General features: G+C 48.6%; 4 protein-coding genes and 2 non-coding genes across 11 annotated transcripts; 5 read left to right on the top strand and 1 right to left on the bottom strand.

Moving 5' to 3' along the window:
* Positions 1–3,938: 3,938 nt before the first annotated feature.
* Positions 3,939–4,045, top strand: LOC118627315. The gene has a single exon (XR_004959078.1). It is a non-coding gene; the product is annotated as a U6 spliceosomal RNA (small nuclear RNA).
* Positions 4,046–8,345: 4,300 nt separating this feature from the next.
* Positions 8,346–9,173, top strand: LOC118626037. Its single transcript, XM_036255234.1, has one exon. The coding sequence runs from the start codon at positions 8,346–8,348 to the stop codon at positions 9,171–9,173; it is 828 nt and encodes a 275-aa protein (XP_036111127.1).
* Positions 9,174–20,018: 10,845 nt separating this feature from the next.
* HSPG2 (heparan sulfate proteoglycan 2) lies at positions 20,019–122,889 on the top strand. The gene is made up of 98 exons (XM_036256828.1): positions 20,019–20,081; positions 55,425–55,560; positions 56,079–56,123; positions 62,412–62,521; positions 62,617–62,675; positions 62,965–63,125; positions 64,945–65,073; positions 65,332–65,580; positions 65,672–65,791; positions 67,028–67,159; positions 67,275–67,419; positions 67,513–67,664; positions 67,757–67,903; positions 70,171–70,334; positions 70,829–71,008; positions 71,106–71,302; positions 71,396–71,543; positions 72,204–72,331; positions 72,674–72,760; positions 72,847–72,905; positions 73,086–73,153; positions 74,263–74,403; positions 74,518–74,694; positions 74,883–75,062; positions 75,185–75,303; positions 75,894–76,005; positions 76,183–76,296; positions 76,375–76,502; positions 76,866–76,952; positions 77,426–77,475; positions 77,785–77,879; positions 78,193–78,333; positions 78,789–78,980; positions 84,162–84,254; positions 84,595–84,675; positions 84,889–85,119; positions 86,689–86,802; positions 87,802–87,929; positions 88,069–88,155; positions 89,844–89,902; positions 90,097–90,264; positions 90,414–90,524; positions 93,010–93,110; positions 93,208–93,388; positions 94,177–94,302; positions 94,438–94,590; positions 94,670–94,812; positions 95,089–95,224; positions 95,308–95,462; positions 95,644–95,794; positions 96,384–96,553; positions 96,640–96,787; positions 97,243–97,388; positions 97,570–97,705; positions 97,799–97,950; positions 98,644–98,779; positions 98,910–99,061; positions 99,429–99,567; positions 99,665–99,816; positions 100,413–100,548; positions 100,651–100,802; positions 101,033–101,171; positions 101,937–102,088; positions 102,275–102,422; positions 103,700–103,851; positions 104,211–104,355; positions 104,688–104,839; positions 105,221–105,359; positions 105,472–105,612; positions 105,934–106,068; positions 106,284–106,465; positions 106,936–107,131; positions 107,630–107,809; positions 108,107–108,367; positions 109,405–109,609; positions 110,144–110,241; positions 110,656–110,922; positions 111,823–111,932; positions 112,129–112,276; positions 112,359–112,475; positions 112,831–112,848; positions 113,113–113,221; positions 113,958–114,102; positions 114,189–114,288; positions 114,413–114,522; positions 114,611–114,719; positions 115,276–115,374; positions 115,740–115,961; positions 116,244–116,488; positions 116,851–117,022; positions 117,118–117,240; positions 117,343–117,399; positions 120,539–120,614; positions 120,723–120,801; positions 120,944–121,014; positions 121,174–121,257; positions 121,595–121,698; positions 121,798–122,889. The coding sequence occupies exons 1-98, from the start codon at positions 20,019–20,021 to the stop codon at positions 121,968–121,970; spliced, it is 13,215 nt and encodes a 4,404-aa protein (XP_036112721.1). The 3' UTR covers positions 121,971–122,889.
* Positions 122,343–132,603, bottom strand: LDLRAD2 (low density lipoprotein receptor class A domain containing 2). Its single transcript, XM_036256829.1, is given in 8 exon segments — positions 122,343–122,411; positions 123,417–123,505; positions 123,622–123,785; positions 126,983–127,095; positions 130,425–130,639; positions 130,642–130,681; positions 130,684–130,834; positions 132,503–132,603. Coding segments are annotated over 8 exon segments (942 nt in total).
* A 21,255-nt stretch (positions 132,604–153,858) lies between these two features.
* On the top strand, positions 153,859–238,789 carry USP48 (ubiquitin specific peptidase 48). 6 transcript variants are annotated; one of them, XM_036255292.1, is made up of 27 exons: positions 153,859–154,187; positions 175,223–175,343; positions 176,677–176,833; positions 180,365–180,492; positions 181,256–181,380; positions 181,891–181,999; positions 184,425–184,558; positions 185,750–185,832; positions 193,618–193,797; positions 196,600–196,728; positions 198,996–199,145; positions 203,299–203,496; positions 205,327–205,441; positions 207,128–207,258; positions 209,384–209,455; positions 217,053–217,177; positions 217,319–217,441; positions 217,750–217,811; positions 218,081–218,191; positions 219,790–219,920; positions 220,506–220,612; positions 223,284–223,388; positions 229,530–229,685; positions 233,894–234,019; positions 235,445–235,493; positions 237,533–237,559; positions 238,573–238,789. In XM_036255292.1, exons 1-27 carry the CDS (start codon positions 154,054–154,056, stop codon positions 238,593–238,595), a joined length of 3,111 nt encoding a protein of 1,036 aa, XP_036111185.1. In that variant the 5' UTR covers positions 153,859–154,053; the 3' UTR covers positions 238,596–238,789. The 6 variants fall into 6 exon arrangements, 5 of the variants coding, with proteins under 5 accessions (XP_036111185.1, XP_036111186.1, XP_036111187.1 ...); XM_036255293.1 differs by having other exon boundaries at positions 153,872–154,187; positions 207,131–207,258; XM_036255294.1 differs by having other exon boundaries at positions 153,872–154,187; positions 196,603–196,728.
* LOC118627434 lies at positions 221,344–221,479 on the top strand. Its single transcript, XR_004959175.1, has one exon. It is a non-coding gene; the product is annotated as a small nucleolar RNA U109 (small nucleolar RNA).
* Positions 238,790–239,581: the final 792 nt, after the last annotated feature.

Consider the following 239,581-nt stretch of genomic DNA (forward strand, 5'->3'; position numbering starts at 1 on the left):
ACATCAATGTGAAAGAGATACATAGATCGGTTGCTTCCTGCACGCACCCTGACCAGGGCTGAATTTCAGACTCAAGACCCTTTGGTGTTCAGGACAACGCTCTAACCACTGAGCAACAACAATGGCCAGGGCTAAAAAAAAAGATATCAACATGCACATCAGCAGCCTAAGAGTAGGAGGCCTGTTGGGGGGGTCCCCCAGAACAGGGGTGGGTGGGGAGGGTGTGGCAATGAGAGATGGAGAAGAGTCTCCCATGAGACCTAGCCTTTTCCCCTGATAGTCAGTGATCCCCAAGGCAGTGAAGACAGTAGCTTGGACCTGACTATTGGTTACAGGGTCCAGACCTGTGGCAGGCCCTCAACAGATTGCATAATGCCCATCCACACCGGGGAGGGCTGTCTGCTTTACTCGGTCTACCAATACAAATGCTAATCTCTTCCAGAAACACCTTCACAGATAAAACCAGAAATTATGTTTAACCAGACATCTGGGCATCCTGTAGTCCAGTCAAGTTGACACATAAAATTACACCCAACAACACCCACAGCAGCTGGGACACAGTAAGCAATCAATCCATACAGGCCATTATTACTGTCAATGTAAGAAATGTCCAAACCTGTAGAGAATTTGTATAAGAGCGTATTTGAGCCAAACTGACGACATATGCAAGATCTCAAAGGCTCTGGAGAACAGTTTTGCAGTTTCTTTTATGCATTTGAGATTTAGGAGGAATGTAAGGAAGATGACATGAAGTTAGGAGAAAGCAAGGCAGAGATTGGATTATAGGATAGTTAAGATTATGTTGCTCTCTCTCTAGAAGGAGAGTCTAAAGGCCAGCATTTTATTTATTTATTTATTTACAAATTTATTATGCCAAAAAATTCACAAGATGGAAGCAATAAATGAAGGCTCTCAGAAATGCAATGTGTAATGATTACCATACTTGATTGAATCCGAGTCACCCTCAGTTGAAAGATGCATAACTCTCACATGTAGAACCCTGCAAAAAATACTGCCAATTTAAGCAATGACACAATTTCTTAATTACTCACTCTCAAGATGTTTAACACCAGCCTGATGTTGCTTTGAATTTTTTTCAAAAATTTTCAGGGAATTTGTTCATCTTCTCGCCTTCAGTTTTATTGCCTGGCCTGTTCTATCCAATCTCCCTGGAGATACATCGGCAACAAAACCTACTGTGATATAAACTATCTTGTTATCTTCCTTCCTCAGTTCCTTAACCACATTGTTGCTTTGCAAGTAAACACAATTTTAGATATTGTCCATTGACATGCATTTTCTTTACTGATTATCAAATTACATCCTGATTTTTTTCCCCATACCTTTAAATATACTCTGTAGTCATTTGTTTAAATGCTCATGGTATCATTTTCTATAAGATAGTTGAAAAGCAATTAAATCCAAACTTGTTATAAAAATTGCATGTAAATTAATTGAACACAAGAGTATGAAAATATTATGATTAATTTCGTATATTTACGGGCCATGTCAAACATTTCATAATGGCAGCCCAGAAAAGAGCAACTGTTAGATGTCATCAAAGCCAGCATTTCAAAGGTGTGTTAAACCTTATGCACAGAAACGGGGAACAGGGCTTCCTTAAAGCAAAGATAACCTTTTCACTAAAGAAGTTATAGACCTGGGGCGTGACTACCCACCATGACCTGCCCAGTTAAGGATTTATGATCAGATCATACTGTGAGATGACTTTCTGTAGAACTCCTTTGCATACACTCCTTTTCCTTATAGATAAGAAACAAAAGTTCAGCCCTGGCCGGTTTTGCTCAGCGGTTAGAGCATCGGCCTGCGGTCCAGAGAGACCGGGGTTCGGTTCCCGTTAAGGGCATGTACCTCGGTTGCAGTTTGTCCCCAGCCCTGGTTGGGTCGTGTGGGTGGCGACCACTCGATGTGTCCCTTTCACATCCATGGTGAACTGGGTCTCAAAACTGAAAAAAAAAACGAACCCTCCTCTCATGTGTCTCACTTGCCAATATGCCCACTATAGCTGATTTCAAGCTACCAATGGTTTAACAAGCAGTTCACCAAATTTTAGAACACCTAACAACGGGCTCTTGTGAGCCAATGTGAGCTGCCTCAGCACACTCCTGCGGCTCTACTGTGCCTGCAGTGGTGGGAGGCAGGTTGCACAAATATTAGCTATTATTGCAAGTCAATCAGGTGCCCAGTGTTCACTGGGCACCCTCCTTACCTCCATTTTACAAATTGGAGATTGAGCTTTGGAGTTCAGCTACCCAATGTCACAGCACAAGCCAGTCACTTGCTATCCTATTTCCCATGTCTTCTCTCAGCAAGTTTGTACATAAGCCTACATATGACCATCATCCCCACCCCACCCCACCCTTAGAGGGAATTTCCCAGACCCCATAAAGATGGGAGCCCTGTCCCTGCCAGGACTGGCTGCTCTACCCCAAAAGCCCTGAGGTGGCTTGGCAGGAAGGGAACTCTTACTGGCTGGGGCTCCTGCCAAACCACACCTGCCCCAGTGCTATTGAGCTTAGATCTGCCCTGGCTTGTACCTTCCACATGCTTGGGGAAGTGCTATTTTGGCAACTGTTGAGTGGAGGGTCCTATCCTTGAGGGTGTTAGGGGATGCGGGTGTGTGACTCATTCATAGTGCTTGGATGGGTCGAAGGCTGCAGCCAGGGGAGGGCCAGAACCAACCCCAAGAAGGATTTCAGCCCTGCAGGCAGGCTGGCCCCACTCCAGGTAAGGGTTCAGGTGAGTCACACTGCCAATAGTCACCTGAGGCTGGGCCCAGATGTCTTTAAGCAGGGTGGGACAGCCAAAAGTTCCATTACTCTTGGCTCTAACTGTCCCCCTGACTGAGCTGGGCTTGCTCCTTATCTGCGATGCTTCCAAGAGCACTGTGGCTGAAAGCTCAAGTGAACACTCCTTCCACCAAATCAGGCCCCAGGAGAGGGGAAAAACAGCTGCTGGCATGTGGAGGGGGAGTTTATAAATAGCATATGCATTAATGGGGCAGGGTCCTAAGGTCTCTAGAGAAGGGGGGCTCTTCCTGCCATTCTGGGACATCCAGGGGAGGGAGATGCCTTGAACTCTTTGAGCCTGGGGTGGGGAAAGGGCTCCTGATGGTCTTGGTGGGGCACAGGAGGGGACAAGGATGTGGGCAGGACTACAGGAAGGGGGAATGAGAGTGAGTGGGGAGGGCAAAGGGTAATAGAAGGCCCACGATTGTTTGGCAGTGGAGCTAAGGAGCCACGATTGAAAGGTGGGGGCCACTGTGTCTGGGGATCGTGCAGGGAGGGCCCCCTCCCCACTTAGGATGTTCTGAGATCCTGACATCAATCCCTGCAGTGCTAGAGAAGGAAAAGCAGCTGGGCTTGGCTGAATGGTGGAGGATGGGGCTTGCTTGGAGGGGGCAGGGCCACAGCTGTCTACCAGTCTGTGTCTCCAGGCTGGACCCCTCCCAACACCGCTAAGTTCACAGGGTTACTTACTGAGTTCTCCCTATAAGGGAGGACTTACTGGCCCACCCTCTTCCTCAGTTAGTGCTTTAGCCTGTAGAACCCAGAAAACCAGGTTCTAATTCTCACCACTGGTTGAGGCTTGGGTAAATCTGTTACCCGCTTGGAATCTTTTTTTTAAATTGATTTTTAAAAAGAGAGGACGCCTTGGCCGGTTTGGCTCCGCGGTTAGAGCGTCAGCCTGCGGTCCAGAGGGACCTGGGTTCAGTTCCCGCTAAGGGCACGTACCTCGTACCTCGGTTGCAGTTTGTCCCTGGCCCTGGTTGGGTCATGTGGGTGGCAACCATTCGATGTGTCCCTTTCACGTCGATGTTTTTCTTTCTCTCTCTCTCCCTCCCACTATATCTGAACAAAAAAAATGGAAAAATGTCCTCGGGTGAGGATAAAAATAATAATAATAATAATAAAGTAGTGCTTGCTTCGGCAGCACATATACTAAAATTGGAATGATACAGAGAAGATTAGCATGGCCCCTGCGCAAGGAAAAAAAATTTTTTTTAATTAAAAAAATTTTTTTTAAAGAGAGGAAGAAGGCCCTGGCCAGTTTGGCTCAGCAGTTGAAGCGTCCGCCTGCGGTCCGGAGAGACCCGGGTTTGGTTCCCGCTAAGGCATGTACCTCGGTTGCAGTTTGTCCCCGCCCTGGTTGGGTCGTGCGGGTGGCAGCCACTCGATGTGTCCCTTTCACATCGATGTTTCCCTCTCTCTTCCTCTCTCTCCCTCCCACTCTGTACAAAGAATGGAAAAATATCCTCGGGTGAGGATAAAAAAAAAAGAGAGAGGAAGAGGGAGATAGAGAGAGAGAAACAGCGACATGAAAGTGAAACATTGATCAGCTGCCTCCTGCACGCATCCTAGCCAGGGATCGAACCTGAAACTTGGGCATGTGCCCTGACCCGGAATGGAACTGGCAAACTTTCAATGCACAGGATGACGCACTAACTGAGCCACACCAGGGGCCCCTCTCGGACTCTTGATTACCTCACCAGGAAAACAAAATACCTGCCTCTTGGAGGTGCTGTGAGGATTAAATGAGATGGTGGATGTGTCCCTGGCACTGACGATGTCAGGTTCTCTGGCACATAGAAGGTGCTCCACCAGTGTCAGTTTCTTAGGGATGGACCTGGGAAAGAGCTGGGCAGGCTGCTTCCTTGGAGCCTCCCCTTCATGTGTCTCTGTGCTAGGAGTCAGAGGGCTGCCCTGATCCAGGCTGAGTCCTGAGAGCCCAGGAGCCAAGGACAAAACAGCTCCTCCCACTCAGGGCTCCCAGCCCCTTCTGTCTCTGAAGGCCTCTGTGGCCCCCAGAATCCTAGAGATCCCTAGGAGTTGAAGAGGCCACAGAGGGACATTCCTGTACTCATGGGACACAGCCTGGCTTTCTGGGAGAGTGGGGGAATTACACATTCCTCCTGAAATAATTGTCCTGGAGCTATTTCCAGAGGCTCTTAGTGCCCAGGCCAGAAAGGGCCAGTGATCTCGGTGCCTGGGTACCTTCAGGACAAACGGCACAGAGGCCCAGCCCTCTCGCTGGCCACCTGCCCACCTGCCTGCCTGCCTGCCCGGCCCCCAGTCCAGAGCAGAACCAGGCCTGGCTGAGGCCCCACAAAGGAACTGTTGACACTGCTTCCCTGGTCCACTGAGTTCCCCAGTGTTCCTCTTCGTCCTTGGGGGTGGGTGGGGACCCTAATCCTTCCCCTCAGCTCCCTGTTTCAGCGACTAGAACTGCACAGCCCCAGTGACTGTGGGCTGGGAGGCCACATTCGCAAGCAGAGCTTTCTGTGTAAAAGTGCTTTGTAATCTTGAATCTTATCACGAGAAAAGAAAACATCAGATAAACCCAAATCAGAGAATGTTCTTCAAAACAACTTGCCTGTACTCTTAAAAAATGCCAACGTCAAAAGACACAAAGACCAAGGAACTTCCATGTTGAGGGAAACCAGAGACCTGAGAACTAAGGGCAATGCCCCGTGCTGAATTGGATGCTGGATTGGAGAAAGAGTTGCCATGAAGAACATCAGAGGGATAAGAGGTGAAATTTGAATACAGACTGTATCCATGTTAAATATCCTGTATTTGGTCATCATAGTGTGGATATGTAAGAAAATGTTCTAGTTCTCCCAGCCTGTAGGGGATACATGCTGAAGTATTCAAGGGTAAAGATGTAATTGTCTGCAACTTTTAAAATAATAATAATAATGGTATGTGTGTGTGGTGACAAATGTGGCAAAAGTAATTAGTGGACCTGCATGAAGACTATATGGGAGTTCATTGTCTTGTATGTTTTGTAAGTGGAAAAATTTTCCAGATAAATGTAAACCTGTACTTCTTTGGACCGCAGGCCGACGCTCCAACCGCTGAGCCAAACCGGTCAGGGCTGTACTTCTAATATTTAGGGAAGGAAATGATGGAGGGAGGCTTTTCTTGGCAAATACAATGAGAACGCAAAAGGGGGATTTTGTTTATTTATTCAACAAATTTGTACTGGATGCCCTTTCTGGACCAGGTCTCAGAAGAGGGGGGTTTTGAAAGGAGCTGAGATTTGTTCCCTGAAGAAGCCTCAGGCTGCCCTGGCCGGTAGCTCAGTTGGTTAGAGTGTTGTCTCAATACACCAGCGTTATGGGTTCTATCCCCAGTCAGGGCACACACAAGAATCAACCAATAAATGCATAAATAAGTGGAACAGATCACTGTTTCTCAATCTCTCTCTCTCTAAAAAAAAGAGATAAATAAAATTTGTTTAGAGACCTCAGGCTCCAGCCAGAGCCCCTCGCATGTCAGGTACTCCACACCAGGCTGCTGAGGGTATGAGGAAGAGGTAAGAAAAGAAGAAGGTGCTGTCATGCCCAGGAATCGGTCATTCAAATGGGTAGCACTCGAGAGCGTCTCAATAAATGCTGACCTGATGAGCAAAGAGAAGTAACTGATGCTGGTCACAGCCAATGGGAGTTATATTAGACCCAGCATAAAACTTCGTGACTCTCAGTCAGTATAATTAAATACTTAGAAAAACAACAAGGAATGCTGGAAAACATCCATTCCCGGGCTCGTTTTAAAAATAGGGTCCATCTGTCTTGAAAGGCTTAAAGTGGCACTGGCCCTGAGGTAGGGGCCTGACCAGGGTGACCCCGGGAGGCCCCTCCCAGCTCTAGGATTCCATGATTCTATGACATGGCCAGCAGTCTGGAATGGCAGCATGAGGGTATCCTCAGTGGACAGTAAGAGGAGGGTTAAGTCATCTACCCCCTAAAGACAGGGTGAGAGTGGGAGAGGGCCCTTACAGCAGATGGGGCCCAGCCAGCCAGGAAGCGGAGGTGGGGCCCTGTGGGGGTGAGCTCTCACTTACCTCCTATATTTCTGAAGGAGGAGATAGGGTGGGGTTGGACCAGAGAGGGCAGAGGCAAGGGTCTGGATTCAGATCCAAAGGACAAGGGCAGCTGATGGGCCATGGGCTGGGAGAGGGGCTAGCAGCTGTTTTCTGGGTGGGACAGGCTCAAATACAGCTCTGTTCCCAGTAGGCAGAAGTGGAAAATTAGCATCAAGCTGGCATTACTGAGGGAGAGAAATCAGAGCCTTCCTTCTGGTGGGGGGAGTATTGAGGAATTCAGGAACAATGGAAACAGGGACAGGAAGATGATACTGCCCTTGGCTGGGCCCAAGTAGACTCAGGAACAGAGGGTGGGGTTAAATGGACTGGGCATCTCTTTGGCCTGGTCCAGGCTTAGTCCCTGTGAAGTGCCCACTTTTGGACCAGGAAGGGTAGGAGTCCCAATATTCACCTCTCTCTTATGGGGTGGATGAGGAGACCCCTACTGTTAGATGATCAAGGCCAAAGATCTTGGAAGGTTCTGATTTCACAAGTCAAGCCTCCTTGGTAGGCTTGTCACACCATCTGCCCCCACCATTTGGGGTTCCTAAAGTCAGGATCAACTTAGTTATGGGGTTAGCAAGTGTCCCTCTGTGTCTGGTTCTCCCCATCATGCCACCATCCAGGCAGGCAGAGCAGGTGTGGTGAGAATTTTTCCTAAGTAGACTGTGGGAGAGACCAAAGTTACCCCGACAAACAGCATTGTCTCCCAGGGTCATCAGACACACCCAAGATAGTACCTGGGCCCCACCACTAACAAGCTGTGTGATCCTGAGGCAAGTCATATCACCTCTCTGAGCCTCAGTTTCCCCATCTGTCAATTAGGAATAGAATAGTAACTACCACCTTGATTTGCAGTGAGAATTCCATGTAAGACACAAGCAAAGGTCCAGGCTCAGAGATAGTGCACATAGTATTGCGTTGCTTCTAAGTTACATTTTTTAGTATCAGAGTACGTTGTGTAGTTGATGGTTAGCTATTTGATATTGCCTTGAAAGAAGGACTCTCTCAGTACTTGGAATTTCACCATTAGAGATTCAGTCCTTGGACTCGATGGTCTTCTGGAGCCCTGGCTTAAAGGGCAAATAGGAATATCAGAATGGGGGCTAGAGCTAAAGGAAAAGAGAGACTCCTCCACTCTTTCTAGGGGGGTCTTCTGGCCCTGTCATTCTCAGGGCCTTGCCTTCTTACCCATCCCCTGCCCTTCTCTTTGTGCTTTCTGAAGAAGAGGGTATTTGTTTTCCCATTTGAAAATCCCTGGGCCTAGGAGGAGGATGGGGAGAAGGGTGGTATTAGCTCTGTGAAGGCAGATGGAACACCTGGACAGAAATCCAGGCGGGAGGTGGGGAGGAGCCGAGGAAAGCTGACCCAGCTCTCCTCACCAGGCCCAGGGAACCAGCTTCCAGGTGAGCTCACAGCAGTTCAGTGCCACGAAGCTTTATCATCCTAGCATGCCGATGTCTGGACGCCAGGTGAGACATTCCAACACTAATAGCTGCTTGAACCATCCCAAAAATGTGTCCTTTCCAGACCAGACTTCAGGCTGGTCCCAATGCCCTGTGACCAGGGCTAACAGCCTCAAACGTCACTGCACCCCAAATGGCTCGGAGTTCAGCAGCTGCAGCAGCCCTTTGGAACGGTCCGACAGCCCCGGCTCCCCTAGACTTCCAGTGAGAAGAATCTGCATGGGCCGACCCTACAACTCCAAGTTTGTAGAGACGAGCCACCTGGCGAACCGCCCCAAGGTGGCCAAAAAGCCCTCTTGCCATGACAGCCTCCACTGCCTGCTCTGCACAGATGGTCCCATTGACCACTCTAGTCCCACCTTCCTGGACCAACTCATCAGAGGCATCAACTACCTTGACAGATCCACCAACTGCCCCAAATCACTGAGCCTGCCAAGGCTCGCAGTCAGCTACCTAGAACAGGCTGCTAACTCACTCCACCTGGATCACCCGGACCACTCCTTCCCCCGCAGTTACTCCAGCCCCAGCATCAGCATGGATGCCTCTCACAACACCAGCACCTGCATGGTGCCATCCATCAAGGATGTCAATGTTTTGCAGTGTGTGGATAACTCCATCAACACAAGTTGCTCACGCCAACTTCACAGCCAGAACTTCATTCCAATGCTGCCACAGAGGCCTGGGATGAAGTTGCCTGAGCTCCCCTTGTTTGGCAACGGGATCTTTTCTTTAGGTCGCCTGCCCAAGTTCTGGGAAGCAATCCGCTCAGGTTGGAGTGCCCCTCGTGAGCCCATCTCCAAACCCTGTAGCTGGTGGTAACATTGACACCATCTATGAAATGAACACATGTCCATCAGTCTGCAGCTGTGCAAAATAAATTGTCTGTGGCAAAATGCTCCTTCCAAGGCTCCATTGAGGGGAAATGGCTACTTAGATTGGGGATCATAAAATTTGAGAACCTATGGGGTGGGCAGTTAAAGGTTAATGGGTGAATTGGGTGGGGTGATAGTAGGGAGTAGTGGAGACTGTGTCTGAGTGGAGAAAGAATACCAGTTCTAAACCCAGCTCTCAAACAGGTTGCCACTTTTTTAAGAAAAGCCAGGAATCTGAGTTTTGCAACAAATGTTAGCAACAAATTAAAAAATGTCATAATGCTCTGTGCGCTGAACAAAAATATTTGTTGGTGAATGTGAAGCCCACAGGTCTCAGTTTGGAATCCCTGGGTATTATCTTGCATGGATCACTGTTGAGGATCCTAGTGTCCCTTATCCATGGTTCCCCCATGTGAAGAAACAGACTGACTGTTTATACCCAATCCCCATCCAAACTCTTCTTCTTCCTGGATTATTGATTTTAGCACAGCCCCAAGTGAGGAGAAAGTAGAAGTAATGATGATGATGATAGAATAATCTGTAGAGCCCTTACTGTGTGGTGGACACTGTTCTGTTTTATACACATTCTTTGTTTGTTTTTTAAACATTTTAAAAATTGATTTTAGTCCTGGCCGGTTTGGCTCAGCAGTTAGAACATCGGCCTGTGGTCCAGAGAGACCCGGGTTTGGTTCCCACTAAGGGCATGTACCTCTGTTGCAGTTTGTCCCTGGTCCTGGTTGGGTCGTGCGGGTGGCAGCCACTCGATGTGTCCCTTTCACGTCAATGTTTCTCTCTCTCTTTCCCTCTCTCCCTCCCACTCTATCTGAACAAAAAATGGAAAAATGTCCTCGGGTGAGGATAAAAACAAACAAACAAAAAATTTATTTTAGAGAGAGGAAGGAAAGAGAGAAACATCTATGTGAGAGATATCAATCAGTTGCCTTTCAAAGGTGCCCTAACCAGGGATCAAACCCGTAACCCCGTATGTGCCCTAACCAGGAATTGAATCTGCCAACCTTTGGTGTATAGGATGATGCTCCAACAAATTGAGCCACACCAGCCAGGGTTACATATTTATTCTTTTAAAGATGTGCTTTCGACGATCAGGGCCTAGGGTGGATGTAGAGAAAACCCTACAATGGCCAGTGCGAGACGTGTTGGAACAGGCAACCCTGGACATCAGCAGGTGGAAGGATGATTCTTCTTGGGAAATCTCTGAAAATCATGGTTCTGTCCAACCCAGGTGAGGGCTGGAGGGTCAGAACAAGGTGGTCCCAGATTTCTAGCTGGGAATGTCTGAGAAAATGTTCCCTGGGCCACCGAAAGCTCCAAACCTTCAGACTCAACTGATTTGGGTGCTGAGAAATCAGGCCCTCCAAGGGCCCAGGTGTCCACCATTCGGCTGGTGAGGGACTCTGGAGACTGGAATTCCAATCTAGTATGCCACTCACCTGCCCCGAGATCTTAGGTACATCATTTCCCCTCTCTATGCCTCTGTTTCCCCTTCTGTTTTTTTTTTGGTACATGCCCCTAGCGGAAACCGAACCCGGGACTCTCTGGTCCGCAGGCCGACGCTCCAACTGCTGAGCCAAACCAGCCAGGGCTGTTTCCCCTTCTGTAACATGACTGGGTTAGATGTGATTATCTGTAAGGGCCCCCAGATTCTGATATTTCTGCATTTCTCCTTCTGGTCCCAAGCCAGGCCTAGAGCTTCCTGAGCTGAGAATTGAGAGTGCCCCCACTCCCATCCCCAAACTCAAGCCTCTTGTCATCTTCCCAAGCTGCTCAGGGGCCATTTCAGGCCTCAGGACCCATTTCTACGTGGCTCTGAACTTCAGGTCCAGCCAGACCCTTCCTGCTAGAGCTCTCCTCTCTCCTTGGAAATATGAAGGCCAATAGCACCTCAGAGTGTGAAATGGGGCTGCGCTTGAAATAATGCAGAACCTGGAGGTCTACAAGGTTCCATGGCTCTTGGAGGAGGTGGCCTGCTGTGGCCTAGCCCTGTGGCCGAGCAGAGAAGGCAGCAAGCCTGAGTACTCCTACCATGAGATTGCCACAGTGGTTCCAGGGTAGGAGGAAGGAAGGGAGCCCTGAACCCTCAGCCCATTGAATTCACCTCCACTTCTATTCCATCTCTGGGAGACGAGGGCGATCCTTTCTGGGTCCAAAGCTCAGCAGCTCCTTTCTCTGTCTCTGGTAACCCTTCCCTCCCCAGGAAGAAGATTTGGCCTTTATCTGATGGGTCCTCAGCCCTCCAGTGACCTATTTCCTAGGTGAACATTCACAGGAATATAGCTTGTTATAATCCATTTTAGCCCAGCTTAAGAGGTAGTTCAAGAGTATCCTGATTTCCAACCCAATCTGGCCACTCAAAGCCATCCCCTTCCTGCTTTAAGTCTATATTTGCACAGGAGTTGTCCCTGACTCTCCTGGAGATGCCTACCTCAAAAATGGTCCAATTTCACCTAATCATATTGTAAGACCCTTGCTTAGAACACTATTCTTTTTTTTTTTTTTTTTTAATGTTTTTATTGATTTTTCTAGAGAGAGAGATAGAAACATCAATGTGAGAGAGACACATCAATTGGCTGCTTCCTGCTCGCCCCCTACTGGGGATTGGGCCAGAAAACCCAGGCATGTGCCCTGACCAGGACTTGAACCATTGGATGGCACTCAATCCACTGAGCCACACTGGCTGGGCAGGACACTAGTCTTTTTTTAAAATCCTTACCCGAGGATAAATTTCTATTTATCTTCAGATAGAGTGGGAGAGAGAGAAAGGGGGAGAGAGAGAAACATCGACTGGTTGCCTCCCACACAACCCCAACCAGGGCTGGGGATGAACCGAAACTGAAGTACATGCCCTTGGCTAGAATTGAACCCGAGACTCACTGGTCTGAGGGCTGACACTCTACCACTGAGCCAAACTGGCCAGGGCCAGTACACTATTCTTGAGGTCTCCAGTATCTAGCCTAGTTCTGGCTCATAAAATGGGCTCAGTTGTTAAATTGATGTTGGTTAAAGGGCCTTCTGCCTAGTAGGTGCTCAAATGAAGTTTGACCATTGATTAGGGATTATACCGTACCCTAACAGGACAGGATCTCTGTGTTTGGCTCAACCATTTCAGAAAAAATACTCACTACTCACAAATCCCTTTCACCAATCACTGTCCAAGTCCAGAGAAAATAAGGCTTTTAGTTAGAGAAGGTCGTCTGTTTCATGTGGCCATGCGGAGGACACAGGAAGTCCCCATATTCACTGTTCAAACCATGCATCTGCAGGGATCCATGTAAACAGGAAGCAGCGTGGGGACTGCAGAACAATGTCACAGCCTGCTGGGCTGTCCACCTTGTGTATAGAAGTGGCCTAGGTGTCCCCGCAGCAAAGGGTGGCTGGGGAAAGTCCTTCACGCTTGCAGAAGTATGTCATCATTTATTACTCACCCATGCTGAGTGCCAGGCATGCAGCCAAGGCCTGAAACACAGGCTCGCAGCCCTCAGCTCTCTGTGAGGCTCGGTTTTGGTACTCCATTTTGCAGAAGGGGAAACTGAGGCTCAGAGAGAGAAAGTGACCTGCCCAAACACCTGCAGCTGAAAAGTAGCAGAGCTGGGATTCCAGGTCTCTGATCCTCAGCCAGTGCTTTTCTATCCAAATCCCTGTTTTATTTCCTTAGTATTTACTGAATGGATTTTAAAAGAAAGGGGTAAATCTTGGCCTCCAAAGTATGCAGTAAATTAGATAAAGCAAGGATGTAACCCCGGGGTTTGGGCTGCCTCCAACACCAGTCTTCTGAACAGGGCAGTGTTAACCTGGTACTTGCTCTTACAGGAAACAGTAAGCGAAAGGAGAAATTTCTTCAAAGGTCACCTGTTGTCCCTGCATCATTTGGTAATATTGGGTATAGGTGTGTGATATTAAAATTATTTTTGTATGTTAAAAAAAATCTGCCCTGGCCGGTTTGGCTCAGCGGTTAGAGCGTCGGCCTGCGGTCCGGAGAGACCCGGGTTCGGTTCCCGCTAAGGGTGCGTACCTCGGTTGCAGTTTGTCCCCAGCCCTGGTTGGGTCGTGTGGGTGGCAACCACTCGATGTGTCGCTTTCACGTCGATGTTTCTCTCTCTCTCTCTCTCCCTCTCACTCTATCTGAACAAAATATCGAAAAAATGTCCTCGGGTGAGGATAAAAAAAAAATCTGATGTGGCCCTGGCCGGTTTGGCTCAGAGGTAGAGCATCAGCCTGTGGACCAATGAGTTGTGGGTTCGATTCCGGTCAAGGGCACGTACCTTGGTTGCAGTTCATCCCTGGCCCTCCTTGGGGTCATGCGGGAGGCAACCAGTCGATGTTTCTCTGTCTCTTCCTTTTCCTCCCACTCTATCTGAAGATAAATAGAAAAATATCCTCAGGTGAGGATTAAAAAAAATCTGATGTGATCCTTTTCAAACAGATAATTTGATATCACTACTCTCAAGATCCTAGAAAATAAATAAAGCCTTTTGTATGACCAAGGTGTGAGACACACTCACCCTATTCCCGACCCTTTACTCCACCCCTAATCTTTTCTTATCCCGAACCTACCCTCTAGGCCTTAGCCCACCCCACCCCTCGCCTCATTCCTGAGGCCCTTTTTATTCCTTACTGTCTTCTCCCTCTACACATGACTGGTCCTGCTTGCTCTACACAAGAAACATAAAACTAGGAATGGTGACACCCTCCCCAACAACTGCATCCACACTGCCCTCTTTTACGTTGAAATCCCAGGAAAAGAGTGTGCCTGAGCTGGTAACACCATTTTTGGCAAATTTGCTTCACAGCTTCCTGGGCCCCTCCCAACAGGTCAGGAATTTCTTGTGAACAATTGAACAAAGCCGGGAACTCAGAGGAAGAAGGCACAGGACATTCCAAAAGGATTTCTCTCGAACTCCAAAAGACATGTGGGAACACTACAGAAAGCTTCATAGCCTAGCAAAGAACAGCATAAAAGGAATGGAAAATCTGCCCAGTAGGAAGGGCAGTGCAGCCTAGAGGAAGGAACAAGGGGCTGAGATCAGGTCAGGAGGTCTGTGTGGAAGGCCTGCCTCTGCCACTCGTGGTCACCTCTCAGGCCTCAGGTTTGTGATCCTTAAAAACGGAAGGAGCTGCAAAAGTGAACACATGGATGCCTACGTACCTGGTCATAGCAATGCTATATTAATCGCAATGACTTCGAAACAGCCGTCCATCAGTTCAATAGGGTTAAGGAACAACTTTGGGTCGATGCGGCACAACACCAAATAATTATTAGAAATACCATATGCAAACTCAATATGAGTGCTATTCAAAGCAGCTGGCCCGCAAATTGCTAACGTTACTATCCGCAATAAAGACCTGATACTAGAATGTAAATCTATGTGCTTCTTCCAAAATGGACCAAGTATTGCAAGAAAAAAAAAATGTCAGCTAAACTAAATAGAGTGCTTACTGATGCTGTTGGTTTCCACTCTAAGCAAGTTTCTTATCTCAGACTGGTACTAAACAGTCTGGGGACTGGCATGGATCCACAGCCATTTTTAAGTAGCCCTGGTCCTTACTGACACATAGAACTGTGTCGATGAAAAGAATGTTAAGTAGGAAAAACAAGACATGAAATCGTATGCATACATAGATCACATAAGGTAAAACTCACATGTGCATGGTGACAAAGGAAAATGAACATTTATGGGGCTCCAATTACAGGTCCTGCACAGACGTCTTCTATGGCTGAAGCTGGAGGGGAGCGGTGGGGGTGGGGAAGCATGAGTGACAAATTCAAATTATAGAAACCATTTACGGTCAGCTCAAGAGCTAGGCTCTGGGACAGTATGTGCAAAGTGTGTTATGAGAAACACAAGTCTTATGAAATGTTAAGAGGTTTTTCCATAAAAACAAGGGAGGTCCCTATCTCGAGCACGTTAAGGAATACTGCATGAGACAGAGCTGAATGGCGACTGCACCGGAGGTCTGCTCAGAAACTAGCCTGTGTTGGTGTCTCTTGAGATGGGCAAATTGTGGGAAAGAGTGCAGACTCCCAAACTTCTTGACCAGGGAACCCCTTTTCCAAGGAGCACCTCAGAGAGCAGGTGATCCATAAGACACAGTATGGGAACCCTGCCCCTGGGTCTGGGACTCACAACAGGAGCATAGCAAGAAGGTGATTGATGAGGGGTTTTGGGGAGATATCAGAAGGGATCACACTTCTGCTTGTGCAAAGTTGAGAACACCCCGGGGCGTGGGGCAGAACTGGGAATGGTTCTAGAGTCAGACAGTCGTGAACGTGGATCCTGTGTGAACTAGGCAGGCCACTTCATCTCCTGGGCCTCAGTTTCCTTGTCTGATAGAGGGAAGTAATACACTCACTCGTTTAATCCCAGGACTGTGGTAGTGATCATATGAGATTCAATGTTGATTCAAACGGTGAAGAGTTTGTCTTTGTCCCAGGTACAGACCAGAAGAGGGACATTTATGCCTTATGACATGCTTGAATCAACTTGGTCTTTCATTCAAGTAAAATTTTTCAAGTGCCAACTCCATGCCAGGCATTGTGCTCTTCACAGGGGATATAGTTAGGAACAAGTCAGAAACCAGATAGTTGTGCTCCCTGACTTTATTATGCCTCCTAATATTAAATGATCTTCCCAATTATTGCTATTGTCAAACATGTTAAGAGAGAGAAGCATGGGTAGGGGTGGGGGATTATAACAAGTATAGCAGAGGACATCATCTAGGCTGAGAGATTAGGGAAGCTCTCTATGGTGACATAAAGTTTGAGCTGGATTCTGAAAGAGAGTAGGGTGAAGGGAGGTGGGTGTTGGGTGGGAAAAAAGCACTCAAAGAGAAACAGCATGTGCAAAGAGCATCCTGGGGGAGGGATGTGGCTGGAGAAATGGGCAGGACTATTTCTTGCCAGGCCCTGCAGGGTCCTCTTCCTGTCCAAGGGAACTTTTACCACCTGCTTAGAACTATGTTCTCCCTCCTCTTCCTCTCTTCCTCCTCTTCTCATTATCATCTCCTTGTTTCCTTTCCTCCATCCCCATTCCCTCTCAATATCAATTTCCTATTCCACATTCTCACCTAATAACATATCCTTCCCATGCCAGCACCTGTTTTCCCACACAGGCATTGGACCTTTGTGCAAAATAGATGTTTACTTTCATTATTGAATAAATGCAGAGCTATAGCTAGCCCATACAGCTCCTTTGCTCATATTAGCAAAAGGTATCCCTTCTGGCCCTGGCCAGTTTGGCTCAGCGGTTGAGCGTCGGCCTGCATACCAGAGAGTCCCGGGTTTGGTTCCCACTAGGGGCATGTACCACACACACACACACACACACACACACACACACACACAGGTATCCCTTCTGACAGATATAGCCCCACAACAAGGCCCACTTGGCTGCATACCCTTGTTCAGTGAACAACCTGCTCAACTGTCCACTGCAGCTTTGCAGGTGAATGAATGAATGAAGAAATGAGTGAGAAGGTCTGAGGCTAGGGAGTGGAAGCCAGGAGAAGTTGAGTCCTGTCAATTTTGGAGCAGTATACAGGTGACCCACAAACTCTGGCTACTGGTTCCAGAAGGCCCCTGACTCCTGTTTGTCAGAAGCCAGTGTTTGGCTGCTCTTGCCTATCCAAACTCTTATAGCCTCTGCTTATCTAAGGAACCTTGAGTAAGACCTGAGTTATTTCTTTCCCAAGTAGTGTAAGGAGCACCGGGAGTTATGAGTAAGTACAATGCAATTATAGGCGCCTCCCAGGCTCAGCAAAGCCCAGAAGGCCTCCTCTGCTCCTCTTCTAAGCCATATGAGGAGAAAGCCAGGCCCTAAACAAAGCAACTTGAGAACATTTACTAAAGATATCAAGGACTGCAGAATAAAACAGAGCCAGCCAAATCTTTTAGTGGGGAGAGGATGCAGAATAAATAGGTAGATGACCAATTCTCAGGGGGGGTGGAGTTACTCTGGAAGACTTTCTAGACAGGCCATATTTTCCTGCTCTCTGCGTCAGCCCAGCTCTTTCCCGTCTCCAGTCAGCTTTACCATCTCTTTCCCAAGCCTCCTTTCGGAAGCAAGACTTATAGCTTGGGTTTAGTCTTGACCAAACATCTACAAAGGGTTCCTTGTTCCCCTTTTTCCTTTGCTCATGAGCAAATCATCCAAGAAGCCAAAGCTGGGACTTAAAGGGCCCGAGGTAGGGAACAGACACTGAGGCAGCTCACAGATGTGATTTGTCATGGATGTTGACCTCCATGGACAGGCAAGGCCTTGGAAAAACCCTGCCACCAGAGCTGGCCACCCGCCAACTCTGAAGTCAGCAGAGTTTTATAGCCTTCCTCATTAGACAGGGAGTTCTCAAGCACAAGGCTGTAGTCCTCCATCAGACTGGAGATCCTTGGGGTGAGAGTTGCATCTAGACTGAGGGCAACACACTGGGTGCAGAAGATGCTCCTCCATCAGACAGGAGCCACACCCCTCACCTGAGGGCAGAGTTGTATCTCTCTCTTCAGAATGGGAGCTCACCCAGAAACAGTAATAAGAGGAATAGCTACCACTTATTTAGTGATTACTATATGCCTGAAACTGTTCTTTTAAAAAGTATATTAATTCATTTTAATTCTATTAACACTATGAGGGAAGTTTTAGCATTATCCCCCTTTTCTAGATGATGAAACAGAGACACACCTAGAGGTTGAATAAATTGTTAAAGGCTGCGCAGTGCAGTGATAGAGGCAGGATTTTCCATTGGGCTGCAAACATGAAAATGAGGACAATATCCTTCCTTTTCCCTCCATCAGATTAGGGGGTTCACTGAGGGCCAAGATCTGGTGTCCCTTCATTGTCCACCCCTATCTCCCTGTCTGAATTCGAAACAGACCTTGCCCTGGCCACTGTGGCTCAGTTGGTTGGAGTGTTGTCCTGTGCACCAGAAGGTGGTGGGTTCATGGTCAGAGCACATGCCCAGGTTGCAGGTTTGGTCTCCGGTTGGTGCACATGGTAGGCAACCAATCGATGTTTCTCGCTCACCAATGTTTCTCTCTCTTTCTCACATCAATAAAATAAAATAATAAAATAAATAAAATGTAAAAGAAACAGACCTTATTTAATGCTGCTGTGCCTGGCATCTGGGTTGGACACAGGAAGTTGGCTGAACCACTATGGATGTATTTCTGCCCCTTACCAGCTCTGAGTTGGTCCCCCAGAAATATGTCCCACAGGGTGGAGAACCCCATCTTTTGGAGATGGGACACCTATCTGGATGGGGGTCAGGATGCTAGCATTTTCTCTATCCCCAGGTGCCCCAGAGTTCCTGGGAGATTGCAGGCTGCTACTACAGGGAACACACACTGGCCAGACCTGGTGCCACCTAGTTAGCTTGGCATTTCCTTCTGTCCACAGCTCACCTCACTCCTGGCTGCAAACCCAGCCATGAGTCTCTGGAACCTAGCAACTCTCGAGGAAACAATGGAAACTTCAGTTTTTATTCTCCTCCCTCTATCATTACTCAGAAGCTTTTCCTCTAAGCTACACGCACACCACTTTTCTCTCCACCCATCAGCCTGGGCTGTCTCGGAAATTTTCAGCAGGCAGAAAGGAGTCCTGAGTGTAGGCGGTGGGGTGGCCTGGTGGTGTGGCCATGTGTGCTGTCTGTGGGTCTCTGTCAGATGTGGATCATCAGGGACTGTGATTTACCACCCAAGCATCTGTGACTGGGGCTTTGGCAGCATCTGGGCCTGGGCCTGGATGTGCGAGCTGGTGTGTCTCTGGCACTGGGGCTGTGATTTATGTGAATCAAAAAGTTGGTCTGTGAATGATTTATGTGGAAAATGGCACGTGTCTGGGGCAGTTCAAGTCACTGTGGCTAGTGTGTGAGAAAATGTAACAAATAAAGGCCAATAGGCACCGGAGAAGATTGTTGGCCTCTGTGTGAACTGCAAGCGCCCGTGAGGAATTTGTGTGTGAAAATCTGTCCTTAATGCTTCATGTCTTGGGGTTCACATATGTGAGTCTGTGTGAAAATGTGAATATGAATGTGAGCCGCTGAGTGTGTAAGTTGTGCCCACTGTGTCGCCTGCAGAGGTGAACGTTTTGAAGAAAGTGTTCTTTTGAGTCTGTGAAGACTATTAGTGTGTCAAAGTTGGGTGCAAGAGTGAAACTGCGCCGAGTGTTCACGGGTGGCAGATGAAAGTGTTAGTACGTGAAAGTTGTGAGTGTGAAAGTGTCCTGTGAGCGGAAGTCGGTGTGAGTGCGTGTACACGTGCTCAGGTGCATGTGTAAGGAGTGCGTGTGTGAGCACGTGGAAATCGGGAGGGTCCTCGGAAGTTGCCCGCGAGGGGAGTCGCGTATGTGGAGTGTGGAAAGGTGTAAAGTGGTTTTAGGGGGCTGGCAGTCCGTGAGGGCGTGCAGAAGCGGCGTGCGATGGAGGGAGGGCCTCGGCCCCGTCCTAGTCTATACTCCAGGCCGGGTTTGGCGGGGAGCCGGGCTGGGCCGCGGCCCGCGCGGAGGGGGCTGGGGGCCCAGACAAAGGCCCAGTTGGCTGCGCTGCTGGCTCCGGCGAGCGGCGCCCGCGGTCCGGGGGCGGGACCTGGCGCCCCCGGAGGGGCGGCCCGGGGGCGTGGCCCGGCGCCGAGGGGCGGGGCGGGCGGCCACGGGGGCGGGGCGGGGCGGGCGGCGGGAGGGGTGGGGGTGGCGAGAGCGGGCCGCGCTGTCCGAGGGACTCCGCGGGCTGGCGAGCGGGCGGCTGCGGGCGGACGCCGAGTGTGCGAGTGAGCGGAGCGGGCCGGGCCATGGGGCGGCGGGCGGCGGGCGCGCTCCTGCTGGCGCTGCTGCTGCACGGGCTGCTGCTCGCGGTGAGTGTGCGGGGCGGACGGACCGGGGGCGCCCCGGGCCCTGCTCGCCGCGCCCGCCAACTTGGCGAGGGCGCCGAAGCTGCGCTGTTGGGACTCTGGTCCTGGACGGCGGCGCCCGTCAGGGACCCCGGGTCGGCACAGGCCGGCGCCACTCTCCGTCGCGGGGCTGTCCTGAGGGAAGCCCAGGGAACCCAGTGTGGGGCCGGGGGCGGGGCCTTCCCGCGTGGGAGCCCGTGGGTCGCCCAGCCACGTTGCCGAATCTCCAAGGCACTCTCGGCCTTCCATTCTTAGGGACCAGGCAGAAACTTCTGAGCAGGGTGGGAACGTGGATGGGCAAGGGAGGGCACCCCTTTCTGTGCCAACTTGGCAAAGGGGCTCTCAGGGGTGATGGAGACTCGATCAGTCTTCGCTGGAACTTGACCACGCGAATGCCCCCTCGGGGAGCTGGAACCAGGCAAGCACAAGTGAAGAGCCGTTCAGGACACGACTGAGACCGTGTGACACCGCCAGACTAGAGTCCTACCGCCCAGGACTTGCGTCAATCCCTGCTCGTCCCTGTGTAGCTGTGTGACCTGGAGCAACTAATTAAGCTCTCTGAGACCAGCCCAGATGCCCAGAGGGAGCTTAGAAAGCGAGGCCGCCACGGGCATAGCCGAAGGGTGGGTGGTAGGACTGGACGGAATGCTCAGGAAAGTGCGTGGTGCTAGGCCTGCTGTGTGGTGGGCATTCCGTGGACCTGCCTCCTCGGCTTTCCTCTCCCCAGGTCTTCAAGGTGCAGGGCAGGCCTGCCCCTACCGCCCAGCCCCTGCCCTGAGCTTGGAGGGGCCCCTGCAGAGAAAAGAGAATACTTGGCCAGGAGAGGCTGTGAGGACCTGAGTGAACTCCAGGAGGGTGGGGCAGGGTCAGCCAGCCGCGCTGGTGGTAGATGTGGGTGGGGGCACATCTGAGGAGCTGGGCCTGCTGTGGGGAGCCACAGAGGCACCCCCACCCTTTTTGAGGTGGTCCAGGGCAGTCCCTGCCCCTACCTCCATGCTATCAGAGCCAAGAGAGGGACTTTTTTAAAGCTGGCCAGTGTTTACCCAGTGACTGACTCCCTGTCCTTGCTGGCTCCCTCTCACCTCTGCCCTCCTGAGTCACTTGTTAACCCCCACTCCAGACCTGACCCTCACCTCTGGGGCCCCACCCACTTAGCACCTCTCCTACACCCCCCCTCCCCCAAATCTGGGCAGCTTCCTTAATCCTTTTTTCTCAGCCTCTCACCCCAACACATTCAGCAAGGCCCATCCTGTTGCTTCCCAGTCTTGATCTGAACTTGCAGCTCCTAACACTGATCTTCACTTTTCCAAAAAGTAGGCACCAACCCGGCACATGGGCTGTCTGCCTTTTTTGACCCTCCCGTAGCTTTGCCTCCAGATGAGGGGCTCCTGGATGCCTGGGTTCTACAGTGGCAGGAGTGAGGAGGGGGTGAGGAGCTGTTTGTGTGCTGGAGGAATTTCCATAGAAATTCCCAAATCCAGTCATCTCATTCACTTGTTCATTCAACACATCTTCATTGAGACGCATCCCCTGACAGCAGGTGTTCAGAGTTCATTCATTGTCATTGGGCAGATATTCGCTAAGCACCTACTGTGCACCAGTGCACTTGGATCCGGGCTAGGGGCTGGGGTTTATGGGTGAGCAAGATCAGGCCCTGTCTGTCCTTTCCCAGAACTGAGATCAGCAAATAGGCAGCTTCGATCCTGTGAGATTATAGAGTCTCCTCAGCAACCACATCAAGGTCTTTACTGTCCCACCCCAGGCTAATGGTGGGGGCCTGGAAAGAGCTTGGCCTCTGGAGGCTCACAGACTCAAGTTTGAATCCCAGCTCTGCCATTTTCCAGCTCTGTGATCTGGGGCAAGTTCCTCCCTCTGAGCCTTAGTTTTCAAATCTGTAAAATAGTGGTAAGAAGTTTGTGGTAAGTTTAAATGACATCAGGTTCCTAGCCAGTGCCCCAGCAAGCCTTGGGCTTCTTCGTGCCCACTTGCCCTTTATCTCTTCTGCCCTTCAGTTCAGATCCATAAGCCAGTAGTGAGTGGGTGAGGATAGGATATAGGAGGAGGATAAGATAGATGATCCTTAGGGAGCTCAAGACTTCGGGAGGGGCAGGAGACAGAGGAAATAGTGGTCTGTGATTAAGTGTGGGAGTAATTTCAGTGGAGGTGGGGAGGCTTGCTGGGGAAGGGGGGCCAGGTCTAGGTGATTCAGGGCCTGCCTTGGGCTGCTGACCCCTTTTCTTCCTGCTGGAGCCTTAGTCCTTCCTTTCTTGGGGCCCGCCCTGCCAGGAGATAGGAGTCTTGAGGAGGCCATGGTGATTACAGTGTTTTCCAAAGCTGAGGAGGGAAGTCACTGAGATACCTGTTTCCTGCCTCAACTGGGTTTCCTCACTGGGGAGGCTGTGAGCTGGCCGGAAATGGAGGAGCCTCCCCTTCCCTCAGGGGCAACGTTACCTCAGTCCTCCACTTGACATAACTGGCTGTTCTGCCCACCCCCTGCTGCCCCCCTTGCTCCAGACCTGCTGCTGGGAGGGGGTTGTGCCCTGGAGATTTCCATAGGGAGGGCTGCAGGTCAGTCCATAGAGGGAGGTGGAGGCTGGAAAGAACAGAGATGGACCCCTTCCCCCCATGCCCTAGGCCAAGCTCCCTGTGAATGGGGAGTCTTGGCCCCCACCAGGCTTGGCCCAGGCCTGTTCTCAGGCTGAGTGCAGGCAAGTTGGGATCTGTGGGTCTGAGGCCTGGCCTGGGTGGAAGGAGGGTGGCAGAAGGTGACTGAGTTTGGGGCTTGGAGTTTGGGGAGGGAGGTCTGCTGGGGTGCCAGGCCAGATGATGACAAAGTAATGTGGATAGTTCACATTTATTGAGTGCCCACTGTGCTAGGCACCAAGTTTCCCAAGAGATTCTCAGGTGTTCCCCTGCTCACGACCTCTCCGCACTGTCCATGTTGCTCACAGTCAGACCGAGCCCCTGATTTACTGTAGCCCACAAGGCCCTATGAGATCTGGCCTCTCCCGCTACCTCTCGAATTCCTCCTCCAGCCAACTTTCCCCTTGTTTGCTCAGTCCAGCTACACTGGTCTTTGTTTCTTGAACAAACTAAACACACTCCCTCCTTAGAGCCTTTGCATCTGCTGTTCCTTCTGCCTAGAACACTTGTCCCACAAATATCTGTGTGACCCTTCTGCCTCACTTCCTTCAGGCCCCAACGGTTCTGCTACTCTGCCTGACATTCGCTGTCCTCTACACCGATTCAGTTTTTTCTTGTCACCATCTGACATGTATTTGTGTGCTTGTTGCCCCTTCCACCCCATTTAAGCTTCACAAGAGCAGGACCTTCTTTCTGTGTTTTATATTTAGCACCTGCAGGTAGTAAGCGCACAGTAAATGTAGCCGTTGAATGCATTAAGGTATAGCTACTCGTACAGTCCACTTTCTCTAAGCAGAGGAAATGGAGGCACAGAGAGGTTACTTGCCCAGTGACTCCTACACATACGTGGCAGTACCACGAGCAAGCTTTGAAGCCAGCAGAGCCCCCCTCACTGCTCTACCTGCTTTCCCACTGGCTTGTAGCAGGCAGGGAGTGGATGCTGATGAAATGCGTCGCTCAGGTTAATAAAAGTAAGAACTCAGGTCCTAGGCAGTGCAGGGGCTACCTCGGGCAAAAATGGTGGGTCTGGCTTTGGAATAAGAGGCGCTGGGCATGAGTGTGCTGCAGGGTCCGTAGGGCCTGCCTGGGCTGGAACCTAGAAAGACTAAACTCTAGGGCAGTCGTTTGTGGGATTATCTGTTCATTTGTAGGTTTGTTAACTATTTTATATCCTCACTAAATATCCCCTGAGACCCTGTAGACAGTTGAATGAATCCAGAGGTTTTAAGACCAGAGTAGTCCAGGCTGGGCCCTCCCCTGTGTGGGAAGAGAGGGGGAAGAATGGCTAGCTGCCCTGCATGGAGCCCTCACTGGGCTCCCCTGGGGACTCAAGGTTTAGGGTGAGTGTACAGAGGTTTCAGGGCTGTCTGGCCTTGGGACGAGAATCTCAGAAGGGAGCTTGGGAAGGGCTGCCCAAAATGTGGAAAGATCTGGAATGATGATTCAGAGGCCACTTGGAAGCCAGACATGTGGGCTGTGGACCCTCTGACCATTTGGGTCATGTGGGAAGGATTCCCAGCCCTGGCCTGTTGGTCCCCTCCCCAGCCCAGCCCAGCTGTGAGGGGTCAGGCTGGAGGAGGACAGTGTGACCCCATCCCCTGGCAGCTTCCCAAAGACCTTGTTTGCCCATGGCACCCTCCTCCCAGGGCCCACCCTGGCCTTCCCCACATCTTGCTCCTGCCAGGAAGGGGGAGGTCAGGCTGAGGCTCCTGCTGGAATGTTGCCCCAACCCAGGCCTTGGCCTCTTTAGCCCTGCTGCACTCTCCTGCTCCCAGGGCCTGGCCGGGGCTTTGCTGGCTACCCCAGTGCCCAGAGCTAGCTGACTGAAACCCAGAAGTATGTGTGGAACTTGCTTCGCGGGGAGCCGCCAGCCTCACTGCCCAGCCTGGTGGCGTCAACCGTGTCAATAGTGGCCTTGAGAGGGGAGTGGCTCATGGCTGCTGGGGGTGGCTAGGCCAGGGGCACCATAATGAAAGCCCTGGGAACAAGGCAGCTCTTTGAGGCCAGGGAATGTGGGGACTTCAGGTCTCAGCCACCCCCAGAACTTACCCTCTGGCTTTTCCCTGGTGCCCACCCATGCCATGGTTGCAGGGACCTCAGAGCATCCCTAGAGGCATCTGTGGCATCCTTGAGATGTCCTTAGGACCAGCTCCCAGTTACCTGCCAGAGCCCTTTCCCTGAGGCACAGGAGGGTGCCCTTTTTCTCTGTTGCTCTGAATTTTAAGGGGGCATCTGGAGGACAGAGGCTTATAGTGTGCATTGAATGAATGAATGGACCCGTGATGTGACTATTCTGCAAACTGAATCCCCTACAGGTGTATGTAACAAATATCTATGGAGCGTCTTCTAACTACCTGACCTTTTTCTAGGTGCTGAAGTTACAGCCAAAAACAAAAAAAGTCACATTCCCTCCCCTCATATAACTTGCATTATAGCTAGTGCAGGAAGACAGACAATAAATATAAGAGCCAGAAAAAATAAAGTAGGGGAGAGGATAGAGAGTGATAAGGCGGTCAGGAAATCCTCTGATAAGATGACATTTAAGCAGACACGTCTGAAGGAAGTGAGGGTGCGAGCCCTGTAGATAGCTAGGGAAAGGGCACTCCAGGAAGAGGGAACAGCTAATGCGAAGGCCGGGAGGTATGCTTGGCGTGTTTGTGGAAAGCAAGGAGGCCCGTGTGGCTGGAACACCATGAGTGAGGGGGAGTGTGGTCAATGTGGCCAGAGGGTTGGCAAGGGGAGATCGGCAGAGCCTTGGTTATGGGGAGGACTTTGAATTTGCTTCTGAGTGAGATAAGAGATCACTCGAGTTGCTGTGTGGAGAAGAGGACATGGAAGGTCAAGGGCAAAAGCAAGGCAGCTGTGACTCAGGCCAGCGTAAGTGGAAGCTGCGCCAGGGTGATGGAGGTGGGAAGAAGTGGTTAAATCCGGAATATATTTTGAAGGTAGGGCTGACAGGGTTTACTAAGGGACTGGGTGTGGGTGGGACAGAAAAAGAGGAGTCAGGGACGTCTCTACAGCCTTAGGCTTGAGCATCCAGAAGGATGGAGCTGCTACTAACTGAAATGGGGAAACTCCAGGAGGTGCAGGCTTGGGAGGAAGATGGAGAATGGAGGTGATGAAGGGGGTGGGGGCAGTGTCAGCCCCTGCCCTGTTCCCCATCTTCAGTGAGAGGGTCTTGCTGAGTGTACATTTGTGGAGCTACAGACACTGAGCCCTTAGAATCCCACAGCCTGAGTTCATGGTTTATAGACATGTGTTTAATTGAAATTTACTGTCATCTACCTTCTGGAACAGAAGCTCCATGAGGGCGGGGACTTAGTTTTGTTTATTGCTCTTTGCCTCGTGCTAAGACATAGTAGGTAAACATTTATTGAGTGAATAAATTAAAGAGCTCGAGCAAGCCAACAGACCAAAAAGTCCTCAGCTCCTTGCTGAGGATTGGGAAGGGGCTGCTTCTGGCCCCTGAATGCAGAAGAGCTCTTCTTCCAAGCCGCTGCTCTGCTGAGACCTGGAACGTGTGGGGCAAGCTTGAGTGCCTGTTCTGCCATCTTCCATTTGTCTGCCCCTCTCCCTGGGCAGTGTGGTTGAGGGAAAGGTATAGGCTCAGAGGGTCCTGACTTCAAGTCTTGGCTCAGCCCCAACTGGCTGTGTGACTGTGGGTAAGTTGCTTCCTCTCTCTGAGCCTCAGGTCAGAAATGAGGATCATGATGCTTGTCTCCCAAGAGAATCTGAGACTAGGTGGATGTACCTGGCTCGGTGTCTGCAATGTGATGGGTGTCTGACAACGGTGGCTGCTCTATTAGTCTTGTTCCTGCACAGGGCAAGGCCAGAGTAGTGTATGACTCAGAGTTTCCAGTGCCCAGCATGGCACAGTTTCTTCTGATCAAGACTGCTGCCATCTGCCATCTGTTGACCCAGGCCCTGCTCTGGGCTTATTGAACCAATGACCAAGGAAAGAGATCATTCCTGCCCTTTCTACTTCTCTTCCGAAGTCTGAGAGCCGTGGATGTGGCTGCATCTGATCTGTCACTGCTCCCCTTCCCCCACTGAGCTGCAGCTGCAGGACAGAGTCCACCCTTCCAGCCTGATTGCTCCTTCCTGGAGGGGGAGAGGGAGGGGCCCACCCCAGGGTGTGGCCTGGGAAAGGCTGGGGCCTGTGGACCCGCTGTCCCCTTTCCAGATGTGTGCAGTTGGTGGGCCCTGAGCAACAAGAGGTGTGGCCTAGAGGCTCCCACGGGTGCAGAAAGGATGTTCATGGATCTTATGGGGAACAGCTGAGGGGGACTTCCTGGGACTCCATCCCTGTCCAATATTCCCTCAGGCCCGCACTGGAGGAGACAGGACCTTGCCCAGGGAGCCCCAGGAAAACCTGTAGCAGGTTCTCATTTTGGAGGATTGATGAGGCCTCATAGCTGTAAATCTGGCCCCAATGGGCTTTCAGAGAAATAGCAGGACTAAAGTCCATGGTGACCTCTCCCCCTACACTGTGCCTTGGACTTGGGCTGCTGCATGGATCAGGTCCAGATGTTTCATTTTTTAACATTTGGCATCTTTCCCCACCTTTTCCCTAGTCTCAGTTTGTGGGGATAGGGAGGCAGCCTGGGGCTGGGCAAGGGGAAGACTTCAGAAGTGGCCTCGGGTAACCTCACAGATGCTTCTCCTGGGGTGGGGCTGGGAATTCCCAGCTGCTTCTGGCCCCTTCCCAGCCTACCTCCAGGTCTGTGCTCCCACTTCTTCCTTTCCCGCCTCCCCATCTTGCCCCCAAGGAGCCAGCTCTGGCCCCATCTCCTGGTCCTGGCTTCCCCTCCTCACCCTAGCTGACTCATCCCTCTCTTTGTTTGGCGTTTCCAGTTTTCAAATAGTTGGGAACTGGGATCATGCCTCTTCTTGGATCCCTCAATGGGCTGGATGGATTGAAATTCTGGCCTCATAAATCCTAGCCCCAGTGGCCTCTATCAGTTAATAGCTCTTCTCTCCTTTTTTTTTTTTTTTTTTTTTTTTGTGGTATGTGTCCATAGCGGGAACCGAACCCAGGTCTGTGGTGCGCAGGCTGACGCTCATCCGCTGAGCCAAACTGGCAGGGCTGTTCTCTCTCTTCTTCCATTTGCCTTCCTGTGACCCTTGGGCCGGAGGAATAGAGACCAGGGTCTCCTCCCCAGTGACCTCAGCCAATGCCCAGTGAACATTCACGCCTTCTCTTGATTAAAACCACCACCCTCGCCCTGGCCAGTTTGGCTCAGCGGTTAGAGCGTCGGCCTGCGGTCCTGAGAGACCCGGGTTCGGTTCCCGCTAAGGGCACATACTTCGGTTGCAGTTTGTCCCCGGCCCTGGTTGGTCGTGCGGGTGGCAGCCACTCGATGTGTCCTTTCACGTAGATGTTTCTCTCTCTCTCCCTTCCTCTCTCTCCCTCCCACTCTATCTGTACAAAAAAAAAAAAAAAAATATCCTCAGGTGAGGATAAAAAAAAAAAAAAAAAAAAAACCACCACCCTCTCTTGAGCCAAGCCTTTGGAGGGGCTCTCTCTGGGCATTAACAAATATACTCCTCCCAGCAATCTTTTGAGGTTTGCACAATAATCTCCATTTTGTAGAGGGTGAAACTGAGGCACAGAGGGGGGAAATGGCTGGCCCAAGTCATCCATCTAATATGTGGCGCAGCTGGGAGTGGAGCCCAGGTTGTCTGACTCCAAAGTTGTCATCCCTTCCTGAGTGGGGTTAGCCTATTGAGTGCAGAGAGAGGACAATCTGGGAGGACTGGCACGGTCAGGACAGGCTGCCTGGAGGAGGTGGACTGGGCCAGCCTTGGCAGAGGCTACAGAAAGCTGCATTTTGGCCATGTGGACTTATCCAGCTCCTACTTCTTAGGCTTGGGTGCCTTTTGCCCCTGGGTCTCTATATCAGCTTAGTGGAAACATTTCCCCAGGGAGATGGATTTGGCTTTCCCTGCTATTGAGACCCTTGGGAACCTGGATCCTTCTCTTCAGGTCCCAGGCTTTCTGTAGATTTTGTTGTTGGGAGTCAGTGAATTTTTGCTGAGTGGGGCCTGCCCTGAGCCAGCCCTGAGCTAGCCCTGTGCCCACCTCTGTACTGGGGGTTTGGCTGGAATAGAAGGCACAGAAGCACATGACCCAGCTGGGGCGGAACCTACATACAAGCCCCAGACTGTGTCATTTGAACATCCCTGTGCAGTGGAGGAGTCAAGAATCCATCCATCCACTTATTTATTCACTTGTTCATTGCTTGAGGACCTACTGTGTGCTAGACTTTGTGCTAAGTGTTTTATCTACATTGTCAACTTTCTATGTAGTTGGCATTGTACCTTCGTTTCCTAGATGAGAAACAGCTCAGAGGAGGCCAGTGACTTGCCCAAGATCACTCAGCCAGGTGCAGAGGAAGGTGGGAGCTGAATTCAGCTCTACTTGTCCTAATGGAAGAAGTTAAGAGGCATGTTCTCTCCTTTCCAGAAGCTCTGGGTCTTGCAGAGGCAGGATTTGAACCATCAGTACCCACCACAAAAGTCCAGACAGTAGCAGATGGTCAAGGAAGGCAAAGATCAGCTTGGCATGAGTTATCTGAAGACTTTCTGGAGGAAGTGGGGCTTAGAGAACAAAGAGGATTTGGCTGGTGGAGGGCAGAGACATCCAGGAAAGTGATCAGAGAATCATCCCCATTGTCCCTAGATTTACATTGTTGTCTAGAGTGTGGGCAGGAAAGTCCTGTCCTGCTGCTGGAGTCATTAACACTGGGGAAAGAATGAGAGGAAGTCAACACATAGCTGAGGTAACATCCATCCCAGTCCTCTGCCCTGTACCTGGCCAGACCATGAGGCAAGAGGTCAAGGCCTGGGCCTCACTTTTCTACCCACAAAATGGGCTTCTTTCTTGCTCTTTGCCACATGCCAACTCAAAGAAAAGGGACCTTGAGTTCTTGGAGAATACTGCTAGCTTACTCTTAAGAGTTGGTGGTATTTTGTTCTTTGGGCTAGGGGTGGAAGCCACCTTGCAGAGCCTACCACCTTACCAATCCCACATCTTCCTTCATCACTGCAACTAGCCCACAAGTGCCAAGGCCTGGGCTGGGGAAACAGATGAAGGAGATGGCTCCCTGCTCCCTTAGACTTCCTTAAAGCCTTGCCTGTCCTCCCATGTGGACCTGGAATGACCCTGCAGTGGTTTGCCATGTCAGTTCACCTCTGTGCCCTGTGGGCACCTGACGCTGAGCTAGCATCCAGGGGCCCTGTCAATCTCTGTTTAGCAAATGAGCATAGAACAGGAGGCACGAGATTCCTGTGTTCTTCCTGGCCCTGCCCTTTATGCTCCAGGGCAAGTCATTTAACTTCTCTGAGCTGAATTTTCCCCATATGAAAAATGGGACCATTCATTCATCCAGCAAACATTTCTGGAGTGCCGGCTCTGTGCCAGGCCCTGTTTTAGATATAAATACCAAGCATGGGCTGAAGGAGCTTTTAGTTGATAGGGGAGACAGGTTAATAAAAGGTTGGGGGCAAGAAGGCTGCATTCAAGGAAGAGACTTCTAAGAGCTTTATAGCAGGTTTTCAGGGCCACATGACCTCTTGGAGATATCTGGGATCTTTGCGACTCTGTCTCAGACCCCACTTGTTATTCTAGCTATTGAGCAGTCTTTTCTCTTGCAATTAGCTTGTGGGAAAGGGGGACCTGGGGAGACAGCTCCCCTGGGCTAGGGCAGGGGATAAGCCCCACAGGGGTGGAGAGGAGAGCAGGCTGATTTTGTTGTCTCAGATGAGTTCGTGGATGTGGATAATAATGGGCATTTACACTGAGTCTGGTTATTTTCATTCAGGAGAAATGGAAGCTGCCTTCAGGGCTCAGGTGTGGGACTGTGTGGCACTGAGTGACTTAGATGAGTGGGATAGCCCTGAAGCTCCTGCTTTCCACATTCCTTCCTCTTTTCTCTTCCCACTCTGTTGGGGGGCTTGGGAGGGAGGCAGAGATCAGCTCAAGCCTAGATTTGATTTGAGAAAATGGGAGGAAAGGGTTAAGATGGCCTGCTTTTTCAGCTGGGGTGGGAAGGGGGGAAGGGAAAGGGACAGGGACTGCTGGGGCTGGGGCAGGAATGTGTGATAAGATCAAAGCTTTCAGCCTGCCTGGGCCTCACCTTAGTTTCACCTGAGCAATTGAAGGGAATTCTCTAGTAGCCGGGAGGAGGATGAAGAATGGTGACCTCCTGAGGGAGGGAGTTTGCAGGAGCCACCTCCTTCCCTCTATACTCCTAGAGGCCCACTCCTTGTAGGCCTCAGGTGTCCCTTCTCGCCTACCCCGATATCCCAGAAGTCTTAGCTCTTGCCCTGGCAGGTACTGGAAGTCCCAGGGACCACCTTTACTTGGCATATTCAGACCTCTCTCCCTCCCACCCCCACTCCACTGGCTCTCTCTCAGAGGCTCCCTTATGTGGCCTGTAGGCCCCCTCATTAATTAATTCTACTGGTTGTACTTTGGGATAGCGTCATGGGCAGGAGGCCTAGCTCCATCACTTATTGCTGTGTGACCAGCGGCTGGTGGTTCAACTTCTCTGAGCCTCATTTGTCAGTTGGGAGAGTGGTAAAACCTTTGTAGAGTTGAAGATTAGAGATCATATAAATCTACAGACAAAGAGGCAGTTGACAAATAACAAGAACGTTTTTTTTTGTGATTTTCTTTTTCATTGCTTTGTAAGTCCTACAAATGTCTAAGCACTGTGCTGTCCACCTGAAACTCATGCAAAATAATACTGAATGTCAACTGTCATCGAACAAAAATTTAAAATCCAATGATAAAAAAAAATGCTCCCGGAATAATCGCTAGTTTCAAAATAATTACATGGGCCAGACGTGAATCTAAGTAACACAGTGGGTTCAGCTTAGCCTGGGGGAGCCCAGCCTAGCGGAGCCCAGTGACCCACAGCTATGGCAAACACATATTTATTATTAGAGGGTATTGACAATGATGATATTTTGTTACTCGCCATCATTGACGTTAGACTGTCCCTGTTATTAGATTCTAGGTAAACCGGGGGGCTCAGTTTTGTCCTATCTAGTCCCCCTCTTTAAGAAGGCCCCAAGCCTCAGGGTACATCCTCCTGTCCAACTTCACTTATGGGTCTTCATGATGGAGGGGAGCAAGGCAGGAAGGGTTGTGAGTGAAGAGGAACTAGACCTCTGTAAGTGCCTTCCAGACACCTGCTGGGCCACCTGCCCTAGTGATACCAGGTTAGGCCTTCCTGGCAAGCCTGAGTTGGCCCAGGTGGTCTGAGCCATTCTTTCCTGTACCAGAGGCCTTAGCATTCCAGCTGTGTGATTAGGAAGGTGGCCCCAGAATGCCCCAGCTAGGAATGGTCCTGGAGCTGTCCCTAGGGGTACTAAAGCCCAGGCTCCTGCCTGGGCTCTCTCTCCTGACTTTGCCCCAGTTAATGATTATTCTGGGCTGCAAGAGAGCAGGGGAGAGGGAGGCCTACCTTCCCAGCTCCTTAACCACTGGTTGCACCTGAGGTATGTCAGCAGCCTGGGTGTTCCCTGCTTTAATGTGGCAGCCTTGGTCTGGGGCACATGGGGCGGGGGAGCAGGGAGTAGGGGCTTGGAGTCATGGATTGATAAGCAGCCTATGCTCCTGGGTCCTGGGGACAGACTTAGGGCCTGCAGGGTCTGAGTAGGTGTGAGCTAGGGTATAATAGGCCCCTGTGGTTTGGTGCGAGCTATGTGAGCAGACCCTACAATAATATACCAGGTAAGCAAGCCTCTTCTAGCTCATAAGAACCCCTGTGCTCCTCCTCCCCTGGGCTCAGACTGTGCTGAAAAGCCTGAGCTAGAAGATGGTGTGATGGTTAGGGCCTTGGGGCAGCTGGGATTAGCTTCCAACCCCAACTCTGCCACTTCTGGGCTGTGTGACCCTGAGCAAGTCACTTGACCTTTCTGAGCACCATTTCCTCACCTGAAACAGGAGAATACTAATCCTTACTTTGCTGGTGTCAGCGAGCCAAGGTATGGGAAGTGTTTAGCTCATAATTAATACCTGTGGAATGGTAGCAATTATTACTACTGTAGTTTTTATTATTAGGAGAAAGTGAAAGTTGAATCCTAGTCTTGGCCCATGGTAGGAGCTAGAGGATTTGGGGGAGGCAGAGGCGTGGGGAGATCCCAGGAACATGTATGTATGAGACGATTGGAAGGATGGAGAGGATGAGGCTTTGGCGGGGTCTCTTGGTCTTCCCCAGGCCCACCTCAATCCTCTCAGCCCTGGCTTCTCTCTGGGTTAGGTCCTGAGGCTGGTATAGACCAAGAGTGGGGGAGGAGGGAGAATTATTTATTTTGATACCATTAGGGCATTTCCCCTACTGCAGCTGCTATTTTGGGAGCCCTGGAGAGCAGGGGTATGGTTAAATTAGGTAATGTTGCTCCAGAAGGAATGTGTGAAGCAGTTGGGCCCAGGCTGCAGGGAGAGGACAGTCAGTTCACTCCATATAAAATTAAACTGCAACTTGGAAAAGAACAGCTCGTGTCGCTTTATAAGGCGATGGACGGGGAGGCCGGACGGGGAGGCCGCTGGAAGCTGCCACTGGGGGAGTGAAGGTGATGGCCCAAGGCCTCTTTGCGGGGAGCCTAGGCCCATGCTGGAGGCCTGACTGACCCAGCAGGGGCCTGTGATGGAGTGGAGGGGCAGGGCTGGTGTGTCCTCAGCTCCAGGCCTCTGGCTGCCACTGAGGTGGGTGGGGCCTGGAGTGGTGTGATGCATGGGAAGGATGGATCTGCAGACTTGGCCTCGAATCCTAGCCTTCTATGCTTGGGCAAGTCACTCAGCCTCACTGGACCTCAGTGTTACTAGTAGTGAAATAATGGTTCCAATCCCCTAGGGATGTTTTTTAAGTATTAAATCTCTAGAAGAAAAAGGGTAGCTAACTTTTTTTTTTTTTTTTTTTTTAAGTAAAATGGCCCAGCCGGTGTGGCTCAGTGGTTGAGCGTCAACCCGTGCACCAAGAGGTCACTAGTTCGATTCCTGGTCAGGGCACATGCCCAGGTTGTGGGCCAGATCCCTAGTGGGGGGCATGAAGAAGGCGGCCAGTTGATGTTCTTGCTCATCAGTGTTTCTCCCTCCCTCTTCTTTTCTCGCTTTCTAAAATCAAAGAAAAAAAATTGTTTTTTAAGTAAATAGGACATTTTATTTATTTTTTTAAATTGATTTTTAGAGAGGAAGGTAGAGGGAGAAATAGAAACATCCATGTGAGAGAAACATAAATTGGCCACCTCCTGCACACCCCATACTAGGGATGGAGCCCACAACCTGGGGCCTGACCAGGAATCAAACTGGTGACCTCCCAGTGTATGGGTGGACACTCAGCCACTGAGCCACACTGGTCGGGCAAGGGTAGCTAACTTTTATTGAGGGCTACTGTGTGCAAAGTGCTGTTCTAACTCAATGACATCATCCATGCACCAGCAGCTTGGGCCTCACCTGGGAGCTTGGCAGAGTCTCAGGCCCCCCCTAGATCTACTGAATCAGAATCTATGCTAACATGATCCCCAGATCCCCAGTAAATTCCTGTGCATGTTAAAACTGTGGAAGCTCTGCCCTGGCCAGTTTGGCTCAGCAGTTGGAGTATCAGCCTGTGAACCAATGAGTCGTGGGTTCGATTCTGGTCAAGGGCACGTACCTCTGTTGCAGTTTGTCCTCAGCCCTGGTTGGGGTCATGTGGGAGGCAACCAGTCAATGTTTCTCTCTTTCTCCCTCCCTCTCACTCTATCTGAAGATAAATGGAAAAATATCCTTGGGTGAGGATTAAAAAACAACAACAATAAAAAGAAAACTGTGGAAGCTCCTCTTTACATACATTGTCTCATTTTATCTTGAGAATTACCCGCTCTGTGATGTAAGAATTACTATCATTTGACAGTTGTGAAAGCTGAGGCATGGAGAGGGTCCAGCGTAGAAACTCTGTCAGTGTTCATTCTCTCCCAAATTCTGCCCCTTCTTTCCCTCTTTTGGTCTGGGCCCGGGGTGGGGAGATGAATGTGGCGTCAAAGCCCTTGGCAGGACTGGAAAAAGTCGAGTGTCCCTCTGCCTTTGAGACTTAATCAGACTCCTCTCCATTCACTCATCAGATCAGCACAGCTGGACGAGGGCCATCTCTCCAAAGTCATTCCTCACTTCAGGTCCTTGGAGAAAGAAGGGGCCAGGAAAAGAGTTCTCTACTGCTGTGGCCTGTGATACAGACTGTAGTTACTGCCCTGCAGATGAGGGGAGGGGTGAGGGAGTTAGAGCAGATGCTGGCCTGGACCTAGTTAGGGTCACCCTGCCTGTCACTGGAATATTTGGGACTGAGTCAATCTAGAAGAAAATATTTTGTGGGACACCTACTATGTGCCCAGCCCTGGGAAAGTATCCTAAATCCCCTTCAATTTCATAGACTCTTCATTATACAGAATAAAAAAAAAATGTTACTGTCATTTATTTAGCACTTACCATGTGTCATACTGTACTAAGCACTTGATTTTACATGATTTCATATATCTATTTTATTTATCCCATGTTTCTATTTAATTTCACCCTTAGTTTCCTTTTCTATGAAATGAGGATAGTTATTAATAATACCTATCTTGCCCTGGATGATTTAGTTCAGCAGTTAGAGCATTGGCCTGTGGACCGAAGGATCTAGGGTTCGATTCCTGGTCAAGGGTACGTACCTGGGTTGCAGGTTCGATCTCCGGCCCTGGGCAAGGTCGTTTGGGAGACAACCAATTAATATGTCTGTCTCACATGGATGTTTCTCTCACTCTCTCCCTCCCACTCTATCTGAAGATAAATTGAAAAAAAGTATCGTCGGGTGAGGATTAACAAAACAAAAAAAAAAAACCTATCTCATGGGGTTGTTATGAAGATAATATTTGTCAAGTACTTGGTACATCATGTTTGTTAGATAAATATAATACAAACAAATAATCTCCCAACAAGATGGGTACTATCCTTGTCCCCATTTTACAGATGGATAAATTGAGGTCTAGAGCAAGGAAGGGACTCACCTGTCGGGATCACAGAGCCATAAGAAATTGAGTCCTCAAACTTCTAAACCACCATTATAATTTAGTTCAACTTAGTAAATATTTGTTTATTATCCACTAGCTGCTTCTCAGCATTGGGAGATATCAAAAAGGTAATACATATAATGAAAAATACCCAACCTGGTGTTTGTCCCCAAGGTTCCAGCAAGACAGTAGAGACATTTACTCAAGTGACTATAATAAAGACAAAATCTCTAGCTCTCAGGAAGATAGAAATGAATCCTATGGATGTATGGGAGAGAAGGTGACCTTTGTGATGCATCCAGGGAGACTTCAGAGTGGAGGTAATAGTTGAGCCAGGCCTGGAAGGATGGATGAGCAGTTTGAATTGGGAAGCATAGCAACAGCATTCTAGGAGAAGGAGTAGTGTACACAAAAGCCTAGAGGCAGGAAAATGTGCCCCATGAGAGTGTCATCCAGTTCTCAGAAGCATCTGGGGGCTGCGTGGCGTCTGGGGTGGTGAGGCAGAGAGGCCAAACCTAGCTTTCTTGTCATCAAAGAGTCCCAGTCTTTAAAACACTTGGGCCCCTCAATCAGCTGGGATTATTCTCTCATCATTTTGCCCTTTCTTCGTGTCAAGAAATCAAAGAGTTTTATAAATGGCCTCTCCGAGCTCTGGTCAGCGTATGATAACCAGTGTGGCGCCCTGGCTAGTTTGGCTCAGCGGTTAGAGCGTCGGCCTGTGGTCCGGAGAGACCCGGGTTCGGTTCCCACTAAGGGCACGTACCTCGGTTGCAGTTTGTCCCCGGCCCTGGTTGGTCGTGCGGGTGGCAGCCACTCGATGTGTCCCTTCACGTCGATGTTTCTCTCTCTGTCTCCCTTCCTCTCTCTCCCTCCCACTCTATCTGTACAAAAAAATGGAAAAATATCCTCGGGTGAGGATAAAAAAAAAAAAAAAAAAAAAAAAGATAACCAGTGTGGCGACAGAATTCAGGCCAAAAGCAAGAGATTTGATGTCTTGATTAACTGTGCAGCCTTATCGGCCACACATGGACTATTTCCGTTAGTCTTTTCCAGTGTTGACAATAACCCTGGGTGGGGAGCACAGTGTGCCAGCCAGGCCTGGGTTCTGATTTTGCTTCTGTGGCTTACCAGCTGTATGCCTGGTATAAGTCTCGGTTTCCTCCTTTGTAAAGTGGAGATGGCTCTACCTCCAGTCTTGATTAAGGGTGGTATAATTCACACTGTCCATTATGGTAGCCACTAGCCACATGTGACGGATTAAAATTGCAGATATAATGAAGTAAAACGTTTTTAAATACAAATTTAGTGACAATAGCCACGTTTCAAGTGCTCAATAGCCACAGGTGGCTAGTGGCTACCTTATTGGACAATGTAGATTTAGAACATTTCCGTCACTGCAGAAAGATCTGTTGGATGGCATCGATGCATACCAGGTGCCCTGCGCTCTCAGTAAGGCGTGGCTGTTGTCATTATTAATGGTTTATTGTCTCAGTTTGGGCCCCTGAGAAAGTCCTGGGGCTCCGTGGAAGTGGACAGGATTGCCTCTCTTGTGGTCCTGTGCGATATTTCCTCAGCAGCTGGGAGGTCTCACTGTCCCATCACCTGACCTCACCCTTAATGTCCATGACTTGGCTCTATCCAGTCCACCTCCCCTTAATTTTCTACCCACACTCCCCACAGCCTGTGTCTGCTTATCTCCTCATTCAGCTGTTGGCATTTGGAATCTCCATGTCCAGCCTCCAGGATTCCCACTGCCCATTCCCAGGGGGCGAGGGTGGGGGAGGAGGCCTTCCCTGGCAGTCCCCAGCTCCCATCCCACTGCCTGGGCCCCTCTCAGCAGGGCGGAGATGATTGTTTGTTGTGACGGGGGCAGTAGGCAGCCTGCCCATTCTCAACGCGCCTGTATCTGGGCACCAAGCATGCTGTTTGCGCTTGGCCGGGCCTCAGGATCTGGCCTGGTGCCCGTGAGGGCTGGCCTGCTTTGGCACCCCTATTTACAAAGGCCACTCACGGGTCAGGACACCAGGAGCTGTTCCTGGTCTGGACCCTAGGGGTGAGGGGCAGATCTGACATCTGGAGCTGGAGTGCAGAACAGATTCCCAGCTGTGGCTGGTCCCTGGGTGCTGGGTGGCGACAAGGCCCAAGCAGGTATAGGCAGGGTGCAAACACTTGGGGACCAGGCAGGAGGTCACCCTGGGCAGTTCAGGTTGGTAGCGTCTGTGTGCAGCATTCACACCTGTCTGGGAGGAGCTTTGGGTCTGAGATGCCAGAGAAGCTCAAGTTCATCTCCCAGCATCATACTCTCTCCTCCCCCCTCTTTTGGTCTCCTACCTTATCAGTTGGGAGGTGGATGAACAGACATCGCTGGTCCAAGCATGTGCTGAGGACATGAGGGCCCACCAAGGAGATTAATGTCTGAGGTCATACAGCCAACCTGGAGGAATCGAACTCTGACCCTGAATACCTAACATGCTTTTGTCCCATTCTGTCTCTTTCCTTGGGAGCTCTGGGGACAATAGCGTCTGGACATTTTCCTGAGAAGGAGGGTTGGAATCCTGGCCTTTTGACATTTTTTACTCCTTCTGTGACTTTGGACAAACCTCTCTGAGCTTCCTGTGCCTCATCTGAAGAGTAGGGATAATTACACCTCGCTCTCAGGGCAGTTGTGAGGGTTAGATAACTGGTCTTCTGGCTATTTCCAGAATATTCCAAGGATTACTCCTGCCTTGGAGCCTTTACAGCTGCCGTGCCCTGTGTCTGGAGTGTTCCTCTGTGCGTGCACCAGCTTCCTTCACACCTGTGTGTCATCTTCCCTAACTGGCCTGTATAATATAGCAACTCCACCCAGCCACTCCCTGTCCCCCTCACCTTGCTGTATTTTTCTTTTTGGCATTCTCACCATTTGACAAATAGTTTATGGTCCAGCTGGCCTCAGGTAGAATGCCCCATGAGGGCAGAAAACATGCATAGCTCATGGATGCTGCTCAAATGGCAGTGATCGGTTATTTATTTTCTCCTTCCCAACACTTCTCAATATCTGATGGCCACTGTTTATTGGGCCCTTCCTACGTGCCAGGCCCTGCGCTAAGAGTCTCCCATCTCGGCTCCATGAATTTCCCAGGGTCCCCATCATGGTTTTGTCATATCCACATCAGAGATGAGGGGCAGGAGGGGCCGCAGTGACTTGCCCAAGGTCTACCGGTGGGGAAGTGGCAGAACTGGATTTCCAATGAGGTTAGTCCTACCCCAGAATTCACACTGTGCCACCTCCTATGTTGGATTAATGAGATCAGCACATTCACCCAAATTTTGGTGTCAGAATCCATGTTTGGCAGGATTGAGCAGGTGAGATTTAGAGGTGGCTCTCAATATTTTGGAGTGCCCTTTTGGCCCTCTCCTCTCCTGTGATTGGTCAGTGACAGCTGCTCCCACTGCCCCAGAATGACAGATGCCCTTTTGCTGGGGAGCCCCAGAGGTCAACCTGAACCCCAGGGGCGGGCAGAGAACTAGGGTGGGCCCAGGTGGGGGCTATCCCTGGGCTGCCTTGGGCAAGTGGACAGGATGTTCCCTTAGGCGACACACATTCCTGCTCAGAGGTGGCAGGCAGCAGGAGATTTACCATTTCCTTCCCGGTAACCTGAATCCTGGGAGGTGAATTCTCCCCGCCAAGGACACCAGCCTCTCACTTGCCAGCCCTTCCTGCCATGTCATCGGCTGGGCCTGTCTGCCTGGGGTTTAGGCCAGGCCAGAGGGACCAGCTCTAAGTACCAGAAGTTGAGACTGGGGTCTCAGGTGCTGATCAAGCCCCTGACAAAGACTCAGCTTAACGCCACCCTCCCAAAGTCCTTATCCGTGTGGCCCCCGACTCTAGCCTTAGGGAAGGAGAGGAAGGAGGGGACATTGTGAAAGGAAAAGGACCCTGTGTTAGAAGCCAAAAGACCTGGGTCCAGGGCTGCCTCTGCCATCAACTTGCTGCGAGATGTCTCTTCTTGGAGCTGCTGTTTCCTCTCCGAGGGCCCAGCATGTTCTAAGCACTCTACACGCCGTCCAGGCTACCCTTACCGCAGCACTTGGTGGTGGGGGCACTAAAACGAAACTCAAAGAGGTAAAGTCACCCCTCAGGCTGTCAGTGTCACAGATGGGATTTGAACTCAGGCTCTCCAACACTGGTTGGTCCTCCTTGATATCCTTACTTCCCTTCTCTGGGCCTCAGCTTCCCCTTCCGATAAGTGAAGGCTTGGGCTAGGTGATCTCATCTCTGACAGCCCAGGATCCAGGAATTCATTGGAGCCTTTGCAGGCAGGTTTCTCTTGAGCCTTACCAGCCTGTGGGGGGCATAACAGGAATTGATCTCCCTAGGGGTTTCTGGAAAGGTCACATTTCCGGGCTTGTGAGCTCCTGGCTGGGTGGGGGTTTGAGGGGAGGAAAGGGAAGAAGTGACACTTAAACCTAGTAAGTGCCAGACACTGGGCTAAGCTTTTAGGTTGTCTTGTTGAATCTTCCCAGCAGCCTTGTGAGGTGGCCATTTTTATTTCCATTTACAGATGAGGAAACAGAGGCTCAGAGAGGTCAAGTGATTTGCCCAAGGCTACACAGCTAGGAAGTTGCCTGGCTAGGATGTTGTTGGGTGGCATGTGGCCAACACACATTTCCTAGGATGCTTTGATTTATTTATTTATTTTTTATTGATTGATTTTTAGAGAGAAAGAAAGGGAGAGGGAGCGAAAGATAGAAACTTCGATGAGAGAGAACATCAATTGGCCACCTCCTGCATGCTCCCCACTGGGGGGTTGGGCCCACAATCTGGGCATTTGCCCTGACCACGAATTGAACTGGCAACCTCTTGGTGAATGGGTCAACGTTCAACCACTGAGCCACACGGGCTGGGTGGCTTTGATTTATTAATGAAATATAATAAAAATAGCAGTCTTCCCAAAAGACTATGAACATGCCCCAGAATTTGAGTATCTGTGTGTATAAACTACATCTCCCAGGCTGTCTCTGACACCGGAAGTGGCCCAGGAATCCTTTGTTAAATTTTGTTTCTCCGCTGCTTTGGAAACTATGGTCAGTCATAATTACGGGTATGCCTGAGTTCAGAGGAGTGAGAGCTGCGTGGGCCGGAGCCGACTGGAAAGGATTGGCGCTGAGCTAGGAGTGGAGCTGAGGGTGCTGAGAGGGGCCTGGGGTGGGGCCAGCTAAGGCCAAGTTCACAGGCTCCAAGAAGCTCCCCTGAATGGCCTGCATCATTGTCCATTTGCCAGGGAAATCACAAGGCCCCTCTCTCCTCAAATCCCATTTCTACCTAGCCCTGCCCATCCTCCTCCTGCCAGGGTCTCTGGGGCAGCCCAGACTCCAGGCACAGCATGCTTGGCCCATAGACCTTTGCTCCAGCCCCTCCAGCCTCACCCCAGACTTCTTAAGGAACTGGGTAAAGGGCTGTGGGGTGGGGCATTGAGGCCTATGTCTTGGCCAGTGGGCCCAGGAGGGCCAGGCACCCTGGGATTTGAGCAGTTGGCAGCATGAGGACCGAGATGACCCAGCCAGCCTGCTTCCACCCTCTCCTGCTGCGGAGCCCTTGGCCCTGAGGCCCCAGCAGCTGTCAGCAGGGAATGATGACAGAGGAGGTAACTTCTCAGCCCGCCCCAACTCTTTCCCCATGCTTAGGCCAGGCCCAGAGCTCTTACCAGCTGTTGTTAGCAGCTGCTGAGCTTTGCCCCAGAGCCAGCACTGGGCACCGCCCTCCTCCCCAGGACCTCTTACCACCATCTTTCATAGGCAAGAGCTGCTGCCCCTGGGGAGGGGTTGAGGCTAGTATGGAGACATGGTTACATCCCGTAGTTCCTTTGATCATGCTAAGGACACAGAGAAGTAGGAGTTAATGCCCCCGTTTCTATGGAAGAGAAAACAGATCTAGACAGGCCAAGTGACTTGCTTGAAGTCACACAGCTACCGAGTTGCTGAGTTCAGGTTCCCGGCTCCTAGCTCAGTGTTCACTCTGCTGCCTTTCTTCAGGGTGTATTAGTGCAGGATGATAGAGATTTTGGGTTCCTGGGTTTGACTCTCAGCTTGGCCACTTAGTAGTTTTGGGATCCCTTTAACCACTGGGAGTGGAATTCCCATTTTCTTGCTTGTAAATAAGATAATAATAATAGTACGTACCTTTTGGGTACTATTGAGCAAATTAAATGAGATAATCCATGTAAAGTACTTAGCATAAGCCTGGCATGTTCTAAGTGCCCCGGATGAGATCTGGTAATGCCATCAAAGAGTATTAGCCATCTGTGCGCCCAGCACTGTGGGTGGTTCTACTGGAGTTACAGACACATTCCACAGATATTTATATCAGTCAATCAATATTTATTTGGCACCCACTGTGTGCAAGGTACTAGAAAAAAACAACAACGCTGATAAAACAGACAGAATTCTTATCCCTGCTTACATTTTACCCCACACAGGTGTCTGGGGAGACATGACTTCATCTTAACCACAGAAGCCTCCAAGAGCTTTGCACATACTGGTATCATTATCCACATTTTGCAGATGAGAAAACGGGTTGAGATCAGTCGCAGAGCAGAGGCTAGAACCCAGATCTTCTGAGGTTCTTGGGCAGTGGCCCTGAGGGCCCCCTGGAGGAGGCGGCACTTGTGCTGTATCCCACAGGGCCTCAGGGCCTGGCAGGAGAGGTTGGATGCAGACTGTATGGGACACAGCCATCACAGTCTGGGCAGCAACAATTTCAGGAAGGTCTTGCTGAGGTCAAGGCTTCTTGTTCTCCAGGGACAGAAGCACAGCCAGTGCTTTAAATACCCGGTGCAGCCCAGAATAGCCCCCATTGTCTTGGCCAGCAGCTGGGAGACCCAGGAGGATCCTGAGGGAGGCTAATCCTGGAGGTGGGGGCTGAGGTCTTTGGGCACTTTCCTATATGGTCTAGGTGATATTTCTGCGAAGACTTTTCCATTTGGCTCCTGCAGGAAGACTTGCCTTGTGGGAAGGGTGGAGCAGCTGCCTGGTTCTGTGTGAGCAGCGTGTGGCTGAGGGGGGAGCAGGGGGTGGGGGACTCCCAGGGAGGGCCCTATTCCCTAGTGAAGGTGCTCCTTTGTGTGTCAGGGATGTGTGTTCATTGGCCCACTGGGCCGTCTACTGTGGGCGGGCCTACCCAGGTCCCTGCCTGGGGCCTCCTGGCACCCTCTCCTGCTCTGGATATTTTAGGCACTGGCTGTGTTCAGGCTTGGGGAGGGATGGGTAATCCTGCCCAGACCAAGGGTGCTGGAGGCGCTGCCTGGACCACCATTCCAGCGTCCTGGATCTTTGATTGCTGTAGACTGTGACCCCAAGTTCAGCCTCAGAGGGTCACGGTCAGTGTACTCCCAAGGGGATGCGAGCTCCACTGGCAAGGGCAAAGAAGGGCACCAGACAAACCTTTTCCCTTGGGACAGTCCCTGCTCTCAGCCTCAGGAATAGTTGTGCTTCTTCTAAGCAACGGGTTTGTTTTTACCTCATGGGACACGGAATCCAGGGACTGATCAGGTTTCCTTCTTCCCATTGGCCACCAGAAAGCTCAGAGCCAAGTGAGGCGAGTTCCCAGACCTCCAGCCTCTGGCACATACTTTACTCACCTCACTCCAGGCTCCGTCTGTCTGCCCTACCCAAGTTTTTCTTATGTATGTTTAGTTAATTTTCTCTTGCTATTATGAGTACATTTTTGTAAGCTGCTTTGAGTCTTCTGGAACAGGGTTGTGGGGGAGGTATAAATAGATAGATGGGTAACCCTTTGCTGGTCAGTTCCCCTCAGTCTGCTCCTTCTGCTCGGTTCTGACTTTGTAATTCCCTCGGGGGCCCTGCCCTCTCGGCTGGTCCGAATCACAGCCTAGAATTTTAGATCCTCTTGTTTAAGAATTTCAGTGCCCTAAAATGTAGCCAGAAGGAATATTTGGGATCATCTAAACTGAGAGCTTTCAAACTTATTATTGCCAAGCAGTGAAACCCTTATTTCAATCAAAATAGTAGTGCTTGATGAAATACTATAAAATTTTGCTAAATATTGGCAAACACAGCATTTACTGCATGCTAGTGCTATTTGTAGCATATTACATTTTTATTGAATCCTCAGAGCAGCCCTATGAGGTAGGTACTATTATTATGAATTATCACGCCCATTTTACAGATGAGGAAATGGAGGCGCCAGAGAGGTGAAGTGACTTGTTCACGGCCTCACAGCTAAACAGGGCTGAACCAGACATTTATATAGAAGGTCAGAATGTTAAGTGGAAAAGGTGGATTTCTCTTTATTGAAGTATCTGGGAGAGGGAGGTCCAAACTCTACCTGTCTGCCCTCCACCCCCTCACCCACTCTCCAAAGTGCCCCCCCAGACTGCTGAGGACAGAGGGAGCCTGAGGCCCAGAGAGGGAAAGGGACTTGCCCACGACAGCAAGGTGAGCTGGAAGCCGGTTCTCAGTCCTCATGGCCCACCCTGCTGCCCAGAAGGGCTCCAGCTCCTTTCCTCTCCTCTCTGCCCCCTGCCAGCCCCCCGCCCCCGCCCCGCAATCCCCAGTCCCGGTCTCCACCCAGCTGAGCGCTCCCTTACAGTGCTCAGCTCCCTCCTTCTCCAGGGCATAGTCTTATAGTCCTAGGGTATCAGAAGTGACCAGGCACTGGGCCACCCCCTCTGTCCCTTCTCATGGGACTCATTATTTGAGAGGGCAGGCTGATGTCCAGCAAGGGAAAGAGCCGTTCCTGCCTGTGTTTTCTTAGACTCTGACACGGTTCACCCTGAGGAGAGAACATACCCCTCCTGCTACCGACTAGCCTGTCACCTGGCCTGCTTTTTCCCCATCAGCACTGCATTCCATGGGGCTTTTCTGTCTTCAAGACCCCATTGGTGGTGGTGGGTCTTGTCTTACATCTAAAGCCTTACTTAGGGAGAGCTAGTTGTCAGCTAGCTGAAGGAAAGCCGTACATTGGGGTGGGTGTTCCCTGCATGACGAAAAGCTTCCAAGTTAAGCAAGTTTGGGAAACACTGGTCACACCTCATCATAGTGTTAGAGATATTAGGACTTAGGGAACCAGCTCAGCTTTGTGTAACCAGCCTTTCCCAGATGTTTGCCTCTGGACCCTCCCCCATACAATTCCTTCCCAGTGTTACTGTGTGCTGGGATGGACACGATCATAGGAAAAGGGGATGGGGCACTCCAAAAGGAAGAGGCCTTTCCTCTTATTTCCAGCTCTGTTGCCCACAGGCCTTTGGTCAACCGTGGGCTCAGCCCTGCCTGCCCTTCCTCCCCTTCCAGGAAGCAGATGGGGAAAGCCCTGGGGGCCCGGGGGAGCTGGCCTCCTTGGCCGAAGCTGCTGGGTTGCCGGTCCGGTCTGTTTTTTCCTGTTGCCGATACCCACGGGAGCAAGCAGGAGTGGAGCCATGGAGGCTTGGCTGCCTGGCTGCCTTGCACAAGGCCCTGGGGCTGGAGCTGGGGCCCAGCTCACCTCTGAGACCCCTGCCCACTCTCTGGGATACTGGTCTGGGCAGCGGGCAGGTTTCTTTTCAGTGACCATGGGCTGCTGCTTGTCTCCCCAGAGATGGGCCTCCTGGCTAGAAAGCCTCAGGCGTCACAGCCAGCAGGAGGAGGGCTCAGGTAGTAGAGTTTCCAGTCTGGAGCCAGGGGCCTGGCTTCCAGTCTCAGCTCTTCCAACTCTGCGACGATGGGCAAGTCACTTCTCTGAGCCTTAGTGTCTTCATTTGTAAACCCCATTCATTCATCAATTTAATAAATATTGTTGAGCATCTACTGTAGGTCAGGTGCCTTTAGGTACTGGGGATACAGTAGTGACCAAAGTGGACAAAGTCCCTACCTTTGTGGAGCTGAGGTTCTAGTAGAGGAGACAGATGATAAGCAGCTAAGCATGTAAATATAGGATTGAATGTAGGTGGTGAGATGTCATGAAGCAGGGTAAGGGAAATGACAGAGAGCTAACTATAGTAGATTCTGGACCTGGAGTGTGGTCAGGGTGGGTCTCTTAAAAGGTGACATTTGAGCAGAAACTAGAGGAAGAGAAGGAGTGAGCATATGGGGGGGGGGGGGTCAGTGCCCCAAGCAGGGGATACACCAAGTGCAAAGGCCCTGAGGTGGGAGGGGGCTTGGTGTGTTTGAGAACTATTGAGATAAATGTGGCCGAGAGCGGGAGAGCGCAGTGGGCGAGGTTGGAGAGGTGTGTAGGTGTGTGCGTGTGTGTAGGCAGATCACACAGGACCTGGGTGGCCATAGTAGGAGCATTTCTTTGAATCCTTTGCTGAGTCAAGAGCAATGGAAAGGCCTAACGTAGTAGGTTCAGGAAGTGATCATTGTCAAAAAATGAAATGGGGCTTCATTTCAAGAAAAATTTATGGAATATTTCTCCCATCCTCCCATAGGCCTGGCACTGTGCTAGGGGCTTCATTCATGAAATCTGTGGGCAATGACCCTGGCGGGCATGGGCAGGCCTAACTATGTTGGTGTGGCCTTAAAGGACCACAGACACACCGGCACTCCACAGCAGGGCCACCCGGGAGACAGAGAATCTGAGAACCAAGCCAGGGCCGCGGGCAGGAGGCAGGCACGTGAACACCGCAGGCGCTGTTGGCACTTACAGTGCTTGGCGGATAATATTCAACCCCTGGGGAATCTTCTTGCTGGGCGGCCCAGCCCAGAAGCCTTTCCTGCTTGGCCACCTCCACTGCCTTAGCGGCACCTAGCAAATGAGTGAGGCAGGTCATTTCCCAGTGGCTTCCTGCTTCCTCCCTGTAAGCCCATAGGCTGTTCACTCAGCACCAGGGAAGGTCAGTTCTTAGGGTGTCTGTGGAGGCAGGAGGAGAATGCCGGGAACCTGGGGGGACTGGGAGAATTTGGCTCTGATTAGCAGCATGACAACAGCACGACCAAGGGACACTGCTCTCTAAGGAAAAGACCATTCAGAGCTGGTCCCCTCGATCCTCTGCCATCTGGCACTGCATGTCCCACTGCACCAAACTTCTCATCTCTTGACTGCCGTGCACTTTCCCACCTCTGGGCCCTTCCTTCTGCCTGATGCACACTCGCTTCCCCTTCTCCGCCCTGCTTAGGTGAAATCATCTTTCAGGCCCACCTGAATTGTCATTTCCTCTGAGAAACCTTCCCCAAACTTCCACCCTGCCTCACTAAGTGAGGGGACCCTCTTCTGGGTTCTCCCAGCCTCTGTCCTTCCTCTGCAGAGCTCTCCGCACACTGTGTTATCCTCACTGGGTTGTTTGTTGTTGTTGTTGTTGTTTTATCCTCACCTCAGGACACTTTTCCATTTTTTGTTCAGATAGAGCGGGAAGGAGAGAGAGGAAGAAAGAGAGAGAGAAATATCGACGTGAAAGGGACACATTGAGTGGCTGCCACCTGCACAATCCAACCAGGGCCGGGGACAAACTGCAACCAAGGCACATGCCCCTAGCGGGAACCGAACCCAGGTCTCTCTGGACCACAGGCCGATGCTCTAACCGCTGAGCCAAACCGGCCAGGGCTCATCACTGGGTTTAATGGTCTGTCTCCCCTAGGAAGACAGAGCTCTGTGTCTGTCTCCTTCCCAGTTTTATTCCCAGGGCCCAGCACATAGTAGGTGATCCATAAGTGAAGGTCATAGTGACTTGAATTGAACCTTATGGGGCAGGTCTGATTAATTACCCCACCTTTTTTTCTTTATTGATTTTTCTTTGGAGAGAGAGAGAAACATTGATGAGAGAGAACATTGATTGGCTGCCTCCTGCATGCCCCCCACTAGGGATTGGGCCCACAACCTGGGCATGTGCCCTGACTGGGAATCGAACTGGTGACCTCTTGGTGCATGGGTTGATGCTCAACCACTGAGCCATACCAGTAGGGCATTATCCCCTTTTTTACAGATGAGAAAGCTGAGGCTTCCCAACTAGAAAGTGGCTGAGGCAGCCTGGAGTCAGGGTGTCTGGGCAGAGTCCGCCCTCTGCCCCACTGCCACATCTCTCCGAGCCTGGGGGATAAAGTGTTCTTGCTCGGCCATGGCAATGGAGCAGACCTATTAGCGTGCATACCCCAGCTACATTAGAGGGGCCTTCAAAGCAGAGACCATGTCGGGGTCCACCTGGGAAAGGGCTGGACAGATTCAGAGATCTTCAGCCACGCTTCCCAAAGCAGCTCACTCCTCATTCCAAGTTTGTTCATTCAGTCTGTCAGTGTGTCCGCAGATATTAACTGAGCACCTAGAGTGTGTTTTCTGTTCTAGAGATGCAGCGATGATTAAAACATGAAAATCACTGGCCTCCTGGTACTTATATTTACACTACGGGGACGGCTGGCATAGAAGCCTAGCACATATCATCGGGACTCACTGCAGTTTGCTAAAAGGGAAGGGTGTCAGGGGGCTTGTCCAAGGCCACATGGTGAGTTCTGGGCAGAGCTGGGACAAGGAATCCCACACCTCAGCTCTGGCTCCCGTGGTCTCTGTTGTAGGCCCTAATGGGCCCTTGGTGTTCCCCCAGGTCCTGGCTGGAATGCAACCTTTCCAGGTCCTAGGCCTTGGTATGAGTATAGAGGGCAGGGGTTAGAGTCCGAGCTAGCCAAATACAGGAGAGGGGGCCCTGCTTTCAAACGGGATTCCTGTTGCCTTAGCTGTGTGGCCTTCACTTCTCTGAGCCTTGTGATCTTATCTGTAAAATCGGGGAGCACCAGTGTCTGCCTTATGAGGTTGTGGATTTGCGGGAGCTAAGCTCAGCACGTGCACCTGCGAAGACCTTATCTCAGCATGAGCACTTGAGGAGCCTCAGCCCTTCTTATTTTGGGGATCATTGTTCTTCCTGGCCAACTGGCTGGCGAAGGTTCTGCCGTCTTGGGAGCCTGAGTGTGGAGAGCTGGCAGGCTTCCCAAGTGGCACGGGCAGTGCAGGCATGCCAGAGGAGGTTGTGACCACCTTCTTTCCAGCCCGGTGCCCCTCTCAGCCGGCCAGGGGATTAAAGGCCTTTTGGCCTTTGTGTCTGGCTATCCCGCCCCTGGCAGTTTACACAACAAAGTGCTGCCCCAACAGATTCCTTTCTTTTTGTCGTCTACTGCCCATGGACAGGGTACCATGGCCTGTGGGTGGGACAGGGCACCTTGACCACCCTATATCTGGGGCCTGGGTTGTAGCAGAGTGGAGAGAGCACTATGTGGTTATCTGAGAGCCTGTATCAGAGAGGGATTGGGGGGGGCTTGTCTGGGTTCAGTGTCCCAGAGAATTGGGGGCTGTGGGTCATAGCATCTATTGGTTCCTCTGCCAGGCACAGGGGAGGGGCCACCAGGGCATACACAGTCTGTGCTGGCAGGAGGCAGGTGGGCAGGCAGCAGCCCGTTAGTCCCCCACCCCCACATTGTCTCTGGATTTCGATGGGGTGAGCTCACTGCAACCCAGATGCCTGGAGCCTTGCCCTGGGCAGCTGCAGCCACCCTGGGGACTGCAGTACTCAGACCTTCTGCCCAGCTGCGGGGGTGGTAGGGGGCTCAGCCTCAGGCCTGGGCCATGGAGAGGAGGGTGGGCTGGCTGCCCAAGGCATGTAAGGAATGTCTCTAGAGAAGCCTGAAGTTGAAGTCCTCAGTTGGTCATTCCAGAGTCGGCCTCAGATAGGCAGATAACTTGAGCCTTGGAACTAAGCTTTGTTGTCACCCCAGCCAATGCCCTGCCTGTTCAGCCAGCCCATGGCCTGGGCGCCTGGGCGGCAGAGCCAGACCCCTCCCTTCATCCCACACTTGGAGGTTGACCCTAGGCCTGAGCCCACACCCCACACTCCCATGCATCACCTCATCACCTCTACCCTCTTACTACTTCTGATGCTCATTGAGTGCTTGCTGTATACAGGTACCATGCTGAGTGCCTTACAAAGTTTAATCCCGTTTACACAGATGACCCTTTTTTTTTTATCCTCACCCGAGGACATTTTTCCATTTTTTGCTCAGATAGAGTGGGAGGGAGAGAGAGAGAAACATGGACGTGAAAGGGACACATCGAGTGGCTGCCACCCGCACGACCAACCAGGGCTGGGGACAAACTGCAACCGAGGTACGTGCCCTTAGCGGGAACCGAACCTGGGTCTCTCTGGACCGCAGGCTGACACTCTAACCGCTGAGCCAAACCGGCCAGGGCCAGGTGACGCTTTCTGAACCTCAGTTTCCTCATCTGCAAAACAGAAATAACAGTACAAGCTCAGTCTCTTGATTAAAATCCTTGGGGTCAGACGTGTTTTGGAATTCAGAACCTTTCAAACTTGAGAAAGGCGAAAGAGCACATGCCAACTGTGATGTGACATCCTCAGTAGAGTCTGGGGCAACACCCCACAATAAAACACATTAATATTGCTGCAGCAAAATGCATGACTCTTCACCCGAAGTCGAGTGAATAAGCTAGTGAGAGCTTCCTGTCAGTTCAGGTCAGGACTTGGCACCAAAGGAGCTTGTTATGAACTTATTTTTAAAAAGCAACACTCTTGGTTTTCAGAGCACCTTGGATTTCCCATATTGCGAATGAGGGATAGTGGCCCTGTAGTGCCAGCCCTCCCCAGTGGCTGAGGATTAACTGAGGGCCTTACTTGGAGAAAGCCCTGTGTGGAGTCTGACCGTTCTTTTTTTTTTTTATCCTCACCCAAAGACATTTTTCCATTTTTTGTTCAGCTAGAGTGGGAGGGAGAGAGAGGAAGAGAGAGAGAGAGAGAAACATCGACGTGAAAGGGACACATCAAGTGGTTGCCACCCGCATGATCCAAACAGGGCCGGGGACAAACTGCAACCGAGGTACATGCCCTTAGTGGGAACCGAACCCAGGTCTCTGGACCACAGGCCGAACCGGCCAGGGCTGACTGTTCTTACTGTCATCTCTTCACTGTGCCGCTGTCTTTCTACTGCTCTGATTTTAGCAGCTCCAGAAACTTATTTTCATACATAACCTTTGCAAGGCCCACAGTCCTCCCTTATAAACTCCTTTTTAAAAAAAAAAAAAAATATATTGATTTTTAGAGAGAGAGGTAGGGAGAGGGAGAGGGAAATAGAAACATTGATGAGAGAGGAACTTCAATTGGCTGCCTCCTGGACGCCTCCTATGGGGATCAAGCCCATAACCTGGGCAGGTGCCCTAACTGGGAATGGAACTAGTGACCTCTTGGTACATGGGACAATGCTCAACCCACTGAGTAACACTGGCCAAGCTAAACTCTTTTTTTTTTTTTAATCCTCACCTGAGGACACTTTTCCATTAATTTTCAGATAGAGTGGGAAGGAGGGAGAGATAGAAAGAAATATCAATGTGAGAGAGACACACACCAATTGATTGCTTTCCATAGGACCCCAACTAGGGCCAGGGATAGAACCGTAACCAAGGTATGTGCCCTTGACCTGAATCAAACCCACCACCCCTTGGTCCAGGGACCAACGCTCTAACCGCTGAGCCAAACCAACCAGGGCCAGGCTAAACTCCCTTTAAAACCCCATTTTCTATAGCTGCATCTGTACCTCTCCTTGCACCCCAAACCTTCTCTAACTTTTGTACCCTTCTCTAATGGCTTGACCTTCACCTCCATACTCTTCCCAGCCATTCTTGCCTCCCTCTGTATCCTTACCCAGGCCAGGATTTCCTTACCCAGCCTCTGTCTCTCATCTCCAAGGGCCTCTGCAGCTTTATTTGCAGCCTCATCCTCACCAGGAGGGCCTTGACACAACCCAGCCTCAGGGAGCTGTCTGCCCTTGCTCACTGGGGGCCACCCTGCCCACACTCCATCCTAAACAATTGTTCTCGGCATACTAGAACAGTCCTCTGACCTTGCCTGTATGAGTCAGCTGCCCCCACTTCCCCCACTGGAACCTGCGGGGTCTGGACAATCCCCCTCTCTGCCTGGCTCCTTCCTCTCTGGCCCATGTCTGTCCTCTGGACGCCTCCTCTCCAGCCCGCCATCCTTCTCCAACGCCTGACTGAAGTACTGGGTTCCTCTGGGAGGAAGCCGGGCTCCGTCATAGCCTGAGATGTGCTGGAAGGCAGGAAACCCGGGTTCTATTTCTGCCTTTGGCCCTCTGATGGCCCTCCTTGGGACCTTAGGCACCCCCTGCATGGGCCCAGGCCGCTGCCAGCTTATGCATCCTAGGAGCCATCCTGGGAGCTGGTTAGGCTGGGGACAGGGACCAGCCAGCCCTGGGCTTCCTGGTCCAGCCCAGCCTTGCCGCCTTTCCTGGTGAGTAGGGGGCTTGAGGTCTTGGGTCAGTCCTGGCTCTGCCAGACATTCACCTGTGATCTTGGGCAAGTTTCCTCCATCTGCTTGGCCACCTCAGGGGGTCATTGGCAGGGTCAAATGACACTGAGGCCTAGGAAATGCTCTATAAACTGAAATGCAGTGTGGTTGAGAGGCTTTGCAGGAGTGACTCTCAGTGACCTCGGCGAGTCCAGCTCATTGCACAGCCCTGGTTACAGAGGCAGTGTGGTGTAGTGGTAAGAGCTTGGCCATTAGTGCCAGACTGCCAAGGTTCCAGTTCCAGCTCTACCACCTAGGTCTTCAAGCAGATGACCTGATTCTGCTCCACTTCCCCATCTTTACAGTGGGGCTGTTTAACACCTGTAACCTGGGTTAACACATAAAAGCCCTTAAAGGAATGCCTGGCGCATAGTAAGTGCCCAATAAATTAGCTCTTTTTATTCCCTAAATTGACCCTGGACTTTCCAGGTCTGAATCCAAGTTCCCTTCTATGGTCAAGTTTCAAGCTCTTTCTGAAACCTCTTTCCGGTCTGGCTCCATCTCCCCTCCCAGATGTGAAATACAGCTGCTAGAACCTTTTGATCTTCAGCTTTTCACAAGTGAAGTCTCTGCTCTTGCTGGCTTAGCCCTGGCTGCAGGCCCTGAGCTGACCCCGGAGCCTTGGGTCCTGGGGAGGGGGCTGCAAGCAAGCGCCGGCGGGCATGTGGAGGGCTGGTTCCCTGGGGTCCCTAGGGTAAGAGGCTTCTATCCAGGCCCAGTATGCTCTGGATTCTCTCTTCTCTCACTGCAGATGTGTGTTCCTGGCATTTTTTATAAGCTGAATCTCAGTTTGCTATTTCCTGTCCAGTCACAAGCACCCCCTGACTTCTCCTTCCCTGGGAGAAGCTCTGGACCTTGCTCACCAAGGTTCTTCTTTTCGACAGCGTTCTGGTGTCTAGGGGGTGCCAGGAATCCCTGTGTCTCAGTGCCCCTGCCACAGCGCTAGCCTCATACTCCCCTTGGGTCATCAGGGCGTGCTCAGGACCCACACCCCCTAGCCAGGGGAGGAGGGAGAGGCCCTGGTAGGGGGCTGATCCTGTGATCTTAACCAGTGAGTGTCCGAATCCCCTGAGCACACATAACTCTAACCGTCTGGCCCGAGTGGAGTGAGCCTGACTCAGTGGCTCTGAGAGGCAGCCCAGGAATCCATGTCTCACCACCTCCTGGAGGCTCTAGAGCTCATCCTGGGTGTGGACCTCGAGGCCCAGCCCAGAAGTTCACTGACCACCCTTGTCCAGAGGGAGAGGGTGGGGAGAGAAGGAATAGGAAGGGTTTGCTCATGGATGGGGGGAGGGGCGTGAGGCCTTAGCAGAGGATAAAGTGGGCAGCGCAGGCCTCACACAAGGCTTGGTAGCACTGCAAAGATAACCAGATGGCACTCAGCCCCTGCCTCCAGCCCAGGAAAGGAGATGCACTAGCCTAATGGGGGGTTGTGCCTGCTCCAAAGCAAGTCATCTTCAGGAAGCTGCTAGAATTAATAGGTGATGACATTTTCATTCATTCATTCCTTCCTTCCTTCATTCAAGTGTTTATTAAACACAAGTGCTGAGAAAGTAGAGCTGAATTAATCACAGTCCCTGCCTTCAAGGTGCTGCTATTTTAGCAGAGGTACAGGCAATTACAAGATGAGCCCTAGAGAGTGCAGAGCCCAGCCTGGGGGTACAGGAGACTGGGAAAGGCAAGGAGTCAGGACAAAGGCTCTCAGAGATTTTCTGTTTAGTCTTCTTTATTGAGGTGTAAAATACATACAATAAAATTTACCCATCATTTCAAGGGTACAATAACAAGGAGATGTATGTACCCAGGGAACCATTAGTCCAAAATGCTCCCTCGTGCCCCTTCCCAGTCAGCCTCACCCCACCCCTGGTCCCAGGCAACTACTGATCTTTCTGTCACCATAGATTAGACTTTAACCCATAGAGTTTTATACAGTAGGGAGTCTTTTTGTGTCTGGCTTCTTTCAGTTAGCACAGTGTTAGAGGTTCATCTGTGTTGCTGTGTGTACCTCTAATTTGTTCCTTTTTATTACTGAGCAGTTAAAGGAGGTGCTGTTTAGCTGAATTTTTTAGGACATTTGGAGTTAGCTAGATAAACAAAGGGAAGAAGGGCACTTGGGCAGAGGGACCCTCATGAGAAACGGCCAGGAGCTCCAGGACATGGACTATGTGAAGTTGGGGGATGGGGAGGATAGGGACAGGCTATTTCTTTGATTTCTTTTCTTCTCCTGGGGTCTCTCTCCTGCTGCCACCACCTTGCCTGGCCGGTGGCTGGGTTTTGCTTTCACAGACAGGCAAGGCCATTTTCTTCTGGCCAAGCTGGGCTCCCCAGATAGGGCCAAGGGCAGGGCAGGGCATGAGACGCCCCTGCCAGGCCATCTGGGCCTGGACATGCCTTGTGGGGCCACAAAGAATCCTTGCACACTTGTCGGGGGAGGGGGCTCTGGGGTTCCCTGAGGCTCCACTGGGTTTGTTTTCCTCTAAGTGAACTGGTGAAACTCCTTTGGAAAAATCTTGATCTTGTCTAAGGGAAAGAGGCTTTCACTGCCCACACCCACACCTAAGAAAGGCAGGTGTGATGGCTGCTGGCGCCCTTCTGCTCCAGCCTGCAGGGTACAGGGTCTGAGCAGCTGCTCATGGAGTTTGTGCTGGGTTCAGCAACAGCCTGGGGTCACCGGGAGCTGATAGCATGCCTGTCCTGCCCCCATTCAGCCCAGCTGTTAGGCTCCACCCTCGCCTCTGCACAGACGAGCCTGTCTGTATAGCAGAAAGTGCCAGAAGGAATTCTCCAGCGTGGCTGGAATGTGCTCCCTGTGGCCTGGAGATGTTGAGGCCAGACTGAGGAAGAAAGAGGTGGCCAAGTTGGCCTGGCAGGAGCTGCTATTGGGGGCAACAGCTTCGACCGACTCACCCTCAGTTTCTGCCTCTGTCCCCCTTCCACGCTGACCCTGGCCACTCTTCCACCTGCCTATGTTCCCATCTTTGCTGGCCCAGGTCACCCTTTACCTGCCTGTGTCCTCCTGTCCACTAACTCATGTCCTGGATATCTCTTGCCTTCTCCAAAAGAAGAGTCATCACTTACCAAAGTGATTTTAATTTTATTGTCCGTTTATGTGAGGATTCATTCAAACTTGGTGAATTTGCAGGGTTGGGCTCTGAGGCCTCAAGGAGCTAATGGGGTTTGAGGAAGCTGAGTCAAAAATACTGATTCAGCCCCAGCCTGACTCTCTTAGCCACATCACATCTGCCTTAACCACTAGAGGGCTTTGGGGTGGGACTCTGAGTCCCGCTTGAAGGGAGGGGCTGGTCCTGGGCTTGGCAGGAGCTGGAGAGTGTGACATGGTCGTCTGTGTGGTCTCCCACAGGTGACCCACGGGCTGAGGGAGTATGATGACTTGTCTCTGCCCGAGGATGCAGAAACGGTTACGGCAGGCCGGGCTGGCTGGAGCTACTCAGACCTTTCTGACGATGAGGACTTGCTTGCTGACGAAGCTTCTGGAGGTGGGCAGAGGGTTCTGGTGGCTGGGAGTGGAGGGGGTGAGGGGCAGAGTCAAGGTTCTCCCCACTAGGCTTTAAAGAGCCCTCAGGAAGCTTGCCCAAGGTGGCACCTCAAAAGATGGGCTAAGAGCTGTGTGTGTCCTGAGCCCTGTTCCCAGTGACCCCAGGATTCTCCACTTAAAACCTGTGAGCCTGGGCGGTGCTGGCTCCTTTGCTGCGGCAGTCCCCTCCTGGGACAGGATGATCAGGACTGACGGGGACAGTGGTGGACAGTGCACAGTGGAAGACAGTTTCCATCCCTGTGCCACCTCCTCCTGTCCTCACCCGGAGACCCGTCTGGCCTGGCCCTTTTCCCCAGCCACCCCTGGTCCACACCCCCTCTCCAGGCCAGCTCTCCCTAGGCCTGGAGAGGAGGTAACAGTTGTGTTTTCATGACCTTCCCCAAATGTGCCCAGAACAGTGCCTGACACCAAGTAGGTGCTCACCACATGTTGCTGAATAAGTCTCTCTTTTGCTTGCAGACGGCCTGGGAAGTGGGGACATGGGCAGCGGGTTCTTCCAGATTGGTAAGTTGCTGGGCTCCACTTGTAGGCCCCATCCTGCACCTGGGAAAGCCCCAGAGCAGGTCTTTCCAGCCACAGAGGTCCCATTTCTGGGGCCAAGGACCCGGAAGGCTCCTTGGGCTTGCCGTGAAGGTGGCCTCGGACCTCCTGAGTGACAGTTATATGAACTGGTTGGCAGGTCCCTGCAAGGTTGGGCATGGCCAGGTTTTGTGCTTGCCTGTGCCAGGAAATGCCCGGTGCTGTGATCAGAGGAGATAGGGTGCATTCAGGGTGGTATGGCCAGAGATAAGAAATACCTGGTTCTGATGGGGACTGAAAGCCAGCCACTCAGCATTCGAAGATAAACTCATTCCCAGGGCAGCTGAGCTGTAGAGTTCTCCCGAGTCCTCCTGAGGACTGCTGCAGAGCTGGGGACCCCCGGCAGGGATGGGCAGCCAGAGGGGCTCTGTGGCATCGGGCACTTAGGCAGGCCAACAGAGCTGACAGTGGGGGGAGAATCAGCCCCACCCAGAACTGGGAGGGAACCCTGCCTTAGGTTAGGTCGCCTCTGGGAAGCCAAGGGTTCCTAGGTTGGGGAAAGGGCTGGGCTTCACAGAGGGAAAGGAATCTGGGGCTCTGTCAGCTGCCCACTCTGCCACACCCAGTGTGCCCAGCCAGAGCAGCGCTGGCCCAGCACTGGGCATGGGCCTCAGAGTCCCTGCTTCCTCCCACCCTGGGATTCTGGTACAGAAGGAGCTACTAGTCACAAATCCCAGCAACTCCATATAGTTCCTGCTGACCTCTGCGAGCCCTCTGTGATCAGAGCCAAGGATGGGGCTCGGCTCAGGCTGATCTCAGGCAGCCCCACAGCACCCAGTGCTGCCCACACTGGCAGGCCTGGGCAAGTCTGGCCTGGGCCTGACCAGGGCTGGGGTCGACTCCCTTCAGCTGGCATCTCAGGGGCATCCAAATGCCAGAGGGTGGCATCCTACCCGGGCCAGTGCAAACAGGAGGGCCTGTGGGTGGAGTAGTACTGACTGTGACCTCCCAGCACCTGGGACTCAGACACTGCCTGAAGCTTTTCCACGTGTAGGTCTCTGCAGGGCTGCAGGATGCCTGGGAGCTGGGTGGGGCCCAGGAGTGGGTGTAAGGTGCCGTGCACACAGCTCACATCCCAGAATGGCCTGTGCTGATGCGTCCCTGGGAGCTGCTTCTTGCCGAGCCAGGCCTGCCTTTGGAGGCCCTGGTCCAGTCCACCCTGACCATTTGGGGTATCTGTGGCCCCTCCCATGGGGCTGCCCACTGCAGCAGCTCTGCCCACTCTGAGTTGTTTACCAGCCCATCTCCCCACTGGGAAGCAGCTGTGAGGACAAGAGAGGCCAGGGGTGGGGGAAGGGTAGGGATAGGGAGCAGCAGCTGGGGAGGGCCTGAGGGCAGGGCCCCTTTCTTCGTGGGTAGGGCTGATCTGCACCTTCTAGGCCCAAGCCCTGGCACCGGGCACTGCCCTTGGGGCAGGTTCACACAGCTGGGCTGAATCTTAGCCTGGAAGGCAGCGGGTGTGTCTGATTCCCAGCAGCTCAGCATACGTGCTTCAGCCTTGCCTTCCCTGTGCTGCTCAGCAAGGGCTATCCTGACTGTGATGAGGCTGTACCTGGCTGTGCACCCTGACTGGGCCCTGGCCCAACCCCGGAGCCTGCAATGTAGCCCCAGAGATGACTCTTCCCTCTGGCAGGGCTGTGGCTCCCAGAGGCTCCGCCCCAGCCCTATCCCTATGCCCCCAACTGTGTCGCTCCTTGATAGCCCCTGCCCACCTCCCCTCATCCAATTTCTCTCCATCTTCTGACCTCTTTGTCTTTCCCACTCCTATCTGTCCTGCTCTGACTCCTGTCTCCATGTCTCTCCTGCTCCCCTCCTGCCTTGCCCGGGCTGTCGTTTTCCTGCTCTGTGTCTGTCATCTGTGCTTCATCCTTCTGTCTCATTCTGTGTCTTTCTTCCTCTTTTTGGCTTGCCACTTCTGCCCCTATGTCTCTGTCTTTCCCTCGCTTCCTTCTGCCTTTGTCTCATCTCTCTCTTATTCTCCCCCCACTGTCTCTGTGTCTCTGTCTGTCTCCTTCGTTGTGTCTCTGTCTCCAAATATCTGTGATTCTGTCTTCAAATTTCTGTTGTTTCCTCACTTTGTCTGTTGTCTCTCTTTCTCTCTTCATGTCTCTGTCTCTCCCTTTGCTGTCTCCGCCCCTGCTCTCCTCCCTCTCTGCTGCCCCACTCTGCAGGCCCTGGGCCACCCCTGGGCCACCCTCCTGTGGCTGGTATGATGGTTTCGGAGCCTGATGAGGCGTCTCCTCTCAGTAAGTGACCTGCCAGCCTGGTGGGCTCGTTCTCCTTCTCCCTCCCAACCCTCTCTACCAGCTCTTCCTCCTCACTCCTTTTCCTTCCTCTTCTCTTCCTCCCCACCTTGCACTTTGTCACACTTGAGGCTCAGAGGCACATCGTTAGAGGGCCTAGGGGCCAGGCCAGCCACTGCCCCACCCCAGCTAGCCCACCTTCCCCCTGCCCTGCCCAGGATACAGTCAGGCCCCATCTGGCCATTCAGTCTGAACAAAGGGGGCTGGGCCTGGTGTTCTTCCCACAGGGTGCTGGTGGCTGTTGTTTTTTAATCCTCATCCAAGAATACTTTTTTCCCATTTATCTTTCGATAGAGTGGGAGGGAGGGAAGGAGAGAGAGAGAGAGAGAGAGAGAAACATCGATGTGGGAGAGACACATTGACTGACTGCCTCCTGCACGACCCCAACCAGGGCTGGGGACTGAACTGCAACCAAGGTACATGCCCTTGACTGGAATTGAACCCGTGACTCTTTGGTCTGCAGGCCGATGCTCTAACCGCTGAGCCAAACCGGCCAGGGCATGGGTGCTGGTTGGACAGGGATGGATACGGCAACCTCTCGGGGAAAAAAGCCCTAGAGTCTGGAGGCAACTTGTGTCCACCTGAGGACTGGCTGATCCTGGGCCCACCTAAGGACCCAGAGGGACCCAGGGATGGGTTTCCAGGGCCTGGGTATGTGTGGGAGTTCTGGTGAACAGGGAGTGAGCACAGGGAGTGGGAGGGGTAGCCTGCATTCCACACCCCCACTTGGGTGCAAGGCAGCTCTGGGCCTCTCATCTCTCCAGCCTTTGGCTTCAAGTGAGCTCTCCAGATGGGATCAGAATGAGGGCCAGGAGGGAGAGTGCCGGCCTGGGCAGGCACCCAGCGAGCACTCCCAGCCCCGGCAGCATCACCCCATTCCAGCACCCTCAGCTCTGGGGGCAGGTTCCTGAAACAGACAGACCTCACGTGCCCCAACCCTCAGGCACCAGTTACAGGGACACATCCCAGGGTGGAAGAGGAAAGGGCTCACCCTGACCTATCCTGGCTTGCAAGAAAGCCGGGGGTGGGGTCAGGCTGGAGGGTCCATGCCCTTCCCAGGCTCTAGTAGAAAGGGGCTTTGTGGAGCCCAGGCCCCTCCCCCAGGAGTGGGCACATTCCTGGGCAGAGGCCTGGCCTCCTTGCCCTTGCCGTGCCGTGGGGCTGAGGCCAGGGGCCAGGGTGGGGGGACTCTCAATGGACCTCTGTGCCTGCTCACAAGGGGCCTCTGTGGCTAAGCTCGTGGCTCCCATACTCTGGGCCCCAGAGCCCCGCCCGCCCGGCACCCAGGAGCCCAGGCTGGTAGGGTCCCTGTGGCTCAGGGCAGGCAGTGCTGCCCTCACAACACCCTCTCTTGGTGTAGGAGTTTAAGCCTACTCCCATACCAGCCCACCCCTGCCTGGGCTTGCTCAGCCCGAGCCCCAGAGGGAGAGGGTCCTGGTTCTGGGGGCGTGTATACCTGTGGGCCTGATGGAGTGAAGAGGGAGGAGGGCAGGCTTTGTGGTCGGGCCCAGCTGATGCCATTCCCTCTGCACCTACACGCCGGTCATCTGTCACCTCTCTGAACCCACTTCTGCCTCAGGGATTTTGCAGCTGCTGTTCCCTTAGCCTGGAATGTTGTTCTCCCAGATACCCCTGGAGCTCACTATCTTCCTTCGAGCATCCCCTTTGAGGAGAGGCCTTCCCTGGCCACCCTGGGAGAGCAGCACCCTGCCTCCATATACATTCCTTGCTCATTGTGTTACTGCCTTTCTCCTCCCACTGGAAAGGGACCTCTGTGGGGACAGGAGTTGTCATTTGTGGAGTTCACGCGGGTGCCCTTGCCCTTAGAACACTGCCTGGCATACAGCAGTTCATACGGATGTGTTAAAGCAGGGAATGCCCCCTCAGATGCGAAGAACTAAAACCAAATCCATTCCCCGGGTTTGTCATAGACCAGAGGGTATAATTACAGCCAACTCTGTGCGGCCCCTACTATGTGCTAGATGTTGTTATAAGCACCTCATATGTGTTAACTTACTCTTCACAACAGCCTCCTGGGGTGGGCACTACTGTTACCTCCATTTTAGCGACAAGGAAACTGAGGCTCAGTGAGGGTAAGGTCACAGGGCCGTAAGTGGCAGTTTTGCTCCAGAGGCTGAGCTTTTAATCACTAAGCTACACGGCCTCTCATACAGTAATCAGTCATAATATATTGTACCTACTGTGTGCCAAGCTCTGTGCTAAGCACTTTGTACATATTTAAAACTCATTTGTAACTCGTGTCAACTCAGTATTTGTAATTTACACCTTAATTCATGACATTGAGAATTAATGCATAAAAAATCTTGTCCATAATAGATGCTCAAGAAAAACTTGGTGTATGTTTATATACACATATATATGAGTCATTCGCAACTCATATGAACTCCTTTTTATAACTGCTATATGAACTCAGGGACATTATGAGATTTAATATGTATAAAATGTATGCAGTAGGTGTTTAAGAAACAATAGTTGTATGTATATGCACACACCAATCTGATGTAAATTGATTCAGCCATCACTTATTAGGCACCTACCATGTGCTAGGTGCTATGCAAACACTGGGAATACAGGAGTGAGTGACATCCGCAGTCCCCCGCCGCTCTCAAGTTCATAGTCTGGCAGTAGAGAGAAAGGTGACAGCACTTCTGATTTTTAGTGCTTGTTCCATGCCAGTTGCGGCATCTGAGCACACAGGGAGGTGGTGCATGTCAGCGTGATATCACGTATTCCCTACAGCAGCCCAGCATGGTTAACGTAATCAGTGTCCCCAGTTGACCGAGAGAGGTGAGGTCAGTGCCTGAGATGTGGCTGACCTCAGGGTCCATGATTTTTATTTATTTTTTTTAAGTTCTTTTATTTTTATTCATTTATTTGTTTGTTTTTAATCCTCACCCGAGGATATTTTTACATTTATCTTCAGACAGAGTGGGAAGGAGAGAGAGAAATAGCGATGTAAAAGGGACACATTGATTGGTTGCCACCTGCACGACCCCAACCGGGGCTGGGGACAAACTGCAACCGAGGTACGTGCCCTTGGCTGGAATTGAACCCAGACTCTTTGGTCCGCAGGCCGACGCTCTAACCGCTGAGCCAAACCGGCCAGGGCAGGCCCATGATTTTTATGAAGATGCTCTATGATCCATGTGTGTTCAGGCAGCATCTGTGCCACGTGGGTTAGAAGGTGCTCTGACAGGAAAGCAGAGAGGCTGGGCGAGCCCCAAGGAGGAGTCTCAAACCCAGCCAGGGTTGGGGCAGGAGGGCAGTTCAGGCAGTCTTCTTGGAGGAGGTGATAGCTGAACTGAGCCCTGAGGGTTGAGGACAAAATGTCCAGGGAAGAGTGGTTCACTTGCCAGCCGTCTCTGGAAGCCTCACTTCTTGTTCAGCCTTCCTCTGAGCTGCCAGGAGTCTCCTCTTCTGTACCATGGCTTGATTTCTGGATCAGGCCACTTTTCCTGTTAGGTGGGACCTCGGCTTTGACTCCTGGGCAGACCAGCCAGGGCCACTGTAGCATGTACTACTAGGGGCAGTTCTGGGCAGAGCTGTGGGCACCATTGCTCTATTTCTTTTTTTTTTTTAATCCTCACCCGAGGACATTTTTGCATTTATCTTCAGATAGAGCGGGAGGGAGAGAAGGAGGAAGAGAGAGAAAGAAACATCGTGAGAGACACATTGAGTGGTTGCCACCCACATGACCCCAACTGGGGCTCGGGACAAACTGCAACCGAGGTACATGCCCTTAGCGGGAACAAAACCCGGGTCTCTATTCCGGGGCCAACACTCTAACCGCTGAGCCAAACTGGCCAGGGTGATCGCTCTATTTCTACCTACGGGCCTAACTGCCTGAAGCCACCACAGGGTGACACATCCCCTCCCCCTGTTTCTGCAGTTTACTTCCGAGCCCTGGTAAATTTCACTCGTTCCATCGACTATAGCCCTGAGCTGGAGGATGCAGGCTCCGAGGCTTTCCGAGAAGTGTCCAAGGCTGTGGTAGACACGGTGAGGTGAAGGGGCCCTGGGGAGCTCCCCAGGTGGGCAGGACTGAGGGTAGGGTGAAGGTATCTGAGGGCTGATGGTGCTGTGTCCCTCCCCAGCTGGAGTCGGAGTACTTGAAGATTCCCGGAGACCAGATTGTCAGTGTGGTGTTCATCAAGTGAGAAGGGTCTCTTGGGGGCTGGTGAGGGATTGGGGGCCAGAAGAAGCTGACAAAGATGGGAGAAGCCTGGGTACTGGGAGGGGAGACAGGAGAGGCTAACCAGGTGAAAATTCAGGAATTGGTGGGGGGACAATTTGGACCTTAACTTGCCCTGCTTGGGGTACAGGGTGTCCAGGAGCAAGGGAAGAGTCAGATTAGGCCTGAGTATCAGACAAGGGGCCAAGGGAGGAGCTGAGACCATAGGCATCTTTCTCACCCTGTTCCCCTGTCCCATTCCTGTGCCCAGGGAGCTGGACGGCTGGGTCTTTGTGGAGCTGGATGTGGGCTCCGAAAATAACACAGATGCAGCTCAGATTCAGGAGGTGCTGCACTCAGTCATCGCCAGCGGCTCCATTGCTTCCTACGTCACCTCTCCCCAGGGATTCCAGTTTCGACGCCTGGGCACAGGTGAGCCCATCCTGGAGCCTGGGGTCACATCCTCCAGTTTATCAGATTTATATGGATACCTTTTGAGTGTCCCCACCATGGGCTCTCTTACCTTGGGCTTACACATCACTAGGGACAGGGAGCTCACCCCCTATGAGTCTACCCCATCAATCTTGATTCAGTCTCAGCTTGGGTTGAACATAAACTATTTCCTCTAACATACACTTATTAGACCCAGTTTCTGTTCTCTGTCTACCTCTATATACTGACAAGAGGAATAGATCTTTTCTTCATACAGTACTTTCAGATCCAAAACACTTTTGTGTTTAATAATAAGCAATAATTATTTACTGAGCACTGATTACATGCTAGGCACTCTGTAAGGCCCTTATGTCCAGCCTCCAATTCAATCTTCAAAATATCACAATAATTCCTGTGTAGTAGATATTATTCTTCCTGTTTTATTCTTTTTTGTTGTTGTTAATCTTCAACTGAGGATATTTTCCCATTGAGTTTTAGATAGAGTGGAAGGAAGGGAGGGAGAGAGAGAGAGAGAAACATTGATGTGAGAGAGAGAGAGACATCAATTGGTTGCCTCCCACAGGACCCCAACCAGGGCTGAGGATCAAACCTGCAACCCAGGTACATGCCCTTGACCAGGAATTGAACCTGAGACCCGTGGGCTGACGCTCTAACCACTGAGCACACCAGCCAGGGCTATTCCTCCTGTTTTAGAGATGAGAATACTGAGGCCCAGAAAGGGAAAAAATGACTTGTTCAGATCCACATACACTGATAGTGGAAAAGCCAGAATTGAAACCAAACCCTGTGTCTTTATGAGTCTTGTCAGAACCTATGATAAGATGAGATGAGAAACAGGTTCAGAGAAGATAGGAAACTGACCCAAAGTCACACGGCTCTGAGATGCAAAATCCTGGCCTCTGTACTCAGTCGGCCCAGGGCTCTTTTTATGGCACCGTGTTCCCTGTTTTGACTCCCAGAGTCTTTTCTTCTCTAGTCTAAACAATCCCAGTTCATTCCTCATAGACTGTGGTTCTCAGCCGTCTCCATCTCAGTCCCCTTTCCTGGGAAGGCTCCAACATGTCCCCACCTCTGACTCAGTGGAACCCAGAACTGAAAAGCTGTATCCCTACCATGGTGTATCCCAATCAGAAAAATACAGTGAAGCCATCACCTCCCTCATTTTGCACGTAAAACTTTAATTATTGCACCCGAAGATCAAGCTTGCTCTTTTGGCATCCCCAGGCCCAGGTCTGAAGATTGCAGGGGGTTCAGCCCTCTTCATTTTCCAATGAGTCTGCAGGGCTAGGGATGGTGGAGTGGGCCCCCAGCCCAGCAGCTCACAGGTTCCAGGTTCAGGTAGGGTGGCTGCTGATCACACCTTCCTTTCCAGCACAGCCCCCCTTGGCCACTGTGGCGACCACAGTGACACCAGGTGAGAGTGTAAGCTGGACCTGGGCCCAGCGGGTAACTAAAGTTAATAGATGGCGGGGAAGGAAGGATGAGGCCATGATGGTTGGGCATAGTGCACAAGCCACCCATTCTGCTCTTCCTCTTTGTCCTCGCTGGGCTAGGTTGTGTGCATGTGTGTGTGTGGCATGTTAGCTGGGTAAGGCCTGGGTGAGGCTACTGCCACGCATCCTATGTCTTGTGTGCTGCAGATATGTGCACCATGTGCTTCTTGCCCTTGCTCAGTCGGCCAAAAACCACCTGGCCTGACACAGGGCACCAAAGCCCACTCGCAGCCATGCAGTGCCTGTGCTGTCCTTACTCCTTCCATCAACCTTCCACCTGCCTCTCTGATTCCCTCCCATTCCAGTGTCCCAGATCCCGAGAGTCTGCACTGAGACCGAGTTTGCCTGCCACAGCCACAACGAGTGTATAGCCCTGGAGTATCGCTGTGACCAGAGGCCTGACTGCAGGGACATGTCTGATGAGCTCAATTGTGGTGAGGGACTGTCTGGGGGCACAGGGCCTACAGATGCAAGGGAAGGGTCAGGGTATGCCTGGGCCTCCAAGTCAATCTGGGCTGCAAGAGTTTGGTGCAGGCAGAGGGGTCTGAGGGCGGTGGGCAGGGACATGGAAGGGTGATACCAGGGTCAGGGCCAGGACACGGGCTGGGTGGCAGGAAGAGCCTGGGGGAGTGTGGGTGGCGAGGGGTGAGGAGTTACCCTCTCTTGCCAACACCAAGTGGCTGTGTTCACAGAAGAGCCAGCCCCAGAGCTCGTCTCCTCGCCACCGCCTCCAGCGGAGACATTACCTATAACACCCCGGCCAGAGGCAACCACCACACGGCCCCCAGGCATCGAGGTTCCCCACCATCTCCCTGGCCCTGTCAGGCCCGTGCCCTGTGGGCCCCATGAGACCGCATGCCGCAGCGGGCACTGCATCCCCAAAGACTATGTCTGTGACGGGCAGGAGGACTGCAAGGATGGCAGTGATGAGCTGGATTGCGGTGAGGACTGGGCAGGGGTGGAGGTAGGGGCTTAGGGGGTGGAGGACTGGCCAGGGAGGGCCTCTGGCTGAACCTTGCCCGGTTCACTCAGGCCCCACTCCCCCCTGTGAGCCCAACGAGTTTCCCTGTGGAAATGGGCACTGTGTCCTCAAGCTGTGGCGCTGTGATGGCGACTCCGACTGTGAAGACCACACCGATGAGGCCAACTGCCGTGAGTGTCCCGGGGCTCTCCTGGCGTCCTCGCCCCACCCAGACCTAGTTGACCCCTGTTCCCTCCCTTCTTGGGCAGGTTTGTTTGCTCTCACTGGCTGAGTGGTGAAGGCCCTGGGGACAAACTCTAAGGTTTCTCTCTCTCTGACCCCGGCAGTGAGAGCCCTGGGCTCTGAGCTGTCTTTGTAGCAAACAGCCTGGCTGGAGTGCTCATGGTTAATGTCTCTTTGTTTCTTTCAATACCGTTAATCTTGTCTTTGTTATTTATGCTTATGTGTGTGTCAGATGAGTGGTTAAGAGGGCTTGGTGCATACACCAGGGTCCCTTGATGATGAGGTTTGACGTGTGTGCGGGTCAAAGCATTCCTGTTATGGGCCTTAAGATTTCTCACCTTGCTGGTTCTGAGTTATTTGTTCCTTCATCAGCCCAGCTCTTAATGCATCTGTCCATTCAATTATCCGTTGCCCATCTGTACAACATCCTTCTTCCCTTCCATCCATCTGTCCACTCACCCTTTCATCTAACTGTCCATCCATCCATCGTCTTTCTGCATAGCTCTTCATCTCTCCATCCACCTGTCTATCCAGCATCCTCCTGTCCATCTCACCATTCATTCCATTATCTCTCCATCTCTGTCTGTGTGTCTGTCTCAAGCTCAGTCTCCTTGGGGAATAATGTCAGTCACTGTCTTCTAGAGATGCCAAGCTAGGGCCCAGCCCTGGCACCATGCCTACTATATGCCTCTGGCCAGTTCATAGGTGGCTGCCTCAGGTCAGGTGCCATCCTGGGCCGGTGAGGGATACAGAGCAGCAAGGTCCAGGCTGTGGCAGGCCCCTTGCAAGGCCTTTCTGGTAGAACTGCCCTAGGTGTTACCCAGAATCCAGAGATACAAGCCACTTTGGTCATGCTTTTGACAGGTCTTGTGCTTCTAACGGTGGCCAAATGTGGGAGGAACTGAGTGACTGTGACATGCCAGGTTTGGGGCAATGCAGGTGGAGTGAGTGGTGAGGGCATGGTAATGTGATGAGCTGTTTGATGGCTGACTGATAACCGTGACATTGTGGGCAGTGTTGTGGCAACAGTTTCTGGGCCTGGTCAGGGTAGCTGTGTGGCATGTGGGCAAGATGAGAGAGTGACCCCAGGAACACCTGGGGAAGGTGGACAGGGTGGGGCTGTGGGCATAAGTCAGAAATGGGGTGATCTACCCATTGCCCACAGCGCCTGCTCTGTCCCCCAGCTGCCAAGCACCCCGAGGACGTGTGCGGGCCCACGCAGTTCCGCTGTGTCTCCACGAACACATGCATCTCAGCCAGCTTCCACTGTGATGAGGAGAGCGACTGTCCTGACCGCAGCGATGAATTTGGCTGCAGTGAGCAGGGAGCTGGGGGGCAAGCTGGGGACACTGGGCTGGCTCCTCTGAGCCGTTTCCCCTACTCCTTATCCCTTTGCCCCTCACACCCCTCGATCCTGTTCTTGTCTTCCAGTGCCTCCCCAGGTGGTGACCCCTCCCCAGGAGTTGATCCAGGTTTCACGGGGCCAGACAGTGACCTTTACCTGTGTGGCCATCGGTGTCCCCACCCCCATCATCAACTGGCGGCTCAACTGGGGCCATATCCCGTCTCATCCCAGGTGTGGCCCTGGGCCTGGGCGGGGGCTAGGGATGTAGAGGAGGCTGGGCCAGTGGCCCAGGCCTGACCCTGCCTCTGTGTTGGGGCCCACCAGGGTGACAGTGACCAGTGAGGGAGGCCGAGGCACGCTGACCATCCAAGACGTGAAGGAGGCAGACCAGGGTGCCTACACCTGTGAAGCCATGAATGCCCGAGGCATGGTGTTTGGCATTCCTGACGGTGTCCTGGAGCTCATTCCACAGCGAGGTACCACCATCAGGCTGGGGGTACTGGGTGTGGGGGTGGGCCAGGGCTGCCTGCCCGGGACCTGCTGCAGCCCACTCTGTGCTGCCCATCAGGGCCCTGTGAGGATGGGCACTTCTACCTGGAGCACAGCGCCTCCTGCCTGCCCTGCTTCTGCTTTGGTGTTACCAACGTGTGCCAGAGCAGCCGCCGCTTCCGAGACCAGATCCGGCTGCGCTTTGACAGGCCCGATGACTTCAAGGGTGCGTTGGTGGGGGGCAGACAGTGGTGGGGGCGAGGGTGGATGGGAGGCGGACACCAGTCTCCAGCGGGCTTAGAGGGAGGGCAGGCATGGGAGAGCAGCAGCACTGGGTGTGTGGGACCAGGTTTGGGAGGGATGCAGGGCTGCGGAAGAAATGCTGAGCCCTGTGAGAAAAGCATTTCGGGGAAAAACAAATATTTTAGGAAAAGCCAAATCTACACTTGATATTTGCCTGCTTCAGGTTATGAAGAGGATGGGCTCTGGCGTCAGATTCCTGGTTCAAATCTTGGCTCTGACCCTTACTGCCTGTGTAGCCTTGATCGAGTTCCTATCTTGTGCCTCAGTTTTCTCATCTACAAAATAGGGAGAAAATAATAACTACCTCCCAGGTTGTTGTAATGACTTATGGGTTAATGTTGTCAGCCTGTCAGAATAGCACTTGGTCCCTGGTAAGTGCCCAGTAAGTATTCCCTACTGTTGTCCTCATCCTGACAGACTGAGAGGTGCCACTGTCCCCAGAACATAGGAGCCCAGGCTTGCGCATCTTAGCCCAGGGCAGGCCTCCAGCCACACCAATTACTGCCCATGTGACTTTGGCCAAGTCTCCTGGCTTCTCTGGGCCTGTTTTCCCAAACATAAAGGCAGGCAGCTGGGCTTAGTTCCCTTGCTCTGTGAGGCAGAGTGGCAAGGACCCAGACATCAGAGAGACCTGGGTTCAAGTCCCAGCTTGGTCATTACCACCTGATGTCAGGCAGCCCTTCATCTTACTACCTTCATCACAGAAGATTAGAAGTGAGTGGAGGGTTTAACGCCTTATGCAGTAAGTACCAACAGACGTTGCCTGTTATGTCCCTCTGTTTGTTGAGAAACCTCAAAGTGACTCCCAAAGTTGTCTCTTGGTATATTTAGAATGATAATGGCCATGGGCATCATTTCACAAACACTCAATTGGTACTGTGGCTTGACTCACACAGTCATTGGGTGGCTAATAGTCCTGGCAAAGTTGGGGCTGATTTTACTGTTTTCAGATGAGGAGCTAGAGGCTCGTAGAGGTTGTGGGGCTTCTCCGGGGTCACACGGCTGTTTCAGAGGCAGAACTGGAACCTAGGACTGTCTGATTGGAATTAGGATGGTCAAGGTGGGTAGGGAATTCCAAGGTGAGTAGGTGGCCTGTATGTGGATGGTGACCAGGATGGGAAGCTTCAAAACATCCCTTGAAGGGAAGGAGGAAGGCAGCCTGGTCTTGGGGGCTATGTATGTCATTCTGCAGATGAGGGGCTGGACTCCTCCATGGTTGCAGGGGCACATTTAGGGTCAGGGAGAAAAGCTATTGGCAGATGTAGACAGATATAAAAGCAGGGTAAGGGAGGGACTGCCTTTGGAAGTAATGAGCTCTCAATGTGGTAATCACTAGCCATGTGTAGCTATTTAAATTTAAATAAATTAATTCAGTTCCTCAGTCACTCTAGCCACATTTCAAGTGTCTAGCAGCCATATGTGGTTAATGGCTACCGTATTGGAAGTACAGATACAGGGTATTTCCATCATCACAGAACGTTCTCTTGGATAGTTGGTGCTACCCTGGAGATCTGGGATAGGCTGTGGAGAAAGTTCCTGTGTGGGGGGGGAGAGGGTTGGACCAGATGACCGGTCTTAGTGACAGCAACAACAGCTAACCATCCAACGGAGTAACAGCTGTTTTGGAGCACTGCCTCTGTGCCACACTTTGTTTTAATCATTTTAAATCAGTTTGTTCATTTTAAGTTCTTAATAACCCTGTCAAGCAAGCCACTATTACCCCATTTTACATATAGGAAAACTGAGGCCTTTGCCCAGACTCACACATCTGGAAGGTGGCAGAACCAGGACTTGAGTTCCTGTTCTTCAGCCCCGTGTAGCTCTCTACTGCCCCCTGAGGGCTGTTTCAACCCTTACAGTCCATGGATCTATTGGCCGGCAAAAGGTCCTGAGAAGTCCTGCTGTAAGGAATCCCCAGGACCCTTCTTTGACCCAGTGGTTCCCAAATAGTTCCCAGTCGTCATTCCACAGAACTGGCTCTCCCCAGAGCTTGCTTTGGGAAATGCCACGCCAAAACTTCAGGAGGAGAAAGAAACTGCTTTTTTTTTTTACTTTGGGAGAGAGACTGAAGTTCTCTCTAAATCAGATTTCTTCTAGAACTTTCCCATCTTTCTGGGTTACTACTCCTCAAGGTGGTGTCTCAGGTGGTCACATGCTGTGGCCCTCAGCTCCTCGTCTTGCCACCCACAGGTGTGAATGTGACGATGCCCGCACAGCCCGGCATGCCACCCCTCTCCTCCACCCAGCTGCAGATCGACAGTGCTCTGCAGGAGTTCCAGCTGGTCGACCTGTCCCGACGCTTCCTGGTCCACGACTCTTTCTGGGCTCTGCCTGAGCAGTTCCTGGGCAACAAGGTGAGGGGCCCCGCTGCCATCCTGGGTAAGGAAGGGGCCAAGCCCCTCCTCACATGCCCAGAAGCTGCCTGGGCTTCCCTTCCCCTGGTGGGCAGCAGGGGAGACTCAGCTGTGGGGAAAGGTGTGGTCATGCCCCAGTGCAGCCCCCTGTGAACAGCAGCTCTTCATCCTGTCCGCCCCTCACGTTGGCAGGAATGCCAACTCAGCCTTCAGAAAACCATCCCAGACCAACCCCACACCTGGGCTGAGCTAAGGGCCCCTCCTCTGGTCTCCCCGGGCAGCTTTTGCATAGCATTATCACACTCCCTGCCACATTGGACTAAGCACCCCAAAGGCCCAGGTCCCACCCATCTCTGCTTCCTGTGCCCAGCTCCATGCCAGGCACACAGTGAGCACCAGGTCTGCAGAGTGAGGAGAAGGGAGATGACCGAACACACAGTGGGCATCAAGCATGTCCATGGTTGCCCTGCCCTGATTTGTCCTGTCTTGGCCAGGTGGACTCCTATGGTGGCTCGCTGCGCTACAAGGTACGCTATGAGCTGGCACGGGGCACGCTGGAGCCAGTGCAGCGGCCAGACGTGGTCCTTGTGGGTGCCGGATACCGCCTTCTCTCCCGAGGCCACACGCCCACCCAGCCCGGTGCTCTGAACCAGCGCCAGGTCCAGTTCTCTGAGGTGAGTGGTGCCTGAGCCCTCAGGGCTGGGGCAGGAGAGGGTACTGGCTGGGCAGGTGCTGACTCATGAAAACCACCCCACCATTGTCCACACCCAGGAGCACTGGGTCCATGAGTCTGGCCGGCCAGTGCAGCGGGCAGAGATGATGCAGGTGCTGCAAAGCCTGGAAGCCGTGCTCATCCAGACAGTGTACAACACCAAGATGGCCAGCGTGGGGTTGAGCGACGTCACCATGGATACCACTGTCACCTACGCCACCAGCCATGGCCGTGCCCACAGCGTTGAGGAGTGCAGGTGCCTGACCCAGCAGGGACCCTGGCAAGGATAGGAGAGAAACATCAGGACCTCACGGTTCCTGCAGCCACTGTCTTGGTCCTTTCCCCACAGATGCCCTGTTGGCTACTCTGGCTTATCCTGTGAGAGCTGCGATGCCCACTTTACCCGGGTGCCTGGTGGGCCCTACCTGGGTACCTGCTCTGGCTGCAACTGCAATGGCCATGCCACCTACTGTGACCCCGTGTATGGCCACTGCCTGGTTAGTACCAGTTGGCACATGGACAACTGGCTAGGGGCAGGGGACAGAAGGCAGGGGTCATGGCCACCAGACAAGCTACTGTGACCTCTGGATGAATGCACAGAGAGAGAACGCTCAATTGAGGAACGTGCAAGTCCTACTTCCTTCTGTCCTGGCCAGACCAATGCTGGAGAGTACCATGCAAAGTGTGGCCCTTAGCAGGGCAGCCCTAAGGGATAGGAGCCAATAAATCATGTTATTTCTTAGGGATAGTGGAGAGAGCTGGGATTGTGGAGCTGGCAGAAGAGAAGGCTCAAGCAGGGAAAACTTATCTCCCAATCTCTGAAGAACTGTGAGGGGTAGAAGGAACAGACTCCAGAGGGTAGGCCTGGCCAGTGGGTGTAGATAAGAAGAGGGAGGCAGGTTTAGGTCAGTAGAAAGCAAGCATTTGGAACGGTCTATGGGACAGGCTGCCATGTGAGGTGATGAGTTCCTCGTCAGGATGCAGCTGGGTGCTTCCCTGTCTGCAAAGCTGTGGAGTAGTTTCGGCACAAAGGGGGAGGCAGAGCCAGACAGCCTCAGAGGCCCACCCTCACGGAGCCTGTCTGGTTCAGTGTGGCCCCATGCGGGGCCAGAGGGCTGCACTGTAGAACCTGAGCCACTCCCTCCCCTTCCTTCCAGAACTGCCAGCACAACACCGAGGGGCCACAGTGCAACAAATGCAAGGCTGGCTACTTCGGGGACGCCACAAAGGCCACAGCTACTGCCTGCCGGCCCTGCCCTTGCCCATACATCGATGCCTCCCGCAGGTAGGACCCAGCTCGGGATGGGCGGATGTGTCTGGGTGAGTGAGCGGTGCAACAAACTAGGGGCGTACTCTGGGCAGAGAGGTGGGAGATCTCGGTTCAAATCCTAACCTGGCCACTAGATTGTTCTGTGCGCCTTAACCTCTCTGGGCCTCAATTTCCTTTTCCATATAATGGGCCCATCTGCCTTCCTAGTGTTGCTACGGGGCTGCGGATCAAGAACAAGTGGGGAGAGATGACATCATGACTGCCTGTGTGAACAGCAGTCATTTCCCCATGCGAGACTGTAAGACCTGTCCTGGACTGTTGCCCTGTCCCATGTCCTCTCCACTTGATTCCCCACAGATTCTCAGATACCTGCTTCCTGGACACAGATGGCCAAGCCACGTGTGATGCATGTGCCCCAGGCTACACAGGCCGCCGCTGTGAGAGGTAAAGAGGCCAGCGGGGGCTGGAGGAAGCAGGTTGTGCTGGGTGGGGGCATGGACGTGCCACTCACAACCCACTCTCTCCCCCAGCTGTGCCCCGGGATACGAGGGCAACCCCATCCAGCCAGGCGGGAAGTGCAGGCCCACCAGTGAGTAGTATCACAACCACCCTCCCCTGGACTCTCCCCTGGCTACCCACCAGGCCCCAGTCCTGGAGCCCAGCATAAACCCATGATCATTGGGGAGCTGCTTCACTCTGTCTCCCATCTGCCCAGAGTATGTCTGTGTCCTCTCTTCCTACCCTGCCAACACCCACTTTGTGCCACCAGACCAGGAGATTTTACGCTGTGATGAGCGAGGCAGATTGGGGACCTCTGGGGAGACCTGCCGCTGTAAGGTACGCATGCCTCCCCTAGCACACCCCAGGGCCTTGGGTTCTGAAGCATACCTGGGAGAGGGAGAAAGGAGGATCTGTCCTCTCCATAACTCCTTGGCTGGTGGGTGGGGGCCTAGCTAGAAGCTGATGGGCCTGGCTAGCCAGTCTTCCCCCTCATGAGAGGTGGTTGGGGAGTCAGGTGACCCAGATTCAAGTCTCAGATCCTCTGCTAGTCATTCTTTGTACAGCCATTGTGCCTGTGCTGTGCCTTTGCTTTGACTGTACTTCAGTCTCACATAGACGCAGTGATATTGGTATTAGCATTGCCAGTTTACAGGTGAAGAAATAGAGAGCCAGAGGAGGGAAGTCATTTGTGTTAAGAGTGTCATTGGGAAAAAGAACTGAACAGATTTTGGAGTCAAGCACCCTGATCTTAGATCCCAGAGTGGATTAGCAAACCAAGTGACCTTATGTAAATCATTTTCCATCCCTGAGCCTCAGTTTCTTCATGTGATGAATACTGGTATCACATACCTCTCAAGGGACTTAGAGGAGTTAAGTGAGATGATGGGTGCCCGATTGGTGTGGTTCAGTGGATTGAGCGTCATCCCATGGACTGAGAGGTCCCGGTTCGATTCCCGGTCAGGACACATGCCCAGGTTGAGGGCTTGATCCCCAGTAGGGGGTGTGTAGGAGGCAGCAGATTGATGTATCTCTGTCACATCGATGTTTCTATCTCTCTCTCTCCCTTCCTTTCTCTCTAAAAAAAAAAATCAATAAAAACATATTTTTTTTTAAATGAGATGATAGGTGAACAGAAACTAGCAAGGTGCATGAAACACACCATAAACAGTAGCAGTAATTATTTTAACCAACCTGCTATACTTTACATCTTAATTTATTTATGAATCTTCTAGCAACCAAAGGGAAAGGGGGAAAACATTTAGTTGCATAAGCTTTCTTTAAGTGGGAATTATTGTTCACATGGCTGCGAACCTTTATTATACACGTGCTCTTTCCATGGCTCCCCCTGGCTTTGGGTCCCCATCTGAATGTGGGTGGATTAGGCCGGAAGCTCCAGGCAGCCCCTCCCATGGGCCATCCTGCAGCTCCCAGCTCTGTGCCTGCAGAACAACGTGGTGGGGCGCCTGTGCAATGAATGTGTCGCTGGTTCTTTCCACCTGAATGCCCACAACCCCGACGGCTGCCTCAAGTGCTTCTGCATGGGCGTCAGTCGCCAGTGTACCAGCTCCTCTTGGAACCGCGCCCAGGTACCTATGCAAGGCCGGTGGTGGGTAGACAGGTGGGACTGCCAAGCCCGGGGCTGGGTGGACTCAGAGCCAGTCCCAGGCCACAGCTCCATCCGGCCTCTTCTCCCCTCCCAGGTACTTGGGGCCTCTGAGGCACCCAAAGAGTTCAGCCTGATCAACGCCGCAGGCACCCACACCACCAGCCTGGGCATCTCATCTCCTGCACCTGGGGAACTGGTCTTCTCCTCCTTCCACAGCCTCCTACCTGGACCCTACTTCTGGAAACTCCCTTCGCGCTTCCAGGGAGACAAGGTGGGCAGGGGGTGGGAAAAGACAGGGAATTCCGGCAGCAGGAACAGCACAGGCAAAGGCTCTGAAGCAGAAGTGTTGTGGGGCCTTTGGAGAAGAGGTGGAAGAGGAGGCTGGAGCGGTGGGAGGCTGGAGCAGTGCAGGGCCTGACCAGGGGACCCAGCTGAGCGCCTGTTCACCCTATGCCCCAGGTGACCTCCTATGGAGGAGAGCTACGCTTCACGGTGACCCAGCAGCCCCAGCCTGGCTCCCTGCCCCTGCACAGGCAGCCGTTGGTGGTACTGCAAGGCAATGGCATCGTCTTGGAGCATCACCCCTCCCGGGAGCCAAACCCAGGCCAGCCCAGCACCTTCACTGTGCCCTTCCGGGAGGTGAACAGCACTGTCCCAGGAACCTTGTGGGGGAGGAGGGCAGGCCCCCTGCTTTTCCCACTCAGGGGTGTCAGTATCCCAGGATGTTAGGGGTTGTAGCACACATATCCTTGCCTTGGCAGCAAGCATGGCAGAGGCCTGATGGGCAGCCAGCCACGAGGGAGCACCTGCTGATGGCACTGGCGGACATTGATACCCTCCTGATCCAGGCATCCTACAGCCAGCGGCCAGCTGAGAGCAGGTGGCTGGGGCTGGGGCAGAAGGACAGAAGGGGGCTCGGGCAGGCAGGTCCAGTCTGAGCGGTGTAATGTGGTGCAGCCAGGTGCCAGCTCTACCTCTTGCAGGCTGTATGGCCATCTTGTGTCTTATTTTCCCACCTGTAACATGGAGATTCTAACAGTGTCTCTCTCACAGGGCTTGTCTCAGGTCGGGTTCCTGAAGCAAAGCCTGAGATGGGGATTGGGGTACACAAGATTCACAGGGGGAACCTGGGGAGGATGGAGGGAAGGACACAGGAGGCGGAAGTGGCCATGCAAGGGAGTGGTTTCAGGTAGAGCCTTGGCTTCATCCCCTTGGAGCTCTACAGAGTCATCCTGCTTTGAGGCAAAGGGGCTTTTGTACCATGGGTCCTGCCATTGGTCACCCCAGGGAGCAGGGTGGTGTGACCTTTCTGGGCGAGGAGCTGGGGGATGGACTCCTAGTTAGGGAACTGGATGGGGCCCTACTATCACGACAGAGCTGTTGGGAGGATGAATGAGATAATCGCCTATAGGATTCCAGCGGTGCCTGACACAGAGCGAGTGTTCATTCAGAGGGTTCTGTCACTCCCAGGGTCTCTGGCATCAGCATGGATGTGGCTGTGCCTGAGGACACTGGCCAGGACCCTGCACTGGAAGTGGAACAGTGCACCTGCCCACCCGGGTACCGTGGCCCGTCCTGCCAGGTGAGCCCTGGGCCCCCCACACCTGTCCAGCCAGCTCCCTTTATGGTGCTCCCTGGCTCCCCCATCTCCAGTTCTTTCCACATCCCCGAGCCCACCCCAGCTCCGCCACCCAGTGGTCCCTGCCCAGAATGGGTCCTACTGAGGAAGCTCCTCCCACTGCCATCTTCCTGCCCCCAGGACTGTGACACAGGCTACACACGCACGCCTAGCGGCCTCTACCTGGGCATCTGTGAACGCTGCAGCTGCCACGGCCACACGGAGGTCTGTGAGCCCGAAACAGGTGACTGCCAGGTGAGTTTCACCCTTCTTCCCACCCCAGGGATCTGCGGCCTCCAGGGGCCCAGCCTTAACCATGCTCTGTCCCTTCAGGGTTGCCAGCACCACACAGAAGGCCCTCGGTGTGAGCAGTGCCAGCCGGGATACTACGGGGATGCCCAGCAAGGGACACCGAATGACTGCCAGCCATGCCCGTGCTATGGACCCCCCTCTGCTGGCCAGTGCGTCCAATCCCTGCCTGTACCTGCCCTTTCTTGAAATGTTCACTGCCCCCTCCCAGGCCCTTCTGAAAGGCAGTGGTTGCATCCTGGCCTTACCACTTCCTCAGTGTGTTAGTTTAAGATATGGTGCACTTCCCTCTCTGGGCCTCAACTTCCTCATCTGGGAAATGGAGATAATGATGAACTCCACCTTGTTGCCTTGTGTAAAAATTGAATGAGATGACGCACATGGAGCTCTTAGTGACACGCCCGGCACAAGGCTGCCACTGAGAGTGTTTGTTCACATGCCCGTCCTTTCTCCTTTCTCTGGTCCTGAAGGAAGAGCTGCTGACTTGCTAACTGAGAATTTTCCCCCACACTCAGGGCCACCCACACATGCTTTCTGGACACAGACGGCCACCCTACCTGTGATGCATGCTCCCCAGGCCACAGTGGGCGTCACTGTGAGAGGTGAGACAGGTGACCAGCAGGGTGGGTAGTGTGCAGGAGGGGCTGCCCCTGGAGACAGGCTGGGCCCAGTCCTCCTGACCCAAAGGGACCAGAAGCTTCGCACTCCCCATACACAAGCGCCCAGAAGATGATCACCTCCCTTCCCTGAGATCCTCAACCTTGAGCTTTCCATTTGAGGTCCTTGGATATCTGGGGTTGCAGTTCACCTCCAACTCCAGGCCAGAGTCTTCCCAGAAAGCCCCTCATTTTTATGAAGATCATAGGTTCAAGGCCCGATCATGCTAACTACACTGGCTCTGTGGCCTAGGGCGCATGCCTGGTCTTCTTCCAGCTGTTTCCCCATCTGTAAAATGGGTGAGTTAGGCCGATTGGTTTCTTCCAGTGCTGTGAGATCATTGATTCTGGCTCACAACAGGCTCACCAGGATTCTGTAATTATGCCCTCCATTCATCCAGTGCTTTCTCTCTCCATAGGTGTGCCCCAGGTTACTATGGCAATCCCAGCCAGGGCCAGCCATGCCGAAGTGAGTAGGGTTGGGGGGGCCTTTGGGGTTAGGCTACCCAGTCTCCCCTAGGGGTGAGCTAGGACAGAGCCTTTGTTCTCCTTCCACCTGGGACAGGTGATTTTCCCTTTCTGAGCCTCAGCTTCCTTACCTATAAAATGGGGACAATGAAAGGCACCCCCATCCCTGAGGGCTGCCTACACTTGGTGGGTGTTTAGAAATAAACATTGCCTCTCTCAGTGGTGAGTTCGATGACCAGGGGTGGTGGAAATAGGAGTGCATGGTGGCGGGTTTGGGATTCCATCTGTGGCTCCCCCCCCCACCCTGCAGGAGAAGGCCAAATGCCAGAGCCCATCGGCTGTGGCTGCGACCCCCAGGGCAGCGTCAGCAGCCAGTGTGATGCCGCTGGCCAGTGCCAGTGCAAGGTTAGTCCAGATCCCTGCCCTTTGTGAGGCCCTGGCCTGTAGCCACAGCAGTTGCCAGCTCTTCTCTCTCACAGTACCCTTGGGAATGTCCCTGTGCCCCGGCCACCTTCCCCCAGAGGGCCCCTCTCTGCCCACTGCTTGGACACTGGTGGGAAGTCAGGCAGCAGCTGATGGGAGTTGGGGCCTGGGTATGGGGGCTAAAGGGGCTCCCAGAACTGCTGGAAGTGGCTGGAAAGACAGGCCTCCCAGGAGGCTGGAGGTGCAAGAAGGCAAGCCTAGCTCCCTGCACCCACCTTTTTATCCATCCTCCCAGGCCCGGGTGGAAGGCCTCACCTGCAGCCACTGCCGGCCCCACCACTTCCACCTGAGCGCCCGCAACCCTGATGGCTGCCTGCCCTGCTTCTGCATGGGCATCACCCAGCAGTGTGCCAGCTCCTCCTATACCCGCCACCTGGTAAGATCTTGTACACACCCCGGAACCAAGGCCTGCCACTTGCCTCTCCCTGACTTATCACTGGGGCAAGTCAGAAGCCTGGGCCAGTGGCATCCCCACTGTCTATGAGGGCACCTGTGCCCATGCCCCCATTATTGCCTGTGTAAGCACAGATCCCAGTAACCCTGTCTTCTACCCTAAGCCCTCCCCATGCCCCCATTACTGCCATGTAAGCGCAGATCCCAGCAACCCTCACCCTGCCCTAATGGTCCTCATGACCCCATTATTGCTTAATCTCAGCATTGGGCCCAGCCCCCTCGGTCCCCCCGTTGTCCTCACCATTCCCCCATTGTTTCTGTCTCAGCCCTGATCTTGGCCATCCCCATTACCTTCCCTCATGCCCTCCCGTGCCCCTCCCCCACCAAGGTGCCAGCCTCAGTGCTCACTCAGGCTGACACCCACCCTCCTGCTTCTAGATCTCCACCCGCTTTGCCCCCGGGGACTTCCAAGGCTTTGCCCTGGTGAATCCTCAGCGGAACAGCCACCTGACGGGAGGCTTCACTGTGGAGCCCGTGCCTGAGGGTGCCCAGCTCTCTTTTGGCAACTTCGCCCAACTTGGCCATGAAACCTTCTACTGGCAGCTGCCGGAGATGTACCAGGGAGACAAGGTGTGACACGAAGCAGAGGTTGGCAGGCCCTCCCCAATCGTCAGTTTGAGCCCTGGGACCTGTGGGGATTCAGACATGGTTTGAACCTCAGAGCAGTCTGGGTTGGCAGGCATGTGTCAGCCACATTGTGGTTAAGCACACAGCCTTTGGGGTCAGATAGGCCTCAGTCTAAACCTTACCACTTACTGACCGGCTGCCTTTTAATAAACCTCAGCTCAGGAGGCTGGGAGGATTGGAGATCATGCCTGGCACATAGTAAGTGCTCACCTGTTAATGATTATTAGCTTTCATGCAGTTAGGTCTGGGACAAGGCCCTCGAAACACAAGGACAAATGCCCTGGATTCAGTTTCATTCATTTGCTCCCTCAGAAGTCACCTGTGCTGTTGGTTCTGTGCTTGGTGTTGGGCATCGCAATGATTCTTGTTCTAGGTCATATTTATTGAGCTCTTACTCTGTGCTCAGCAGTGTTTTAAGCACTCACTGACATATCACAAATCACAGCTGTATGAGCTAGTACTGCCCTATTTCATCAGTGAGGAAACTAAGGTCAGAGAGGGTAGGTAACTTGCCTGAGCTCCCACAGCCAGAAGGTGACAGTGCTGGGATTCAAACCCAGGTAAGAGGTCCCCTTAACTACACTAGTCATAAATGAGCCTGTCTTTGCTACTCCAAAGAGGCGGTGGTGGTATTGTGGAGTGCAGCCTGCCCAAGTGTGTTCCTCGAGTAGTCAAAGCCATCTGGTAGCACCTAGGGAAAGGGGGTCTTGGTCCAGGAGTCCCCTGCTGGCTGAGGCCAGTGTTTAAGCAGATGTGTCCCCTCACCAAGGGCCCCAGGGAGCTCAGGGACACTTAGGAGGGGGAGTCCTGAGGCTGCCCTGTCCTTGTTCTTGGACAGACCCATGTATCCCAGCCTCCTCCCAGGGTTGGCTACCCTCTAGTCCCTTCTCGGGTTCCTCCTCTCCCAGCTTCCCTGCCTGCCTCCCTACTGCCCTGTCCTGCCGTTCCCAAACCTCTCTCTCACTCTCCTGGCATTTCCCTGTGCCCCACAGAGGGAGGCATATTTTGCGCGGATGCGCCGAGCTCACCAGGTAGGCCCGTGATCGGAGTATCGTGAAGTTGATGTGACGTGGGCATGGTGTGTCCTTGGATACCCTCAGCCCCGCATGGGGAGATGCCTAGTGTCTATGGCAGTATGGGTCTGCATGAACCCAGGTAGGGCCCGGTGGCTCCACGGTCAGGTCACTGCTGTGCCTAAGCCCCTAAGATGCTGGGAATTAGTCAGGGGGGGGTGTGTGCCTCATCTGCCATGTGGTATGGTTCTAGTACCAACTGTCTGTGGCCAGAGTGGTGGCTAAGGTGGCAGGGAAACTAACTCAATGCTAAAAACCACATGACTGTACCTGGCCCCCAGATTATCCCAGCACTACCTCCCGGGTAGCCTCCCTCTGTTTGCGAATGCCTGGAGTTAACCCCCGTGTGCCCGCCTGGAGAGGGGAGCATGCGTCTTTCTCCCGTCGATGTGAGCCTCTCTGGCCATCATATCCATGGGAGAGGACACTCCCCAGGGCTCCAGCTCTGGGGCCCTGGGAGATCTGAGCTGGCCTATGCCCTCCACCCATCAGAACCGCACGTCCCTCTCAGAGGAGCAGTTGCGGGTAGCTGTGACTACTGGGAGGATCCCAGGACCCCCAGAGGGCAGGGGCCAGGCACAGCAGCTGTCACAGGTAACCCAGGGGCTGGCCAGAACAGGCTGTGTCAGGGGCCCCAGGAAGGAGGCCAGAGAACGTAGTCCAAGCAGGAGCCTTGAGCCAAGGCCCTGGCCTTTCTGGGCCATTTTCCCATGCCAGGCCGGGACCCAGCCTGATGCCCAGTCCAGTCGAGTGTTGCCCTTGGGAAACATTCCAGAGCCATGAATGTCTTGGTCTGGCACCATGGGTATGCACGGAGAGTGAGGCCCAAGGAGCACCTCCTTCACATAGATGCCTCTGGGTCTGCTCCTCCTTGCCAGGGGCACCCTCAGTATGGGCTTCTCTCCCTAGCCAGGACCCACAGTCACCTGGGCCTGCCCTGCATAACCCATTAGGCTCACGAGGAGCAGGAGGGTGGTGGGCACAAGGGCCAGAGTGTTAGGCATGAGCACTTGTGATTGGAGAGAACAGAAGCGGACTGCTGGCTGGGCCTGGCACAGCCTGGGGGAGGCAAAGCCTCACAGCAGCCTTCCTGTCCCTCTCTGCTCCTTTCTGCTGTCCTTCCTCTCCTGGTCCCCCAGGTGGATGAGGCCCAGAGAAGGATGGATGCCGAGATCTGGCAGCTCCTTTCCAGTTTTGCTGCTCACCCCCATCCCCCTCCCCCAGGGTTCTTGCCCCATCCCAAGCCTGCAGCTGCTCTACGAGCAGGTCCCTCCTCTTCCTCCTCCTCAGCTTCTCTGTCTTCTTCCATGGGCTCTCAGGTATGTGCCACGGCACCCTTCAAGGGACCCACACACACCATGTTTTCTAGACGTCAGTTGTTTCTGAACCAGCTTTACAAATTCTGCCCTTTCTGTACACTATCTGGACTATTATTTAGTTTAGATTTTTCTTTAAATCCATCATTGTTTTTAAGTGTACATTAAGACCACCATTAAATTTGACAATGTTGCCCTGGCCGGTTTGGCTCAGCGGTTAGAGCGTCCGCCTGCGGTCTGGAGAGACCCGGGTTCGGTTCCCGCTAAGGGCATGTACCTCGGTTGCAGTTTGTCCCCGGCCCTGGTTGGTCGTGCGGGTGGCAGCCACTCGATGTGTCCCTTCACATCAATGTTTCCCTCTCTCTCTCTTCCTCTCTCTCCCTCCCACTCTGTCTGTGCAAAAAATGGAAAAATGTCCTCGGATGAGGATTAAAAAAAAAAAAAAAAAATTTGACAATGTTTTCTGGTGTGTCACATCAGTCACCTTGGGGTCCACAAGACGCACACATGACATGTGAGGTGACATGGACCCAAACCACGCCCAGTGACAGCAGTCGGGGTGTCCGGGTCCAGACAGGGGGAGCAAGTTGTCCAAGAGCAGGGCCGGGACCTGGCTGTGGGGTGGGGGCTCTGTTCCCTGGCCCTCACGGCCCCCCCCTGCTCCTGCAGCTCTCACGCCTGTCCTTCTGTCCTAGTTCTCGCTCTCCTATGAAGGCTTCTCTCTGCTTCCTGAAAGCCTCTATTATTGGCAGCTGCCCCGAGCCTACCTGGGGAACAAGGTAACAAGGAGTTGGGAGATTACAGGGTGTCATCAAATCCTGAAATATCAGAGGGCCCTTTGTCAAAGCCTTTCATGGTCAAATGGGTAGACTGAGGCCCAGAGAGGGGGAGGAACTTGTCTGAGGTCCCACATTCAGGTCAAAGTAGGGCTGAGATTAAATCCAGCTCAGCGATTGTTCTTCAGCTGCCACAGGCCCCTGGCGGAGGGGCTGTCTTACCTTCCAGAGAGCCTAAGGAAGTAGATACCCCTTCTTTGGTTCCCTGTACCCTGTATCCAGATCACTGAACTAGCTCGTGGCACTGCATTCATTCATTCAAGAAGCATTCATTACTGTGCGCTGTCTTATGTCTGAGCAGAAGACCCAGGCCTCTCAGAGCTCAGTTCGTCTGATTATCAGGCCTGTTATCACCAGCAGCAGCACTATTATTAATGTTAGTGTTGATCCTGACATCACCTCCATCTTGTTCCAAGAATAATTGAGTCTTCTAAAGAATACACATAATTTGCAATAAAATAACATGTGGAGAAGCAGACAAGAAAGTCTGGCCTGGGGGAAATGAGCAAGGGCGGGGCTGGCTGTGATGGGATTTGGCAGCACTGGGCTGTGCGGCTGGTGCTGTGCTGTGTGCAGTATTTTACATGGCTGGTGTTATTAGTCCTCATGCTGGCCTCCGGGCAGGTATTATTTTTACTCCCATTTCCACATGAGGAACCTAAGACTCAGAGAGGTTAAGTGACTTGTCCAAGGCTGTCCAACCAGTAGAGCTAGATTTGAACCCTGTCAGACTGCAGAGTCTGCTCCCTTAGCTACCCTGCAGCTTGGTCCTGAACATGGCAATGCATTTGCTGGCATCCAAAGCAAACAGAAAATCAGTTGTTTCATGGTTATCTGGTTATGGCCCTGATCTTCTTACTTTCTTTTGAGTTTGTGGAGAACATCCCCGGGGCCCGGGTAGCCCAGGACCTGGCATGTAGTCAATAGGCATTTAATAAAGGCTCACAACGGAATGAACAAATGAACAAATGGGCTAGGCCTGATGCACTGTGGTATTGGTTTGAACATCTGCCCTGGTGGCAGAGGAAAGAAAGAAAGGGCTTGTGGGGCAGAGCTGAGGCCCTGGCTGCCACGCGGAAGCCCTCTGCTGCAGAATAAGGGCTGTTTCATTGTGAGCCATAGAAAACCGAAGTCCAGCTCGCTTGTCTGCAACAAAGAAAAGAATCTATTGGCTCATGTAACTACAACATCCAAGGATATCTGGTGTCAGGCATGGCTCGATCCAGGGTTCATTAGGACTTTATCTCAGTTGGCATCCTTCTCTGGCTTTCATTGTAATTGGTAAAGGGAGTTTCTCTGTTCCAGTAAAAGAGGATCCGTGCCAGGTTCATGTGTCCACCACCAAGAGAACGGAGAGGGGGAGTGGTGGAATGTGCAGATTGGCCAGGCCTGGCCCACATCTCCACTCAAACTACATGCCCTGCGTGTAGGGCATTGTTTCTTTTCAAGGAAACCAAGGCTGCAGTTTGCAAAAATCGGGGACATAGTTTCTGGGCAAACAAAACCCACCTGCCCAAGAGACAAGACCTCTGAGGGGCCACCCTCAGCCCCACCCCCATGACTAAGAACTCTGAACCTTCTGTAACCTCCCATGTCAATTCCTTCTAATGGAAAGGGACTTGGAGCATCTTTACTGTGATTGTCAGGCACTTGGAAATGGGGAACCCCCAATAACCAGAAAAGATGCTGCTCAGGATCATTGCCACCAGCTCTGAGGCTGTGATGGAACTGAGTGATGTCCTGTCTCCTGAGCAAGCACAGGACACGCACACTGGCCTCTGGTGGCGTGGGGTGGGGGAGGAGGCAGCACAGGTGCAAAAGTGCCTTGAGGGGTTTAGTATATCGTGCCCCAGAGGAGGGCAGAGTCAGGCTGTGACTGCAGGGCTTGCCTCTTTGCAGGTGGCAGCCTATGGCGGGAAGCTGCGATACGCCCTGTCCTACACAGCCGGGGCACAGGGCAGCTCACTCTCCGACCCTGACGTCCAGATCACGGTGAGCGTGTGGATTCCATGCCAAGCGGGCAGAAGGGGAAGCCAGGGGACATTGATTGTTTCTTTGGTCCTTTCAGTCCAACACTCAGCTGGCCTGGCATGGGCTAGGGGGATTAGGCCTGTGTTCCCACATCATTATCTGGTTGGGTACAACCCAGGTAGAGGCCCAGCTGCTGGGAGAAGTGGGCAGTGGGCATGTACCAGATTCTTTTGGGCACATGAGCCTGGGAGATTGGAGGGATGGGAGCTGGTATTCTAGAGAGGCTGGAACCTGGTGGAGGATTCCTCCGTTCCCAAGAGCCCCTCACTCCCCCTCCAAATCCTACTGGTGCCTCCCCTAGGGCAACAACATCATGCTGGTAGCCTCCCAGCCAGCACTGCAGGGCTCCGAGAGGAAGCGCTATGAGATTGTTTTCCGAGAGGTAAGGGGCAATCGGCCACCCTGTGTCCAGCCCTCCCCAACCCCCACCCTTGCTTTGGAGCCTGGCTACTCTGCTACTCTGCTTCTCACTCCCCCATCCTCACCTCAGTCCTCCCTCCACCAGTGCCTGGAAGACAGGAATTGGGGGCTGGGGGGCTGCAGAAGTAGCACACAGCCCAACACCCCGCACTCACACATGTGTCCACCCACCCAGGAATTCTGGCGCCGGCCTGACGGGCAGCCATCCACACGCGAGCACCTCCTGATGGCGCTGGCTGACCTGGACGAGCTCCTGGTCCGGGCCACATTCTCCTCGGTGCCACTGGCAGCCAGCATCAGTGAGGTCAGCCTGGAGGTCGCCCAGCCAGGGCCCTCACAGGGCTCCCCAGCCCTGGAGGTGGAGGAATGCCGCTGCCCCCCAGGCTATGTCGGCTTGTCCTGCCAGGTGAGTGTGGCCACCCAGACACCTGCCCTGGCGCAGCTGGATCAGCAAGCTGGTCAACTGGCATTTCTATGGCCCGTGATGAGTCATAACTTTCACATACTCTGCAATATCTCATGTATTATTCCCAACAGCCCTCAGAAATGTGTAATTACCCCCTTTTAACAGGTTTTTTTAAAAATAGAGGCACTGAAGGGCAAATGGCTTACCAAGGGCACACAGCTCCCCTCTCTGGAGGTTAGGACCCAGCATGTGCTCTCAGGGTACCACCAGTCAGGGAGGCCATGCCCAGGCTCACAGTGCCGTAGCCCAAAGCAAAGCATGGAAGTGGCCCAGAGGAAGGAACAGCGTGGAGTGGGATAGGATTCCAGGCGAGAAGGCAGAATAAGCAGCTCAGATGGAGGAATGTGCAGGGAAATAGCCTGTGATGCAGAAGGGTCACCCCTGAAAAGCCGGAGTGGGGATGGGGGAACTTTCTTAGGCCTGGAACAAGGCTATCAGTGGGAGGTGGGCCCCAGGAAAATTCCTCTGCCCATAGTGAATGAGATGGATGAGGCAGCAGAAAGACAGGGAGTCCCGCCGGGAGGGAAGGGCAGTGGGGGTGGAACAGAGGGCTGCAGTTGGAGAGAATCCAAGAGCACCTGCAGGCTTGACTGGAGGCTGAGCTCCAGGAGGGCGGGGCCTGCGCTGCCTGCTGACCACCCGGTTCTCAGGCGCAGCAGGCAACCAGCTGGCATCTGATGAGTGAATGTGGAGCTGGGGAAGGGGAATCACAGGAGAAGTGGCAGGGCTGCAATGTCAGATGGGCGACTGGGAGGTCCACATGGGAACAAATCCCCACTCGGGAACCCCACCGCGGGAAGCCCACGTCTCCGCAGTTGTACATCTGTGCACTTTTGCTGTGGCCACAAGAACTTTCAGATCCAAATATGTGAACTGCAGGCTCCTTGATATGATCAAATTGAACACATTTTGAAGGAGAACCCCTGGGGAAAGAAGAATCCTTGGTGCACATTTTCTGCAGTGAAGCAAAACAGATTTATAAACATGCCCTCGAAATGGTCAGGGAGAGAGTGGGGCCTGGAGGGATCTCTAAGAAGGGGTGGCGAACAGAAATGTGTTGTTTCCAGAACCCATGATCACTCACTCAGAAGGGGCCAGAACATCTGGGCTCTGTGTGCACCCTCTCACTCTATTCAGTGAATGTGCAAATCGTTGTAAAGCTCTTCAAGGGCTCATTTCAAATCTAGGTCCCCTGAACCCTCTTTTTCCACCTAGGGGTTAAGTTTTTCAATAAAGACCCTGACAGAAGAGTTTTCAGGAACAAAGTCCTGGGGATGCAGATGGAGTTGAACAGTAGCCCAGCTTTGGGGTGTTCAAGTGAAGATGGAGATGTGGAGGAGGGCTGCTGAGAGAGGATGCAGGGTGGAGGGCTGGGCCTGGGATTTTCCCTCCAAGCGCCAATGTGAGTCTAGATGGTAGGAAGGAATGGAGGGTGTGGGTTCTGGATCTCCTGGCTCTGGATGGGACCACACAGGAGATGGAGACCAGCCCTCACTCTCTTTCTGCTAGGACTGCGCCCTGGGCTACACACGCACTGGGAGTGGGCTCTACCTCGGTCACTGTGAGCCGTGTGAATGCAATGGCCACTCGGACCTGTGCCACCCAGAGACCGGGGCCTGTACGGTAAGATGCAAACGGGGCCAGGACAGAGTCAGCCTGGCTGGGGCTGAGGGGGGGTACCAGGGCTGGCTGTGGGATAGGGAGGGGCTGGGCTTGGTAATGTGGGCCTAGGTCGAGGGGCAAGGTCATGAGGCACGGCCTGTGGAACAAAGCGCCTAGACCAGCAGGCCTGGTCACCGCGGGGCTACAGGCGTAGTGGGGTGACCACAACTATGGGATGACATCCATCTTTATAAAGAAAACTCTAGTTCCTATGATTTTTTTATCACCCAAGTGACTCACGTTCCCTGTAGAAGAGTCAGAGTACGGAAATAACCCAAGAAGAAAGTAAAAATCCCCTGTAATCCTACCTCCTGGAGGTAATCACTGTCAGCATTCGTGTGGAGCTCTTTTTCTGGGCAAACGTTTCTACATACATTAGTAACATTTATGTAACGCTAGTGTATGTATAAATGTTCAGTGATCGATTTCTTTCACTTCCAAGTTCATGAACATCTTCCCAAGTGCTTTTGTGTACCTAAACTTTTCAGAGTGGGGTGTGTATAGCCCTCTGGGGTATGTCGTCAGGGTTGAGTGGTTGACAGAGCAAGGAACATGCTATATTTATAAAACACAGAGATTTATAAGATCTCTTCGGAGAAGAGTATAATACCCACACGTTTTTATAATAAAGCATCTATTTTTAAAACTTCCACCACATACCCAGGTGTATACCTTTACCATCCTATGATATGACAGGTGTTTAAGTAGAAAAATGTATGAAATGCAACAGCATCATCCTGTTTGATAGGTATTTGGATGGGTGTTGTTTGTTATTTATCCAGTTCCCTATTCATGGATAGGTTTATTTCCAGCATTTTACTCTTATAAACACCACTGAGCTGAACATTCTTTAAGATAAGTTCACAAACATGGAATTTCCAGATCAAAGGATTCCCACATTGTAAGGCTTTTGGTAAATTCTGCCAAAGGGTGAATGACAGGTATCCTTGTACCTCACAGCAATGCCAGCACAATGCCGCTGGGGAGTTCTGTGAGCTGTGTGCACCTGGCTACTATGGAGATGCCACGGCCGGAACACCTGAGGACTGCCAGCCCTGTGCCTGCCCACTGACCAACTCGGAGAACATGTGGGTGCCCTTGCTCAAGGCCCAAGGAAGAACCCCCACTGAGGAGTGGAGGGCACTGCACTGGCTTTCAGGGCAGAATGAGGGGAGCAGAGGTGGGGTGTGGGTGTCCATGGCCTGACCTTTGTCTTCTCTGTCCCAGGTTCTCCCGCACCTGTGAGAGCCTGGCAGCTGGTGGGTACCGCTGTACGGCCTGTGAACATGGCTACACTGGCCAGTACTGTGAGCAGTAAGTTTGTAAATGGGAAGGATGAAGGAGGGGAGTATATAGTGAACTAGACGAGAGCCCTAGATGGTGTTGCTCAGAAAGTTCTCCACCAGGATCATGGTCCCCACCCTTGATTCCCTTGGGACAAACCCAGGCTCCTTAAGTAGCCTTTCATTCTTCAGTCTCATCCCACTTCCAACACCTATCTCTGCTCTAGTTGGGCTTAACTTCTTGACTACTTATGTTCAGGTCTTTGCATGAACTATTTCCTTTACCTGGAACATTCTTTACCCTAAAACTTCCCCCTCCTGGCTGACTCCTGTTTAGCCTTCAAGGCTCAGCTTCATTCATTCATTCAGCACATTTTTATTGAGCATCTGCCGTGTGCCATGTAGTATGTGCAGGTATTGGAGATTCAGTGGTGAACAAAACAGATTCTGTCCCAGCCCTATGGAGTCTGCCACCTGTAATGGGAGCCAAGACGGCAGAAAAAAAAGCGATCATACAAATATATCATTACAAACAGTGATAAGTTCTCCAAAGAGTACAGCCTGCTCCCAGGGAATATAACAGCTCAGAAGCCCCGTTCTCTGAGAAGCCTCCTAATTCTTAGGGATGGATCTGTGCACTCACAGCCCCCAATACGTGTGCCACACCCTCATTTTACATCCTTTTCATGTTGGTTTCCCAACAAGTAAGTTCCTTAAGAGCAGGGACTTCCGCCTTGGCCAATTTGGCTCAGCAGTTGCAAGGGTGGGGAACCTTTTTTCTGGCTAGGGCCATTTGGATATTTATAACAGTTTTGGGCCATAAAAAATTGTCAACTTAAAAATGAACCTGCTATATTTGGTCAGGCTAATTTGGCGAGGCGTGTGATGTTAGCTGGTATTGATTTTGAGGGCCTTATATGGCCTGCAGGCTGGACGTTTCCCACCCCTGTTAGAGCATTGGTCCACGGACCAAAGAGTCGCAGGTTCAATTCCCTGCTCAAGAGCATATATGTACGTTGGTTGAGGGTTCGATCCCCGCTCTGGTCAGGGTCATGCAGGAGGCAACCAATCAATGTGTCTTTCTCACATCAATGTTCTTTCTCCCTTGCTCCAATTCTATCTGGAAAAAATCAATGGAAAAGTATCCTCGGGTGAGAATTAAAAGTTTTTTTTAAAATAAAGAGCAGGGTCCTGGCCGGTTTGGCTCAGCGGGTAGAGCGTTGGCCCGTGGACCAATTAGTCGTGGGTTCGATTTGGTCAAGGGCACATACCTCAGTTGCAATTCGTCCCCAGCCCTGGTCGGGTAGTGCAGGAGGCAACCAGTTGGATGTTTCTGTCTGTCTGTCTCTCTCTTCCCCTCCCTCCCACTCTACATGACGATAAATGGAAAAATATCCTCGGGTGAGGAATAAAATAAATAAATAAAGAGCAGGGACTTCCTGGTCACGGTTGTGTTTCCATAACCTAGCATACTAGTTTTCCTGAAGATTAACGCTTTACCAGCCCCATACCCAACCCGCTGATATTCCTTTGCACTCCCCTTTCTCAGCTCACCAAGGCCCTGTGTTGGGGACTCTTTGGTGTCTGAACTCCTACCAGAGCACTGAGCCTTCCCACCCCACACTGGGCAGCCTGCCGAACTTCTGGCTCCCCAAGTCCATCATGAGGCACTAGGTGCCCTGGGAGCTGACAGAGCTGGTCCTTGTTCCTCCCCTACAGGTGCGCCCCAGGTTACGTGGGGAACCCCAGTGTGCGGGGGGGCCGATGCCTGCCACAGGGTAAGTGGGACCATGGCCACAAGTCGGGGTGATGGGCAAGTCAGAGAGCCTAGGGAGCTTGGAAGGTACTAAGTCTGGGGGACAGGGCCGGGAGTGGGGCAGGCCAGTCTTTGAAAGGGTAGAGATACTGAGATAGTGCCACAAGCTAGGGCTTCCTACCTGAATGAACTCTCCTGTTCTCTTACCCCCACCAGCAGACCAAGCCCCGCTGGTGGTCCAGGTGCAACCAACTCGGAGCATAGTACCCCAAGGTGGCCCCCACTCCCTGCGGTGCCAGGTCAGTGGAAGCCCACCCCACTACTTCTACTGGTCTCGTGAGGATGGGCGGCCCTTGCCTAGTAGCACCCAGCAGCGACATCAAGGTACCCATGGCCCCAACCCCATGAGCCACCCAGCGGGAGGGGAGGCACAGGCTTGTCCCTGTCCTGCTGGGGTCCTGTCCTTACACAGGATTGGGTGGTAGAAGCAGGGGTGCATCTGCACTGACGAGCTCTCATCTGTTTTCCACCAGGCTCTGAGCTCCACTTCCCCAGCGTCCAGCCCTCAGATGCTGGAATCTACATTTGCACCTGTCGTAATCTCCATCATGCCAACACCAGCTGGGCAGAACTGCTGGTCACTGGTGAGTCCCTACTTCCCTCGTCTCCAAGACTGCCTGCCCTGGGCCAGGCTGCATGCTGCAGCCTCAGGCAGCTGGTGCATTCACTGCCAGAGGAGATGGTGGCAGCCTGGATGAGGCCACTGGCCAGGGAGATGGAGAGAGGTGACGGAGTCAAGGCTGGTCTTAGAGCAGAGGTGGCAGGACTTACAGTCATGGGGAGAGAGAAACGTCTAGGATGACACCCAGCATCTGGTTTCGAGCAGCTGGGAAACTGGGGTGCCATTTATTGAGATGAGAGAGGCTCAGTAGGAGGGTGTCTTCATTTGGGGTCCCCAAAAGCAGAGTCTGAGGCAAGGATTTGTGTGTAAGTAGTTTATTCGGGAATGAAGTAAGACAGGAAGAAAAGGCAACCCATAAAGATGTGCTATTGAGCACGTTACCACCGTGAGCAGTTGTTTAATGCAGCCAAGGGAACTCTGGGAAATTCCAGAGTAAAACATGCACCTTTAAGTCACCCTACCCCAAGATCAGGGAACTGGGGTATGTACATACCAGCTCCTGTCAGTCATCAATTGGGAGCATCAATTCCCTCGCATTCTGCCCCGCCTCATGGGCATGCACAGTGGTCTCTGGAGAAAGCCTTTGTGCAAAGAAATGCAGCAGTTGGCAGGAGTCAGCCTGGATGGCACTGAGGGGACAGGGCGAGGGGACTGGGCAGGGCAACAGCAGCACCTGCTATAGACAGGTCAGAGAGAATCCCAAGTTTGAGATGTGGGGGGCGGGGGGGTCTAAGTAGGTACATCAGGCAGACATTGGACATGTGAGTCTGCAACTCAGGAAGGAGGCCCTAGCCAGAGAATTTAATTTGGGGGCTATTGGCATATGTTGTGTTTAAAGCCATGGGGCTTGCCTGGCCGATGTGGCTCAGCCGTTGAGCGTCACCTCGTGCACTAAGAGGTAGTTGGTTCAATTCCTGGTCAGGGCACTGGCCCAGGTTGTGGGCCCGATCCCCAGTGTGGGGCATGCAGGAGGCAGCCAATCGATGCTCTCTCTCATTGATGTTTCCATCTCTCTCTCCTTCTCCCTTCCTCTCTTTCTAAAAAAATAAAATCAATAAAGAAAAAAAAATTTTTAAATAAAAACAATAAATAAAGCCATGGGGCAACCCTGGCCAGTTTTGCTCAGTGGTTAGAGCGCTGGCCCGTGGACCAGTCGCGGGTTCAATTTTGGTCCTCGGTTGTGGTTTGGGCCCCAGTCAGGGTCGTGTGGGAGGCAGCCAATCTATGTGTCTCTCTCACATCGAGGCCCCCCCCCCCCCCCCGCTTCCTCCTTCCCTCCCACTCTGCCTGAAGGTAAATGGAAAAATATCCTCGGGTTAGGATTTTAAAAATTAAATTAAAATAAATTTTAAAAAGCTGTGGGGCAGGGTAAAATTACCCAGGGAGAGGATGGCTTGAGGACAGGGCCAGGGCAGAGCCACATGGAGCTCCAACTTCAACATGTCATGTTGAAGAGTCTTTTACAGCAAGAGATTGAGCACGTGGGGCCAGTGAGCCAGGAGGAGTCAGGGAGTTGTGTGTTGGAAGCTTAGAGGGGAGAAGGCTTCCAGGAGGGGGCGCTCGGCCTCACCATCTGCCCTGAGGAACTGAGATGTGGCCAAGAAATAACCCTTGCAGGTCCTGCTTTGAAAAGGGCTATTTTCAGTGGAGAGAAGGGGTAGAAACCAGATTAGAGTGAGGCAGAGAACGGATGGGAAAGCAGCAAGTGTAGACAACTCTTTCAAGAGACTTGGCTCTGAAGGGAGACCAAGAAATGGAGCAGTAGTATGGGGTCATGGGCGCCTTTTCAGAGATGGGAAGTTCTAGAACACATTTGTCTATGGGGAGGAATGAGCCAGTGGGGAGGGGAGGAGAGACTGATGTAACAAGAACAGGCACAGCAGAGGAAGGAGGTCCTTAGGAGGGGCTCCAGCACTCAGAAAGTGCGGGGGTTGGGGGTGGGGTCTCGTTTTTCAGGGACCAGGAAGGAGAGAGGTGGGTAGATTTGGGAAGATGGGAAAATTCCTATCTAATAGTTTCAATGTTCTCAGCAAGTGTGCATGGAAGCCATTAGCTATGAAAGTGGAAGGGGAATTAGGGAGGGTGGAGAGGATGGGAGGAGGTGTGAAATGGTTTGGGGGAGGATGGAAACTTGAGCCAGACAGGGAAACCCAGTTGGAGTGAAGTGTGAAGTGTTCAGAGCTTATTTGTGGTCTGTGGTCACGCATTGGAGCCAGCGGGCTCATGGTGTGATGATTCTCCCATCACACCCGCTGGCTGCTCAGTCCCAGCAGAAAAACGACGGATAACAGGGTTTGGCTGGATGAAGCGGGGGAGTGCTAGGGAGGGGAATGGAATCGAAGCTGGACTGGGAAGCAAGTGACACACAGACAAGATGATGGAGAGAGAGAGACTGGCCACAGCACGGGCCTGATCAGCACATCCCTCACTGAGCCCTGTCCCTGCAGAGGCTCCAAGTAAGCCCATCACAGTGATGGTGGAGGAGCAGCGGAGCCAGAGTGTGCGCCCCGGAGCCGATGTCACCTTCATCTGCACAGCCAAGAGCAAGGTGGGCAAAGCATGGACCGGTCACCTGGTGGACTCTGTCTTCTGGGGTCTCCGAGCACCATCCCTAACCCCCATGCCATCTGCTTGCCCCCCTGCAGTCTCCAGCGTACACCCTGGTGTGGACCCGCCTGCACAATGGGAAACTGCCAGCCCGAGCCATGGATTTCAACGGCATCCTGACCATTCGCAATGTCCAGCCAAGTGACGCAGGCACCTATGTGTGCACTGGCTCCAACATGTTTGCCATGGACCAGGGCACAGCCACGCTGCACGTGCAAGGTACACTTCATGTCCATGCCTGACCCACCCGAGCCTTCCCCATGTCCACCAGGACTGGTGTTCAACTGTGTTTCTGAGCATCCCGGTATGCCGGGTCCTGGCCTAGACCCTGAAGAAACAGGACAAAGAAGGTCAAACAGGAGCTCTGCCTTCTAGTTATCTACTAGAACACTACCTACATGTTCTAGTAGAAAAACATGGGAACAAATGAACATACAGCATGGTTACGCACAGTGATCCACACTGGGATAGCAATAAATGGTGATGGAAAGTGAGAAATGGGGTGGGAGAGGGGTGAGCTGCTCTACATGGGGTGGTCAGGGAGGGTCTCTGAGGAGGTGACATCTGAGCTGAGATCTGAAGGAAGGGAAGGTGTTCAGCCCCTTGAAGAGCTGGCAGAGTGTTCTTGGCAGAGGAAGCAGCATGTGCAAAGGCCCTGAAGCAGGAGAGTGTTGATATGTTTGAGGAACGGCAAGGCCAGTATGGCTGCAGCTGTGGAAGGGAGGGGATAATACATTTGAAGATGTGGGCAGGGGTGAGTACATGTAGTACTTAGGATCGCAGCAGGGAGTTGGGATTTTATTCTAAAAGCAGTACGGAGCCACAGATAGGCCTTAAATGGGGAAGTAACAAGATCCCGTTGACATTTCAAAAGCTCCCTCTGACTGCTCCATGGACAAATGGCCATGAGGGGCTGGAGTGGAAGCGAAGAGAGCAGCCTGCAGGCTGTTGCCACGGGTCAGAAGGCACTCCCCCCCGCAACCACATGTTCTTTCTCCTCCCATCAGCCTCAGGCACCCCATCCGCCCCCGTGGTCTCTATCCACCCACCACAGCTCACAGTGCAGCCCGGGCAGCTGGCCGAGTTCCGCTGCAGCGCCACAGGGCACCCAACGCCCATCCTTGATTGGACAGGTGAGGCCGTGGCAGGAATGACATTCGGGGTGTGGCTGTCCTGGGTGTGGGAGGCTAAGGGCAGGACTTTAGTTTGTGGGGAGGAGGGCAGCAATGCCCGTCCCAGCAGGTGCTGACCCCACTTCTCCACGTCAGGGGGCCCTGGTGGCCAGCTTCCTCAGAAGGCACAAATCCATGGCGGTATTCTGCGCCTGCCAGCCGTCGAGCCCTCGGACCAAGCCCAGTACCTGTGCCGTGCCCACAGCAGCGCCGGGCAGCATGTGGCCAGGGCCATGCTCCATGTGCACGGTGAGAGGACAGGGCTGCAGGTGGCGCTGGGGGCACACGGGCAGCCCAAAGAGGGATTCTCACAGGGCTCTGTCTGCAGGGGGCAGTGGGCCCAGGGTCCAGGTGAGTCCAGAGAGGACCCAAGTGCATGAAGGCCGCACTGTCAGGCTGTACTGCCGGGCTGCAGGTGTGCCCAGTGCCACCATCACCTGGAGGAAGGAAGGGGGCAGCCTCCCCCCACAGGTGAGGGGATCCATCCAGGCCAGGCCCACAGGCTCAGCAGAGTCCCAGTGCTTGCCATCTGCCCCTCCCACGGGCTTCCTACCCCATCTCCACCTCTTCTGGTTCCCTTTGCTTCCAAGAGGGCAGCCTGGCTCTGACCTCCTTGGTGCCCAACTGGGCCCTGATGTTGGTTCTGTGTGTGCCTCTGCCTTTCTCCCCCTCTGCCCATCCTTGAGGGCTAGCCCTTGCCAGGCTGCCTCGGCCTCTCAGGTGGCTGACCCTTCGCCTGTGTGACAGGCCCGGTCTGAGCACACAGACATTGCCACGCTGCTCATCCCAGCCATCACGACCGCCGATGCTGGCTTCTACCTCTGCGTGGCCACTAGCCCCGCGGGCACCGCACAGGCCCGGATTCAAGTGGTCGTCCTTCCAGGTTCGGGGCCTCTGGGGGCTGAAGAAGTGGGGAGGGCAGGCCAGGGCTGCCCTGGGGCCTACTTACTCCCCCTCTGCCCCCAGCTTCAGATGCCAGCTCCCAGCCAGTCCGGATTGAGTCCTCATCACCTTCTGTGACTGAAGGGCAGACACTGAACCTCAACTGTGTGGTGGCGGGGCTGGCCCAAACCCAGGTCACATGGTACAAGCGAGGGGGCAACCTGCCTCCCCACGCCCAGGTATGAGGGTCCCTGAGCCCGTGGCAGGGGTCCTAGGGGCCAGCCCTTATTTTCCTCCCTCGGCAGCTTCTGGCAGGGGTGGCTCTGCTGCAGTGAGAGCCTAGTGATGACTCACTGGGGCTCAGAGGGAGTGGGGACCTCCGCCCCTCCCATCCTCACACACTGTCCCCACCCGGCACAGGTGCATGGCGCCCAGCTTCGGCTCCCCCAGGTTTCCGCAGCTGATTCTGGAGAATACGTGTGCCGAGTGGAGAACGGGTCAGGCTCCAAGGAGGCCTCCATCACCATTTCTGTCCTCCACAGCACCCACTCAGGCTCTGGCCACACCTCAGGTGAGGAACCAGGTGGGCCTGGGATCTCACTGTTCCAGGGAAGGTGCCTGTGGTCCCTCCAAAGCAAGAGGACCCACTAGGCTTTGACCCTCCACTCCTTGCTTGGGGAGATGAGAGGACTGGGGGTGGGATAAGGTCGATCCAGCTTACCTGGAGCCCGTGATGAGAGGGTACTGTTTTCAGAATTCATCAGGAAGCAGCAGAATCAGGGTTGAACACTGAGTTGGGAGTCAGGCTGACCTGGGTTCAAATCCTGCCTCTGTCCCTTATCAGCCCAGAACTGGTTATTTTTCTTTTGAGGCTCAGTTTTCTCCTCTGTGAAATGAGGACAATACCACCACCCTATGTCAGGAGAACAGCAAACACTGTAGAAGGGAGTCGTGGCATTATTGTCTGCATCTTTGGGCCTAGCCGGGGCACAAAGAACTCTGGTTCCCTGCAGGCCAGAGCAGCTCCTCACGATCGAGGTGCGGGCAAATAGAGTTGGAGGTTGGGGAGGGAAAGGGGTCTGGCTGGCCATGCTGAGCCAGAAGAACACGCTCCCAGGCCCAGAAAGGCTTCCCATCTGACCAGCCTCTCTGTGCCCCAGCTCCTGGAGGAGCCCCAACTCGGGGCAATGCCCAGCCCATCCGCATCGAGTCTTCGTCCTCCCATGTGGCTGAAGGGCAGACACTGGATCTGAACTGCATAGTGCCCGGGCAGGCCCATGCCCAGGTCACGTGGCACAGGCGTGGTGGCAGCCTCCCCGCCCGGCACCAGGTACAGCAGTCCCCCAGGGCCAGCCTGCTGGAGGGATTGGACTGGGCTGCTCTGGCCCCCTCCCAATCCTCCCTGTTTGCTTTCAGACCCATGGCTCACTGCTGCGGCTGTACCAGGTGTCCCCAGCTGACTCCGGCGAGTACGTGTGCCGAGTAGTCCTTGGCTCTGGGCCCTTGGAGACCTCCGTCCTGGTCACCATCGAGGCCTCTGACTCCAGTGCCGGCTCCATACCTGGTGAGTGACTGCCCGTGGCAGGGGAAGCTGGAGGAGGGTTAGAGCCTTCCAAGTGCTGAGGTCCCAGGGACTCCCACTGTGACTCAGGGCAGGAGCCTCGCCTTGGAGCTGACCGCAGCCCGGCGCGGCCAGACTCCGCTTCTCCAAGTCTTCCACCGTCTTCCCAGCACTCTTCTCCGGCCCGTCACCCCTCATGTCTCTGCGCCGCCGCCTTGTCCTCCCCCAGCCTCAGCTCCTTTCATCTCTTTCCCTTCCTCACTCCGCTCTGCAAGGCTTCGCCCCTGCCCCAGCCCTTCCCTCAGGGTTACCCAGCTGAGGACATCACGCCCAGGCCCCAGCCCCCCAGACATATGGGCCTGGCCTCAGAAGACAAGGCTGAGCTGCCTCCAGGGCGGTGGCTCTTCTTTCTCTCCTGGTAGCATCTACTACCCTCTCCCCTGTCCCCACAACCCCAGGACCCGTCCCTCCTGTCAGGATCGAGTCGTCATCCTCCACGGTGGCCGAGGGGCAAACCCTGGATCTGAGCTGTGTGGTGGCAGGGCAGACCCATGCCCAGGTCACATGGTACAAGCGTGGTGGCAGCCTCCCTGCCCGGCACCAGGTACACAGTAGCAAAAAAGATGGAAGGGGGTCAGCCAGGCTGAGCTGTGGACAGTGGTTTGCAGGGATCCTGGCCTCCCAGCTGAGGGGCTGGCAGTTCCCAACTCAGAGGAGCCGGCAAAGGGGGAGGCACCTGCCGGACTCTGGGAAGCCCTCCTCACACCCCTGCCTGTGCTGCGCAGGTCCGCGGCTCCCGCCTCTACATCTTCCAGGCATCACCAGCTGACGCAGGCGAATACGTCTGCCGGGCCAACAATGGTGTGGAGGCCTCCATCACAGTTACGGTCACCGGCACCCAGGGGGCCAACTTTGCCTACCGTAAGTAGGGCCACCCAGCTGGGCTGGGACGGAGAGGGGATAGACAGGGGCAGCTGCACAGAACTGGAGTGACCCACTGACCATCTCCCACAGCTCCTGTTGGCACCCAGCCCATTCGTATCGAGTCCTCCTCCTCCCACGTTGCTGAAGGGCAGACCCTGGATCTGAACTGCGTGGTGCCTGGGCAGGCCCATGCCCAGGTCACGTGGCATAAGCGCGGGGGCAGCCTCCCTGCCCGGCACCAGGTACAGGACTAGAGGATGGATGAGCCAAGGAGGCAGGAGAGAGGCCCCTGGGCGGTGAGGTCAGACAGGGGAAGCCTGGGACCCCATCTCACAGGTGCATAGTGCATGGTCAGCGCCCAGACTCAGACCGGCAATCCTCGTGTGCGTGCCGCGTCCACCACTTTCCACTGTGGCCCTGGGCACGCTGTGTAACCCCTCTGCGATGGTTTCAGCGCCTGTTAAGTGGTAATCACAGCATTTACCTTACACAGTTGTCTTAAGGATGAAGTGACTTGATATATATGCAAAGTGCGCAGAACTCTGGCTCATAGAAAGTGCTATGAGCTATGTTATTACTGTAATGCTATTAGCTATGGTTATCACTGTATTTTATAGAATGTGGGATGCCATTGATTGCGAGATGCAACATTATTTTATGCGCCTGTAAGAAAAAAAAAACCTGCCATTTAATTGTAAGATTATGCACTGTAAGAGGCATCGGGACTTCAGAGACATCAGCAAATGTGTCTCAGAATGGATGGAATGCCTATTAGTGCTTGGCCAGTCCCCAGCACTCCTGGAATGAGACCCCCTTTCCCCCACCCCTAAGCAGGACAGAGCTGATGGCCAGGCCTTAGGGGTCAGAAAGAGAGGCATGTTATAGGTGTAGGGGTCTCCTGAGGCCCCCTCTGACCTCACCTCCATTCCTGCCAGACCCATGGCTCACTGCTGAGACTGCACCAGGTGTCCCCAGTTGACTCGGGCGAGTACGTGTGCCGTGTGGTGGGCGGTTCTGTGCCCCTGGAGGCCTCTGTCCTGGTCACCATTGAGCCTGTAGGCTCTGTGCCTGGTGAGTGGTACTGGGGAGAGGGGAGGGCTAGAGGTCCAGCCAGGGGAGGCTTCCACTCCAGCAATGGCAGGATCTCACGTGAGCAAAAGCCCCTACCTTCACTCACCCACCCTTCCTCCTCCTGTTCCAGCGCTCGGGGTTACCCTCCCAATCCGGATTGAGTCATCCTCCTCACATGTGGCAGAAGGGCAAACCCTGGATCTGAACTGCCTGGTTTCTGGGCAGGCCCATGCCCAGGTCACATGGCACAAGCGTGGGGGCAGCCTCCCTGCCCGCCACCAGGTAGGAAGCGGGGAGCTCATAGGGGGCCTGAAGGACCCTCGCGACTACAGAATAAGGACCATAGGCTTTGAATTCAGGCATAGTCGAATTCAGGTGCTGCTCCTGCCTCTGGCCTGCTGTGTCACTTTAGGCCAGTCATTTGACTTCCCGACGCACTGCCTACTTCGCCTGCCCTGTGGCACATCAGCAAATGCCGGTTCCCCACACTGGGACGGGGAACTGAAGGGTCACAAAAGGCAGTTATCCCTGGAAGACCTTCCCTCAAGCTCCAGCGGGGAGCCAGGCTGGGAGGGGCCAGGGACGGGAGCAGGCGCCTGGCCGTGAGCCCCAGTGCTCCGCTGAGCCTGCCTCCCTCCTGCCCTCCCAGGTGCATGGCTCGAGGCTGCGGCTGCCCCAGGTGACTCCCGCCGACTCTGGAGAGTACGTGTGCCATGTGGCCAGCAGCTCGGGCACCCAGGAAGCCTCAGTCCTCGTCACCATCCAGCAGCGCCTTAGTCCCTCCCACTGTGAGTGTCGCAGAGGTCACAAAAAGTGGTGTGTGTCTGCTAGGGCCCCTCAACCCTCAGGAGCTCCCACACCCTGCCTCCTGTCTCGCCCTCCCAGCCCAGAGTGTGGTGTACCCTGTCCGCATTGAGTCCTCCTCAGCCTCCCTGGCCAATGGACATACCCTGGACCTCAACTGTCTGGTCGCCAGCCAAGCCCCCCACACCATCACCTGGTATAAGCGTGGAGGTAGCCTACCCAGCCGGCACAAGGTACTGAGCCAGTGGGCAGAGAGGGCACAAGCTGAGTGCACCAATCCTCATGGGAATCGGGAAGGGCTCTCAGCACCTCCTCTGTGCTCACTTAGTCACTCAACACTGAATGTTCTTGCTGTGTGGGCCCTGGACCAGCGTTGAGGGTATGGCGATAAGTCTCTCTGACCTCAGTTGAGTCCTGTATTTTAACAGAACCTTCTACGAGTCATTCGCTCACTCCATTTCCCTGAGAACTTGCTCCAGGCCAGTCCTGCACCTGGCACTGAGGATTCCAAGTGGAGTGGTGGGTGCGCCCTCAGGGAGCTCACAGGCTAGAGGGTGAGGCAGACGTGCCATCTGACAGCAGGGTAACAGGAGCCACAGCAGGGCACTGCGGAGTCACCAGGATGCGCTTGGTAGAACAGTGTGAAGGCTAGAGGCACTGTGCACCCAGCCCAGAGCCTCAGGAAGGCCGCTGAGGGCGCTCTGGAGGAGGCTGGGGTGAGGGCCGGTCCCAGGCAAGGCAGGGCCACACCCGGAGTCCAGGGCTGGCAGCAGCGGTGCTCAAGACATGGAGATGCTGCCCTCACCCACTGACACTTGCTCCCTGAAAGATCGTGGGCTCCCGGCTACGGATCCCCCAGGTGACGCCAGCGGACTCAGGAGAATACGTGTGTCACGTCAGTAATGGTGCCAGCTCCCAGGAGACTTCACTGATCGTCACCATCCAGGGCAGCAGCTCCCCCCATGGTGAGAGCCCATAAGACAAGGGGTCCAGGAATTGGGTGCAGAGGGAGTTCCTGGCGCCGTCACTGTTGGCTGACTAGCTACATCTGACCTCTCTGTCCCCAGTGCCTAGTGTCTCCCCACCAATTAGGATCGAGTCCTCGTCCCCCACAGTGGTCGAAGGGCAGACCTTGGATCTGAACTGCGTGGTCGCTGGGCAGCCCCAGGCCATCATCACCTGGTACAAGCGTGGGGGCAGCCTTCCTGCCCGACACCAGGTAGAGTGGAAGGTGGCTGGGGGTGGAACCCTCACCTCCTGGGTTAGGTGCAAGGACAAAGAACCCGAAGCTTTAGCTGGCAATCCTGGGGCAGTCCTCCCTCCTGCCCTGGGTAGACAGAGGGTAGCCTCAGCATGTCTGATGAGGGAGGCCTGGGAGGAGGCCTGACACAGCCCGGAACCCCTTTGCCCCTCGACTTCCTCTCTCCCTCCTTCCCATCCACCTCCCAGGCCCATGGCTCCCTCCTGCGGCTGCACCAGATGTCCGTGGCCGACTCGGGCGAGTATGTGTGCCGGGCAAACAACAACATCGATGCCCGAGAGGCTTCCATCATGGTCTCAGTCTCCCCCAATGCTGGCAATCCCTCCGGTGAGTCTGATGAAGGCCCTGCAAGGGACCAGGAGACACAGGTAACAGTACTTCCTGGGGAGGAAGGGCCCTGCAGAGAGATGCCTGGGTTTCAGTTTCCTCCTCAGTGAAATGGGGTTACTGGTCATTCCAGCCTCATAGACCGGTGCTGCCAGCCTCGTGTGGCAATTAAATTATTCAGAATTTCAAATTCAGCCCAGCTGGTGTGGCTCACTGGTTGAGCCTCAACCCATGCACCAAGAGGTCTCTGGTTTGATTCCCGGTCAGGGCACATGCCCGGATTGTGGGCCAAATCCCATCAGAGGCATGCAGGAGGCGGCCAGTCGATGTCTTCTCTCATCAATGCCTCTCTCTCTCTCCCTCTCCCTCTAAAATCAGTAAAGAAAAAAATAAAATAAAATGTCAAATTCATATCCTCACATTCTGAGTGCTCAGTGGCCACACGTATGTAATTAGTAGCCACTGTATTGGACAGTGCAGATGACAGAACATTTCTCTCTGTACCGCAGGCCGACGCTCCAACCGCTGAGCCAAACCGGCCAGGGCGACAGAACATTTCTGTCATCGAAAATATTTTATGTATTTTGTGAGGACTAAATGACTTAACACACATAAAGTGCTTAGAACAGTGCCCGGCACACTGTAAGTGCTTAATAACTGTTAACTATTATTACCTTGGGCTTCTGTGGCTAAGGTGTCCACTGACCCAGCTGTTCCCAAATCAGACTATGGTCAAAGCCTGACTTGGTGTTTCTGTGCCCCCAGTTCCTAATGGTGCCATGCCCATCAGAATTGAGTCGTCATCTTCACATGTGGCCGAAGGGCAGACCCTGGATCTGAACTGTGTGGTCCCTGGACAGGCCCATGCCCAGGTCACGTGGCACAAGCGTGGGGGCAGCCTCCCAGCTCACCACCAGGTATGGGAGTTTGGGGGCAGGACATAGTGGGAGGGATGCTGGCTGTGGAGGCCCTGGGTAGGGGTTGCTCCCTAAGCTCTGCCCAGGAAGGAGGCCCGGCAGACCCTGTGTCTCCCTGGCCTCAGCTCTTCAAGGCTTCCAGTTGCCATGTCTGTTCCTCTGCCTCCCTGTCCTGTTCCTGCGCAGGCTCACGGCTCGCGGCTGAGGCTGTACCAGGTGTCCCCAGCTGACTCTGGCGAGTACGTGTGCCGAGTGGTGAGCAGCTCTGGCTCCCTGGAGGCCTCGGTCCTGGTCACCATTGAGGCCTCTGGCCCTAGCGCTGTTCCTGTTCCCGGTGAGGGTCTCTGCGGTGGTGCTGGGAGGCCAGAGAACGGAGGGAGGGAGGGGACCAGCAGGCAGAGGTCCGGAGCCAGGTCAAGTGGTTCAGCTCTAGGGCCCGAGAGCATAGACCCTGGAGTCTAGCGTATGTGGGCTTGGGTCCCAGCTCCTCTGTCCATACTCTGAGATGTTACAGTCCTCTCCTCTGTGTTTCACTTTCGTCATCTGTAAAGTGGGGACAGTTGAGCTTTTGCAACGATTACCTGAGTTCCCTGAAGACTGGAAGTGCACCTGTAGGGAACTTGACGGGGCATGTGAGGGTGATCTTAGGTGGCACCCTGATAGACATCTATATGTTAGGGAAGAAACAGAAATACATCAAACTTGTAATGATTTCATGGAAATTATTGCCTACGATGGAGCCAAGTATTAAAGGGTTTTTAAAGAGAATCAACCGATAGGAAAATGTAAAGTAATTAACAGCACAGGAAGCACATGGCTATGGCAGACTCATGATAATAGTACATGAGTTGCGCCCGGCCAGTGTGGCTCAGTGGATTGAGCGACGTCCCATGGACCGAGAGGTCCCAGTTCTATTCCTGGTCAGGGCACATGCCCGGGTTGCAGGCTCGATCCCCAGTAGGGGGCATGCAGGAGGCAGCCGATCAATGTTTCTCTCTCTCCCTTCCTGTCTCTCTAAAAAATCAATAAAAACATATTTTTAAAAAATAGTACATGATTTTCTAAGTAATAAACATGATATAACACAAGTAATAAACATGTAAATATGTGTTATATTTACTCATTAACTCATTTCATCGGTACAATAATGCTTAGAGGTAGGTATGATTGTTCTCTCCATTTTAAAGATGGGAAACTGAGATACAGAGAGGTGAAGTGCCTTTCCAAAGGTCACAAAACCAAGAAATGGCAGAGCTGGGTTTTGAACCAGCAGTCTGGCCCTAGAGTCTGAGTTCTTAGCCACACACTACTCGAGTTTAGGAAACGTCAGCGATCTGTGTGGAGGTGCCTGGCCGGAGCTCTGGCCGCCAGCGGTGCTGGGAGCACAGGAGGAGATGGTGGGACAGTGTCTGGGGCAGGGCTGGGAAAATGAGGCACCTCTACCCCCCAGACTAGCCTAGCTGCTCCCGGCCTCACGAGAATGGGGAGGGGAGAAGGGGGAATCCGAGCCACCTTCCCATGGTCTCTGGTCTGAACATCTGGGCACCCGGGGCAGGGGCTGAGGGCACAGGGGTGGGGGTTCCAGCTTACTGACCGCTACCTGTGCCCCAGCCCCAGGCAGAGCCCCATCCATCCGAATTGAGACCTCCTCCTCCCACGTGGCCGAAGGGCAGACCCTGGATCTGAAATGTGTGGTGCCTGGGCAGGCCCATGCCCAAGTCACGTGGCACAGGCGAGGGGGCAGCCTTCCCGCCCGGCACCAGGTAAGGGAGCTGGAGAAAGCAGGCTGTGGCTACGTCCCACCCCACCCCACCTCTTGCCCTGGCAGTCCTGCCATCCGCGGAGGGAAGGTGTCCCCAAGATTACTGGGTGACAGGAGGCACAGCAGGGCCACTCCTGGCCCTCCAGCACCCTGGTGGGAATTATTCAAGAGTGGATTTGTTCCTACCAGGAAAAATGTCATAATAAACATGCTCCCCAGTGTCTGATGTCAGTGTCTGATGACAGGATGCAGCCTGCTTAATTGTGCATGACAGTCCTGGGGTACAGGTACCAGAGGGCTTGGACATCTGAAGGCCTCGGCCACTGGCCCCTGGCTCACTCTCACCCCAACCTTGGCCAGGTCCACGGCCCCCTGCTGAGGCTGAACCAGGTTTCCCCAGCTGACTCTGGCGAGTACTCATGTCAAGTGACCAACAGTGGCTCAGACACCCTGGAGGCTTCTGTCCTGGTCACAATTGAGGCCTCCAGCCCAGGCCCCATTCCTGGTGAGTGATGGGAACAGTGGGCGGTGCTGGGCGCAGGCTTATAGGGGCCCTTTCTGGCCTTGCTCCTCCCTCCTCTCCCAGCAGGGCTCTGGCTCTCAGCTCCATGAAGGTCCTCCAGCTGCTCCCATAACCACTGGGGTCTGGTGCTGCCTCACCATGGCATCTAGGCCTCCAGGGAATGGAGACCCTTCATGGGTCAGTGGCACTCAGCCATGTCAGTCACTCTCAAGCCACTGCACCTCCAGGAAGACCAGTGGCATTCACTTCCCCCACCTTAGGTCCCTGCTTCACCCTGGAGCCTTGCCTTTCTCACCCACCCGTTGTGCCCACAGCCCCAGGACTGGCCCAGCCCATCTACATTGAGGCCTCCTCCTCCCACGTGGCTGAAGGGCAGACCCTAGACCTGAACTGTGTGGTTCCTGGGCAGGCCCACGCCCAGGTCACATGGTACAAGCGAGGGGGCAGCCTCCCCACCCAGCATCAGGTACAGGGGCCAGGGTGGGGTAGGGCCAGGCAGGCAGGGTTTGACCTGCAGATGCCTTCTGCACACAAACCTCACACAAACCCTGCCTGCTTGGGGGGTCCCAAGGGAGAAAATACTTTTGGGGGATAGCGTTCACCAACCTGGGAGTCGAGACACCCAGTCCTTCTCCTGGCTCTGTGGCTGAACTGTTTCCTGAGCCAGTGTCCCCTGTAAAGTGGGTGGGTTGGATGTGTAGGATGCTGTGAATGAAGCTCCCCTGTGTCAGCTGAGCCCTGAGCTCCTGAGACCCAAGGGAGAACTCTTGAGCACTGACACTGCCAGGCCTGGGGACTGGCCCCATCCAAGCTTTGGCCTGATGACAGCCCATCCTCGCTCCGACAGACACACGGCTCCCAGCTAAGGCTCCGCCACATCTCCCCGGCTGATTCCGGCGAGTACGTGTGCCGCGTGGTTGGTGCAGGCCCTGAGCGGGAGGCCTCCTTCACTGTCACTGTCCCACCCAGTGCAGGCTCCTCCTACCGTGAGTGTGGCAGACACCAGAGGCAGGGGAAGGAGGGAGCCTCTGGAGCTGAGGCTGAGGGATTGAGCCGACCCAGCCCTGCTGAGCCAGCCCTCTGCACCCTCATCCCCAGGCCTTAGTAGCCCTGTCATCTCCATCGACCCACCCAGCAGCACCGTGCAGCAGGGCCAAGACGCCAGCTTCAAGTGCCTCATCCACGACGGGGCAGACCCCGTCAGCCTTGAGTGGAAGACTCGTCAGGAAGAGCTGGAGGGTGAGCTGGGGGTGGGGGCTGGAGGCAGGGGGAAATGCTCAGTGATCACCACTGTGGGCCGGCAGAGGCTGATGGTGGCGCCAAACTCATGGTGTAGCCCTGGGTGACTGATTCCCTTCCCTCTGGGGCCTCAGTGTCTCCATCTGGGTGGTAAGGGGACTGGACCCAGGAGTCTGCAAGGACTCTCTCACCTGCCATCTGTAACCCTGTGAACTAGACACCCAGGCCAAAGGGGTCAGGGACGTGGGGCAGAGGTACTGGCAGCACCAAGGCACGAGGACACCCTCACTGACCATACCCTCCCCAATGCCAACCCCACAGACAACGTCCACGTCAGCCCCAACGGCTCCATCATCACCATTGTGGGCGCCCGGCCCAGCAACCACGGTGCCTACCGCTGCGTGGCCACCAACGCCTATGGCGTGGCTCAGAGTGTCGTGAACCTCAATGTACATGGTGAGGGACATCAACCCCTTGGGCTCTGCCTTCCTTTTTCCAGCCCCAATTCAAAGCTCAGAACCTCCAGGTTTAAATCCTGCCTCTGCTGCCTCCCTCTTGGGCCTTCTACCTCTCCAAACCTCAGTTTCGACCTGTGCGGTGGGGAGATCGTGACAGTGAGCGGGACCAGCAGAGCCCTGTGTGTGCTTCAGCTGTGTTATTCCTCTGGGCAGGGCCCCCTACCGTGTCTGTGCTCCCCGAGGGCCCGGTGCGGGTGAAAGTGGGAAAGGCCATCACCCTGGAATGTGTCAGTGCTGGGGAGCCCCGCTCTTCTGCTCGCTGGACCCGGATCGGCACCCCCACCAACTTGGAGCAGCAGGTGTTTGGGTTCGTGGACAGCCACACGATGCTGCAGGTGAGGCATGGCTTCACGCGGCCAGAGGCCAGGGCTGTTTTATCTCTGGGTCTGAGGCCCAGTCAGAGCTCGTCCTTGAGCAGATGCTTGGAGGAAAGAATGTTGGCTGGGCAGGTGGGCGATGAATGGATGGACAGGAAAAGGGAGGAATGGGATAGGTGGATGGTGGGTAGATTGGAAGATGGGTGGGAAGAAAGAAGGAAGGTGGAAGAAAGAGTGGGTGGGTGTGTAGGGGATGGGGGGTCGGTAGATGGGTGGATGGGTGGGTACATGGATGAATAGGTGGGCATTTGATGGGTGAGTAGATGGATGGACTAATGGGGTGTCTTGAGCATTAGCTCCCAAGCAGCCAGTCCAGTAGGAAAGCTAAGAACAAAAGGAAGGTACAGGAAAGAGGTAAAGCCAAGGTGGAGCTAGGGGCCGATGCCCGAGTCCCCTCTCAGTGCCCACATGACCATGTTCTCTTCCAGATTTCATCAGCTAAACCATCAGATGCAGGCACCTATGTGTGCCTAGCTCAGAATGCTCTGGGCACAGCACAAAAGCGGGTGGAGGTGATTGTGGACACAGGCAACGTGACCCCGGGAGCCCCACAGGTCCAGGTTGAAGAAGTTGAGTTGACTGTGGAAGCTGGACACACAGCCACCCTGCGCTGCTCAGCCACAGGTGCGGACAGGGGCTGGCACACAGGCCAGGCAGAGCAGCGGTGCCCTGGGGCTTGAATTTTAGATGCAAGAAATCTGAAGAGGCCCTGGCCGGTTTGGCTCAGCGGTTAGAGCGTCGGCCTGCAGTCCGGAGAGACCCGGGTTCGGTTCCCGCTAAGGGCACATACCTTGGTTGCAGTTTGTCCCCGGCCCTGGTTGGGTCGTGTGGGTGGCAACCACTCGATGTGTCGCTTTCACGTCGATGTTTCTCTCTCTCTCTCTCCCTCCCACTCTACCTGAACAAAATATCGAAACATGTCCTCGGGTGAGGATAAAAAAAGAAAAAAAAAGAAATCTGAAGATGGTGTCATGCTGCTGCATCTCCTAGTGATGGTTGAGGTGCCCACTTAGTGCCCCCCATGAAGGGCAAGATCACCCAGGTCCCTTCCTCACCACTCCTACTCCCAGCTGGTCCCGGAGCAGCCCGGTGACCTCTGGCATCTTCTACTCCACTTCACAGGCAGCCCCACGCCCACCATCCACTGGTCTAAGCTGCGCTCCCCCCTGCCCTGGCAGCACAGGGTGGAAGGCGACACGCTGATCATCCCCCGCGTAGCCCAGCAGGATTCGGGCCAGTACATCTGCAATGCCACTAGCCCTGCAGGACATGCTGAGGCCACCATCCTCCTGCATGTGGAGAGTAAGGCACTCATCCACCCTCCTTGGGCCACCCTCTCTGTACTGCATGAGGTCTGAACCCCTTCTCCCCAAGGCTACACCCTGGACAGAACCCCAAGCACCCCATCCAGAGGGTCCCATGCACCTCAGGCCCCCAGAGCCTCCCCTAGCCTAAAGCCCACCTTCCCTCCTGGGACCTTTGATTCCCTCATCCCCAGTCCTTGGGACTCACCATTCAGTTTCCTTGGTCCTTTGAAGTCTCCTGCTCTCACGATCTCTGTTCTCCCCCTTCCCCGCCCTCTGTGTCCCCTCACCCCAGGTCCACCGTATGCCACCACAGTCCCAGAGCACGCCTCGGTGAGGGCAGGGGAGACGGTGCAGCTGCAGTGCCTGGCTCACGGGACACCCCCGCTCACCTTCCAGTGGAGCCGCGTGGGTGGCAGCCTCTCTAGGAGGGTGACGGCCAGGAACGAGATGCTGCGCTTTGAGTCCGTGGCCCCTGAGGACTCGGGCCGCTACCGCTGTCAGGTCACCAACAGGGTGGGCTCGGCTGAGGCCTTCGCCCTGGTATTTGTTCAAGGTGAGCAGCCTAGCTCCTGCTGGGCAGAAGGGGTTCAGCTTTCCTCCAGGCCCTTTACTTACTTAGCAACTGGCCCCTGGGGATCCCCACTTAGGGCACAAAGACTTGCCTTCATTACCCTACCTGGAAATCCTCCCTTCCCCGTTCCCCAAGGCTTGAAGCAGGTGCCCCTCACTGAGTTCTCAGAACCTCGGGCTCACGGCTGCACCCCTCCCTTGCCATTGACGTCACACTGTCAAGGGCTGTTTACATGAATCCTCCTGCCTTCTTCGCCTGCCAGACTAAGGGTGCCTGGACCTAGTCATTTCAGCAGCCCAGGCTTGTGCACACAGCACCCAGAGTGGGCTCCGTCAGTGCCGGACAGCGATGACAATGCACACATGATGGCAGCACCAGCCCTGGCATGCCCAGGGTTTCAGTAGATCTCTAAAGAATCCAATCTCCGTGGTCTCCTCCAGTTACACAAGGCCAGACAAGTGCTGTTGGGCCCCAGATTCTGGAAGTGGAAAAGCATGAGCCCATTGGTCGTGAGCCTGGGTGCAGTGAGCCTGGGCCCAGTGCACAGGTCTGTCACTTGACAGGGGTAAGACGTGGCCAGGTCATCTCACACCTCAGTTTCTTCATCCGTAAGGTGGAGCGAACAGTGCTAGCACACTGGCTGACAGACAGATACACATATGTAAAGCCTGTGGCACACAGTAGGCACTTAGTAAAGGGTGATGATATGTATCTGCACCCGCCCTCCCATCCATCCCCTGCAGGAGGACATGTAGGTGCCTTCACCATGACCATGGGTCCTCTTAGGTTAGACCAGAGCTTGTGGAAGCACAGAGCCCAGTGTCCGACAGGCTCTCGTATATGTTCACTGAATGACTGTGTGAGTGAGCAGATGCATGAATCTGCCAGTGGAAGGTCCTTTTCCTCTGGTCAGAGAAGCTACCGGATAACATTCCTAGGCTATTAGGATGGGGGCTCCCTGGGTCCTGGGGAGGCTTCAGGGATCACACACACACACAGCCTCGTACATCTCCCCGCAGGCTCCTCTGGCTCTCTCCCTGCCACTGCCGTCCCAGCAGGGTCCACACCCACCGTTCAGGTCACGCCTCAGCTGGAGACCAAGAGCATAGGGGCCAGCGTGGAGTTCCACTGTGCCGTGCCTAACGACCAAGACACCCAGCTCCGCTGGGTCAAGGAAGGGGGTCAGCTGCCTCCTGGCCACAGTGTGCAGGATGGGGTGCTTCGGTGAGAGGGGATGGGGGAGGACAATGTGGGCACCCCGGCCCAAGGTGTACCATAGGGTTGTTGGGAGACCTGCCCTCTGGGGCTCCACACATGAAACAGTATCCTTGGCACAGGTCACTTCACCCTAAACCTCCTTGTTCTCAGCCATGCAGGGGGTTATATGAGACCAGAGTGAAACTGTCTAAGCACTTAACACAGTGCTTAGCACGTGGAAGGCTTTCGTAAATGGTGGCCCACATTTGTATTGTTGTATAGAGGAAAGAGAACAGGTTCTGTGGCCAGATATAGAAACATGATCCAAATTGCAGCTCTGCTACTTGACAATTTTATCTTGAGCTCTAGACCACAAGGTGTTAGTCTAAAATGAGTGTGGTGACACCCACCCTGCCTGCCAGCTTACCTTCCTCACATGGTTACTAGGAAACTAGGAGACACCATGTGCTGATCTCTGGTGGCTTTGAACTCCCATAAAATTGTAAAGCATTCTCATCCGTTGTTTTTATTCACTGATGACTTTTTATTTTTCCTTTACAGAATCCAGAACTTGGACCAGAGCTGCCAAGGGACATATATTTGCCAGGCCTATGGACCATGGGGACAGGCCCAGGCCAGTGCCCAGCTGGTTGTCCAAGGTAAGATTTTGGCGTTCGGCCTCTGCCAAGAGCAGGGGACAGAGATGAGGGGTACAGAGACCATGTTTCCCAGGAAGCCCCTTCAATGTGTATGAATAGAGAGAATGATCTGATTGTATCTTGCCTGTGTCTAGTATAAAGGGGCTCGACAAACATTGCAAGGGAAGGAGGAAGAAGGGAGATGGGTGGAGTGAGTGGGCGCTCAGACAAACCAATGAATAATGACAGTGGATACACAAGTGAGTAAAGGAATAAACAAAACAGCAAACTAGAGTGTGTTGATGAGTGAATGCTTGAAAAAGAGAAGGGAGAGATGAATGAATGCCTAGGGCTCCAGTGCTCTCCTTCCCCGCACTCTCAGGCCAGGCCTGCAGCAGCTTGGCCTCATGCTGCCTTTGCCTCCTCCCCGCCCAGCCCTGCCATCGGTCCTCATCAACATCCGGACCTCTGTGCAGACCGTGGTGGTCGGGCACGCTGTGGAGTTCGAGTGCCTGGCCATGGGTGACCCCAAGCCTCAAGTGACATGGAGCAAAGTTGGAGGACGCCTGCGGCCTGGCATCATGCAGAGCGGAGGCATCGTTAGGATTGCCCATGTGGAGATGGCTGACGCTGGACAATACCGCTGCACCGCTACCAACGCCGCTGGCACCACCCAGTCCCATGTGCTGCTGCTCGTGCAAGGTGAAGGCTGGAGGGATCTCTGTAGGGTTGGGGAGCGTCGCAGGGGCTTCTCACACTGCCCTCTACGCCACACCTGCTTTGCTCTTCCACTCTCTTGGGAATTTTTAATTTTGTATATTTAAGGGGCAGGTTTTATAACAGTGGTGGCAGCAGGGATAAAAGTGAGTGTTCCGCCCTGGCCGGTTTGGCTCAGTGGTTAGAGCGTCGGCCTGCGGTCCTGAGAGACCTGGGTTCGGTTCCCGCTAAGGGCATGTGCCTCGGTTGCAGTTTGTCCCCGGCCCTGGTTGGTCGTGTGGGTGGCAGCCACTCGATGTGTCCCTTCACGTCGATGTTTCTCTCTCTCTCTCTCTTCCTCTCTCTCCCTCTCGCTCTATCTGAACAAAAATGGAAAAGTGTCCTCGGGTGAGGATGAAAAAAAAAAAAAAAAAAAAAGTGAGTGTTCCTCTGGGGCAGGCTGGAACTTGCAGGAAAAGGCTACAGCAAGGAGAATCAGAGGAAAACAATATGTAGTCCTTACCTACGGGAGCACCTGTTCTGTATATCTGTCTGAGGGCGGAGCACGTTGACACCAAGAGACATGACAGAGAGCAAAACAAGGACAGTGGATGCAGGGCAGGCACAAATCTGTGCTTTCTTCAAACGCAGTTCCTTTTCACCCCAAACCACCCTAGTACCTACCCCTTCTTAGATCCCCAGAGAGCTGCACCATTTTCTGCCCAGGTGTGTTGAAGAGTCTTGGGCTAGAGTCCAATGGACTGTCCCTGAACCCTGACTGCCCAGTTCCTCCTGTGCAGCCACATTTCCCTCTCAGCCAGTTTCTTCGTCTGTGCAGTGAGGACATGCTGGGTTCACAAGTGGCTGTCATCAGGTTGATGGCCTCTGTCTCCTTCCTCCTCGTAGCTTTGCCCCAGATCTCAACACCCCCAGAGGTCCGTGTGCCTGCTGGTTCTGCAGCCGCCTTCCCCTGCATGGCGTCTGGCTACCCTGCTCCTGACATCACCTGGAGCAAGGTAAATGCCTGGCAGGGGACCAGTGGGCATACCTGAGGGTCAGGGACCAGGTCTTCACCATCTCAGTGCCTCTAGGACCTTATCCAGGCTTGGCACAGAGTGGTCAGGGTTTGAGGGTTGGCCTGAGGCAGACATGGGAGACAGGTTCTATGGAGGTGCAGGCCAAGGCCAGGGTCCAAAGTGGGTGTGTTTGCAGCTGAATGGGAACCTGCCACCTGACAGCCGTGTGGAGAACAACATGCTGCTCCTGCCCTCAGTTCGACCCCAGGACGCAGGCACCTATGTCTGCACTGCCACTAACCGCCAGGGCAAGGTCAAAGCCTTTGCCAATCTGCAGGTACCAGGTAAGACAATAGCCTCCGGGATGGGCAGTGCCCTGCCCACTGCCTGGTGGGCATCATCTCTGACTGTGCTATCTGCCGACAGAGAGGGTGGTGCCCTACTTCACGCAGACCCCCCACTCCTTCCTGCCGCTGCCCACCATCAAGGATGCCTACAGAAAGTTTGAGATCAAGATCACCTTCCGGCCTGACTCAGCTGATGGTGAGCAGGAGAGAAGCTGATTTGGGGGACCTAGGGCAGGGAATCTCCTGGTGTAACTGCCATCGTGGTATGAGCCCTGGCAGCCCTGTCCTCCTCCCCTCCCTCAGCCCTCCCTCTACCGGAGCCCCCAGGCCTGCCGGGCCCCCTCTCTGGGCCTCCCCCATGCCTCCTCTCTCTTCCACCTCCGCCTCAGTGACATCTCCCATCTGAGCCTCCCCATGGCCCCTCTCCCATCTTCCTGTTCTTATCTCTGCTCCTTCCCTCCATCTCCCGCCTCTCACCCTTTCCTCCTCTCTCTCTCTCTCTCTCATCTGTCTCCTCCCACCTCTTGCGGTCTCTGACTTTCACTGTCCAGGCCTCCTTCTCTACTCGGGTGAGTGTCTGCCTCCATCACCTCATTCAGGTGGACCCTACAGTGTGAGTGAAGCAGTCAGTTTCTCTCTAGAAGCTGTCAGCAAGGCCTTCCATTCAGGGCACCGTGCTGAGGTCGTGGGAAGGCTCTGGCTGTGTGGGGTGTGCCAAAGGGAGAAACAGCTGTTAGGTGGAAGGCTCATAAGCATGGGTGGTTCATTCTTGGGCTGGGCAGACAGGGAACCCGTAGCTGGCTGGGAGGCCCTTACACAGCTGTGCCTACCAGGGATGCTGCTGTACAATGGGCAGAAGCGGATCCCAGGCAGCACCAACCTGGCCAACAGGCTGCCCGACTTCATCTCCTTCGGCCTCGTGGGAGGAAGGCCCGAGTTCCGGTGAGACCCTTGGCCTCCCCATTAACAGTGGGAGGGGGCTGGGAGATTAGACTGCAGGGCTTTCGTCATACATACACTACCCTGGCCTGAGTTGTACACAGAGGTTTTGGAGGAAGGAGATGTGGTCATTACCCTCAGCGACCACCTGATCTGCTGGAGTGGGCACAGTACGCCAGTCAGGGAGGAGGAAGCAGCTTGAGAGTTGCACAGAAATCCTTAGGAGGTGGGACTGCTGCAGTCAGGATTCATTAATTCATTCATTCATTCATTCATTCATTCGACAGTTATTGCTAAATACCTGCTATGTGCCAGGCACTGATTCAGGGATAAACAAAACACATCAAGTTCAGGCCTTTGCGGAAGAGTATATTCTAGTTGCAGAAGACCAGCTGTAAACAAAGAAGGGAAGAAATAAGGTGATCTCAGAGACCGTGCTGAGGACAGTGAGGCCAGGTGCTAGGCTGCAGGCCCTGGAACTGGGGGCAGTTAGAACCCCGGGGCTGTTCTGGACAAGCTCCAGGCCAGGGGAGTGGCAGAAGAGCTAGGGAAGGCACAGGGGTGGGCTGAGCTGGGGGTAGGTAATGGGGTAAGAAGACAAGACAGGGCCAGGAACTGAAGCGGGACCACAGGGAATGGTGATGTTACCTTTGCGCAGGCTGGGCCCCTTGCCAGCCCTTCTTAAAAACCAGACATCCACTCTCTCCTGCCCTGGCCCTGCCCCTGCCCCATGGAGCAGGTTTGATGCAGGCTCAGGCATGGCCACCATCCGCCACCCCACACCGCTGGCGCTGGGCCAGTTCCACACCGTGACCCTGCTGCGCAGCCTCACCCAAGGCTCCCTGATTGTGGGCAGCCTGGCCCCAGTCAATGGGACCTCCCAGGTGAGACCCAACCCATCCCCCTATTCCCAGCCTCTGCCCCACCTCCACCCAGCCTGCCTGAAGTTCCTGACCTTTCCACTCCCCAGGGCAAGTTCCAGGGCTTGGACTTGAATGAGGAGCTCTACCTGGGTGGCTACCCTGACTATGGTGCCATCCCCAAAGCGGGGCTGAGCAGTGGCTTCATAGGTGAGCCCCTCCCCATCTGCAGCCCTGGCCAAGCCTTACCTGGCTGGCTGGCAGAGCCCATGGGAGCCTGGGAGCCAGCCTCGCAGCACCCCCACCTATGCTCATCCACCTGCTCACCCCCCAGGCTGTGTCCGGGAGCTACAAATCCAGGGTGAGGAGATTGTCTTCCATGACCTCAACCTCACAGCACATGGCATCTCCCACTGCCCCACCTGTCGGGACCAGCCTTGCCAGGTAACCCCACGCCTCACATGCAGGGCCCTGTGGAGAGTAGGGGAGGCCCAGAGTGTTCTCGGCCTGACCTCTGGGGGCTGCCTTACAGAACGGGGGCTGGTGCCAGGACTCGAAGAGCAGCAGCTACGTGTGCACCTGCCCAGCTGGCTTCACTGGGAGCCGCTGTGAGCACTCCCAGGCCCTGCACTGCCACTCAGGTGTGTACCCACCCTCTGATCACTGTCACACTGGGCACTTGCCTGTGCCCCTTCATATCCACCCATACCCCAACTGCCACCTGTGCTTGCCATACCCGGTTACTCTCACCCATCTGCTTACCACTCCTGCCACCTGACTTCCACCTCTGCCACCCTCATACCGCTCTGCCTCCCATCTCTGCTGCCCAAGTACTCACCCCGATTACTGATGCCCAGGTACTCACCGCCCATCAGTGCGGTCCAGGCAATACCACCTTCCCATCTGTTACCAAGGCGCTCTCCTGTTACCTGCCACCCACATACTCATCACCCCCATACTGTTGTCTGGGTACAGTGTTTCAGGAACATCACAGAGTCACTCATTCACTTCCCCCGATGCCGGCCCCTGCCCAGCCCCCTCTGGCCCCGTCCTTGCTCTAATCCATTCCTCCTGCTGAGTCTGGCCAAGCCCTAGATAGCCGAGGCCCTGGGGTGCAATAGGTAGGACTTTGGCATCAGGACCACACCTTCCCTTGGGTCACCTCAGTGTCCTCCTTGTGGCCTGTGTGTCCTCCAGAGGCCTGTGGGCCCGATGCTACCTGTGTGAACCGGCCTGATGGCCGAGGCTACACCTGCCGCTGCCACCTGGGCCGCTTCGGGTTGAGGTGTGAGGAAGGTGAGTGGAGCCCAGGCTAAGACCCCCCAGGGATCCCAGGAGGAATCGGGGAAGCTGGGCAGGGGCCCTTTGAGGCCATGATGGGCCCTGGGATGGTAAAATTATACTAGAGCCAGGGGGCCTCAAAGTCACCTGGCCAAGTTTCTGCCCGGTCTGAATCCCTTGCATGAGAGGCCCCAAAAGGGATGTCCATCTTACTGGAGACCCTCTCAGCCTGGCCTGCAGAGCCGGGTGGCCAGGGGTTCCTGTGAGCCTCTGGGACTAGAGAGTGAGATGGGCAGGGGTCCCAGAGCAGGCTGAGTACTCGGACCCCTCCTGGAACTCTGGTACCCCCACTGCCCCCGGCTGAGCTGTGGCTGCCGCAGGTGTGACTGTGACCACTCCCTCCATGTCGGGCACGGGCTCCTATCTGGTGCTGCCCGCCCTCACCAACACACACCACGAGCTACGCCTGGACATCGAGTTCAAGCCTCTGGCACCCAACGGAATCCTGCTGTTCAGTGGGGGGAAGCGCGAGCCTGTGGAAGACTTCGTGTCCCTGGCGATGGTCGGTGGCCACCTGGAGTTCCGCTACGAACTGGGGTCAGGTGAGCACTGGACACCGAGTGCACATGGGCTCTCGGTGCCACGCTCTGTGCCCCCCTTGGCTGTCTGTGCCCCGAGGAGGCCCAGAGGAATAAATTCAGAAGTCAGGCCAGGTGAAGTCCCCTGCTCCTTTCCTTCTCTGTGCGACTTTAGTCAAGTTCCTAGATCTCTCAGGTTCCTCACGGAACACCAGGAGGCCAAAGAAGTTCCCTATCTACTCAGGTCTCTGTGGGCCGGGTAGGACGGGGTCACTGGGCGTCACCCCTCCCTGGCTTCCTCCCCAGGGCTGGCTGTTCTGCGGAGCGCAGAGCCGCTGGCCCTTAGCCGCTGGCACCGCGTGTCCGCCGAGCGCCTCAACAAGGACGGCAGCCTGCGGGTGAACGGCGGACGCCCTGTGCTGCGCTCCTCGCCGGGCAAGAGCCAAGGCCTCAATCTGCACACCCTCCTCTACCTCGGTGGCGTGGAGCCCTCCGTGCAACTGTCCCCGGCTGCCAATATCAGCACTCCCTTCCGTGGCTGCATTGGCGAGGTGAGGGGCAGCTTCCAGAGGACAAGTGGGGAGGGGAGGGGTGAAGACCAGGTCCCTCCACCTGCAGCCAGCTGAAGGCCTTTGGAGCCAGAAACTTCACCTCTGAGCCTCAGTTTCCTTCTCTGTAAAACGGGGATAATTGTACCTGATTTGAAGGGTTGTACTGAGCATTGACGGTACTGATGGATGTTGGCGGTGCACAGTGGGCGCTGCTCTTCCTCCCCGCCCTGCTCTGCAGTCCCACGTTCCTGCTCAGGTTCCAGCTTGGGTTCCCAGCTGCCTCTGCTGCATCCTCTCTGCTGGGACACCGTGCCCCTGCCTGCTGTGTTGGCTTGAGTCCTTCAGTGTGCCTCTGCCCACAGGTGTCAGTGAATGGAAAGCGGCTAGACCTCACCTACAGCTTCCTGGGCAGTCGGGGCATCGGGCAGTGCTATGACAGCTCCCCGTGTGAGCGCCAGCCTTGCCAGAACGGCGCCACGTGCTTTCCTGCTGGCGAGTATGAGGTCCAGTGCCTGTGTCGAGATGGCTTCAAAGGTGTGTGAGCCTGCCCAGGCGCTGGGAGGGGGAGGAGTGCAGGGTGGTCAGCAGCAACTCCCACCCCTGCATACTCACCTCTCCATGACCCGCAGGAGACCTCTGCGAGCATGAGGAGAACCCCTGCCAGCTCCGTGAGCCCTGTCTGCATGGCGGCACCTGCCAGGGCACCCACTGCCTCTGTCCCCCTGGCTTCTCTGGCCCACGCTGCCAACAAGGTAACCACCCTGGCTTCTCCACCCCGTTTTGGGGGCTCTGGGGCTGGACAGAGTACCCATGAGTATCTGTGCCCACTCACTGGACCCTGCTTTTCTCCTTAGGCTCTGGACATGGCACAACAGAGTCCGACTGGCGTCTTGAAGGTAGTGGGGGCAACGGTATGTATTTGCTGTGGCCAGCCAGAGGAGCTGAGCGGGCCTGGCTCCTTCCTGGCGTCAGGTCTCTCAGCCCCTTGTCCAATTACCCCACGCCTTTCGTTCTGGCCTCTAAACAGACAGGTTCGTGGGAGAGGCCCGCTGGGCACAAACAGGCAGAATAAAGAAGAGCAAAGCCACACAGAGCTGGGTCCTACCATATACTTACTGGCTAGGTGACCTTGGGTAGGCCCTTAAACCACTCTGATCTCAGTTTCTTCCTCTATATTCATGCATTCTGTCAACAAACATCTATTGTGTGACCATCCTTGTCCTGGGAGCAGTAAATATAAGATGAATAAGGCAGGACCCTCGTTCTCAGGGATTCCACAGTCTGTGTAAAAGCAGTGATAATAGGCCCTGGCCAGTTTGGCTGAGCAGTTAGAGCGTCGGCCCGCGGACCAGGGAGTCCCGGGTTCAGTTCCCACTAAGGGCATGTGCCTTGGTTGCAGTTTGTCCCCGGCCCCGATTGGGTCAAGTGGGTGGCAACCAGTCGATGTGTCTCTCTCACATCGATGTTTCTCTCTCTCTCTCTCTTCCCCCCTCTCTCCCTCCCGCTCTGTCTGAAGATAAATGCAAAAATGTCCTCAGGTGAGGATAAAAAAAATAATAATAATAATAAATAAATAAAAACAGTGATAATAATTTAAAATGAGTGTTTATTGAACATTCACAGGCACTATGTTAACTGCTTTACAGATATTATCTTTTTATTTATTTATTTTTTCTTCATTGATTTTAGAGAGAGAGGAAAGGAGAGGGAGAGAGAGATAGGAACATTGATGAGAGAGAACATCAATTGGCCACCTCCTGCATGTTCCCCACTAGGGATTTGGCCCACTACCTGGGAATGTGCCCTGACCAGGACTTGAACTGGCGACTTCTTGGTGCATGGGTTGAGCTCAACCACTGAACCACACTGTCTGGGCTAGATATTATCCTATTTATCACTAATGTAATGTAGTAGGAGAGGTAGTGATACAGTGGGTAAGAGCATGAACTCTGAAGTTAGCCTGCCTGGCTTCAAACCCTAGCCCTGTCACTTAGTAGCTGTGTGACTTTGAGTGAGTCACTTAACCTCTCTGTGCCAGTTTCCTCATGTATACAATAGAGAGAAATAACATCTTTCCACAAGGCTTTGGATAAAATTTTGTGTGTGAGAGTAAAATTATTTAATGTATTTAAAATGCTTAGAATAGCCCAGCCTGGGTGGCTCAGTGGCTGAGCATTGACCCCTGCACCAAGAGGTCACCGGTTCGATTCCCGGTCAGGGCACATGCCCAGGTTGTGGGCCCGATCCCCAGTGGGGGGCATGCAGGAGGTGGCCAATCAATGTTCTCTCTCATCGATGTTTCTATCTCTCTCTCCCTCTCCCTTCTTCTCTCTCTAAAATCAATAAAGAAAAAAATTTAAATATTTAAAAAAAAATAAAGTGCTTAGAATAACGTCTGGTCCAGAGTGGGTATCTAATGTTAGCTTTTATTAATATTATATATAAGTTGTGGGATTATTGTAAGGATCTGGTAAATGAAGTTATGTTTATAGCTGGATGTGGAACTCTCTGCACAGTGATTGGCACATAGTAGGTGCTTGGTAAATGTTAGCTGTTCTCCTCTTGTTTGGTAGAGAATGGCCAAGTATCCCCAACCCTTGTAGCTTCCAGGCCCACAGGGCCCAGCGCTGGCCTGTGGGATGGGTCTGAGCAGGTAGGGCTAGGGCTGTTGGAGCTGCCCCAGTATGGACATTAGAGCCAAAAGGTCAGGTTGCCATCCAGACTTCCCACTTCCGGGGCGAGTTACTCACCCTGAGCCTGTCTTCCCATCTGAGAGATGGAAGGATCACAAAGGTTCTGAAGCTTTCAGGTGCCCTGGACTCAGGTGACCAACTGTCCCAGTTTCCTCAGGGCTGAGGGGTTTCTTGGGATATGGGACTTCCAGAGCTAAAACCACGGCAAAGACTTAGCAAATAGGGATGGTTGCTCACCCTACCTGGACCTACTGACTGCTTTTTAAAAAATGCAGTTTGGCTTAGCAGCTGGAGCATCAGCCCTCAAACCAAAGGGTCGCAGGTTCGATTACCAGTCAAGGGCATGTACCTGGGTTGCAGGTTAGATCACTGACCCCAGTTGGGGTCATGCAGAAGGCAGCCAATCAATGTGTCTCTCTCACATCGATGTTTCTCTCTCTCCCTTCTTCCTTTCCACTCTATCTAAAAACCAATGGAAAAGTATTCTCAGGTGAAGATTAACAACAACAAAAAAAAGTGCATAGGGCCCAGCTGGTGTGGCTCAGTGGATTGAGTGATGTCCCATGGACTGAGAGGTCCCGGTTCGATTTCTGATTCAGGGCACGTGCCCAGGTTGCAGGCTCAATCCCAGTAAGGGGTGTGCAGGAGGCAGCCAATCGATGTTTCTCTCTGACATCGATGTTTCTATCTCTCTCTGTCTAAAAAAATCAATAAAAACATATTTTTTTAAATGCATAGGAAACCAATTATACTGAAATAAGATTATCAATATATATCAATTGTAATCTATGTGCTTTTTTTTAATTGTTGAAAGTATTACAGATGTCCCCCTTTTTTTCCCCACTGACCCCCCCTTCCTGTTCCTGCCCCCTGCCTGCCTTCCCCAGCCTAGTGTCTGTGTCGATTGGTTGTGCATATATGCATATAAGTTCTTTGGTTCTTCCCTCACCTATGTGCTTCTTTATCAACATTAAATAACAAGATCTAGTGCTGGTCCTAAGAGCTATCACAATTTCAGTAAGCATCAACAGTGTTCTGAGATATTTGCACCTGCTGTAATTCGCAAAGGAAATCTATCAGCAAGAAAGTCCCAGGTCCTGCTGCTACTCCTGTAGTTTGTAGCCTACACGCGTAATTAAAGAAACTGCTCAATGTCAGTGAGACGTGAGTGAACAATGTTTCCCCATCCAAGTTCACAGGCCCCCGAATTCTGTCCACAGCCCTTTGGCTCTCCAGTGACTGCAGGTTCAGGGCCCTGTGGTCGTACATGTCGGGGTGGAGGTGGGGTCAAGGGAACCGATGCCAGGTGGGTACTGCGAGGTGGGCAGCTGTCTTATGTCCCCCTTTCCTCCCGCAGACGCCCCAGGACAGTACGGAGCGTATTTCCATGACGGTGGCTTCCTAGTCCTCCCCAGCCAGGTCTTCTCCAGGAGGTGGGTGGGTGTTGGGAGAGCCTGTAAGCCCAGGGAGGGTGCAGGCCGCAGGGAGGGGGATGGGAATCTGGGACTTCTGCCCCCTCACCTGCTCCCCACCCCACGCAGCCTGCCCACGGTACCTGAGACCATCCAGCTGGAACTTCGGACCAGCACAGCCAGCGGCCTCCTGCTCTGGCAGGGCATGGTGAGTGCGGGGTCCAGCCCTGGCCTTCGTGTTCCCAGCCCTCCAGTGGCCAGGGGAGTGGGAAAGAAAAGGCGGAGGCCACCACCCTCAGGGGCCTCAGCTCTCCAGGCTAGGACCCCAGAGACCTCTGCTTCCCTGGCAGGAGGTGGGCGAGACCAGCCAAGGGAAGGACTTCATCAGTCTCGGGCTTCAGGATGGGCACCTTGTCTTCAGGTGGGTCCTCTCCCTTCCCCGGCCTCCCTCACCCCCTCAGTGGCTCCCCTCTAGTCAGCCCCATGGATCTTCCCACGAGAAGCCGCAGCTCCCAGTGCCCCGGTGACACCCACCCCGTCCTGCCCCACCTCACACCTTTCTGGGCCTGTGTGACTGCAGCTACCAGCTGGGCAGTGGGGAGGCCCGCCTCATCTCTGAGGACCCCATCAATGACGGCGAGTGGCATCGGGTGACGGCGCTGCGGTAAGGGAGCCCGCCCTGGCACTAGGGCAAGGGCCTCACCGTGCCTGGGGAAGGAGGCACTGGGTGCTGGGGAGACAACTTGAAGCCGGGGTCGGGGAGAGCCAAGCACTGCCTTGGGGGCAGGACGGAACTCCGTGGGGGTGGGAGGGTAAGCACCTGGGGTGGATGGAACCTGGGTGGGTGCTAGGAGCTGTGTAGGGGCCAGATCTCATCCAGTGGGGAAGGAAGGAGCTGGGGAGCAGACTTCTCTGGAGTCTTGTAGAAAAGGAAGGGCTCCTCGGGTCAAGGAGCACGAGAACAGATGGTGAAGGGCCTGACCCGGTTCCACCCACCACAGACAGGGCCGGAGAGGCTCCATCCAGGTGGATGGTGAGGAGGTGGTCAGCGGCCAGTCCCCAGGCCCGAACGTGGCGGTCAACACCAAGAGCAGCATCTACATCGGTAAGTCCCGGGATCAGGCCTTGGTGCAGGGCTCGGGGACATGCCTTCCTCTCCTCTGGGGCCTTGGAGCTGACAGGTCCTGTCTCTCCCCTCCCCTAGGCGGAGCCCCCGACGTGGCCACACTGACCAGGGGCAGGTTCTCCTCGGGCCTCACCGGCTGTCTCAGGAACCTGGTGCTGCACTCGGCCGGACCCGGCGCCCCTCCCCCACAGCCACTGGACCTGCAGCACAGTGCCCAGGCGGGGTTCAACACGCGTCCCTGCCCCTCGTAGGCAGCTACCTGGCCACAAGGACTCTTGGGCAGCGCCCCAGCCCCACAACGTCGAGTCTATTATTATTAATATTATTATTATGAATATTTTGTAAGAAACTGAGGCGATGCCACGCTTTGCTGCTACTGCCCTGGGCTGGACTGGAGGGTGGGCATGCCATCCCCCACACAAACACACCTGGGCAAAGCCACAGGCTGGGGAGCAGTGCATGCTGGATGGGAGCAGGTGCCTCAGGGGGGCAGGCGTGGTGGCGGAGGGCCCCCACCAGCAGAGCCCCCACTGCAGAGCTGGGCCGCCCATTTCTGCAGCCCTCGGGCACCGCCGTCCCTACAAGAGCCAGCCTCGGTGTACAGCCTGAGTCTTCACCAGCCACTAGGAGCAGAGGGCATCGCAGTGGCCTTTGCCACCCTCCTCTGGGTAGCAAAAGCTCTTTAGTGCCAACTGTGGAGCAAAAGGCAGCTTACCCCTGGACAGGCAGCCCCCACCCCCATTAGCCCATGTCCCAGCCCACTTCCACCTTCCCCTCTACCTGACACCTGGCCCAGGGTCCCTGCCCTCGGGGGCTGCGAGGAAACCACCCCAGCTCCCACCAGGAGCTGCTGAAGGCAGAGCCCAGCACTGAGAGGGTCTCCGCCAACCCCCCACCGCTCTGGAAGTGAAGGCCCAAGGGACATGGGGGGAGGCGGGCGTTGGTGGTTGGAAAGGGCTAGTGCCTTGGGTGGGGGAAGCCAGGACTTATGGTGGAGGGACAGGAAGGGGCCATGACAGCCCTGCCCCATCTGTGGGAACCTGAGGGCCCAGCGGGGGGCAAGTGCCCTCCCTACCAGCAGACCCCCAGATGTTGGGTCAGGACGCCTGGTCTCTGTCCTAGAAGGGACCCTCCTGTGGTCTTTGTCTTGATCTTTCTTAATAAACGGTGCTATCCCCGCCAGGGCGGTCCCTTGTGTCTTTGAGGAGGGCTTGATTGGGTGGAACCTGAGGGCGGGACAGGGTGGGGCAAAGCAGGCCCCATGAGGTCTGGGGGTGAATCAAGGCAGCTTCGAGGCCCCTGCTTCCTGCACTGGGCATGGAGGTCCTGCTCTTCCCTGGTCCAGCAGAGTGTCAGCCACCAGGCGAGCTACAGGGCCAGTTACCTCCTGTGGCCTTCCCCACAACCTCCTGAGGCAGGAATCCTCCCACTTTCCAGAGGAGCAGACTTGCGTCTCAGAGGGCTACGCAACCTGCCCAAGGTCACACAGTCCTCTGGGGGATGGGGACAGAACCCGGGGTCTGTCCGTCTCCAGAGCCCACTCCCCTTCCTCTGAAGCTGCAGCCTCTCTATGAATGGCCTCCCTGACCTTGGAAGGCTGTTCTGCTCCACCGCAGCTCCCCAGGGGCCACCTGGCCAGGACATGTGTCACAGATGATGCAGCTAAGGCAGAGGCAACGGGCACCAGCCCACCAGGCCTGCTGGCTAGAGGAGCAACAGCACCAGAGGAGGCCAGCACAGGCCAGGAGCAGCGAGGAAGCCAGTGCCACCTTCCGTAGCTGGGGACCTGTGGAAGGAAAGGGAGATTCCACTCGGGCCTCAGCCCAGTTCACAACACCTGGAGAGGGACGAGTGTGACCTTGGTGGGAGGTGTGGGAGCAGGTGGTAACAAGAGCCACCTACCTTCCAGAACTGCATCCTGCTGGGCAGGGCCCCTGCCTGCTTGGGCACTGCTCCCAGCTGCAGGCTACAGGGGGCCTGCTTAACCTAGAGCTGGGGAGACACTCAGGGGCTTGGAGGTATCAGCCTCCATACTTCCCTCCTGGCTGGGCATCAGAGAGGGACCTGCATTGGGAAATAACAGAGCTAACACTGAGAGCTGCCCCTTCTAAGGCATGACTGTCTCATTTAATCCTCCCCCGACCTCTCTGAGTTTGTGACCATTATTATTTCCATTTTATAGATCAGGGAAGTGAGGTTAAGTCGCTTGCCCAGGTCACACAGCCGGACTGGAACTCATGCGTTCTAGCTCCAGGGCCTGGGGTGTATGAATAGAGCTGCTTCCCAGGAAGGAGCATGTGCACCGAACACCATGCTCGGCGCTGGCCCTTTACCTACAGTGTTTCACACAACCCTGAACAGTGAGTTTTTTCACCGTATTTTACAGATAAGGAAACAGGCATAGAGAGGTTCATTCTTCCACTCATTTGACTGTCTTTCTCAAGCATCTGCTCTGCCCCTGGCATTGTTCTAGGGACTAGAGGGATACAACAGCAAAATAGACAAAAATGTCTTTATGGAACTGGCAGTTTAGTGTGAGAAGACACAAAAGAAATTATATCATGTCAAATGGAGATAAAATTAAGCAGGGAGCCCTGGCTGGTGTGGCTCAGTGGATTGAGCCTCATCCCATGCACCAGGAGGTCGCTGGTTTGATTCCCAGTCAGGGCACATGCCTGGGTTGCAGGTTTGATCCCTAGTGGAGGGAGCAGCTGGTTGGTGTTTCTCTCTCTCTGTCTCTCTCTCTCCCTAAAATCACTAAAAACATTTTTTTTTAATAAAGCAGAGAAAAAGGACAGGGCATGTTGTCTAGGAGCAGGGTTGCTTTTTTTTTTTTTAATTTTTTAATTGTGGTGAAATATACCACAAACCATTAACCTTCTGTTAAAGTGCACAGCTCAGTGGTATTAAGCACGTTCACAGTGTTGTGCAACCATCACCATCATCCAGAACTCTCTTCATTTTGCAAAACTGAGACAGTTCCCATTAACCACTGACTCCCCATTCTCTGCCCACCACAGTTCTGGCAACCACCATTCTACTTTCTGTGGTTTTGAGGACTCTAGGTGTCTCATATAAGTGGAATCATACACCATCTATCCTTTTTTGTTTAGCTTCTTTCAATTAACAGCACGTCTTCAAGGTCTTGTCCATGTTGTAGCATGTGTCCGAATTGCCTTTGTAGGGCCGAATAATATTCCATTGTGTTTTGAAAACATATCATGTTTTGTTTATCCATTCACCCATCCATGGATACAGGGCTGTTGTTTTTAAATAAAGGGGTCATAAGAGAGCTCACTAAGAGTGGGGGTTAAGCAGAGACCCGTGGGAGGCAAAGGAATGAGCATGAAAGTCTCTGGGAAAGCATCTTCCAGGCAGAGGAGAGAGCTAGTCTTGAGACCAAGGCAAGACAAGACCGGTGTGGAAGGAGCTGCTGGGGAACAGTGTGGAGGAGCTGAGGGAGCGAGGGCAGGTGAGCCCCTGGGAGGCTGGGCTTTGTGTTGGAGCGAGGAGCTTGGGGAGTTCTGAGCGTGGGAGTGGATGACTGACTGTCTTAGAGGGCTCCTCCAGCCAGGGGGCAGTGACTTCCTCCCAAAGAGACAGTGTGGAGAGAGGAGGCAGAAAGAGGAACAGTGGAGAAACCTGACAAACAGACCTCAGCCAGGTTCAAGGCCAACATCAACAGCCACGCTTCAGGTTGGTGGTATGTACCTTTGATACGATGTCATGAAAGTGACACTTTACCGCTAGTCTTTCTCCTAATAACCCCTAACTCCCATTTTTATGGTGAGAAAACCATCAGGCAGATTGATGCTGATGGCTTGGTTATGAGCTACAAAAGGAATAAAGTGTCACCGACAGCCGTGCATCAGGAGTTCAGTGCTGGGCCAAGTGACATTTGCGATGCCGCCTACACGTCCATGTGGAGAGAACAGGGAGGCGGTTATGTAACCAGAGTTCAAAGGCAGTCCAGCTGGTGATGCGCTACAAAGGAGACCACCGAGGGAATGGGTATGCAGGACGGGGGGGCGGGACGTAAGGGCTGAGCCTCATGGCACAAAGCACAGAATGCCAGGGAGATGGCGAGAACCTGCCAAGGAGCCTGGGCAGCTGGATCTCACCCCCCAGCCACGTGCTTTTTTTTTTTTTATCCTCACCCCAGGATATTCTTCTATTTATCTTCAGATAGAGCAGGAGGGAAGGAAGGAGAGAGAGAGAGAGAGAGAGAGAGAAAGAGAGAGAGACACATCGGTGCGAGAGAGACACATCGACTGGTTGCCACCCGCACAACCCCAACCAGGGCCAGGGACAAACTGCAATTGAAGTACATGCCCTTGACCAGAATCGAACCCAAGACTCATTGGTCCGCGAGCTGATGCTCTAACCGCTGAGCAAAACCGGTCAGGGCCAGCCAGGTGCTTTTTTTGCATAAACAACCTGTTCAACAGTATATGCCAGCCCTGGGAGGTGGGGAGAAGGGGCATCTCCAGATTCCCAAGAAGGATATTCCTGGGTGATCTGGTCTCTCTGTACTCAGAGGTTATGCCACTCACTGACTAGGACCTTGGGCCATAGAGTCATTTCTCCTCCCTAGGCCTCAGTTTTTCCATCTGCAAAATGTGTGAGTCAGACTTAATGGTTTTCAAAGGAAGTCTTGAGAGTCTAAGTCAGGTTCCTCAATGGGACACGGAGCCCTTCACGTCCACTTAAATAGATCATCTCTCTTCGTGATGTCTTGGGCCTCTGTGCAAAGCCCCTTTTAGGAAGAGCTTCCACCACTAATATGCCATTTGAAAGCATCTGGATTAGCCCTGGCCGGTTTGGCTCAGCGGTTAGAGCGTAGGCCCGGGGACCAGAGAGACCTGGGTTTGGTTCCCGCTGAGGGCAGTTTGTTCCCAGCCCTGGTTGGGGTCATGTGGGTGGCAGCCAGTTGATGTGTCTCTCACATTGATGTTTCTCTCTCTCTTCCTCCCTCTCTCCCTCCCACTCTATCTGAAGATAAGTGCAAAAATGTCCTCGGGTGAGGATAAAACAGCTGGATTAAATCTGGATTAAATCATCTCTAGTGTCATTCTGGCTCTAACTTGCTCTGATCCTCAGGAACTCGGCTCTAAAGCAATTCCCCCCAACTGCGCTCTCCCTTATTCTCTTCTACCACACCCCTGCCTCCCGCCCGCCCACTGGCCCTGCCCTAGGAAAGGGGAGCTGGGCCCTGGCTTCCCTTCTAGCTGCTCAGCAGGGCCCAGGCTGCACCCATCACTGGCTGCAGCTGGCTGGTGGCCAGGAAGCCTGGTCACTGCCGTCACCACAGTTGTCCATGCCCCAGAGATCGCACACCAGGCTCGGGGGGACGCACCTGCCATTCCGACAGCGGAACTAGGGACCTGAGGCCAAAAGGGGAGGCATGTTATGAGGACCGTAGGCCAGCCCATAACACAGCAGGATGTGCGGTCCTATAGTGAGGAAATGTGGGAGGTGGGAGGAGAAGGCTGTTCCCATGTGTGTGCAGACGAGAGCATGATTGAGCATTTCATGGGAGACAGTCTTATGATAATGATGATGATGATGTTGATGATGATGGCAGCTAACATTCATTGAGTTTTTGTTCCTTGCCAGGAATGGTTCTAAACACTTTCTTCATTCACATCCCAGCTCATTAAGTTCTCACAATAACCCTGTGGGGTAAATACTGTCATTAGCCCCATTTGAGAAGAGAAAACTGAGGCACGGGGAGGTCAGGTCACTTGGCCAAGGCCACACAGCCCACATCTAAGTAGCAGAGTAGGAATTCAGTCCCATGCTCATAAACACTGTGGCACACAGGGGGTGTGGCCGTGTCTGCACGTGTGCGTGCGTGCAGCCTGCAGTATCCCAGTGAACCCGAACACTTCCAAGCAAATCCTCACTCCCGGCGTTGTACCTGCCAGCCGCTCTGCCTGGCATTGTCCCCAGGTCATGGCGTGGCTCCCTCCAGGTGTCCACTCAGATGTGATGTGGGGAGGCCTTCCCAAGCCTCCACATGAGAACAGCACACCACCCCTCCCCCAGTCTCCCACCCTCTTGCTCCTGATCTGAGTTCCCCTGCAGCATGTCCCGCCTAAGCAGTATAACGATTTACTTGACTATTTGTTTTTGGTCTGTCTCCCCCACCAAAATACCAGTTCAAAGAGGGCAGAAGCTTCTCACTTGTTCTCTAGGGAGAGCCTAGAACAGCCTCTGGCAACTTGCAGGTGCTCAATTTATATTTGTTAAATGCATGACTCTGCACACAGGTGAAAGAATTGTATGTCTCGGTGCAAGGGTGTGGCAGACAGGTTGGCTCACTCAGCATCCCATTCTGTGGAGAAAGCTGGTTCAGGTGGGGCTGCCCAATACCATAGCTAAGAGGTGGGCATGGGCATCAGAATATTCCCTTTCCTGGTCATGACCAATCAGATTTGACCCCAGGACTTTTGTTAGAACCATAAAAAAGATGCTCACTCTCTATTTCATTGATGTTCTGGCTGTAAGGGTGATTGTGGACTTGGAGCTGCAGGGTAACCTTGTCGCCAAGTAGAAAGAGGAGCTGCCTGGGATGGAAGCCAAATAGACCCACACAAGGCAAAGAGAGAGGAAGAAAACAAAGAGAGAGAGCCCAGGTGACATTACTTGCGCTCCTGGATACAGCTATACCTGAACCATACATTAATATCCCAGTTATAGGAGAGCCCCAAGCCAACTTGAGTTGGATTTCTTTCATTTGCAAATGAAAATGAATAATCTAATATATAGATGGTGTTTCAGTGTACGAGTGGATGGCTATGAGAGAGAAAGCAGTAGTGTACGGGGAGTCATACGTGACTGTAAGTGTAAGAGCGTGTGCAAGAGCTGGGCAGGGTGTGCTTGCAGGTGGGAGCGACTGAGACTGTGCATGCGGCCCAAGGATGTGAAATGAGCCTTCTGCATTCAAATGACAAAACTGATCCAAGGAAGCCAGAGTTGCGATAGGGCTTCACCACCACCACCTTTTTGGAGCCCAATACTGCTAGACACAGAGCAGCAGCAACATTCTTGGCCTCCCTGGCTGACAGCTGCTCCTCAAAAGAGAGGACGGCCACTGGGAGAAATGGAGGGAGGGCACGCAGAGGGAGGGGTTGATTTCTAATCAGCCAGTGAGAGCTGTTTGCAGAACATCATAGGAACTTACTGGAGCCAAAAAGGGACCCCACACACCATGGGTCATGACCTCAATAATTAGGGTACAAATTTCATATAGTTCCTCCCAGAGCCAGAGACTCTAATGGGGAAGAGAGAGAATCTAAAATCCAAAATTCAAACTATGCACAATTTCAGGGAAGAAGTACAGTGGGACTTGACTAAAGAGATAAATGAGCCCGGCCGTGTGGCTCAGTGGTTGAGCGTTGACCCATGCACCAAGAGGTCGCCGGTTCAATTCCCGGTCAGGGCACATCCCAGGTTGTGGGCCTGATCCCTGGCTGGGGACATGGGAAGGTGGCCAGTCAGTGTGCTTTCTCATTGATGTTTCTCTCTCTCTCTCTCTCTCTCTCTCTCTCTCTCTCTCCCTCCTTCTCTAAAAATCAATCAAGAAAAAAAAATTTTTTTAAAAGACAAATGAGACAGCACAGAGTACCCGACTCCAAGCTCAGTGTTAAAGGGCTGCCCAGGGCCTGATGTCAGGGTCTAGTTACTGGCGAACCAGTGCTGGCTCTCAGAGACTCCCATGTTCTTGTCTTGAAGTGCTCACAATCCCATGTTTAATTCTCTAGTCTGGCTTTATAGCCCGAGATGGAGATAAAGCTTCTTCGTGGTTTTGAAATCTAGACTTTAGCAGCTCATCTGCTCACCATCACTGGACACAGCCTCTGCCGTGACATTGGCTGTGACACCTGTGAGTTGTGTCTGCAGTCCTGGGGGACCCTGCTGGTGCTAAAGCCTTGAGCTGTATTTGAGGAGAGGATGTACTCTAGCAATGAAAACCCAGCTGCTGCTCTTGTGAGCAAGGAGGCCTGGGCACTTTACCTAACCTCCGGGGCGGGGCCTGTCTCCCGTCTGTGTACATCTGAGCACAAGAACACTGGCAGCAGAGTCGCTGTAAGGGAGGAACAGATGAGATGTGGCATGCAAAGGGCCCCAGGCAATGCCTAGTGAGTGACTTGTGTTAACATCCGTTCCCTCTCCTTGCCTTAGTGGGTTTCTGTCACTTACAACTAGAGTCCTAACTAGGCCCCTCTGCAATCATCTGAGGAGACAGTGTGCGAACACGAGAGTGTGTGAGTTGTGTGGAAGGGTGCAAGGTGGTACCGTGGGTGCATGAGGTGTGCGTGTGATGTGAACTGCGTGTGTGAGTGCAGTGTGTGAGGTATGTGGGTTGCATATTGCAGTGTGGGTGTGCAGTGTGTGGAGTTGTGAGTATAAGTGTATGAGGTGTGAGTTGTATACATGTACAGTGTGTGTGAGTGGTTGTTAGAGTGTGAGGTTGTGTGTGGGAGTGTGTGTGTCCTATACATATCCACGGAAGCCAAATTTATGGGTTTGGCTCTTTGGGTCTGGAATGTCCCTTATTGTGACCACCCCCAACCCTGCCACCACTCATCACCTCCTTCCCTCTCTAAGGACCCTGTCCCCTCCATCTTCTAGTGCTCCCAGTGCCCGATTGGTGGCCCCAGGCCCACAGTTACCCCCCAGCTTGGAGGGGCGGTCCTGGCAAACAGTCCTAACCCACCCAACCGGAAAGAGGTTACCTCTCCCACGAAGTCCACGCGGGGCTGGCGACCTCTGGTGACCAGGCGCAGGCCCAGGAAGTCCCCTGTGGATGCCACCGGGGCAGGGATGGTCAGGCCGCAGAGAGGGGCGCCCAGGGTCCGGGGCGCTCCGGGCGGACCCTCGTAGAACAGCAAGTAAGAGCCTGGGGCGCAGGCGCCGCAGCCGCTGGGGTGGCGCCGTTGGGCGCTGGGGATGCCGGCTGCAGACCAGGCTGTAGACCAGGAAGCAGCGGAACTGGAAGCGGATCCTGTCGCTGGGGGCCGCTGCCCGCCCCCCGAGCCCGCAGTCGGTGTCCGGGACCACGAAGTAGAACCGGCGCAGCAGCAGCCCGCCCCCCCGCCACGTCTGTCCGAGCGGTCCACCAGGTGGGCTGCGGGGGAAAGCACGGACCCTGGAACCTGGCGGCCTAGTTCCGAGCCTGGCTCTGCCTCCTGCTAGCTGTGTGACCCAAAGTAAGTCACTCACCTCTCTGAGCCTCAGTTTCCTCATCTGTAAAACAGAGATGAGCAAGCAATCTCAGAATTTTTGTGAGGATTAAGTCATTTAGTTTAATTTATGCCCCCAATCTCTTATTCCAAAACCCTAGAATGTGTTTCAGATTGTCCCCGATTTTAGAAGGATAACATGATGTATATACATAGAGAATACTATGTTGCAGTCTTCTATGATCACGTTTTCTAGAGCAGTTGTAAGGACACTTCCCTATGCAGGATAAATAGAGCCTCCTGTCAGTCAGGTCAAGTGTTGCCAGTCAATCGAGTAAGAACAAATTTTGGGTTTCACAGCTTTTTGTCTTTTGGAGTTGAAACTAAGTTCTGTGGTCCGGCTGGTGTGGCTCAGTGGTTGCACGTCGACCTATGCACCAAGAGGTCGCTGTTTCAATTCCTGGTTGGGCCACTTGCCCAGGTTGTGGGCCTGATCCCCAGGGGGGGTCATGCAGGAGGCGGCCAATTGATGTTCTCTTTCATCAATGTTTCTGTCTCTCTCTTCCTCTCACTTCCTCTCTCTCTAAAATCAATAAAGGAAAAAAAAAAAAAATATATATATATATATACACACATATATATATGCACACACACATACACACACAAAATAAAAGAAACTAAGGACTGTGGATGTGGACGTGTTCAGTGTTAAGACAGTGCCTGGCATTCAGTGAGTGTTATAGCAGTGCAAGCTATCATTGTTGCCTTATTTAAGGATGAGGTAGACACAGTTGGGCACCTGCCCACCCAAAGAACCCTGATTTAACCTCAGCTATCGGAACAATATGCCAGTGTGGGGATGAGGTGTAGAGTTAGTGAACTGAGCACCTTCTATGGGCCAGGCTGTCTAAGTATCTGGCATGATTTATCTCATCTTATATACACGGTAATACATTTTCTTTTTATTTATTTATTTTTATTTTTTTATTTTTAATCCTCACCCGAGGACATTTTTCCATTTTTTGCACAGACAGAGTGGGAGGGAGAGAGCGGAAGAGAGAGAGAGAGGGAAACATCGATGTGAAAGGGACACATCGAGTAGCTGCCACCCGCACGACCAACCAGGGCCGGGGACAAACTGCAACCGAAGTACGTGCCCTTAGCGGGAACCGAACCCGGCTCTCCGGACCGCAGGCCGATGCTCTAACCACTGAGCCAAACCGGCTAGGGCGCAAGGGTCTATTATGATTCCCATTTTACTACTGAAGAAACAGACTTCGAAAGGTGAAACAATGATCTCTGGTAGACACGCAGGAAGAGGCCAAGTGAGTGTGTGGACACAGGGCTATCTGACTCCAAACCCAGTGTTTGCACTGCCAAATCTGAGGGCTAGCCCACCCATCCCCCATCCCTGCTTCTGGTGACTTGGAGCTCCAGTCTCCCAGAGGGGTTCGGGTAGACTGGGGAGTGCCAGGCAAGACCAGGCCCAGGGTTTCCCAGGCTCCCCCAACTCAAGGGTCCCAGCCCATTAGAATGAGTGCTGACGCAGAAACAGTCTCTGAGGGTGGCAGGGCCCAATCTCCTGCCCACCCAGCCAAGTCCCTTTATACTCACCTGTCTCCAGAGCGGACACAGTCAGGGCAGCTGCCCCTGGCAGGAGCAGCCTTTGGGGCAGCTGCAGAAGATGGGCCCCCATCCAGGCCCTGCTGCACCCCTCAGTAGGGCAGACATGCAGAATCTTTAGTCTGGGGTCTTTGGGGAAACCGGGGTGTGGGAGCCTGGCCAGGCCAAGTGGAGAGGCTGGCAGGATACAAGGAGAGGCAAGTCCGCCAGCTCCTCTGGTCTCTTCACCGTGATCTTTGTGCTCCCAGGTGCAGAGCCTCCTTCAGACCAAAACTGTGTCTAGGGTTGTCAAGGAGATTTGGGGCTGGGGCTGGGGTTGGAGCCTGGGGAGAGAACCAGCCACAGGGCTTCTGGGAAGGGGACCCACAGCCCCAGAGCACTGCTGCTTCCTGGGTAAGTCGGCACAACAGGGGCCGAACTTCAGAGGGGCCCAGGACACCAGAGGGGCCTCTCTGGGGGCATAAAGAGGCAGCAAGTGGTGAAGGAGCACCGGACCAGGAGTCGGCTCTGTTACAAAGTATTCCTGCCTCAGGGCCTTTGTCCTCTCGGTCTTTCCACCTGGAGTGCTCTTTTCCCACAGCACCCACGGCTGGCTTCTCCAGGTCATCCAGGTCTCAGGTCACAGACCGCCTCCTCAGACCGCACTTTCCTGAGCATCTCAGTCTGAATCTCCCGCCTTGTCACTCAGTCACTTCTCCCCAAATTTATTATATCAGCACTCATTGGAATCATTTTGCTTATTTATATCTTGTTGTATATACTGTCTGTTGGCCCTCACTAAAATTGCACTCCACGACTATCTTGTTGATCTCTGAACCCTGGGTCATAGCACAACGTCTGGCATAGGGCAGGTATCCAGGACATAAGAATAAACGCATGGTGTTGACCAAATAACCTGCCTTTTTCTGGGTTTTAGGCCCCCATGTGTAAAAGAAAGGGCCTGGGCCATTTCAGGCTTTTTCAAAACTTATTAGAACAATTTTCTTTTTCTTTTTCTAAAGTTTTCCTACATGGAAACTTTTCAAGTCTCACTTTCCTCATCTGAACAATGGGATGATAGTTCCAACTTCATAGGTATGTTGTAAGGGTGAAGTAACTTGATATAGGGTGGGTACTTAGAAGAGTGGCTGTCACATTGTAAAGCGCCAGTGCATATTGGGCTGGATAATGACTCTTAATGTCATCATTACTCTGTAAACAGAGGTGCTCCATGTTTCAAGAAACCCCCGTGGAAGCCTTTGAGACACCACCTCAGAGTCCCAGGACTCGAGGGGAAGGTTAAAACCACTGGTCCCGACGCTGTCTAGTGGCTCTCCCTTCTAGAGCTGACATCTGATGCAACCATGCTATCTGTTGTGCATGATGTCCAAGGCTAGGCCTTGGAGGACTAAAGTCTGCCTTCAGCGGGAATGGATTTACCATGAAACTGGTGATGCTTAAGCTTTAGGATACATTTTTTGCATGGGATTATATATTTTTTTCTTTTTTGAATGTAAAACATTTTATTTATTTATTTTTCCTTTATTGATTTTATTTATTTATTTCTTAATTAAATAATTAATTTTTGTTACAGATGTTTCTCCTTTCCCCCCCCACTGATTCCCCCCTACCCCTTCCTCCCCACCCTGTCCCCAGCTTTGTTGTCCATGACCTTTGTTCATGCATACATGCATATAAGTTCTGTGGTTTATCTCTCCCCCACCATCCCTTGTTCTGGGGATTGTCAGTCTGTACCCCACTTCCACGTCTCTGGGACTACCCCATTCTCAGACTCTTATGTTCATTATATCACACAAATAAGTGAGATCATATGATACTTGTCTTTCTCTGTTTGGCTTGTTTTGCTTAGGATAATACTTTCCAGGTCCCTCCTTGTCATCCCAAGGGATAAGAGATCTTTCTTTCTTATAGCTGCATAGTACTCCATTGTGTATATGTACCACAGCTTTTTTATCCATTCATCTACTGATGGACACTTGGGCTGTTTCCAGATCTTAGCTATTGTAAATAGTGCTGCTATGAACATGGGGGTACATATATTCTTTCTGATTGGTGTTTCAGGCTTCTTAGGGTATATTCCTAGAAGTGGGATTATATATTTTTATAAAATTTGCAAAAGTGAGATATATTAACCACAGTCAGTCCAGACCACTCCCTTTCCACTGAATTTCCCCGATCACACCACTCATGTCAGATGGCCACAAGCGTTCATGGAATCTGACGAAGGGGACGTCGGTCTGGGTTTAGGTTTGGGGTATATATTTTATAGGGTCCTAGCTTCTTACATGTATGCCCCAGGATGACTTCCCCTCCAGGAATACTCCCAATGCCCACTGTGAAGTCCTCCCCAGTGTAGCGATATGAAAGTGCAGAATAGCCCTGGCCGGTTTGGCTCAGCGGTTAGAGCGTCGGCCTGCGGTCCTGAGAGACCTGGGTTCGGTTCCCGCTAAGGGCACGTACCTCGGTTGCAGTTTGTCCCTGGCCCTGGTCGGTCGTGCGGGTGGCAGCCACTCGATGTGTTCCTTTCACGTCGATGTTTCTCTCTCTCTCTCCCTCTCACTCTACCTGAACAAAAAATGGAAAAATGTCCCCGGGTGAGGATTAAAAAAAACAAAACTAATTTTAATCAATCATGCTGGAGGAAAGACCGAGTTATCTTGCTAGTCCTGTTATACAAAATATACAGTTGTTATCACATAAATGATTGAAGAGTGTGCAGCTAAAAAACTAAGTAAGGCACTGGCTGGGTAGCTCAGTTGTTTAGAGCATTGTCCCAATACACCAAGGTTGTAGGTTTGATCCCCGGTCAGGGCACATACAAGAATCAATCAATGAGTGCATCAATAAGTGCAAACAACAAATGGATCTCTCCCTCTCTCTCTCAATCTCTCTCCCTTCTCTAATATCAATCAATCGGTCAATAATTTAAATAAATCAATAAATAAGTGATGAGAAAAGTAATTAAAATAGTACAAGTAATGATAATAAGTGAGGTTGAGCCCTGGCCTGTTTGGCTTAGCAGTTAGAGCATCAGCCTGCAGACCGGAGAGTCCCAGGTTCAGTTCCCGCTAAGGGCACGTACCTCGGTTGCAGTTTGTCCCCGGCCCTGGTTGGGGTTGTGGGGGTGGCAACCACTCGATGTGTCTCTCACACATCGATGTTTCTTTCTCTCTCTTCCCCTCCTCTCCCTCCTGCTCTATCTGAAGATAAATGCAAAAAAAATGTCCTCGGGTGAGGATAAAAAAAATAAAAATAAATGAGGTTGGTAAAAAAAATAAAAATAAATAGATGAGGTTAGTAAAGTAAGGGGGTAGAATATTCCGCCAGGTTCCATTTCCTAGCTGTGTGACCCTTGGGCAAGTGACTTAGCTTCCCTGTGTCTCAGTTTTTCCATCGTATAAAATGGGAACAATACTAAAGTATCTTACTAGGTTATTGGGAAGATTAAATTACAAGAAGGATATAAATTCATTTTTCAAATATCACTAACTTCTGTTTAAGCATTGGAGATACTTCAGAGAACAAAATAAACAAAACTTTACCCCTGTAGAACCTACATTTCACTAGAGGATAAATTAGTTAAATGTATGATATGGTGTATTGAATAGTGATAAATAAGAGGAAGAAAATACATAAAGCAATACCGGGAGATGTGAAATGCCAAAGAGATGTTGAAATTTTGATAGGCAAATTATATTGAAAGAGTTTTAAAAAAAAGAAATTTTGATAGGATAGCTGGGGGGCTGGAGGGAGCTCAAGAAGGGTCTTTTTTTTTTTTTTTTTATCCTCACCCGAGGACATTTTTCCATTTTTTGTTCAGGTAGAGTGGGAGAAAGAGAGAGGAACAGAGAGAGAGAGAGAGAGAAACATCGATGTGAAAGGGACACATCGAGTGGCTGCCACCCGCACAACCGACCAGGGCCGGGGACAAACTGCAACCGAGGTACGCGCCCTTAGCGGGAACCGAACCCGGGTCTCTCAGGACCGCAGGTCGACGCTCTAACCGCTGAGCCAAACCAGCCAGGGCAAGAAGGGTCTTTTGAGTAAAGATAGAAAGCAAGTGAAGGAGCCCTGGCTGGTTTGGCTCAGCGGTTAGAGCGTCGGCTCGCGGACCAGAGGAAGTGAAGGAGCTGCCATGCAGTTATTTGAAGGAAGAACATGTTAAGCAGAGGGAATAGCAAGTGCAAGGGCCCTGAGGCTGGAGTTTGCCTGGCACAAGCAACACCAGTGTGGAATGAATGCAGCAATAAGGAGACTGATAGAAGATGAGTCAGAGCACATGAGGCTCTAGAGGTCATTGTAACGACTTTGGCTTTTTCTCTGACACAAGAACCACTGGGCAAGGCCAGATGCTATGGGATCAGAAAGAAGACTATTAATAAATCTAGAAATGACAGTGGCCTGGACCAGGATAGCAAGAAGTGGTCAGATTCTGGACATATATATATATTTTTTTAATCCTCACCCGAGGACATTTTTCGATATTTTGTTCAGATAGAGTAGGAGGGAGAGAGAGAAAGAAACATCGACGTGAAACGGACACATCAAGTGGCTGCCACCCGCACGACCAACCAGGGCTGGGGACAAACTGCAACCGAGGTACGTGCCCTTAGCGGGAACTGAACCCGGGTCACTCTGGACCGCAGGCCGACACTCTAACCGCTGAGCCAAACCGGCCAGGGCTCTGAACATATTTTGAAGCCAATAGGATTTGCTGACAGATTAGACTTGGGGGTGTGAAAGAGAGCAATGAGTCAAGGATGGCGCCCTGGTGTCCACTGGAGCATCTGGAAGGATGTTATTGCCATAACTGGGATGGGGAGACCTGTGGGGTAGGAGCAGGGTTGGGGGACAATGAAGAGCTCAGTTTTGGACACATTCAGATTGAGACACCTATTAGACGTCCCAGTAGAGATGACAAGTGGTGGGTGGATCTCCAAGTCTTGAGTTTAAGGGTGAAGTGTGGACTGGGAATATAATTTTGGAAGTAGTCAGCACGTGGATGGCATGTAAAGCCACCAAATGGGGTGATACTACCACATGAATGAGCATAGAGAGAGAAGAGGAGAGGACAAGGGTCTTGGACAGTACCCTAGCCCTTCTGGGGAATTCAGCTAGTGCCCATGGTTCCGGAGGGAGAAAAGTCCTCTAGGGGGCAGTCAAAGCCAATACAAGGATAAGGAACCCTGCTGAGGATCCTAGAAACAGCCACTGGAAGGCAGCAGGATGCTTCTCTGCTTAGATGCCTAGGATGGTGGCAGCTCACCAAGAAACCAAGAGTTCTCAGTCTCAGGACTGAGGCTTCTGTAGAGATGGACAATTGCCCCTCCCAACCAATGTGCCCTTATTATTCTGCACAATCAGTAGGTAAGGCTGGATCACCTCGAAGGGTTCTTTCCTCTCTGACTTTGTTTTTGGTTTTGTTTTCTTTACAGTATACATTCAGTACCATTCCGCATTAGTTTCAGATGTATCTCAGACCTTCTTTAAGATTTGGATACTGTTGGATACTGTTTGATGCTTTATTTTATTTTATTTTTTTATCCTTACCCGAGGACATTTTTCCATTTTTTGCACAGATAAAGTGGGAGGGAGAGAGAGGAACAGAGAGAGAGAGGGGGAAACATCGATGTGAAAGGGACTCATCGAGTGGCTGCCACCCGCACGACCAACCAGGGCCGGGGACAAACTGCAACCGAGGTACATGCCCTTAGCAGGAACCGAATCCGGGTCTCTCTGGACCACAGGCGGATGCTCTAACCGCTGAGCCAAACCGGCCAGGGCCTGTTTGATGCTTTTGTATCAAGGGTGTCACATCTCACTTATTACATTCTTTCATGCAACTTACAGCTTGTGAAGCTACTGGTAAATACTGTTCATTGACACCAATTCCAAACCTGGTGCTTTGAATACGTTCACTTGGCTTGTGGTAGCATAACTCCTTCACTGGAGATGGAAGCCCTGAGGCAGGTCTAATCATCTCTCTCTGGAGAGGAAGCCAAAGTCCAGAGAGATTAGGGCCTTGTTCATAGTAGCCCCTGGAATGGAGGCGGAGCTAGGACTGCTCATTTTCACAGGGCTACTGACCCCATTCTCTTCCTACTATGTCATCCCCCTTTGACCTTGAGTTCTAAAGTGCCTGGCCCTGCACTAGGAGCTGGATGGAGTAGAGAGGCAAAGGACACACCTCTGCCCTTAAACAGCTCAGAGCCTAGCAGACCAGCAAAACAAAAGTATAGTTCAGCATTATAAAAGCCTCGTGGGTAAAGAGAGGGGGCAACCCAGCTTCCTCTAGAGCAGAGAAGGCAGAGAATAATAACATTAACAAGTATTAATAAAATAAACACATAATAATTACTGTTAACAAAAAGTATTCTTTATTTATTATTATTTTTTAATCCTCACCTGAGGACATTTTTCCATGTTTTGTTCAGACAGAGTGGGAAGGAGGGAGAGGGAGAGAGAGAGAGAGAGAAACATAGATGTGAAAGGAACACATTGAGTGGCTGCCACCCGTACAACCCAACCAAGGCCAGGGACAAACTACAACAGAGCTACGTGCCCTTAGCGGGAACCGAACCTGGGTCTCTCTGGACTGCAGGCCGATGCTCTAACTGCTGAGCCAAACTGGCCAGGGCACAAAAAGTATTATTAATGATTAATCATAATTTATTGAATGTCTTCTGTTTGTTAGGGACTGCTTTTTTAATATATATTTTTTTATTGATTGTAGAGAGAGAGGAAAGGAGAGGGAGAGAGAGACAGAAACATCAATGAAAGAGGAACATCGAGCCCTGGCCAGCTTGGCTCAGCGGTTAGAGCGTTGGCCCGCAGACCAGAGAGGCCCAGATTCGGTTTCCACTGAGGGCATGTACTTCGGTTACAGTTTGTCCCTGGCCCCGGTTGGGGTCATGTGGGTTGTATAGGTGGCAACCAGTCGACGTGTCTCTCTCACATTGAGGTTTCTCTCTCTCTCTTCCTCCCCCTCTCCTTCCTGCTCTATCTGAAGATAAATGCTAAAAAAAAAAATATTAAAATAAAGAGAAACATCAACATCAATTGGCTGCCTCCGGCATGCCCTCTGCCTGCATGCCCCCTGCCTTCATGCCCCCTGCTGGGGATGGAGCCTGCAACCTGGGCATGTGCTCTGACCAGGAATTGAACCAACAACCTATTGGTCCATGGGTCAGTGCTCAACCACTGAGCCACACTGGCTAGATGGGACTGTTTTCGTGCGTCCTTATTCACTCTTCAATAGTGCCATGAAGTAGGTGCTATTGTCATTCCCATTTTACAGATGAAGAAGTTGAGACACAGAGATGCAAAGTATAACCAGGAAGTGGGGGATCCATTTGCCTCTCAGAGAAGGAGTTGCCTGAGCTGAAATCTGAAGTCTGGAAAGGACCCAGCCAGGTGAGGAGAGGGTCAAGAGTGTCCCAGGCCGAAGGAGAAGCATGCACGTGGCTGTGGTGAGCTGAAGAAAAACATAGGCCCTGGCCGGTTTTGCTCAGCAGTTAGAGCGTCAGCCTGTGGACCAATGAGTTGCGGGTTCGATTCTGGACAAGAGCATGAACCTTAGTTGCGATTAGTCCCTGGCCCTGGTTGGGGTCATGCAGGAGGCAACCACTTGATGTGTCCCTTTCACATTGATATTTCTCTCTCTTCCACTCTCTCTGAACAAAGTAGAAAAATGTCCTTGGGTGAGGATTAAAAGAGAGAAACATGGAATGATTATAACAAAAATAACAATGGATGGAGCTATGTCTCCTCTTGGCTCTGTGAGATGATATGCCATGGGCATTTATGGGACTCTTTATATGACCTCAGAGATTAGATACATTGCAACATTATCAAATACTTAAAGAATATGCCTTGTTTGGTATGATTCTGATAATACTGATTCGGCTTTGTTGTGAACCATAAGTGTAACAGTTGTCGTGAATTATAGAGTGCACATGTTTAACAAGTCTGCCCCAGTTCTGGCCACAGCATTTTATTGACTCCAGCTGTTGAGGGTTGCCTGCATCCCAGTGAGGGCCAGCTCATATCTTTTTTTTTTTTTTTTTTTATCCTCACCTGAGGATATTTTTCCATTTTTTGTACAGATAGAGTGGGAGGGAGAGAGAGGAAGGGAGAGAGAGAGAGAAACATTGACGTGAAGGGACACATCGAGTGGCTGCCACCCGCACGACCAATCAGGGCCGGGGACAAACTGCAACCGAAGTACGTGCCCCTAGCGGGAACCGAACCCGGGTCTCTCCGGACCGCAGGCCGACGCTCTAACCACTGAGACAAACTGGCCAGGGCCCAGCTCATATCTTAACAGTGTCAGAGTACTAGGGTTGTCTCTCATTTGCATTTCTGTAAAACCTACAGTCCAGTAGGTGAGATGGCAAGAGCCAATATGCACAGTAATTGTATCAAGGATCAACGTATTAGGGATTGCTAAATTGCCTGTAACCAATCAGAGCAAGAGTGTGAATAGCAACACATGGAGACTAATTACTCACAGTGTGGAGGGTTGAATAGTGTCCACCCCAGATCCATGCCCACCCAGAATCTCAGAATAAGACTATTTGGAAATAAGGTCTTTCCAGATATAATTAATTGAGATGAGCCTGGCCGGTGTGGCTCAGTGGTTGAGTGTCGACTCATGCACCAGAAGGTCAGTAGTTTGATTCCCGGTTAGGACACATGCCCAGGTTGTGGGCCCAATCCCCAGTGGGGGGCGTGCAGGAGGCGGCCAGTCAATGTTCTCTGTCATCAATGTTTCTATCTCTTTCTCCCTCTCCTTTCCTCTCTCTCTAAAATCTTTAAGAAAAAATTTTTTTTAAAAGATGAAGATAGAGAATGGAGTTATGCTGCCACGAGCCAAGGAATATCAGGAGCCACCAGAAACTGAAACAGACAAGGTAGAATCCTTCCTGAGAGCCTTCAGTGAGGAGCATGGCTCTGCAGAAACCTTGATTTTGGACTTCTAGACTCCAGAACTGTGAAATAATACATTTATGTTGTAAGCCACTCAGTTTATAGTCATTTATTTATTTATTTTAGAGAGAGAGAGGAAGGGAGAGGGAGAGAGAGATAGAAACCTCGATGAGAAAGAACATCGATTGGCCGCCTCCTGCATGCCCCCCACTGGGGATTTGGCCCACAACCTGGGCATGTGCCCTGACCAGGAATCGAACCAGTGATCTCTTGGTGCATGGGTCGATGCTCAACCACTGAGCCACACTGGCCGGGCTATAGTCATTTATTATAGCATCCCTAGGAAACTAACACATACAGAGGGGGAGGCCTCCACGGTGAGAATCCTAGTCCTGATGCCACTTGCTCCCCCAGCAGGAGTGCATACCGTCTTTCTGTCTCCTAATACCTAGCCAGAGGAGCATGCCAGATCCGAACCACAGTGACGGTCTAGGAAGTGGCTGAGGAGAAAGAGAAGGACCATTCATACCAAGAAGGTGACTAATGGGCCATCAGAGTCACCACCTACCCAAAAGGAATATGTGTATATGTGGCTGGTGTATTAATAGGAAGGTTTGTTCTAAGTAGATAAGATACTATTATATTGGGTAAACTTTATTATATTGAATTATCCTATAATAAATACAAGTAATTTCAAAAGGCTATCTCTGGTCAGTTCCTATATCATTATATTAAAGCCAATGGAGTAAATATAACATGGTTCACTAAAGGTCTTGGCTCCTGCCTCCACCATCGTTGTCAAAAAATAACTCCCAGGTTTACCAATCCACACTGTGGATGTCAAAGAGAGACTCAACTGTAGAATATGATCACACATGCTGATCCACAGTGGTGTCATGGGAAAAATGTCAACATAGCATCTACAGTGTTCACATGAATGGTTCTTCATAGATGAGGCTCCACTCACCCTCCTCAGGTGGTGAGATGGTTCAACCCTTCACTTCCGTTTTGGCTTGGGATTTTCCCCTTTTTGCCCCACTGAGTCTTGGAAGAATGGATGATGACATTCAAAAACTGCTTGTGGCCCGGCCAGTGTGGCTCACTGGTTGAGCATCGACCCATGCACCAAGAGGTCGCTGGTTTAATTCCGGGTCAGAGCACATGCCCAGGTTGTGGGCCTGATCCCCAGTGGGGGGCATGCAGGAGGCAGCCAATCGATGTTCTCTCTCACTGATGTTTCTATCTCTTTCTCCCTCTCACTTCCTTTCTTCTAAAATCAATAAAGAAAAAAAATTAAAAAACTGCTTGTGTTTTATAATATTATTATTATTTTTTTTTATCCTCACCCGAGGACATTTTTCCATTTTTTGTTCAGAGAGAGAGAGAGAGAGAGAGGAAGAGAGAAAGAGAAACATCGATGTGAAAGACACATGGAGTGGCTGCCACCCGCACAACCCAACCAGGGCCGGGGACAAACTGCAACCGAGGTATGCACCCCTACCGGGAACCAAACCCAGGCCTCTCTGGACCGTAGGCCGATGCTCTAACCGCTGAGCCAAACTGGCCAGGGCTAGAATATTAATCCTTAATCAGACTGATGTACATTCATTCATTTAGCAAATTAAGTCTTGAGCACCTACTATGTGCTAGACACAGTTTTGGGTGCTGGGAACATAGCAATGAACTGGCAACAAGGTTGCTACTCAAGGAGCTGACAGTTTAGGAGACATGTAATGAGCAAGTAAACAGGACTAAAATGAACACTATCACTTCAGCTGTGGTGTTAAGAGAACTAAACAGGAATGTGATAGTGAGAGTGTGAGAGGGGTACCCACTCCTGACAGGCTTTCTCTGTGGAGGTGACATCTGAGCTGAGATCTGAAGGAACCGGACACCTGGGGAAGAGCATTACTAGCAGAGGGAATAGCAATTGCAAAGTCCTGTAGGGAGGAAAGTACTTGGATACAGTAGCTAAAGCAATGAATGAGTGAATGAGGAGAAAACAGTAATATGAAGTTGGAGTTAGGAGTAATCAGATTACAAAGGGCTCTTGTATTAGTTTCCTATTGCTGCTGTAACAAATTACCACCAATTAGTGGCTTAAAACAAGTTTATTTTCTTTATTGATTTTAGAGAAGAAGGGAGAGGGAGTGAGAGATAGAAACATCAATGAGAGAGAACATCGACTGGCCGCCTCTTGCATGTCCCCCATTGGGGATTTGGCCCACAACCTGGGCATGTGTCCCAACCAGGAATTGAACCGGCGACCTCTTGGTGCAAGGGTCTATGCTCAATCACTGAGCCACAGTGGCTAGGCAAAATTATTTTTTATATAATTTTATTTTTCTCTTTAAAAAATTCAAAAATTTGCCCTGGCCAGTTTGGCTCAGCGGTTGGAGCGTCGGCCTGCGGTCCAGAGAGGCCCGGGTTCGGTTCCCGCTAAGGGCACGTGCTTCGGTTGCGGTTTGTCCCCGGCCCTGGTTGGTCGTGCGGGAGGCAGCCACTCGGTGTGTCCCTTCATGTCGATGTTTCTCTCTCTCTCTCCCTCCCACTCTATCTGTAAAAAAAAAAAAAAAAAAAAAAAAAATTCAAAAATTAATTAGAGAGAGATACAAACACCAATTTGTTGTTCCACTTATTTATTCATTCATTGACTGATTCTTGTATGGGCCCTGACCTGACTGGGGATTGAAACCTAAACCTTGGCATATCGCTGACACTCTGACTAAGCTATGAGGCCAGGGCTTGGCTTAGAACAGTTTATAATTTGGGCCCTGGCTGGTATGGCTCAGTTGGTTGGGCATCATGCTGTGCACCAGGAGGTTGCCAGCTGGATTCCTGGTCAAAAGCACATGCCTGGGTTTCAGGGTTTCAGGCTCGATCCTGGTAGGGGGTGTGCAGGAGGAAGCTGATCAATGTTTTGATAGATACCAAATTGATGTTTCTCTCTCTTTCTCCCTCTCCCTCTAAATATCAATAAACTATTCTTTAAAAGACACACACACACAATTTATAATTCTGGAGGTCAGAAGTCTGAAATGGGTGTCATTGAGCTAAAATCAAAATGTTGGCAAGACTGCATTCCTTTTGGAATTGGATGCAATTTTAAATGGGATTGTTTTATTCATTTCCCTTTCTGATAGTTCATTATAGGTGGATAAAAATACAACTGATTTCTGAATAATAATTTTATATCCTGCTACTTTACTGAATTCATTTATCAATTCTAGTAGTTTTTTTTATTGAACCTTTAGGGTTCTCTATATACAGTATCATATTATCTACAAATAATGAAATTTTACTTCTTCCTTTCCAATGTGGATGCCTTTATTTCTTCTTCTCGTCTGACTGCTGTAGTTAGGACTTCCAGTACTATGTTGAGTAAAAGTGGTGAAAGGGGACATCCCTGTCTTGTTCCCCACCTTAAGGGGAACACTTGTAGTTTTTGCCCATTGAGTATAATGTTGGCGGTTTATTACAATGACGTGTGTTTTCTCTATTCCCATTTCGCTGAGAGTTTTTATCATAAATGGGTGCTGGATTTTTGTCAAATGCTTTTTCTGCATCTTATACTTACTTCTTTTTTTTTTACTGACTGATATAGATGAGTGCCCAGGACAAAGGTTAGAATTCCAGCTGTGACATTGTGATTTATAGTAAGAAATATATATTTGGTCTAAGCCTATTCCTACCACAGAGCTCCTAAAACCCTTGGAATTTCCAAAATGATTAGAGTGATAAAGGTGTCTTTTGCTATTCATAATAAGCCCCTTACAATCACACCAGAGTTTATGTTAAGGAGTTGACTTTAGGAAATCCCCTTAGGTTACTTAAGGATGGGGGGTGGGACTGGTTGCTAGAACTAACCAGGACTGGAACTTTCAGCCCTAGCCACACCTCTGGGGAGGGGAGGTTGAAGGGTTGGAAATTGAGTTCCATCACTCATGGCCAATGATTTAATCAATTATGCCTCTGTAATGAATCCTCCATAACCCAGAAGGGTAAGGTTCAGAGAGCTTCCTGGTTGGTAAACTGTGGAGGTTCTGGGTGGGTAATGCACCCAGAGAGGGTACGGAAACTCTGTGCTCCTCACATGCCTTGCCCAATGCACCTATCTTTTCCATTTGTCTATTCCTGAATTTCATCCTTTTATAACATGATAACTAGTAGTTAAAATGTTTTTCTGAGTGCTGGGAGCCACTCTAGCAAATTAATTTAACCCAACTGTGGAGGGGGGCAGGGTTGTGGGAACCTCCAATTTATAGCTAATTGGTCAAAAGCACAAGTGAGGCCCTGGCCAGTTTGGCTCAGCGGTTGGAGCGTCAGCCTATGGACCAGAGTGCTGGGTTCGGTTCCCGCTAGGGACATGTACCAAAAAAAAAAAAAAGACAGGTGAGAATTTGGACTTGCAACTGATGTCTGAAGGTAGTGTGTGTGTGTGTGTGTGTGGTGTGCAGGCTATGAGACTGAGTCCTTAACCTGTGTGACCTGATGCTATCTCCAGGTAGATATGGTCAGAATTGAGTTAAATTGTAGGACACCCAGGTGGTATCACAGAATTGCTTCATGAACAGAAAATTCATACATGGGTGTCAGAAGTGAAGCAGTATTCAGTGGAGTACTGAGAATAAAGGAGACACAAAAGAATGAGTTCTTCCTGTCCACCATCATTCAGAAAACCAACAGAAGGGAGGAGGTGGCAAAGAGGACTGACAAGGAGCAGCCACTGAGGGAAGTGGAAAACCAGGAGAGGATACTGGCCAGAAACAAGGGGAAGGACATTTTAAGATGGCAAGAGAGGTCATCTGTGTTGGTGACTGCAGAGAGCTGAGGACAGAGACCACTTGTTTTGGTAATATAGAAATCGTGATAAAAGCAGCTGTAGAGGGGTGATAAGGTCATAGGCCACATTGGAGTTGGTTGAACAGTGATTAGGAGATGAGGGAGTCAACAGAGTACAGACCTGTACTGTCCTCTACTGTAGATACTCGCTATGTGGCTTTTGAGCACTTGGATGTGGTGAGTTTGAATTGAGAGGAGCTGTAAGTGCAAAATGTACACCAGATTTCCAAAACAGTGTGTGAAAAAAAGAAGGTATTCCTATAGAAATGTAAACATTTTGGATATATCGGGTCAAATATATTATTAAAATAAATTTCACCTCTTTTTACTTTTTTTAATATCCTCACCCAAGGACATTTTTGCATTTATCCTCAGATAGAGCAGGAGGGAGAGAGGGACGAAGAGAGAGAGAGAAACATTGATGTGAGAGACACATCGACTGGTTGCCACCCATACAACCCCAACCAGGACCAGGGACAAACTGCAGGTACGTGCCCTTAGCGGGAACCGAACCCAGGACTCTCTGGTCTGTGGACCAACGCTCTAACCGCTGAGCCAAACTGGCCAGGGCTCTTTTTACTTTTTAAAGTGTGGCTACTAGTCCAGCCAGTGTGACTCCGTGGTTGAGCATCGACCCCATGCACCAAGAGGTCGCCAGTTCGACTCCCGGCCAGGACACATGCCCAGGTTGTGGGCCTGATCCCCAGTGGGGAGCATGCCGGAGGCGGCCAGTCGATGTTCTCTCTCATCGATGTTTCTATCTCTATCTCCCTCTCACTTCCTTTCTCTATAAAATCAATAAAGGGGAAAAAATTTTTTTAAATAAAAATAAAGTGTGGCTACTAGAAAATTTAAAATTACATATGTGGCTCACAATATATTTCTACTGGACAGTGCTGGGGGTAGATAATTCTTTCAGTAACTTTATTATGAAGGGAGCCAAGAGATGGGAAAGAAAATAGAGGGGCATTTACCATTTCTGACCTTTCCCATCTTGAAACTTTCCTTCTTAAGAAAATAAGGTCTGGGGGGTAAGGTATAGAGGGGAAGGCCTTTGTCATTTATTCTGAATAAGATGGGAAGTTTTGGGAGGTTTTGAACAGAGAAGTGTCCATCTACAGAACAGCTATAAAGGGCGTTAAAAAACAAAGTTCAACTCAGTACATTTGAAGGTTGAATCACTTAACTAAGTGATTCATGAATCAGGCAGCATCCCATCCAGCAATAGAAGGTTGTTATGGGAAGAAGGGTGGGGCAAGGGGGCCATTAACAAAAGAAAGAAAGGGTAATCATCGTGCAGGTTGCCCCTCCTTTCGTGGTAGGCTGTCAGACTGACAGGACTGGAGCAAGGACAATGGGCCTGGTTCAGATCACCAGGGCAGAAAGTCCGGGGTGCCTAGCAAAGGACAACTGTAGAGTGGGACCTCATCCCCAGGGTGACCTTTCCTCTCCTAGCATATCACTGGTCATGCAGTGTAGAACCCCCAGTCTTTCCTCCCTAGAGAAAACATTTAGGCCTCAGCTGTATTTCAGCTCCAAGCCCAGAAAAGCAGCAAAAGCAGAGACAATGCCAAGGCTGACCTCAGGACTTGCTGCATTGGATGATGACCCCCTGCCCTGGCAATCAGTGCAGACCCCACCCTGAAAGGACACACCTGAAAAGCTGATGAATAACTTAAGATCTTTTCCTCCAATCTCCACCCTTAAAACCCTTAGGACAGAGGACCCAGTGCCTCTCCCTACCTGGAGCTCGCAGGCCCCGCCTTCCCTTGCCTTCCCTCCTCTCTCTCTCCCCAGGTGGGTTACCATTACCTTCCTCACTCCCAAGCTCCAAGGGCCGGCCCTTCCTTTACCTCTATAACTTTTTTCCTAAACCCATTTCTTCTACAAATTACTTCTACCTCTGTAATTTTCCAAATACATGTTTTCATTTATAACTTGGGTTTTGGTTCTGAATTCTTTCCCACTAGATTTTGTAAGGAATCGGGGGCGCCGCCGATCCCCCAGGCCATCGGACAGATTTCAAGTACTGAGGTTGTTGAACCCAGGTCAGGTCTGACCCCACATGTCTAACACCTGGTGCTGTTCTTGCCGCCCACAACACCACGGTGGTGGTGGTGGTGGTGGTGACATAGGGAGGGCCCACTTGACTGACTACTTCATTGGTGTTGACCAGAAAATGACTGAAATTGTTTCTGGGAGAGACTGAAACTACAATTAGGTCAGGTATTAAATCTAGGTTTGGTGTCATATGCTTTTAGCATTCGTGATGCCATTTTGGGTCTGTGGTTTTCTCTTTACTTATTTATTTATTTTGGTACGTGCCCCTAGCAAGAACTGAACCCGGGACTCTCTGGTCCGCAGGCCGACGCTCCAACCGAATAACCAAACCGGCCAGGGCTGTGGTTTTCTCTTTAATAAGAGGCAAGAGCGAAAACCAGGGAGACCAGTTAGGAAGCCTTTACAATATTCCAAGTAAAAGACCAGGGTGCTGCAGTAACTGTACAGTAGTTGCATTCTGCATATATTTTGAAGGCACAGTTGACAGGATTTATGGAAGGACTGGATGGAATGTAGGAGAAAGAGAAGTTAAAGTTGCCTCTAAAATTTCTGGAAGGATGGAGTTGCCATCTGCTGAGATGAGAAAGATTATAGAAGGATAACTGGCTTGGGGGGAGGGCGTTGGTAGTAGAGTAATGATACACTTTGGATCTATAAAGTGTGAAATAGCTATTGCACATTGGAGATGCCAGGTAAGCAGTAGGATATGGAAGTCTAGCATTTTAGAGTGAGGTCAGGTCTGGAGATATGAATTTGGGCATCATCAACACACAACTAGTATTTAAAGCCATGGGAGATGAGATCACTCAGGGAGTAAAAGTAGTTAGAGAAGAGGTCTAAGTACAACCCTAAGCTACTCAAGTTTGCAGATTAGAGAGATGAGAAAGGACCAGCAAAGGACACCAAAGAATGGCCGATGAGCAGTGGGAAAACCAGGAGACTTTGGTGTCCCAGAAGTTAAGAGAAAAGAGAGTGAATAGCTGGATCAAACTGGGACAGGCCAGTAAGCCAGGACAAGCAGAATAGGAAGAATGAGACAGACAGTTAAACAGCAGTTTGCAGCCATCTAGAATGTCTAGATGCCAATGTTAAGCTATCTAGTAAATCCTGTTCCCTAAACCAGGGACACTTAAGAATAAATGGTTTGCACTTCTCCCCAACCAGACGGTAAATAGCTTAAATCACCCTACTCAAGAAGACAGAGCAGAAATCCAATTATGCCATTTGCCAACCACACCCAAGGACAGATGAGGTTAAGAGAATAAATCTCATTTTGGCACATCAGCATAAAGCTGATGAATATTCTATTGAGATCCTCCCCTAAATGCCCAGCTTTTACTTTTTTTAAAACATGTTTTTATTGATTTTTTTTTTTTACAGAGAGAGGAAGGGAGAGATAGACCGAAACATTGATTGGCTGCCTCCTGCACACTCCCTATTGGGGATCGAGCCTGCAACCCAGGTATGTGCCCTGACCAGGAATAGAACCTGGACCTCTCAGTCCATAGGCCAACGTTCAATCCCGAGCCATGCCGGCTGGGCCCAGCCTTTACTTTTATTTAAAAATTTTTTATTGATTTTTTTTTTTTATTAAGAGAGAGAGAAACATTGATGTAACAGAGATACGTCCATTGGCTGCCTCCTGCACACCCCCCACCGGGGATCAAGCCCACAACCCAGGCATGTGCCCTGACCAGCAATTGAACCAGGACCTCTCAATCCATGGGACAATGCTCAATCCACTAAGGCACACCTGCTGGGTAATGCCCAGCCTTTAAAAGGCTTGCAACCAAAGCAGCAATGGGCAGTGGCAGTTCATCCTAGGCAAACCCCCTGAATCTGTCCCCAAGGCCCCCTTTCCTCTGACTTCTCAGTAAGCCAAAGCAGACCAGTCTAGGCTTATTTCCCCAGTCCTTCCTTGTTTCATTATCCCTAGCTTTAATAAACGACCTCTAAAATTCACCTGGACTCATGCTGTGAAACTTTTCCTGCACAAAGTCAAGAACCCACACAATACCAGCTGGGCCTAGGGAGACCTGCCCAGGGCCAGGTCCCCTTTCCAGTAACAGAACCCTGTGGATAGGTAAAGTAAAATAGTATAGGTTTACCATTGGACTTAAAATGTGGGGGCCACTGGTGACTTTCATATGAGTGTTTTTGGGTGAGATAGTGGTAAGAGCTTGATTTTTTTTTTCTTTTAAGAGCTTGATTTGGAATGGATTTAAGGGGGACCAGGAGAAGGGGAACTGGAGAAGAGTACAGACAGCTCTTTCCAGGAGTTTTATATAACGGGGAGAAAAGAAATGGGACAGTAGCTGGAAGAGGATGTGGGAGTAAAGAGAGGGTTTGTGCCCAGGCCGGTTTGGCTAAGCGGTTAGAGTCGGCCTGCGGTCCAGAGAGACCAGGGTTTGGTTCCCGCTAAGGGCACATATCTCGATTGCAGTTTGTCCCTAGCCCTGGTTGGGCTGTGCGGGAAGCAGCCACTCGATGTGTCCCTTTCACATCGATGTTTCTCTCTCTCTCTCTCTCCCTCCCACTCTATCTGAACAAAAAATGGAAAAATGTCCTCAGGTGAGGATAAAAAAAAAAAGAGAGGGTTTGTTAAACTTGGAAGAAATTATAGCATATTTGAATGCTGATGAGAACGATCCCGTAAAGATTGAAACATTCACGATGCAGAAACAATATATCCCCCAAGACTCAGATCATGTCTGCTGTTCTAACACAGATGTCCCCAATGCACCTGAAATGCAATGTATTAAAAACTGAAATCATCATCTACCTTCTAAGCCTGCACCTTCTTCTGTAATTTCTATCTCACCTGGTACTGTTAACAAAAAAATTCAAGTGAGCAAATATGAAGATCTAATTGGCATTATAAAGTGACTCATGAATCAGCAGCATCTCATCTAACAACTAGAAGGAATAGTTACACAAAATGAAAGGTTTTACAAGCATACCTCAGAGATAGTGCAGGATTGGTTCCAGACTACCGCAATAAAGTAAGTATCACAATCAAGTGAGTTGTAATCTGTTTGCTAGTGGAGGGTCTTGCTTTCAATTTGTAAGAATATGCAACATCTGCAAAGTGCAATAAAAAGCACAATGGTATGTCTATGCAGACAGAAAGAGGGTGGGACAAGGAAGTTAAGAGATTATTTCAGGCAAGGTTAGTTTCCATGAGGGAAAGGCAGCGAGTATAAAACGTAGATTGCCTCACTAGGGTTGACTAGCGTATTCCGGACTGATTGATTTAAAATTCCATTCTTGGCCCTAGCCGGTGTGGCTCAATCCGTTGTATTGTTGTCCCATAACACCAAAAGGTGGCAGGTTCAATTCCTGGTCAGGGCACAAACCCATGTCAGGTTCAATTACCAGTTGGGGCATGTGTGGGAGGCAACTGATGGATATTTGATGTTTTTCTCTCACATCGATGTTTCTCTCTCTACCTCCCTTCCTCTCTCTAAGATCAATTTTTAAAAAAATCCATTCCTGGCCCAGCCAGTGTGGCTCAGTGGTTGAGCATCGACCCATACACCAAGAGGTCGCTGGTTCGATTCCCAGTCAGGGCATGTGCCCAGGTTGTGGGCCAAATCCCCAGTGGAGGGCATGCAGGAGGCAGCCAATTGATGTTCTCTCTCATCCATGTTTCTAGCTCTCTCTCTCCCTTTCTCTCTCTAAAATCAATAAAGGAAAAAAAAATCCATTCCTGGAAGAGACTGAAACTGCAGGTACAGACATATCTTGGAGATACTGAGGATTTGGTTCCAGACCACCACAATAAGGTGAGTTGTAATCTTCTTGCTGGAGGGTGTTTGCTTGCAATTTGTAAAAAGCACAACAAAACAGGGTGTGCCTGTATTAAGTCTTGGTGGGGCTTACCAAAGTGACTCCATTTTGGGTCTGTTGTTTCTTAACAGTGGAAACTATTCATTTAATCACCTGAGTTAGAAAACTGTCATATAGCACTGACAGCACAAGGTGAATAATATTCACAGTTTCATCATGTGCTAAGTGAAGCAATGGATGACACAGGAAGCTATAAGCGCCAAGGAAAGGGCCATGACTCAGACTTGAAGGTCAAATAACAGAAAAGTGAACAGACACTGATTAGACCAACATCATCAAATTGTAACAATTACATGCCTTAAGTATCATTCAAATTTGTCTCCTCGCTCCATACCTATCACACTGCCCCAGTTCAGGCTTTTCTTATATCTGACCTGTATTACTTCCTAACCTGGACCCAGAGAGAGGAAGCTACACAAAATGCATTTATATCATTTACCAGATGTAAACCTTTCTGAGTCCCTCAGGTAAAGGTAGTCTTGGCCTGCCTCTCAAGCCTTACTTCTCACCTTTCCAAGTCTCAGAATTTGTGGCCTCACACTAGTAAGTTTCTCTTTTGTGCCTTTGCTCCTTGCTGTTGCCTTTATCTGGAAAGGAGCCTTTCTTCTACCCTGGCTAAATTCTACTCATCTTTTAAGGGTGAATTTAAGAGTTACCTCTTCTGTGAACCCTTCGTGTTTCTACCCTTCTCACCTTACCTCCAACGGGTCACGTCTTATTTTCATCACGCCTTCGGGCTATGTCTAGTGACTAGCAAGGGTTAGCATCATCCAGTCTAAGCCAGAAATTAGTGCTTAGACCTCCATAGAGCTCTCATTCAAATGTAAAGTTCTCAAACCCTCGCACTAGCACTGCCCTAGTTTGCAAAACATTCTGATAAGACTACTCTTTATATCCTGAGGCAGAAGTTGCAAAACTGAACTGTTTTTCAACCCGGGAGCTAAAGGGCTTCAAAAAAGAAATAGGAAGTCATCATATGCAGACAATAGTAGTGAAGAGGGTCAGACTGCTGTAAAGGTGACCCTCTCGGCCAGGGAAACCCCGCCCCAGCGTACGCCTCGGCACAAACCCCGGCACATCAAGCCCCCACCTCGAAGACTACAAATCCCAGGATGCCTCGAATCCAGTGGGTGGCAGCGCGCAATGCATGCCGGGACCCGTAGTCCAGTTCTAGTTCAGGAGAGGCCCAGAACGTCCGGGCTCGGGAAAGGAGTCGGAACCGGTCCAAGCTCATGTTAAATCTTCCTCTGGAGAGCAGAGCCTGGTTTCTTTGGTGATCCGGTTTCACGTCCCAACCCGCAGTTCAGCGGACCTATGGTGTGCGTTGAGTAGCCTCTCGCGTGATTCCTTCACGGTTAAAGGGGAAGAACCGAGGGCAAGAATAGGCAGCCTTCTGCCCTCGAGGCGCAGGCTTGTTACAGTAGTGGTACGCAGGACGCTATCCTGGGCAGTGGTGAGAAGCTGCTTCCCCAGCAGCACCGATGAGGACGTGGCAAAACTGTCCCCGACGATCGCTTCCTTTCCTCCGCCCGTCTGCCCAGAGGCGGGAGGTGCAAAGGCTGCTGGGAACGCGCATGCGCCCACCGCGGCGGAGAGTCCATCTCCAACGTCTGCGGGAGTAAGGGGCGGGGGGCGGTGTCGGGTGTCGGCGGCGGCGCTTTGCGGCCCGTCGTGCGGGTCGGGCGCGGGCGGGCGCGGCGGCAGTGCGCGCGCAGGTGATTGACTGGCCAGCTGGCTGAGGGAGCGCCTGGTCTTCATCGCTGGCAGGTGGCACAGCCCAATTGGGCGGCTGCGGGGGCGGCAGCGGCTGCCCAGCTCCGGAGGGGCTCCTCTGGCCAAGGCCATGGCCCCGCGGCTGCAGCTGGAGAAGGCCGCTTGGCGCTGGGCGGAGACGGTGCGGCCCGAGGAGGTGTCGCAGGAGCACATCGAGACCGCCTACCGCATCTGGCTGGAGCCTTGCATCCGCGGCGTGTGCAGGTGAGGCCCGTGCACCGGGCCTCGCGCCCCCCATCGCGTCGGACCTTGGAAATTAGGGTTGAGGGTCGGGTTGGGGGAAGGAAGACTGCGGCCCGTTGCGTGCATCTAGCAGGAGCGGAGATGAGCGAGGGGGAGGTTTCTTCCTTTCCGCCGTCTGGGCGACTTGGGAAACGCAGCCTTCCCGGGCTCTCTGCACGGTGGTGATGCTGCTGAAAGCCCTTTAGAAAGGGTTCTGGGTTTTTACCTAGAAGATGGCGGTGGAAATGGTTAAAGGCAGGAGCTGAGAGCCTAGCCAACCTTGGTTGGATATCCTGGCCACGGCTCGGCTTTTTTGTTTGTAAAACGGCAACTTCCTCGAAGTGAGCTTCATCATAGCTTATCTTGCATTAGTGTTGACTCTGAAGGCTTGATCATCTTAGTATTACTTTTGGATAGGGTTGCTTTGCAAAAACGTATGGTTAGCTTACGTCATCGGTGCCCTTCAGCCCCCTGTTGACCTCCCATCTCGTTAATCTAGTTTTTTTTTTTTTTTTTTTTGCTGGTTCTCACTCTACACTTCTCTATTAAGTACGAAGTTTGAGCTGTGTAAGTTTTGTCCTTCACTTCTGCTTAGTCTTTGAATCTTGCCTTTCTTTTTAGATCGAATCCTTAGGCATTGTCCCTGTTTCTTCTGTTTTTCCACCTTTTAACGCGGGAACTATAGTTTTTGTTCCGGAATGTTGTTGAATTGACTTGACCAAGCCGGGCATGCTCAGTAGCTGCCTTTCAGCAGGCATTTAGTAAAGGCATCCTGGAGTTTGCATTCTGCGGCGAGATCCGGAAGGAATGGAAGTCAAGGTCTCAGCTTTGGAGCTTAAAGTCTGGTTTGAGAAGTCAAACAAGTTAGGGAACTTCCATAAAGCAAGCAAAACATTCCAATCATTGGGCGTCGGGCTCACGAGCGCAAATGTGACTCCAACAGTAAGTCCTGGAATGATAAAAGTGCGTGTATAATAGAATTTATTCAGCTACTGTCAGCTTCTCTACATAATTAGGTTCCAGAGTAACCAGAAAATATAAACTCTTTCACGTAGTTCTGATTTTAACGGAAGTAAAGAAGTAGAAATTGGCTGAGATCACTCTAAGGCGGATGTTGTAGAGAAGGTGAGTTTTAAGCTGCAGTTTCAAATTTACATCCAAGCAGTTGTTTTTTCTCTTTTTAAAAACAACATTGAGATATAATTCACATATATGATTCACCTATTTAAAATGTAGAGTCCAGTGTTTTTTGTTTTGTATATTTACAGAGTTGTTCAGTAATCACCACAAACTGATTTTAAAGCATTTTGGCCCCCCTAAAAGAAGCCCTTTACCCATTAGATTGGCACTCAGTCCTCCCTTGTGTCCCCTGATTCCCAAGCTCCAGACTATCACTGATCTACTGTCTGCCTCTAAATTGACCTATTCTGGACATTTCATGTAAATGGAATCACACAATAGGTGGACTTTTGTGACTGGCTTTTTTCACTTAGCATAACATTTTCAAGAATCATTTATGTCGAAGCATGTGTCAGTATTTCCAAAAAAAACGTGCAAAATACATAACAAAATTAACCATTTTAAAGTATCCAGTTCAGTTTGTACAGCCTTTCCAGTGTTGTGCAAACATCACCATTGTCTTGTTACAGTATTTTTTTTCCCCATTACCCTAAAAGGAAACTTCAAATCCATTAAGTAGCCTGCTCCCCCCCACCCCCCAACCATTACTCTGTTTCTGGATTTCTCTATTATGGATATGTGTTTCTTTTTTTTTCGTCTGGCTTTCATTTTGCTTTCAAGAGTCATCGTATTGTACCATGTATCAGTACTTTATTCCTTCTTATGGCTGAGTAAGAGTCCATTGTTTGGTTATACCACATTTCATTTGTTTATTTATCAGTTGATGGACTTAAAGAATTCCCCACCCCAAACTTGACTGAGGAATAATTGATAAACAATTGTATATATTTTTGATATATACAATTGTTTTGATATACATTGTGGAATGATTACCAAGATCAAAGATAATTAACATATCACTCACTTCACATGGTTAACTTGATTGACATTTTGGTAATGTCCACTTTGGTTGTTGTTGATGTTAATCTTCACCTCAGGATATTTTTTCCATCAATTTTTAGAAAGTGGAAGGGAGGAAGGGAGCAGGGGAGAGAGAGACAAAAATATCAAAGTGAAAGAGACACTTCATCTCCCTCCCAAACACAAAACACGAAATACAGCTCAACGGGGGTGGGGATCTAACCTGCAACCCAGGTATGTGTCTTTGATAGGGAATGGAATCTGAGACCCGTTGGTGTGTGGGCTGACACTAACCACTGATTTCCACTTTTGGCTATTGTGCTATGAACGTTTGTGTACAGGTTTTTGTTAGAACACCTGTTTTTCAGTTTTTTTGGAAATGTACCTAGGAGTGGGATTGCTTTATCTTTATGTTTAACTTGAGGGACTGCCACACTGTTTTCCATAGCTGCTCTTCTATTTTACATTCCCACCAACAATGAAAGAGTGTTCCATTTCTCTTCAACCTTGCCAACACTTGTTACTTTCTATGTTTTCTTTTTTAGTTACCATCCTAGTGGATTTGAAGTGGCATTTCATTGTGGTTTTGATTTATGCTTTTCTAATGACTAATGAGTTGGGCATCTTTTCATGTGTTCTGTTGGTCATTTCCATTGCTGAATAATGTTATGTTTTATGTAGGCACCTACCACATTATATATATTCATCAGTTGATGGATATTTGGGTCATTCTGCTTGTTGGGTACTATGAATAATGTTGTGTGCATTTTTGTACAGGATTTAGTGTGGATGTTATGGACGAATTATTTTCCAAAATGGCTACAGTGTTTTACATACAAAGTATGAGGATTCTAATTTCTCCTTCTCCACACCTGATTTTGTCTCCTATAGCCATCCTAATGAATGTGAAGTGGTATCTCCTGGTTTTGATTTGCATTTCCCTGATGACTAATAATGTTGAGTATCTCTTCATGTGCTTTTTGGCCAATTTAGATATCTTCTTTGGAGAAATGTCTGTTCAAATCTTTTGCCTATCTTTAAATTGCGTTGTCTTTATTATTGAGTTGTAAGGGAGTTCTTTATTCTTTATATATACTGGATACAAGTCCTATATATTTGCAAATATTTTCTCTCATTCTATAGATTGTTTTTCACTTTCTTAATGGTGTCATTTGCAGTACAAAAGTTTTTTTTTTTTTTATCCTCACCCCAGGACATTTATCCATTTTCTTTTGTTCAGATAGAGTGGGAGGGAGAGAGGAATATATATAGAGAGAGCACAAGAAACAAGAAACATCAATGGGACAGGGACACATTGAGTGGCTGCCTCCCACATGACCCAAACCAGGGCCACCAGGGCCAGGACAAATCACAACCAAGGTATGTGCCCTTGACCGGAATCAAACACGTGATTCATTGGTCTGCAGGCTGACGCTCTAACCACTGAGCAAAACCGGCCAGGGAAGTACAAAAGCTTTTAATTCAATTTTATTTATTTATTTATTTATTGTTGGTTGCTTTATGCTTTGAAACCTTCTTTAATCTAAGGTCCAGGCAATTTTTTTCTCTCTCTTTTTTTGGTAAATTTTTTCCCCTATTGTTTTGTTCTGTTTTTGTTTTGTTTTTTCCTTTCCTTTTAATTTAGAGCAATTTTTACTTAAATATCAAAGACCTTTTTTCCTCTACTCACTTTTTCCTTTTATACAATTATAAAAATTTTAATTGATTTTGAGAGAGAGAGAGACAGAGACATTGATGTGAGAGAAACATGGACATGCCTCCTGTTGGGGATTGAACGTGAAACGTGGGTTCATGTTCTGACAGGGAATCGAACCTGCCACCTTTCAGTGTACAGGATCTAACCTACTGATCCACACTGGCCAGGGCTCACTTTTTCCTTTTGATTAAACATTTCTTCTGACTCTTAGCAAGAAGAGATTAAAAAATTAAATTAATGGTCTTACGAATATGTTTTAAAAATATTTTATACAATTTGTAATGGCATGCCAGAGGTGCAGAGGTGTCTAGCCATATTCAAAGACTAGATGAATCAGGACCATTATTGATATTTCTGAAACTATTTAGTACAACCACAGAAGGAAAGCAATCTATATAAATTTCATATCCACACAATTCTGCAAATATTGTCTTAATTCTTCTTTTTTTTAATCCTCACCCGAGGACATTTTTGTATTTATCTTCAGATTGAGTAGGAGGGGGAGAGAGAGAGAGAAACATGAGAAACATCGACATGAGAGAGACACATCAAGTGGTTGCCACCCACACGACCAACCAGGGCCAGGGACAAACTGCAACCGAGGTATATGCCCTCGGTGGGAACCGAACCCGGGTCTCTCTGGACCTCAGCCTGATGCTCTAACTGCTGAGTCAAACCGGCCAGGGCTATTGTTTTAATTCTTAAAACTAGACTTGTTTACTAACAGTGAGGATAATAGTCAAGAAAGTTCCTTGCAGTAAAATTGGTGGGTAAGGGTTGTGCAGTTTTTTTCATTTTGATCCATATTGCTAAATTGCCCATCTGAATGATGGTTCTACTTTACATTCCTTTGTCAATGTGTAGGAATGTCTTATTTCCTCATACTGTCACCAACACAATATGTTAATCACTTTTTTGTCTGGTAGGTGGGAAATGGTGTCATATGTTAATTTGCTTCTTTTTGTGACAGTTAAAATTTTGATATATGAATTATCAAAGTCTGGACTTATAATGTCTGGTTTGTTATCATTAGAGCAATAGTACATGGTTATTATAAAAATAAAACGTTACAAAAAAGGAATGCAGTCTACAAAGTCAGTGTTATGCCAGCTTAAAAACACCTTGAAGAGGACTGTTAGGCTTCACTCTTTTTTTTTTTATCCTCACTCGAGGACATGTCTCCATTTTTGGTTCAGATAGAGTGGGAGGGAGAGAGAGAGAAACATCGACGTGAAAGGGACACATCGAGTGGCTGCCTCCCGCACGACCCAACCAGGGCCGGGGACAAACTGCAACCAAGGTACATGCCCTTAGTGGGAACCGAACCCAGGTCTCTCTGGACCGCAGGTCGGCGCTCCAACCGCTGAGCCAAACCAGCCAGGGCAGGCTTCACTCTTAAACTATTTTTTTTATCCTCACCCGAGGACATTTTCTCATTTTTTTGGTTCAGATAGAGTGGGAGGGAGAGAGAAACATTGACGTGAAAGGGACACATCGAGTGGTTGCCATCTGCATGACCCAACCAGGGCCGGGGACAAGCCGCTACTAAGGTATGTGCCCCCAGCAGAAACCGAACCCGAGTCTCTGGACTATAGGCCGACACTCTAAGCACTGAACAAACCAGCCAGGGCTTCACTCTTAAACTTTTTTAAACATAATTTTTAAAAAAATGTATTGATATATATATATATTTTTTTTTTTTTTAGAGACAGACAGACATTGATTTGTTGTTCCTTTTATTTATGCATTCATTTGGTTGATTCTTGTATGTGCCCTGACTGGGGGTTGAACCCCCAACCTTGGTGTATTGGGGCGATGCTCTAACTAACTGAGCTACGGGGCCAGAGCGCTTAAAAATTGTTTTTAAACAGAGTTATTTATTTTTTTTGTTCATCCTCACCCAAGGAAATTTTTCCTTTTTTTTTTTTTTTTTTTTTTTTTATAGATAGAGTGGACGGAGGGAGGGAAAGGAAGAGAGAGAGAGAGATTTGTTGCCTCCGACATGAGCCTGACCCGGGCATCAAACATGCAATCCAGGTATGTGCCCTTGATTGGGAATCGAACCTGTAATCCTTTGGTCCTTGAGCCGAGTCCCCGACCACTGAGCGAAACCAGCCAGGGCTCTTAAACCTTTTTCATCAAGATTTTCCTCATTGATGATGTTCAATAACACCTTTCTCAGTAGGTTTACTTTTTCTTTACTTTTTCTTTTCTCACTTGAACAGTATTGGTCCCTTTTGCCTTGCTAACTTTCCTGTGCCCTCAGACCAAGTCAGGGACCTGGTTTTTGTTTTTATTTTTGAAAACTTATTATGCCCTGTCCAGTTTGGCTTAGTAGTTAAGAGCGTCGGCCCACAGACCAAAGAGTCTTGGGTTTGATTCCAGTCAAGGGCACGTACCTCTGTTGTGGTTCCATCCCTGGCCCTGGTCAGAGTGGTGCGGGAGGCAACCAGTCGATGTGTCTCTCTCACATTGACGTTTCTCTCTCTCTTTTTCCCCTTCCTCCGTCCCTCCCTCCCTTCCACTCTATCAAAAGACCAATAGAAAAATATTCTTGGGTGAGAACTAAAAAAAGAAAAAAAAAACTCAGCCCTGGCCTGTTTGGCTCAGCGGTTGGAGTGTCGGCCTGCAGCCCAGAGAGACCCAGGTTTGGTTCAAGCTAAGGGCTTGTACCTTGGTTGCAGTTTGTCCCCGGCCCTGGTTGGGTCGTGCAGGAGGCAGCCAGCCACTGGATGTGCCCCTTTCATGTAGATGTTTCTCTTTCTCTCTCTTTTTCCTCTCTCTCCCTCCCACTCTAGCTGAACAAAAAATGGAAAAATGTCCTTGGGTGAGGATAAAAAAACAAAAACCAAAAAACAAACCCAAAAACTTAATTATGTCAAAATTTAAACATAAAGAAGTAGAGAGGAGCCCTGGCCAGTTTGGCTCAGTGGTTGAAGAGAGTCCCAGGTTCGGTTCCTACTAAGGGCAAGTACCTCGGTTGCATTTTGACCCCGGTCCTGGTTGGGGTTGTGTGGGTGGCAGCCAGTGGATATATCCCTCTCACATTGATGTTTCTCTCTCTTTCTTCCTCCCTCTCTCCCTCCCCCCCCCCCCCGCTCTATCTGAAGATAAATGCAAAAGAAAAAAAAAATGTCCTCAGGTGAGAATAAAAAAAAAAGTAGAGAGAATGATGGTATATTGAACCCTCATATACCCATTACTCAGCTTTAACAGTATTGACACAAGGTGATCATTTGTTTTATTCTCATTGCATGCTGTACTTTTACTACTTAGTACAATTTGAATCTAAAAAGCGTCAATTTATGTGTGTGATGGGTGTTTTTTTTTTTAATTCTTACCCAAGGATTTTTTCCATTTATCTTCAGATAGAGTGGGAGGGAGGGAGAGAGAAAGACATGGATGTGAGAGAGACACATCGACTGGCTGCCTCACCCACCACCCCAACCAAGGCCGGGGATGAACCACAACCGAAGTACGTGTCCTTGGTCGGAATCGAACCCACGACTCATTGGTCCCCGGGCCTACGCTCTAACCCCTGAGCCAAACCAGCCAGGGCACAATGAACATTTGAAATTTTGATAGGTGGTAAAAGTTCAGACCATTTCCACCTGTATTCACCTTGTTTCCCACACCAGACGTTCCAATTTTAAACCCCAACGTAATGATTAGTGAAAAATAGCATCATATTTTCATTTGCCTTTTTTTTTTTGCTAATGGCATTGAGCATTTTTAACATATTTGCTGGCCATTTGTATTTTTTCTGTGAATCGTGTGTTTTGGATTGTTGATTATTTTCTTAGATATTTCAGGAGCTTATTGAATGTTTCTGTGGAAACATTCCCCTTCCCCTTTTTTTTTTTTACTTTGCACGTTTTTCCTTTTGGCACATCAAAACCCACATATATATGTATATGTTTTTTAAAATTTTTTTCTTTATTGAATTTAGAGAGAGGAAAGGAGAGAGAGAGAGGGAGAAACATTGATGAAAGAGAACATCTGCTGGCCGCCTCCTGCGCACCCCTCACCTTGTGGATCTGGCCCACAACCTGGGCATGTGCCCTTACCAGAGATAGAACCGGCGACCTCTTGGTGTATGGGTCAATGTTCAACAAGTGAGCCACACTTGTTTTTTTTATCCTCACCCGAGGACATTTTTCCATTTTTTGTTCAGACAGAGCGGGAGGGAGAGAGGAAGAGAGAGAGAGAGAAACATCGATGTGAAGGGACATGAGTGGTTGCCACCCGCACGACCAACCAGGGCCGGGGACAAACTGCAACCGAGGTACGTGCCCTTAGCGGGAACCGAACCCGGGTCTCTCTGTACCGCAGGCCGACGTTCTAACCGCTGAGCCAAACCGGCCAGGGCCACACTTGTTTTTATATGGTCATATAACCCATGTTTTTATATGGTCATATTTATCAATGCTTTTCTTTCTTTTGTTTTAAATATGTTTTTATTGATTTTTCAGAGACAGAGACAGGGAGAGAGAGATACATCGCTGCTGCCTGCAACCTGGGCATGTGCCCTGACTGGGACTCGAACCAGGACCTCTCAGTCCATGGGATGACACTCAGTCCCCTGAGCCACACTAGCCAGGCAGATCAGTGCTTTTCTTTATGGTTTCTGGATTTCCCAGTTCCAAGATTATAGAAGTATTCACTCATGTTTTGTTTTAGTACTGATGGTTTCATTTTATGCATTCAGTCTTTGTTCTTTTAACATTTAATTTAATTTAGGGAGTGAAGTGTACAGATCTATCTTTATTTTACTTTTTATGAAATGGCTAATCAATTTTTAAAAATCACATTGAATAATCTAGTCTTCCCCCACCTTTATTTATTTGTTTGTTTATTGGATAATCCTTACGTGAGGATTTTTTTAGAATGGAAAGAAGGGAGGGGAGGGAGGGAGGGAGTGAGAGAGAGAGACAGAGACACAGACACAGACACAGACATCAAGGTGAGAGAGACGCATCGATCCGTTGCCGTCTGCATGACCCTGACCAGGGCAATGGACTGAACCTGCAATCGGGCCCTTGACCGGAATCAAACCCGAGGCCCTTTGGTCCTCAGGCCGAGGCTCCAACTGCTGAGCCAAAGTGGCCAGCACCCCCCCCCCCCGCCTTTATTATACGATAAAGTCTTCTGTGTACTTGGGTTTATTTCTTAGCCCTGTTCTCTTCCATTGATTTATTAATTGTTGAAAGTATTACAGGTGCCCCCCCCCTTTCCCATTGACTACCTCCTCCCCATTCCCACTGCCCTCCTGATTTCACCAAACTAATGTCTGTGTCCATTGGTTGTGTATATATGCTTATAAGTTATTTGGTTTGTCAGTCTGTTCTCTACTTCCATGACTCTGGATCTATTTTGATCGACAGCTTATTTTGTTCATGATAAACCATAAATAAATGAGATAATGTGGTACTTGGCTTTTTCTGACTGGCTTATTTCACTCAGCAAAATACTCTTCTGTCCCTTCCAAGTCATCTCAAATGGTAAGAGATCTTTCTTTCTTACAGCAGCATAGTATTCCATTGTGTAAATGTATCGTGGCTTTTTTATCCACTGATGTACTGATGGGCACTTGATTTGTTTCCAGATCTTAGCTATTGTAAATAGTGCTGCTATGAACATAGAGGTACATATATTCTTTCTGATTGGTGTTTCAGGATTCTTAGGATAAATTAGAAGTGGGATCTCTGGGTCAAATGGAAGTTCAATTTTTAATATTTTGAGGAAACTATTGTTTTCCGTAGTGTCTGTACTGATAGGCAAGCCCACCAGCAGTGTTCTAGAGTACTCTTTCTCCACACCCTCTTCAGCACTTGTTCGAGGATTTGTTGATGGCTCTGCCATTGTTTTAACTCAACACTCTTGTACTAGGACCACAGTTCCAATTACTTGATAATATTTTAAAAATAACTGCTAAGACAAGACCCTTTTTAATTCCTCTTAGAATTAAAAAAAATGTTTGTTTTTTTTCTTTATTGATTTTCTTTATTGATTTTTTTGTTTGTTCGTTTTTGGTGCATGCCCCTAGTGGGAACCGAACCCAGGACTCTGGTCCGAAGGCTGACGCTCCAACCGCTGAGCCAAACCGACCAGGGCTCTGTATTGATTTTAGAGGGAGAGAAAGGGAGAGGGAGAGAGAGATAGAAACATCGATGGGAGAGAACATCGATTGGCCGCCTCCTGCATGCTCCCCAATGGGGATTGGGCCCACAACCTGGGCATGTGCCCTGACCGAGAATCAAACTGGCAACCTCTTGGTGCATGGGTTGATGCTCAACCACTGAGCCATACTGGCTGGGCCTTTTAAATTTTTATAATGGTTCTTAATTCAATTGACTTGATTTTTTTACTTACAGAAAAGTACATAAATGGTACGAATTACACTGGATGAAATACCACAAAGGGAATATCTCAATCATGTATCCACTGCCAACATTAAAATGTTCCCTGGCCGGTTTGGCTCAGCGGTTAGAGCGTTGGCCCATGGACCAGATAGGACCGGGTTCAGTTCCCTCTAAGGGCACATACCTAGGTTGCAATTTGTTTCCAGCCCTGGTTGGGGTCGTGTGGGTGGCAACCATTCAATGTGTGTCTCTCTCACATCCACATTTCTCTCTCTCTCTCTTCCTCCCTCTCTCCCTTCCGCTCTATCTGAAGATGAATGCAAAAATGTCCTCGAGTGAGGATAAAAAAAAATTTTAAATGTTACTAGCATTCCAGAACACCCCCATCTTCCATTTGCTGCTGCTTACTGCTCAGTACTACCTCCCTCCTCAGAAGTAACCAATGCCCTTATTTTGGATATAACAGATTACTTTGCCAGTTTTGAACTTTGTATACAATTAAGTATACATTGTAGTTCCTTCTGTGTCTGGCTTCTGGTCAGCATTAAGAGATTCATCCACATTGTGGGTAGCAGTAGTGTGTTCATTGTTAGGGCTGTGCAGTATTCCATTGTATTACCATATACTTTATCCTTTCTACTGGTGATGGTCATTTAGAATTTTTTCAGTATTTGGCTATTATGAATAAAGCTGCAATGAACATTCTTGTATATATCTTTTGGTGCTATATATACATGTTTTTTGTTGTTAATCCTCACCCAAAGATATTTCTTTTTTTTTTTTTAAATATGTTTTTATTGATAATTTAGAGAGAGAGAGAGGAAGGGAGAGAGAGAGACACATCAATGTGAAAGAGATTCATCAATCGGCTGCCTTCTGCACACCCCCTACTGGGGATTGAGCCCGTAACCCGGGCATGTGCCCTGACCAGGAATAGAACTGGGACCTCTCAGACCATGGGATGATGCTCAATCCACTGAGTCACACCAGCTGGATTGAGGATAGTCCTCCATTCATTTTTAGATAGAGGGGAAGGGAGGAAGGTGGGGAGAGAGAAAAACATCGATGTGACAGACACATCGATTGGTTGCCTCCTGCAGGACCCTGTCCAGGGACAGGATCCAACATGCAACCCAGGTACATGTTCTTGATCCAGAATCAAACCTGAGACCCTTTGGTCCTCAGGCTGTTACTCTAACTGCTGAGCCAAATTGGCTAGGGCTATGTATACATTTAAAAAAAAAAAATATATATATATATATATATATATATATATTATTTTAATCTTCACTCGAGGACAATTTTGCATTTATTTTCAGATAGAGTGGGAGGGAGAGAGGGAGGAAGGGAGAGAGAGAGAAACATCAATGTGAGAGAGACACATCCACTGGCTGGCACCCAAATGACCCCAACTGGGGCTGGGGACAAACTGCAACTGAGGTACATGCCCTTAGCAAGAACCGAACCCAGGTCTCTCTGGTCTGTGGGCCAACGCTCTAACTGTTGAGCCAAACTGGCCAGGGCAAAATATGTTTTTTTTTTTAATTGGTTTTTTTTTTTAGAGGGAGTGATAGAAACATCTTTTGTGGTTTTAATATGCATTTTTCTAATGGTCAGTGAAATTGACCTCATTTATATTCAACTATTTGCATATCCTCTAGTGAGGTGCTTGTTTAAATCTCTTACCTATTTTTTTTTGTAGGAGTTCTTTATTTTGGATACAAATGCTTTGTTGAATATATGTATTGCAGATATCTTTTAGTCTTGCTTTTTTACTTTTTCATCACATATTTGATTTACAGAAATTCTAATTTCAGTATAGTCCAATTTATCAATATTTTTCTTATGGTTATTACTTTTTTGCATGTATCTCACTTAAGAAATCTTTACTTTCACCTGGCTGTTGTGGCTCAGTGGATTGAGCGTCGTCCCATGGACTGAGAGGTCTGGGTTCGATTCCTGGTCAGGGCACATGCCCAGGTTGCAGGCTTGATCCTGGGTAGGGGTGTGCAGGAGGCAGTTGATTGATGTATCTCTCTCACATCGATGTTTCTAACTTTTCTCTCTACAAAAAGAATCAATAAAAATATATATTTTAAAAATGTTTTTACTTTCCACAAGATCCTAAAGGTGCTGTGTCCTCTATTAATCTTCTACATACAAGCTGTATTGTTTTATGTTTCATAGTTAGAGCCAAGGTCCACCTGGAATCAATTACTTATTTATTCTTGTCAATTGGGAATTAAGGGCATGGAAGAATTAAGGGTTTCCTGTTCCCTGTTACCATAGCAAAGTAGAAGAGGGTTGAATGACTGTTAATGGGAAACATCTCTGATGCTAGAAAAAGGAACAGCTTTAAGTGAAAGAGGACAAAAATGGGGGGGGGGATGAACACAACATTAACCAAGAAGACTCTTTATCTTTTGTTGTTGTTTTGTTTGTTAATTCTCTCCCTAGGATATTTTTCTACTGATATTTAGACAGAAAGTGGAAGGGAGAGAAGGGGGGAGGAGAGAGAGGGAGAGAGAGAGAGACATAGATGTGAGAGAGACACATCAGTTGGTTGCCTCCCACAGGATCTCAACTGGGGCTGGGGATCAAACCTGCAACCCAAGTATGTTCCCTTGACTTGAATCAAATCCTTGAACCTTTGGTCCGAGGGCTGACACTAACTACTGAGCCAAACCTGCCAGGGCAAGACTTTATCTTTTGCAAATCCTCTGTACCTCCTTTATTTCCCTTGGCTTCTGAGGTTTTGATCTAGTCATTAAGAAAAAGTTAGTTTTATATATTTGACAGTCTTACAAAGGATGGTACATTTATTAACAACTGATGAACCTTCATTCACACATCATTATCATCCGAAGTCTATAGGGTTTGCTTTTGGTATTATATATTCTGTGGCTTTGTACAAATGTATAATGACATGTATCTACCAACGTACTATCATACAGAGTAGTCTCACTGGCTAAAAATCCTGTGTGCCCTGCCCCTTCATCACTCCCTCACCCCTCACCCCTGGCAACCACTGTCTCCTTAGTTCTGCTTTTCCAGAATGTAATATAGTTAGAATCATACAGTACATAGCCTTTTCAGATTGGCTGCGTTCACTTAACAATATGCATTTAAGCCTTTCTTCTTGTCTTTTCATGACTTGGTAGCTCTTTCTATTTATTTTTATTTTTAAAAACTTATTTATTGATTTTAGAGGGAGAAAGAGGAAGGCGAGGAGGCAGGGAGGGAGGTAGAGAGAGAGAGAAACAGTGATTTGTTGTTCCACTTATTTATGCATTCATTGGTTGCTTCTGGTATGTGCCATGACCAGGGATTGACTCACAATCTTGGTGCACTGGGAGGATACTCCAACCAACTGAGCTAGTTGGCCAGGGCTGTATTAGCTTTTAAAAAAATTCCTGTTTTGTTTTTTTTTAATCCTTACCTGAGGACATTTTTCCATTTTTTGTTCAGATAGAGTGGGAGGGGGGGAGGGAGAGAGAGAGAGAGAGAAACATTGATGTGAAAGGGACACATCGAGTGGCTGCCTCCCACATGACCCAGCCAGGGCCGGGGACAAACTGCATCCAAGGTACGTGCCCTTAGCGGGAATCGAACCCGGCTCTCTCTGGACCACAAGCCGACACTCTAACCGCTGAACCAAACCAGCCAGGGCAGCCCATTGTTTTATTTATTTATTTTTTAATATGTTTCTATTGATCTTTTAGGGAGAGAGGTATAGAAACATCAATGTGAGAGAAAAACTTTGATTGGCTACTTCCTGCACACCCCCTACTGGGGATTGAGCCTGCAACCCGGGCACTAGCCCTCACCGGGAATTGAACCGGGACCTCTCAGTCCATAGGACGATGCTCAATCCACGGTTTTATTTATTTATTTATTATTATTATTATTATTATTATTGTTAATCCTCACTTGAGGATATTTTTCCATTGATTTTTAGGTAGAGTGGAAGGGTTGGAGGGAGGGAGGTGGAGAGAGAGAGAAAACATTGATGTGAGAGAGGCAACCCAGGTAGGTACCCTTGACTGGGAATCAAACCCCAGACCCTTCGGTCCTGGGGCCAAAGCTCTAACCACTGATCCAAACCTGCTAGGGCTGTATTTGCTTTTATATTTTTTTATACCTCACTCGAGGATATTTCCCACTGACTTTTATTTTATTTATTTTATTTTTTATTAGTATTTAATCCTCACCCAAGGACATTTTTCCATATTTTGTTCAGCTAGAGTGGGAGGGAGAGAGAGAGAGAGAGAAACATCGACGTGAACGGGGCACATCAAGTGGTTGCCACCCGCACAACCCAACCAGGGCTGGGGACAAACTGGAACCGAGGTACATGCCCTTAGCAGGAACCAAACCCGGGTCTCTCTGGACCGCAGGCTGGTGCTCTAACCGCTGAGCCATACCGGCCAGGGCTCCACTGACTTTTAGATAGAGTGAGAGGGAGGAAGATATAGAGAGAGAAACATCGATGTGAGAGACACATTGATTGGTTACCTCCCACAAGACCAGACTGGGGCTGGGGATCAAACCTGTAACCGAGGTACATACCCTTGACTGGGAATTGATCCTGCTACTTTTTGGTCCAAGGGCCAATGCTCTAACTGCTGGGCTAAACAGCCAGGGCTGTATTTGCTTTCTGAAGCCTGCTTTGGACTAAGGATACAAGGTGTGTGTGTGTTGGTGGGCAGGGGGAAAGTGAGGACGAGGAGAGCCTATTTTTTTGTTCATTCCTCTATTATTTTGCTGTTAGAAGCAGGAGACTAAAATTTGAACTGGTCCAGTGGAATCCTTTTCTGAGAAGGAGATGTGCATGTTTGACCCATAGGAGAGTGCCTGTCTCCGCGGCCAAATCATGTGAACAAGTCTTACCACCTTTCTTGTTCAAGAGGAGAAAGCACAAATGACACTTGATATTATACCTTGAGAAGTAGACTTGAAAGAACATGTACCTACTTATTTAAAAAAAACATTTTTTTTATTGATTTTAAAGAGAGGGGAAGGGAGAGGGAGAGAGATAGAAACATCAATGAAAGAGAACATTGATTGGCCACCTCCTGCATGTACCCACACTGGGGATTGGGCCCACAACCTGGGCATGTGCCCTGACCAGGAATCAAACCGGCAACCTTTAGGAGCATGGGTCAGTGCTCAACCACTGAACCACATTGGCCGGGGTTGTTTTAGACGTAAATTTTCACTCTATTTACCTTTTCCTCTCCTAAAGACCTTGTAGTCCAGTGCTGCTAGTTTCATTCATTCATTCATTTATTTATTTATTATTTATTTATTTAAGGAATTTTCCCAGTAATTTTTTGTTTCTAGTCCAAGGAAAGGTCTCTGAATCAGGTTTTTCCTTTTTAAAAAATATATTATTTTCTTTATTGATTTTAGAGAGAGAGAGAGAAACATGGATGAGAGAGAACATTGATTGTCCACCTCCTGCATGCCCCCCACTGGGGGTTTGGCCCACAACCTGGGCATGTGTCCTGAGCAGGAATCAAACCGGCAACCTCTTGATGCATGGGTTGACGCTCAACCACTGAGCCACACCATCCGGGCTAGTTTGTTTCTTTATATGTTGTCTTTATAGAAGAAAAAAACTTGAGTGTAAAGGAGTAATATTTTTACTCTCAGCATTGTAACTCTCTTGTAGTAGTCGTTTCCTATTAGAGAAGAATTACAGGCACAAAAAATAACTTCTTTTTAGATCTTTTCCCTCAGGGAATTAGTCCTTTCATTCCTTCAGTAAGTTATTTTCCAACCTGGCTTTGATATGAGCCTGAAAAAACTGCTGTTACATTAACCAAACTTGTTTTCATTTTTATGTTTTAAAGCGAGGAAGATAGTACATTTATTTTTATTTAGTATATTTTATTTTTATGAATTTATTTTTGTTTCAGATGTTTCTTCTTTTTTCCCATTGACACCCTCCTCCCCATCTCCCCCACTGCATTTCAGCTTTGTTGTCCATGTCCATCGTTTATGCGTACATGCACATAAGTTCTATGGTTTATCCTCCCTCCCTTCTGAGGTCTGTCAGTCTGTACCCTACTTCCATGTCTCTGGGTCTACTCTGTTCCTTGGACTTATTCCACAAATAAGTGAGATCATGTGATACTTGTCTTTCTCTGCTTGGCTTGTTTCTCTTAGGATAATACTCTCCAGGTCCCTCCATGTCATCTCAAATGATAAGAGATCTTTCTTTCTTACAGCTGCATAGTACTCCATTGTATATGTGTACCACAGCTTTTTTATCCATTTGTCCATCCACTGATGGACACTTGGGCTGTTCCCAGATCTTAGCTGTTGTAAATAGTGCTGCTATGAACATGGGGGTACATATATTCTTTCTGATTGGTGTTTCAGGCTTCTTAGGGTATATTCCTAGAAGTGGGATCACTGGATCAAATGGCAATTCAAGTTTTAATTATTTGAGGTAACACCATAGTGTTTTTCATAGTGGCTTGCACCAGTCTGCATTCCCACCAGCAGTGCACTAGAGTCCCCTTTTCTCCACACCCTTGCCAACACTTGTTTGATGATTTGTTGATGACGGCCATTGTGACAGGTGTGAGGTGATAACCTCATTGTTGTTTTAATTTGCATCTCTCTCATGATTAGTGATGTTGAGCATTCCTTCATATGTCTCTTAGCCATTTGTATGTCCTGTTTGGAGAGGTGTCTATTTAGCTCCTCTGCCCATGCTTTTAATTGGGTTCTTTGTCTTCCTTTTGTTGAGTTGTATGGGCACTCTATATATTTTGGAAATTAACCCCTTATCTGATGTATCATTGGCAGTTATGCTCTTCCATACAGTGGGTTCCCTTTCCATTTTGATGGTTGTTTCTTTTGCTCTGCAGAAGCTTTTTAGTTTGATGTAGTCCCATGTTTTCATTTTTTCTTTTATTTCTGTTGCCTTGGGTGATGTATCAGTGAAAATTCTGCTGCGTATGATGTCTGGAATTTTGTTGCCTACATTTCCTTCTAGGATTTTTATGGATTCACAAGTCACATTTAAGTCTTTTATCCATTTTGAGTTTATTCTTGTGTATGGTGTAAGTTGATGGTCTATTTTCATTTTTGTGTGCGTAGCTGTCCAATTTTTCCAACACCATTTATTAAAGAGGCTGTCTTGACTCCATTGTATGCTCTTGCCACCTTTGTCAAGACAGTATGTTTAAACGGAAACGGCCCTGGCCAATTTGGCTCAGCGGTTAGAGCGTCAGCCTGCGGTCCAGAGAGACCTGGGTTTGGTTCCCACTAAGGGCATGTACCTCAGTTGCAGTTTGTCCCCGGCCCTGGCTGGGTCGTGCGGGTGGCAATCACTCGATGTTTCCCTTTCACGTCGATGTTTCTCTCTTTCTTTCTCTTCCTCTCTCTCCCTCCCACTCTATCTGAACAAAAAATGGAAAAATGTCCTCAAGTGAGGATTTAAAAAAATAAAAAATAAATAAATGGAACATGAAAAACAATTATTTTTGGACCATGGAGTACACTCTATAGTTCTAAATCTGAAAGGTAGAAAAAGTAATGAGAAACATAGCCCTTTACTTTTAATTTGCTTCCAGCAAGTACTCAGGTGAACCTCCTTGGAGATGGTGACCTGTTTCTGGTGTATATATACCTTTATCTAAACAAACAGGCCCGTCACACCCTTTTTTAAATACTGTTTTGTACCTTGGTTTTTTCAACTAATGATTGTTACATATCACAACATTAAAAAGTTTCTCCTTTTTTATTTCCTGACTACAGTAGTTTCCATTATTTGGCTATATTATTTATTTTATCAGCTTTCTTTTGATGTCCATTTATCATGTTTCCAGTCCTTTACTGCTACCAGTAAAGCTTTAGTGGAGAGCCTTCAGAAATATTCAGACATATTGACCTAATAACATCCTTTATAACAAAAGAAAATCCAAGCTCATATGTTGTAGTGCCTTACTGGTTTCATTTGGTCTGGAATGATTCCTCAGTCTTTCTCCGTATTTGGTGACACTGACACTTTTGAAAAGCAGGGGACACTTGTTTTGGGTTTGGTTCATGCTGTCAACAGTCAGACTCTTACTGGTTACGTTAACTTTGATCACTTAGTTAAGGTGATATCTGCCAGGTTTCTCCACTCAAAGCTACTATTTTCCCCTTTGTAATTAGTAAACAGCTTGTGCTGAGCTACTTTGAGACTATGTATTTAAATATTGTTACTTTTCAAACTTGCCTACCCTAGCATCCTTGATGATTCTTGCCTGATTCTTTAATTAATCTGATGGATGCCAAATGGTGTCCTTCCTTTCACTTCGAAGGTTGCCTTTCTTCTCTAAAGAAGAGATTTCCCACCCATCCATCCATCTGTCCGTCCTCTCACTACACTCTAGTCAGTGGTTATAATCCTATCATTATTTATTTTGTTGCTCAAGTTGTTCCAGATTTGGCCACTGGGAACCCCTTAAAGCTGTCCTTTAACATGTCCCCATCATTGTTTGCGTGCATCTTTACTTTTGGGGCACAGCAAGATATTCCATGTTTATCTTGCGCTTCCCCTGCTCAGCCTTGACAACAGCCATTTCTCCAAGGAGCCCTGGGTTCTTCGAGTGGGGAATATTTAGAAATCAAGATCTGGTTGCTAGGTGTGCTCATGTAATTTATTTTGGCCCTCAGCTGACAAAAGCTGTCCTGCTTAGGCTGCCCAATTAAATTTAAATTTCAGATAGACGACAAATACTTTTTAAGTAGAAATATGTCATCAGTCTGAAATTTAAATAAGTACTGCCCTGTATTTTATCTGGCAACCTAATTTAGCTACGTATCTCTATATTAATACCCATGCTATGAGTTTGACCTTATACCTCTTATTCCTAATCAGTACTGCAGGGTTGATTGTATTCCCCCCACCCCTTTTTTTTTGGTTAATACCTGAGGATATTTTTGCATTGAATTTTAGATTGAGTGAGTGAGAGAGAGAGAAAAAAAGAAATAGCCCTGGCTGGTTTTGCTCCGTGGTTAGAGCGTCAGCCTGTGGTCCGGAGAGACCTGGGTTTGGTTCCCGCTAAGGGCACGTACCTCAGTTGCAGTTTGTCCTCGGCCTGGTTGGATCCTGTGGGTGACAACCACTCGTGTCCCTTTCATGTCGATGTTTCTCTCCCTCTCTCCCTCCCAGTCTATCTTAACAAAATATCAAAAAATGTTCTCGGGTGAGGATAAAAAAAAATTAAAAAAAAGAAAGAAAGAAACATTCGACTGGTTGCCTCCCGCATGAACCTGACCCAGGCTGAGGATTGAACATGAAACCCAGGCACATGCCCTTGACCAGGAATTGAACCCAAGACCCTTCGGTCTGTGGGTTGACACTCTACCAACTGAGCCCAGTTGGCTAGGGCCCTCCTCCCTTTATTTGTAACTTTCCTCTCCAAAACTTGGTTCCCTTTGTCCCCAATACATTTACTTTTTGTTTAGTTGTGGAATGTACATAAAGTTGTTTCAGAATTGTTAATCCATGCTTCTGTGAAAAGGAAGCTGTTAAGAGTCTGGCCTTTGTTCCCTTTGTCTTTAGCCTCAGAACACTACTGAATGAACTTGCGCCTTTGCGTTGCTTGGGTTGCTCACCCCTCTTCAGTGTGGATATGTTGCTACTCAACTGAAATATGTTTGTGTTGAATTTAGGGTTCCCACTATCCTTACTGATTTTGTGTGTGTGTGAGAGGGAGAAAAAGAGAGAGAGGCACTCTGACAGGGCCCCAGAATTCAACAGTGTGTGAAACAGTATATTCAGAAAAGTGTCACACGCCCCTCGTGTTTTTACCCTTATCCCAGTAGGTAACCAAGTTCGTTAGTCTCTGCTTTATCCTTTTTGTGTTTCTTATTGCTTACACACACACACACACACATGCACATACTAGCATACTATGGATTATAAATACTCTTTTGCACTTTGTTTTATTTACTTACTAATATATCCTAGAAATTACTCCACCTCATTCCATAGAGATCTTCTTTCCTTTTTTTTTATCCTCACCTAAGGACATTTTGCATTTATCTTGAGATAGCGCGGGAGGGAGAGAGAGACGAAGAGAGAAAGAGAAACATGGATGTGAGAGAGACACATTGAGTGGCTGCCACCCACACGACCCCAACCGGGGCTGGGGACAAACTGCAACCAAGGTACGTGCCCCTAGCGCAACGGTTCTCAACCTGGGGGTCGAACAACCCTTTCACAGGGCTCTCCTAAGACATAACAGTAGCAAAATTACAGTTATGAAGTAGCAACAAAAATAATTTTATAGTTGGGGTTCACCACAACATGAGGAACTGTATTAAAGGGTCACAGCATTAGGAACGTTGAGAACCACTGCCCTAGTGGAAACTGAACCCGGGCTTCTCTGGCCCGCGGGCCAATGCTCCAACCGCTGAGCCAAACCGGCCAGAGCCATAGAGATCATCTTAATGTGTCTTTTGTTGTACAGTTGTGTAGTACTCCGCTGTGTGCGCGCACCATGTAGTCATTGGGTTTGTTTCCGGTAGTTTGCAATTACAAACAGTGCAGTAAGGAATAACCTAGGGTGTGTGATTTCACACTGGTGGAGATGTATCTTAAGGGTGAATTCTTAGAAATGAAGTGGCTAACTATATATGTGGATTTGTTATAGGTTGCAAAATTCCTCTCCGTCAGAGTCCTACCAGTTTCCATTCTCATTAGCAGTAAATGAGTTCTGTTTTCCACAGCCTCACAAACTGAGTGTGGTGGTACCCTTTCTCAGTTTTGCTAAGCTTATAGATAAGAAATAGGTTTTTAAAAAATGGTGTATCATTATAGTTTTAATTTGCCTGTTTCTTATCATGGAACTATGGTATTTTAAAATTAAATTATATATATTTTTTCATAGACGAAACTGCAAAGGAAATCCGAATTGCTTGGTTGGGATTGGTGAGCATATTTGGTTAGGAGAAATAGATGAAAATAGTTTTCATAACATTGATGATCCCAATTGTGAGAGGAGAAAAAAGGTAAGCCATCATTTTTAAGTGATTTTATATGGTGTTGCTATGTTTTGTTTGTTTTGTTTTGTGCCTCTGATCAGAAAGCACTACTGATTGATCTCAGATAACCTATGCAGCTTTAAGATAAGCAGGGGACATAAGACTTTTAACTGCTTGCATTGGAACAGTTCTTTTTTTGTTTTTTAATCCTCACTGGAGGACATTTTTCCATTTTTTATTCAGATAGAGTGGGAGGGAGAGAGAAAAAGAGAGACACATCGAGTGGCTGCCACCTGCACGACCCAACCAGGGCCGGGGACAAACTGCAACCAAGGTACATGCTCTTAGCAGGAACCGAACCCATGTCTCTCTCGACCGCTAGCTGACGCTCTGACTGCTGAGCCAAACCAGCCAGGGATAGCTAGAACAGTTCTTTTTTTATTTTTTCTTGGTATGTGCCCCTAGCAGGAACCGAACCCAAGACTCTCTGGTCCGCAGGCCGACGCTACAACTGCTGAGCCAAACCGGCCAGGGCTGGAACATTTCTTAATGGTCTGCTTTAAAATAGGTAGTTGTGTGATCCAGTAAGCCTTTCAATAATAGTTTTAGTTTAAATGCTGATTCTATGTCTTAACATTGCATGCTTTATTTTGAACTCTTTTTTTTGTCTCTTTAAAGGAGGTGGTAAATTAATGAACAAGTTCTCATAATGATATTACTCTGCTTTCTGAGCTTGTATTTTTATATATTACACACATAATAAATAGTTTTACTTTTTGTTTTAGTTCACAATAGTATTTTCTACTCATAAGGCCTGGCACTCACAAAATCATTAGCTGCATAACTATTTTCTCTATTTAATAAAAAGAATGATTCTTTGTAAGTTCAGGAAATCTCTATTCTTATGTTTGGAAAAAGTTGCAACCAACTCCCCTTTTCTGCCATCTCCCAGATTTATAAGATAAATAGGAACTTTTCTAGAATTTTATGTAGTTATTCTGCTGAATGTTGGCAGTTTAGGAATATAAAACCTATGTACCCATATTCAAAACTGACCTCCCCTAGAGCCCACTGTTCTAAGTTTAGATTTCAGTGGCTGAAGGGCAGAAGACGGACTCGAAGACCAGACATGCACTGTGGTACTGTGCTCACCCTTTCACTCCTGCAGTCAACCCGGGCGGGCGTGCATCACAGTGGTGCCCTGCCCTTGGCCAAGAGAGGCTGAAGGTGGTTATACCATGTTGGCTAAGACAGTCTTAACAAATTTGTAATCTGAAATTTAAAAAAATAATGCTTCTTGTAATTTATTTTATTTAGAGGCAGATTGATTTTTCTCATTGTAAATTTTCTGTTTTTGTAGAACTCATTTGTGGGCCTCACTAACCTTGGAGCTACTTGTTATGTCAACACATTTCTTCAAGTCTGGTTTCTCAACTTGGAGCTTCGGCAGGCACTGTACTTATGTCCAAGTACCTGTAGTGACTACATGATGGGTGATGGTATCCAGGAAGAGAAAGGTCAGTGGGGTTGGGGTGGACAGGGCTCACTTCTGATTACATTGCCATCTAGATCACCTCTGAACCAACCACATGGAGGAAACTTGCTTTCGAGTGTTCCTTGCATGCCAGGCATGCTTGTAGGTCCTTTATAAACATTGTCAGGATTCAGATTATTTTCCTTCTTTTCTGTATAGTTATCATTTATGTACAAAATGGCTAATATTCAAGTGAAGGAAAAACACTTGATTATTATTTAAAATTTTTTTTAACATTTATTTATTTTTATAATTTTTTTTATTGATTTTAGAGAGAGAGGAAGGGAGAGGGAGAGAGAGATAGAAACATCGATGAGAGAGAACATCGATTGACTGCCTTCTGCATGCCCCCAACTGGGGATTTGGGTCACAACCTGGGCATATGCCAGGACTGGGAATTGAACCAGTGGCCTCTTGGTGCATGGGGCAATGCTCAACCACTGAGCCACACTAGCCGGACTAACATTTAAAAAATTTTTTATTAATTGATTTTAGAGAGAGAGAGAAACATTGATTTGTTGTTCCACTTTTTGCATTCATTGATTGATTCTTGTGTGTGTCCTGACCTGTGATTGAACTCGCAACCTTGATGATGCTCTAACCAGCTGAGCTACCCAACCAGGGCTACCTTTGATTATTCTTACATAATTGACAGTTACAGTTTCTCTAATGGGCTGTGATTGTAGTTCATTAATTTCTAGTGACTGATAGATATCAGTCAATAAAGCAGACAAGGTTGTTACACTGAAATAGTTTAGTAAATAGTTCATCTCCATGTAACGCCTAATAAGCAAATAATACCAAGAGTACCCGACTGAGGCCACTGACAACTCTCCTTGAGGGTAAAACTCAGCCAAGGGCAAGGCAGTTGTGCCTTAGGCCCTAGTCATTATGTTTATTTGTAAACCCTGTGCTGTCTTTTATATGATCTGATTTGAATACAATGCTTATGTCTTTGGCTTAGAATGAGAAAAAATAGGATCTATAAACTCCTCATCTTCTTGCAGCCTCCAGACAGTGATGATACTTTAGATTCTTGTCCACGGTAACCTTTGCTTCACAACACAGTGCTTAAAAATTCTTGTTTGTTTCCACAAAGCTTTATTTCTATAGTTCTGAGTATTTAAATCTAGATTAGTAGTGTGTTAAATCTTTTTTTTTTTTTTTAAATGCACCTAACCTACTGAACACATAGCTTAAGTCTAATCTATTAAAAAAATTTTTTTCTTTTTATTGATTTTAGAGAGAGAGGAAGGGAGATGGAGAGAGAGAGAGAGAAGCATCAATGAGAGAGAACATCGATTGGCCGCCTCCTGCATGCCCCCCACTGGTGATTGGGCCCACAACCTGGGCATGTGCCCTGACTGGGAATCAAACCGGCGACCTTTTGGTGCATGGGTCGATGCTCAATCACTGAGCCACACTGGCCAAACATAGTGTGTTAAATCTTTAAGCTAATAGTGTAGGTAAAGGATGAGTCATATAAAATGGATCATTTTTTAATGTTTAACATTGTTTTTCTGAAGTATAAATTTACCAGTGAGAAGACAGTTAAGTAACAAATGAAACCTAAATTTCTGTTTTATAAAATGATGTACCGTGGCCAGAATTCTTTGGGTATCTTCAAGAAATTAAAAAACATTTTCTGAACACATACATTTTAATATTTCAGCAAAGTTCTTCACCTTGTTCTCTGATAAGATTGTACATTTCTGGTGTTATCTTCACAGTCAGTGCGATGTAGTGGAAAGGATTTGTGTTGAGAATAGTGGGATCTGAGTTGTAGTCCCAGCTCAGTCACTCCCATATTTTACAAATAGGAAAACCAGGAGAGTATGTTATTTAAGATCTTATGAAGTATCTAACTTGTAAAATAAGAGAGATGTAGTAGATATAGGCTTACTTGAATAGCTTTTAACAGTCTGCAAAGCCCTTGCACCCCAGGAAGTAAGATTTTTATCTTCATTTAGCAAATGAAATACTGATTTCCTGAAAGTCACAATTGGTAGTAAAGGCATTAACCGTCAGAGTTCAGTCAGGAGACAGAAACTTGAGCAGAGAAAGCATAGGGAATTATGAACAGGAAATTCAAGTAATGGGGAATTGCTTAGTAAGAAGAATTAAACAGGATGTGAAACAATACAGAAGTAGCAGACATAGGGAGCAGCCACTACCCGTGGGGCTGAGATTCAGACCTCTTTTGAGAGAGCTCTGCCATGGCTCACTCGATGCCCGAAAATGTGTTGAGATGCCTCAGTGGGGCTCTCTGCTGGAAACGATCTACAAGGAGGTGCTGGGCCTCAGACCCCCTGTGAAGTCACCTGACAGGGTGCCCAGGAGGTCGTTCACAGGTGGTCATTCAAGAGGCAGGGCCTCAGCGGACACATTCCACTGTGAAGCTACCAGAGGAGATACTGATGAGGGAAGCTCCTGGCCACTTGTTGGCTGCAGGAACCTGGAGTCCTGAGAAAGCTGCACCCCACAGGAGCCTGGTGAGAGGCATCACTGAACCCTCCAGTGCCCCCTACTGACAAGACTTAACCTTGCACTACCTGACAAAAATATTTGCAGTGCTCCTCTCTGTTATCACAGAGCAGGCAAAGAAGAGTGGATTTGGAGGTGAGAGGCGATACATTGATAACTGGCATAGAAGATAATACTCGAGTCTTTCAGGGCCCTTGAAATTCATGCTTCCGATTTGCATACCTTCCCCCAACTCATTAAAATTTGCAACTCAAAAATTCTAGGATTTTTAAAAGCAAAATCTTCATTCAAAGTTTGAATCTGTGCTTGAGATTCCTGTCACTTGCTCTCTTTGCGATAAGTCCATATAAATGAGATTTCATGAAAGTATTTGGCTGTCTTGCACAAATGGTAAATATGAATGCTTCAGTGTGATTTGACATTTTAGAAACCAGTCATGATTGTGATTGTTGTGATGTATATATGGCCTCTTGGGGTTTTTGTTTGTTTGTTTGTTTTTTTTAATCCTCACCCGAGGATATTTTTCCATTTTTTGCACAGATAGAGTGGGAGGGAGAGAGAGAAACATCGATGTGAAGGGACATATCGAGTGGCTGCCACCTGCACGACCAACCAGGGCCGGGGACAAACTGCAACCGAAGTACGTGCCCTTAGCGGGAACCGAACCCGGGTCTCTCCGGACCGCAGGCCGACGCTCTAACCGCTGAGCCAAACTGGCCAGGGCTCTTGGGTTTTTTTTTTGTATATGCCCCTAGTGGGAACCGAACCCGGGACTCTCTGGTCTGCAGGCCAGTGCTCCAACCGCTGAGCCAAACTGGCCAGGGCTATGGCCTCTTGTTTTTATGGGATGTTATAGACAGCTATGGCTGCCTCATTACTTCTAAAAGACATGATTATTAATTTGTTTCTTTTGAAGTTTTAAAACTGTAATAATAAAACACTATACAGTTTGGGTGTTTATGTTCTCATGTGAAGATGAAGTGCATTTAAAAAAGTAGAAGTTTTTTAAACAAACTTTTTTTAAAAATAGATTATGAGCCTCAAACAATCTGTGAGCATCTCCAGTACTTGTTTGCCTTGTTGCAAAACAGTAATAGGCGATACATTGATCCGTCGGGATTTGTTAAAGCCTTGGGCTTGGACACAGGGCAACAGCAGGTAAGAACCTTTTATTTATTTTTAATTGATTTTTTAAAATAGGTTTTTATTGATTTTTTTTGAGAGAGAGGAAGGGGGGGGAGAGAAACATCAGTGCAACAGAGAAACGTAGATCGGCTGCCTCCTAGCGCCCCCTACTCCGATTGAGCCCATAACCCAGGCATGTGCCCTGACCGGAAGTTGAACCCGGACCGCTCAGTCCATGGGAGGATGCTCAGTCCACACCTGCTGGGCTTTTTAAATTAATTTTTTTTCATATATGTTTTTATTGCTTTTTAGAGAGAGAGGAAGGGAGAGGGAAAAACATAGAAGTGAGAGAGATACATCTGCCTCTCATGTGAACCCACAACCTGGGTATGTGCCCTGACCAGGAATTGAATAGATGACCTTTTGGTTCATGAGATGATGCTCAACCGAGCCACACCGGCTGGGGCCTTTTATTTATTTAATACAAAGAAGTACATAAGCATTCCTTAGAATGTTTGTAGAAGGAAATAAAATGAGATGCTTTTAAAAATTATTTTTTTCTATCTTGAAATAGAGTATTTATTTACTGTTCAATTTATTATACATTTTCCTTGATCCCGTTTCTGAAAATTCATATGTGGGCACAAACTGATTCAACATAGCTTTAGTCCTTGTTCACAAATGTTAAGTTCAAAGTAAAGATAGTTTGGGGAATATTTAACTTACTGCTATTTGTATCAGAAATTGAAAAGCAAGGTATGCATTTTCTTTTTATTAACCCAAACTTGTGTTGTAGGATGCCCAAGAATTTTCAAAGCTCTTTATGTCTCTTTTGGAAGATACTCTGTCTAAACAAAAGAATCCAGATGTGCGGAACATTGTCCAACAGCAGTTCTGTGGGGAATATGCGTATGTTACTGTGTAAGTGTAGTTCAGCTTTTTCATGATACATTTTATTCTAAGACAGTTGCTCATATGTTATCTAATTTTCCGTTCAGTTCCAAGTTACAGCTTTAGTGGGTTATCATGGGACCTGAAATATTGATAGCAATACATCGCCATGGTAACATATAAACAACGAACTTGATAATTACAGTTGAACCCAGCCAGGTGTTGATAACTGTGTCTGGTTGAGCTCGTGCTATTTATTTTATGTCTGTAGTGTGAGCTGAAAGAATAAGATTAAAACCAGCTAGAATTCTAAGAGTAAATATAAAATAACTCTTAACATTTTTCCTAGTCATAAAATACATGGCCTCACCAATCACTTTCTCTTCTTATTTATTTTCTAAATGTATGTAGTGTAAACAATTTCTGTGAAAGAGCACTAACATAATAAATGCTTTTATCCATATATCTAGGATGTAATACAATAGAACTTTATTGTTTTTCCCACTCTGATCTTAATTTTATCACTCTGTTTTATTATAGTTGCAATCAGTGTGGCAGAGAGTCTAAGCTTTTATCAAAGTTTTATGAACTGGAGTTAAACATCCAAGGCCACAAACAGTTAACAGATTGTATCTCGGAATTTTTGAAGGTATTCCATTTTGGTGTATATTTTGTTTCTGCTCATTAATAAATACTATTCTGAATGTTTTTTTTTATTTTTATTTAATGGATAAATTATTTCTTTGTTTTCTGTATATAAAGTGTTTATGTAATGATCTAGAAGAAACTATGAATTATTAAGTATTGAAGCAGGCTGCATCTTAATGTTTGGCTATTTCAGGTTATTTTATATGTAAAGTTATGTTTGTAAAAACTTATTGTGTGATTGGGGGTAGTAGAGAAAGAAAATCTAAGCTGTTACCATAAGGTTAATCTACCTTTTCATTTAATGAGAACTAGAATGTGTCGAATGTAAATAGTTTTTGCATCAGTGTGGTGATTCTTCAGCCCTGCCACTCGATATTTTTTTTTCAATATATTTAGATTTATGTACTGATGTGGAAGTGGTTCCCTTTTGTTCTGAGTGGAAAAGCTGCTTAGAGGTAACCTTTGTTATTAAGGAGGAACAGACACAACGCATAATGGATGAGCTTATTACAAAGCTTTCTTAAAATATTTCTGTATTTTTCCTGCTCCTATAGCACAACCATTAGATTCCAGAAGTACTCATTTATTGAATTCATTCAGCCAAATGTTGATTGAGTGGGTCCTGTGTTCAGGCACCATTTCAGCTATTGGGGATAACCATAATGAGCAAAACAGACAAAACATTTTTGCCTCTAAGCAGCTTAGAGTGTATTGGTGTTGGGACCAGGGAGGGACAGAAAAATACATACAAGTAAAATACATAGTGTCAACTATAATAAGTGCTGTGGAGAAAACTGAAGCAGGGAAGAGGGGTGGAGAATGTGGTAGGGATGAGGGTGAGATTGGTTGTGATTAGAAATAAAATGATAGAAGGTGATAGAGTGAGCCATGCCAGAATCGGGGGAAGAGTGTTTGGGGTCATGGAGTTCAGTGAGACTGAAGTGAATCCATATGAGGAGAGTGACCGGAGAAGTTGTGGAGGTAACCAAGGGCCATTTCAGACAGGGCCTGGTAGACTGCTGTCAGACATTGGACTTCTACTCTGAGAGCCACTGGAGAATTGTGCGTGTAGGAGGGATGGAACCTGTATTAACGGGATAACTGGGTGCTCTCTTGAGAGTAAGCTGATGTGGGGCAAGGGCAGATAGGAGCTGATGGTGGCTTGGACCAGAGGTTAGCTGAAGAGGGTGATAACTTGTGTTTGGATTTCAGATATATTTTCAAAGTAGGGCTGATAAAATTTGCAGGTTGGATATGAAGAGAAAGAAAGGTGTCAAGAATTACTGAGGTTGTCATAAGCAAGATGTGAAGGATTATGGGAGGAGCAGGCTTGGGAGAGGAATTAGGAGTTTTTACTGGGGCATGTTACATTTGAGGGGAGAAGTCAGGGCTGGATAAAATCACCAGGGGATGAGAGACAAGGACCAAGGACTGAGCCCTGGGGCATTTAAACATTAAGAGATCAGGTAGATGGGAGCAGCTGGCAAAGGATGCTGAGGAGGAGTACTGGCCAGTGAGTTAAGAGGAAAACAGGTGAGTGTGTTATCCTGGAGCCAAGTGAAGAAAGTGGTGGTGTTAGTTTTGTGTTACTTACAGTAATCTGTATCAACAAGCTATTATAGAAACAAAAAAGAAAAATTGAAAAAGAAACCACCATTAGCTATAACATTGAATTTTCTTGCACTCTTCTGTAGTTTGCTCTCATGAATGTGGTTCAATAATTTTAACTGTGTTTGTATGTGTAAATTTTGTATATATAGAATTAATTTTGTATTCTGGTGCCCATGTGTAGTTTGCACCTATTTCTAAATTACTTATACTGCATCAAAGTGCATGTGATATTTCCTTTTAAAACTCACTTCCTTATAATTCGTAAAAGTGGGCTTATTAGGAAAAAGAACCCAGAATAAGTATTTCAAATCTATACACTTTGAAAAGAGGCACATCAATTTGAAATCATTGCATACAAATTAGTAATGCACTGCTAAGCAGTGCCTTTTATCTTACACATCCTTCATTATTTAGAGTAGCTTGATTTTAAACAGCCTGAATGGGAGCTGTTAATTAAAGTGAAATTATGCATTACATCAGAGATTTGATCATTTTTATTTATTTTTTTATCTTCACCTGAGGACATTTTTCCATTTTTTTGTTCAGATAGAGCAGGAGGGGGAGAGAGAGAAAGAGAGAGAAACATCGACGTGAAAGGGACACATCAAGTGGTTGCCACCAGTATGACCTATCCAGGGCCGGGGACAAACTGTAATCGAGGTACATGCCCTTAGCGGAAACAGAACCCGGGTCTTGCCGGACCGCAGGCCGACGTTCTAACCGCTGAGCCAAACCGGCCAGGGCGATTTGATCATTTAAAAAAAATCTTTCTGTCTTCAAGTTTTTTAAAAAATAATATGCCTTATTCCTATCAGGAAGAAAGATTAGAAGGAGACAATCGATACTTCTGTGAAAACTGTCAAAGCAAACAGAATGCAACCAGGAAGATCCGACTCCTGAGCCTCCCTTGCACTCTGAACCTACAGCTGATGCGTTTTGTCTTTGACAGGTAAGTATGTGCAGGGGGCAGTGTTTGTTGCTCATTGTGGACTGATATGTGTGGAGGAAATGCTAGATTTGAGAGTGAAAGTTATAGATGGAGCCTGTTTCAAAATGTTTCATGATTTTATCACAAAGTTCTTAAAGAACCCAGCTATATAAAATTGAGAACTAGAAAAGTAGAGACTCCTTATTTTATTTTTTATTCCTCAAAAATATCCGAGGATATTTTTCTATTTATGATTAGATAGAGTGGAGGGAGGGAAGAAGGGAGAGAGAGACAGAGAAACATCAATGTGATAGAGACACATCGACTGCTTGCCTCCTGCACAACCCCAACCAAGGCCAGGGACAAACCGCAACCAAAGTACGTGCCCTTGACCAGAATCCAACCTGTGACTTATTGGTCCACGACGGGTCGACGCTCTAACCGCTGAGCCAAACCAGCCAGGGCCTTATTTTTATTGTAAAAAATTATTTTAAAATACAAAAGAAAAGCAAATATTTGAGTAGGAACTGAATTATCCTGACATTCTGTATTATTGTGTAAGAACTAGAATGAACTTTTCTACTCACTGTGGTACCCCCAATCCCATGGGGATATGTATTTTATTTTATAATTAAAATCAGGCAATGCCTGCACATATGCATTTCTCTTATAAAAAAGCTGGAGCATCTGTGATTTTTTTTTTGTGATTAAATTAAAACCTCTGGAAATAAGTGTTGTGTTTGGAATTAACATTTTAAATTTAAACCTTTTAAGCAACTGATTTATTTTGCTCAATTCTAAGACAGTATTGTTTAGTTATAATCATACAGGTTTTTGGAGAAGGAAATCTACCTGACTACTGTTGAGTTTATTAAGATAGCTGACAGAGCCCTGGCCAGTTTGGCTCAGCGGTTAGAGCGTTGGCCTGAGATCCAGAGAGACCCGAGTTCGGTTCCCGCTAAGGGCACGTATCTTAGTTGCAGTTTGTCCCCGGCCCTGGTTGGTTGTGCAGGTGGCAACCACTCGATGTGTCCTTTTCATGTCGATGTTTCTCTCTCTCTTCTCTCTCCCTCCTGCTCTATCTGTACAAAAAAAAAAAAAAAGGAAAAATGTCCTTGGGTGAGGATAAAAAAAAAGGATAGCTGACAGGAGCTTATACATTCTTTTATACTTGTTTTAAATATAAATGTAATTAACTTTTCTCTTGGTTAGGCAAACTGGACATAAGAAAAAGCTGAATACCTACATTGGCTTCTCAGAGATTTTGGATATGGAGCCTTATGTGGAACATAAAGGTAATATTTTTACTTAGCAGTGATAATTATAATACCCAGAGAGTGTAACATGTGCTCTGCCTATGATGAATACAAAATAGTACTACTCCATTTTATTGGCTAACCTCTGGGAACAAAGGTTTTTTTAGGTGACCCGAGATATTACTTCCATTTTCTGAGCACTACGTAACAAAGATTAGATGGTTTATCCATATCTGCATAATTAAGGGTATAGAAGAATAAAAATGAAAAAGCTGTTTGCACTGTACCCGAACCCACACCTGCTACCTTGGTGTCAGTACCATATCTGTAATTCCTTATAAAATTAAGTCTTCAAGCTGCCTCCGTTCATGGTTTTTTTCCCTTCTTTTTTTTGCTTTCAACATTTTGTCAGAAACATTAGGTGGCATAATTCCAATATGTATATTGCAATTCTTCATATCTGTGGCCACTGGTAAGCTCTAGGATGCTATGAAATAGTTTCAACGAGAAATAATTTACTACTTTTCCTTTGGATAGTCTTTACCTTACCAAACAGGCTGATTCTTAGAGAAAACCAACATCTTGCCCTTACTGGAAGGACTGTTTTACTTCCCTTTCAACATTGATTGCACTGTTTATGTGGAAATTATATAATAATTTTTTTTTTTTTTAATCCTCACCCCAGGACATTTTCCCATTTTTTGCACAGATAGAGTTTGAGGGAGAGAGAGGAAGAGAGAGAGAGAGGGAAACATCGATGTGAAAGGGACACATCGAGTGGCTGCCACCCGCACGACCAACCAGGGCCGGGGACAAACTGCAACCGAGGTACATGCCCTTAGCGGGAACCGAACCCGGGTCTCTCCGGACCGCAGGTGGATGCACTAACTGCTGAACCAAACCGGCCAGGGCTATATAATAATTTTTTATGTGGAAATTATGTAATAAACTATCTCCGTAAAAAGGTTCTGGAGGCAGCTTCCAGCAGAAACAAGCCATAAAACAAAACCTTTATTTATTTATTTTTATCCTTACCCGAGGACACTTTTTTAAAAAATATTTTGTTCAGATAGAATGGGAGGGAGGGAGGGAGGGAGAGAGAGAGAGAGGAAGAGAGAAACATTGATATGAAAGGGACACATCAAGTGGTCGCCACCCACAAGACCCAACCAGGGCCGGGGGCAAACTGCAACCGAGATACGTGCCCTTAGCAGGAACCGAACCAGGGTCTCTCTGCACCGCAGGCCAATGCTCTAACCGCTGAGCCAAACCAGCCAGGACAAAACAAAACCTTTAAAAGAAATGATTGGGGAGGTTGGGGAGCAATGTGGTAAATATGTAGACTTTAAAATGTGTGATGCTTGCCCTGGCCAGTTTGGCTGAGCGGTTAGAGCATCGGCCTGCAGTCCAGAGAGACCCGGGTTCGGTTTCTACTCCAGACATGTATCTCGGTTGCAGTTTGTCCCCGGCCCAGGTTGGGTTGTGCGGGAGGCAGCCACTTGATATGTCCTTTCACATCAATGTTTCTCTCTCCCCCACCCCACCCCCGTCCCTCCCACTCTGTCTGAACAAAAAATGGAAAAATGTCCTTGGGTGAGGATTTAAAAAATAATGTATGATGCTCTATCAGTACTGTGGTTGAAAACTTACACCTCCTTCCCTGACCGGTGTGACTCAGTTGCTAAGAGCATTGTCCCAGACACGAAAAGGTCGAGGGTCAGGGCACATAAGTTTTGGGTTTAATCTCCTGTCTGGGTGTGTACAGAGGCAACCAATCAATGTTTCTCTCTCACATCAATGTTTCTCTCTCTCCCTAAAATCAATAACATAAAAAACATATACTTGGGTGAAGGTTAAAGAAAAGGTAATAAAATAAAATAAATAGCCCAGCCGATGTGGCTCAGTGGATTGAATATTGTCCCATGGACTGAGAGACCCTGGTTCGATTCTTGGTCAGGGCACATACCCAGGTTTTGGGCTCGATCCCCAGTAGTGGCAGGAGGCATCTGATAGATGTTTCTCTCTCTCTCTCCCTTCCTTTCTCTCCAAAAAAATCAATAAAAACATATAAAATAAAGATAAGATAAATAGCCCTGGTCGGTATGGCTCAGCAGTTAGAGCGTCGGCCCGGGGACCAGAAAATCCCAGGTTCAGTTCCCACTAAGGGCACGTACCTCCGTTGCAGTTTGTCCCCAGCCCTGGTTGGGGCTGTGTGGGTGACAATCAGTCGATGTGTCTCTCTCACGTCGATGTTTCTATCTCTCTCTTCCTTCCTCTCTCCCTCCCTCTCTATCTGAAGATAAATGCAAAAATGTCCTCAGGTGAGGATAAAAAATAAATAAATAAAATAAAATAAAATTTGCACCTCCCTGGAAGAAGGAAACTGCCAACCACAGTCTGTTGCTGGATTTTGTTACTGTTAAATTTGGCTGAACAAATAAATTAGCTGTATATCACTTATACAATAGTTTGTTTGCTTCTTTCCTCTTTTGTTCAGATAATTGTTGGAAATTAGAGAAGTCTGATAGCAAAGTGGTTTCTCAGGGGCTGGAAATTAAGAGATGTAAAACCAGCACTTTCCGTGACTCCATTGTGTGATTTTGAATAGTTATTAAATTTGTTACGTGTTTGTACACTTTATACTGTAAAGAAAATGGAGGATATTTATCAAATAGACTTTGATAGGTCAAAAAAACTGCAGAGCCCAGCTGGTGTAGTTCAGTGATTAAGTGTTGACCCTGCACCAAGAGGTCACCGGTTTGATTCCCGGTCAGGACACATGCCCATGTTGTGGGCCAGATCCCCAGTGGGGGGCATGCAGGAGGCAGCCAGTCAATGTTCTCTCTCATCGATGTTTCTGTCTCTCTCCCTCTCCCTTACTCTCTTTCTCTAAAATCAGTAAAGAAAACAATTTTTTTAAAAACTGCAGAAATATTTAATTTGCATATGTTGGTTTACTAAATATTATAAACTCTTAATTTTTAAATAGAGAAATAAAAATTGGCTTATTTTAGAATTGTTGACTAGAAGTGGTAAAATTAATCCGGTAGTTTGTAGTTACAGACCTGTGTTTCTTGGGCTGTTGAAATGTACTACCTTATATAGGTAGAGTACTAGAAACAGAAGAACTACTGTTACAATTGCACAGGATTCATTCATTCTAGATAATTTGGAAGATTCAAAAAGCATAAAGAAGAGAAATAAAAGGCACCTGTAATTCTATTACCCAGATAACCAGTATTTATATTTCCCTGTATTCTTTTTTTTTTTTATAATCCTCACCTGAGGATATTTTTTCATGTATCTTCAGGTAGAGTGGGAGGGAGGGAGGGAGGGAGAGAGAGAGAGAGAGAGAGAGAGAGAGAGAGAGAGAGAGAGAGACGAACATCGATGTAAGAGAGACACATCAATTGGTTGCCTCCCGCATGACCCTGACCAGTGCTGGGGACTGAACTGCAACTGAGGTATGTGCCCTTGACTGGAATCGAACCCGCTACTCTTGGGTCAGTGGGCTGATGGTCTAACTGCTGAGCCGAATCGACTGGGGCTCCCTATATTCTTATTTGTGTGTGTCTGCACACACATATCCACACAGCTGAAGGAGATGTATCTGAAAGATTATTTTTAAAAATATATGTTTTTATTGATTTTTTTAGAGAGAAGAGAAGGGAGAGAGAGAAACATCGATATGAGAAACATCAATCAGCTTCCTTCTGCACACCTCCTAGTGAGGATCGAACCCACAACCCCAGCATGTGCCCTGACCGGGAATTGAACTGGGACCTCACAGTCTGGGTCAAGGCTCGATCCACTGAGCCACATCGGCCAGATGAATTATCTATTATTTTTTTTTCTAGGTACATGTTTACAAAGTACCTTTTTTTTTTTTTTATCCTCACCCGAGGACATTTTTCCATTTTTTGTACAGATAGAGTGGGAGGGAGAGAGAGGAAGGGAGAGAGAGAGAGAGAGAAACATCAACGTGAAGGGACACATCGAGTGGCTGCCACCCGCACGACCAACCAGGGCCGGGGACAAACTGCAACCGAAGTACGTGCCCTTAGCGGGAACCGAACCCGGGTCTCTCCGGACCGCAGGCCAACGCTCTGTAACTGCTGAGCCAAACTGGCCAGGGCGAATTATCTATTATTAAAAGGAGAATTGACTCATTTCTTTCACTAGCGAGCCTGCAGATGATATATAGAGATCTGTAGGCTGAGGGGGTCCTCATTCCTTGAGCAGCTAGCACCTGACCCCTATAACTCAGCTCCCGTATATTTCTTGGGGATTCCCCCCCTTAACCCTCACCCAGAGATATGTTTCTATTGATTTTTAGAGAGAGAGGAAGGTGGGGGGGGCATAGATGTGAGAGAGAAACATTGATCAGTTGCCTCCTGTACACGCCCCAACCGGTGATTGAACCCATAACCTAGGTATATAACCTGATCGAGAATAGAATCCAGAACCTTTTGGTGTTTTCGGCGATGCTCCAACCAACTGAGCCACCCTGCCAGGGTTCTTGGGGATTTTAATATTACTGTGGACCACTTTGAGAGTCTGGTGACTGAATAAAATTCATAAAATTTTAGAAGAAACCAATTATATTAAAAATTTTTTTTAAAAATATTTTTAATGATTTTTATTTTTATCCTCACCGAGGACATTTTTTTGTTGTTTGTTAAGATAGAGTGGGAGGGGGAGAGAGAAACATCGACATGAAAGGGACACGTTGAGTGGTTGCCACCCGCATGACTCAACCAGGGCCGGGGACAAACCTCAACCGAGGTACGTGCCCCTAGTGGGAACCGAACCCGGGACTGTCTGGACTGCAGGCTGATGCTCTAACCGCTTAGCCAAACTGGCCAGTGTTCACTGATTTCTTTTTTAGAGAGAGAAGAAGGAAGAGGGGGAGATACATTGATTGGCTGCCTCCTACACGCCCCCTACTGGGGATCCAGCCCACAACCTGGGCATGTGCCCTGACCAGGAATCTAACAAGGACTTCTCAGTCCATGGGATGTTGCTCAATCCACTGAGCCGTACTGGCTGGGCGAAACCAATTATATTTAAATGTAGTTATCAAACTACTAAAACAAATTTGTGATTCAGTAACAGAGGTACACATTAAAGAAGAGGTTCCAGTGGCCTATGAAAACTAGCATAATTTTTAAGTTGATGAGTATAAAATCTGTTATTAGCAACAATAGTAATGTTATAAGAAGTTTTTTGTAGTGTCCATTGGTAATAGAATCATATAGTTATTGCCACTACTTCTGCTGTTTATTGTCATTAATAATTTAGAAAATAATATTAAGAACTCCTGTTGTAGATGAGTTAATGCATTTAAAAATATTTAAACATTTTTATCTTACCCAATATTTAAAATTTCACCTGGGGCGAGTTTGGTGCGTTTTGGTCCAGATATTAATCTGCATTATTGTATCTCGTACTAAACTACAAGAATGCCGGGACTCACCTTGGCTGGTTTGGCTCAGCGGTTAGAGCGTCAGCCTGCTGTCCAGAGAGACCCGGGTTCAGTTCCCGCTAAGGGCATGTACCTCAGTTGCAGTTTGTCCCCAGCCCTGGTTGGGTCATTCGGGAGGCAACCACTCAATGTGTCCCTTTCATGTCGATGTGTCTCTTTCATGTCGATGGGTCTCTCTCTCTCTCCCCTCCTCTGTCTCCCTCCTGCTCTATCTGAACAAAATACGAAAAAAATGTCCTCAGGTGAGGATTTAATAAAAAACAAAAGAGCCCTGGCCGGTTTGGCTCAGCGGTTAGAGCATTGGCCTGTGGTCCAGAGAGACCCGGGTTGGGTTCCCGCTAAGGGCATGTGCCTCGGTTGCAGTTTGTCCCGGCCCTGTTTGGGTTGTTGGGTGGCAACCACTCGATGTGTCTCTTTCATGTCGATGTTTCTCTCTCTCTCTCTCCCTCCCACTCTATCTGAAGAAAATATCGAAAAATATCCTTGGATGAGGATAAAAAAAACCCACAAAAAAACAAAAGAATGTGGGGACTTTATTCTTCCAGTCAATTCCTGTATCCTCTGTGCCTAAAACTGTCCATCATGTTTATTACCTATTGAATGGGTGATTGGTTTTACTTTCTGACTTACTTCTTATGGTTTTAAGGAAATTATAGTGATGAAATACATACAAAGATTTTTATTACAAAGATAATTGTTTATAATATTTCTAAAATGCTACCAGTTTAAATGTTCAACAGTATAGGAGAGGTCCAGTATAGTGTGATACTTGTACAGTCATTATCAATAACTTTTAGAAGAATATTTAATGATGTGGAAAGATATTAATGATATGTTTGTTAGAAATAAACTGCAAGTTTCACCCTGGCTGGTTTGTCTCAGCGGTTAGAGTGTCGGCCTGCGGTCCAGAGAGACCCAGGTTCAGTTCCCGCTAAGGGCGCGTACCTCAGTTACAGTTTGTCCCTGGCCCTGAATGGGTCGTGTGGGTGGCAACCACTCGATGTGTCCCTTTCACGTTGATGTTTCTCTCTCTCTCTCTCTCTCTCTCTCTCTCTCTCTCTCCCTCCCTCCCTCCCACTCTATCTGAACAAAAAATGGAAAAATGTCCTCGGGTGAGGATAAAAAAAAAAAAGGAAAGAAAGCAAGTTTCAGTATTAATAGTAATTATGTTTCTTGTTGGATTGCTAATGAATTATTTCTAATTTTTAATAATAAAACACATAGTAGAAGTGATCTTTTCCAATACATATCTAATTTCCTCCCTACAATTGGCTTAAGTTTAGAATCTTTAAAAGATTTTTTTCAAACTTTAAAACACTATGTTTTATCTTAAAATATAAATGTTCATTTATTTGCTGATATACTGTTGTATGGATAAGACCTTCTCTTCTTACATGAACCACTGGCATAATATACGGGCTGTGATTTGTAGGCTTTGTTATTTAAAGTAGAATAGGGACTCAAAATGCTTATGAAGAAATCTGAGTGTAGAATCATTCCAGATTTTTAGTGTTTTCTCTCCTGTTTCCAGTTGTCTTGCCTACACCTATTTGAAGGAAGGTTTTCTAAATGTCTTACCTCCAGTTTTCCCTAAAACCTTTTTCTTATATATAAAGAATATATTTTAACTTTTGCAGTCATCTTTCATTAGTTTGCATAACTTATTTTTGTAGAAGTTGGAGAATATGAACAGATTTTTGGTGCGTATGATTCAGCTAGTTTATTCGGAAAGGCAAAGTGTAATACAGAGTAGTTGTGTAACCTAAGTGCCCAGAATGCCATGCTTTTCATCTGTATATTTCGCTGAAAAAATGGAGTGTTGATGTAGTGAACTGCTTAAGTAGCTTAGTACATTATTAAGTCTAAATTTTATTTTATTAAATAATTTTTTTTATTCTCACTCGAGGACATTTTTGCATTCATCTTTAGCTAGAGCAGGAGGGAGAGAGGGAGTAAGAGAGAGAGAGAGAAACATCGATATGTCTTGAGAGAGACACATCAACTGGTTTCCACCCATACAACCCCAGCCAGGGCCAGGGCCAAACTGCATCCAAGGTACGTGCTCTCAGCGGGATCTGAACCCAGGACTCTCTGGTCTGCGGGCTGACGCTCTAACCACTTAGCAAATCCTGCCAGGGCCTATTTATTTTTTAAAAATCTTTATTGTTGAAAGTATTAACAGATTCCCCGTCCCCTTAATTTTATTTTTTATCTTAGGTGACATATTTTTAATTCTATCAGATGCATAAAGAAATTGTATTTATTATAATTTAGGCTTATGGTATAAGAAAAAATATCATCCAAAATTTCTTTCACTTTATCCCTTTCTCCTTCTCTAGGTGGGTCCTATGTGTATGAACTCAGTGCAGTCCTCATACACAGAGGAGTGAGCGCTTATTCTGGCCACTACATTGCCCACGTGAAAGACCCACAGTCTGGCGAATGGTATAAGTTTAATGATGAAGACATTGAAAAGATGGAGGGGAAGAAATTACAACTGGGGATTGAGGAAGATCTAGGTAAAACCTTTAAGTTGTGAGTGCCCTTTTAAAATATAAATTTTTTTTTTACTGAAAATATTTGTGATAAATTATTATGGTCCAAGATTGTTATGGACTATCAAGGATATTTGTATTTCTTAAATACACAAAACCTCTGAACATCTTTTATTAACATTACTTGGATGTTTTAAAAATGATTTTGCTCCTGTTCAGCTGGTGTGGCTCAGTGGACTGAGCATCGTCCCATGGACTGAGAGGTCCCAGTTTGATTCCTAATCAGGGCACATTGCCCGGGTTGCGGACTGGATCCCCAGTCAGAGATGTGTAGGAGGCAGCTAATCAATGTTTATATCTCTTTCTCCTTTTCCCTTCCTCTCTCTGAAATCAATAAAATAATATTTAAAAAAAGAATATTGAACAAATTTATATTCTTTTGTACATTTTAAAATCTACCATTTTTTAATCATAAATTTAAATAGCTCTCAATAAAGTATTTTCTGACATATAAATAGTAAAACTGAAACATCACTCTTAAGAGGTTGCAAATGAAATGAAGTACCATAGAGATTTGATACATCAAATCATTCTTGTGGAAGATAGATGAACTGGTCTTTTTTTATAGCAGGACATTTTCTTGTTTGTTTTTTTGTTAATCCTCCCTCGAGGTTATTTTTTCTATTGATTTTTAGAGAGATTGGAAGGGAGGGAGTGAAGGAGGGGGAGAGAGAGAGAGAGAAACAAACATCGATGTGAGAGAGGCACATTGATTGGTTTTTTCCTGCATGTGCCCCGATTGGGCCGGGGATCGAACCTGCAACCCAGGTATATGCCCTTGACTGGGAATTGAACCCACGACCCTTTGGTGTGCAGGCTGATGCTCTGTAACCCCTGAACCACACCTGTCGGCATATAGCAGGACATTTTAAAAGAAATTCTCACTTGAGGATGTTTATCCATTGAATCTTAGAGTTGAAGGGAGGGGGGTGAAAGACAGACAGACACACACACACACACACGAACCGGTTGCCTCCCCCACCACTGGACCGGGGGCAGGAATGGAACCTCCAACCCAGGTACATGCCCCTGACTGGGAAATTAACCCGAGACTCTTTGGTCCGTAGGCCAATGCTCCAACCACTGAGTCAAACCAGCCATGGCAACAGGACATTAAAAAAAAAAATTTTTTTTTATTTTAATAATTTTTCTTTATTGATTTTAGAGAGAGAGGAAGGGAGAGGGAGAGAGAGAGAAACATCGATGAGAGAAAGCATCGATTGGCCGCCTCCTGCATACCCTCCACTGGGGATTGGGCTCACAACCTGGGCATGCGCCCTGACCAGAAATTGAACCAGTGACCTCGTGGTGCATGGGTCGACGCTCAGCCACTGAGACATACCAGCCAGCCTCAGCAGGACATTTTTGATGTGTCCCTTGTCTCTTGTACTAGTATTTCTATTACACTGATCCTAATAATTTTGTTCTAATGGAATATACTAAGTTTTCTATAACTGTAAAGCTCTAAAATTTCTTCTGGATTGCACTTTTTAAAAATTACAAATATGACATAATTAAACCAATATAAATGTTATAAATTTAAAAAATTAAACACAAAGAAAAAAATGTACTGTAAATACATCTTTTAATGATGTGGATGAGACTTTGTTTTGACACTGGATGGGAGGATGTATCTTTTGTAAAGTGGGAGGGAAATAGATTACTGAGAAAGAAAAGGTAGAAACTGTCAATGAAACCTCAACTTCAAGGCAGATCAATTTTTAGAAAAGTACATAGTGAATTGAAGATCATGTTAATTGATTTCCTCGGAACTATTCATGACCTCATACTCCTTTGAATGTTACCCTAGGATACTCAAGTTCAATTTGAAAATCACTTTCAGGGGATATACTTACCATGTAGAACACTGCATGGTCATTTTTTTTTAATGTACCATTTCATATCTTTGGGCAATTAAATTAAGTCTGAATTTGCCCTGGCCGGTTTGGCTCAGCGGTTAGAGCGTCGGCCTATGGTCCTGAGAGAGACCCGGGTTCGGTTCCCGCTAAGGGCATGTACCTCGGTTGCAGTTTGTCCCCGGCCCTGGTCAGTTGTGCGGGTGGCAGCCACTCGATGTGTTCCTTTCACATCGATGTTTCTTTCTCTCTCTCTGTTCCTCTCTCTCCCTCCCACTCTACCTGAAGAAAAAATGGAAAAATGTCCTCTGGTGAGGATAAAAAAAAAAAAAAATTAAGTCTGAATTTATTTTTATAACTTAAGAACAACATTAAAATAAAGCTCAGAGTAGTAGTACTTTTTGTTTGTTTCAGGTTTTTTCTTATGAAAAACAGTACTTATCATTTTATTTTTGTTTATTTATTTTTTTCTCTTTATTGATGTTAAAGGGAGAGAGAGAGAGAGAGAGAGATTGAAACCTCAATGAGAGAGAATAGTGATTGGCCACCTATTGCATGCCCTCCCACTGGGGATTTGGCCCACAACCTGGGCATGTGCCCTGAGTGAGAATCGAACCTGCGACCTCTTGGTGCATGCATTGACACTCAACCATTGAGACACACCGGTCGGGCAGTACTTACCATTTTAAAAACAGGGAGTAGGGCAGGCAAGGGGGGAAGGGGAGGAAACTTTTTAAAAGTTTCAAACATAGAGTCTGCTAAATTTGTGTTGCCTTTCAATGGTTTAGATCCATGTTAAAGTTTCTTGAACGTATATGGTAGGAATTGTTTTTATGTACCCTCCACCCCCGTAAAATAATGAACAAACTAGGCATTCTAATTTAGTTGTTTTTTGATTTCCCTACCTCAGCAGAACCTTCTAAGTCCCAGACACGTAAACCCAAGTGTGGCAAAGGAACTCACTGCTCTCGAAATGCATACATGTTGGTTTATAGACTTCAAACTCAAGAAAAACCCAATACAACAGTTCAGGTACCAGGTAAGCAATTTTCCAAGATTGTGTAAGGCAAATATTTTAGAATGCCATGTTCAAAGGCCAATGACAAGAACAGATTGCTTTTAATTGCTGTAAATATAGGGTGAGTGCATATGGCAGATATTGGTGAAAGTAGATATTGTCACAAATTGGCTTTAAAGTACTGAGTTTTTCAAATAAAGGACCTTGTTAAAAATTGAACTGCCATTTGACCCAGTGATCCCACTTCTAGGAATATATCCTAAGAAGCCTGAAACACCAATCAGAAACAATATATGTACCCCTATGTTCATAGCAGCACTGTTTACAATCGCTAAGATCTGGAAACATTCCAAGTGTCCGTCAGTAGATGAGTGAATAAAAAAGCTGTGGTACATATACGCAATGGAATACTATGCAGCTGTAAGAAAGAAAGATCTCTTGTCCTTTGAGACAACATGGAGAGGGACCTGGAGAGAATTATCCTGAGTGAAACAAGCCCATCAGAGAAAGACAAATATTACATGATCTCACTTAGTTGTGGAATATAATGAAACAAACTGATGAACAAAATAGACTCAGAGACATAGTAGTAGGGTACAGACTGACAAACCTCAAAAGGGGGCTTAGGGAGGAGGGGAGGGAAGAGATAAAACAGAACTTATATGTAGGTATTCATAACCATGGACATAGACATTGATGCTGGGGATGGGTGCAGGGACGGGATTGGGGGGGGGGGGTCAATGGAAAAAGGAGATACATTTATAACAAATTAATAAAAGAAAATAAAGTAGCCTTTAACAGAACTATTCTACCGAAACCTCCCACCCCACCACCACCAAGAAAAGCAAAAGCAATTTTTTAAAAAATCTAATAGGTAATCAAGACATATTTAAAGTGCAGTTTGGTTTTATTTTGTTCAGTTTGTACAGTGTTTGTGGATTTAAGCCAGTGATCTCTAAATTTTCTAGATTTTAAAAAAGGAAGAGTTGCTACTGGCCTGAGGCACTCTTTAGTTGCCGTTTTTACCTGATACTCTTCTGTGCTCTGTAACACCATGTATTTTTTTAAAGACTTTGTTTGTTTGTTACAGATGTTTCTCCTTTTCCCCTCATTGACACCCTCCTCCCAACCCCCCCCCCCCCCAGCATTGTTGTCTGTTTGTGGTTACACATACATGCATTTAAGTTCTGTGGTTTATCTTTCCCTCCCACCCCATCCCCCTCTTCTGAGGTTTCTCAGCCTGTACCCTACTTATTTTTTTGTTTTGTTTTAACCTCACCCGAGGACATTTTTCCATTTTTGTTCAGATAGAGTGGGAAGGAGAGAGAGGAAGAGAGAGAGAGACATGAAAGGGACACATCGAGTGGCTGCCTCCCGCACAACCCAACCAGGGCCGGGGACAAACTGCAACCGAGATAGATATGTGCCCTTAGCGGGAACCAAACCCAGGTCTCTGTGGACTGCAGGCCAGTGCTCCAACCACTGAGCCAAACTGACCAGGGCTGTACCCTACTTCTAGGTCTCTGGGTTTGTTTTGTTCTCATCAGCTTGTTTTGTTCATTATGTTCCACAAATAAGTGAGATCATGTGATATTTGTCTTTCTCTGATGGGCTTGTTTCACTTAGGATAATGCTCTCCAGGTCCCTCCGTGTCTTCTCAAAGGATAAGGGATTTTTCTTTCTTACAGCTGCATAGTATTCCATTGTATATATGTTCCACAGCTTTTTTATCCACTCATCTATTGCTGGACACTTGGGCTTTTTCCAGATCTTAGCGATTGTAAATAGTGCTGCTATGAACATTAAGACTTTTTAAACTGATTTTTTTTTCGGGAGGAAGGGAGAGGGAGAGAGAGAAACATCGATGTGATAGCGAAACATTCATTGGCTGCCTCCTGCACATCCCCTACTGGGATCAGTCCCACAACCTAGGCATGTGCCCTGACTGGGAATTAAACTAGTGACCTTTCAGTGCAGTAGATGACACCCAACCAACTGAGCCACACTGGCCAGGGCAGCACCATGTATTTTGCAATTGTGTTTCTGAGGCATTTGATGGTTCCGGTTGACTGATATGTCGTGGACAACCAAGTGGAAAGTCACACTCTAGTGTCTGTCTTTAGTTTTACTTTTGCCTTCAGGTTGGGGATGTCTAACAGGAAAGGAGACCATAGTAGGAAGCTACCACCATGATCTTAGTCAGTATTTGTCATAATTTAGAGACCCCATGCTTGGTTCTATGTCTGAAAATAGGATAAAGTAATTTTTTTTCTTGCTGCTTTGAATAGCCTTTCTTCAAGAGCTGGTAGATCGGGATAATTCCAAGTTTGAGGAGTGGTGCATTGAAATGGCTGAGATGCGTAAGCAAAGTGTGGATAAAGGCAAAGCAAAGCACGAAGAGGTGAAGGAGCTGTACCAAAGGTTACCTGCTGGAGCTGGTCTGTAAGATATTCTGGGACCACACTGTTGCCATTGAGTGCCTTGTTTCTTTTATGTTCACAAATGTGTATGAACTAACTTTTCCCTTTCCTGTCTTATAACCCACTAATGGCAGCTTATGCACTATGACATTGCTCTGTAAACCAGCAATAACTTGATGTGTAGCATTTCATGTACTTTTGAAAATGGGAAGCTCTTAATAAATTATAAGGTTTAGGTCAGCACTCTGCCTATATCACTCATAATAGATATTTCTATTTTGTGAGAGATTAACTTGCTCTTAAAGAAAAATCTGATTGGGTTACTATGGAGGCAGCTCACCGATTCTGTTTCCTTGTATATTTTGTACCCTCACAGTATTAACAGGCATTCTTTCATATGAGTATTATTTTTTAGGATACTATTAGATTATTTTGAAATTTAATATCAAATATTATGCTAAGAATAGGAAAGCATTCTGCTGACCTTTAATTTCTTAAGAATTGTCCCACGTAGCCAGCTCATCCCTTGCTGTATATGTCACTGCAAGTTCCCCTTTGTGCCTCACAAAGGGAACTTCACCCCTGAAGGCTGGTATGCCATTTGTAAATGATGATGTTGTCTTTGTCATTTCATAGACATGAATTGCCCCCTACCCAATTTCCACTTAAAGGAGAGAGGCAATTTAATTCTAATTTTAGAAAATAAATGCTCAAGCATCATTGTACTTGTGGTTTTTGTCTTTTTGATAATCTTAATTTTCTGTTAGTGCTGTAACTTATACAAAAGATGACTATTAATTGCTAAATCTGGAGGAATACCTCTTAAAAATTCTTTCTAAATAACATCTTAATTTGATTCTTAGCTTTCTTTGTGACCTTTTACTCACTCTGTCCCAAGGGTTGGGATTATCCGAAAGAGTTAGACGGACGTTAATTTTACTGGAAATGATTTGGAAATGAACATATGATTCAAAGTTCTAAATTCATTCATTGGAGTTGGGACCTGGAAATCTGTGTTTTGAACTTTATTCAGCTTCTATTATTCACTGGACAGGAGAAAGGGATTTACTGACTCTAAAGTAAAATACTCTTTGGAACCACTCTTGAAACTGCACGGTCCAAAGGTGTTATGTGGCAGGTTAACGTGTCCTTGTGCTTCTCTTGGCTGTTTTCATTCTATGAGAGCTGTGCTTAGAAAATAGCTGTTATCAACACTTATACCAGTTATGAGCCTTACAGTATTTTCTTAAGTTTTTGAAGTAAGCTAACATAGTTGAAAGTCCATGTTGTCCTAAAATGTAGAATCCCAAAGCTAATGATCATGGTGTTGTATTGCCACTCAAAGTATTCTGTCTTGCATTTTCTAAATCTTTGTTTGTAAAGATATTTAAAGAAGAGTCACTTATCCTAAAATATAAGTGTCACAGGGAACATGAACCCCTTTGGCCCTTTTTATTTAGATTGAAATAAATTATCTCTAAATAATCTTAAATTATCAGTAGATAAAATAATTTAAATATTTTTGATGACTCGATCTTTCTAGACTTTATAACTTTCCCAAAGAAGATTCTTTGTGTTCAAAATCCAGGCATTAAAAAATTATAAATAACTTTGAACCAAAATGTACATTTCCCTTTGGTAAATATTCAAGCAGTTGCTTTGCTGGTTTTGTCAAATGCTGAGATTTTATACAGTTTATCTCCAAATTGATAATTGGAGAGTGCTCATTGCTGTTTGGTAAGTTGGTTTATCCCTGCCGTTGGAAGGCGATGCTTAGGTTGTTCACGAATCACCGAAGCAGAGAACATCTTTGGGAACCTGCCAGGAGTCTCTCTCTGGTACAGAAAGCTGTGTGGTGTAAAAGCTCTCCACAGCAGACCCTGCCTTAGCTATCGAGACGCATGCTAGACCTTGATTCTCAGGGAAGCTCTGGGCAGAGATTGATACAACTTTTACAGTGGTGGAGATTGAAAATGGAGAGAAAGAAAGAGCTCTGTGACCACAGTCACTTCCTTCCATGGCTTTTCCAGCACATTGGAAACTGGCACCCGAAATCTGGACACCTGGCTGAGTCTGGAATTACATCAGAACTATAGACCCAATTTCTGTTCTCTTCCTTCCTCCTCATACTATAAAACCACACATGATGTTTCTAATCTTCATATAGTACATTGAATTCCTATTAAACTACTCCAAAACCAAACCAGTAAGCTTCACTCAGAAGTTTTCTGTGGGACTCTAGCTGGGGATTGGAAAATGTTGTCTTGAACTAGCTGCCTTTGAATCCCGTGTTACTGCACAAGCCAGGGTTCTAGTCACCCTGGGCTTTGAATCTAGCAGATACCCCCTGGCAAGGAGTGCTTTCTGCTCTCAGAGTTTCCCTAGATTTCTTGTAAGGGTCAAGATGTGTAGGGCTTGTTTTTGCAGTTAGCAATAGCAGGTATTGTCCTCTACACCCCCCACCCCCAAGCTGAGGGGGAAACAAGAACACCTGTGAATTATTCTTGAATGTTGTCTGTGTCACAACCCTGTTTTCCCTGCTTCGATTGCCTTCAGATTACTAAAAACTTTCATCAGTGTCACTATATATTGGGGAAGAAGTTAGATATGCTAAGACTTTGATTTTGCTTTAAGATACCCAGTGTACTCTATCCCTGCCAGATGAAACTCGATAAGTGGCAAATAAAATGGAGAGGTATTTTAAATTTAATGAACCATATCATTATATATTGTGAAATGCCACAGCCATGTTTCCTAGACTGAATCTTAAGGTCTCCTCTTTTATTTATTATGTGAATGTGTAATTAACTTTTCTATATCTCTTTTCTTCCAAAAAGCTCAAAATGCTTCACATATCTTATCTTTTACATTCAACAACATCCCTGTGAGGTAGGTAGAAGGCAGGTATTATTACCTTCATTTTACAAATTAAAGACCTGAAGCATAGAGAGTTTAAGTGACTTGCTCAAGTTCGGCTTCTTGGTGGCAGAACTTGGATTAGACCTTGGTCTCAGCGTGCAGTCATGTGCTCTCCTGCCTCCGAGCCGCTCGGTCGGAAGGCTTGGTTGACAGTGTGCAGTTCCGGCACAAAGAAGGGCTCCCATAACTCCAAGTTTTGTTTTTGTTACCATTGAAATGTTTTCTGCTAACTTAAGATGGGAGTGAGTTTCCTAGATTTGTATCTCAGAGAAGTAATAAAATGGGTCAAATGGGCTTTGAGTTGAATTGTCTGTCCCTCAGATCTCATCAGAAGCAGTACATAATACAAATACATAAATTCAACCTCTGTATGTTTTCTTCTATGTTTTATGCTGGGACTCACTGGAGATCTTTGTAAGTAATCAAAGCTGGCCCTTTATCTTTAATTTTGGCTTTTAGGGAACTCAGGGACCCTGTTTTCCCAAATTAAAACTCATGTTGAGGCTTTTGGTTTTGTCTTAATTTTTGCAGCTTCAAAATTGATAATTTAATTCTCATGTATTTCATCCTGGAATTTCTTTAAAATCACTTGTTTTCTGGAAACACATAATGTAATGAATCTATCACGACATGGATTGGGGTGGGGAAATCAAATATCTTCTCATCGACATACCCGTATCATCTTGGATGAAGAAAAGTTCAGTGGTTGAAGCAGGCTTGTAAAAAGTGCAATCCTAGTGATGAGGTTAATTTCTAACCTAGAACTCAGTCAGGCTTCTTTTAATTTTCAGATGTATATTATGTATTGATGAAAAGGGTTTATGAAAATCATTTATGGAATAAATACAGCAGGGGATGAGGTGATGTGATTTGCAAGCCAGTGCGGAGCGTGGCTTGTTGTCAACAATCACGGTGTCCTGATCAAAGCTCTGCCGTGATATCAAGCAAGACACTTCTCTCTGTGGATACTCTTTTGTAGAATGTGGTTAATAATACCAGCCGATCTCCTAGGGCACTGTGCAGACTCGTCCCTGCACGCACAGCATCTTACACAGCGCCCTGAACTCAGAGGAGGGGTAGTTAGCTGGAGTCTGTGTCATACTCATCAAACATTTTCCCTCAACCATGATTCTTCTGATTCTGCTTGCTAACTTGGGACAGAGTTTGCATTGTCTTTTGAGGAAAATGAGTGTATCACTTAGTCAAAAAGCTGTAAAAATACATAGGCTCTTTCCCTTGCTTTCTTCCTCAGAGCCCTATGAATTTGTCTCTCTTGAGTGGCTGCAGAAGTGGTTGGATGAGTCGACCCCTACCAAGCCTATTGATAACCACGCCTGCCTGTGTTCTCATGATAAGCTGCATCCTGATAAAATATCAATTATGAAGAGAATATCTGAATATGCAGCTGACATTTTCTACAGTAGATATGGAGGAGGACCAAGACTAACTGGTAATTTCTGATGTCTTCTCTACTTAAAAAAACAACAACAATGCTGTAAGTCCTCATCATATGGTCTTAATGATCACTGGACCCAAACAATGCTAGACCAGATCAGATGTTCCCTACACTGCAAAAAGGATTTGCTAAATAAAGTAGAAGTTAAGCAGCATTATACATGGTGTACTTATAATGTTAGGAATAAAACTGACACTGCTCACTGAGATTTGTTGTTCTTGTTTTTTCTTTCTCAAAGCAGACAAAATAGGATACTTTTGAGAAAATCATTTGGTAGTATTTTGTTGCTTTATACCTTACTCTTAAAGGTTCTTGAGCCCTGGCCAGGTAGCTCAGTTGGAGCATCATCCTGATATACCAAGGTTGCAGGTTTGATCTCTGGTCAGGGCACATACAAGAGACAACTGGTCAATGCATAAATAAATGCAACAATAAATCAATGTTTCTCTCTCTGTCTCTTAAAAAATAAAAAAAGTTTTTTTCAAAGTAATTGAACCCTGGTCTGGAACTCTAGTCTGGTTGATTATAAATCTTATGCCTCCCTATTATAGTGACTTCCAACAATGAGAGATCTGTCGATTGTTATTTAACTTATCAATGGAATCTATGTGATTCTACCCTGAATATAGAGCTGTGTGTAACCCCACAGTATCCATAATCTATTTGGTTCTGGTTACTTCTCCTCATAACAGTTTTTTTTCTTTCGTTTGTTGACTTAGAGAGAGGAAAGGAGAGGGAGAGAGAGAGAGAAACATCGATGAGAAAACTTCAGTTGGCCACCTCCTGCATGCCCCCCACTGGGTATTAGGCCCACAACTTGGGCATGTGCCCTGACCAGGAATTAAACCAGTGACCTCTTGGTGCATGGGTCGATGTTCAGCCACTGAGCCACACCAGCCAGGCAACAGTTTTCTTTTTAATTGGCAACTGGCAACACAGTTCCCAACCCCCAATCTATAGATGAATCTAATAAATGAAATTATGTGACTACCACTACCACCCCTTATCCCTAAATTAAATGCTATTTTCTGATCGTGTACCACTTACTGCATCAAAATTGGCGTTTAACTACATGATTTGGGCCATCTCTTGGTATACATCTGGAGTTGTGCTTTCTAAATTTATGTTTTTGATTCACAGTCAATAAACTGCTGTGAGATGATCTTTCAAAGAATCAAATTTCATGATTCCTGGAATGGTGTGTTGAAAAGCGGGCCCTTGCTTTTTCTTTCCCCTTTCGTGTTCTGTGCTTTGAAGTGTTCACTTGAAGCTCTTAAACAATTAATATTACATTTATGGTTGTCAGATATGTTGACTCCTTTCTTCAGTTATTTGATTACTGTCTTCTGAAATTTGCATCTAAACCCTGTAAAATATTGAATTTCATGGTATAGGTAACATTTTATCCCCCCCTTTAAAAAATATTTTCTTTTCTTTATTGATTTAAGAGAGAGAGGAAGGGAGAGATAGAAGCATCAATGAGGGAGAACATGGATTGGTTGCCTCCTGCATGCCTCCTACTGGGGATCGGGCCCACAACCTGGGCATGTGCTCTGACCGGGACCCAACCGGCAACCTCTTGGTACATGGGTTGATGCTCAAGCACTGAGCCACACTGACCAGGTGACATTTTATCTCTTAAAACAATGTTACTGTCTTGATATTTACATTACAAAATAATTAAGGATATATACCAATTTGCTGTGTTGTCAGAATTTGTGATTTTTGGTTTAGAATTCTTTTGTGAAGTGCTGAAAACATTTTCCTAACAGGTAATCTGTATATGAATGAATTATATTTTCTTTCATTCTCTCTCGCCTCTAGTGAAAGCCCTGTGTAAGGAATGTGTAGTAGAACGTTGTCGTGTATTACGTCTGAAGAACCAACTAAATGAAGATTATAAAACTGTTAATAATCTGCTAAAAGCAACAGTAAAGGGGTATGTTCCACAGTGTATATTGTTTATGAGAAACTAAAAAAAAATTTAAGAAGCAATAACCAAGTAGCTGATTATTTTTAGTTAATAGGCAGTTGGATTACAAAAACATTTTTTTTTCTTTATTGATTTTTAGAAAGAGAGATAGAAACATCAATAAGAGAGAAAATTGATTGGCCCCCTCCTTTATGCCTCCACTGGGGATTGGGCCCACAACCTGGGCATGTGCCTTGATTGGGAATCAAACCGGTGACTATTTGGTGCGTGGGTCGATGCTCAACCACTGAGCCATACTGGCCGGTGGGAGTTGGATTTTTTGAAAATATTTTTTATTGACTTTTAGAGAGAGAGGAAGGTGGGGGGTGGGGGGAGAGAAACATCCATCAGTTGGCTGGTTCCTGCATGCCCCTTACTGGCAGAGATCAAGCCTGCAATTCAGGCATGTGCCCTAACCAGGGAAACAGACTGGTGACCTTTCGTGCACAGGATGCCCAACCAGCTGAGCCACACCAACCAGGGTAGGAGTTTGATTTTTTTTTGAAGACAGAAGGTTGATGATGTGGATGGCAGAGCCAGATGAAAATTTGCATTGTTGCCAGTGTGACAATGATAAAGAAAGCTGGGTCACACAGCCTTTGTGACTATATTCATTTATTAGAGCGATAGAAGGCAGAGATCTGGATCTGAAGCCTGATCATACCAAGGCAGGGTGTAAGCCTGTGTTCTGATGTGGAATTATAGAAAGCTTGTGTTGGAAAGTCATCCTTCCCAGCCTGGGGGTGTCTGCTTTAGAGAGGCTGCATTAAGTGTGTTAACAGATGGTGTCTAGTGGAGCATCCTTGTCAGAAACATCCAGCCCAATACATTCAATTAAAAAAAAAAAATCCAGGGTCCTTTAGGGTATGTCAAAGCACCACTTCATAGTGTACCTCTGGACTTGGAATCCAGTAGAATCACATGACATTTATTATGTCTGGGTTTGATTTAAGTTGTGTATTTCCCACACAAAGATTAATCTAGTTCATTTTTGGTCATTCCACAAATAGCCTACTGAGTCCCCTAAATGTGTGTTTATGTATAGATAGGGATGTACAGATGTGAGTGTCTCTTTGTGTACTTAACGGGCACAGCTGTATGTAACTGTGGATAGTAATCAAGGGGAAGAAAGCAGCCAGTTGATTGGGAAGGTTGGCATGAATATAAATGAGGATTAGGAGAAGCAGGGCAAGATTTAGAATGGAAACAAAATATGAAATACCTGCAGTTCAGTAGGGAAGAGTAAAAATGGCCAAAATGAAGAAGTAGGTGAAAGAAATTGTGTTCATAACAGCAGGTTTTGCATGTTTTGTTTTTTATCCTCACCAAAGGACATTTTTGCATTCATCTTCAGACAGAGAGGGAGGGAGAGAGAGTGAGATACATCAATGAGAGCAAGACACATTGAGTGGTTGCCACCCACACAACCCCAACCAGGGCTGGGGACAAACTGCAACTGAGGTACATGCCCCCAGTGAGAACCGAACCCGGGTCTCCGGACCTCGGGCTGACACTCTAACCGCTGAGCCAAACCCGCCAGGGCAGGTTTTGCATGTGTGAGATACATTTTAGTTGTGGCCTCTATGAGGAAAGAAGGGAGGAGGATGCTAGGAAACATGACTTGCATGATTTCACTTTCTCTCTGTTCCTCAGCAGTGATGGATTTTGGGTGGGAAAATCATCTTTGCGGAGCTGGCGCCAGCTGGCTCTTGAACAACTAGATGAGCAAGATGGTGATGCAGACCAAAGCAATGGAAAGATGAACGGCAACACCTTGAATAAAGGTACTGTGTAAAACCTGTGTGTAGATGGTTGGGAATTACACCACAAACTTGTAAACATTTTTTTTTAGCAAAATAGTTTTAATTCCCATCTGTGTAATTAAAAAATCCTTTTTTCTTTATTGATATTAGAGAGAGAGAGAGGAAGGGAGAGGGAGAGAGAGAGAGAGAAACATTAATGAGAGAGAACATCAGTTGGCCGCCTCCTGCGTGCCCCCCACTGGGGATCTGGCCCACAACTTGGGCATGTGCCCTGACTGGGAATCAAACCAGTGACCTCTTGGTGGCATGGGTTGATGCTCAACCACTGAGCCGTGCCGGCTGGGCGCATCTGTGTAATTTTAAAGACAAGTTTTTATTAAATCCAAAGCTCTAAAAGTTTTCTCATAACAAACAAAAAATGTTTTTGTTTTAATTCTCACCCCAAGTTTTTCCATTGATTTTTTTTTTTTTTTTTTTTTTTTTTTTTTTAGATAGAGTTGAAGGGAGAGAGGGAAGGAGAGGGAGAGAGAAACATCGATATGAGAGAGACATCAGTTAGTTGCCTCCTGCCTGACCCTGGGATCGAACCTGCAACCTTGGTACGTGCCCTTGACTGGGAATTGCACCCGAGACCCTTTGGTCCCCAGGCCGATGCTCTGTCTGCTAAGCTAAACTGGCCAGGCCACAAATAAAAATATTTTGAAGCTGTTGAAATTGAGCAAGAGTCAAAGGTTCAGCAACTCATGTAAGGAATTCTTTTTTTTTTTAATTGATTTTTTTTTTTTAAGAGAGTGTGGAAGGGAGAGAGAGCTAGAACATCGATGTGAGAGAGGAACGAACATCCATTGGCTGCCTCCTGCACAACCCTATTGGTGTTTGAGCCCTAAACCCCCGGCATGTGCCCTGGCGGGGAATCGAACCAAGACCTCTCAGTCCATGGGACAACACTCAGTCCACTGAGCCACACCAGCTGAGCTTTCTGAGCTTTTTGAAGCTGTGCTTTCAAGAAAAAATTAAGTTAGTGTAAGGAAACCAGTAAATTTTATAAGCAGTGTTTTGTAAGATATCAAGGGAAATTAAGGCATAGGAACTATTTTTAGATTTAAAATGGAAACTAGACATTTGATCAGTTTATTAATTCAGAGGTATAATTAGAAATCCATAAGCAATCATTTCCCTTAAGTTTCTTATCTCCAAATATTAGTACTTACATACATATATTTTTGTCATTTTAATATTCTTAACCATTTTACTGAAATACTTTGCATTTTCTGCTTTCGAGCATGTTATATATATCATTTAACTTTATTTGGTGTGGGTCTCTCCTATCACTACCTTTTTGAGAAAATAAAAATACCAAAGCCTGTATTAGTTTTAAGCTATGATTTTTAACACATTTGAATGTGAAGAGTTTAAATAAAATTTCTAGCAATGGCTGGATCAGAGACTTATACCCATAAACAGACATCTTGGTAAATGGTTTGATGCTCAACCACTGAGCCACACCAGTGTATTAAAATGTACTGTGTACTTAACCTGGAAAAGCCATGGATAAGATAACTTCTAATCTCCTGATACTTCAGACTTCTTTTATCTGATCATGTTCCCAGTTTACACAAGTACAGATTGACGATGATACAGTGTGGGCAAGTAAGAAAAGTAGATACTGGAAGAGAAATGTTAACAGGAAAAGCAAAGTTCTTATTATATGTGTTTGACATTAAAGGTTAAATTTTTATTTTATTAGCCTTTAAAGCTTTCTGTTCAACCTCTAAAATAATAGGTAGGCGAGAATGACATGACATGTGGATGATTAACTTGGTTTATGACACAGTGTTCTGAATACCTTGACTAGAATTAATGGCAGGATATGTAAATTATTTTTCATTTGGAAAAAAAGGCCCCCTTTTTTTTTGGCATAACCTAAATCTTTAAAAAGTAAAACTGCCATTCAGGTATTCTTCTTTCCTTTTAAGGAAAAGAAATGTAACATTTCTTGGCAGAACTGTGTAGGAATCACTTTGGTCTCATTTTTAGAATGTTTCAAAGTTTTCTTTGTTCAAAACTGTGCAGAGTATTATCTCTGCTACTTTGAACTTTAAAGACAACAGCCGGAGCAGTTACTATCTGGGTTTCTTTTGATTAGATGAATCAAAGGAAGAAAGAAAAGAAGAAGAGGAGGAATTAAATTTTAATGAAGACATTCTGTGTCCACATGGTAAGCCAGAGGCATAAATCTTCCGCTGTTAGTCAGACTTCAGCATATCTAAACATTTTGTTAACTATTTTGTGCTTTCTCTTAGGGATTGGGTTCTAATAGGACAGCCGTGGCCTTTAAACTGTACTTGTTTCTGTTTGTGCTCATACCCTTCCCTTCTGAACTGTTAGTTTCTGCTGCCTGACTTTATGCCAGTGCCTCTCACACCTTTACTTCTTCACTCCTTGCAAAAAAAAAAAAAAATTAAAAAAAGGCTTCCCCCCATATTTAGTGAAGAAGAGACTTTTTGTCACTTTTCACCTTGAAGGGCTCTCTGGGTTGAAGGGAAGAAATACATTTTCATGTTTTTCCCATGATTGTCCAGTTTGAACATTTTGAGAACAGTGTTTATATTATTATTTTTATTAGGAGTATTTTTTCTTTAGTTTATTAGATATTTATTGACTAGCTACTGTGTTCTATGCAGTCATTATAATAATCTCCAAATACTTATCAATCCTATTTATTTGTTTAAGTATTTCTTATTTGTTGGTCTCAGTGAGTGCTCACTTCTAATGGGTAATTTTCTGCAAGGGATTCATTATATATGAGACATGATGATCCATTCTGTTAGCACTGTGAAAGTCAAGCAGGTCTCTGCTTCTCAAAGCCACCTACTACTGTGTAAGTTCCCCACCCCCTTAAGAACTCTGTCCTGGGAAAAATTGGACCCAGAGAAGTTGAGATGTCAGTGGTTAATACTACTAACCCATGTCTGCATTTCTTTTTCTTTTATTATTTATTTATTAGAAAAAATTTTCCCCTTTATTGATTTTAGAGAGAGAGGAAGTAAGAGGGAGAGAGAGATAGAAACTTCAATGAGAGAGAACATCAATTGGCTGCCTCCTGCATGCCCTCCCCCCCCCCCCCCCCCAATCAAAGAATCAGGCCCACAGCCCGGGCATGTGTCCTGACCGGGAATTGAACCAGTGACCTCTGGGTGCATGGGTCGATGCTCATCGGTGTGACTCTTTCTTTTAAATATGTTTTTATTGATTTTTAGGGAGAGGGAAAGAGAGAAACATCAAGTGGCTGCCTCCTGCATGCCCCCTACCGGGGATTGGGCCTGAAACTCAGGCATGTGCCTTGACCCAGGAATTGCACCAGCAACCTTTCCATGCATGGGACAATGCCCAACCGAGCCACACAGCCAGGGCATGTGCTAATGTATTGCCAAATCTCAGAATGCTTGTTGGTCCTAATTAGTCCTGAATTTTAGTTCTTGTTTTTGTTTTTTTTGTTTTGTTTTGGGTTTTTTTGGTACATGCACCTAGCGGGAACCAAACTCAGGACTCTCTGGTCCGAAGGCCGATGCTCTAACCGCTGAGCCAAACCAGCCAGGACATCCGAATTTTAATTCTTACTTCATTGGTTCATTATGAACCAATACACGATGTCTCACACCCTCACACACACTAATGCTTTCATATCAAGTGTCCTTGATGACACTGGTGATAATAATTGTCACTTGAGTGGTCCTTGCATGCTGATCTTCCTGGATATTGTCTGATTGCACTTTAGCTTACTAGCTACGTGGCATTCTCATGTACTGACCAAACAACTAGGGAGGGAGGTCATCCTGGGATGTGCATTCAGTCCTCTGGATCCCAAGCCCATCTGTCCTTCCGTCACATCACCTGCCACCCGGTTTGTCCCCCCCACACTAGTGGTGCACAACAGGAGCACGAATGTGAGAGAGGACGTGGCCTCCTGAGTGGTAGACAGATTGAAGAAGTAAGTGGAAGGAGGGGGAGTGAATGGCCAAAAGTAGGTTAGTTTTTCTCATAATGCGTCCTGTCAACTCTTATTTACCTTCACAGCATAGATGTGGACACGGGACGAGTGCCTTCGTTTTGGGAGTTGAGGAATGCTTAGTCTGTCCCGCTGGTTGAAAGTGCCAGGACTCAGATTGTCAGTACAGATTGTTCCTTAGCTCACTGACTTTTTTGCTCTGTCTTCCCACCTCTGGTCTCATCTTGTCATTTCAGTGTCACAGTGTTGACTGAGCACATGGCAGAGCTGACTGTGATTTCAGGACTTTGCTGCACTCCGCAGCAGGGATTGCGCTCGAGCTGTTTTCTCGAGCTCTAGCGTGATCTGCAACTTGTTGGCCTTTTGTTGCTGTCCTTCCTTGTCTCGTGTTTCAAAGGGTAGTTCTCAGCTACTGTTTTCGTGGACATCACCTGTTGGCTGGCATACCGTGTTTTTGAGGTCAAGGTTTTCAGGTACAGGACATTGGACCTTAGAAACCCACTTTATGCACTAGGTTTATATTAAAATTTCTCTCTGGAATGTGTGGTGGTGGTAGTGGTGAAACTAAAGTACAAGCATTGGAAGAAAGATGATAGTGGGCATTTACTGAATGTTAACACACATATGCTGGTAGTTCCCGAGTATGTAGGTATTGACCATTTAGACGGCAGTGCCGCGGTCAGCATTACTGTCATCCAGGGTACTGATGAGTGAGGAAATTGAGGCATAGAGAGATGAATGAGAGTCATTTGCTCAAGGTTACCACATTTAATAGAGAGTTTTGCCTCGGTACGTGACTTCTGAAATTACGTTTCTTCAAACATTCGAAGGGCTTGCTCTGTCTTTCATCGTGCCATTTGTCCATCATTCCGAGGTCAGTTTTTGCATTCCATGTCTGGCAGCCTGTAAGGTCTTTGTCCTCAGTGTTCACTGACATCTCACACGGGCCTGCCTGGTGCAGGTCCCATCTCGTTTATTATGTGAGATGCTCTGGAGGCCGGGTGCCTCTGGGAGGGCTTCACTGTTAGGACACCCTGGCTGCTGTTCACTAGGGAATCCCCTTGTCAGTATCTGCTCTTGGGCTGCTCGGATGTCTCCATAGGCATCTTCCTGTCTCCTCTCTGGAAAATGCCGGCACAGCTGTCACTGTTCTGGGGTAGTGGAGAGAAGAGGGCTTGGGAGTCCCTGCATGCAGTGTATGGAAATGTTTACTTTTCTCACCTCGGCTCATTACCACATTCATCTCTGTGAGAGACACATCGACTGACTGGTTGCCACCCACACGACCCCAATCTGTGCCGGGACAAACTGCAACCAAGGTACATGCCCCTAGCGGGAACCGAACCCGGACCCTCCGATCCACAGGCTGACACTCTAACCGCTGAGCCAAACCGGCCAGGGCCCCATGTATTTTTTAAAATATGTTTTTATTGATTTTTCAGAGAGAGAGGACAGGAGAGAGAGATAGAATCATCGATGTGGGAGAGAAACATGGATCGACTGCCTCCTGTACACCCCCTGCTGGGGATCAAATCTGCAACCTGGGCTCAAACTCTCAGTCCATGGGATGATGCTCATTCCACTGAGCCACACTGGCCAGGCTGCCCATGTACTTCTAAAGCTTGTGTATATTTAACTTATTACAGATTTTATGTGAATTAATCACTGGATTATATTCCATTAGGAGATTTACTACTATCATAGAGTTCGGCATTTATCGCAGATATTACATGTCATCAGGCTTTCTCATCCATTTCATTTTATATTCATTTGGCTAGGTAACCTTTCTATATTTATCTTGTTTATTACACCTCATTTGCTTAATAGATGGGCAGTGTTTTGTTTTGTTACACATTCTTTGGTTATTCTGTGGCCCAAATTATTAAAGTTTGAACTAGATTTTGAAGGGGAGGGTATTTATCCAGAATCTAAGCTTATTGCTAACTAGATTTCTATTTTTACTAGAAGGATCTTTGGGGATTAGGTTATCCAGTTATGTTTGGTGAATTAAATCTCTCGAGTAGTTGGCTCTTGTGTAGAACTGTTGCTTACAGGATGGATTCAGCTGATTGGCTTTACCTTTTCAAATGTAAGAGACTGTTATTATTGCAGGAGACAAGTCTGATTCCTAAAAACTCATGTCACAGGTAAAAGTTAATTATCATGAGGTCATAAATAATATGCAGATATATTAAATCATGGTATTATTAAAATGCTATGAAACTAAATTAGAAACATGGCTAAGGAGTTAGGGTGGAGGACTTCATAGTTATTACCAAGTAGACTGCAGTAAAATGACTTATTAAAAGACTTTTTTGATTTCAGACATAAGTTTGGATTGTTCTTTTCTAATCACAAGTCAAACACAGGCACCATTAGAGTCAGTCAATAAGTAAACACCCCCACCTCAGAATAACGGGCGGTGCATCCATAGTGTCTGTGGGATTCTAGTAAAATGTGTATTTGTATTACTGTTTCCTTCTTCCACTCCCCCCCTTTTTTTCAAATTAAAAAAAAAATTTATTCCTTTTTTAAAATTGGTATTAGAGAAAGAGGAGGGGGGAGGAGAGAGAGGGAGGGAGGAAAATAAACACCAATCCTTTGCCTCCTGTCTGTGGCGGGGAATCGAACCTGCAGTCTTTTTTGGTGTATGGGACAATGCTCCAACCAACTGAGCCACCCCACCCGGGCAGATTTTTATTGATTGATTGATTTTAAGGAGAGAAAGAGAAACATCAGTTTCTTGTTCCACTTATTTTTATATTCATTGGTTGATTCTTAAGTATGTCCTGACTCAGGATTGAACGGGCAACCTTGGTATTGTATCAGGATGACACCTAACTAACTGAGCTACCTGGCCAGGACTCCCCTTGTGAAACCAGTTGAGTTATAACACTTACATATAGAGGAGTTTGTTTTGTTTTGTTTTGTTTTTGTTTTTGTTTTTTTTAAAGAAGAGGAAAAGGAAACCATTTAAAAGATTTTAGAATATATTTCTGTTGATTTTTTTAGAGAGAGTGGAAGGGAGAAGGAGAGAAAAACATCAGTTGGCTGCCTCCTGCACGCTCCCAACTGGGGAAGGAGCCTGTAACCCCAGGCGTGTGCACTGACTCAGAATTGAACCAGCGGCCTTTGGTGTGTGGGACAACACCCAACCAACTGAGCCATACCGGCCAGGGCTCACTTTAAATTTTTAATAGCCTTGGAGCTCTTTCTAAATAATCAGGTCATAGAAATCGACCTTAATTCTTAGGGCTGCATTATATTTCACTGTAAAGATGTACTATATTAGGATCTAATAATCCAATTAATCTTTCTTTAAAATTTCCTAATTGTGCCTGAAGGTAGGAATGTTGGAGTAATTTTTTATAGCCTCAGGAAATTTAAGTTAATAGCCTACTCAGAAAGAAAAAATTTACATTGTGACCTACTTTTCTCTGGTATTAAGTTTATTAAAGAAATTATATTCTCAGGGTTATTCAGAGCTCAGTGAGAGGTGAGGGTGGCAGTTAGGAACGTGTATTTCTAGGGATTCGAAGTCATGGGGTCTGAAGGAGAACAGACGTGGGTTCATAGCCCCGCTTCCTCGTTCATTCACCAGCTGCGGTGACCCTGGATCTATTAATTTCTCAGATTCTCAGGCTGTTTATTATGTAAAACACATGAAATGAAGAATAACGATAATGTATTTAGAAGGCCCCTACCTCTATTGCTCTTAATAAACATGGAGGTACCTGTCCAGCAGGGGTAGAAAAACATGTGGCTTTGGAAACTTAAGGGTGGTTTTCTGGGTAATGGCCCATATTTATCCGATAGGAACAGCTGAAACCACAAATGGAACCACAAATGGAGCGAGAGGTAAAGTGGGGAAAGGCTCTGGAAAGCGAGATGTAGGTGTGTCGACGGAGTAAACCGAGGGGCTGTGGGCTGCAGGTTGCCGCGTCTGGGCGTCCCCATGGCCTTCTGAGGAGAGGAAGGTGGTGGTGACTGTGCCGTGTCTCTCTCGGGGTTGGAGGGAGTTGGTTAATCCTCACCTGAGAATATATTTATTAAAAATTTTTTGTTGTTGTTAATCCTCACCCAAGGATACTTTTTCCATTGATCTTTTAGAGAGGGTGGAAAGAAGGGAGGGAGGGAGAGAGAGAGAAAGAGAGAGAAACAAACATCGATGTGAGAGAGACCCAGAGATTGGTTGCCTCTAGCACGGGCTGGGGATCAAACCAAACCTGCAGCCGAGGTGCGTGCCCTTGACCGGAATCGAAACCAAGACCCTTCAGTCCATGGGCCGACATTCTAACTGCTGAGCCAAGCCGGGCAGGGCATCCTGAGGATATTTTTCCATTGATTTTTAAATAGAGTGGAAGGGATTGGGGCAGGGGGAGAGACATCGATACATGGATGTGAGAGGGACACATCGATTTGTTGCCTCCCACACAACCCTGTCCAGGGCCAGGGATTGAACCTGCAACCTAGGTATGTGCCCTTGACCAGGAATCGACCCAAGACCCTTCAGTTAGACAGATGCTCTAACTGCTGAGCCAAATCAGTCAGGGCTCTTTGGGGATTTTTAAGGATCCACAGGGATTGGGGTGATAGCAATGGCAAACCAATTGGTTCTTGTCTGGAGATGGTTTACCAACTGTACAGTAGATTGCTTTATTACTTAACTTTGAATCGATATCTTAAGAGAGTGGACCTGAGAGCATTGGACACCACCTTGAAATACCATTTTAATTCAGGATGATTTCAGTAAAGTAACACAATCAAGTGGGAGAAAAGACAGTCTGCAGGGAATTGTGACAGGCATGTGGGCAGAGATGAAATGCTGTTAAACAGCCCCTGCCTGACGCAGAGATACCAGGATCCCGGGAGACCCCGTCACTGGCAGGAAGAGGGATGGAAAACGCATGGCTCTAGTCTCATTCATTTGTTTTTATCGCCTGGTTGTTCACCCACAGATCTAGATGAAGGACATAAAGGAATGGCTCCTTTAGAATCAGATGAAATTTTAAAAATTAGAGATTTTTGAAACTAAGGAAAGAGAGAGAATTGAACACTTTAGAAAAGAAGAGAATGTTTATTTTACGTTTAAGAAATAGGAAATAGCTTTCTTTTCCCGAAAGTGGCCAGAGGTGACCTCTGAAAATGGTTCGCTGTTCACTTGACCCAGAAAACCCCACAAAATCACGCAAGTCAAGAGGTTCAAATCCTCATGTTCACTTTAAGAACACTTGGGAAACTGCCCAGGCCATCAAAAGTATGCATATTTGAAAAGCCAAGTATCTGAAGGACCTCACTTTACAGAGGCAATGTGTGCCTTTCCGTCGTTACAATGGTGGAGGTGGTAGGTGTGCCCAGGCGAAACGGTGGGGCTGGACACGGTCAGTGGCCCAAAGAGAGTGCTGAGTTTTTGCTGCCCATGCTTCAAAATGCAGAGAGCAATGCTGAACTTAAGGGTTTAGATGTAGATTCTGGTTATTGAGCACATCCAGGTAAACAAAGCTCCCAAGATGCACCATAGAATTTACAGAGCTCATGGGCGGATTAACCCACACTGAGCTCTCCCTGCCATACTGAGATGCTCCTCACTGAGAAAGAGCAGGTTGTTCCTAAACCAGAAGAGGAGGTGGCACAGAAGAAAAAGATGTCCCAGAAGAAATTGAAGAACAAAAACTTATGGCCTGGGAGTAAATTCAGCATAAAATAGAGACTAATGAAAGTAAGAAAAGAAATAGGAAATATATTTTTGGAAACTATACATTGACTATAGCATTTTCCCCCCCAAATGTAATTTCTTTTAACTCAGGGGAGTTGTGCATATCTGAAAACGAAAGAAGGCTTGTTTCTAAAGAGGCCTGGAGCAAACTGCAGCAGTACTTTCCAAAGGCTCCTGAGTTTCCAAGTTACAAAGAATGCTGTTCACAGTGCAAGGTACTGAACGCTGAGCTGGGAACGCACGCCACCTCCCCGCACCGACTCCTCGAGAACTAACTTTGTTCTTCTGATGGGGGTGTGGGGAGGAGGCAGGTCATCTGCCACCAGGAGATGGCTGATTGCTTCATTCTCTTTCAGATTCTAGAAAGAGAAGGGGAAGAAAACGAAGCCTTACATAAGATGATTGCAAATGAGCAAAAGACTTCTCTCCCGAATTTGTTCCAGGACAAAAACAGACCTTGTCTTAGTAACTGGCCAGAGGTATAATGATCCCCACCAAGGATAGAATCCATCTTAGTTTTTAAAGGCTCTTCCCAAATCCCGCCCCCCACATTCCTGATGTACTGTTTCAAAACAACCCAGAGCTTCTCTGATTCTCATTTGTTTAGTTTTCATCTAGTCATGGGGCTTTACTCTAGCTCTTTCTTGGTAGAGGAATGTGTTGCTGTTTTATTTATAAAACTTAAAAAGGAAAATCATAGTACATGGAAAAACATTTTCCCCCGCAAGGACTTAGGTTAAGAACGCAGTGAATTAATGGATACTCTTATGTGACTTTTCTATTCTAGGATACGGATGTCCTCTACATTGTCTCACAGTTCTTTGTAGAAGAGTGGCGAAAATTTGTCAGGTAGAGTCCAAAATTTTTCTGTTTCCCTTTTTTGGGGATATATTTTAGTGTTTTTAAGAATTCATGGCTTCTGATCATGATACCCCTTTAGTTACTTTTGTTAGCATGTGACTGAAAGCTTTCTTTTAAGTTAAAGAAATAAACAAAAGAAACATTTAATTACGAATATCCTTTGAAATATACCTCCCATTTTAAAATAATTATCGTAACACTTGTCTTTACTCCTGTAGTAGTGTAGTGTATTGATCCCCCTTGTCTCCTCTGAGTAGGAAACCTACGCGATGCAGCCCTGTGTCATCGGTCGGAAACAGTGCCCTTCTGTGTCCCCACGGGGGACTCATGTTTACATTTGCTTCCATGACCAAAGAAGATTCTAAACTGTGAGTTTCTTCTCTTCATGTGATGTTTTTGTTTCTAATGATTAGGAAGTTTCTCATCTGACATAAAGTCGTTTTAAGAATCTAGTCTTTTGCTCCATTATGTTTTTTTTTTCCCCTCTTTTATATGCACTCAACTAGAGGGAGCATTTTTTTTAAAAAAAAGGACGGCTACTCCATAAAAGGCAAGAGGCTGACCACGAGTACCTTGCTCTTAATGTTTCCTCCTCCTTTGTGGAGCCCTGCTTTCTCCTCTCAAGCTGCTGGCAACAGTGTCTCTAGGTGGTCTTCTCCCAGGATCACATAATCACCAGTGTCTCTGTTATAGTTTTTTATCTGTAACCCCTAGGCTTCCTAAAATAGAGGAGGAGGAAGGCAGCATATCACTGAGCTGGAATTCTAGGGTCTTAAAACCAAAATTTTGTTCCACTCCTCAAGTGGTTCCAAAAGGGCTCATCGATGAAATTCACCCGTGATGTTACCAGTTTGTTGTTTGAAGTAGTTTTTAAGTAACCACGTAAGAGAAGGTAGAATGCTTCTGACTTTGCCTGCAAACCATGAAAAGAACATTGAAACATCATAATTCAGTATTCCTCTGGGACAAAGCCATAGAGTTAGCAGTTTAGTATTCATATATCAATACTTGAACATCAGTTAAGGAGTCCTAGGGGATATATGTATATATTTTCTTCTAGGTTCTCCCCTTTCTCTCTCTTGTCTTTTGTTTATTGTGTTGTTTTTTGTTTGTTTGTTTTGTTCTAAATGCCAGGCATCCAGGAAAATATCTATAATAATAAAACAAATAAATGTGGGCCACCAACCAGTTTAAAAGTTAAACAATTGAAATGTAATTGAAGGGCTCTCAGTACATAGCCTTTCTTTCATTCCTCCTTTTTTCTCTTCATTTCTGACTGTATCTCAGTAACCACTGTCCTGAATTTGAGGATTATCAGTCTCAGTATTTCTTATAGAACACACACACACAGAGTAATGTTTTGCATGTTTAAATTTTTTTTTGGCTCTGGCCCGTGTGGTTCAGTTGGTTGGAGTGTCGTCCCATGCACCGGAAGATTACCGGTTCGATTCTCGCTCAGGGCACATGCCTAAGTTGCAGGTTCGATCCCTGGTTGGGGTGTGTATTGAAGGCAACAGATTAATGTTCCTCTCTCTGTCTTTCTGTCTGTCTGTCTCTCTCCTATCCCCTTCTCCTTCCCTTCCCTTCTTTCTCTCTAAAATCAGTAAGAAAAACATATCCTTGGATGGGGATTAAATAAATAAATAATTAAAATTATTTTGTGTAAATGGTATTATGCTATATTTATTCTTCTGCATCTAACTTCTTTTTTCTCAGTTTAGGTTTTAGAGATTAAACCAAGTTGATTCATGTGACTCCAGTCCACTTTGTTTCTCAGCTTTTGTAGCATACATTTGTGTGAAAAAAAAACCCGACTGTTCCTCGTTGATGATGATGTATCTTTCCCCTCTGATTCCTTTGTATCAATGCTGATTTTGGTGATTTGGGTTTAGGAGACTAATGGATGATGTGAGTTCTCTTAATTTCCATGTGTCTTAAGGCATGTTGTGTGGTTTTTTTTGCACAGTATAGCTCTCATATGGCCCAGTGAGTGGCAAATGATACAAAAGCTCTTTGTTGTGGATCATGTAATAAAAATCACAAAGACTGAAGTGGAAGACGTCAGTCCTTCGGAACCACAGTATATTTCTGATCCTAGTAAGTTTTCATACTGCTCTTGGTTTGTGTGGCGTAAAGTTGACATTGTAAGGGGAAGGAAGAGCATGTCGATATTGTGTCTTCTACTTAAAATTAAAGATCAGCCCTGGCCAGTTTGACTCAGCGGTTAGAGCGTTGGCCCGCGGACCAGAGAGTCCCATGTTCGGCGTCTGCTAAGGGCACGTACCTCAGTTGCAGTTTGTCCCCGGCTCCGGTTGGGGTCATGTGGGTAGCAACTAGTCAATGTGTCTCTCTCACATTGACGTTTCTCTCTCTTCCCCACTCTCTCCCTCCTGTTCTCTCTGAAGATAAGTGAAAAAATGTCCTCAGGTGAGGATTAAAAAAAATAATAAAGATCATGTAGCAGTCCACGCGAATACTTCCCGGCTGGGAGCTGTAATATAATTATATCATTGTTTGTATGTTTATTTGTTGATAGTAAATGGGTTTTCTTAATACTATTTGCATATAACAGAATACACAATTGATAGAAAATATGAGTAATTGTTTAACTTTTACATGTTTTTAAGATCTTTGGTGTTTCGACAGAAACTCCTCAGCCATTTCTATTTTTCTTTTCTGTAGAACTCTGTCCAGAATGCAGAGAGGGCTTGTTGTGTCAACAGCAGAGGGATCTGCGAGAATACACTCAAGCCACCATCTATGTCCATAAAGTCGTGGATAACAAAAAGGTACTGGTCCCTCTTGTGGCCGTAACTGGTAACGGTCAAACTTGCTTTTTTTGACTTGCTGTTGGAGTTTCACTGAGGACTGCCTAGGATCACATTTTTGTTTCCTTGGAGCTTTTTGGTATATGAATTAAAACTAGACAAGAATTGGAAATGAATAGTTCTATGATTGCATGTGGATTTAGTCAGTGATTCATTCAAGAAACAAATACTCACTGAATGTCACCTGTGTGCCTGGAATGGTTTAACTGCTAGGGATACAGTCTGAAGAAGACAGGCAAGGTACCCCTCAAGAACATTTGTACCTCATGAGGAAGATCACGGATAAGCCCATACGTTTATAAACCCGTAATCCGTAAATTCATTTGATTTCACAGGGGGAGGAGTGTTTTGAAGTTAATTTAGCAGGGTAAGGTGAGAGACTGACAAAGGTAGAGGTAAAAGTATTAGGAAGTAGGCAGGAAAGGCGACTTGGATCCAGCCTCGGAAGAGTATTCCAGCCAAAGGGAAGAGGGGACAAGGGATGAGCCTAATGTGCTCAAGCCGTGGAGTGAACATCATTGTATCCCTAGGCGCACTGCACGGTCCAAGGGAACTTCCTACAATGAGAGAAGGGTTCTGTGCACTGGGTACTGTGGCACTGCTGGATACATATGACTGTGGAGCACTTGAATCATGGCTAGGGTCACTGTGACTGGGAGGCTGAGTTTTTAGTTCATTTACGTTTAAATGGCTTGCATGTGGAAATATGTCTGCTCCTTATTCCTTCGGGAGCAGGAATACATCCATAACATGCTACAGTATAAAGGAGTTCTCAGGGCTGCCAACCTTACAGTAGAGGTTGAGTAGTAGTATATTTCTCGTACATAAAAAAGAAATAAAAAATTTAAAAATTTAAATAGCCACATGGGGCCACTGGATGTCGTAGTAGAGAGCACCATTCTGGAGTAAAGTTTCTCCTAAGGAGGGATAGTGATGGGATGAGGGACCAAATGCTGTCTGACTTTGTATATCATACCAAGGACTTGGGATCTATTTTTTTTATCCTCATCCGAGGACATTTTTCTATTTTTTGTTCAGATAGAGTGGGAGGGAGAGAGAGGAAGAGAGAGAGAAACATCAACATGAAGGGACACATCAAGTGGCTACCTCCCGCACAACCCAACCAGGGCCGGGGACAAATTGCAACCGAGGTACGTGCCCTTAGCGGGAACCGAACCTGGGTCTCTCTGGACCGCAGGCTGATGCTCTAACTGCTGAGCCAAACCATCCAGGGCAGGACTTGGGATCTTATTCTAAGATGTAAGCCACCGGAGAGTTTCAGGCAAGGTTATGGTGTGATCTGATTTATGCTTTACAAAGGTCATCCTGGCCGTTGTGTTTGGAGTTGGTGAGGGCATAACAGGATGGGGAAAGCCAATGTAGAGCCTCTTGCATTATCTACAAGGGTAGGTAGAGTGAACTGATTTGGGTATATTTGGAGTAGAGGTGTTAAAACTTGCTATGGATTAGATTGGGAGCATTTTTTAAATTTAGTGTTGGGCCCGGCTGGTGTGGCTCAGTGGTTGAGCATTGACCCATACACCAAGAGGTTGCCAGTTCGATACCCCGTCAGGGCCCATGCCCAGGTTGTGGGTCCTATCCCCAGTGGGGGGCATGCAGGAGGCGGCCAGTCAGTGTTCTCTTTCATCGATGTTTCCATCTCTTTCTCCCTCTTCATTCCTCTCTCTCTCTCAAACCAATAAAGAAAAGTATATTTAAAATTTAGTATTGGGGGTGACTCTTAGGTAGATCCTGACTTAGATTTTTGGACATCTCATTAATTTGATTCCAAGTTTTTGGAATTAAAGATAAAATAAAATACTTTTTATTTGATAGCTACCAAACACATTGTTATAGAAGGGCAACTTGCAAAGTATGCCGTAAGGGTCCGGGGTTCTGCCTTACAAGTCAGACTGTCTTCACTTCCTAAGAATTAAAATTACACCATTTGAAAATGAATAGCCATGTTATTATATGTGGAGTTAGCCAATTATTAATGAGAAAATGAATTGAATGAGCATAAATGTCTTCGTTTTTTCCCCTTGAAATTTTCTTGCCTTTCGTACCTATTAGTACATGTATATGTTGGTATCTAGTATTAAATAGTATCCAGTTGAGCCAAGGTTTTGTTATTTGAGTTTAATAACAGTGTTTCATAGAGCAAAAGAGCCCTTTATTTTCACCCTTCATGTTCTCAATTTAAAAAAAAATTTTTTTTGACTGGGGTGACATTGGGTCATCATTTCAGTCTTAAGGAGCATTGTGACTCCTGCTGTCTGAACCATTTGAGGCCTTAAAAAGGCCCGGCAATCTCTGTTCTCAGGAAAATGTAGAGCATCTTTGAACTTCTGCAAAATAACATCATTGTAAAAGCCCAGTAACGATAACTGTTCTGTAGAGACTGTTTACATTTATGGCGATTGCATTAAATACAAGAAGAAATCATAGGATACAAACGAACACATTAAAAGAGTAAAGAAGACAGCGAGCCCCGGAGTCTTGATCCTCTGGTCTGTTATTCCACCGTTGATGAAGGTGCCCCTCCTCTTGAGAAGGGGGGCAGTCAGAGCCCCTCCATAGCTTGTCTTCCTAGTGTCTGACCTACTTCTCTCTGCTTTCCTGGCCCCTGTAGGTGATGAAGGATTCAGCTCCAGAGCTGAATGTGAGTAGTTCCGAAACGGAGGAGGATAAGGAAGAAGCTAAACCAGATGGAGAAAAAGATCCAGATTTTAATCAAGTACGTGTTGAAGCTGCTCTTCATTGCCATGCCGTCTGCTGTTCTGGGAGAGCAGCCACCGCGTGCCCCAGATGTCTCTCCGTACCGCGTGGAATTCTGCTTCTAGCTCCCTCCCTTGTCTTCCCTTTCCTTAGTTCTGGCGGCACATTGACAGTGTCCTGACTTCTCATGAGAAGCGGTGGACATTGTTCCAGAGTTAGTATAATGTAACAATTAGACTTTTTTAGCTGGAAAAGAAGACTGAAAAAAGACCCATGTCTTGGTTTATTGCTTAATCATGGAATCTTGATGTATGAAAAAGTGATTTAACTCAGATTCCCTTATTATAAATAGATGTAATAATGTAGTTTATAGATGAGATTTTTGGGTCTCTAAGTAGACAAATGATCAGATCAAGACTACGCCCTCCCCTTATTTGTTTGTTTGTTTGTGTTTTTTTTTGTTAATCCTCACCCGAGGATTATTTTTCCACTGATTTTTTTTTTTTTTTAGGGGGAGTGAAAGGAGGGAGGGAGTGGGAGAGAGAGATTATTTGGTTTCTTGGCTATATTCTGCATGCTCATTATATTGGAGAAAATGTCTTAAGAACAGGAAATAATGTGGGAATATGGTTGGTGTATGATCTAGATAAGTTTCAGCTCCTCCAAAAGTCACACCACTGTGTTCCAGGATATTCTATGGATACCTTAAATTCATGGAATTTCTACTCTACGTAGAGTTTAGTTTTAACAGATATTTATATTCTTTCTTTCTGCCAACATGCAGTATAGTCAAATGATGGTTAGCATTCTCTCCGCCGGAATACGTGTCATAATGGTCGTCTGCTGTATCTGCTACAGAGCAGAGCTCTCTGGGCTTGTGGGCCTGTCAGTACACACTGCCCCTGCTACTTCTTTTTTTTCTTTATTAATTTTAGAGAGAGAGGAACAGAGAAGGACAGAGATAGAAACATCGATGAGAGAGAACATCGACTGGCCACCTCCTGCATGCCCCCCACTGGAGATTGGGCCCACAACCTGGGCCTTTGTCCTGACCGGGAATTGAACTGGCAACCTCTTGGTGCATGGGTCAGTGCTCAACCACTGAGCCACACCAGCTGGACTCATTTTTAACATTGATTGAGAAAGTCTTAAAAGCCCTCTTTTTTTGTGTTTTTGTTTTTTTTTTTTAGAAATTTATTTATTCATTACACAGAGCCTGGGGTATCTTTTTTTTTCTTTTTTTATCCTCACCCAAGGACATTTTCCCATTTTTTTGTTCAGGTAGAGTGGGAGGGAGAGAGAGGAACAGAGAGAGAGAGAGAAACATCGACGTGAAAGGAACACATCGAGTGGCTGCCACCCGCACGACCGACCAGGGCCAGGGACAAACTGCAACCGAGGTACATGCCCTTAGCGGGAACCGAACCCGGGTCTCCCGGACCGCAGGTCGACGCTCTAACCGCTGAGCCAAACCGGCCAGGGCTTAAAAGCCCTCTTTGACTTAAGTCTTGGTCTCCCTGAGCTAAGCATTACTTGTAGTTTCCCAGTTGGCAGAGAGATACATCAGCATTTGCTTTCTGTGGCTGTCGGATCTCATAAATGTTAACTTGAGAACACCTATGAAAGAACAAAATCGTGCAGTTTTGTGCACCACCTTGTCGATGGCGATCAGCCTCTCGTTCAAGCTGTTCTGCCAGATCCGAATTGCAGTCTGCACTGGGGGCCCTTTGCTTCAGTGCCAGTTCAGATCTGTACATTTTATAGGGAGGCGGGTTTTCCACTTTGAAACGATGTTTTCCTATGGTAAATGATGCCCTTACTAAAATCTATGTACATATATGCCTTCTGTTCCTTGGGATGGTTGTTAGATTGCAGTGTCAAATAATAGGTCTCTTGGTAGGAGTTTGCAAACCTGTCTTTCTGTTGTGTCGCTTGTCAGCCTTTCATGTCCCATCTCCTTTTACAGTCCATCTTTCATGTCACAGATCCCCAAACAAGTCTGTTTGCTCTTCTAGTTGATTTGTGAGAAGTGTGTGTGTGTGTGTGTGTGTGTGTGTGTACGTACGTGTGTACGTGTGAACATACCCATCCTGATTTAGGACTTCATTCTCTCTGATTTGCTTGGCTGGCAGCACCATACCGGTTTATTTATTTATTTATTTAAAGTAAAGTACTTTATTTTATTTTTTTTATCTTCACCCAAGGACTTTTTTTTTTTTTTCCCAGATAGAGTGGGAGGGAGAGAGGGGGAAAAAAGAGAGAAACATCAGTGTGAGAGAGACACATCAAGTGGTCACCACCCACACAACCCCAACTGGGGCTGGGGACAAACTGCAACCGAGGTACGTGGCCCTTAGCAGGAACCGAACCTGGGTCTCTCTGGTCTGTGGGCCAACGCTCTAACTGCTGAGCCAAACTGGCCAAGGTGGTACCATACTATTTTAATTGTTATCTCTTAGGAATATGGTTTAATGATCAGTTGGGAATCTTTTTTTTTTCCTCTTTCACTTTTTAAAATTTTTTATTACCTGTTGACATCAACTTATTTTCTATCCTTATGGTAAACTTTTAAATTAGTTTGTAAAGCTTGATATGTTAGTTCTTACTGTCCTTAGTTTCTGTTATTTCAAGCTTTGTTTTTTCAGCCTAGGAAGTCTTTAGAAAACTCTTTACATTTTCAAGTGATTTAGATTTTTGGAAGCTGACGTTTTTGAATATGTAGTTTTATTCATTATGGTCATAACCACAGCAATTTACAGAAGTGAACGTGGAATTTTCAGTCGTGGATGACAACTGATTTCACATTGACAAATATGATAGAGAATGTTGGGAAACATTGCTTTTCATGCTATAATTACATTTTATACTTTGTAATTTTCTTCTGTCTTCCTTCTCCTTGTTTGGATGTTGTAATACTCTAGAATGTTTTAAATAGTTCTTGCCCCACAGGAAAATCTCCAGTGCAACCTTCCTTCTTTAGAAAGGAGTCAAGTCCCAGAATGTCAGCCTCCCTAAACCTTTTCTTTGTAACAGTTGACCCTTGAGCAACACTGGCATTAGGGCTGCCAACCCCCTGAACTGTTGTAATTTCACGTGTGACTTTTTTATTCTCACCCAAGGACACTTTTTGCATTTATCTTCAGATACAGTGGGAGAGAGGGAGGGAAAGAGAGAGAGAGAGAGAGATAGAAACATTGATGTGAGAGAGACACATCAAGTGGCTGACACCCACACAACCCCAACCAGGGCCAGGGACAAACTGCAACTGAGGTACGTGCCCTTAGCGGGAACTGAACCCAGGCCTCTCTGGTCCGTGGGCTGATACTCTAACCACTGAGCAAACCTGGCTAGGGCACGTGTGACTTTTGACTACCCAAAATCTCTCCTAATAGCCGAAGGTTGACAGGAAGCCTTACCAATAACAAAAGCAATCAGTTAACATGTATCTGGTATGTTATTCGTATTATACACTGTATTCTTACAGTAAAGTAAGCTAGAGAAAAGAAAATGTTATTAAGAAAACCTTAAGGAAGAGAAAAATACTGTGTTTTTTTGGGGGGGGGGGAATCCACGTTTAAGTGGACCCACACAGTTCAAACCCATGTTGTTCAAGGGTCAGTTGTATGCTACACTATCTCAGTACATAGATAGCTTTTATTATTGCTGTTTTAAATCCCTATAATAGAAAATGATGCATTTCTACTTGTCCGTAATGGAGATGAACAAATCTCCTTTCCTCTTTTCTCTAAGCTAGATCAACCTAGTTCTTTGACTTTGACCTTATCTGCAATTTAGGTTAATAATGCACCCAGTATTGGATATCACTTAGGTAACTGAAAGCCCTCTAAAACCAGTGGGCTGGTTTTTGTCAGATAAGTTGGATTTAAATTCTGTGGATTAAAAAAAAAAAAATTATGGGAAAAGCTTTTAGACCCATTTAAAATCAGTCATTTAAAAAATATACCTTGCTGAATGTTCAGGGCTTTGTTATTCGGTTGTGTTTTATATTTCTAAAGTAAAATTTTATGTTGCTGTAGATGTTTTTCCTTATATCCCTAATTGTGGGATTTAGGTCCAGTTTTACCTTTTCTTTCAACAGTCGAGATTGAGAGAAATGTTTCATCAACTTTGATTATTTTTAAACTGCCATGTTTACTTAGCTTTTCCTTATGACTGTTAGAATCGTTGACCCTAACCTTGTGCAGTGCCTAGCCCGTGCTCTTCTGTGTTTGCGTCCTCATCCTGTTCTGTTTTGTAAACCTCTGGGGCTCTGATGGTAATGACTGTGTGGCATCTGTGTCCACAGTGACCCCTAAACCGCTCTGCTGCGCACAGCTGACGCTCAGTCATGACTGCGAATCGAGAACCAGGGCCTTGCGGTTGCCTCGTTCAGATTGCATCCAACCAGGGAAAGGGGTTCTTTAACATTGTCTTGTTTCTTTCATTCCCTGGCCTGGTTAGCAGAAGAATCTGGACTCTGTTAACCTCTTGATGAGGCATTCATAGGAGTTTTGTAGAAAGACATTTGGTCCTTACCTCTTATTTTTTTAAGACTAGTATAATGTGTATTATGTACTCATGTATATTCCTGTATTTTTTTGCTGAACTGTCTGTAAGTAAATTATATTTCTCATGACATTTAAGTAAATCACATTCCTCATCTAAATACTTAAACCAGGATGGAAGTGAGGACGGTGTCCTGTTACTCATACTCAAATTTCTCCAGCTATCCCCATTATGTCCTCAACATTTTCCCCCTTAAACCAGCATGCAAGCAAGGTATGCATTGTTTTGTATCATGTTAGACTGCGAACATCTAGAATAGTTATGCTGCCTTCCCACCCCACCCGCTTTTTTCCCCTTTGACATTGACCAGTTCGGTTTCTTGTAGATTGTCCCACACTCTGGACCCAGCTGATGGCCTCCTTATGTTACTGATTTTAAGTTACTTCTCTATCCTCTATATTTTCTGTAATTTGGAGGTTGGGTCTAAATAATTAGATTCAGGTTTAATAGTTTTTGCAAGAATATTTCGTAGGCAAAGTTACATATTGTGATCGTATCAGCAGTCACAGTGTCTCTTCTGTTTTTAGATAAACTAAGTTTGATTAAGGTACCATCTTTCATTTTCAAGTCCTCAGTAGTTTATACTTAACTTCCATGTCATTCTCAAAAATAGAAGAAAATGTCTAATACAAACAAATTAGGATGATGAATTAAATAATCTGAGCCCTGGCCAGGTGGTTCAGTTGGTTAGAGCGTCGTCCTATACACTAAAAGGTTGCAGGTTGAATCCCCGGTCAGTGCACGTACAAGAGGTAACCGGTTGACACCCCCGCCCCTCAATCAATAAACAAATCCTCAGGTGAGGATAAAAAATTATTATCTTAAAATTTTTCAGCATATCACATGTGTTCTGATTTAAGGTCAGACTTATAGCATTTTGCTTTTATTTATTTTAAAATATGTTTTTATTGACTTTTAGAGAGAGAGGAAGGGAAGGGGAGAGAGAGATAGAAACATCGATCGGCTGCCTCCTAAATGCTCGAGCCTGCAACCCAGGCATGGGCCCTGACCAGGAATCGAACCAGCAACCTTTTTGTGCATGGGTCAACACTCAAACACTGAGCCATACCAACCAGGCTCATTTTGCTTTTAAATGTTCTTTTTATAATATTTTTTATAAAAATCTAGGAGCTTACATGCAGTTGGAGGTATAGCTCGTTCATTCTTTTTTTCAATTTATGTGAGCCTGCTAAAAATGAGTTCCTACTCATTTTCGACATTGAATTTCAAATGGTTAAGGGACCAATAAGTAGGTTGCTTTTGCTTTCCTGGTGAACTTTTTTATTTATCCTCACCCGAGGGCATTTTTCCATTTTTTGTTCAGATAGAGTAGGAGGGGGGGAGAGAGAGAGAGAAACATCGACGTGAAAGGGACACATTGAGTGGCTGCCACCCGCATCACCAACCAGGGCTGGGGACAAACTGCAACCGAGGTACGCGCCCTTAGTGGGAACCGAACCCGGGTCTCTCTGGACCGCAGGCTGACGCTCTAACCGCTGAGCCAAACCGGCCAGGGCTTTCCTGGTGAACTTTGTGAGCACAAGGCACACTGTGAATTATTTCATTCTTTCTTTGTTTCGAATCTTTATTATAGAGCAACGGAGGAACAAAGAGACAAAAGATATCCCATCAGAATTATATTGCCTATCAAAAGCAAGTTATTCGGCGGAGTATGCGACATAGAAAAGTTCGTGGTGAGAAGGCACTTCTTGTTTCTGCTAATCAAACATTAAAAGAATTGAAAATTCAGGTGAGGATAACATCACATTCTGAGTGTGCTGTGGACTAAGAGGACCTTCATAAATGTCTGCTTTCCACCTGTGTTTATGTAATTGTTTTTCTTTCCAGGTTGACCTCTGTCTACACATATATTAAGCCATTAAGAGATGATTTTGTTGATTTCAGAATTATGCCTGTAGGGTCCCCAAATTAAAATAACTCTTTCTTTAAAAAGACTTAAAGTTTTCAGAATAGCCAAGAATCTTTCTATGAAGATGCAAGTGTTTTGGGGATTCTGAAATTGAGCAGGTTCTGAGTAGCTTTCCAGTGAGAATCACTGAGCGCCAATGTGTTAACATGTCAGGGTTGTTCTGGGATAATTGTTCTCTCACTTTATTGTGCTGTGTGCTATTCGTTGACCACTTAGTACGTATTTGAGCTAATTACCAGGATCTGTAAAATTTAAGGTGAGATAAAAGGCAGCTACTTACTTGTGTATTCACTTGGATAAGTCAGAAATGCTTTTTATCACAATACTTTTGGTGTCAGGTAAGTCTGTTTGGTAGAACTTTAAAGTCACCTTCAGACTCTTCTCGTAGACTGGTGTTTTTCAAATAGTTTTCTAAACGTTCATTTTGGATCATTTCCTCTCCATCCCCCCAAAAGCGTGCATTGCTTTGCAGTGCGTTCAGTGAGTGCAGCGTGGGCATTATAAACATGCTTCGTGGTAATGTGATTTCTTGGTACCAGTGCTGAAGTATCATAAACGAGCATGCGAATGGTATATCTCAAAATCCAGGCAAAGGGGGCTGATCAATTCAAGATGTCCATGAAAAAAAGCTAGCCCCTAATCTGTTTCAGTCATTGACACATATCCAAAAAGTTGACCAAATTTCCCTCTTTGCTCCTTTCATGTGGCATAGTTTAATGGTTATGCATTTTTCCTTGTTGCTGATATTTATCATTGTAATTGAGGCAAAAGTACAGGCTTCCTTTGAGGGTGTTATGTGTTCCAGATTGTCCTGGGAACCGTATTTCCCTCGGTTGAACCCATGGCTCTGAAAGTAACTGTGTTGGCACAATCTTTCCTCTGTTGTACCTTTTACATCTGAGAAAGCTTGTTTCTGTCACCAGCCTGCCTGTCAGTGGTAAACCTCGAACATTCAGAACCTTCACTTTACAAAAAGAGCCCCTGTGGACAACGGCATTTGAAAAGCCTGTGCTGCTTCTATTATGGACTGCCGTTTTTGAAGAATAAGTCAAAAAGCCAGCAGCAGTAGCCTCTATTTAGGAGCGTGTCACCTGCACAAATAGTTGTCAGAAGGCAGCAGCTGTTCCAGTGAACCCCCGAAGTGGGCTCTGCTCGGATGGTTCCTTCGCAGGGTCCTTCCTCTCATCCCCACCCCTGCTGCAGGGACCGCTGTGATCTGAGCAGTGGCAAAGAAAGGGCAGTGACATGTAATTTCTTCTCACTGCTCCGTGGTAGCTTTGAAAGCCCCAACCAGATGCGACCTTTTTGCCCCGCAGCCTGGACAGCGTTGGAGGTTGTGGTGGGCATGCATGTGGTCCCCACTAGTGCCAGCAGGTGGTTTTTTGAAAAGCACGCAATACGTTTTTTATGTTTGATGGAGCCTTCCTAGGGGATCCTACAATTCCAAGTTAATAGGATGACAAGCTTTATGAAACTGTCCGTTTTCTTCGAGACATACCCATTTACAGTTGTTTGAAACCTGAAGAACCTGGGTTTGCCAAATTATTAATTCATCCACGTCTGATGCCATAAAGCAAATGAAGTATAATTTATTCATCTCCTTTCTCAAAGGATGCTGAGTGTTTAATTGTGTTATGTCGTTTTCCCAAAGATAGGTTTTGAGTGGGTGGCATTGCCTGCCTGAGAAAGGAGGGCGTTTCGGCGCAGGTTAATGGCTGGCGTGGAAGCCAGTGCTCCGGCCTTTCCTTATTACAGACACACACGCACACACACGCACACACAGCAAGCAGCCTGAGCCACTCGCCATCAGGAAAACGTTGGTCCTGATTTGCTTCATAGATCAGGAAAGCTGCACGTGCTTGTTGAACAGACCTGTGTAACATGAGTGAGATTCAAGCATTCTCCCAGCACTTAGGGTCTATGAGTTATTGTACCAAAGGCCTCTGCGTCTTTGATTGGCCTCTTCCCTCTTCTGAAATACTGTTTTCTCCGCATTAGTAAACACTTGTTCATTTTCCTAGCACCTCTTCTGGGAAACCTGTCTTGGCCTCCAGCTGTAGAGCTGACTGTTCCTTCCTCGGTGTTCCCCTAGATGCTACGTGTACCTCCCGCTACTATCGTGCATTGTTTTGCCTTCACTCCTGTGAACACCTTCAGGGTGGGGGATAAGTCGCTTTTATGTTTCTTGCACCTAGCACAGGATTCGACATGTGGTAGCGTCTTAAAGTCTTTTTTTTTTTTAATTCTCACCCAAGGATATTTTTACATTTATCTTCAGACGGGGGGTGGGGAGAGAAACATTGATATGAGAGAGACATATCAATTGGTTGCCACCCACACAACCCCAACCCGGGCCAGGGACAAACCGCAACCTCAAGGTACATGCCCTTGGCAGGAATTGAACCCAGGACTCTTTGGTACACAGGCCGACGCTCTAACCGTTGAGCCCAACCGGCCAGGGTTGGGACTTTCCTCTTCACGGGTCCCGTTTAAGAACGTGGGGCTGATGCCTCCGCCTGAGGCCTGTGTGCTGGGCTGGCTTTGGTAGAACTGTCTTGTCAGTACTTCTCACTCACCAGAAATAGGGTTTTGCTTCACAGGCAGATCATCGATGATACCAGTGCACTGTAACTACAGATCCCTGTTTGATCAGTCCCTGCTTGCTTCTCGGGGGCTAATGTCCTTTTGAGAAATCCAGTTGAGATTCTTACTTATCCATGTTCCATTATTAAAACCACTTTTCTGGTCATAGTCCTCTCAGCATGAAAATTTTTTTTTTTTTTATCCTCACCTGAGGAAATTTTTTTTCCATTTTTTTGTATAGATAGAGTGGGAGGGAAAGAGGGAGGGAGAAACATCGATGTGAAAGGGACACATCGAGTGGCTGCCACCCACACGACCCAACCGGGGCCGGGGACAAACTGCAACCAAGGTACGTGCCCTTAGCGGGAACCAAACCCCGGTCTCTCCAGACCGCAGGCCGGTGCGCTCTAACCGCTGAGCCAAACTGACGAGGGCGGACTGGAAAGTTCTTATATGCACAGTTGGTTCAGGGTTGCTTGGCTGGGCTCGCTTTTTCTTCCCAGACTCCGAGAGTTGCGGAGTAGAGTGCCTAAGAAGTTAGGATGGTGTCCCTCTAACATCGTGGATACAGGAGCAATGAAAGGCACATGTCATAGAATACATTTAACGCGTATGGAACTTCAGTTATGAAGTGTGATAAAGTAAATAGCCTTGAACTCACCCTGCAAGTTAAGAATCACAACATTTCACTGAGGGTATCTTTGTGTGCCTCTCTGAGTCCAATTTCTCCTTGCCTCCCACTGGTAATTACTGTCAGGAAATGGTAAAAATAAAAGATTATCTGAGTTTGAAAAAATGTTTAAGTATTATGCCTAATACTCTTTCTGAATAGATTCCCTTTTAACACTTGGCTAGAACTGGGGTGGGGTATATGGTATATGGTCCTTACCCTTAAGAAACTCATATTTTGGTTCCAAGAGGCAGGACTCAGTCAAAGAATATACGAGTCCCAAGGACTGAGTTACATAGGCCAGGCTGCTTGCTAAAGCAGTCAGCTGAAGGGAGAAGTGTCCAGATTGCCTGCTGGTTAATTTAAAGGTGCTCTTACGAAAGAATCTGGACTCCACTTGATTATTAAAAGGCTGGCACTGGGGCACGGCGGGGCTGGCTGATGGCTTGCCCAGGCTGCATGACCAGAGGAGCTGTCAGCCCAGCCCCGCCTCTGCTCCTTTGATTCCCCCATACCCCACCCTTGGAGAGCTGATAAGGTGCAGAACTAAAGGATCCGTGGGTATAATTGTTTCTCTACCAGACCTCCTAGGGATGTTCCTGGATACATTGGGATTACAGTCTCAGTAGGAATTAGCAAGTAGGCTGACTGCAAACAGTAGTATCTTTTGTACTCTAAAGTTCTTTTATTTTCTTTAAGAATCTATGCATTATTTATTCAAATAGGGTATACGTCTCAGTATTTTGCTTTATACAAACTTTTTTCTTTGGCACAGATCATGCATGCGTTTTCAGTCGCTCCTTTTGACCAGAATCTGTCCATTGATGGAAAGATTTTAACTGATGACTGTGCCACCCTCGGCACCCTTGGCGTCATTCCTGAATCTGTCATTTTGTTAAAGGTAGGTAATGGTTCCTTACCTGCGGAGTTCTAGAAGGTCTTAATGATGCACACCCACGTATGAACTCGGGTCCTCAGCAGGGTGTGGTGACAAGTGACCGCCATGAATTGGTGCTGGCTCTGGATTCTCCAGCTCTGGCTACACTACAGAGCCTCAGAGGAGGTCAAGCAACGTTGGGTCTTACTGGGTTTTTATAATTGTTGTTAAATAATAGAGCGAGATTGAGCCTCCTCCCCATCTTCTGGGTCAGCAGAATTAACCATACTTCTGCTATTAAAGCATCCCCTCATTTCCTCTTGGCTCGGATGCACCAGCCAGGCTAGCTGGGAAACACACAGACTGAGGCTTGGCCACGGCAGTCAGAATACTTTTGGGTCTCCTTGGGATTCTTGTCCAGCGTGTGGAAGCTGGCTTCGGGTAGAATGGATGTAGGAGAGGTGGAAGGTGTTTTAGAAAGCAGGGCTTCTGCGAAGTTTTCCAAGAAAAGCAATCCTTGGACCAGCCACATCAGCCCAGAGCTACTCGCGTCGAGAGGCACGTACCTCTTGAAGGGCCTGGTTTCATCACTTCCCTTTGCCCCTTGTTTCTTTGTGGCCAGAAGCACCCCCACTGTGCCAGACACCACCGCATCACGTGCTGAAATCTCTGTCAGGTGTTTGAATTGCGGAATGGATGCTTTTCATCCCCGAGAGCCTCAGTTCTGGTGGGATAAAGTTAGGCCCTAGAACTGATGGAGCAGGCCCTTACCTGCCCCATACATGCAGACACCCCTCACCCTACCACCTGCCCCTCCCTCTGTGTACTTTTTACTTTTCTTGGAACTGTCGGTTCTGTGGAATTATTCTGAAAACACATTGAGTTGCTGAATCCTAAGAGGCCTATCTAAAATCCTAGGAACAGCCTGTATTATTAAAGGGTTTGTACTTCCGATGGTCAGCTAGACTCTCTAGTGGTCATCGGACTCAGTGTTCGCTTCTGCCCTAAGTAGGAGACGGGTATTTTGTTCTTGGTAATGGGGTGAGACAAAAATGTATTTTTAAGCAAGTTGGTGTTTTTAGAAGACCGATCTGACTTTTTATTTCTAGCTAACTCACTCGGTCACCACCAGCATCCTAGCCCACGCTGATGAACTCAGTTTGGTAGCCTCAGGGTATCTACACGATTCTACATCTAAAGGTGGTGTTAGCAGCAGGAAAACGTGCTGCATACCATGTGCAGTTTTCAGGGCGGTGAGTGCAGACTGGCGGCACCCTCTGTTAACCCTGGACCTCGCCATTGCTCTCTGCTGGACAGTGTTGGGATTTGTGTCTCGTAGCCACACGGTAGTCGGCTCCTGGGCCCGACCTCGTGTGACGAAGACGTCGCCTGCCGCTCCTCCTGGCTCCTCTCCCTCGTGGTTTTGAATTGTCTTCATTTGTTTTCTAGGCTGATGAACCAATTGCAGATTATGCTGCAATGGATGATGTCATGCAAGGTAAAGACGAATTTATTTTAGAAATTTGTTGATTAACTTGTTAGAAGGAGGTGGAATTGTAGATATTGAGGCTTTAGTCTACAATACTTTAACCTTAAAGCTTCTACATGTTGTTAAGATAGAATCCTAAATTATTTATCTTATAAGATCACAGATAGAGAAAGGTATCTACAAAAATTTGGAAAATGGAAAGCAGAAAGAAGGGGATTAATTATTTAGCTGACCAGAAAAGGACAACAGAAATAAATGTAAGCTTGCAGATGAAAGAGGTCAACCAGAAGCAAAGCTCATTCAAATTGCAGAGCCTCAGACAGGCACCCCCGAAAGTGGCAGTGAGAGATGAGCCTAAAAACAGGGAACCTGGTCGGAAAACTGTATGAGAAGCAGTTAGACAACTCACTGCCCCCCAATCCTCACAGCCCCTTTCTTTACGTCCCTGTCACTGCCTCTCCCCCTGCGCCCCAGATGGGCAACTAGAGGAGGGGTTTCAGCTCACTGAAGGAAACGTGAGACTGAGGCCTGTCACACACCGAGGGCCACCCCTGGCTCTTTGTTGCAGCCCAGCTCTAACTGCACAGGAGAGAGGAAACTGGCCAATTCAAGAAAATAACTTACAGATGTAAAAAAGAAAGTAGTTCATCTCCCAGGTAACCTCAGGAGCCCACCAGGGCCCACTGAACAGTCTTTGGGCATCTTTGGAGTCGCACTGGACTGGGCAGAAATGGGCAGCCAGCGATCAGACAGTGGGGGAATGAGTGCATGAAACTGAAAGCTGTCAATCAACAGTGAGAAAAAGGAACCCAGAGCAAACGGACCATGCGGGAAGCAAAAGAAAGCTTACAAAGGAACTATGAATATTACAGAAAGAGCAAACAATAGCTAGGGCCCATACAAAACGAGCATTCTGAGAACAAAGACTTTGAAAATAAAAAGTGATTGCATCAAGGGCCTGATACAGTGAGAGCAACTCTAGGGACAAGAGGATTCCAAAAGCATCTAGAGATGTGGCAGAAAACCAGTACAGTCACAGGATGACGCGTCGGAAGGACAGACTAATGGAGCGGTGCCCACGAGCTTCTGAGAAGTGAGTTCCAACCCAGAGTTCTGTAACTAGACAGACTTGATCCTACCCTCACACTCGATGGCTCTTGGAACACATGTGAGACCTCAAAAAATTTCTCAAGTGTCGTTTGCCAAGATAATATGCTCTTAAACTAGAAAGTAAATGGAGAAAGAAGTCAACAGTGGAGCCAGAAAGCAGGGATCGACCTTGGAAAAGTGCCCTAGAAGGTGGGGAGGGACATCAGGCCAGAAGCCCCGCCGCTGGCAGTGAGGGGGGCAGGCTTTGGAGAAGGATGACCACCGGGGAAGAGAAGTGACAGGTGACTGTCTGGAGGTTTACAGGTCTTTATTAAGAGTTTACACTTGAGTTGGGGATGGTACAGAGAAAACGAAACACATAAATAATTCTGCAGAAAGACACAAAAATCATGCCAGACAAGTAGTATAACCAATAGAGTTAAAAATAATGTACATGCTGGAGATCAATTTAACAAGGGGTCACTGTGTCAGGAGGATGGGTGGCTGGTGTCTTTCCTTGAGGAAGCTATTAGATACTATCTAAAATAATGAAACAGCAATGTAAGCATGTTCGTTAGAAATAAAGAGGTTGCACACCATACGAAATGGCTACAAGAGTCTAGAGTGGTTCCTTCTGGAGTGTGGGAGCAGGCGGAGGGGGAGCCCAGCTCCTGCGGGCCCGGCGAGGTTTCCTGGCCTCCCTGGAGTCGTGCAGAACGCTGGCTCCAGGCCTCCAGCCCTTACTACTATTTGACTTTTTAAACGATGCATATGTATTACTTGGATAAAAATAAAAACAGAGAATGTCATCTGATTATTATCATCCATAACTTCAAAAGTGATCATTATGGGTGAGTAAGGTATTTAAAAGTTATTTTAAACTTTCCGTCTTTAGGCATTGAAGTGCTCTTATTACTCTGTCACGACAGTCTTTTCAATCTGGATTTTTTTTTCCCCAGTGTGTATGCCAGAAGAAGGGTTTAAAGGTGAGTAACACTTGCATTGTTTTGTTCACGGATGTCAGAGCCATACTGTAATTTTCTATTCAAGTGAAGGCTATAATGTGATTTTAAAATTTAACTCCATCTGAGTCTCATGACTGAAATTGATTTTAGTTGAATGCATTGTTTATTCAAGCTTCTTCATTATCTCTTTCAGCACTCAGGCCTCAGATGGGCCTGTATGCTGGCAGTACCCACCGGCAGATGTCCATCCTCCTTTCTCTTTCTCGTGGCAGGGGGAGGTTGGGGAATTAGCTAGTGGCATTTTGAGGTTTAAATTTAACCTTTTTCCAGTTCAACCTGTCAGTCCCGTCTGAAAGCAAAACAGTTTGTGTCCAACTGATAAGAATTACAGGCAAGAGGTTCAGTGACGAGCTTTCATTAAATCTATTTAGAATTAAGGTATTTCTTGGATTATTTCTTTAGTGGGAGACTCAGCAGTGCCTTGTACTCCATCTTGTGCTCACCAGTCTACTCATTAATCCCTCACATACGGACCTCTGACATTTACTGCTGCCGTTTCGACTGTTTGCGGCCTGCTCCAGAGGTCCATGGCAGGTCGTGATTTTTCCCAGGAGTGAGTTTGAATCAAATACCGGGGGTTCTTTGCTAAAGGGAGTGAGTGAACAAAGCTGCCGGCCGATGTAAAGCCTTCCTCTCCATGCGGCTTTGGTGTCTACACGGTACCACCGCAGAAAAACCCGATGTGGTTAAAACAAAACAGAGCAAAACAGTGTCTTTATGAAAAAAGGGCATTAGATGAAAGCATCAGTAAAATCCGATTGACTGTGTGAAGACAACACACAGGAAACACGTGGCTTCCCGCAGAAGTGGGTTCGGCTGAGAGTGGATTCAGGTGGCGGGTGCTTTTCCCTGACGCGGCAGCAGGGCTGCGGTGCCGGTAGGGTGGATGTCCCTGTGGACGATGCGTTCTTGGCAGGCGGGATACATGAGCTCTTGGTTCACAGTGTGTCCTCCACGTGTGCTTTTTTCCCCAGGTACTGGTCTCCTTGGACATTAACCCTTTGAACACTTGCCGACTGCAAAGAAATGACCAGAAGGGAAGAGGAGTTTGACATGTTAGGGCATTAAAGAAAAGCTGGCTTTAAGAATTAAATCATTATATGACTCTTCCAAAAGGCAGAAAACCATTCAAAAGTGACTGTCCCAAATGCCTTATGTCAAATAAAGCAGATTGCACTGAAGGACATCAGACTTGAAGGAAATGTTTCAGATTTTCTATTTAAGGGGGGCGGGGGCGGGGGCTGTGGGGAAAAGGGCAAATAAAGATGGAACAAGTTTAGTAGCAGCAAACAGTAAATCATGTTTACATATGAGATTTATAGTCGCAGGAGGAATAAAGTTCTGTTCTGTTTCCTTGCTCGAGTTTCATACCAGATGCATTGGTCCATACGGGACTTGTATCACAGTAGATTGGACAACATTCTGCTCTGAACTAAAAGTAACTCTTTAGAGACATAATCTGCTTACCAATACCTGTCTTTGATTCATATTTTACTTTCAATAAAGCATGAAAGTGAAGAACTTGCCATAATTGTGGAAAAGTGTCTTCAGATTAGACTCCTGTCTGCGTCAGCTGCAGCGTACCCGCCTCGCACGCTGCCCGGCGGTCTACCTCTTAGTGTCGGGTACACGGGGGTACACGGGGGCACCCACGTGTCTCCTGCAGTGAGCAAGAGACTCTCTCATTTTGGGCTTCAAAGGCTTTTGCTTTCAAGCATTTCAGAATGGACGACGGATGTTGATTACATGTGATAGCATCTTCCTCCGGTGCTTTGCTGTTACTCAGAAGTGGGGAATCACATCCACCTTGCACGTGTGAAAAGCCCGGCCACCTTAGCAGAAGAGCGGAGTGGGCTGAAGTCCATGTGCGCAACGCAAGGCTCTTGTAGAATGTCTTCCCCTCAAGTCCGCTGGCCCTCGCGTCGCGCGTCCCTTGCTGAAAGCATTCTTCCGAAATGGCCAGGGTCTTTTACGTCACTTTGT

This window comes from Molossus molossus, unplaced genomic scaffold (genome assembly GCF_014108415.1).
Source record: "Molossus molossus isolate mMolMol1 unplaced genomic scaffold, mMolMol1.p scaffold_m16_p_12, whole genome shotgun sequence".
NCBI lineage: Eukaryota > Metazoa > Chordata > Mammalia > Chiroptera > Molossidae > Molossus > Molossus molossus.

What these genes read in the sequence shown, in the direction of transcription:
- LOC118626037 (XM_036255234.1), top strand. Translation starts at nt 8,346, where the DNA reads ATGTCTGGACGCCAGGTGAGACATTCCAACACTAATAGCTGCTTGAAC.
- HSPG2 (XM_036256828.1), top strand. Translation starts at nt 20,019, where the DNA reads ATGGGGCGGCGGGCGGCGGGCGCGCTCCTGCTGGCGCTGCTGCTGCAC. An exon ending in CCTCCTATACCCGCCACCTG is followed by an intron (nt 78,334 to 78,788) that starts GTAAGATCTTGT and finishes TCCTGCTTCTAG; the next exon opens with ATCTCCACCCGCTTTGCCCC. An exon ending in TCGTCAGGAAGAGCTGGAGG is followed by an intron (nt 105,613 to 105,933) that starts GTGAGCTGGGGG and finishes CCAACCCCACAG; the next exon opens with ACAACGTCCACGTCAGCCCC.
- USP48 (XM_036255292.1), top strand. Translation starts at nt 154,054, where the DNA reads ATGGCCCCGCGGCTGCAGCTGGAGAAGGCCGCTTGGCGCTGGGCGGAG. An exon ending in GAATATGCGTATGTTACTGT is followed by an intron (nt 181,381 to 181,890) that starts GTAAGTGTAGTT and finishes GTTTTATTATAG; the next exon opens with TTGCAATCAGTGTGGCAGAG. An exon ending in AATCTGTCATTTTGTTAAAG is followed by an intron (nt 234,020 to 235,444) that starts GTAGGTAATGGT and finishes TTTGTTTTCTAG; the next exon opens with GCTGATGAACCAATTGCAGA.